Source organism: Sus scrofa, chromosome 8, assembly GCF_000003025.6.
Source record: "Sus scrofa isolate TJ Tabasco breed Duroc chromosome 8, Sscrofa11.1, whole genome shotgun sequence".
NCBI classification, from domain to species: domain Eukaryota; kingdom Metazoa; phylum Chordata; class Mammalia; order Artiodactyla; family Suidae; genus Sus; species Sus scrofa.
The window spans coordinates 122,549,849-122,838,206 of NC_010450.4; the positions used below are offsets into that span (position 1 = coordinate 122,549,849).

At 36.2% G+C, this 288,358-nt stretch overlaps 1 long non-coding RNA gene across 1 annotated transcript; it reads right to left on the bottom strand.

Annotated features, from left to right (window-relative positions):
• Positions 1,116-156,175, bottom strand: LOC110262187. The gene is made up of 4 exons (XR_002346863.1): positions 155,972-156,175; positions 127,473-127,510; positions 1,589-1,877; positions 1,116-1,309 (listed from the first exon to the last, which is right to left on the bottom strand). It is a non-coding gene; the product is annotated as an uncharacterized LOC110262187 (long non-coding RNA).

Below are 288,358 nucleotides of genomic sequence, written 5' to 3' on the forward strand. Positions count from 1 at the left end.
GAAGCAAGGAAATTAGTGGTTGAAAATGCTTTGCTAAGGTAGACCCTTACTATATATTTATTAAATATTTGTCGTTGAGCAATGAAATGCTAATTAAAATATTTTGCTCCTTTAGAGAAAAGGGCAAAAGGATTGGCCAGTGGCACAGGATACGGTAAGGTCACTCAGACAGTAGCTGAATCAGTCAAAACTCCAGAGGAGAAACAGAGGATTAAAGGTTAAATGCTCTACAGCAATCAGTACACAATGAAGTTCTGGAAATTATAAGTTGGGACAGAGGTGAGGGAGGTCACACTTGAGAGTAGTCAAACTCTAAAGCCAGTAGTCAGTTGAAACGGAATTGCTCTTGCAGGTTTCAGAGGCCAAATAAAGAACAAGGATTATGGAAGGGCAGAGGGCCTGAAACAGTTTCATCAGTGAATAGAAACACCAAGTCAGTCTTATTCTACTAGGGTAGGAATGCCTGCATCCACTCATTTTATGCTTTCTGCTGTGTGTGTGTGGGCCTACACAATAAGCTAGTGCAAGTAAGTAAGTGCACAGCATTCCTCCAGAAGTGAAAATGAAAGAACTCGGAGTTGCTGTTGTGATGCAGCAGAAACAAATCTGATTACTAACCGTGAGTTGAGGGTTTGATTCCCGGCCTCGCTCAGTGGGTTAAGGATCCAGCACTGCCGTGAGCTGCGGTGTAGGTTGCAGACGTGGATCTGATGTTGCTGTGGCTGTGGCATAGGCTGGGGGCTACAGCTCCAATTCGACCCCTAGCCTGGGAAACTTCATATGCAATGGGTACTGCTCTGGAAAAAAAAAAAAAAAAAAAAGACAAAAAAAAATTAAAGTACTTATATATAAATCCGGTACTTTAATTTTTTTTTTTTGTCTTTTTGCAGAGCCCCACCCACAGCATATGGAGGTTCCCAGGTTAGGGGTTGAATGTACTTGCAATGCAGCACGACAATGGGAGAAAAAATTTATGTATGTATGTATGTGTAAGCAGGTTCCCATACTGTACAGTTGGGGAAAAAAAAAGTGTGTTGGGGAAATAACAATAAAAAATAAATTAAAAAAAAGAATGAAATAAAAATATTTTTATTGTTTATTAGATCTTCAAAACATTTAATTTTGAATGAAATAATATAAAACAGGCACTATCATTTTAAACACATTATTTCATTTTATATATTTAACTCCTAGCTTACAGAACTGTTATTCTTGGTAAGGCTTAAATAGGTATTATGTCCATTTCTAGATGACTTTTTCTTTCAAGTAGATGATGTTCCCTCTTTTCTCACTCTTATTAAGTAGAGATCTTGAGGGAAAAAAAAAAAAAGTCTCATTAGTAAAATGACTATAGATAATGTGACACAAATTTATAGCCAAAAAAAAAAAGAGCTTTTAATGGAGGCCCAGCCGTCATTGCTCAGTAACTTTAACATAGTTTATTCCAAATATATATGTAATAAAATATATTTATTTGTTCAGACATTTGTTTAAACTTTAGTGACTACGAGACAAAACCACAAAAATGTAAATCTTGTTAAGGCAAAATTCTTATGCGATATTGTATTGGTCATCTGTTGTGGCTTACCGTATTACTCCAGTGTTTAATGGCTTAGAGCAACATTTGTAATCTCATAGCTTCTTTGGTCAAGCATCTATGGGAGGCTTCTCTGGGTCCTTGGCTCAGGGTCTTTTGCAAGACTGCATCCAGATGTCTCCACTGGGGAAGATGCCACTCCTTATTGGTACAGTTCACTTTTCCATGGGCTGCTGGATGGAGGCCTCAGTTTCTCCTTGGCTGTGGGCTGGAGGCTGGCCTCAGATTCTTGTCCTGTGGGTCTCTCTATAGAGCAGCACACATAAAGGCAGTTGGCTTCCTTTACGTGAGGAAGAAGAGCCAGAGATACAGTATGAACAAGATGGGAGTCACAAAATCTTGTATTTTCAAAAGTAATATTCCTTTTCCATGTCCAGCCAATACTCAAGTGAAGGGGACTACAAAAGATTGTGAACGCAGGTAAGGGGGGGATCATTAAGGCTATCTTAAAGCCTGCCTACTGTTTTTGTCCACTGTATGGATTTTATCATATAGCTACCTCAGACACAGATAGATGCAGCCCCTCTAAAAGTATACTATAGGTTTGTAATGCACTGTGACAATTACTTCTTGCTAAGAAATGTAAGAAAGGCTCAGTTTGGCTTAGGTAGTAGTCTGTATTCCCCTTTAATCTAGATTTCTCTTTTGTGTACATCACTTGGCTCTTGTTTCTATGCCTTTCTTCCTTGGTGTGGATATCTCTTATTTCAGGATTCTTACTCTATTTGCAAGAAATTCTCAGTCCCCACTAATGCAATTGCTCAACGGTCACTTTAAGTACAGTCTTTATAAATTGATTTCTACAGAGTCTCTGCTTCCTTTAATATGTCCTGCAAAATGCTTGCTGCCTGTGTTAGCTGTTAACCTCAGGAATGACTTTTGTCTGTTTGCTTGGCCCTGCACCTCCTTCGCTTGCCTGAGAAATCTTTGTCTGCCCTTGTGTCTTTTATGCCATCTTATTTCTCTTTCTGATGCCGAGGTTAAGGCAGTGTTTTATATTCTATTCCCCTTGGCAAGATGAGTCAGTTTTGGGGTGTCTAAGTTGAAATGTGACCCTGCCATGTGTGCAGTGCCAAGACAACAGAACAATCTCAGGAATAATTCTCTTTACAGCATTTTATCATCACTATTTTATGTGCCACATGATGATGATAAGAGAAACGGTAGCTTCTCTGTTGAACTCTGACAAATTCTTTAAAATTTGTATTATCATAATTCCAAATATCAAGTGATTTATTTATTTAGACTCCCTCCCTCTCCGATAGCTAATTACCACCAGAAAGCCTTCCTCACAAGATTATTTTTCTAAATGACTAATTCTGTCTAATTTATTTCCATTTTATTCTGATGCAAACCTTCTAATAAAGTATAAGTATCTTTAAAAGGAAATTAATGTAGTGTATTAAAATACAGATCTTCTTGCTTTGTCCTTTCATTCGTAAGCTTTGATTCAATGGTATATAACAATAAAATACATGCACATACATTTTTAGTACTCCTTTTAATCTTTTTATTCCTTCAGTCTTACAAAAAATAACTACAGAGATAAGAAGAGACTTGTAATTTTATTCCAAAAGGGGGAAATAAATGATATAGTGCTTTTATAGCTGCTGTTTGTTTCTCAAATAGAGCTGGATGACTTATCTTTCTATTTCAGTTTAATGCAGTAAAATCTTCAAGTTGGTGTTCTGGCTTATTAACGATTTGGGGGGTTTGTTGAGGAAAACTACATAAAAATATGTAGATTGTGTGAATTCAGGTGTGTGATGTTTTCAACAGCCTACAAATCATAAAATGCAATTTTCTCCTTTTAGTGCCAAGTTCATGATACTAAATGGCTTAGAAAATTGTATTAGGTAATTTTCTCTAGTGCATTTGATGCAAATTGCACTAATATTGTGAAGTGCCTTTGTTTAACACATTTTCTTATAAGTTAGATAAATTAAGATTTCTGAAGGGTAGGATTGGATCAAGATGATTATGATTAGGGAGATGGCTTATTCCTCTCTAATAACATTAAATATAGTTAATTCCATGCATTACTGATGTAAACCTAAGTAACTTCACCACTTACTCTAATGACCACTTTCTTGCTTATCCTTTAGTAGATGAAGCGTACTTTGTCCAGGAGTTATACAATAAAATCTCTTTATTTCTGCATATGTATGTTGTCGATGTTACCAGTTTCCATAAAAAAATATTTTATCACTCAAAGTAGCTATTTTTGGAGACACCTAATAATGCCTCTTTTCATTTTTTGGGGTTTAAAAAGTCAGGCTGGATTTGGAAGCAAGATAAGACCCCCTCATGCCTTATAATGCCCAGGAAAAGGGTGTGAGTTATGTTTAAAAATATATATGGAATGATAAAGACCTTTGTGGAACAATGGATGAAACTGATGCTGATACAGGCAGATAAGAATGATTTACCCAGAGCAAGAGCCTGTCTTTGTTGTCGCCCATCTTTAATGTTAGCTTTCTATTTCTAGAAGACTTTTTTTCATGCTGCTCCCAGCCTGTCCTGCACTACCTGCTTTGAGGCTTTTACTTGTACAGGGTCTGGCATGTGTTGAGTGCTTGGCATGGAGTGAACATTCAATTGACAATTGTTGATTTTACAAATTAATTGATCTCTGGAGCTATCACTTCTCTTCACTCTGATGATAGCGTGCATAACTATAAATAACTGTTCTGAGTTACTTTTTAGGTTTAAAAAAAGCCTTAGTGTATTAATGACAGATAATATGCTATCTACCTCCCTTTCACCATCATTCTTTCCTTCGTACTTTTATTTCTTCAAGGAAGAAAACCTAACAGGGTAATTAATCTTACAGAAATTTCAGCCCCTTAAGGGAGACTGAGATTCAGGGAGATTTTACCTATGGTATCACATTAGCTAGCCAATGTCTTCTACTGAAACAAAATTAGATGAAAAACAGTTTGCAACCAAGCCAATTTAAAGAAAATTGATACCTCCTTAAAAATAGATGCTCTTCGAGTGCTCAAATTAGGATAGCATATTTAGCATAAGCATATTCTATAGTAGTACTTTTAAAACTCTTCCTGTTTTTATTCCTGAAATTCTAGGACACATTGGTTTACGTCTTAGTATTGTCATCAGTTCAGACATTTCTGTACTCATTTCATTTTGTTGAGGGATAATTGAAAATTAAGCCAGAGAAAAAGTTTAGGTTTAAGAAAAAGAAAATGAGACTAAAGCAGTTGGAAACAGAGAAATTATTAATAATGACATTTTAGGAGAGATGAAAGTAATGGTAATAAATTAAATACAAACCTTAGAACTTTTAGGAAGTAGGGAGTTTAGGTTGAATTTGAATGTGTGAATTGTCTTCTACCACAAGGTTCTTATAACCTAAGCTTTATGTCGGGATAATGAGATTGAGCCAGTACTGAGAAAAAAATGGCATACTGTCATTTTCATGAGATGTGGTTTGCAAATGTTATTGATTTGACAATCCCAAAGATAGAATAAGCCAGACCCAAGAGAAGGGGACTATGCCCATTAGTTGATCAGAGCAGCCTGCAATTGACCAGGAAGACTTGGGGCTGAGACAAAATGGTCCTACAGAAATGGGGAATTCCTATTGTGGCTCAGTGGATTGAGAACCTGACATAGTGTCCATAAGGATGTGGGTTCAATCCTTGGCCTTGCTCATTGGGTTAAGGAGCTGGGTTGCCACAAGTTACAGTGTAGGTCACAGATGCAGTTCAGATCTGGCGTTGCTATGGCTGTGGCCCAGGCCCACAGCTGAAGCTCTGATTTGATCTGTAGCCTGGGAACTTCCATACATTGCAGGTGCAAAAGGACCAAAAAAAAAAAAAAAGAAAAAAAAAGGTCTTACAGAAATGAGAGATTTAAGACAGGTAGATTTTATGATAGATTTTCCAAATATATCATAGATCTTGAGTAGCAGAGTAAATTTGAAACCAGTTATCTGACATCTAGTCTAGACTTATTTCACATATACCCAGATCTTTTTTCCAAAAACATAAGTAAATGCTGAAGATTTTTAATGCAAGTGAAGACTTAGTATTGATGTTTAAATAAAAGAGATTCTAGAAGGTGTTGACAATATGAATAGTTTAGTACCTATATTCTTAAAACCATATAGCCTACATCCCAGTGTCACATGGAGAAATTTAGCAATATTTGATAATGATGAAACAGGGATGACTTGCCCTTGCTGCATCTGCATTAGTCTGATGATTGTTTTCTTAAGAATTTGCAGCAGTATAGTATTCTGTGACAGTAATTAAATGTCCGTGATACACCAATATCACAGAAATTAGAAAAAGGCAAAAACATTTTTATTTTCTGCCATGATTTGGAATGTTTCCAACAAATGCTTTCATCCAGGATTTTGTCACTGATTTCACAGACCCTTGCTATTAATATTCCTGTCATAAAGAGAGAGAAGATAAGCCATTAACTTCTACCACAATGGAGAAAATTAGACATGTACTTGAGAACTGTAAAGAGAAGCATTGCCATCTACTTCTATAATGGAGGTAGATTATTCAGAAAAAGGATTCATGGAAAAGAGCCTTATGATTGCAAGTTATTACTCTAATGGAAGTGATTAAGAGTTAAGAGTATCAGTGTGGTTTGATTTGCTTTAAAACATAACTCATAGATAGCTTGACCTTTCTCAAGACTCAGGGTCCAGATATTAGTATCAGTGAATAAAATGATAGTGAATATCATAGAAAGCAACTGCTGGCATGCTTTGGGGAACTTGAAAAAAATGTGTTCTTATGTTTGTTCCAATGTTCATGTTAATATCTGAAAACTCAGTATATTTCATTTTTCTTCTTTACATTAGAGTTTGTCTCCAAATATATAGTGTTTCTCTGTATGGTTTTCATGGATTTAAAAAATCTAAATTCTAAAAATATTCCAAATATTGATAGATATGTTTAGTTTCCTAGCGTCTATATTTAAGTTCATGCTGTAGGATTACTTCTTTAAAAAAAAATTCAGTAGCATAAAAATCACATTTTTAAAACTTAAAACTGGTCTTTACTTTGACATACTATCCAGTCACAGAAAAGCAAGGTTATTTCAAAATTAGAATCAGAGCTTTCCAAAATGTGACAAGGCAGAGACAGAAGTGAGCACCAACTGGCTAGGAAAATTACTATCTCATGAATTTCTAGACCCATCATGATTCTAATTGTTAATATATGTATTTTATAAACACTTTTTTAGTACTTATTCTATGCAAGAAAGTGCTTTTCATATAAGGTGTTCTCCTCTATTTGTCTACTTCTTGCAACAACTACATGTGATGACTGCTTTTATTTTATGTAATTTTATGTCTTTAACTGACTGAGATCAAAAGAGGTGTAGTACTTGCCCAAATTTGCCCTGATATGGTCATTCTACATGAATTATACATATAGAATGGAATACATATCAGTCTTGACTTGAATATTGCTATCGACTATATTTCTCCTATTTATGTGGACTAAGATTAGATTTTGTTCTTGCCAGTTCTATTACATTCCTGGCACCAGTGGGGCTCACAGACAATCCCCAAATCTTTTTAACATAAACTAAACTAATTTAGATATTTATTATGTTCTATATGTATTCTTTGCAAATATAGCTTTATATCAGGACCTTCCTGGTGGCTCAGTGTGTAAAGGATCCAGCATTGTTATTGCTGTGACACAGGTTCAATCCTAATCCCTGGCCTCAGAATGTCCTCATGCCATGGGTGGAGCCAAAACCCTCACATCTTTATATTTATTTGCATTGACTTTCATATCGTTTGTATCATATTTTACTGAGGTGTTAGTAATCATATAACATTGATTAGGCCTTTATGATTTTAGTTACTCTTAAATTCATTTAATAGTCACAATAAGAGGTACCACAATCTCTAACTGGTTGTGATAGTGCCCATAAGCAAGTAACTATGATATAAGGGACCCAGGAACCCTAGGTACCAGCTTGAAGGCCTCCCTGAACCTGCTGCAGTACATGACAACTGTCAACTACAGCTAGAGGAAGAATTTTTATGGTAATAATAAGTGGTATTTTTTTCCAGGTATACAAGTAGAAGCTCCTAATTTTAAAATTATAATTTACATAATAATAGCAATAGTCACAGAGCTATTAATAAGAGAGCAGAGACTAGAGTTTAAGTCTCCTACCTATGGAGATATCCAATAGAGTTTGAAATTTGTTCTAATGCAAACCGAAAAAATCAAGAGCAGATGTTGATCTAAAATGATTATAACGCCACATTCTAAGAAAAAACGTAAGTGAAAAGCTCTCAGAAGTGGTAGTGTTATATTTAGTTGTGTAGATGATCTAAGCAAACTGAAAGTCCTATTACACAATATAGAGCTTAGCACAAGTGATTCTGTTAAAAAAAAAAAACAGCTTCATTTAATACTTTCATTCTGCAATCATGCAGTATTTGGAGTGTCAGTAATTTTAAAGTGAACTGACTTTCCCTTTAGAAATCATAAAGGATACATTATTGTTCTATATATTCATTACAGTGAATAGCATTAACAACATAGGTAATTATAACTACGAGTGTTATAACATCCCATACACGGTGGTAAATATAAGTATAGAACTAGCTTGAAATTTTCCTAAACTAGGCTATTCCATATTATAAGCCACTCTCTTCTGTAACTTCATTCCCCCTTTTTATTTATGTATAATTGTTTTATTAGCTTTTTTGTTTTGCTTTTAATGCATTTTATTTTTTAGAGCAGTTTTAGGTTCACAGCACTACTGAGCAGAAGATACTGATTTCTCACACACTCTCCTACTCCCACACATACCTAGCCTCTCACATTATCAACATCCCCACCCAAGGTGGCACATTTGTTACCAAGGATGAACCTACAATGATACCTCATAGCCCCCAAAGTCAGTAGGTTATATTAGAGTTTGCTCTTAGTGTTGTGTATTCTACAGTTTTGGATAAACATATAATGACATTTTGGGGGAGGTGGGAACATAATTCAACCCACGACATCTGCATATAGTACTAAGAGCAAGTTAAAAGTCTTGAACCTTAGTATTCACACTCCAAAGCCAATGCTATGTCTTTATTTCCAGGCTTCAAAAGCTCTTCATGGCAAAATAATTCAGGATATTTTAGGAGTTCCCATTGTGGCACAGCAGAAAAGAATCTGACCAGGAACCACGAGGTTGGGGGTTCGATCCCTGGCCTTGTTCACTGGGTTAAGGATCCCGCGTTGCTGTGAGCTGTGGTGTAGGTCGCAGACATGGCTTGGATCTTGCGTTGCTGTGGCTGTGGCTGTGGCGTAGGCCAGCAGCTGCAACTCTGATGCGACCCCTAACCTGGGAACTTCCATATGCCATGGGTGTGGCCCTAAAAAGCAAAATCAATCAATCAAGCAGTAAATCAGGATAATTTAAAATACCTTTCATCCGCTTAATTATAGTGCAACAATATTTGAGCATCTCAGGGAAAGAATACACTGCCATTCTCATTACCATTTAGTTTTTGCTAGCTCTAGGCACTGAGCTAGTGAATTGCATATAGATTATAAATATTTTAATTCTCACAACTGGATGTGATATATATGTTATCCTACCTTTACAGAGACATTACTTAGCTTGGCCAACTAATATGCCAAGACCACAAATCGGTTAACAGAGTGATGCAACTGGTACCCTGATCTGTTAATTAAGTCATTCATAATACCATACCATAATACCATATAAAATGCTTATTTATTCCACTCCATTTCTTGAGTATAGTCTTATGTTAGATGTGTCGTAATCTCTCCAAGTCAATTCGTCCAGACAAATCCTTATTAAAGCAACTTCTAGTGGTTCCTACCTTACTTTCCTTTCATTCACACAAGCTTTCTTTCTGTTTCTTTAAACACATCATGTTCCCTCTTCCCGCAGGCCCTTTTCATGTACTTATTTATCAAACTGACTCTATTTTGTGCACTCTTTCTAATAAAATCAGTTTTTTCAGAATCTGGTAAGTGGGACACAATACTTGTACCTCTTTCACATTATAGCAGTGGCTATACTATAACTATAATAAAATCTCATAATCAAAAAAACAAAAACAAAAACAAACTTGGAGGAGTTCTCCTGCAGTATAGCAGGTTAAGGATCCAGCATTTTCACTGCAGAGGCTTGGATCACTCATTCAGCACAGGTGTGATCCCTGGCCTGGGAACTTCCACATGCCTCAGACATGGCCAAAAAAATAAAAATAAAAAACCTGTGCGACAGGTACTTTCCCAATAAATAAATATAAACATCCTGATCTTAATCCCCATAAATAGTAGAAACATATTACACAGCTAATATTCAAATCAAGACCAATATATATTCCGCTCTATTTGTATCATTAAGACCATATCAGGAAGAATTTGGGCAAATACCTCACCTGTTTTGGTCTCTGTTAAATACGTAAAGTTATGTATAATAAAAGCAGTCACCACAAATAGTTGTTATGAGAAGTGGACAAATATACGAGAAGCACTTAGAATAGTTCTTCTGTACAATAAGTCCTAAAACAGGGCTTGTAAGATAAAGGAATATATTAAATATTAGAATCATTATGGGTCTAGAAATTCATGGGATAGTGAGTAATTTTCCTAGTTAATTGGTGCTCACTTCTATCTCTGTTTGTCACATTTGCACAACTCCGATTCTGATTTCCAAGTAATCTGGAATAGTAGGTGATATTAAATATATGATTATTTTTCAATAAAATTGTTAAACTTAAGTACAACACAATCTCAGATATTATAAATTATAAAAAATTATGAAATTATGCATAACATATCTTTATTTTAATTTCATCAAATTTTTGAAGTTTATTTTGTCTTTAGAAAAAAATATTTTCAAACTTTAAACAAATGCATACATAATTTTCCTTTGTAAAATTTTCACTAGTATCATAGTAAGGATTCAAGGCATAAATCAAGAATGTAAAATAAAATATGATAAAACCAAGAGGTGGTTCTTTGAAAAAGTAAAGAAAATTGACAAACCCTCTGGTCAAACTCACCAAGAAGAAGAGGGAGAGAACCCAAATAAGGAAAATAAGAAAGGAAAAAGGCGAAATCTCAACAGATACTGCAGAAATACAAAACAAAACAAAACAAAACAAAAAAAAAAAAGAGAGTGAGAGAGAGAGAGCGAAAGAGAGAGAGAATACTATGAACAATTATATGCCAACAAATTTGATAACCTAAAAGAAATGGACAACTTTCTAGAGACATACAGCCTGCCAAAACTGAATCAAGAAGAAATAGGTCATTTGAACAGAACAATCACTAGAAATGAAATTGAATAGGTAATAAAAACACTCCCTTACAAACAAAAGTCCAGAACCAGATGGCTTCAAGGGCAAATTCTACCAAACATACAAAGAAGAACTTATACCAATCATTCTTAAACTTTTCCAAAATGTTGAAGAAAAAGGAACACTCCCAAAGACATTCTGTGAAGCCACCATCACCATAATATCAAAACCAAAGATACTACCAAAATCTCAGGCTGATATCTTTGATGAATATAGACGCAAAAATTCTCAACAAAATTTTAGCCAGCTGAATGCAACAACACATGGAAAAGATCATAACCACAACCAAGTGGGATTCATCCCAAGTTTACAAGGATGGTTCAACACACACACAAATCAATCAACGTCATACACCACATTAACAAAGTCAAAAACCACATGATCATCTCAATAGATGCAGAACAAGCATTTGAGAAAATCCAATATCCATTCATGATAAAAACTCTTATCAAAGTGGGTATAGATGGAGCATACCTTAACATGATCAAAGCCATTCATGACAAACCCACAGCAAATATAATACTCAATGGAGAAAAGCTGAAAGCCTTCCCACTAAAATCTGGAACAGGACACCCACTCTCATCACTGTTACTCAACATAGCGATGTCCTAGCCATAGCGATCAGACAAACAGAAGAAATAAAATGTATCCAAATTGAAAGAGAAGAGGTAAAATTGTCACTGTATGCAGATGGCATGATACTATATATAGAAAACTTTAAGGACTCCACAGAAAACTACTTGAACTGATCAACGAATTCAGCAAAGTAGCAGGATACAAGATTAACATTCAGAAATTGGGTGTGTTTTGTATACTAATGATGAAATATTAGAAAAGGAATACAAAAATACAATACCTTTTAAAATTACACACCAAAAAATCAAATACCTGGGAATACACCTGACCAAGGAGGTAAAGGACTTATATGTCGAGAACTATAAAACATTAATAAAGGAAATTAAAGAGAACATTGTAAATCAACTATAATAATTTTTTAAAAGAAAAAAGAAACAAATAGACAAAAGAAGAAAAAAGCCTTTTTGAGGTGAAAAACCTCTGTACGTGTAGGTTCAAAGCACCCATTACATCCAAGTTAAATGGAATTTAAAAGACCCAATCCAAGCACATTCTGGCCAACTTTGGGACTAAAAGAATGAAAAGAAAATTTTGCAAGGCCCTAAGCCAAAAATGTTTAACTACAAAAAATGAAAATAAGCCTGGCCTCAAACGTCTTTTCCATTGTGTGAATTAGTAGATGACAAGGGATTAATGCCCATGGAATTTTAAAGAGAAACAATGTCATCTAAGAATTTTGTGCCTAGACATACTTTGTGTGAAAGCTACAGAAGAAAGTACTCTCAAATGTGCGATATGTCACTCACATGAAATCCTTGAAAAAAATTATTTGAAATATATGCTTGTACTCCCTGAGAAGGAAACAAAATTTTTAAAGCTTTCAAAATTAGGTAATTGTATAAAATGACTGGTTGCAAACACCAAACCATTTAGGACTTAGAGAGATGCAAAAATTAATTTTTGTAAGTGTGGTTATGAATGGTTGCCAACTTTGAAGATTATTTTTTTATTTTTTAATCATTTATATGTATTTTTTTTTGTACTGTACATCATGGTGACCCAGTTACACTTACATGCATACATTTTTTTTTTCTCACATTACATGTTCCATCATAAGTGACTAACTAGACAGAGTTCCCAGTGCTACATAGCAGGATCCCATTTCTAATCCATCCCGAAGGCAACGTTCTGCATCTATTTACCCCAAGCTCCCAGTACCTCCCACTCCCTCCCCTTCCCCCTTGGCAACCACAAGTCCATGATTTTCTTTTCTGTGGAAATGTTCCTTTGTGCTGGATATTAGATTCCAGATGTAAGTGGTATCATATGTTATTTGTCTTTCTCTTTCTGACTTACTTGAAGCTTACTTTTAAATTAGAAGATATGCAGTGTTTGGGAGGAAGGAAGGAAAAGAGAAAGGGAAGAAAGGAGGGGGGACAGAGAGAGCACTTTGAGGATGTTTAAACATAAGGCAGAGAAATGGGAAAATAAAGGTGGGAAGAGGAGTTCCCGTCGTGGCGCAGTGGTTAACAAATCCGACTAGGAACCATGAGGTTGCGGGTTCAGTCCCTGCCCTTGCTCAGTGGGTTAATGATCCGGCGTTGCCGTGAGCTGTGGTGTAGTTTGCAGATGCGGCTCGGATCCCGCGTTGCTGTGGCTCTGGCCTAGGCTGGAGGATACAGCTCTGATTGGACCCCTAGCCTGGGAACCTCCATATGCCATGGGAGCGGCCCAAAGAAATAGCAAAAAGACAAAAAGACAAAAAAAAAAAAAAAAAAGTGGGAAGAAAAATTGTGCTTTAACTTAGTAGTCAGCAAATTTTGCTATGCATTGGAATGTGCTGGGAATCTTTATAAAACACTGATGCCTGAAGAATAAAATAAGAGACAATATGGACTCCAAATGAATTAAAGACAATTAAACAATGATGAATTTATTATTTATTCAGAAGTAAATGCTTATTCTCTTTGGATCAGTTCTAGCCATTGAGGATATCATGATGGACAAAACAGAATAGATAACTGCCCAATGGAGCTGGTATTCTAGTGGGGAGATGTTAACTTCTCTCTATAAAACTTTGGCACTGTTGGTGCTCCCTTCTCACTCTTTTTTTGGTTTTTTTCCTGCCTTGATGACATCAACATCATGCTTTGTAAATATTCCTTCTATCTCTTTGGATATTATTTCTTAGTCTTCTTTTTCTCCATAAACTATAATGGCTGGTATTTCTCAGAGGTCTTTTTTGTATTCTTTTCTCATTTCACACATTTTCCCATGGATAGTCTATTCAGGCGCATATAATAGGGGAGGAAAAGTTTTTCCCTCTACTCTTATAAATTTTCAGCTAGAAAAGTGCCAGTTAACAGGAGAAAAATAAATGGAAGTTTATTAACATGTGTACCTCATGTATAGAAGGGAGATAACCAGGGAAGAATGAATAACTCAAAGCAGTGGCTTAAGACTCAGGGTTACATAGTTCATCAACAAATATTGATAAATGTGTGGGAAAATGGTAGAGCAGAAGAAAGCAGTTTTAAGCTTTCACAGACTGCAAGTTGTGCGAAAGTGAATATATGGAAGGAAGATAACGGTAGATAAAGGCTAGTTAATCAAGTTTGTTATGTGAATTCCTCTGGCACTATCTTCAGTTTGATGGGAATTAAAGCTGTTTCTGGTGATTAACTTTTGTCCTTTCTGGTAGAGAGAGACACCTTTGGAAATACATGGCTTGCTTTTAGGCAAATATCTGCTTCTTCTCAGTTGCCTTCAGCCCAAACTAATATTTATACCAAAGTGCACATTTTGGGGTGGTATATGCTGCTACCCTTCGTTATACAGCTGGATATTTATGTTCAAGGAGCTCTCTGCCATGACTTCTAAGACCATATATTTAATTGCCTACTGACATCTCACTTGCAGTACTGGTAAGTGACTCTAATATTATGTCTGCACCCTCTCCTACCCCAAATTTGTCCTCTGCTTTGGTTTTCTTATTTGCGCAAATAGGACCAGGCTGGAACCTGGTTGTTCTTTCTCCCCCGTGTGGATTACCCAGTCAATTAGAAATTTGTTTCTGCCTACTAATATTTATCTAATTTGTCTGTTTATATTCATTCTCAATATTAATACCTTACCTATAATCATCTATTCCATAGAAACCATATAAATTTCTTCCCAGCCCCCATGCCCACTCTGTGCTTCACAATGCAGCCAGATCACTTTCGTTTTTTAAATTTATAGCATAGTTGATTTACAGTGTTGTGCCAATTTCTGCTGTATGCATAGTGACCTAGTCATACATATACATTCTTTTTCTCATACCACCTTCCATCATGTTCTATCTCAAGAGATTGGATATAGTTCCCTGTGCTATACAATAGGACCTCATTTCTTACCCATTCTAAATGTAATAGTTTGCATCAAACCCTTATCATGGCCTGCATGACCAGACCCTAATTTCCCTAACCGCTTTTCCCTTCTCATTTTTAGTTTGAATATAGTTAACTTCTTTCATTTATAAGAATATACCATGTAATTGATTCTCTTAAACAAGCTGCCCTTCACTGGGATATTTTTTAGCTCCTCGTATTCTCAATCAGCTATTCCAGAAAGCTTTACCTGATACCCTAAATTTGGATTATATGTCCTTATCCATGTTCTTGTCATATATTCATATACTTCCTCTATATTGGCATTTCTCACACTGGAGTATCATTGCCTGTGGGGCTGACTTGATGAAGTCAGGGACAGTGTTTTTCCTGTTCACCAGTTTATTTCTAGCATCTAGCAAAATGACTGGCACAAGTAAGTCTTATTTAATAAATGAGCAATTATAATCTCTTGATTTAGATTTTTAATAGCATATACTTAATTTTATTCCTATTTCTTTATAAAATTGGTAAATGCATTTTTTAAAGTTGTGTTTTTTAAAAAGAGTGGATAGAAATAATTAGATCCATCTTGCTTGTCAGGGTGAAATAGCAACCTTCTTTCTCTCCATTTTGCTTCTTTCTCTATACTGCAAAGTATAGGAACAAAGGAAAAATAACTGATCGTATTATTTAATATACTGCATATAGTCTTCAGATATAACTATAAGCCATTATTTTAAAAACACATCGGCTAATCTTGTTCTGTCATTTTATTTATGTAGATAATGCATTTTACAATGCATTTTTCATAGACATTAAGAACACGTATATGCTTTGTAATATTTGTCCACCTCTTAATATAATTGGATTATATTTTTCTATTACTAGCAAATGGTCTTCAGAAATATAGGTAAATTAGAGTGCCCAACTGGTTTTGCCGTTAGTATTCATTATTTTATATACTATTACATATCCCTTTAAATTCCCTCTCTCAACTAAATGTATGCTTTAATATTTTATCATAAAGAATACTTCATTTTCTTTATAAGTGTAATGGTACTTATTGCTTTTTGGTTCCCTATTTTTTTCACATAGCCTCCTAAAGATGATATGACTAAGATGACTACTAGGGTACTATAGTTAAGATAAAGAGATATTATTGATTTGTAAATTGAAGTATTATAATATGTGTGTCCTATTTCTGGCCTCTTTTAATATGGTTTAATACCTCATTCCATTTTTATTGCCTCTAGGTAGTGAACAAATGTCTTCATTGAATTGCACAAAGAGATACATAAATCTTATTCCTGAGAAAATTACATTTAGTTCAGAGCTCATCAATGTGTATGAGTAATTTGAATTTATTTTTCAAATGTGCTTTGCCTTTACATATTTTAAATGGATTTTATCAACCTTTGTACTTCTTAATTACCTTACGTTGTTAGGTCTTTTGGAATTCAACCAATTTCCATAATCTCAAGAAAATTAAAATAAGTTTTTCTGCAAATTTTAAAACTTCACCTTCTTTTCCAGATCATTTACAAAAGGATTGACTAGGAGACACAGTTCTGGATTCTAAACTAACCCTCCTAATTAACCTTTTTGCTTCCTGAGGATTTGGAACTTATTTCCACTCAATTTCTGCCACTTAACTTGTTTTTAATGGCTTAGGGCTGTCCACAGGGGACTAGAGGGCCCTAAGCAAATCATTTTGCAGTCTCATTGCTTAATATTTTTATTCATATGAAATCCTGTGAAAGTTAACATCAAGGACATCCTTAAAATATAAAGCTCCGAGGAGCTGTGTATAAAGACTATAGTTTTTAGGTAGCAAACACATTCCCAGTCCTTCCTCCAGCCTTTTTTATGAGTCAGTTTAGATTTCATACCGAATTACCTGGGGAAGAATGTTAAAAATGTGGGTTCCGGGAGTTCCCATTGTGGCTCAGCGGTAACAAACTCAACTAGTATGCTTAAGGAATGAAGTTCGATCCCTGGCCTCACTCAGCGGGTTAAGGATCCAACATTTCCATGAGCTGTAGGTCACAGATATGGCTCAGATCTGGCATTGCTGTGTCTGTGGTGTAGGTCAGAGGGTACAGCTCCAATTCAACCCCTAGCCTGGGAACTTTCATATGCCACAGGTGCAGAGCTAAAAAAAAAAAAAAAAAAATGTGGGTTCCTTTGCCTCCCCTTAGATCTGTTGAATCAGAATCTGGCATGGTTTGGCTGACTCGTGTTACCCTTTTAAGAAACAGCCTCTATGAATACAAGCTGCCCATGCATTGCTTCTCAAGGTTTTGTCTATGGATTAGAACATTCAGCATCATGAGTTTGGCAGAAAGGCGGAATCTCAGACCTCTTCCCAGGCACTGAATCGGAATAATCAAAAATAAATAAATATATAAAGCTGAAGTTAACTTTTTCCCCCCCTTTTCACAGGAAAAAAAAATTAAATTTTTAACAGTACTCTTAGGCATTGTCCCATTAAAAATGAGAAGCACTTTATAGACCACTTTGAGAAGCAGTGCAGTATAAGGAAACAATCACGTGTCATTTTTAGAACAAACTCTAGATTTCATTTTCTCCTAAGCCTGACTTTCTTCTCTAGCACTTGTGATTACCTCAGTCAAGGCCTTGCAGTATCTATGTTTTTTTTTTTTTTTTTTTTTTTTTTTATTGGATACTGAACTATATGCTCTACATATGATTCTTGCCTGATAGAACTTGCTGTATAGAACATTATGTTTTACTTCCTATTATAATTTTTCAAAGAATTAAAGTAGAGATGAGGCACTATGTCTCCTTTATCCTAGTGTGTTAAGGAAAAAATATTCATTACTCTTGTTAAAGATGAAAGAAGACTTTATTCAAGAGGGATGAATACAATGAGATTTTACAAAAGGGGAAAGAGATTGGGCTCATTTCAAATGCAACAAGGATACATGGAAATTTACAGAAAGGAAAAGGATAGGGGTTAGAAGATAGAAAACTACTAGGAGGAAAGATCAAGCATAGGAGGATTTTTCCTAAACCAACTCAACAGGATTCTTGCTGAAGGCAAGCTAGGTGATGAGATTCCTTCCTTCCTTCTTCTTTTTTTCTTTTTTTTCCTTTTTAAGGCCCCACCTGAGTGGCATATGGAAATCCCTGGCAAGAGGTCAAATCATAACTGCAGCTGCCAGCCTATGCCACAGCCACAGCAACACCAACACAGGATTTGAGCCACGTCTGTGACCTACGCCCCAGCTTGTGGCAATGCTGGATTCTTAACCACTGAGCGAGGTCAGAGATCGAACCCACATCTTCATGGAAACCACATCAGTTTCTTAACCCACTGAGCCACAACAGGAACTCTGTGAAGAGGTATTGAGAGTGGTGGATAAGGAATTTGGTTAGATATCCAAAGTGATAGTATATCTAGAGTGAGTGATTTAACTAAATTGACTCAGTAGGTTTCTTGCCAAAACTGAACTAAGTGAATCAAAGACAGTGTCCAGGTTTGGGACCTGGTCAAAAAGGGGATTCAGATTAACCTGACTCAAATTTGGCAAAGGAAAGGATCTTCGTTGGGTGTTACATATGTGTTTTATTGCCTTCTGTATATTGGGGAATTTTAAAAGCCATGTTAATTTTCCTCTTTCATAATATTCTGGCTTCTTGGAAATTGCCTGATTTTCATTATTTTTGTTTGTTTGTTTAAATGTTTAAATATAATGTTTTTTTTCTCATTATAGCTGGTTTACAGTGTTCTGTCAATTTCTACTATACGGCATGGTGATCCAGTTACACATACATGTATACATTCTTTTTTCTCACATTATCATGCTCCATCATAAGTGACTAGATAAAGTTCCCAGTGCTACACAGCAGTATCTCATTGCTAATCCATTCCAAAGGCAATAGTCTGCATCTATTAACCCCAAGTTCCCAACCCATCCTGCTCCCCACCCCCTGGCAACCACAAGTCTATTCTCCAAGTCCATGATTTTCTCTTCTGTGGCAAGGTTCATTTGTGCCGTATATTAGATCCCAGATATAAGTGATATCATGGTATTTGTCTTTCTCTTTCTGACTTACTTCACTTAGTATGAGAGTCTCTAGTTCCATCAATGTTTCTGCAAATGGCATTATTTTGGATGTGGTGTGGTATATATACACAATGGAATACTACTCAGCCGTAAAAAAGAACAAAATAATGTTATGAATCTCATTTTTTTAGAACAGCTGAGTTTTAACCTGTATTATAAAAAACTCAGATAAAAAGTTTTATCTTTATAATCAATAAATTTTAAGTTGAAGTTGTGATTACACAATATCTAATAACCATTTGCCCCTCTGTGAATAGAATATAAGCATGTGTTTTTAATCATATACTAAGCCTCTTAGTAAATTCATTAACCACTGCCACTTATATTTAGTAGTTTGTCTATCTCAAAAGTACCAGTCCAAATGAATATATGGATGTGGACTTAAAACCAAAAGCTGAAGTGGAAAATTGAGTTGTACAGAAAAATATTTTTTAAAAGTATACTTATATATAGGAGTTCCCTGGTGGCTCAGTGGGTTAAGGATCTGGTATTAGCACTGCTGTGGCTCAGGTTGCTACTGTGGCATGAGTTTGGTCCCTGGCCCCAGAACTTCTGCATGCCACAGGTGCAGACAAAAAAAAAAGGTGAATTTACATCTAATATATACCATGCTTATGCTTGTAAATAAAAAAGATAAAATGAAGCAGGCAAAGGTATTTGTTATTTCCAAGTCACTCTGAGGATTTCCTGGAGTACAGCGTCATTCTGCATTCAGTGGCCTTTCATACACATAAGAATGCTCTAGTGGAGGATGCAAAATCAGGTGAATTAAGCTTTGAAAGTCAAAAATATAGAGAGATATATAGAGGGAGAGACTTGAGCCAAAAAAAAATTTAGAAGCTATTGAGAAGGGTGGAAAAGTAGGTGTCATGGAAACTGGGAGTAAAGAGAGATTTTTTTTTTTAATAGACAAGAGATAGCATGAATTCTCATTAAATTGTTTGCTCTGAACTAGGTGATATACCTTCTCGTATAACTTTACCAAAATATTCAGTGAAAGCTATATTGCCCCTCTTGCTACTTTGTAGAGAAGTTTTGTTTTGGAGATAGGAGGAAATGTTGAGTTTAGTTTTAAGATATGTATTTGTGAGGCCACAGGTTTTCCTTAGAAATCTTCCTGCTGTAAGCGCATGTGAGTTTATGCTTATATCCAGTTTTTAACATATGGCTGTAAAATTCATTTCTCCTTTAATCTAAAGGGTGTGCCTGTTATTTTTGTATTGCTCCTTTGCAAAGTATACTACTCTGTTTTTGCTATTCTTTCATTGTATGCATTGAAAATCGTAATGAAATTATAGATTTGAAAGGGAAAATGAAGGTCATCAAGTATTATAACATCTTAGCAAGGTCAGGAATCCCTCTCCTGACAGCTTGCACTCCATCCTTCATTTACTTTCTGCTATTTCATTGGGCAGCTCTAACTGCTGCAGGCTGTTTATGTTACACAATTCCCTCCTCGCAACTTTCTTCAATTTTCCTAGTTCTCTACAATAGTTATGTGGCTGCTATGTTTCTTTTTGAATATCCTTTGACTATTGGAAGATAGCTCTGCTATTCCCATTGTTCTTAAAAAAGAAAATATGTGCTCCATTTATCCTGACTTTCTTTTAACCTGTGAATCCTACAATAAAGCGCCATAGTTTATAGATATAATCTGAAAAACTCCACAGCTTAGTGGTACCATTATCCAAATCTGAACTGTGTTTTGGGCTTTTTGGTTTTTTGCGGGTTTTGTTTGTTTGTTTGTTTGTTTGTTTTGGTATGGATATCTCTATAGATTCCATGAACTTTGAGATAACACATTCTGAGCTACTGTCTTGCAATTAGTTGGATTGGTATCTTTATAATTTTGTACACACAGAGCTCTTATTTTTTGATGAAGCATATTTGCCTAGTTAAATTTGTTAGGAAGCTACTTTATAAATATGTTTAATTTTCAGTTAAACACCCCATGACCTCTTTGCAGAGTTTCCTTTTAAATAAATCAGTTTATATTATGATTGGAAAAGAAAGGTTTTCAATTTTCATTGTAGTATATTCCTGTATTATATTCCCGCAGATCTCATGTATTAAGGGCACTGCTAATTTTGCAAATATTTGAGTCCTGTTAGGATCTGATGCCAGCCACTATGTGTTTAATAAACTCCCCAGATGATTTTCTACTAAAATTTGATAACATTTAAAAGGTTTTACTTATAATCTCAAGAAGACTGGGTCAAGATTAAGGGTAATATACTCAATTTATTGTTACAAGATAAATTTATATAAATCTTGTGTATTTGAGACCATAAAATTAATGATGGTTTTAGTAAATCATGGATAACTTTGATTATCACCTAAATCTAGGCACGATATTTTCTGTCATTGAAATTTTGCCGTCTAATATACTAACCTAAATAAAAAAGATAAAATTACAGGGCAAAATGAAGGCTTGTATAATTATCTGGCATTAATGTTATACATTTATGAATAATTAGGATTATATATCTGAAAATCCTTTAAGGTTTATATTTTATTACTACATTAAAACTTTATTTTCATAGTTGAAGCAGAATCTACCTTAGGTAAGAAAATTGACGTGTACTTACATGCCTGTTTCTTTTCACAAACGCATTTCTAAGCTGTAAACAATTAGTCCCTCTCTTTTTCCTTATTTTTCTTAAGTCAGAACAATTGATTTATTTCCACATAGTTTTGCTAAAGTATTTCTTCTTTAGTCACTAGATAATTTCTTTTCCTGATAATCATGCCCCAAGGAGTATAAGAAAGCCCTAGACCATTGATGTGGGGCTTATTATTATCTATTAAAGAAGAGTTTTAACCTGATAATGTGTTTTCCAGAGTGAACTCTAAGGAAATAGACTTACATGAGAACTTGAAGTCCCTCCTAGAAAAAGCAAGAGAGGAACTAATGATTATGTACGAAACACCAGAACTAATGTCCTCAGAAGAGAAGATGAAAAGGGACGCCCTCTGTTTTTCCAGGGGTGTTATGAGTGGGCAGACAATTTATATTAAGCTAGGAGACATTTCAGATAATCAGGCGCCTTGATGGGAAGTATCTTCAATCATCAGCATGGAGAAAGGCTGTTAGGTGTGCCTTTTGATTTAGCCACAGGGCTATACCATCCCATTGTCTCTGTGTTCCTCCAAAAATTGGAAGCGAGAGATTAGAATAATATGCAGTCGTCTCAGACTCTACATAATCTGGCTCCTACCTAGTTTCGATCTATTTTATTCCTCACTATGTTTCAGCTACAGGGACTTTTGGATGGTTTTCTTTTAGCTGTTATTGCTCACCACAGGCTCATCCTAGAAGCCTTGCAGGCTGGCTCCGTCTTGTCTGCTTTTAAAAAATACTTCTCTCCTCTTTTGCCCTCCAGTTTTCTAGAGATATAATTGGCATAAAACACTGCGTAAGTATAAGGTGGACAACGTGTTGATTTGATACATTTGTACGTTACAAAATTATTACCACCATAGTATTAGCTAACACTTCCAGGACACCTTTTCCTTTTTTCTTTTTTTAAGATCTTTCTCAGCAACTTTCAGATATATTATACAGTATTATTAAGTATAAGCACTCTGTCGTATGTTAGATCACCAGAACTTATTCAACTTATAACTGGAAGATTGTACGCTTTTACCAATATCTCTCCATTGTCCCCAACCCAACCCAACCCACCCGTGTCTGATGCCCACCATTCTAGTCTCTGTTTCTATGAATTCAGCTCTTTTAGATCTGATAATGTTACCGGGTCCAAGGTCCTACGACTTGCTGCACTACAGCAATAATAGCTTAATGGGATAAGTAATAGCAGCTTTATGCAGAAAGCCAGCAGACAGAGAAAATGATGGACTAGTGTCTCAAAGAACCATCTCGCCTGGGTTGGATGCTAGTTTCTTTTATAGAACAAAGAGGAGAAGATGAAGAGGTAAAGTAAAACAGGCAATAGGGAGTTCCAGTCGTGGCGCAGTGGTTAACGAATCCGACTAGGAACCATGCGGTTGAGGATTCGGTCCCTGCCCTTGCTCAGTGGGTTAACGATCCGGCGTTGCCGTGAGCTGTGGTGTAGGTTGCAGACGCGGCTCGGACCCCGCGTTGCTGTGGCTCTGGCGTAGGCCGGTGGCTACAGACAAAAAAAAAAAAAAAAAAAAAAAAAAAAGGGGGCAATAGGCTGTTGCAGATATTTCATGGTTCTGGCCCTACTCCATGGGGCTGTTAATTTCTTCTTTCCTGGAGGCATCCATAGTTGAAGCTGGTCAGGATGTTTCCTGTGAGCTAAACAAAGATATTTTAGCTTAATGCTCACCCATGGGAGGCAGAATTCCCAGAGGTGGGCCATTACATACACTTTAAGCTATAGGTAGTGTCTCTTTAGTGATTAACTTGTAACAAAGGCAATAGAAACCAAAGGTTAAAGTAAAAGAAACAGATCCAATATGGAGTCAGATTTGTTTTTCCCTGTTACAACATCATATTTCTCTCTCTCTCTGACGTATTTTACTTAGAAAAAGGCCCTTAGGGTCCATCCATGTGACAAATAGCAGGCAGTTCTTCTTTCCTATGGCCATATAATATTGCATTATTAGTACATAATTATAACAATACACACGTACACACACCCCATGTACACATACATAGCACATCTTTATCCATTTATGCATTGATAGGCACACTTCGATTTTTTCCATATCTTGGCAATTGTGAATAATGTTGCAATTAACGTAGAATACAGATTTCTATTCAAGAAAATATTTTTTGTTTTACTTTGTCTTTTTTTTTTTTTTTTTTTTTTTTGTCTTTTTAGGGCTGCACCTGCGGCACATGGACGTTCCCATGCTAGAGGTCCAATCGGAGCTGTAGCCACAGCTCAGACCTACACCACAGCTCACAGCAATGCTGGATCCTTAACCCACTGAACGAGGCCAGGAATCGAACCCATGTCCTCATGGATCCTAGTCGGGTTTGTTAACCACTGAGCCACACTGGGAACTCCCTTGTTTTACTTTGGATATTTACCCAGAAGTGAAATTGATATATCATATGGTAGTTCTACTTTTAATTTTTTGAGGAACCTCCACACTGTTTTCCAAAGTGGCTACACCAATTTACATTAGCACCAACAGTACCAAGGGTTCCCTTTACTTCACATCCTCGCTAGCACTTGTCTGTAATCTCTTGTCTTTGTGATGATAGCCATTCTAACTGGTGTGAGACAATATCTTATTGTGGTTTTTATTTGCAGTTTCCTGATGATTAGCAATGTTCAGCACCTTTTCATGTACCTGTTGGCCATTTGCATGTCTTCTTTGGAAAAATGTCTATTCAGTTCATCTACTCAGTTTTTCCATATTTTTTGAGGTATAATTGACATACATCAAGTTTAACATGTACAATAGGATTTAACTTATCTATATAGAAATAACTACCACCATAAGTTTAACATTTATCATATATATATATACACACACACACCCGAAAGAGAGAAATTGAGTGTAACATTCATCATATTCCAAAAAAGAGAGTTATTTTTTCTTGTGATGAGAACTCTTAGGATATACTCTCTAAACTATTTTCAAAAATACCATACAGCAATGGAAACTATACTCATCACATTGTATATTACATCTCCATAACTGGAAGTTTGTACCTTTTGACCACTTTTATCCAATTCCTCTACCCCTACCTACTTCCTCTGGTAACCACAAATCTGATCTCTTTTTCTATGGTTTTTTTTAAGGTCCACATATGAAAGAGATCATATAGTATGTATGACTTATTTTACTTAGTGAAATGCCCTCAAGGTCCATCTATGTTGTCTCTAATGGAAGATTTTCTTCTTTTGGCTGACTAATGCTCCTTATTATATACATATATATATGTTGTGTGTATACCTCTTCTTTTTCTACTCACCTATCAATAGGCACTTAGATTGTTTCCATGTATTGGCTTCTATAAATAATGTCCCTATAAGCAGGGAGATGCATATATATCTTCAACATAGTATTTTCATTTCCTTTGGATATATTTCCAGAAGTAGAATTGCTAGATCAAGAGGTAGTTCTATTTTTATTTTTTGAGGATCCTTTATAGAGTTTTTCCATACTAGCTGTACCAATTTAGAGTCACTAACAGTGCATAGGGTTCCCTTTTTTCCCATCTTCAGCAGCACTTGTTATCTCTTGTGTTTTGATGATGCCATTCTAACGAGTACAGGGCAGTATTTCATTGTGGTTTTGATTTGCATTTCCCTAGTACTTGGTTATGTTGAGCACCTTTTCATGTACCAATTAGCCATTTGTATATCTTCTTCAGAAAATAATCTCTTCAGTTCGTTTGCCCATTTTAAAAAAAAATTGCATTTGTTGTGTCTTAGTTTTTTTCTATTTAGTTGTGTGAGAGTGTTTTATAAGGTAAATGATTTTCAAATATTTTGTCCCATTCTGTAGATTATCTTTTTTGTTGATAGTTTCCTTTGCTGTGAAGAAGCTTTTTAGCTTGATGTAGTCCTATTTTCTTATTTTTCTTTTCTTTCCTTTGATTCTGGAGTCGAATTAAAAAAAATAATCATGAAGAAAAATGTCAAGGAGGTTAACTTCTATGTTTTCTTCTGGGAGTTTTGGGGTTTCAGGTCATATATCCAAGTGTTTAAGTCTTTAATCCATGTTGAGTTGAATTTTATGTAGTGGGTGAGATAAGGATCCAGTTTCTGTCCTTTGCATATGGCTATCCAGTTTTCCCAGCAACATTTATTGAGGAAACTATCTTTCTTAATTGTTTATTCTTGGTTCCTTTGTCATAAATTAATTGACCATATATGCATGGGTTTATTTCTGGGCTTTCCAGAAATAAACTGGAAAGTTTATTAGTCTATATGTCTATTTTTGTCTATTGTCTATATGTCATATGTCTATATGTCTATTTTTGTGGTAATACCATACTGTTCTGATTACTATAGCTTTGTACTATATGTACATTTAGTACATATAGTAGTCTATATGTCTATTTTTGTGGTAATACCATACTGTTCTGATTACTATTCGTCTATATGTCTATTTTTGTGGTAATACCATACTGTTCTGATTACTATAGCTTTGTACTATGGTTGAAATCAAGAAGGGTGATGTCTCTAGCTTTGTTCTTCTTTTTCAAGATTGCTTTGGCTATTCTGAGTCTTTTGTTGTTCCATACAGAAGGATCTGGATGTCAGTTTCATTCTTTAAGAAAGTTCCTTGCCATTATTTCTTTGAGTGTTTTTCCTGCCCCTTTTCTCTCCTTTGTTTTCTGGGGGCCCTATAGTACATATAATGATGGTGTTCTATAAGTCCTACTAAGTTATCATCACTTTTTCCATTCATTTTCACTTTTGTTCTTTTGATTGAATTAATTACACTGCTCTGTCCTCAAGTTGGCTGATTCATTCTTCTGCTTAATTTAGTCAGATATTGAATCCCTTTATTGAATTTTAAGTTATCAGTTATCATAGTTGTTAGCACTATGATCTATGTTTAGTAATTTTTAATATATTTTATTTGTTAAAATTTTCCCTTTAGGTCAGGGAAAATTTTAACAAATTTTCACTCCTTACCTCAGTGAGAATCTTTATGACCATGATTTGACTCTCTATTCATTCTCCATTTCTTTATGATCTGTTTTGTAGTATCTTGTTCTTTTGTTTGGAACATATTCCTCTTTGTTCATTTTCCTTGACTCTTTGAATTGGTTTATGTGCATTAGATAAAACAGCCACCTTCCCCATTCTTTAAGAGTGGTCTCCTGTAGGAGATGAACTTCATCACCTATCCCACCCCATGTTCCTGCTTGTCTCTCAAACCATTATGATTGAAGGATCCTCATTCTCTGTTATTCGTGGCTCCTAGGAGTTTGAGGTGTGCTGAGAGCCCTCAATTTCATAAAAGGGTAAATCACAGTCAGAACCTAGATGCAGGTTTTTAGAAGCTGGATCCCAGTGATAGCTGGGAAAGTATAGTTAGGCCCCCCTGTGGGAAACTAAAAGGTGAGTATTTTTACCATATCATATTACACTAGGCCCAGGTGTATAACTGTGCTCATGCATGTATGTGTGTGTGTGTATAGGGGGTGTTTGAGCCCATTAAGGACTTCGTTGTCTCAGTACTCTCAGACTCCTTAATTTAAAGCCCCATTGACTAGATCTAGACAATCTGGGGACCTGTCCCTTGGGTAGCAGCTGCTAAAGGTGGGGTGCAGAACTGGGTACAAGGTATTTCCAGGGAGATATTGGTGAATTGAGGCAGGAAGAAGAGGATGAGGCAAGTGTCCACTGGTTTCCCTGTTCTCAGGTGAGGATTATAGCTAGCCTAGTGATGTGTGCTTGATTAGAACCCTTTCAGACAACAGCTTCTAAAGTACACAGAGAGACCCTATTCAGGGAAAGACAGGGCGATGAGCAATTTTTGCCATTCTCTCTGAGCTGAGACTTGGGGTGATAGCTTTAAAGAATGCTTGCTCATGTTAATTACTTATTAATTTGCTGTGGTCTTGTGGATTTCATGGATTCAACCTCCACTGGTTTTCACAGGTAAATGTTCTGGAGTCCTGTCCCTAAGTTGGGAATCTTTAAAGTTGGGGTGCTTAATGTAGGGTTTAAGCTCTTCACTTTTTTTTTTGTCTTTCTGCCATTTCTTGAGCTGCTTCCTGCAGCATATGGGGGTTCCCAAGCTAGGGGTCGAATTGGAGCTATAGCTGCCGGCCTACGCCATAGTCACAGCAACGCGGGATCCGAGCCACGTCTGCAACCTACATAATAGCTCACAGCAACACTGGATCCTTAACCCACTGAGCAAGGCCAGGGACTGAACCCGCAACCTCATGGTTCCTAGTCGGATTCGTTAACCACTGCGCCACGACGGGAACCCCCAAAGCTCTTCACTTTTTAAGAAGATGGGAGTTGGCAGTTTTCTCTCAGTTCTGTGGTGCTGTGATGGGGATAGTTTATAGTGAGAGAATGTCTCAGCCTGTCCTATTCATTTCATTGTTGATATTTTCTCATTCATCCAATGTGTAGGAGTTTCTCAGCTAGGTTCTGGATTTCTTTCAGAGGGAATTGCCCCATGTAGAGCTATTCATTTGGTGTGTCCATGGAAAGAGGGAAGTTCAGGAGCCCCTATTTCACCATCTTTATAGACTTCCTTCTTTTATGTCTTTATTGTTTCTGCTCAACTATGAATTCTTAAGAGAAATTTTTCTTTTGAATTCAATCCAAGGTAGCTTATATTGTGTCATCCTATAACATTTTATTCATGGTTTTAATTATTCTCTGCAATAATTAATGTTTACTTGCTTTATTTTTTTATTATTTCTTTCTCCCTCCACTAGTGCTTAAGATTTATGAGAACAGGTGTATATAATATATACATATATATGTATTATTATAATATATAATATTATATAGTTCAGTGAGCTTACGTTATCCATCCATCAATTTGGATTTTACATATAAAATATTCTACATGTTTAAATATAGAAAGTTCTCTAATGACATATGGTTTGTTTTTACTTGCTAAATGGTTAATATTTTATATAATATATATATGTGCCATATAAAGACAAGTCTTTAAAAGTCAAGCTTGCTGCTCCACTCAGCTATTGAGCTACCAAAGTTGAATTCTTTGAAAGGAAAGACATGAACACAGGCCTCTATTTAAGAAGAACAAAAAAATCCTCAGTGTAAATAATTAGTCTGTGATTCTGAAATGTTAGCCTGCTTCAGCTTAGAAATCCACTGATAGGTCGTACTAATTTTTTTCCAGATTGAAACTCAGAGATAAAGACAAGATGATCCTTACTAGGACAATCTCAGAAGATACTGCTCTGAAAGAAAAGGTTGCTATAGGATGAGGGACATGTTAGTCCTTCCATTAAAAAAATAATAGACTAGCTTCTTTGAATCCCATTAGAATAAGATGCTTAGGAAAAGAGCATGACTGATCATTTGAGTTTCAACAAAACACTGATGACAAAGGTATTATGAACAGAAGGCAATAATAAATTACAGAAGATAAAACAGAGAGCTTCTTGTTAGTTGAGAAAAAGAACCGCACCAATATAACACCAAATAGGTCTTGCTTATCAAAGGAATTTTGAAATCTGCACTCAATAAAATCAGAATAGCACTACAAAAAACTGTAGGTTTATTTACTCTGTGTTATAAAGTTGAAAACAACAACCAAAAGGAAATAAATCTGGCACAATTTCAGTGATTAATTTAGGGTTTCACTGGAATAATTTTACTGGGGAGAAATGATAATGTTTTAATTGACATATTAAATACTTGTCAGCCAAATTTATCTTAATTTCCTTTGTTCAACGTTTTATAGCTTTTATATTATAAGAAAATACACCTGTTACACATTTTGCTGTAGTTCAACTTCTGTACTTGAACTATGCTGTGCTGTTTGCTGGGAGTCTCTACTGTCTACCCCTGTCATCAAAACTGTATTACTGTGTTGTATGCATGATCCTCAAAGTACTTTTCATTCAGAAAGTCTTCCCAGTTCCCCAAACCCAGGTCTGATTCTTCCTCTAGAGATTAAGATGTCTAATTTGAGTTTTAATTATGTACTCATTATCGGGATTATTTATTTTAATCTTTTTTATCTCCCATACTTTGCTCTAAGTCTCATGCCATCAGGATTTGTATCTTTATTTATTCAGTGACTGGATGTTGAATGAAGGACCATAAGTTTTTGTTGGCTGAAATAGAATTAACTCAGCCTAGAGAAGATACACTCACTGACCAATATTTTCCCAGTGTCTCCAATTTTACATGGAATTTGGTAGAAAGTCAAACAGTTACATAGTAAACTATATAATTACCTAATAACATATATTTTGCTGATAATCATTTCTTTGAAGAGTGCCAAATTTAATAAACAATTTTGACTGTCCATTCACCATTTATTTTTATTAATTTGATTATAAAGACAAATTACATTTTACACAGCCCCATCTTGAAGAGTATGTGAAGTATATTAAAATGAGACCTCATAACTCACATTTATTGAGCATCTATCATGTGCTTCTTAGGGCTTTATATAATAATTATTTTACTTAATGTTTATAACTACCTAAGAAGTATAGATATGGCCTCTCTTTTCATAGATTTTGAAAAATGAGACTGTTTAAAACATGTAAGCAGCTGGTTGGTAGCCGAGCCTATATTACAATCCTAATCTATCTTATACCAAACCTCCCTCATATTCTTTCTATTTTCTAGAATATTGAACTAAATTTTTTGTTCTGAAAATTTCATGTTATGTATCTAATGCCATAAGATAGTAGAATAATGTCAAATACCATGTGTTATTTATACAGTGGATAAAAATGCTTTGCATTAGATTAAACTTATAACTTTAAAGCAGCATGACATTTTAAATTGTTTGACTAGCTGGTTTCTTTAAGGAGACCCTTCACTGTAGTGGAAGAAACTTTTCCATTCACATGACAACTATCTAGGTGGTAAAACAGTATTTATTTCAAGAAACAAAAATTGTAATATCATAGCCGAAAGGACTTGCAAATGATTATTCCTTCCATACCTCTGTCTTCAGTCATAAGATGTTTTTTAATACTTTTTTTAATTATACTGGTTTACAGTGTTTTGTCAATTTTATACTGTACAGCATGGTGACCCAGTTTACACATACAAGTCTGTATTTTTTCTCACATTATCATGCTCCATCATAAGTGACTAGACATAGTTCCCAGTGCTACACAGAAAGATCTCATTGCTTATCCATTCCAAAGGCAATCATCTGCATCTATTAACTCCAAGCTTCCAATCCATCCTACTCTCTCCCACTCCCCCTTGGCAACCACAAGTCTATTCTCCAAGTCCATGAGTTGCTTTTTTGTGGAAAGGTTCATTTGTGCTGTATATTAGATTCCAGATATAAGTGATATCACATGGTATTTGTCTTTCTCTTTCTGACTTACTTCACTTAGTATGAGAGTCTCTAGTTCCATCGATGTTGCTGCAAATGGCATTATTTCATTCTTTTTTATGGCTGAGTAGTATTCCATTGTGTATATATACCACATCATCTTAATCCAATCATCTGTCGATGGACGTTTAGGTTGTTTTCCATAGAGAACTCAGAAATAAATACAGACACCTATGGTCAATTAATCTTCAACAAAGGAGGAAAGAACATAAAATGGGAAAAAGACAGTCTTTTCAGCAAGTATTGCTAGGAAACCTGGACAGCTGCATGCAAATCTATGAAACTAGAACACACCCTCACACCATGAACAAAAAGAAACTCAAAATGGCTGAAAGACTTAGATATAAGACAAGACACCATCAAACTCCTGGAGGAGAACATAGGCAAAACATTCTCTGACATCATCCTTAGAAAAGTTTTCTCAGGTCAGTCTCCCAAAGCAACAGAAATAAGAGCAAACATAAACCAGTGGGACCTAATCAAACTGACAGGCTTTTGCACAGCAAAAGAAACCAAAAAGACAACTTACAGAATGGGAGAAAATGGTTTCAAATGATACAACTGACAGGGGCTTAATCTCTAAAATATACAAGCAACTTACACAACTACAGCAAAAAAGCCAACAACCCAACTGAAAAATGGGAAAAGGACCTGAATAGACATTTCTCCAAGGAAGATATACAGATGGCCAAACAAGCACATGAAATATTGCTCAAAATCACTGATGATTAAAGAAATGAAAATCAAACTACCACTAGATACCACCTCATACCATTCAAAATGGCCATCATTAATAAGTCCACATATAACAAATGCTGGAGGGGGTGTGGAGAAGACGGAACCGTCCTGCATTGTTGGTGGGAATGTAAGTTGGTACAACCAGTATGGAAAACAGTATGGAGGTACCTTAGAAAACTATACATAGAACTACCATATGACCCAGCCATCCCACTCTTGAGTATCTGGAGAAAACTTTTCTTGAAAAAGACACCTGCACCCATATGTTCACTACAGCTCTATTCACAATAGCCAAGACATGGAAAGAACCTAAATGTCCATAAGATTGTTTAAATTATTCATCATAGATGGTCAACAACTGTTTTTAAACTTAAGACCCCTCCAGGCCATGTCAATATCTTATTTATTCTTCAAATATCCAATCGAAAATTCTTCTGGTCTAATTTAAACCTGTCTATATGTAGGACAACTTGCAAACTAAGAATATTGCTTAAATTAATAAAGACTGCACATCACCTGCATTATGTTTGTAAATTCCTCTAGTAAAACTCGTGTCACTATTAATGATTTAAATCTCAATAGTGACCTCAAAAGTAAGTATATATTAATAGCTTTTATGGTAACATATTGAATTCATATGGCTAAATGAATGTTAATTGGACAGTGGAAAAATTAATTCCAACAAAGTTTACTATATATTTGCTTAATTTTCTACCAGACTCCATTATAAAACTGGAATCTGGGAAATTTTTAGCTATTTAAAATTATAAAAGTTTGAAAACCTACAAAAATATCTCCTAAATTATATACTAAGAGAAAACTAGTAATGTTTATGCAAAAGAGGCAACATTTTCTTATTATTCCTCAATGTAAGAAATATGGAAAATATAATTATAGTACCAGCAATTCTGTAGGTATATGTTATACCTATAATACTCTTTTCCTGTTTTAATTGTAGCATCAAATTATTAAATAACAGTCCAGTGTATCAAGCTAAATATTTGCATTTAAAATAATCAATTAATTAGATGTATGTAATTATTAGGTTTTACTATTTTTCCACTCATGGATGTAGATCGAGCCAGTTTTTTTTTTCCTTTTCATTATGTCCTCTGATTATAGGAGATAGCATCATTCAGGCTTCATTTTGAAAGGGTAACTAACTCTGGTGTTTACTCATGTGGGTAGATGTTCCATTACAACAAACATTTTTAATAAAATATACTTGGTTTAGATATTTTGTTTTTGGCTTGTCTTTTTTATGACAAACTAAATTTAATCATGGCAAATAGTTTTATTTAAAGTGAATTTCCATTCATCCTGTTTTTAATTTTAGTATTCTATTCTTGCCTATTTATGCTTGCATGTTAATATTAGTTCAATTTTTAAATATAATCTTTGCTGTAAATTCTTGCTGAGCAAATTTATAGCACATGTGTATTCTGTTGGAGATAAGATTCTAGTTTGATTTTTCAAAAACCCTTCCAAAAATGGTGAAATAATGTAAAATAATGGGTCTTTGTTTTTGTTGTTAATTCCAGATTTACCATCATGTTTATCTTGTGGTGTCCAAAGTACATTTCTGAATATTGAGTTACTGATTTGTAGTTCTGATAATGATCTTGAATGGTGTAACAGAGAGCACTGGGAAAGTTTCTCTCTTGTCTCTAACTATATTAAACTGGACAATTTACCAGATAGTGTATAGTTGATTTCCAATTAGTTGAATTAGTGGATTGGCCTACCCAACCTCCCAGGTTTCCTTAATCTCTAAAATTCTTTGACTTGCTGCTATTGATTTGTTGACTCTTTGTTAAGTCATTCATTATTTCTTTAGACAAAAATTAATGAATATCTAGAGATAAAAAAGACAATGTGACTCTCCATGATCATCAGGGAATATATTGGGAAAATGATATATGTAGTTTTATTCTTTTCAATATAGTATTTAATAATGCACAATAATACTAAACCGTGAACTGTTATATATTTCTTTATTGGATGTGAATATTATATCACATATAAAATACTCCAAAAAAATAAATTCTAATAATACAAGTTTCAAGAATCTGCAGCTAATTTTCAGACATTCTGATTCTTTGTTTTAAAGTAAAATTTGACCCCACAATTATTTGTCTATTCAAACCAAGATCAGTTTATTTTTTTTCATATTTGCACATACTCTAAAAACATTTTTAAAACTCTTATTTGAAATATGATTCAGCTGATTTTTCATTAGCTTTTTATTATCCACATAGGATAAATTCTTAGGAGAAAAAGTAACAATATTTGTGCTTCCTCTAAGTGCCCACAAAGATTAATTAAACTTTACAACAAATCTGTGAAGTGGAAATGTTTTAATCACTTTTTTTCTGAAGTGCTATCATCTCCAGAGCACAAAGCTAAAATTATCTTGGTAGGGTTGGTAGCATTCCTTAATATTCTAGACCAGAAACTGAAAAAGATTCCGTAACCAGTATATGCACAAAGGAAATTTATAAGAGTCTGACTTAATTATATGACTTAAATTTTTAGTTGTTTTGTTATTACATGTGATGAATATTTTTATTTTATAGTCATATCTCAACATTTTGAAGTATTTTTATGAGATGATCCACATGTAGTTAGGAAATGGGTTTTGTCTGACTTGCACACTTAAACATGCAGAGTTCACAGACAGAGACTGGTACAAAAATCATATTGTTAACGTGAGGACTGACCAAGCCTCGTCCATGGTGTACAATTTGTAGGGCTATTTTAGATCCTTCTATAAAGGGAAAAATAAGTCTGTATAATTTTTTTTTCTTTTTATTTTCTTTTCGTTTTTAGTCTATGGAAGTCATTTTATTTGGGGATATATGATTTTAATACCATTACCTTTTGTTATTTTATCTGATTTAGACTTTTAATGATAAAATTCCTTTTTAATTTTCACTGTTAACTATCCTTGCCAATGTTGTAGAATATTGTTGTGAAAATACGTGTATCTTCTATCATATTTACTTTTTTAGTTCATCTCTTATAATCAATCTAACTCTGAAAGTTTGCTCTTCCAAAATCTAGTGCTTTATACATAATCCTCCTAGTTAAAGGCCTTCATTGACTCCTCTCTGCCCATTGTTTTATGCATTGATCGCCAGACCTTCTGCAAGTAGAGTGTATATGAGACTTTGTGCATGTGGAACACAAGATCTAGACCCAAGTTCTTGTCCTGCATTCTTATACGTAGTTCCCATCCAGTGCTCTACCCTCAGATCCCCTTTTCTCTATACAATTATTCCACTTGAGCCCACGGTCATCTTTTACTTGTTACCTAGACATGCTATAATTATTTTGTTGTTAACCAGAATATCTTCTCCACTGGTTTCATTTTTTTTAAAGTTTTACTTTCATTTTATTGTTTTTAACCTTGGCACATTTAATTTTTTTTTATTGACGTATAGTTGATTTGCAATGTTGGTTAATTTTAGATATACAGCAAAGTGATATATATATATTCTTTTAAAATTCTCTTTAATTATAAGTAATTATGACATATTGAATATACTTCCCTATGTTATCTACTAAGTCCTTGTTGGTTATCTATTTTATATATATATAGTATTGTGTATATGTTAATCCCAAACTTCCCATTTCTCTCTCCCCTCTATTTCTTCCTCGATAACCATAAGTTTGTTTTCCATGTCTGTGGGTATATTTCTGTTTTGGATATAAGTTCATTTATATCTTTTAGTTCCACATATAAGGAATATTGTATGCTATTTGTCTTTGACTTACCTCACTTAGTATGATAATCTCTAGGTCTATCTATCTTGCTCCAAATGACATTATTTTATTCTTCTTATGGCTGAGTAATATTCATATATTATATTCATATATAATGATTTTATATATATATATATACACACACACACATATACACACATCTTCCTTATCCATTTATCTTTCAATAGACATTTAGCTTGTGTCCATGTTTTGGCTGTTGTAAATAGTTTTGCTGTGAACACTAAGGTGCATGTATCTTTTTGAATCACGTTTTTCTCCAGATATATGCCCAGGAGTAGAATTGTAAGATCAAATAGTAGCCCTGTTTTTAGTTTTTTGAGGAATCTCCATACTGTTCACCACAGTAGCTGTACCAGTTTTCATTCCCACCCATAGTGTAGGAGGGTTCCTTTTTCTCCACACCTTCTCCAGCATTTATTATTTGTAGACTTTTTGATGATGGCCATTTTGACCAGTGTGAAGTGATACTACATTGTAGTTTTGATTTTCATCCTCCTTTTTATGTTTTTTGGCTATCTGTATGTTTTCTTTGTAAAAATATCTATTTAGACCCGCCCATTTTCTGATTTTTTTTTTATATTGAACTGTATAAACTGTTTGCGTAGTTTGGAGATTAATCCCTTGTCAGTAGCTTCATTTGTAAATATTTTCTCCCATTCTGGAGGTTATCTTTTTGTTTTGTTTATGGTTTCCTTTTCTGTGCAAAAGCTTTTAAGTTTAATTGGTTCCCATTTGTTTAGTTTTATTTTTATTTCCACTACTCTGGGAAATGGGTCCAAAAAGATGTTGCTGCATTTTATGTCAAATAGTGTTCTGCCTGTGTTTCCCTCTAGTTGTATAGTATCTGGCATTACATTTAGGTGATTCATCCATTTTCAGTTTATTTTTGTGTATAGCATTAGAGAATGTTCTAATTTCATTCTTTTCCATATAGCTGTCCCATTTTCCCCGCATCACTTATTAAAGAAAATGTCTTTTCTCTATCGTATATCTTGCCTCTTTTGTTGTAGATTAATTGACTATAAGTGTGTAGGTTTATTTCTGGACTTTCTATTCTCTTCTATTGATCTATGTGTCTGTTTCTGTGCTGGTACCACACTGTTTTGATGACTATAGCCTATAGTATAGTCTGAAGACAGGGAGACTGATTTCTCCAGCTCTGTTTGTCTTTCTCAAGACTGCTTTGATTCAGTTAATTTTATATCATCTTTACAACTTGGGTACTACTGATGTCCTTGTTTTACAGATAAGGACACTGAGGTACAGAAAGGCTAGGTAGTTTGCTCAGGGTTACAACAGCATATATGATGGATTTGAGATTTAAAATCTGACATTCTGACTCAAAAATCTGATTTCCCAACTAGTTTATTTCAAGATTTACCATCCCTCCTCCTTTCTTCTCTTTCAAACTCTCTCTATTCCTCCTTTAGTTTCCTTCTCTCCCTTTCTACTTCTCTTGTGTCATTTTTTTGGGGAATAATGTAAGTTCCCAGTTGTGTAGTGTTCTGGCTAGAGATGCAAAGTGATACTTGCTTTCACGTCATCTTCTATTCCAAGGTAGTATCTCCTGAGTTAGTATATTCCTGTTTAGGATCTTCCCTCTGTGCTGCCATTTGCAGAGGTGCCTGCATCTCCATTCGGTCACACTTTTCTCTGCAACATTATTAATTTTGAGTGCAAGTGCTCCTCAGTATCTGGTCGCTCAATGTTTCTTAAAAAAAAATCCTTTTACAATAGGGGAAATCTGGCCACCCTTCTATGCCTCCCTGGTATTCTGGGAGTCTCAGTGGGCTTTTCTACACCTTTCTCTTTTTATAGCTATCTCAGTTCCATCTTTCTTTTGACATGGAATTCTGGGGAGCTTTCTGGATCTGGATACCTCCTGGGGCAAACAAGAGACTAGAGCAACTACATCCTATATTCTAGTTCCAATTCTAAGCCTCAATTCTTCATTTTTTCTACATTTTACCCTTTAATTTCTTATCTCTTCTGTTCTGGCAGCTCACAGTAAATTGAATTATTTTCAATTCTCCTGCCTTAAGCCTAAGCCACCATTTTTGTTTTTTCTTTGGTTTTACTGTTTTGTTTATTTTTTCTTTTTATGGCTGCACCAGCAGCATATGGAAGTTCCCAGGCTAGGGGTCGAATCAGACCTGCAGCTGCAGGCCTGCACCACAGCCATGGCAACACCAGATCCAAGTGGCATCTGTGACCTACACCATGGCTTGTGGCAATGCCATCTCCTTTACCCATTGTGCGAGGCCAGGGATCAAACCTGTGTCTTCACAGACACTATGTTGGGTTCTTAACGTACTGAACCACAATAAGAAATTCCTGGCTTTAAAGTTTTAACAGCCATGAATTTAATGTCTCTATTTTAAGTTCCACTGTCCCTTAGAGCACCAAGTTTATACAAATAGCTGGTCCATTCACAGGACAAGAAGAAAAAGAGGATGGAAAGCAATTCTATTAAAAAAATTTTGACGTCATTCCCTCACAGTATCATCAGACTGGAGGTAATTTTAATAACATTAATGAGAATGAGCTGGTAGGGAGCCAGCATGATGAAAAATTTTTTTAATGTCAAATAAATAATAGGAAGGCACTTAATATTGTTAACAGAAGTAACCGAACAGGAAGGTTACATGGAGGAGTTTTGTTTTCTTAGCCTGGGATATGATAAAATGAAGGAAGGAGGCAACAGAAGGCAGATTATTAAACACTTTATTGTCTCTGGTTAACTTTTTGCTCCTGATTGTGTCATATTAATTAGCTTATATTCATGCTTTTGTTTTTCACAGAGGAATGGTGTCCACCTTCCCACTAAAGTGAAATGATTTTTGACAATTCCATTTTTACTGTATCTTAAGTGCACATTCATTTAATTAAACTACCAATAATTCATAGGGTTTTAATATGTGATTGTGTTATCATGTCATCACTTTTAACCTTATTTTATAAAAAGAAAATGAATACTTAAGTGTACCTGCCATCATTTCTAAGTGACTGTCTCTTTTATTCATGGTTTGTTTCCTCTGGCAAGGTTCTCAGCAGATAGTTCTTATCTCTCTGTTTTTATAGATTCTTAATTATTCACTGTCATTTTTAAATGAATGCTCCAGGAATACTTGAGTATTTACATACTCTTTGTCACCTTGGTTAACTTTGCATGTCTCAGAAGGATCTTGATAATTACTGTAATAGAACTTGAAAGAAGTTATGTCAGCCTGCACATACCATTAGTGCATTAATGTGTCAAAATAGTAGTGAATGACACAGCTCTAGGCAGTCTTAAAAGCTACTAATGGCAGACCTACTCTAAGGAATTGATTTGTAAGCAATACTAAGGCTATAAAACTTTCTCCTTGATATATAGTTTCAGAAAGCTTTGTTCTATTATTCACCTTATTTTTAGTAAATGAGTAATAGCTATTTGAATAAGAGAGCAATATATAAATATAGTTAATGTTCTTTTTGTTAAAGTGGCAATAGAAAACTTCACATAGCACAACTAAGAGGTTAGCATGTTAAAATTAATTCACTTGTTAACATTCAAACTACAATGTAATCATGGGTTGAATCCTATAAGTTATTGTTTTGTGGTTAATAGAAATGGATGTGGTAATATGGTAATATGGTTTGTCAAACTAACAGCGTTTTGACACCTAGAAGAATTGAAGAGAAAAAACATTTGAGAAGTGAAATTAACTTCATGAATATGTTTATGAGAAATAATGTAATAATTATAAATATAGGTAGGTATTAGTTTTTAAAACTGAAAAAATATATTTTAAAACTAAGGGTATACAAAGTTCTAAGGCTAAATAACCTGATACATTTTATTTTGATTGTTAAATTAAAATGTACTTGTATTGTTTTTCCATACAGTACTCAGAGATCCTTGCAAGACTGTATTGTTGTTTGGATTAAGTTTCCACTGGAACAAGGGTCATCCCTATCATGGTTATCATTGTGGCTTCCAGGACTAAATGCAATACATAGTATATATTGGCAGCCCAGTTAATTCTTTCATATAAAAGAATGTGTTCTCTAAAGGACCAAACCATATAATTTTAATATAAAGCAGTTTTTTTTTAAATAAGTTTCACAAGAATGGCACAAAGGTTAATTCAAGTAAAATGAATATATGGCTCAGATTTCCTAAAACTTGCTCCATATGCATAGTTGTTGAAAGGAAAAACAGTCTAGTATAATATACTTTACTGGAATTAACATTCAGATTTGCACATAAAACAAAAAAGTTCCATTAGAGTATTTGAAAGTTTCCATTTAACCCTAAAATGTATAACTCTGATTCAGATCCAAATTCATGGCAAAACTACGTATAAGTGACTGCAAATAAATTGCTATTTTAAATGAACCCAGAAGTACTTTTTTAGTTGAGAATGAGCTGAACTCAGTAACAGGAAGCTTCATAGCTCATGGATTTCATTCTATTACAAGTGACAAGGAAGGAGGAATTTCAGGGAGATCCTAAAGAGCTTTGAAATTTCACAGGGTGCAATTAGGGACAGTGCTGGGAAAAAAGGATGACTTGCTTCATTTATTTTTTATTTCTCTCCTCCACTCTTCATTCTATCTTCATGTTTTCCTGGTTTTCATAAAAATTTATTTAATCAGAATGAAAATACATCATTGCAATATCAGACCAAAATATAAGAAATATTCAATACAAAATTTTAAAGTTAATTTCAACAAAATTATATGTACATATATATAAAGTTTGCCTTTATAAAGGAAATAAAGGTATTTTCTACCCTATAGTTATAGGCTGAATTCACAGGGAATTTTATACTCAGTGTTACATACTGCTTTTAGAAGCAAAGAAAAATAATGTGGAATAGTTCCAAAAGTTTTTCATCCATTAAAAATCACTGCAAAATTCCTTACTCCGACTTTACAATATTTTAACTTTACAAACTGTGCATTCTATCCTAACTTCCTGTTTCAAATTGCTCCCTCAACTTATAATTTACTGCTCTGGAGACAGTGGTTGACTTTTTATGGGGTGATTATTTTCCAGTTGTTCTTCTTTCAATTCCCTTTTCTGCTTTTCCCCTCTAAGCACCCACAAACACATGTACGTGTCTTTTCTCATTTACTTGATATGTGGTCTTTACAATGAGGCTGTCTTTCTGTGAAAACGAAATTTTATATCTTGTTAAAAATTCCAGAATGCTGTGTCCCAAATGGGTATACATTTCTGAATGTAAGACCCTAAATCTGAAAAGCCAGAAGGGAAAATGACTTGCTTATAATACCCATAACTACTTATAATAATGCAACACTATAGATTTACTAAGGCCATGATTTACAGTCATGTAAATTCTTATAACTATGGTTTTCATCTCTGAAAGTGTTTCACACCACAACAAAACAGATTTGTAGCTCACTTAATTACAACTGTAAATCTTCAGAGCAGTTATTAGTCATGCCTCACACCCACCTTAGGGAGACTATGTTGCAGATATATTTTTGGTTTTGTCCAAAGGTCCGATTATTTTGCACTTAGCTTGATTTCACTGGACTTAAAAGATCCATGAATGCTTTAAAAAAAAAAAAAACAATGTTTCAGGAGTTCCCATTGTGACTCAGTGGGTTAAGAACCCAGCTAGACTAGTATCCATGAGGATGTGGGTTTGATCCCTAGTCTCATTCAGTGGGTGAAGGATCCATCGTTGCCATGAGCTGTGGTGTAAACTGCAGATGCGGCTCAGATCTGGCCTTGCTGTGGCTGTGGTGTGTGTAGCAGCTGTAGCTCTGATTCAACCCCTGGCCTGGAAACTTCCATAGGCCACAGATGGGGCACTAAAAAGAAAAAAAAAAAAAAAGAAGAAAGAAAGAAAGAAAAAAAAATCGATGTTTCAGTGTTTCTATCCATAGCACTTTATAAACTTTTAGATAAGACATTGCAGTCAGTAAGTGACTATTTTCCCCAGACTTGCTCCATCCTTAATCATCCTAATGAAAGAGAACACATTGGTTAAGATAAGTGCAAAGATATATGTGTGTGTGTGTGTGTGTGTGTGTGTGTGTGTATGTATACAATATCTCTTAAATGAAGGATAATGATATGTTTAGGACAGAGAAGCTACAACTAGAGGAATTCAGACTTGATGATATATGCAAGCTTTGGTAGTAATAAAGATAACAACACAAGGTAATCAAGGGCTGAGAAAAAAAATTAAGCTCACTGGCATGAAGAAATGGCACTTAAACTTTGATTTAAAAATCTACAAATAGTATTTTCAAGTACATAAAAGCCTCTATTCCTGAAGGTAAGAAATTATAAGGATACATAGAAGTGATGCAGAGTTTTGTTTACCATTAGTGTAAGTAATGCTAAGTCACATTCTGTGTGAAAATATTTTTATTGCCAATAAAATGCAACTCACTTTTTTTTCTCCTCCATAAGAAACCAGAAGTCTCAGGAAGAATTTCTTCAATTCCTTTTTTATAGACACTTTGGGAATCCACTTTCTTAGTGAAAAGGAAATCTTTCCTTGGATTTGAGGACAGCTTTCATCTCAGTCCTCTGGTCAGGCTCTCCCAGGGCTCTCACACTTTCATCAGTCTCCTCAGTATCCCGTTTCTTCAGGCTGCTCCCGCCTTCAATTATTTTCTTTCTCCATTTTATTTAACCCCTATAGCTGCTTACACTCCCTTCAGCATACAGTGTACTCATGACTCTAGGATATATGGCCATAGATACAGCCTCCTTCTAGACCACATTAACCACTCAGTCTCTCCTAAAGATGAGTCCAAATGTATTATCTTTATCCGTTTACCTTCTAGGATGTCTCCCCCTGCTGCAGCCTCTCGTCTGCCACTCAGTGGCAACTGTTTTTGTCCAGGGCAGCAGTGAACTCTTCAACGCAAGATCTAAAGAACATGTTTTGAAGTATCGTTTCTTACTTTGTATGTGTTTGTTTTATTTTGTTTTTGCAGTATTGGCTGTTGTGACCACTTCATCTGTGTTGGCACTTTTCCTATTTTGATTTTAGCTTTGTGACACAGACTGGGTAGGCACTGTAGCATGGGGGTTGATTTCATGAACCTGGTCAGAAATATCTGGATGTCTTGCCCTATTTTGCCATTTAATATCTGGATTACTTTGGCATGTTACCTAATCTCTCTAAACTCGGTTTTCTTTTAAGTAAAGATAGTAATTATATCTACCTTACAGGGTTGTAAGGGTTTTTTTTTTTTAAATTATTAAAGAGACTATTACGATATCTGATGCATGCTGAGCCCTCAACAAGTATAGCTATTATTAGTATTTTTAAACCATGAGGACACTTCCCTCTCCATTCCTCACTCTTCCCTCTCCACATCCACTCCTCCTCTATCCTTCCCTTTTTTCCTTTCTCCTCCATTTACTTCCCCTTCCTCCCCTGTCTTCCCTTCTTCCTACCTTCCTTCTCCCTTCTTTTCAGTCCCCTCAGTTATCCGATCACTATGATGGCTGTTGCCGCTGTTAAATCCCAGTCTGTTTAACCAGCTAACATTTTTCTCAAGTGCTTCGACTGCACAATTTCATGCCAATTACTTCCAGCTGGGGATTTCCTAGGCTGTTCAATGACAGTGCATTTTATCCCAAGTTAAGGTGAACCACTCTCACCATTCGTATTACACCTGCTTGGGTCCTATCTTAGTTATGGATGCCAGTCACTTATTCCTGGAAGTTCTTTAACTATCTCTTTAATCTCTATCATTTTTTGTATGTCCCCTCTTGCTTTCCTATTTCATAATCTTATTATTATCCACAAAGATTGCTGTAACAGCTTACTATACAAGCTTCCTAGCTTATTGGTCTTGTACCTTTCTCATCAAATGTTCAAAGTGTTTCCAGTTCAAACATTTCAAAGTGCAAATCTGATTTTCTCATATAACTTAATTTTTAATTATTCCATATATAAGGTCAAGTTAAAAAAAACTTCTTAGCAAGGTATGCACATTAATGGCATAGCTGCTGTTTTCTATGTATTTTTGATGATTACTGTGTTTATGGCAAATGATCTTCCCGTGATACATTTTGGTCAACATTCTGTGTTCAGTTGAAAAATAATTTCTCTTCAAGTATGGTGCATAATGTTCTATATATGCCAGTTAGGACAAGCTGGTGACTTATGTAGTTCAAATTTTTGGTTGTGTTACTGGTCATTTTTGTCTGTTTACTCTACTGGTTATGGAGAGAGAGGCATTAAAATCTCCTACTGTAATTGTGGATATGTATTTCTCCTTATTCCTCTGTTAAAACATTCTTTATGTACTTTGGACCTCATCATTAAACAGGAACAATGGACTATTTTATTTTCTTATTGAAATTATCATTATGAATTATCCCTTTTTTATCTCTAGTGATTTTTTTTAACTTAAAGTCTTCTTAATCAGATATTAATACAGCCACACCTTTTTAAGTATTTTGTGGTATATTTTTCCATTCTTTTACTTGGACATTTCTTCTTATATTTTAAGCATGTTTCGAGTAAATAGCATTTGGTTTATCATGGTTTTTTAAACTTATTCTGACCATATCTCTCTTTTCATTGTGGTTTCAGAACTTTAGATTTTGTGCAATTATTAATTTCTTTGCATGTAATCTGCCATATTGCTATTTTTTATTTCTTCCACGTACTTTTTTGCTGTTTTTATTCCTCTCTTCATTCTTATAGTTTTAATTAACTTATTTATATTGTTTTCATTTCATTATATTATCAGTTAATTGCATTAAATTTATCATTTTTTATTTATTCCTTGTATTCATCTTTAGTGCTTATACTCTAGATTCAATATACAGTCTTGATTTATTAGAAATTTCCTAAGCTACTGCTATTAGCACTTCCCAAACAATGTGAAACCACACCTCGCTTTAGCCTCATTTAGTCCCCTCCTACCATTTGTGCTATTGCTGTCAGACACTTTTCTTTGTATATTTACATCCACAAGACACAGATAATGTTGTAAAAAAATAAATATTTTTCTATATATTTCAACAAAATCACCTTTTCTAGTGCTCTTCATTCCTTCCTTCAGTTTCATCTTTCCATCAGGGGTCATTGTTTTTTTCAGCCTGAAAAACATCCTGTGTATTTCTTCTATTGCAACCAATTATCTCAGCTATTGAATACTTATCTTTTCTTTGTCCGAAAATATTTGTATTGCATCCTTATCTTTATAGGATATTTTCACAGGGCTAATATCTAAGTTAGAAATTTTTTTAATCTTACAGAGTTCACCACATTTTTTATGGACTTCCATGTGTCTCTTGATAAAGTCTGCTATCAGTATCAGTTGGTACTGCTTTCAAAATTTATTTATTCATTGTATTTTTTTATTTTTTGCAGCTGCACCTGCTGTAAAAATAGAGTTCCTAAGCCAGCAGTAGAAGTGAAGCTGCAGCAGTGGAATTTGCCACAGCCACAGCAACACTGGATCTGAGCTGCATCTGCGACCTACACCGCAGCTTGTAGCAACACCAAATCATTACCCACTGAGCAAGGCCAGGCATTGAACCCTTATAAAGACAACATTGGGTCTTTAACCCACTGAGTCACAATGGGAACTCCTATTTTAAGTCTTTGGATTTTAACAGTTGACCTTGATGTGGTTACTTATGGTCTCCATGTTACTTACCCTGCTTATAATTTAATGACCACCTTAAATATGTGGTTCGATACCATTGATCAGTTTTAGAAAATTCTTCGTCATTACCACAATTTCCCTGTCATCTCCTTTAGGTAGTCTAATTACAAGTATGTTAGACCTTTCTTTGCTGTGTCCTTATATCTCTTGTACTCTATTTTGTTCTTTCCATGCTTTTCTCCTCCCATATTTCAGTTTTATTTTTTTTATTTTATTTATTTATTTCCCAAATACATTATTTTTTCTACTATACAGCATGGTGACCCTGTTACACATACATGTACACATTCTTTGTTCTCACAGTATCGTGCTGCATCATTAGTGACCAGACATAGTTCCCAGTGCTACACAGCAGGATCTCATCACTAATCCATTCCAAAGGCAATAGCCTGCATTTATTAACCCCAAGCTCCCAATCCATCCCACTCCCTCCCCCTTGGCAACCACAAGTCTATTCTCCAAGTCCATGAGTTTCTTTTGTGTGGAAAGGTTCATTTGTGCCATATATTAGATTCCAGATATAGGTGATATCCTATGGTATTTGTCTTTCTCTTTCTGACTGACTTCACCTAGTAGGAGAGTCTCTAGTTCCATCCATGTTGCTGCAAATGGCATTATTTTGTTCTTTTTCATGGCAGAGTAGTGTTCTATTGTGTCTATATACCACATCTTCCTAATCCAATCATCTGTCAGTGGACATTTGGGTTGATTCCATGTCTTGGCTATTGTGAATAGCGCTGCAATGAACATGCGGGTGCATGTGTCTTTCTCAAGGAAAGTTTTGTCTGGATATATGCCCAAGAGTGGGATGCCTGGGTCTTATGGTAGTTCTATGTATAGTTTTCTAAGGTACCTCCATACGGTTCTCCATAGTGGTTGTACCAACTTACATTCCCACCAACAATGCAGGAGGGTTCCCTTTTCTCCACAGCCCCTCCAGCACTTGTTATTTGTGGATTTATTAATGATGGCCATTCTGCCTGTTGTGAGGTGGTATCTCATGGTAGTTTTGATTTGCATTTCTCTAATCATCAGTGATGTTGAGCAATTTTTCATATGCTTATTGGCTATCTGTATATATTCCTTGGAGAAAAATCTCTTCAGGTCCTTTGCCCATTTTTCAGTGGGGTTGTTGGCTTTTTTGCTGTTGGATTTTATAAGTTGCTTGTATATTTTAGAGATTAAGCCCTTGTAAGTTGCATCATTTGAAACTACTTTCTCTCATTCTGTAAGTCATCTTTTTGGTTTCTTTTTTGGTTTTATGTGCTGTGCAAGAGCTTGTCAGTTTGATTAGGTCCCATTTGTTTATTTTTTGCTTTTATTTTTGTTGCTTTGGGAGACTGACCTGAGAGAACATTTGTAAGGTTGATATAAGAGAATGTTCTCTTCCAGGAGTTTGATGGTGTCTTGTCTTATATTTAAGTCTTTCAGCCATTTTGAGTTTCTTTTTGTGCATGGCGTGAGGGTGTGTTCTAGTTTCATAGATTGGCATGCAGATGTCCAAGTTTCCTAGCAATACTGGCTGAAAGACTGTCTTTTTCCCATGTTATGTTCTTGCCTCCTTTGTCAAAGATAAATTGACCATATGTGCCTGGGTTTATTTCTGGGTTCTCTATTCTGTTCCATTGGTCTGTCTGTCTGTTTTGGTAGCAGTACCACACTGTCTTGATGACTGTGGCTTTGTAATATTGCCTGAAGTCTGGGAGAGTTATACCTCTTTCTTGGTTTTTGTTCCTCAGAATTGCTTTGGCAATTCTGGGTCTTTTGCGGTTCCCTATAAATGTTTGGATTATTTGTTCTAGTTCTGTGAAAAATGTCCTGGGTGATTTGATAGGGATTTCACTGAATCTGTAGATTGATTTGGGTAGTATGGCCGATAGAGATTTAAAAACAATAGAAAAAAAATCAATAAAACCAAGAGCTGTTTCTTTGAAAAGGTAACAAAATAGACAAACCTCTGGCTATACTCACCAAGAAGAGGAGAGAAAAACCCAAATAAACAAAATAAGAAATGAAAAAGGTGAAGTCACAATGGATACTACAGAAATACAAAAAACCGTGAGAGAATACTGTGAACAATTGTATGCTAACAAATTTGACAACATAGAAGAAATGGACAACTTTCTAGGGACTTAACAGCCTGCCAAAACTGAATCAAGAAGAAATAGATCAACTGTAGAGAGCGATCTCTAGAAATGAAATTGAATGTGTCATAGAAGCACTCCCTACAAACAAAAGTCCAGGACCAGATGGCTTCACAGGCGAATTCCATCAAACATACAAAGAGGACCTTATACCTATCCTCCTTAAACTTTTTCAAAAGTTTGAAGAAGGAAAACTCCCATGTTTGTTTAAAAAAAATTTTATTGACTTGATTTTTAGTTTACAAATCCTGTCTTATCCATCCAGCTTGCTATTAACCTTATCCAATCAGCTTAAAATTTCAGATACTGTGCTTATACAATTTTTATTTTTGGTTTTTTTTTTTTTTTTGGTCCTTTTGCCTTTTCTAGGGCCGCTCCCACAGCATATGGAGGTTCCCAAGCTAGGGGTCTAATCGGAGCTGTAGCTGCCAGCCTACGCCAGAGCTACAGAAACACGGGATCCATGCCGCATCTGTGACCTTCACTACAGCTCACAGCAACGCCAGATCCTTAACCCAATGAGCAATGCCAGGGATCGAACTCACAACCTCATAGTTCCTAGTTGGATTCATTAACCACTGAGCCACAACAGGAACTCCTATACAATTTTTAAATGTCTGATTTTCATGCTTTCTTTATAGAGTTAATTCTACATAGAAATTTCTCATTTTTCCATTATTTTTTCTGTCTTTTCCTTAATTGTTAATAACATTGATATAGTAATGTTCTTCCTTGATAACTTCTATATCTGAATCATTTATTCATATACTTTACTGTTTACTTATTGTTCTAATGGTCACAATTTCCAGTCTCTTTGCCTAAGCACTTTTTACTGTATGTCAGACATTATGAACAACTGTAAAAGCTTTAGCTCTAAATAATTTGTCAACGGAGAGGATTTATCCATGAGACTCATCACTTCAGTCTAACCCAGTACAGCACAGGATCAGGTTAGGTTGCAATTTTATTTAACACTAAGTTTACCTTTGGTTCATCTTGTTCCCTGGAAATGGCTTACTGAAATTTGGCTGAAAGCTTGGTAGATTTTTGTCTCCTTAGCTATGGAATATTTAGCTTTAGTGCTCTGCACCAGAAAGCACACGTGCACATGTGATGAGACAGTCAAACACAGAAAGATGGAAAAGATTTTACTCTTCCCCTCAGGCTGAGCTCTGTCTTGTCCATTTCCCTGATGTGGAAAACTGTGGCTTCCCTAGTTTCCAAACAATCATGCTGGCTCCACATGCCCACTGAATATTCTGCTGGTTTCTCCTCACTCTAGTAGTCACTTTGTGTGAGATCCCACCCTGATCCTCAGGTCACACCCAGAATCAGATGACTCTAGAAAACAGTTGGTGATTATCTCCTGAGAAAAGGCTCATCACTTTGGTATTTCAGTTTACCTACTCTTTTATGTTTCCTCAACACTCTAATATATGAAGAAATACATAACTTTTTAAAATCATCTGTTTTAATGATTTTACTAGTTGTTGCAGTGAGGACATTGGCAACTGGCAACTTATTAGACCCAAATGCAGAAATGGAAGTTCCCCACCCTCATCCAAAGCTTATTTGTTACTTGCTAGGGTTCTCATAATACTGTAATACTCTGTGCTTATCTTTCTCATAATATTTTTCTCATTGACAGCAGTGATCCTTTCTGTGGCTATCTGTGTTTGTGCAGGAGATAGGAAATATGGGTTGGTTTGTTGGTTGTGTTTATCTTTCTCTATGCTAGACTGTAGAGTTTCCAGATCAATGTCCCCAGCATTGTGTGTGTGATGGATGGAAGGTGAAGAATACAAGTGGAAATAATGAATGATTTGCAGTTATTTTTTAGCGTCGTAGGTCAAATTGTATTTGCTAAACTTTTTTCCATTAAAACCCTTTTGTTAACTTAAATAACAAAATTCCTCACTAGTTATTTAGGGAAGAAAACAAATCATAAGGGATTAGTGAGTAATAATGTAATAAAAATAAAAAAGTGCTTAGGCAAAGAGACTGGGAATTGTGATCATTAGAACAATAAGTAAGCAGTAAAGTATATGAATAAATGATTCAGATATAGAAGTTATCAAGGAAGAACATTACAATATCAATGTTATTAACAATTAAGGAAAAGAGAAAAATATATAAGAAGACAGGTTTGAAGGACAGTCTATAAAGCTTTCTCCTTTCTTTTTATTCCAATATTATCTGATTTTAGGTAAATGATTTGTTAATAGCCTATAAAATATGGTTTTAAATTTTAAATATAAAGAACTAAATGCTTGTTAAATGAAAAACACAAGTTAATGAAATGGAAAACATCTAAGTATCTTGAGTAGCACACTAATACTAAGTTGATTTTTTTATTGATATATTTCCATTACAATTAAACATGTTATCTAATTTGCATTCTTTTTTTTTTTTTTTTGACCTATGGGTTACTTGAAAATATGTTGCCTACTTTTATAGTTTCTGTTTCTCTGGACTATAGATGGTAGGGTGGGTAGGGAGAAGCAGTGAGCTAAATGTGCTTTTAGTATATAGTTATTCAAAGGAAATATACAAATATTTAAGAGGAAATACTAAAGTTGTTTTAGAACTGTACTTTTTATGCATGAATTACAATTGGTTCAGAAACCCTAGTATCTAACCTAATATTTTAACTTGTTTACTACCAAATATTTAAGTGGTTCAACTTACCTAAAGGAAGGGGTTAAATAACTAGGGAAGCCTAGGTGGGTAATTCCCAAGTAGATTTAAAATGTGACACTGCCATAGTAAATTTACCATAACTTGGGGCCTAAGTCTCAGCTATTCTATTTCAAGAAATTTTATTTTCTATTACACCAAAGACATGTAAAATTCATGGGCAAACTTATGTTAACCAAACTTAGGAGACTAACATACAAAATCCAAATATCACCTTACAATAAGAACTATAATTGCTAAAAGCACCAAATAAGGAAAGCTACCTGCAAAGCCTAATTATAATCAAGGCACCAGGCTATAAATTTACAGTAAGAAATACAACTATCCAGGGAACCAGACACTTGAGTCATCTAGGAAGCACATTTTCTCCCTAGGTGCCACATGAAAAACTATTATAATTGAAAGATAGTTTGGCGAACTTCTAATCAGAACAAGGCAAATTAGTTATGTGATTTGAGGTTTGATAGCTTCAAGTGAAGATGCTTCTCAAGGACCATAACAGTGTCTTATTCATTTTTGTATCTTGATTGTGTAGAACATGCTACAGATTTTAAAAGTCTGCTGAAGGCATGAACACACTGTACAGAAGAACATACATATTCCAGATGTTAAAAAATATTTCATTTACTACGCTGAACACATTTTCAAAAGTATATAATTGCCGGAGTTCCCACTGTGGCACAAGGGGATTGCTGGTGTGTCTGGAGCACAGGGATGCAGGTTTGATCCCCAGCCTGGCACAGTGCTGCAGCTTCAGCTTAGGTCAAGACTGTGGCTGGGATCTGATCCCTGGCCTGGGAACTCCATATGCCATGGGGTTGCCAAAAAAGAAAGAAAAAAGTATGTAGTTGCTAACAATGATAGCAAGAGAACATATCTGCAGAAATAGTAGCTAATCAATTTTATATAAAAACCTCTAGAATATATAAGATAGGATTTGCCCATTGCACAACTCCAGTTTCACTGTTGATTTAGAATGCTGTGTGCCCCCTAGCAGTCCACAATATAGTAGTACTGGACTGTGGTTAGCTGAATTTTACATTTTGAGATGATGAATAAGAAATGTAAAGTGGATTATTCAAAATATGTGCAACTATTACAGACTAGGTACTGAAATTACATATTCACGATAGATAACATCATTGGAACAGTATCAGCACACAGTTTCAACATATAGTGATTGAAACAATACCATCAAGAACTCAGGACTTTTGCATTTTCCAGCATGTAACCAATTAAACCTACCTTTTTCACTCTAACCCCCCTGTATCTTAATCACTCTTTGCTTTTTTGTTGTTGTTGTAATTTCTTTCCAACTATTATCTATCCTTTTGATAACCACTAACTCTAGAAATCTTATGTCAAGGACTCTCAACTTCTGTTTTCATCTTCTGGGTTGGGTAAGTGTCTTGAATATTATATATTTGCTGATGCTGTTTATTGTTGGGGTGATAGTGAGCAAAGAGCATCTGAGAGTAATTGTGAAAATGGGAGGAATGCTACTTGGGGTGAGGGGCTCCTTTGCCTGCCTTTATGCTCATCCTGAGTAAATGCTTTGACCTCTGGTTGGATTGGTACTTGAGTGCTGTCTTGTTTTATTAGCAGATTGTAGTCTAAAGATCCAGCTCAGATTATCTAAATGAAGAAATACCTCTGGAATATATCACTATTTGCCATTGTCCTTTTCTGCATGAGTCCTTTTCTCAGACTTCCATTTTTTAGCTTTGCTACTCTGGATAAGACTAATTGCTATGAATGTTGGCCTTGCCTGTGTTTAACAAGATGACAGCAATAACTTCCTTTCAGAATTGTAAAAAGAAAAACATATTACATTATAATTGCTTGAATAGTTCTTAGGACATAATAGGTTTTTCTTTTAGCATTCAGCTGTTAGTAAAGCAAAATAATTTTTCTTTAACTAAAACCTCAACCACATTTTTTCTTTGTGTACATCTTAACAATCTTATAGGAAATTTCATATAAGCAATTTTTTTTTTTTTTACTAATCTACAGCATTGTATGTGACTTTGGCTATTGTTTTCCTATTTTTTCAGTTTTTCTCAGTAGTTTTCAATGATGTCCTTTTATTCCCCACTCTCTTTGCTACAAGATCTATAAAGCTTATTTAAATGCAAAAGTGTAACTTTGATATCAAAACCAGAATCTATTGCATATAAAGACCAGTTTTAGCTATATGTAATAATCTTTTTAAAGTTAATATTCTTTTCATATATAATCTAATTCTAGCATACATTTTAAGGAAACAACCAGACAATAGGTGAGAATAAAATACACGAGAATATTCTTCAGATAATTTTGTATAATTATAAATATTTTGAAAATATTTAAATACCCACAAATTCAGGACAATTGCCATACTATTATTTCCATTTAGTGAATTACTTTATTCAAATGTTGCCTATTGGATATTTAAACATAGGGAGATATTTGTGTTGCAATGTAAAGTATGAATAACAAAAAAGTTGCATTTTAATTTTTAAAAACATATATACTACAAGCTTATAAGGAAATACACAAGTACATTGGTGGCAGTTATGAATAAATGATACATTTTTAAATATTTTTTCTTCCTGTTCTAATTGTTCTCAATTCAATATTTTTTAATTTTTAAATTTATTTTTATTTTTTGTCTTTTTAGGGCCACATCCATGGCATATGAAAGTTCCCAGGCTAGGGGTTGAGCAGGAGCTGCACCCACTGGCCTACACCACAGCCACAGCAATGCTGGATCTGAGCCATGTCTGCAACCTACACCACAGCTCATGGCAATGCTGGATCCTTAATCCACTGAGTGAGGCCAGGGATTGAACCTGTGTCCTCATTGATACTCGTCAGGTTCATTACCACTGAGCCATTATGGGAACTCCAAGTATTTTTTTAAGGTAGCATTGTTGAAAAATATGACGTCTCATCATTGGAAATAAATTTAAATTTGTAATAAGTATACTATTTTAAGTCCTTTCATAGCATTTAACTGTTTCTGTGGTATAAATACTTAAACTGTGACCAATTTTAAATGAATAGTGAGTGAAAATGTTGAACATTTAGTAACTATTCTGTGAGCTGGTATGAGTCATTCTAGCATTTCAGGGATCTACTTATCCTGAAAACCAGGTATATGAAAGGAAAGAATCAAATATTTATAGTTCTTGACAATTGAAGTATCCCATTGATTAAGAACTAATATAAAGAAGTATCTCCTTATAAATAATTATTTCAGCTATAAATGAACACAACGTAGTAGAATTAACTCATACGTTTTCTGTCTTCAGTAAATTCATGATAGACTTTGAGCATCAGTGAAAGAAAAGAGAGAGAGATAGTCTATATTGGAAAGTAAAATAGACATGGTCCCTGCTAATGACTGTATGGGGGAGAAAAGAGCAGTTAAAGAAATGTTTTAAATTACATGTTTCAACTTACTCTGCATGTACTGATTCCCTGCTTTACAAACTAAAGGTCTGCTTTTTACCATTCCTCTCGATTTCTAATTATGTTGCTGATACTATTTTTCTTTGTCAGAGTTTATATTATAGACTCTCCTACAACCCTAATTTTTCTAGAAGGCATATCTTAGTACTCTAGGTGAATTCAGCATTTACCATTATCCCTTTACCAACTACAGCTACATCAGTCACATTTTTAAGTCTTTGTTTTAAATCATTCTTTGGTTGTCTGATATTTTTAAATATCCATGAAGTCATGAGTACTCCTATGTGTTGTCTCATGTGAGTAAGTGCTTGCCATGTGCCCTTATATCCCCAATGCAACTCACTGTGGGATATAATAATAATAATAATATTCACTCTTACATTTTTTAGCATCAGAAATTTGAAGACAATGTTTGGCTGAATTCTGGCATTAAATGTTGTGATAAAATCTGAGGCTGGCTTAAAATTATTTCTCTTGATGTTGACTTGTGGTTTCTGCCTGTATGCCTGAGGAACTCTTTATTATGGACACAAAATAATTTACCCAGAGTGTGTGTCATTTCTGAATGTTCTGTTAAAGTTCTTTCTGTTTATGTATTATGACATTTTTAGATTTCATTTCTTCATTTCTTCAGGGAAATATTCTTATATTACATATGTTCAATTTTTATTCTGTTTACCAGATTTTTAGTAATTATCCATATATTTGATCATTTTAGTGTGTCTGCTCATCATCTCAATGAGAATCTTTAAAATCTGTTTCTATTTTATCCTAATTTTCTATAACTGCTTCAAATATTCTGTTATGTCATTGATTTGACTTTTATTGTATTTATTCTGATTCTTACTGTTTCTGATCTATATATTTAATTTGAATATTTTGGCTTTCAGTTTCCTTAGCTGTAAAATCTTATGTTTCAGCTTATTTTGTTCTCTTTCATCTTATCTCTGCAATCCATCTCATTGACTTCTAATTTGTCCTGTTACATTCTTCTGTATTTCAAATTGTCTCAAGAATATGCTTTTAGTCTTTAGATTATGTTTCAAATTATGTTTTTATTTCGCATGTGAAGTTTCATTCTTCTCTCCTACCTCCATTCTTTATTTTTCCTATTATAGTGTTTTTATAGTTTACATATGCTATTTCCTTTCATTTTTTAAAACAATCTTAAAATGAGCAGCTTTGTTCAGATGTTGAATTTGCTCTGACTTGATGTGACTGAATTATCCTGATAATTTTTCTACCTTTTAGAGATTATTTTCTCTGTTTTACTATATTTAAAAGCTAAATATTCTTGTCTACATACTTTCTCTATTTACATACTTAGTAGTATTTATAAACTCTTCATCCTTTCTCCACTCTGTACTAGATCAGGTCCTTACTCACTCAAAGACATCTCTTTAGCAATATTCTTCTCCCCCTTCAACATCGGTACTTCTCTTCTTGATCATCCCAGCCTCAGAAAAACAGATTCTTGTGTATCACATTCTTTAAGTGTTTCCTTGACCCCTTTCCCCTCCAGTCACTGCTGCATGTCTCTGTCTCCATTTACTGCAAACTTCCTTAAAACATTTCTGGGCTTACTCTCTCCCCAGCTCCTCTCCTTTTATTCTCCATTGAACCTAGTAGGCTTTTACTCTCTACACTGCCCAGAAGCCACTCCTGTCATGGCCAGCAATAACTGCTACATGGCTAAATCCAAGGTGGATTCTCAGTCTTCATCTTGTCCCTTGCATTTGATGTAGCACTTGACACTCCTTCCTCCTTGAAACTTCTGGGCTTCACATTCAGGACAACATCCTATCTCACTGACCACCCATTTTCAATTTCCTTTTCCACTTCCTCTGATCACCCTAACTTTATTAAAGTTGGAGTGCTCTTAGGCTCTGCTTTTCAATTTCCTTTTTATCTCACAACCTTCGTGACAGCTTTAAATGCTATCTTTATGTTGACATGGTTGCGTGTTTTATCGCCAGTCAGGATCTCTTCACTAAACTTCAAACATCAAACTTGCACTTGGATGTCTAGTGGGCATTTCACATTTTATGTTTCCAAAGCCAAACTTCTAGCTTGACATCTCTTTCACGTCCTCATCTGATCTGTCAGAAAATCCTATTGGCCCTACTTTCCAAATATATTCAAATTTCAACCTCTTTTTGTAAGCTCTGCTGCTACCACTGTCATCAACTTTTCTCTGAATTACGGGTGTAATTTCCTAATTGGTCTCCCTGCTTCTATGCTTGCTCTTCCTTGTGTCTATTCTCATGACCAAGACCATAGTCAGAATGTGCCAATTAAAATGTAAATTAGGTTCTGTTCAAAACAGTCCATGGCTTTACTTCTCATTATGTTAAAAGCCAAAATAGTTAAATGGCATAATGGTCTATGCAATATACCTGCCTCCACCTCCAACCTAATTACTCTTTTATTTCATCTACTTAATCTCTGTTCCATGCAAGTGTCACTGTCTGGCTGGCTATTCCTCACACCTACCTTTGTGTCTGCTGTTTTTGAGGCCTAGAATCTCACCTTCACCTTTCCACATGGTTCACTCTCACCCCCTTCCAGTCTTTGCTCACTTGCTACCCTCTCACAGAGGACTTCCTCGATCATCCTATTAAAAATTGGTACCCTTCTCCTCCAGTGACTTCTCTTTCTTTAATGTTTAATCACATTCTAATAAACTGTAGACCTATTTGGGTTTTTAAATCTGTTTCTAAATATCATAATTTAAACTTCATAAAACTAGATATTTTTGTCTGATTTATTCACTGCTATTTTTGCAGTACTTGGAACAGTGCCATATACATAATACATTCTAAATAAAAGGTTGTTAAATGAATGATTAAAAGAATGAATGAATGAAATTCCCTGATGGCCTAGCAGTTAAGGATTCAGAGCTGCTACTGCTGTGGTTCAGGTTCAGTCTCAGGCCTGGGAACTTCTGCATGTCACTGGCATGGGCAGAAAGAATAAAAAAGGGGGGGATGAATGGATGACTGTGGAAGGGCGAGGCCTCAGCTGCATCTTAGTATAATCCATGCTATATAATCTTGATTCTTTTCCTTATTGTTTATTAATTGCCATGTTAGGGCCCATTCATCCTAGCTAAAATTGTGGAACTCCCATATTTTTTAGATCTTTTACTTAACCCAGTAAATTTTAAAAGAAAATAAAATTATTTTATTTAAATAATATAACTCTAACCCTGAAAGATGGAAATAAATTCCTGGTGATATTTTCTCACTCTGCTGATGTATTTTTACTTTTTGGGGTTTATCCTGATTTTCCCAGAGCTGATGAATCACTTCAATCAGCTTTGCTTAAAATTATGAAGTATAAATGAGAATTTGCAAGATTCTAAATATTATTTTTGGGGGGAAAGATGGGATAGGAAAGATACTTTTTTTAATGGATATCATCTGCATTTTTTTGTTGGCTACTACCTTTAATAGTTTGGGCATTTCATTGTATTCCTTTTGCAGTTTAGGTCTTGATGGTGAATTTTGTTGTTAATTTTACTATTTTTCTTCATTTTGATAAATACTGAGGAAGTGAGTTTTTTTCAGTACTGTTTTAATCCTCCATCTTATAGGAAGTCTGTATTTAGTTTTGTTTTTAAAAACAAAGCAATATTTAAAAATAAATCAGCAATCTGTTCTATTGGCATGTTTTTGTTTCTTTGTTTCTTATTTTAGTTAAAATGTGTGGTTATTTGTTGCAAGTTTCAAGACCATTATATTTTATTTCAGGCTGCTTTTTTATTTTTCCAGCTGTAGATTTTGCTGTGAGAATTTCTAAGTAGCATTTTCTTAAACTGTATGATTATGCATTTTTCTTTTGTTTCATACGTGAAAGCACTTGTTTTGTGATTTATAGAAGTCTTTATAATTAAATAACAGCAACATTCAGCAGTATTACTTATAATCAAGAGCAAAAAAGTCTTCTGAAATACTCCAGCAAATCTTTGTGAGATTTTTCTTAAACTTCATAACATAAAAATGAAAGCCAAGGGATTTTTTTATTAAAATCATTTTAAGATCTTATATGAAAATGAACAAACCTTCAAAAATGCTTCAACTGCTTACGTGACATTTCTCCTCATGAACACGTTCTCTGCAATTTTAAAAGTCCACTATTTATTTATTTAGTATAGTTGATTTACAATGTTGTGCTAATTTATGTAGTACAGTAAAGTGATTTAGTTATACATACATATGCATTCATTTTTTAAATTCCTTTCATTATGGTTTATCCCAGGAGATTGGGTATAGTTCCCTGGGCTAAAGAGTAGAAGAACCTCATTGCTTAACCATTATAAATGTAAGAGCTTGCATCTACTAACCCCAAACTCCCAGTCCATCCCACTCCTCCTTGGCAACCATAAGTCTGTTCTCTATGACTGTGAGTTGGTTTCAGTTTTGTAGATAGTTTCATTTGTGCCATAAATTAGATTCCACATAAGTGATATATGGTATTTGTCTTTGTCTTTCTGACTTACTTCACTTAGTATGAGAATCTCTACTTACATCCACGTTGCTGCAAGTTGCATTATTTCATTCTTTTTATGGCTGAGTAGTATTTCATTGTTTATAGTTACCACATCTTCTTAATCCATTCATGGACATTGAGTTGTTTCCAAGTTTCAACTATTGTGAACAGTGCTGTAAGGAACATTGGGGTACATGTATCTCTTTGAATCATTGTTTTGTCAGGGTACATGCCCAGGACTGGGATTGCTGGATCATGTGGTAATTTTAGTTTTAGTTTTCTGAGGAATCTCTATACTGCTTTCCATAGTGGTTGTACCAATTTACATTCCCACAAACAGTGTAGGGAGGGTTCCCTTTTCTCTACACCCTCTCTAGCATTTGTTATTTGTAGACTTTTTAATGATGGTCATTTAGACTGGTATGAGGTGATACTTCATTGTTACTTTGATTTGCATTTCTCTAATAATTAGAAATACTGAGCATTTTTTTTTTTCATGTGCCTACTAGCCATCCAAATGTATTCTTTAGAAAATATCTATTTAGGTCTTCTGTCCTTTTTTTTTTTTTTTTTTTTGGTATATTTTGGGCACTAAGCCCATGTTGGTCTCATTGTTTGCAAATATTTTCTCCCATTCCATAGGCTGTCTTTTCAGGTTTTTGTTTATTAAAAGAAATCATCTAATTAGCAGGGAAGGATGTTTCTTTTATTAAAAAACCTCAGTTTAAAAGCATATACATTTCTGCTCATTGTTTGTTTGTTTGTTTTTATGGTTCCCTTTACTGTTCAAAAGCTTGTAAGTTTGATTAAGTCCCCTTTGTTTATTTTTGTTTTTATTTATATTGCCTTGGGAGACTGAAAAAGTCCACTGTTAAAAAGTGAGCAGCATGGTTTGCTTCAGAAATGAAAACTGACATCATTGTTTGAGAATGCCTAACCCACAAAGGACTCACAAAGACTAAATTGAGTATTTCTTTCTCAAAACGCTTTTATTTAATAAACATATGGCCTAATTACCTACCCTTGTTTTCAGGAAAGAGGGAAGGTCTGTGGGATTCTGATTTTCCTCCAGGGTTCGTTTAATAAGTGCTGTTTATAACTGCTTCTTCCTGTTCCCCTTCCTGCACATGGTCAAAAGAACTGGTTCACAGGCTATTAACCATTAAAATTGATTAAGCCTCAGTCAGCATTGATAAATTTAGTTGAGGCAACAAGAGAAACGGAATGAAAAATACAAGAATCAGGAAAATATGTACATTTATAAGAATGGAAAAATTCATAGTGATAGCTTGCTAATTTGTATTTTCCTTATTGATATTTTGAAATCTTAATGGAATTCCCTAAAAGATATGCCATAAAATAGCTAAGAGCTCTGCAAAAAGAAGACAAAGTACTGTGCCATAGATTCTTGGAGTATTACTGTTTATATTACAAATATTTTTCAAGTTCTAACTCAGCATAACAATCATTTAATTATTGTTTCTAAGTAATAAGTGTAACAACATTCAAATTAATTTAATCAGCTAACAAAGAGATGAGCAGAAATGTGTATTTTGTTAAACTGAGGCTTTTAAATAAAAAATACATCTTTCCCTATTAATTAGATGGTTTCTTTTAGTAAGTGATTCCTCAAAATTTGCAAAATGATCTGGAAAATATATGATATGGTAGAAAAGCATTGCCTTTTTCCTGCTTTGTCAGAACCTAACTAGAGCAGTTATATCAATTTTACCTATTCTGCTTATATAACCTGATCAATAATGCTAAATAATTGACATTTATTAGGTTATCAGTTTTGTTAGATACTATAATGAAATGACTTTAATTGGACATATAGTAAAGGACATGTTTATCAACAGTTCTGTATAATTAACTTTTATTTAGGCTGAATTGATAAGCAGTCAGAATTGTAGATGCTGCCTGCATATGTTTTTTTCTGTTTGGATAATCCTTAATACTTGGGAAATAATAGAAATAAGTAATACTTCAAAACTATTTATTGCTTTTATTTTAAATAATGCTTAGTCTTCCTGTATAACTCATCTTAAATGCTTCTTTCGTCCTGTGTAAAACAGTCACAAGAACTCGTGCTTTAACGACACAAAAAATGACGGATTTACATATGAGAAATTTATTTTTCTTAGTATTTTAATATAAACGTTGCTTTCTTTTCTCTCCCGGAGTCATGAACTTCTAACATATAATAGCAGAAAAACAAACAACTTCTAAAAAATTATTTGGCAGACAAAATGAATGTCCCATGGTGAGTCTCACTTTTGAGAATAGTCAGAGAACAACACAGGTATATTTGTAAGAAATTATTAGATAAGAGAAATGATTCACACATACTGGGATACACATACTGCTGTGTGGGACCTTCCTGCAGAGTTAGGATGTTTCTTAGGAGAACACATTAAACTGCACAGATAAAAGCACAGAGGGCATGTGTATGACTTTCCAACCGAAAGATCATATTATTTTCCAAACCTGTTTTTTTTTTTTTTTTTTTTGCTAGATTATGCAATATATTTCACTGTGTAACCATGGCAGTGCAGTAATTCTCCAGGTAAGGCTTTTTCTTGAAACAAAACTTACATTTCTTTTTCTAGCAGCAGGAAACATTTGACTGAAAAGCAAATCACAATCTTTTGGGGCCAGATGCATGCTGTGTAATTCTGAGTTCAGCATGTGTCTTAGGGAGCATGTTTAATATTTTTTTTTTTCCCTGTGGCAATTCTATTTTGTCAGCCCGGAGATGCAAAATCGTTCTGTTCAACTGTTAAGACTATATAGGTATATGCAAGAACATATAATTGTTAAAATCAAGAGAAAAATTGCAAATTATTTTTTGTTTTCTCTTTACTATATATACTGGATGAATACATTTTCCTTTTTGGGGGGCAATAAGTAGATTCTTTGAAGATGTTTTCATGTTTAGGGTAACAAAAGTAGAAAATGACAATACAGAAGAAATTTCCCTTTAGTCATATATAATTTATAAAATAACTTTGGTCTGATTTTTCAACATATGTATGCATACATATGTGTAAAATTATTTTCAAGTATTTATTTAATGTGTCCATGAAGAGCAGATAAAATAGTTCTTTCCTCTCATAAGAGTAAAGCAAGTAAAAAGAGCCTGCAATTATTTAAGCTCATGTAGACAATCGCTACTTATTAATATATACAGATGTTAATAAGTTAAAGTAGATTACTCCATCTGTTTTTTTTTTCAATTAAACTCCTTAGATATAATTCAATGGAAAACTGAAGTTTTGCTTATATGTTTTTTTCAAACATATAATGTATAATATTTGGAAAGATACATTGTTTTACTACTGAGACACTTTCTTTTAAACATCCTAAATACAAAAAAAAATGTAGTTTTTACCTGCATTTACATAGTTTTTGAAATCGCAATTATTTTATTGAAATTGACTGCATTTATGTCACTCCAAAGAATGAGATAGGATTTTGCTTTGTGGAATTTAAACATGAAAAGCCCCAGAAAGAATAGCTTGGTCAGTATCAGAAAGAAACAAACAAACAAACAAAAAAAACTTGTATGTGTTGTTTTAAGGATAATATTTCATTCCTGATTTTTTAATGTAGTTTTAAATGTAAGCATTACAACTCATGCTTTCGGTTTTGTATCCGTATTTCAGCATAGTGAGAATAATGGAAAATATGGAGATAAACTAGGAAAATAGAAATGCATAAATAAAATTTGGTGATTTCAAAAACGGAAATAGGAGCAAGCAATTAGTATACTATAAGAAAAAAAAGGGGGAAATGAAAACAATAAGAAATAGCCTAGGTACAAAATAAAAAGTACTCAACCAGAAATAATATGTAGTTTGTCACAATGTCTTTGTCAAGGTTCTCCAGAGAACCAATAGGTTTCACACACATACACACACACACACACACCCCCCAAGAGATTTATTATAAGGAACTGGCTCATGTTATTATGGAGGCTGGCAAGTCCCAAGATCTGTAGTTAGCAAACTGGAGACCCAGGAGAGTGAATGATATAGTTTCAATCCAAGTCCAACCCTAACCCTAACCCTAACCCTAACCCTAATGGAGAATGTAATCTCTCTGTGGGTAGGTATTACTCAAGCCACTGAAGGTCTTAGTACAAAAAGTCTGAGTAATGGAGAATTCACTCACTGAATTCCCAGCTCAAAGACAGTTAAACAGAGAGAGTGAATTCTCTAACCCTAACCCTAACCCTAACCCTAGGTTAGGGTTAGGGTTAGGGTTAGGGTTAGGGTTAAGGAGCTTTCCTACAGGTACTTTGGCCAATGACTGGACTCTAGTCATTAGAATATGGGTAAAAATGACATCTGCCACTTCCAGATCTGGCTCTTAAACATTGTCTTCTATGCTCTTTTTCTGTTAAATTGTAATTGCCGGAGTCATCTTGGAAGCTAGTCTTTGAAGATGGTGATTTGCCATATGTCTAGGTTCCTGAAACACTGAATACCTATCCAATCCCCTCACCTCATCTACCAGGCTGACATGAAATATTTGTTCTTTGCTGTTGTCTGAATAAGATGCAATTTCTTTTGCGTCTATTTGTTATAGCAATTTAGGTCAAAGAGTGGGTGAGAGCTCAGATTGGGGGGACAGACCATATATAACAAATTACTAGCTATTTGATCTTCAGCAAAATACTTCATCTCTCTATGCCTCACCTTCCTCATATGTAAACTAGGCTCTTCTTGGGATTAAATCGGTTTATATATATATATAAAGTGCTTACAGCAGTGCCTAGTACATAGGAAAAAGCCTCAAGTTCTTGCGTATTATTATTATACATTCATTACTTGATATTTCTAATTTAAGTTCTCAAGATTGATCTCTGTTGATACATGTAGTTTAGTTCATGTATTTTGACTGTTAGATAATATTCTATTGTGTTAAGCCCCATAACTTGGTTATTTCTTACTATGAATACAAAGTGTAAGAAAATGGGTTTGAAGAACATGTAACAATTTCAGGAGTATAGTTATTTCTTGGGAAAGAGATGGAAAAGAAGTAGGGATGGAATTATATATGTTTTTTTCTTTAAAACTGAACTTTTGATCATTATGGGTGGTAAATATATGTTTCTATTATGGTATACTTCGTATTTTTCTCTAATTTTGAAATTCATAATTAAAATGAAAATTCTTGTGATTTTTTTGTCTGTTTATAATTATGTATGCTGATAATCAATTTTTCTATTAATTAGTACACGTTGTTTATATATAGCTTTTTGTCTAAATAGTTCAAAATGTTTTTGAGTAGTGTTTTTATGTACCATTAGTGGAATAGTGCAGTTTTTAAAATACCTCAGGGTATTCAAGTCCCATGAAATACGCATAAATATTACATAGCAGAATTAGCTTAACTCCACTTTTTATACTAAATATATATTACCATATTTCACTGATGCTAATATGCCATCAACTGTAAGAAGCCTCATTATTTTAAATAATGCCAAGAGAAGAAAAAAATGTTTCCCATGCTAAGTTTAAGAAACCGTAAATTGAAAGGTGCATTCTAGTTTTAGAGATGTTACAGTGTGAAAAAAAGAGTATCTGAGAATCAATGAAGTACACTTTTTTCTAATAGCGATTTTAATTCCTTCAATAGATGTGTCATGAAATGATCAATTTATTTGTTAATCAGCTTTACTGAAGTATGATTTATATGAAAGATTTCAAAGTTCAATTCAATGAGATTTGATACCTGTAAAGCCACCACCAAATCATATAGTAGAACATTTCCATCACTATTTATTTACTGATTTTTATTGAGGTATAATTGACGTATAGTTTCAAGTGTACCTCAAGAGTCAATATTTGGATATAATGTAAAATGATCACCACAGTAAGTCTCATTAACATGTTACCATACATAGTTACAGAATTTTTTTCTTGTGATGAGAGCTTTTAATATCTACTCTCTTAGCAACTTTCAAATATGTAATACGGTGTTATTAACCGTAGTTGCCAGGCTATACATTACATTTCATGCCTTTTTTATAACTAGAAAGATACCTTTTTATTCACTTCATCCATTTTGCCTACCCCTCTACCCAGGTACCATCTCTTCTTTACAGTAAAAGTTCATTTCAGTGAGATGTGGTACATATATAGCCACCACGAATTCATAGAGTAGACTATTAGGATTTCCTTCCACTTAGGTTTTGGATCCACCTCTGTTGTTCAATGAGTTAACAGTTTGTTCTTTTTTATTGTTCAGTTTTGTTTCATTATATAGATATGCAATATTTTGTTGTCCATTCAACAACAGATGATGAATTAAAGTTGCTTCCAGTGTTTGACTATTATGACTGCAACAGTTATGAAAAGTTGGGTACAAATCATTATATGAACATATGTTTTAATTTCTGTTGGGTAAATAAGTAGGAGTGAAATTGGTGAGTATATGTTTAATTTCTCAAAAGACTGCCCAAGAATTTTCTATATAGAGGTTGAAAAATCATACATCCCACTTATGAGAGTACCAACTGCTCTTTGTCATCATCAGCATTTGATATTGTCTTTTTAATTTTAGCCCTTGTATTTGATATGTAAATTAATTTGCATTTCCCTTGTGACTGATAATATTGAGCACTTTTCCATATGTTATTGTTTACAATCACCTGTGAAATGCCTATTTAAATATTTTACCTACATTCAAAGATCAACAAAGCCAAACACTAAGTGGTAAGGACAGACAGATTTTGATCAATAATATACTATTATAATAGGGAAAAGAGTCCGGTATGAACTGAACTCAACTTCAGTTTGTACAGCAGTAATTAGGTGTTTTACAAGGAGAATGAGAGAATAGGAAGGGAGGTAAGCAGGGGCTCAGCAGAACCAGGGAAATAAAAATTATAAAAATCAGAAGGGGGTTGGTCCATATGAAACCCACATTGGTTTGTTAATTGGCACTTGTTTAAGTTAGGCTTCTATCCTCCTACAGAGGCTAGGAGATAGGGACTTGTCTGGAACTAATGGAAAATTCTTTTGGCAGCCTAGTCCTCTAAACAGCAAAATTTCTTCAGTTTTCTTAGCAGGCACTTTAAGGGGGCTAGGGTCATGTTAGTGATGTGGCCTAGAGCTATTAGAAGCCACAATAGTATTTTACTCAAGTCTTTATCAGCCAAGGTTGAAGCCTAGTAAAGAAAGAGCTCGAGAGCCTGGGCAGCATTTGGTCAAGGAGAAAATCTTTGTCACTACTTTAATTGGCTTTTGCCTTATTATTGAGCTATAGATATTTTTTTTCATGTTCTGCTTACAATTCTTAATGAGATATGTTTTTCAAATATTTTTCTTAGGCTGTGGCTTGATTTTAAATTTTATTTGTAATTTATTTTGAAAAGCTTTTTTTTTTTTTTAATTTCCCACTGTACAGCAAGGGAATCAAGTTATCCTTACATGTATACATTACAATTACATTTTTTTCTTCACCCTTTGTTCTGTTGCAACATGAGTATCTAGACAAAGTTCTCAATGCTACTCAGCAGAATCTCCTTGTAAATCTATTCTAAGTTGTGTCTGATAAGCCCAAGCTCCCGATCCCTCCCACTCCCTCCCCCTCCCATCAGGCAGCGACAAGTCTTTTCTCCAAGTCCATGATTTTCTTGAAAAGCATTTTTAAATAAATTGATGGAGTCAAAATTATCAACTTTTTATTGTATGGTACATAATTTTGCATGCTAAAAAATTTTTGCTTCACTTAAGGACATGGATTTTCTACATTTATTTTTTCAAGAATTATGGTATCTTCAATACAGATATCTAAAAGCCATTTCAAGTTTAATTTTTGGATATGGCATAACAGAAAGAAAAACTTTTTCAGCATTGAAAATGAAAGTAGTGGAGATGTTCTGAAAATATTTTGCTTTATCCATGGAATAATCTTAGCACCTATATAAAAATAACAATACACCATATATGTTGGTCAATTTATGAATTCTCAGTTTTGCTCAATCTATATGTATCTCCTCATACAAAATTCAAATTATTTTGATTACTGTAATTATAGAGTAAATCTTAAAATCAGGTAGTGTAAGTTTAAAATGGTCTTTTATTCATAATTGTTCTAGTTATTTTGGGTAATGTGAATTTCTATATAAATCTTAGAATCAGCTCATCAATTTCTCTAAGAAAACATTTCCATGGTGTTTCATCTACAGATCATGTTGCAGAGAACTAATATTGCATATTCCACTGTGACTAAAATATAAATTGCTATTTATCAGAACTTAAAGTCTTTCTCATCGGTGTTTTGTGTTTTTCATTGTGCAAATCTAACAAAGTTATATTCTTTTATAAATGGTATTATTCTAATTTCAAGTTCCAGTGTTTCCTGGTTAGTATTTAGAACTCAACTGATTTTTGTATACTGACCTTCTATCCTATAAGTCTAAACTCACTCATTAATAATTATAGCACTTCTCTTTGTAAATTTTATTTTTCCATATAGACTTTCATTTTGTCTGTGGAGGAAGTTTACTTTCTCTTTCCACAGAGTATGCCTATTATTATCATTTTTGCCTTGTATGGTGGCTAGGAATTCCAGTGCCATTTTTATAAAATTGTAGTTCCTGTGTGATACAGTAAAACCTTGTTTATTTTATGATTAGAAGTGTACAACTACCCTTACTTCCAATTTATCCCACCTCTACCTTCCTTTCCCTTTGGTGACCATAAATTTGTTTTCTATGTCTGTGAGTCTGTTTCTGTGTTGTAAATAGGTTCACTTACACTTTTTAGATTCTACATATAAGTGATATCACATATTATTTGTCTTTCTCTGACGTACTTCACGTAGTGTGATAATCTCTAGGTCCATCCGTACCGCTGCTAATAGCATGATTTCATTCTCTTTATGCCCAACTAATATTCTATTGTGTACATATGCATACACACCAGAGCTTCTTTATCCATGCATCTGTCAATGGACACTTACGTTGCTTTCATGTTTTGGCTATTGTAGATAGTGCTGTGAACACTGGAGTGAATACATCTTTTCAATTTAGAGTTTTTGTCTTTTCTGGGTTTATGCCCAGGAGGGAGGTCGCTGGATCATATGGTAACTCTCCTTTTAGTTTTTTAAGGTTAAGAGGGTTCTCTTTTCTGTATACCCTCTCTAACATTTATTATTTGTCAACATTTTGATGATGGCCATTCAAAGACGTGTGAGGTGATAACATATAGTAGTTTTGATTTGCATTTCTCTAATAATTAGCCCCGTTAAGCATCTTTGCATGTGCCTGTTGGCCATCTGTATGTCATCTTTAGAAAAATGTCGATTTAGGTATTCTGCCCATCTTTTGATTGCGTTTTTTTGTTGTTGTTGCGTTGTATGAGCTATTTACATATTTTGGAAACTAAGTCCTTGTCTGTTGCATCATTTGCAAATATTTTCTCCCATTCTGTAAGTTGTATTTTTGTCTTGTTTATGGTTTCCTTTGCTGTGCAAAAGTGTTTAAGTCCCATTTGTTTATTTTTGCTTTTATTTCTAGTGCCTTGGGGGACTGAACTAAGAAAATATTGCTGCAATTTATATCAGAGAATGTTTTGCCTATGCTCTCTTCTATGAATTCTATGCTCTCATGTCTTGCATTTAAATCTTTAAGCCATTTTTAGGGTTTTTTTGGTGTATAGTTTGAAGGATTATTCTAACTTCAGCAATTTACATGTGGCTATTAACTTTTTGTAATACCACTCACTGAAAAGATTCTTTTCTCCATTGTATATCCTTGGCTCCTTTGTCAAAGTTTAATTGACCTTAGGTGTGATTTACTTCTGAGCTCTCTATTCTGTTCCATTGATCTATATGTCTATTTTGCCAATATCATGCTGTTTTGATTAGTGGAGTTTTTTAGCATTGCCTGAAATCTGGAACAGTTTGCCTCCATCTTTGTTTCTTTGGGTTTTGTATGTGTGTGTGTGAGGGGTCCATATAAATTTTAGAATTTTTGTTCTAATTCTGTGAAAAACGTCATGGGTAATTTGATAGGGATAACATTAAATCTGTAATTGCTTTGGGCAGTATGGCCATTTTAACAATATTAATATTCCTGATCTACTTGGTTAGGTTTTTTCCTAGGTAATTTTATTTTTGATGCAATTTTAAATGGAATATTTTTTACATTCTCTGTCAATATTTCATTTAGTATAAAGAAATGAAACAGACTGCCATATGTTAATCTTGTATCTTTCTACCTTGCTAAATTCATTTATTAGCTCTAATAATTTTTGGGTGCAGTTTTTAGAGTCATCTATATAGAGTACCATGTCATCTGCATATAATGTTACCTCTTCCTTGCTGATTTGGATACCTTTTAATTTTTTTCTTATCTCATTGCTGTGGCTAGGACTTCCAATATTACACTGAGTAGAAATGGTGAGAGCGGGCATCCTTCTTTTTCTAGAACTTAGCAGGAATGCTTCAGCTCTTCACCTTTTAGTGTTATGTTGGCTGTGGGTTTTCCAAAAATAGCTTTTATTATATTGAGATATGTTCCTTCTATATCCACTTTGGCAAAGGTTTTTCTCATGAATGATGAATTTTATCAAGATTTTTCTGTATATATTAAGATGATCATGTGTTTTTTGTCTTTTCTCTTGTACTGATTGATTTGCATATATTGAACAATCCTTTGATCCTGGAACGAATCTAACTTGATTGCAGTATATAATCCTTTTTCTGTGTTGGAATGGGTTTGCTAAAATTTTGTTGGGGATTTTTGCATCTATACTCATCAAAGATAGTAGCCTAGAATTTATTTTTTGGTAGTATTTTTGTATGGTTTTGGTATGAGGGTGATGATGGCTTCATAGAATGACTTTGGGAATGTTTTCTCCTATTCAGTCTTCTGGAAGAGTTTTGGAAGGACATGTGTGAATTCATTTTATGTTTTGGTAGAATTCCCCAGTAAAGACATCTGGTCCTGGACTTTTGTTTGCATGGAATTTTTAAATTAGAGACTTTATTTCACTTCTAGTGATCAGGTCTATTCAATTATGTATTTCTGCTTGATTAAGTTTTCATGGGCTGTATGTTTCTAGCAAAGTTGTCTGTTTCTTCTAGGTTGTCCGGTTTGTTGGCATATAGCTATACACAGTTTTCTCTTATGTTTTTTATTTCTGTGGTGTCAGTTATTGTTTCTCCTCTTTCATTTCTTATCTTACCTGAGTCTTCTCCTTGTGCTTCTTGATGAGCCTGGCCAGAGGTTTATTGGCTTTAAGTTTTCTTATCCTTTCAAACAGCCAGTTCTTGGTTTTACTGATTTTTTTCTATTGTTTTTTAATCTTTTATTTATCTCCTCTCAAATTTTTGTAATTTCCTTACTTCTGTTCACTTTAAGTTTTGTTTGTTCTTATTTTTCTAATTCTTTTAGGTAGTAGTTTAGATTGTTTATTTGGAATGTTTCTTGTTTTTTGAGGGAAAAAAATCAAAGAGGAGTTCCTGTTGTGGCTCAATTAAGAACCCAAATAAGTGTCTGTCTAGAAATAGACTATTTTTCTGTCTAGAAATAGACTATTTCTCTATTTACTTCCCTTTTAGAACCATCCTTGCTGCATAGTATCTTTTTTTTTTTTTTTTTTTTTTTTGCTTTTTAGGGCCACACCTTGGAATATGGAAATTCCCAGGCTGGGGTCAAATCAGAGCTACAGCCACTGGCCTACCCCACAGCTGAGGGCAATGCCAGATCTTTAACCCACTGAACAAGGCCAGGGATCAAACTCACATCCTCACGGATCTTAGGGTTCATTAACTGCTGAGCCACAGAGGGAACTTCGACCATCCATTTTGTATGGTTGTGTTTTCAATGTCGTTGGTCTTGTGGTGTGTTTTTCTTCTTTGATTTCATTACTGACCTATTGGGTGGTTGTTTTTTTGTTTTGGGTTTTTTTTTTTTTGGTAGCATGCCACTTAATTTCTTTGTAATTTTTTCTCATTTATCTTTCTGTGATTGATTTCTAGCTTCATGTTGCTATGATCAGAAAAAATGCTTAAAATAATTTTCTTTTTTAAGGCAATTTTTAAAAAGCTATTAGTTTTTTTGATATATTTTTTTTCTTTTTATAGCTGCACCTGCAGCATATGGAAGTTCCCAGGCTAAGGGCTGAATAAGAGCTGTAGCTGCCAGCCTATGCCACAGCCACAGAAACATCAGATCCAGCTCCCATCTGTGACCTACTTTGCAGCTTGTGGCAATGCCAGATCCTTAACCCACTGAGCGAGGCCAGGGATTGAATCCACATCCTCACAGACACTTATTTGGTTTCTTAATTGACTGAGCCACAACAGGAACTCCTCTTTGATTTTTTCTATTGATTTTTTTTTTGTCTCTATTTTATTTTTGATGTAATTTTTATAATTTTTTCCTTCTACTAACTGGGTTTTGTCTGTCCTCTTTTTCTAGTTCCTTTAAGTGTGAGTATATAGTGTTTGAGATTTTTCTAGTTTCCTGAGGTAGGCCTGTATTGTTATAAACTTCCCTCTTGCTACTGAGTTTGCTGCAAACCATGAAATTTGGATCATTGTGTTTCCATTTTCACTTGTCTCTGAATATTTTTAGATTCCTTCCTTGAATTCTTCAGTTATTGGCTATTTAGTAACATATTACTTAACCTCAATGCATTTGTTTTTGCAATTTTTTTTTCTTGTAGTTGATTTTCTGGTTCATGTGTTTGTGGTTGAAATAGATAAGATTTTCTTATTTTTTTAAATTCACTTTTATGCAATTTTAAAGATTCACTCCATTTACAATTATTAAAAAAATATTGGTTATATTCCCCATATTGTACAGTACATCCTATAGCCTCTCTCACACCAAATAGTTTTTACTTCCCCATCTCACCCCTGGTAACCACTAGTTTGTTCTCTTTATCTGTGAGTCTACTTCTTGTTTTGTTTACCAGTTTGTTGTATCTTATTGCTTCCCCACATAAGTGATATCACACAGTATTTGTCTTTTTCTGATTTATATCACTTAGTATAATGCCCTCTAGGTCCATCCATGTTGCTGAAAATGACAAATTTTCATCTTTTCAAATACCTTTCAGATACATTCCTAGGAGTGGAATTGCTGGGTCATATGGTAATTCTATTTTTAGCTTTTTCAGAAACCTCCATACTCTTTTCCACAGTGGCTGTACCAATTTACATTCCCACCAAGAGTGTACAAATGTTCCTTATCTCCACATCCTTGCCAACATTTGTTATTTGTGTCCTTTTTGATGATAGCACTTCTGACCAGTGTGAGGTGATATATCATTGTGGTTTTGATTTGCATTTCTCTGCTCTGAAGATGCATCTTTTTATGTGCCTGTTGGTCATCTGCATTTCCTCTTTGCAAAAAAAAAAAAAAAAAAATGTCTATTCAGTTCTTCTGCCAATTTCTTAATCAAGTTAGGTTTTTTGATGTTGAATTTTATGAGCTGTTTTACATATGTTGAGTGTTCACCCTGTACCTATCATATCATTTGCAAATGTTTTCTGCAGTTCAATAGGTTTTTGGTTGGTTTCCTTTACTGTAAACAAACTCTTTTTACTTTAATTAGGTCTCATTTGTTTATTTTCACTTTTATTTATTTTAGCAGATAGATCCAGAAAAATATTGCTGCAATTCATATAAAAGAGTTATCTTTTTACATTTTCCTATAGAAAATCTACAGCATCCAGTCTTACATTTAGGTCTCTAAATCCTCTTTATTTTTGTATGTAGCGTTAGGGAATATTTTAATTTCATTCCTTTACATGTAGCTGTCCAGTTTTCTCAGCACCACTTATTGAAGAGACTGTTTTTCCTTTGTCATAAATTAATTGACCACAAGTGCATGGGTTTATTTCTGGGTCCGTCTTTTTAAATTTATTTCTTCCTGTTTTGTGGCTTAACACATAATCTTGGAGAATGTTCCATGTGCACTTGCAAAGAGTGTGGTCTGCTGCTGTTCAATGCATTGTTCTATATATATCTATTAAATCCCCTGGGTCTATTTTATCCCTTAAGATCAGTGTTTTCTTATTGATTTTTGTCTGAATGGTCTGTACACAATATGCTGTTAATATTTGCTTTATGTATTTAGGTGCTCCTGTGTTGAGTACATATGTATTTATAATTGTTATGTTTTCTTATTGGATTGATCTCTTTTTTATTATGTAATGACTTTTTCTATTGTTACAGTATTTTTTAAAGTCTATTTAGTCTGAAAAAAGTTGTTATTCCACTTTTTATTTACCTTTTTCATTGTCTCACTGTGTGTCTTTATATATGAAATTAGTCTCTTGTAGGCAGCATATATGTAAGTCTTGGTATTTTTTAATGTATGCATTCAGTTACTCTTTAGATTGATTAGAGCATTTTGTTCATTTACATTTAAATCAATTATTGATGTCAGTAGTTACTGTCAATTTGTTATTTGTTTTGGGGTGATTTTTGTAGGGTTCTTGTTGTTGTTTCATCTTCTTTTGCTCCCTTCCCTTGTCATTTGTTGACTATCTTTAGTGTTATGCTTGGTTTCCTTTCTCATTTTTTCTGTGTGTAGCTATTATAGATTTTTGGATTCTGGTTACCATCAGGTTCATATATAACTAACTATATAACTATATATATACACACACATGGTTATATATTATTACATATGCATATAACTACATACATATTATTATTTTAAGGTGACAATCTCTTAAGCTTGAACACATTTTAAAAACCTTGAACTTTTACTTCCCCCACCATGGTTAATGTTTTTTAAATCTTTTTGTTTTGAATATCCCTTAACTACTTATTGTGGACATTGATGATTTTATTACTTTTGTCTTTTAACCTTTCTACTTCTTTTTCATAGTGTATGTTTCCCTTTAGCAATGAGATTTTTCTTTTTGTAATTTTCATTTTTCTACTTGTGGTCTTTTCTCTTCCACTTAGTAAAGTCCATTTAACATTTATTCTAAAGTCCATTTAGTGATGCTGAATTCTTTTGCTTTTGCTTGTCTTTAAAACTCTCTATCTCACCTTCATATCTGAATGATAGCCTTGTCTGGTAGATTATTTTTGTTTATAGGTTTCTTCTTTTCCTCATTTTGAATATATTGTGCCACTCCATTCTGGCTTCGAAAGTCTCTGCTGAAAAGTTAGCCAATAGAACTCTCATAAGAGTTCCCTTGCACATAACTAGTTGCTTTTCTCTTGCTGCTCTTAAGATTTTTTTTCAGTTTCTGCTGTTTTAATTACAATGTGTCTTGGTGTGTTCCCCTTTGGGTTGATCCTGTTTAGGACTCTGTGATTACTAGAGATGCATTTCCTAAGTTAGGGAGGTTTTTAGCTACTATGACTTCAAATATGTCCTCCATCCTTTTCTTTGCTCTTTCTCAGAACCCTAGATTGCAAATGTTAGTACACTTGACACTGTCTCAGAGGTCTCTTAAACTATCCTCATTTTAAAAAATTCTTTGTTTCTCTGTTCAAATTGGGTGGCTTCCACTACTCTGACTTGCAGATCATGTATTGCAGATAATACCTTTATATTATCTTATCTACTCTTGGTTCCCTTTAGTGTATGTAAAAATATTGAGTATTTTATTTTTCAGCTCTGTTTAGTTCTTCTTTACTGGTTTTTCTTTATATTTTCTAACTCTTTTTTGGAATTCTGTGTTTATCCATTCTTCTCCTAAGTTTGATGAGCATCTTTATAGTCATTACCTTGAGCTCTTTTTTGGGTAGATTGTTTAGTTCTTTTCCTGAAGTTATACCTTGTTCCTTCATTTGGAATATATTTCCCCAATTCTCTGTATTTATTTCTATGTGATAGATATATTTCCTGATTTTGGAGAAATGGAATTATGTAGGAGATGCCTCATGGTGCTTATCAGTACACTCCTTTCTGTTCATCAGAGCTATGTGCTCTAGGGTACCTGCTATGTGGGTTACATTTGCCCTTCTCTTGTGGGAGGGTCGACTACTATGGGTACGGTGGCTTTGAGCCTGCTGGAGGAGAGAAGGTAGGCTTCCTTTGTGGTTTGGCTGCATAGCTTGGAGGAGCATTAGGTTGCTGCCAGCCCACTCTTGGGTGGGTTTTGGAACCCCCATAGCTATGTGCCCCCAGGGGTGTGTGTAGTGCCAGCCTGTTGGAGGATGTGGCTGGGTCCCTGGTTAGTTTTCTGCAAGGCCCAGGAGAGCCTATTTTAATTGCAGTATTCCCTGTCCTTTTTTTAAAATTATTTATCTATGTCGTGTGGGACTATAAACACTTTAAGTGTGGAAGGTGTGACCTGGATACTTTGCTCTTGGAGGGAAATATTGATGCTACTCATTTCTGAAGCTATTAACTACAATGTAGATCTAGCATTTAGCAGCAGAATAACAGATCTCAAGAGCATTCATAGCCCACTAAATTATTTGTCTTTATGTAGTGCCCTATCATAGCTTATGTTTAATCATGAAGTTTGTGTAGACTTGGAAAGCTTCTTATGGCATTTTTATACAGAAAATTTTACACTTTGTACTATTTGTGGTCTGCTGTATTTTAATAGGATAAAGTGATCATAATAATGTGTTCTGAAGTATATTCACAATAGAAATGAAGAGATGGCACAACAGAAGAGCTTGAACTAATCTCCTCTCACGAAAACACCAAAATCACAACTACCTGCTGAATAACCATCAACAAAAAAGAATGGAACCTACCATAAAAGATATTCTACATAAAAAGACAGAAGAAGCCACAATGAGATGATATGAGAGGCACTTTTTTGTAATATAATCAAATATCATCCCTGCTGGGTGCACGACCCACAAAATGGAAAACTGTTATATGACAGAGTTTCTCCCATAGGATTGAGAATTTTGAGCTTCCCATGTCAAGCTCCCCAGCCTGAGGGTCTAAGAAGAGCTTTGAAGGCCAGTAAGGATTGAGTGCAGGAGCTCCACAGGACTGGGAGAAATAGGGACTCCACTCTTGGGGGGAGCACACAAGTTTCCACCTACAATAGGACCCAGGACAAAGTAATGACTCCATAATTAGCCTGGGCCAGACCTACCTTCTGGCCTCAGAAGGACTTCTGGGAAGGTGGGGGTTGGCTGAGACTCACTGTGAGGGCAAGGACACTGGTCACACAGGCCCCAGGGCACACTCATCACCGTGAGTGCTCCTAGAGGTTGCCATTTTGGCACTAAGTCTTGGCCCTATGCAACAGCATGCAAGTTCCAGTGCTAAAATGCCTCAGGCTAAACAATCAGCAGTGTGGGAACAAAGCCCCACCCATCAGCCGCCAGCCTACCTAACGTAGTCCTGAGGCCATAGCTGCCTCTAAACACATCACTTGACGTGGCCCTGCCCACCAGAAGGACAAGACTCAGCTCTACTTATCAGTGGGCAGGCTTCAGTACTTCCCAAGAAGCCTGCACAAGCCCCAGAACAATCTTATCCGCCAGTGGGCAGACACTAGATGCAAGAGGAACTATCTATGATCCTGAGGAACAGTAACCACAAACACAGAAAGTCAGACAAAATGAGACGGAAGAGATATGTACTCCAGATGAAGAACAAGATGAACTAAATGAAGAGGAAATAGGCAATTTACCTGAAAAAAATTCACAGTAATGACAGTAAGATTATCCAAGATCCTGGGAAAAAAGAATGACGGCACAGACCATGAAGTATATTCAGAATAACAGCTTTGTCCTTTAATTATATAGTTGATATAAATCTCTGAACCTACACTGAACATCACCAGCACTTTAGCAAATTAGTTGCATTTTTATTTTCACTTTTTGATTCTTGTTTAAATAATAATTTTCAATCCCACACATATATATCCAACTAAGAATTTCAAAATTATTTGTTTTTACATTTAGATACTTAGCAAATCTAATATTTGTGTGAGTGTGTTTGTATGCTATTGTTGTGGGGATTTAAATATGTTTAATATAAATAATTGTTTTATCTATCTTACAATTGTTTGTAGTGCTTTGTCATTCATATACCAAAGTTTCCATATATATTTGGCTTAGTTTCCAGGCTCCATTGTGTGGATATCATTGGGATACTTGTCAGCTAATTTGGTAAATTAACGATTATAATTCATCTAGGAATTTAGTATGGAAAACTATTCCTTATTCCTTTCATTGCAGTTATCTTCATTGTTATCAGCTCTTGGAATTACCCGGTAATAATACTAAAAACAGTACAATTAAATTGAATATCCTAGTAGAAGAGTAAACCTAATAAACATCATAAAGTTAATTTTATTAAAATTATACTATAAAAAAATAAGTACAACAATAACGAAAAATGGCATTTAACAAACACTGGTTTGTTGAATTGAAGACTATGTCCTGAGTCCTTCTAAAAAATTTTAGCAAAGTGGAATCTAATATTAAAACAAATTGTATGTTGCTAATTGACAGTCATTGAGATTATCTTGAGAAAATTTTAGCAATCTTCTACTGTCAATTTTTCCTATTCATTTCCTAAGTTCATATTTTAGTCTACATGTAGCAAAACTCCGCCAGATCACAGTAAAAAAAAAAATTCATTTAGTCCAAAGTTTTCCATTTCCTCATCTTGATATACTTTTAAAACATTATTTCCTATTAGTTCATTTCATTTTCGTAAATTTTTGCTTAAGAAAAGCACTTGCTATTCACCATACTACTTGATCGAGCATTCTTTTTTCACTTGTTCTGATCATTTTTTCTTTGAATATCACTTATTCATCTCTATATTTATAAAATCAATTTATATTCCAAAGCCTAGTTTAAATGTTGACTTGCTTGTCATTCCAAATCATATTGACCTCTTCCTTTGAATCTTTATCTTTACCTTTTATATCTTAATCATATGAATTTCTATTTGTATTATTATTAGTTATGTGACAACTCCATCTCTTTTAATAGACTATCTATTCTTTACAAGCCAGACCTGTGTCTGATTTACCTTTATTCACTCAAAGTGTATATTCCTATCATATAGTAGTTCGCTTTCACATACCTGTTGGATTTAACATAAATTGCAGGTGAGATTTGTCAAAGGATATGGAAAAATAATAATTTAATTTTATAGGAAGATAAGCTAGGTAAATACCTAGAACTGATGTTATTTACTCAAGCAGTTAGGAATTCAGAGATGTACATGGGAAACTATTATCCAAAATAAGCTGTCATGTACAACCACTATGGAGATGAGTATGGAGATACCTTAGCAATCTATACATAGAACTATCATATGACCCAGACATCCCACTCTTGGGCAGATATCCAGACAAAACTTTCCTTAAAAAAGACACATGTACCCGCATGTTTACTGCAGCACTATTCACAACAGCCAAGGCATGGGAACAACCCAAATGTCCACTGACAGATGATTGGATCAGGAAGATGTGGTATATATACACAATGGAATACTACTCAGACATAAAAAAGATGACATAATGCCATTTACAACAACATGGATGGAACTAGAGACTCTCATCCTGAGTGAAGTCAGTCAGAAAGAGAAAGACAAATACCATAGGCTATCACTTACATCTAGAATCTAATATATGGCACAAATGAACCTTTCCACAGAAAAGAAACTCATGGACTTGGAGAATAGACTTGTGGTTGCCAAGGGGGAGGGTTGTGGTATGGTTGGGGTGCTTGGGGTTAATAGATGCAAACTATTGCCTTTGGAATGGATTAGCCATGAGATCCTGCTGTGTAGCACTGGGAACTCTGTCTAGTCAATTATGATGGAGCATGATAATGTGCGAAAATAGAATGTGTATATGTATGTGTAACTGAGTCACCATGCTGTACAGTAGAAGAAAAAACTGTATTGGGGAAATAACAATTTTTAAAAAATAAATAAGCTGTCATCATTAACCAACCCATATGTCAGAGAACAAATGTAACTTGTATAAGTAAAGGGAAATAGTAACAATTTATAGAAAAATAAAATAACAAAGAGAAAACAATGATGGTTAATAATTATTTAGGGCTCATATACATCCACACATGGAGACTCACAACCGCATTAAAAGATAGAGCCAATGAACAACTGTGGAAGACTCAAGTTACTATCCATAGCCCAGGAACAGGGAACTTGAAATTGTTATAGATTGCTCCCTGATGATGCAGGCTTATGTGCTGCCTCATTTGAGCCAACAATCATGGCTATCCCTAAGACATACACTGAAAATAAATCAAAATAAACTGGCTAACTCCTATAGTAATTCTGAGTCTTCATTTGCCCTAACTTTCTAGTTAAATTTAACAGACTAGATCCATGGCTACTACGACATCACACTTTCTCTGTTTTCCTCCTGTCTTACTGGCTGCTATTTCTAGACCCCTATACTAATTCCTCTCATCAACCTGATTTAGTAATTGGAATGTTCATGATTCATTTGCTCGACATTTTCTTTTCTCTCACTGAACTACAACTTCTCACACTAAACGACACTACAAATCTGTATTACCTATGTGCTGCTACTTCCCAAATCATACCTATAACCTGGGTCTAGTTGTATCCCCAAATTTCCACAATATTTATCCAACTGCCTAATTTATATCTTCATTTGGATATGTCTCCTGAAATAGTGTCAGCTGTCTATTAGGTGTTCAATAAATATTTGCCTAATTAAGAAAATAAAAGAATGATATTTAAAACTAGTTTATTCATGGAAATAAAGAATGGGGTATTAGAAAATACTTTAAGTAATTAATTGAATCAAAAAATTAAAGAATAAAAACAATATAACTATTTTAAAAGATGCTGCCCAATTGTTTTCAAAACTGAGGGACTTTTACCAATAAAAAGCTGAACTAAAATAGTTTTTAATATTTTAACGTGGTATCAAATCCTATGTAGGAAATCCTACTAATAAGCATAATATTAAATATTAAAATATTACTCTTATTCCCATTAAAACTGAGCAGCCAAGAAAGCAGAGTAGACAGACTCTGAGCTCACCCCCTCTCCCAAGCAGACCAAAATCACAAATATCTGCAGAACAATCATTGATGAAAAAGACTGGAGCCTACCAGAAAAGGTCTTCTACAATAAATACATAAAGAAGGTACAAAAACAAGATGGGTAAGAGGGGCAGACTTGCAATATAATCACATCCTATACATCCCAGGTGGGTATCCTACAAATCATAGAAAAATTATATTGCAGAAGATTTCATATTGAAGTAAGAATTCTGAACCCCATAATAGGCTCCTGTGCCTGAGGGTCTAGTATCAAGAGGAGGAGACCCCAGAGCATTTGGCTTTGAAGACTATCAGGGCTTAACTGTAGGAGCCCCACAAGACTGGGGGAAATAGAATCTTCACTCTTAGAGGGTACACACAAAATATCACTTGTACTGGGACCCAGGACAAAAGCAATAATTTAATAGGAGCCTGGGCCAGACCTAACCAAATGAGAATCTCCTGGAGAGGCAGTGGGGTGGCTGTGGCTCAACTTGGGAACATAGATACTGATGTCAGATAATTGCTCCTTAGCAGGCCAATGGAATCTTTGGGATACCACAGACTCCAAACCCAACTGTGTCAGAAACAGCCCTCACTCACCAATGACCTGAAATTAATTCTGGGATCTTTGGGCCCTGCAGCCAAACTCCAGGAAATAACTGCCTGCCAGTACTCTAGCACAAATCCCACATTCTAGCTTCACTAGCCAGTGGGTGGGCAATAGTCCCAGAGTCTTAGAAACCCAGAATTTGCCCTCCAGTGAGCCAGCACTAGCCCCAGTGCCATAAAGGGATCTACGAACCAGCCACCTCATCACCAGGCCATACTAAACAGCAGCCAATCACATTCACACAAAGCAGGATCTGGCAACCAACCAGACCAGGGGCCAACTAAGCCTACTAGATCACAAGTATAGTCAGCCCACAACAGAAGGACTCATGCAGCCCTCTTAGGGGGAAGTCCTAGAGCATATGGCATGGGCAATGAGAGAACAGTGTAGTCCTGGGATGCACAGGACATCTACACAAGGTGACTTCTCCAATGTGGTGAAGAGCATACCACATACATAAAAATACAAATAGAAACTTACATAAAATGAGACAGCAGAGGAATATGTTCCAGGCAAAGGAGCAAGATAAAACACCATAAGAAAAATTAAATGAAATGTAGAAAGGCAATCTATCCAAGAATGAATTCAGAGTATGACCATAAAGGTGAGCAAAGAAACTGGAAGGAGAATGGATGCAAAAGTGAGAAGTTAGAAGTTTTTAACAGAGATAGAAAATATAACCAATGACCAAGCAGAGATGAAGAATACAAAAAAATAAAATGAAAAATACACTGGAAAGAATCAATAGTAGATTAAATGATACAGAAGAACAGTCCAGTAAACTATAAGAAAGGATAGTGGAAATTATTGTTGCTGAACAGAAAAAAACAATGAAAAGAAATGAGGATAGCTTGAGATATTTGGGATCACATCAAACACATTAATATTCACATGAAAGGGATCCCAAAAGGAAAAGAAAGGCCCTAAGAAAATATTTGAAGACATAATTGCTGGAAAACTCCCTAACCTAGAAAGAAAAGAGTCATCCAAATCCAGGAAGTGCAGAGATTCCCATATCTTAAAGAAGACGTAAAGAAATGGAAAGATATCCCATGCTCCGGGGTTGGAAAAATTAATATTGTAAAAATGGCCATACTACCCAAAGCAATCTATAGACTCAATGCAATCCCTATCAAATTACTCATGACTTTTTTCACAGAACTAGCACAAACAATCCAAAAAATTATATGGAACTACAAAAGACCCAGAAATGCCAAAGCAAATCTGAGAAACAAAAACCAAGCAGGAGGCATCATTCTCCCAGACTTCAGGCAATATTACAAAGTCACAGTCATCAAGACAGTGTGGTACTGCTACCAAAAGACAGACAGACCAATGGAACAGAATAGACAACCCAGACATAAACCCAGACACCTGTGGTCAATTAATCTTCAACAAAGGAGGCAAGAAGAAAAAAAATGGAAAAAAGACAGTCTTTTCAGCAAATATTGCTGGTAACCTGGACAGCTGCATGCAAATCTATGAAACTAGAACATACCCTTCATGCCATGCACAAAAAGAAACTCAAAATAGCTGAAAGACTTAAATATAAGACAAGACAGCATCAAACTCCTGGAAGAGAACATAGGCCAAACATTCTCTGATATCAACCTTAAAACTGTTTTATCAGGTCAGTTTCCCAAAGCAACAGAAATAAGAGCAAAAATAAACCAGTGAGACCTAATCAAACTGACAAGCTCTTGCACAGCACATAAAACCAAAAAAGAAACCAAAAAGACAACTTACAGAATGGGAGAAAATAATTTCAAATGATGTAACTGAAAAGGGCTTAATCTCTAAAATATACAAGCAAGTTATATAACTCAACAGCAAAAAAGCCAATAACCCAATTGAAAAATGGGCAAAGGACCTGAATAGACATTTCTCCAAGGAAGATAGAAAGATGGCCAATAAGCACATGAAAAATTGTTCAACATCACTGATGATTAGAGAAATGCAAATCAAAACTACCATGAGATACCACCTCACAACAGGCAGAATGGCCATCATTAATAAGTCCACAAATAACAAATGCTGGAGGGGGTGTGGAGAAAAGGGAACCCTCCTGCATTGTTGGTGGGAATGTAAGTTGGTACAACCACTATGGAGAACCGTATGGAGGCACCTTAGAAAACTATACATAGAACTACCATATGACCCAGCCATCCCACTCTTAGGCACATATCTGGACAATACTTGCCGTGAAAAAGACACATGCACCCGCATGTTCATTGCAGCACTATTCACAATAGCCAAGACATGGAGTCAACCAAAATGTCCACTGACAGATGATGGGATCAGGAAGATGTGGTATATATACACAATAGAACACTACTCAGCCATAAAAAAGAACAAAATAATGCCATTTGCAGCAACATGGATGGAACTAGAGACTCTCATCCTGAGAGAAGTAAGTCAGAAAGAGAAAGACAAATACCATATGGTGTCACTTATATCTGGAATCTAATATACAGCACAAAGGAACCTTTCCACAGAAAGGAAACTAATGGAGAACAGACTTGTGGTTGCCAAGGGGGAGGGGGTGGGAGTGGGATGGATGGGGAGCTTGGGGTTAATAGATGCAGGCTATTGCCTTTGGAATGGATTAGTGATGAGATCCTGCTGTGTGGCATTGGGAACTATGTCTGATCACTAATGATGGAGCGTGATACTGTGATAAAAAAGAATGTAGACATGTATGCGTAACTGGGTCACCATGCTGTACAGTAGAAAATTGACAGAACACTGTAAACCAGCTATAATGGATAAAAATAATAATAATAATATATAAAAAAGAGGATACCATAAAGAGGAACTTGCCAAGAAAATGTAATCAAAATATCAAAAATTAAAAGCTAAAGAGAATATTAAAAGGAGCAAGGGAAAAGCAAAAAATAACATACAACACTATAAAGGAACTCCCATAAGGCTATCGGCTGTAATTTTTCAGTATAATCTCTGCAGGCCAGAGTGAATAGCATGATATCTTTAAAGTGATGAAAGGGAAAAACCTAAAACCAAGAATACTTTACCTGACAAGCCTCTCATTCAGATTTGATGGAGAAATCAAAAGCTTTACAGACAAGCAAAAGCTACAAGAATTCACAGTAAAACAGCTGGACGGGTATACTATGTTCCTGGATTAGAAGAATTAATATCCTGAAAATTATTATACCACCCCAGGCAATCTATGGATTCAGTGTAATCCCTATCAAATTATCAATGGCATTTTTCTCAGAAATAGTATGTATAATCTTAAAATTTGAATGGAAACAAAGAAGAAACAGAATATCCAAAGCAATTCTGAAAAAGATAAATAGATTTGGTAGAATCAGTTTTCCTGACTTTAGTCTATACTACAATGCTGCAGTTTTCAAAACAGCTTGGTACTTTCATAAAAACCAAAATATAGATCAGTGGAACAGGATAAAAGGCCCAGAAATAAAACACACCAACTGTCAACTACCTATGCCAATGGAGACAAGAATATACAATGGAGAAAAGACAGTCTCTTCAATAAATGATACTGGGAACACTGGCCAGCTATATGTAAACAATGAAATTAGAACATTCTCTGGCACCATACACACACACACACACAAAAAAAAACCAATCAAAAAATGGGCAGAAGACCTAAATAGACATTTCTCCAAGAAGACATTCAGATGGCCAAAAAAACACGTGGAAAGATTCCCAACAATGCTAATTATTAGAGAATTGCAAATCAAAATTTCAATGAGATATCACCTCATACCACTCAGAATGGCAATTATCAAAAGTCTACAAACATAAATGCTGGAGAGTACATGTAAAAAAGAGAACCCTCCTACACCATTGGTGGGAGTATAAATGGATACAACCACTATGGAAAACAGTATGGAAGCTCTCCAAAAACTAAAAATAGAACTATCATATGATCTAGCAGTCTCACTCCCGGCATATATACAGAGAAAACTATAATTTGAAAATATCCATATACCTCAGTGTTCATTGCAGCACCATTGACAATAGCCAAAACATGGAGGAAGCAACCTAAATGTCCATCAACTGGAATGGATATGGATTTGTCCTATATATACTATGGAATATCACTCCATCATAAAAAGAATGAAATAATGCCATTTGCAGCAATGTGGATGGACCTACAGATTATCATACTAAGTGAAGTTACAGAAAGACAAACATCTTATAACTTATATGCAGAATCATATAATTTATATGCAGAATCTAAAAAAGGATACAAATGAACTTCTTTGTAGAATAGAAATAGTCTTACAGCCTTTAAAGCAAGCTTATGGTTACCTAAGGGGACAGCTTGGGAGGTGGGAAGGAATGGACTGGGGGTTTGGGATTGGCAAGTGGATACTATTGTATATGGAATGGTCAACAGGGACCTACTATTTAGTATAGGGTACTTTACCCAATATTCTGTGATAACCTATATGGGAAAATAATCTGAAAAAGAATGCATATATATGCGCATAACTAAATCACTTTGTTTTAAAACAGAAATTATCACAACATTGTAAATTGATTATACTTCGATAAAACTTTAAAAATGAGAAAAAGAATAAGTGTATCTGGGAAAACTGGACAGCTACATGTAAGAAAATGAAATTAGAGCATTTTGTAACACCATATACAAAGACAAGTTCATAATGTATTAAGGACCTAAAGGTAAGACTGGTTACTATAAAACTAATAGAGGAGGAGTTCCCGTAGTGGCGCAGTGGTTAACAAAGCCAACTAGGAACCATGACGTTGCGGGTTCGATCCCTGGCCTTGCTCAGTTGGTTGAGGATCCGGCATTGCTGTGAGCTGTGGTGTAGGTCGCAGATGTGGCTCGGATACCATGTTTCTGTGGCTCTGGTGTAGGCCAGCAGCTACAGCTCCGATTCAACCCCTAGCCTGGGAACCTCCATGTGCGGCAGGTGAGGCCATAGAAAAAAGGCAAAAAGACAAAAAAAAACAAAAAAAAAACAAAAAAAAAAAAAAAAAACTAATAGAGGAAAACATAGGTAGAACGCTCTTTCGCATAAATTGCAGCAATACTATTTTTTGTATCTGTCTCCTAAAGTAATAGAAATAAAAGCAAATATAAGCAAATGGGACCTATTTAAACTTAAAAGCTTTTGCAAAGGAAACCATAAACGAAAAGACAATCTACGGAATGGAAGAAGATATTTTCCTTTTTCTTTTTTGGCCACACCTGAAGCATGGGCATTCCCAGGCTATTGACTGAACCTGTGCCACAAGCAGCAACTCAAGCCACTGCAGTGGCAGCACTGGATACTTAACCCACTAAGCCATATGGGAACTCATAAGAAGAAAATGTTTTTTTTCAAATGATGTGACTGACAAGGAACTAATTCCCAAAATATACAAACAGCTCATTCAGTTCAATAAAAAAAAATAAACTATTAAAAAAAGAGAAGACCTAAATAGACATTTCTCCAAAGAGGACATAAGGATTGCCAAGTACATGAAAAGATACTAAACATGACTACTTATTAGAGAAATGAGAATCAAAATTACAGTGAGCTATCACCTAACACTGGTTAGAATGGCCATCATCAAAAAATCTACCAACAATAAATTCTGGAGAGATTGTGGAGAAAAAGGGACCCTCCTACACTGTTGGTGGGAATGTATTGGTGCAGCCGCTATGGAATACAGTATAGAAGTTTATTTTTAAAAATTAAAATAGATTTACCATATGATCCAGCAATCCTAGTCCTCGGCATATATCCAAAGAAGATGAAAGTTCTAATTTGAAAAGTTACATGCATCCCAATATTTACAACAGCACTATCTTTAATAGCCAAGATATGGAAGCAACCTAAGGGTCCATTCACAGATGCTGGATAAAGAAGTGGCATATGTATACAATACCACTTATAGACCAGCCATAAAAATGAATTAGATGATGCCACTTGCAAAAAACACGGATGAACCTAGAAATTATCATACTAAGTGAAGTAAGTCAGACAGGGAAAGCCAAACATATGATATCACTTATATGTGGAATCTAAAAAACATGATACAAATCAACTCATTTACAAAAGGAAACAGACTCTCAGACACAGAAAACAAACTTACAGTTATCGAAGGGGAAAAGTGGGAGAGGAATAAATTAGGAGTTTGCAATTAACAGATACACACTGCTATACATATATATTAGAGAAACAGCATGGGCCTCCTATATAACACAGGGAACTGAATTCAATATCTTATAATAACCTAAAATGGAAAAGAATCTTAAAATGTGTGCATATGTACATCCGAATTACTTTGCTGTGTACCTGAAACTAAAGCAACATTATAAATCAACTACACTTCGATTTAAAAAGCTATAACATAAATGGATAAAAAACTTAAGTATGAGATCCACTGTGGAAGTGCACATGATCAAGAAACATAATATTCAAATTTAACGGAGAAGTATCAGTAGGCTGCTATTTTCCCAACATGTTTGGCACAAGTAGGAAAGAATAAAAGCATCTAGTGCTATGACATTTTTGCAAATGCAGTATTTATGTGCCCTATCAAAACACACTTTTATAAAATACCCTATAAAATAATATGAAATTATATGTAAGAATTTACTTCTGAAGATTGTTATTCAATATTTTTTAAGAAGCACAATCAAAACAATCCTCTTAAGCTATAGGAAGTGTTTGGATAAATGATAGTAGTATATCTATACTAAGAACAAGCTAAAAGAGAAAATGAATAAATATATTGAGAGTGAATTACTGCTTTATTAACTTGTAGAGATGTCCATAATATATTAAGTAAACAAGTTTAGCCATAATTATATAATGATATATATTTATGTGAATTAAATCTATGTATGCATAATTTGTTTTGGCAAAGAGAAAAGTATTAATGGATCCACATGGAAGAATCATTTGTTACCTGCTAGTGGGAGGGTGGGTATTTAATCAGTTTTTAAAAATACAACTGTTTCATTTATTCCAAAAATTCAATAAAATAAAAAGGAAAATAATTATATTATTTGAGGCTTTTCTTTCTGAAAATCAGAGCCTTCCAGTCCACTGGCAAGATTTTCTCCGTTTTTTTGTTTGTTTGTTTTTTATGGGCTGTACCCACGGCATATGGAAGTTCCCAGGCTAGGGGTCAAATTGGAGCTACAGCTGCCGGCCTACACCACAGCCACAATGTGGGATCCAAGCCCGATCTGCAAACTACACCACCACTCACAGCAACGCCGTATCCCTAACCCACTGAGCAAGGCCAGGGATCAAACCTGCATCCTCGTGGATACTGGTTGCGGTCCTTAACCTCTGAGCCACGAAGGGAACTCCCAGACTTTTCTTTTTAAAGCATCCTCCGGAGTTCCCGTCGTGGCGCAGTGGTTAACGAATCCGACTAGGAACCATGAGGTTGCGGTTCGATCCCTGCCCTATGCTCAGTGGGTTAACGATCCGGCGTTGCCGTGAGCTGTGGTGTAGGTTGCAGACGCGGCTCAGATCCCGCGTTGCTGCGGCCCTGGCGTAGGCCGGTGGCTACAGCTCCGATTCAACCCCTAGCCTGGGAACCTCCATATGCCGCGGGAGCGGCCCAAGAAATAGCAACAACAAAAAAGACAAAAGACAAAAAAAAAAAAAAAAAAAAAAAAGCATCCTCCATGTTTCTAATGTGCCAAAGGGTGGGATGGTAGGAACTATTTGTCTTACATGCAAGTAATAAGGAAGTATGTTGTAGAAAATTTCAAAGCAATAATCAAACCCACTAAAACTTTCAATTGGTATTAACACTGTGAGTTGGAAATTCTAAATAGTATCAGTGATACTGCCTCTCCCTGCCAAAGTGGCCACTATCACCTCCACTACCACCACCGTTTTCCCATGTTTTAGTTAAGAAACTAAACTGTGTCGTGTTATATGAAATTATATCCCAATAAAAAGAAATGTTTATCTGGGTAACTAATTTACTAACCTATAGCATCTTCTATCACATCTCGATTTTAGACAACTCTTTCTCCATGCTTATTAACAAAGAATGGGGGTGTGTGCCTGTGTGTGTTTGAATGTACAGATTAAATGGTTTGTGTCTGTGTGTATATATGCATACATATATGTTTTTGGGGAAGCAGTTAGTAATTACGATGAACTATACTTTTCTTTTGCTAAATCTACTTTAGTCACAATATAAATATCAGTTAATAAAAAAAGGAAATATCCTCAAGAGTATCTCCAATTCCGTCTCAAAAGGACAGCTACTGTTAACCTCTTGGAGTATATCATTCCATTCTTCCTTCTGAACGTTTTAGACTAAACATAAACAAATTCAACCATTCAAAATTCAGTTACATGGTTTTCTAAGTGTTCTTAAATATGCATTATCCTCTATTACGCTCTTTATCAAATTAAGTAACCTGACTTCATATGTATTCTGAATAGCTTGAATTTTATAAAGTACTATAAGCACTCAGTATAAACATAAATATTCTCAAGTAAATCAGTCGTTTTGAAATTTTAGAGGATATATATTTTATGCGTATCTAATTTGAGTGTTAAAAAAAAGGAAAGAAATCTTGTTTACCATTTAGATTGCTTGCCTTATAAAGGTTAGTTTTGCATTATATGTGAAACTGAAGAAATAACAGCATTTAGATAAATCAATAAACACTCAGCAAATATTTTCTTCAAATTCAAATGGTATTATATTTACAATATTAAAACTTAACTGGTATGACCCTCTTCTTGGAATATTAGTTTTCCTTTTTTCCCCAACAGTGAAAAACTGTCTTAAAATGACTTTTTAATAAAGAAGCCAAAGAGCATAAACAGATGTAATTGCAGCTGTTGTTGGCAATGGTCGGGTGGCTATCCTAATGCACTAATCCATTTCTCCCTAAAGCCCACGTTCTTGAGAGTCCCTGAGGTACCCTCTCGATGGGTCTGCAGGGCCATATTTTAGCCTTTTGCTGTGAGCGTGATGTATGTCATATGAACAAACCACTTCAACCACTTGGATCATCCTGAAGAATATTTGAGAAACCATGAAATAATAGGAATAATATTTTATTAATAGGAAAATTACTATTTCCTTTTATTGTTCTAACTATAGACTATGATCAGGAAATATTTACTCAGATAAATGAAACTAAAGTTTCAGCTTTGTGATAATAATGTATTCTACATGCTATAATACCTATAAAGATATTTACTCAGATAAGTGAAACTAAAGTTTCAGCTTTGTGATAAAATGTATTCTACATGCTATAATAGTGTATAATAGTGTATAAAAATTATATACTAAATCATATATCTTAAGAAATACATTTCATAATGTACACTGAAAAATACTGCTACATGTATTTATAACATATCAAATTCTCCTTTGCAAAATAATGACATTTTTTCCAATTACAAATCAGAGAATATTTAGTGAAAAACTTTAGCAAAGCACCACATACCAGCAAAGCAAATGTACCTCAGATCTCAATGTTTTAAAATCACACAGCTCCCCATAAGAGAGTTCACCCACAATACTTCCCTGAACTTACTGCTGCCACATTTTATTAGTTCTCTATCTCTTGAGAGAAGACATGAAGCCACATCACAAAATCATTGTCTTAAATCTTACTTTCATTTTACTTTATAAAATGAAAACATGTATTTTATAAGCCATAATCATAGCTTATTCAGTACAGTGGTTCTAATAGAGTCCACTATCACAGTGGGGTATTTTTTTTACTCACATATTAATTTCTGTTTATATACTCATAGCCCCTAGAAATGAGGCATGTTCCAAGCATGCTTCTTAATTGTCTGTTCGTTGGTTACTGGTCCTTTAAATTCGGTCAGATCTTTCCCTCACAATGCCCTGACCAGCACTTAAAGGTAAGCAAGGAATCAAACCCTCTTGTAGGCACTCGCACTCCCTCTTGCCTTCCTGATTTCCTGACAGAGAGATTTCTGTCTGTTTTAGCTTCTGAACTTCTCTTGTCTATATATGGCACTTCTCTAGTCTTCCTCCTTGGCTCTTTAAGTTTGGTCTTTCTCTTTGGCTTTGTGTCTTTGTAGTCATGGGTCAAAACAACCAATGTTATTTCTCCTATCTTGTGAGTGCTAGTCTCAAATGTGCAGCTGCCTACTGCTTTTTTCATCCTGTCCTAGGCTCGCCGGGAGACATCTCTGACTCCAGATGTCAAAACAAAAGCTAGTGTCTTCCTGATTCTGCTCTCTCACCGTACCCTCTCTAATGGTGAATTACAGCAACATCAGTTATTTTTGGCTCCTTCTCCTACATCACTGCTGTATCTAATTAGACAACCCACTCAGTGTCTCCAGTGAATCCCCAGCTTTCTCTTCCAGTTGTTATTATAGACCATATTGATTCAACAATACATCATTACAGGTTTTATTTCATGTTATTCCAAAAGAAGACCAAAATGACCACAATAATTCCAAATACAAATTCGTCAGAGTATACTCACTTATTACTCTAACATATCAACATGGATTTTTAAAATTTTACAAATAGTTATCGGGTTATTATTCTAGGAAACTGAGCACTCCATTAAGCCAACAGACAGGTGGATTTTTAATAGTGCTACCTAAATAGAATGATTATATATTTTTGCCTGATTAAAAAAAAAAAGCTTCTTGCCATGTGGGAGTATTTTTAATGATTGTTTTTTGTTTCCTAATAAGTTGCAGCTCATTTAATTGTCTGACAAAAAATACCACAAAGTTTTCAATGTATTAAAATCTGTTTTTATGTAATTTTTGTTTAAGTTTTTAGGTGTAGCTTTTATTTTGGGGTGAAAAGAGAAGCTAGATGGTAGAAAGAAGGGAGTTTATTGTTTTATTTATCTGTGAGAAACCTGAAAGCAGCTCAACTAAATAAAATACATTTTTCAAGTATCTTTTCCTTCATTCCCCATTTCCACTGCCTAGGTCACATTACCACAAGGCTATTTGACACATGGAAGAACTTTCTCTGCCTAAGGGGAAGGAAATGGGATTCAACTGAATCAGGAGGGAGTTGATTTGCTGCTCTGCAGTGTTTGTACAGAAGAGGAAAAAATTTAGTAGTTTAGAGATCAGGTTTATAATGACCACCTCCAGAGAAACTTTGAACTATTTATTCCCAGTTTTAAGTATCTTTTCTTCTAAAAAGCTCAGAGCCTCCAGACATAGAACTTTATGTAGAAGTGGAATGTTATATATTTAGGAATTTGAGAGAGAATGGTGCAAAGCATGAAAGAAGACTGAGGAGGCACTTCATTCTAGATGACATTATTTACAGCAACCTATCCAATTTAAGTTCTCACTTCCAGAGAGCACAGAGGTCACTGGAGTTCTTCCTTTTTTCTTGATAGCCAATCAGAAAAGAAAAGATAGTACGTACCCTTGATTAATTAAAACAAAAGAACATGAAAAACAAAACCCTTGGAACATGAATATGACTTTTAAAATCTAAGAAATCACTTTTCATTATTGCATGCAAATATTAATAAGACTGAATAAACAAGTCTGTCCCTATCACAGATTTTTAAAGAAATCATTAAATGGAAGAAAAAGTTTAACACAAGTATTTTATATACTAATTTCTAAGAGTCATAAACATTTATGTAGATGTGCAGGCTTTTCTTTTTGCTTTCATTGTTTATATGAGATATTGATGATGGGCTGTTAAAGTGTAATTTAATCACAGGATTTATCTTTTCTAAGAAGATATATAGTAAAATCATTAAAACATCTTAGTACATCTTTTTCCTATCACCTTATTTTCTTTAGAGATAATGCTTACTCTCCATAGTCTAGTTTTCCAGATAGATGACTTATCAAGGAGATAATCCATTCTTACTGCAGCATACAGAGTTCTGTCTTTAAAATAAGGGACAGGGCAACCTGTTTCAATAACTCCATCAGCCACACTCTTATTTAAACTATGGGATGACTTTTATTTAGTATAGAGTTCCTAGCAGTGTTTCTTGCTCACAAGCTAATTATTTTGCATATATCTCCTGACACAGCCATCAAATCAGTCTCAATTTTTTAACCTATTTACCAGCTTTCTCATGTTTTCTCCTAATTCCATTTTTAATATAATTGGATAACAGACTAGCCTTCTTTCAATAGGCTTTAAAAATTACTTTATTATTAATTTCTTTGTGGTTCATATAAATACTGTATGATGTAAAATGAATTCTTAAACCTATTAGATGTGTAATTTATTTTAAAATTGAAAACTTCTTTAGATGAATCATTATCTGGTGATTATGTTATACTTTTTTCGTTAGTAAATGAACAATGCTGCTTTTGGATTTTTTCTATGTAAATAAAAGAAATATAGTAATTATAGTAATATATAAAAATTTTTATATGCATTTACCCAAATTTAAATATTATGTTATTTTGTCATATACTTTTTAACATTTTAAAAATAAAATCTTTTTAGAGTTGCCTTGAAAACTAAAAATGGTTACTTTGCAAGATTTTGAATATATTCAGTGAATCTTGCTCATAACTTCCATCTGCAATAATGTCAAAGCACTGTCTGGCTAAGACTTCCCTATAAAATGGGGTTAAATTCAGTGGCTTTGCAATTCTCATGACCTTTCTCAGATACTGGAGATAACTTAGTCATTTTCCATTTCTCCGCTATAATATTTCTTTTGAATGTTGTGAACTTTTAAAAAATGTCACTAAAATGTTAACTATTTTTTTTCTTCACACATTTGTGGGTTTTGACTATACTAACATGGGTGCTAAAAAGTCTATTACAAATATCTTTAGCAAACTCCATAACTACTTCTCAACTTATAGATAATCCTATTTCACACATCAATGCATGATTTATGGCATCGAATAATCTATGATCTAGTCTTCTGAAAGTACATGGAGAAAGACCTCCAGTTTCCTTTTTATTCGTTGTTATTCATTGAAGGTAACTCATTTTTTATTCTAACATTTTTACTATGTTGTTCACAGACTTCTTGGATGATTTTGTTAAACTCTCTGAGGGTGTGAATAATGTAGCCATAGAATGAAAGAACCCCGAGGACATATGTGATAGACTTCGGCATCTAAAAAGTAAAAACTTTAGTGTGAAAAATAAACAAACATGTTTAAAATCCTAAGAAATAGAAATATACTATTATTGTCAAATAAGGATATTTAGCAGATACGGATCATTTACTATGTGCCCCCTTCTAAGAACTACTGATTCCCATCAATGGAGAAGGAAACCGATTGCCTAGACCCATGCACAAAACTGCTAAGACAGGGTACTTCATTCTAAATCTAGAAAAGTATATAGCTTGAGATAACATGTTCTTAAACTACTAAGAATTAAAATAAATATAAAATGATTTCCATTATGAGTGATGGAGTTCAGAACATACCACGCCTAAATATGCCACTCTAGTGTATTGACTATTTTGAGTTAAAGACACTTAAAAACTATCAAATACAAAAAAAGAAAAAATCCAACTTTCCTTCTTTTTTGTAAAAACAGACAAAATTCTCATGTGAGAGCTGTCTTCCCTATACTGAAAGGAAAGTAGTATTCTTATCATTAAGGAGGAGGAGCTGGGACTAAAAGAATTCTGTAAAACCAGACCTTTTAAAAATAATTATCTCCCTTAACTTTCCCCAAATAGTTAAGTTACTTTTCTGCAGTTTCCTCTCTTTGTACAACTTAAGATAAAACCCTGCAGATTTTGCCACTTCTTTGGGTCTTCACTCCTTATGAAGGCACCCATGTCATGTAAAACTTGTATTAAATAACCTTGAATTGTTTTTTTTCCTGTTGATCTGTCTTTGGTCAATTTAATTCTAAGTCCCAGTTAAAAAGAACTCTAATTGGGTAAAGGTAAAATTCAGACTCTCCTGTACTACTGATCAAAGAAAAAGCCTTAAAAATGCTAGATGACATTATGTATCAAGTTAGCAAAAATCAAGTTAGAAAAAAATTTTTTTTGAAAAGATACACAATGACAAATAAATATTGATGATACAGTCAGCATTATGAATCAGGGCTCTTAAAAATTCAAAATATGGTTCCTTCTGGACAAGTAATTCTGTATCTAATGATCTATCTCAAAAGTGAAAAACTGCAAACTAAAAATTACATATCTGAAGTAAATGTAGAAGTAAATGTAGAAGTAAAATATAACAACACAGTGGCATATTATACAGCACTAAAATTTTTTTTTGAAAAGTCTGAATAGTTTTAGGGAAATCTTGACATTATATAAACAGTGTAATAATTGTTACATAACAAAAACCAGCAAGATGCAGGTTGGCAATAATAATGAATCCCATAAAAGAATGCACAAACAACTGACAATATAAATTGCTGGTGAGGACATGGAGCTACCAGGACAAGAACAAAATTCATTCTTGGCAGGAATGCAAAACAGTACTGCTACTATTAAAGATACTTTAGTAGTCTTATAAACCTATACAGTCTTATCCTTACAATCCAGCAATCATGTTGCTAGGTCTTTATCCAACTGATTTGAAACTAATGCCCACACAAAAACCTGCACATAAATTTTTATGGTAGCTTTATGCATTATTTTCAAAGACTGGGAGAAATCAAGACATCATTCAATAAAAAACAAAACTGATACATCTAGAGAAAGAAATAAAATATAGCGATAAAAGGGAAGAGCTTTGAAATCACACAAAGACATGACTGTTACAACTAAAAGTACAGATACCTAATGACCCAGCAGTTACTCTTTTAGGTGTATACCCAACAGAAATGTGTACCTAGGTGCACCAAAAGACATTATAATGATGGATAGCAGTGCTATCTATAATTGCTAAAATCTGGAAACAACTTATAAGTGATTGCCAGAAATAGAATGGCTAACCTACATTATTCACATAATGGAGTGCAAAAGAGAATGAAGAATGAATGACACAACTAGATGAATGCATATCATAAGCATACTGTTGAATGAATGATTCCATTTATGTAAAGTTCAAAATCAGGCAAAACTTGTCTTAGGAGTCAGGATATTTGTGACTCTTGTAGGCTCTAAAGTGGATCGGAAGAGTTGCAACTGTGTGGGGGCACATAGGAACTTTCTGGAAGACTGGTAATGTTTAATTTCTTGATCTAGGTCTGTTGATGCAAGTGTTCACTTTTGAAGATTCATTATGTTATGCTTATTTTTATATTTTTCTCTATGTATGTTATGCTTTAATAAACACTTAAATACATGAAGAATATTTAAGATTAAACAATGTCTAATACCAGTTCCAGAAAAAGGAAATAAATAAAATGGAAAAGAGATACACATATAATCTTAGCTGATAATTTTCCAGAAATGAATGAAGATCTCAAGTTCTCAGAAGTTTAAAACAAACATAAAACCTATCAGGTCTCTATGTCAGGCATAGTTGTAAGTACTCCAGAAGACAAAAACTACTTTTGATAAGCAGGATAAGAAATAAAGCAATGTATGCAGGTAAGGGTAACTGGCTCACCATGCTGTACAGTAGAAAAATATATATATATAAATAAAAGATAAAAAAAGTTACCAAGATAAATAAAGCAAAACATAAAATAAAAAATATAATATGAGGTTGGTATTAAGTAGAAAAAATAAAGCAGAAAAAGAGTCTATGAAATATTGGGTTTGTGAATCAATGTTGAAATCTTAAGTGGAGCTTCAAGGAATAGCCTTACTGAATATAAAGAGATATAAAATATACGAATATAAGCACATGGGTAGGTATGACTGTGGAAGCTGACAGAGGATGCTAAAATAAGATGTCCTTTTACAAATACTGTAGCTACTTCTCTGTAGTTAAATCATAATTCAGTTACCTGTTACCTGATTGTGAGGGATATTCCATGGAATTATATAATGACCATGTAGAGTGATTATATACATCAATTTTTAAAAAACTGTATCATTTGCATCTCCCTATCTCTGTCTGTCTCTCTCCTTCTCCATCCCTCTTTCACATCGACACAGTTAATGAAGCATAATGTTACTTTCACCATCATTCTCTCATTATTTGAAGGAGGAAAATATCAAAGGTCCATACTATGTAATAAAAATGTCAGAAAGACAATAGACAAAAAGCACACTTCTCTTTAGTACTTGCAAGGGTGTTGGATGGAGTTCATGCGAATAGACTTGATTAGGACCAGCCCAATGAAATAGATTTTACAAATTTCTGGGAGAAGAATAAATCGGAGATTGTCTAACATCAAAACTGACATTACTTAAACTATGCATCCTTTGAAGCACCTGGTTCAAGATTGAGTAGAGAACAGAGAGTTTCTGATTCCAGGGACAGAGGAATTGTAATCAAAATACAAGCTAAAGTGCAGTTGAATACTTCAAGTCCTACAGAAGAGAGAATGTTTTGAGTTTAAATTTTGTTTAAACATTTATTTTGAAAAAATTCCATCTTGTATATATTCAACTGTTAGCATATTGTATCATTTGTACTCTTTCTCTTGATTTGTCTTATCTTTCTCTTATACATTCTCACATATGTGTACACATATATTTCACATTATTTTTAGTGTCATATATTATAGAATTATATATTGCCATTATACCAAATATCATAATCTTTCATCTTTAAATTGTTCAGCATGTATTTTCTGACAGTGAAAACATTCTTACATGACAACAAAACAATGATCAAATTCTGAAAATTTTACATTGTTACAGTCCTTATTCTAATTTTTCTAATTGATCAAATAATATTCTATATGTGGATCATCTCTTGCCCTTAATCATCATTCTCCTTTACTTTCCTTTAATCGATACTGTTCTGCAGTCTTTCAAGCCATTGGCCTTTTTGAAGCTATTTAGTAAACTTACTTTCCGTACTCATTTATTCTCTTTATAAATGAATATTTCTAATCAGTAGTGCAAAAGTTACCAGCCATTGTCCTTTCATCCTTCTCTGACAGGGAACAATGTAATACATCTTAGTTTTTTTTTTTTTAAATCCCACAGTGGTTTGAAAAGACATTCATCACCCAGGAATAATATAGTAGTTGCTATCCTATCAAACATATGAAGAAAAATACCCTTATGATTCATTGTGACTAAAATGTCTTCTGCAATGTATTTTATTTCACATAATGATTATATACCATATCATTTATAATTTCAATGGGAAACTATAAACATAGCAAATAAGAATACAGTCATTTTAGCTTTTATTACATTATGAGTTTAAGAAAGAAAACATATGGCTTTTAACATTGTATTGATTTTACTTCAATTGCAATTCAAATTTCAAATGCATTTATCATAATTTCAATGAAATGACATATATAAATTCTTCTTTAGTTCAGATTAATTTGAAATCAGTTTTGCAAACCATAAAGCATAGAATATAAAAAGTCTAAGTGGACATTAGCTGACTCTTGCTGCAGACAAATAGTTTCAGATATTTTTGTATCCTGAAAGCTACAATCTGAACATGGTTTCAATGCAGACGAAATATACTTAAGAGCCATCTCATAGTCATTCTAACTTTAGGGAGACAATGCTTGGAATACAGAATAAATATTTTTATCTCCATATATCAAGGATGGCAGGCTTTAATTCTCCCACTTGCAAATGATTTAAGAAAAAGCTAGTTTTTGCAAAGTTAAGAATTTCTTATTATGTACCATCCTACATGACTTCATTTTCTTGCCTAACTGTAGAATGATTTTAGTTTTTTGGTTATTGTCACCTCTTCATCCTGTAATTAGTCTTTTCCAAACTTAAGCTCTCTTCATATACTTGCTTGTTTATTGTTTTGGAATTTATGTGCAGTATTAATGACTTTTAACACTTTATTTTATATATATATACACACACACACACACACACCATCTTCAGCTTCTAAGTTTGTATTTTCAGTGATAATAGATGCACTTGAACAATTCACCAAGAATTATTTTTCATAAATTATTTTTATTTATTTTAATTTAATGGATATGAGATGGAGTTACATTAAAAATAGTCCAAAAGATTAAATCAATCATTTGGAAAGTAAGAAGTTATGATGGAAAATGTAGGACATGATAACATTTGAGTTTGATAAAAGTTATTTCCACACAAAAATTTGTCTGTCAATAATTTACCAGTACATTTCTATTTTAATCATTATGGCTATTTTAAGTACTTAACTTATAACACGGCAAGATTATTCTATTATTCTTTTAATAAATTCGCTAATCTATTCCTCCAGATGAATATCAGAATCACTCCACATTTTTTTTTTTTTTTGGTCTTTTTGCCATTTCTAGGGCTGCTCCCGCAGGAGGTTCCCAGGCTAGGGGTCGAATAGGAGCTGTAGCCGTGGGCCTACACAAGAGCCACAGCAATGTGGGATCCGCGCCAAGTCTGCAACCTACACCACAGCTCACGGCAACGCCGGATCGTTAACCCACTGAGCAAGGGCAGGGACCTAACCTGCAACCTCATGGTTCCTAGTCGGATTCGTTAACCACTGTGCCACGACGGGAACTCCTTTTTTTTTTTTTTTTTTTTTTTCTTAACTCCACATTTTTAATTGACCATTTTTAGGGCAGTTTTATTTTCCTAGCAAAACTGAGTGAAAAATACAGAAAATTCCCATCTACTCTGCAGCCCATCTGGCCTCCCTCTCTATTAACACCGCCCACTAGTACAGAGGTACATTTATTACAACTGGTGAAATTTAATGCTGAAACATCATTATCACTTGAAGTCCATAGTTTTCATTAATGTTAACTATTAGTTTGTAGCTTCTGTGGGTTTGGACAAATGTATAACACATATTCAGCATTTTACTATCACACAGAATAGTTTTACTATGCTAAAAATCCTTTCTGTTCTATTCATTTATCTAGATCTATTTATCCCTCCTGGCCCACTAACCCTGGATAATCTCTCGTGTTTTTACTGGCTTCATAATTTTGCCCTTTCAGGATGTCAAAGTTGGAACCATATAGTATATAGTCTTAAGCTTGACGTCTTTCATTTGATAATATGCATTTAAGGTTCCTTGATAGCTCATTCCTTTTTTAGCCCTGTATAATATCTCATTGTCTGGATGTACTACAGTGTATTTATCCACTCACCTACCAAAAGTTATCTCTGTTGCTTCTAAGTTTTGACAAGTATGAATAAACCTGCTATAAACATCTACATGGAGGTGTTTTTGTAGACAAAGGTTTTCAACTCATTTGAGAAAATACAACTCATGGGAACTTTATAGTAAGAATAAGTTTAGGAGTTCCCATTGTGGCTCAGTGGTTAACGAACCTGACTAGGAACCATGAGGTTGTGAGTTCGATCCCTGGCCTTGCTCAGTGGGTTAAGGATCTGGCGTTGCCGTGAGCTGTGGTGTAGGTTGCAGACTTGGTGCGGATCCCACATTGCTGTGGCTCTGGTGTAGGCCAGTGGCTACAGCTCTGATTCAACCCCTAGCCTGGGAACCTCCATATGCCGCGGGAGTGGCTCAAGAAATGGCAAAAAGACCAAAAAAAAAAAAAAAAAAAAAAAAAAGAATGTTTAGTTTTGTAAGAAGCCACCAAAGTTTTCCAAAGCTGACATACCATTTTGCATTCTGATGAGCAATGAAAGAGTTCTTATTCCACATCCTCAGCAATACCTGGTATTGTTAGTGTTTGGAGTTCAGGGCATTCTCACAGGTGTGTAGTGGCATTTCACTGTTTCAATTTTAATTCCCTAGTGATATATGGTGCTGACCATCTTTTCACATGCTTATTTGCTACGTGTATAGCTTGTTTGCTGAGATGTCCATTTAGATTTTTGCCCATTTTTAAATCAGATTGTTCAGCTTTAAGAGTTCTTTGTATGTTTTGGATAATGGTTCTTTATCAGATATGTCTTTTGCAAATATTTTCTCCAAGTCTGTGGTTTGCCTTCTCATTTTCCTGGCAGTATCTTTGGCAGAGGTTTTTAATTTTACTGAAGGACAACTTATCACTTATTTCTATCATGAGTTATGCCATTGGCGTTGTAGCTAACAAGTCATCTAGATTTTCTCTGTTATCCTATAGGAGTTTTATAGTTGTGCATTTTACATTTTGTTCCATTTAGGTAATTTTTGTGGAGAGTGTAAGGTCTGTGTTTATATCCATTTTTGTGTATTTAGAGGTCTATTTGTTCTAGCACTGTTTGTTGAAAAGATAATCTTTGCCCTTTTGTATTGTTTTTGCTCCTTTGTCAAGTAACTAAATTTGTGTGTATCTTTTTCAAGGCTCTCTAATCTCTTCCACTTATTTCTTGTTCTTTCATCAGTAACACATTTTCTTGAATACTGTGTCAAGTGTGATGTACAATAAATTTTGAAGTTGGAGATTTTTTTAATAGTAGCAGTAGCCATTTTAGAATCATAGGGCTAATTTTCTGAAATGATCACCCCAGTTTTTGCTTCATTGGGAATAATGTATAAAACATCAGAAATTCTTTTCAGAAAATTGAAGACTTTATCATCATGCCTATTATATAAAACAACAAGTATCATCACAGATACCAGCTTGTGAACGATCAGGATGATTCCCAAAACTGAAATCCTAGACCTGATATACACTTGTGTTTTCTTGTATTTTTTTTTCTAATGTTCCATTTAAAAAATTAAACATTTAAATATGCATGAGCCCGTAATGTGAAGATATGCCATACAGTCATTTACAAATCTCATTATTCCAGTACCGATGACCTTTGAGCACATCCTTTTCCTGTTGACTTGAAATGCCAGTTTTACCATATGCTAAGTGCATATGTTTAAGCATAGCAAGCTACTTTTCCACTGAATTTTCCACCTATTTGGGGGCTCAAGCCCCATTGTTTTAAGAATTATAGATTTATGTTATCTTATAATATCTGGTACCATTTCCCATCCTTCCCCAAATCTTTCTCAGATGGACCTTCAAGTTTAGACCCTTCCAGACGAAGAAGCCTTTGGGGGAAGGTACAGAGAGAGAATCTGTGCAGTGAATAGCCTCTAGAAGAGTTTCATTTCTTTCCTTTGCTCTGGAGAAAGCCCAATACCACCCCTCCACTTCTACTGCCTGGGTATTCAAATTCAGACACGCTTTGCCTGGCTCCTCTTGTCAGAAACAAAGCTGACCATGCCCGTGTCTAAGTTCATTCTTTGTGCTGTGCCACAATTGATAAGTTGCTTAAGGACACAAAGAAAATACCTAGCAAGGATGGAGTGACAATCCTTGCTTTTAACCACTAAGCTATATTGCCTCTCAACAAGGACTACTTTACACACTTTAATTCAATTAATATGCCCAGAAAGTCTGTACAAGGTAGATAACACTGTCACTATTTGAAAGATGACAAAATTGAGGTTCAGAAAGGGGCGATAACCTCTAAAGCCCATAGATATAGTAAGTGTCCAAGTCCAAAGTAAGTGTCCAAGTCCAAATTTTTACTGAGATCTGTTAATTATCCTTTTTCATGATAGTGGTCTGAAACCTGTATCTCTTGTCCTATCGCATGTAGACAATTAAACACTATAAATCAATGCAGAATTTTCATATATACGTACTTATCAATCACTCATCTCAATATCCAACTTCTCTGAATATCCTATCATGCAATATTCTCGGGGAGTGGAGGGGGCCATGAAAAACAAAGGATTAGTGTTGACAGGGCTGTTAGGACTGGTACTGGTCACATAGGAGGCACTCAATCCATATTGGTTGGATGAAATTCCATTAGTTTTATCAGTCATTTCCTTTTAGCAGGAGATTTAGTGGACATTCCTCAAAGCAGTTGACAATTAGACACTGGAGGGTTTTTTTTTTTTTTCCAATCTTTAGAGTTGTTAAAAATTTTTATCTTTTTCAGTGTTTTTATTTGTATATGAATGGTGAAAGTAAATAAATTTTGTTACTGCATGTTCATAGTATTAAAGATAGTTTTTTGTTTTGTTTTGTTTTTGTCTTTTTGCCTCTTCTGAGGCTGCTCCCACGGCATATGGAGGTTCCCAGGCTAGGGGTCTAATCGGAGCGTAGCCACCAGCCTACACCAGAGCCAGAGCAACACAGGATCCAAGCTGCGTCTGCGACCCACACCACAGCTCACAGCAACGACGGACCCTTAACCCACTGAGCAAGGCCAGGGATCAAACCTGCAACCTCATGGTTCCTAGTCAGAATCATTAACCACTGAGCCACGGGAACTCCTAAAGACAGTTTGGGGCAGATGATATGCATTTAATCAATATTTATGGAAAGGATAAATGTTGAAAGAAGGCACATCTAGGAAACCAATAGCTACCTTTGTTGGAAGCAAAATTTCTTTTGAGCATGGAATTATTTAATATTAATATATGCAAAAGCTATATATTTTTTTAATGGTTAAGGTTTCATCAGAGATTTTGGTCTCCCCAAATATGTATGTTTTTCAGCAAAATTTTCAACCCTACTTTAGTTAACCTCACGCCTAGGAATGTTTTTATACTTTAAAGTACACTAATAGCTATTAAACCTCAAAATCTAAATGTGTAAGATATTAATGAATAGTGTTGGTAAGTTACAAAAGTTATTTATACTGATGAAACCATTAATGACATATAAACTAATGTTACAAAGTTTATGAATGATATAATTAAAATATGCTATTTTTTTGTTTGAACATCCATAGCTCAGTCCATTTTTAAGACATTCTGTTCTGAAAAGAACATTTAATGTCACTTTACCAAATCCTTTCCTGATTAAGAGAGAAAACACTTCAATTATAGAACAAAAAAGCAAACAAAAACGCCCAGGAAGCAAAGTAGAATCTTCTAAATGGTAAGTGTGCTTGTTTATCCTCACTCAATCATGTGGTTGCTACATTTTTACAATCCATAATTTAAATGTCATACAGAATCTGAGATAGTTTTTTTGTCATCAAAGCAATATATTTGTATTCCTCATCTAAAGATTGGTTATATTTATGGTCCCAAGAAGTAATTAAGAGATTATAGCAGATGACAATTTGCATGCTTCAAATGAGTGCTAATCTTGTCAGGGATACCTATTGCATTTTCATTTTTATAAAGCCTGCTTTTCCTTTACCTTTGATGCAAAGGTAGAAGGGTTACCTTAATGAGGTGAAGGTGACAGACTTTCTTTTAATGAACTTGTCATTTTTATTACAAAGTAATCTAAAAATTAATGTCAGGCTTTAATCAGTTATTATGAGATTACATCTCATTGACATTTAGGCTTTTTTGATCCAATTGTTCAATCAAGCAAGTTTGCACTAAGATAAATAATCGATTTTGAATTATGGGTTAAACACTGACTATATAATAATGACTGTGACAGAGGTTTCAACTCTGATTTTTAGGGGGACTGGACTTAAAACAATTTGATGTTACTGTATTCCAGACAAAAATTCCTTTTCACTTCAGTATCCATACCACTACATAGCATTATATTTCAGAATCTTACATAAGAGGTTATATTAATTTCTGAGGAACTACATTCTAAACAGAAAATTATTTAACCAAATAAAATATAAAGCTTAATATTTGCTATATCATTAGACTACTTATTGGTACAGTAGATCAGATTCATATAGCTGTCACCGGAGTTCATTGCTGCCACAGTCTAGATGTCTGGTATCCATAATTATAGCCACTAACCATATGTGACCATGAGCACCTGAAATGCAGCTATTTTAAATTGAGAAGTGCTGTAAGTCTAAAATGCACACCAGATTTTGAAGACTTAGTTTGACAAAAAGGGTGGAAAATGTGTGATTAATATTTTATATTTATTATATGTTGAAATGATACTATTCAAGATATATTGTATTAAATATACTATTATGCTTATTTTCATTTGTTTATTTTTACTTGTTTAACATGGTCATACTCTTATATTTCTATTCAATAGTGCTTATCTACAACATCCATGTTTAGGAATAGTGAATTCATCAGTAAATTATGTTGAAAACTAATGTCTATAATAATGTTCATTTGCAATTCCATTTCACACATTATACTCCTGTTTCTATTATATATTTTGTGATGACAGGGAGCAATAGCTCATTAACTTTGCTCATAATCATTATCAGTTATTAATATGCAGTATTTCCTAAAAATGCAAAGATTTAAAGCTATTTCATTTAAAACTACTGCTTTTCCATTTATGCTACAATTATAATTTTCAATTCTACATCTATTTTTGACCCTTAAGGGGTTATTATCATTTCTTGAGTTATATTCATTTAGATTTTCCCACATATTTATCTGTTCCATTGCCCTTCATTCTGTCTTTCACTTATGTGCTTTTCCTTGGGATCATTACTCTTCTATCTAATGAATTCCTTTGAAGACATAGGTTCATGCCTTAAACCTTTATGCTGTTGATGAGTTCTCTCAGTTTTTGTTTGTAAACATTTTAATTTCATCTTCATTTTTGAACAGTATTTTTCCTGGATAGAGAATTCCTGGTTTACATTTTCTTTCAGTATTTTATAGATAACATTGCGTTAACTTCTGCCTTCCATGGCCTTTTATGAAATGTTTTTTCTTTGAATATAATGTATCTTCTGTTTACCTGCTTTAAAATTTTTTTTTTTTTTTTTTTTTTTTTTTGTCTTTTGGCTATTTCTTGGGCCACTCCCGCGGCATATGGAGGTTCCCACGTTAGGGGTCTAATTGGAGCTGTAGCCGCAGGCCTACGCCAGAGCCACAGCAACGCGGGACCTGAGCAGCGTCTGCAACCTACACCACAGCTCATGGCAACGCCGGATCGTTAACCCACTGAGCAAGGGCAGGGACCGAAACCGCAACCTCATGGTTCGTAGTCGGATTCATTAACCACTGCGCCACGACAGGAACTCCTGCTTTAAAAAATTTTAATGTATTTTATAAAATTAACTTTATACTCATGTGCCTAGGTTTTCTTGTTCTTGCTTCCTTGGTATTTGCTAAAGTTCTGGATGGTGTGGTTTGATGACTTTTTTATCATTTGTGGAAAATTCTCACACATTATCTGTTAAAATACTGCATTTATAGCATTTTCTAACATTAATATCTTATTTTAAAAAAACAGATACTAAATATTTTTATTTTATATATCCTGAATGTTCTTTTCTGTATTATGCACCCTCTTTTCTCTCTGTATTTGTCTGTGTATTTTCTAACAACTTGTCTTCTAGTTCATTAATCCTCTCAACAGTCTAATCTGCAAACACATCCATTGCATTCTTAATGTCAATAATATTTTTAATTCTATAATTTTCATATCATTATTGTTTATAAATTTCAATTATATGGTGAGATTCATCTTTTTTTTGACTTTGTTTTTATTAAAGTATAGTTGATTTACAATGTTCCCTACTATATTCAATCATGTTCTAACCCAAGAAACTAGACACAGTTCCCTGTGCTGTGCAGTAGGACTGCATTGCTTATCCATTCTAAATGTAATAGTTTGCATCTACCAACCCCAAACTCCCCATCTGTCCCCTTATCTCCCTCCTTCACCCCTTGGAAAACACAAGTCTGATCTCCATGTCCATGATCTGTTTCTGTTTTGTAAAAAGATCATTTGTGCCACATATAAGTGGTATCTCATGGTATTTGGCTTTTTCTGACTTGACTTCACTTAGTATGGGAATCTCTAGTTCCATCCATATTGCTACAAATGGCATTATTTTGTCCTTTTATGGCTGAATAGTATTCCATTGTATATATGTACCACATCTTCCTAATCCATCCATCTGTCAATAGACATTTGGGTTGTTTGCATGTCTTGGCTGTTGTGAATAGTGCTGCAGTGAACATAGGGGAGTATGTATCTTTTTGAATGAATAATTTGTCCAGATATATGTCCAGGAATAACATTGCTTGGTCACATGGTAGTTCTATATTTAGTTTTCTGCAGAACCTCCATTCTGTTTTCCATAGTGGCTGTACCAATCTACATTCCCACCACTGGGGTGGGGGGGTTGCCCTTTCTCCACATCCTCTCCAGCATTTGTTGTTTGTTGACTTGCTAATTATGGCCATTCTAGCTGGTATGAGGTAGTACCTCATTGTAGTTTGATTTGCATTTCTCTAATAATTGGTGATGTTGACCATTTTTTCATGTGCCTGCTAGTCATAAGTATATCTTCTTTGGAGAAATGTCTGTTTAGGTCCTCCACCCATTTTTCATTTGGGTTGTTTGCTTTTTTGTTATTGAGTTGTATGTGTTGCTTTCAGTAGTCATTTATGATTCTTTGTATTTCTGCGGTGTTGGTTGTAACTTCTTTTTCATCTCTAATTTTATTGATTTGAACCCTCTTTTTTTTTATCAATTTTGTTGATTTTTTCAAATAACCACCATTAATTACTTTTTCAAATAATCTTCTCTATTGTTTTCCTTGTCTGTCAATTTGTACTCTAATCTTTGTGATTTCTTTCCTTCTACTAATTTTGGGCAATGTCTTTTCTTCCTTCTTTAGATCTTTTAGGTGTAAGGTTAGCTTATTCGAGATTTTGCTTCTTTCCTGAAAGCAGCAGTGGCTCCTGCAACACATCCTCCTATCAGGTAGCTCTCAGGGCTATTTCCTCTAGCTGGCAATGTCAACAGCTGCTCCTGCCATCACTCCCTTTGCCTGGGAGGCTCTTGGGACTGCTCTCTGTAGCCACAGGGGCGGGCGCTGTTCTGCAGTCACTCCCCTTGTTTGGCCACTATAGGCATCACTGTATGTAGCCCCAAGGGTGGGGACTGCTCCCTAACTGTTGCTAAAAGGCTCTGTAGCTGCAGGACATGCACTTCTGCCAGTCCCTCCCCCAACCAACCACTGGCAGGTGTGCTCTCTGCAAATGCCGTGTATGGGCATGTGGACCAATGGGCTTCCCCTGGTTCCCTTGGCATGGAAGAAGCGCCACTGGCATGAACCCTGGCAGGGCTGCTGGGCAGAGCTGCAGAGCTTGTGCTTTTCAAGGCTGGGCAGTTTGCTACTCCCACAGAGAATGTGCACCAGCAGCCTTCTCTCTGCTCTTTTAGTGTGGGCTGGGCACCGCTAGTGTGAGTGCCTGCAGAACCACTGGCCAGAGCCAGGGAGCTTGTGTTTTTCTAGTTAGGCAGGGAACATGGGCTGGCAGCCCTCTCCCAGCTCTTCTGGCAAGCAACAGGCTCTGCTAGCCCAGGGGCCACTAGCAGGAGCCCTGGAGATTGTGTTATTCCCCCAGGCAGTTATTCTGCCTTCTCCCAGTTCTCCGTAGCCCTAAGGGCAGGGCTGCTTCCCAGTTGTTGATAGGCAGACATTGCTGCTGAGTGGCTCCCAGAGATGAAGTAGGCACTGTACTGCAGCCTAAGTGTGCACACAGGGAAGGAGGCTGTAGTGGGGGATCCTACCCCTTCCCTCCAGCACCCCCAAACAATGGCGCCTAGCCTCTAAGCCCAACTGGGTTGCCTCAGCTTACGCCCTCAAACGTGGTCACCCTATACTCTAGTCCCTTCAGGCTTTTTCTGTGAGACCAATCCCATTTTTTTTTTTTTTCCCTCTCCCTCATGTAGCCAGCCCCAGCTCTCTTTGAGTCTGATGTCTAAGGCCAGAGTTTTATTTCCCGACACCTGCTGGCACCTGCATATGGTTGCTATAGCACTGACTGTTTCTGGAGGATTGTTTCTGTTTTAACTGCTTCACACTGATTGTCGAGCATTCCTCCTCTGTCCTGGCTGATCTCCTTACTGGTGGGGGAACTTCCCAGGATGCAGGAGCTTTTCCTTTTTCCAGTGCCCTCCAAGGCATGCAGGTCCCTTCTTGCTTCTTTTTTCTTCTTTCTTCTGTCCTATCTAGTTTTGTAAAGTTGTTCTTGCTCCATCATAATCCCGAGGGCTTTTGTCAGTTTTTAGTAAATTTTCTGTGTGAATAGTTCCACATGTTCTCAATCCATTTGTGGGAGTAGGTGAGTCTCATGTCCTACTATTTCACCATTTTCCTCTAGCCCTCCGAGATTTTCCATCTTGTCAATCATTTTGTTAAGCATTTTTACTCTTTATTATTGTAAAGGTCATAATACATAAGTCCAACTCCAATCATTTTTCAATCTGCTCATATTATTTATTTTTTTTAGTTTCCATCTTTTGATTCTATCTCCTGGTATGCCTAGTAAGTTTGATCAAATGCTGTTGATACCTTGTGAAAAATTACAGAGAAAATTTTGATGTTTTGTCTCATACTGTTTTCCTCCAGACAGAATATCCTTCTGCTTTCTCTCAGGCACCTTAAATATGAGGCAAGCCTTTTGCTGGTTTAGGACTGAGCTTCACCATTTTCGTGAGAGTTGATCTAATTCTCATCACCCATGTTCTGTGATCCTAATAGGAAGACGTTGGTAATCACTAGAGTTCCTCCTCCAATTTTTTTCCTCCGTCCTGTGATATTTCCACTCTGTGCAGCTGCCTAGATCTTTACCTGCTGCTTTTGACTCTACTTCTTAGACTCTTGACCCTACATCAGACAAAATATGACAAAAATCTTGAGGAGAAAAAAAAGGACACAATGCCAGACTTTCATCAGTGGTCTTCCCTTTTCTTTGGAACTTTTGTCCCCTTGAGTCACGCCATCTTGGACTTGAACTCTAAGGTTTGTTTCTATAGACCCTAAGAAGGCCAAAATCTCAGCTTAGATTCCCATCTGCTTTGTGGCTGTCTTCTTATCTTTTGGCCATATGCTGCTAAGGAACTGAAAGAGTCCTCCCAGGCAATGGAAAGCTCACCACAATGTTGTTCCCTCCCCATATTTCTTGCCATGTTCCTTGCCCTTGTCAGACATGGTTGTCTCTGTAGCTCCCCATTCTCTTGCCTCGATATAAACAAAAAGATGAATTTCCTAATTTTTCTCAGAGATTTGATCTGCAACAAGTTACTCTGCTGTATCCAAAGCTGTTCTTTTACTAAAATTTGCCAAGCTCTTTCCCTTTTTATTGCTCAAATAATTCTTAAAATCCTGTGTCTTTGATTAGCATTTATAATTAAAAGGAGTATTTCCTATAGTGATATATCCTGGCATGTAACTCATTATCCTACTAAGAGTATACATTATTTTGGGTTCCTGTTTTAAGGAAATGTATTTGTTTAATAACTTACTTGCACATATATTTCTCTGAGGATTATTATTGTCACATTAGAAACTAAAAGAAGATGTTAAGGTTATATGTTTAATTACTTACTTATTTTTAAATTGTGTCACACAAAAATAAAAGTCCTTCAAAAATATTTTTAAGTCCCAGCTGTGCCCACCTACATCCCAAACCCTCTGTGAAATGAGCCTTCCTCAGACAATGCAGAGCAGTTTCTTGTTCAACATTACCATTATAGATGAACAAAGACTGACTCCATCTCTTCTAGTTATATATTCAGTCCTATCATTACCACTAGAAAGCCTTAAAATATGATTATCAGATTTACATTCAGAGTTATACTGCATTTCAGTAAATAGAGCGCCGTTTGGAGGCTCCCTCCTTTAATTAACTTTCACTAAAAACACTTTTATTTCACAATTAGAGAGGAACTTAATGCTTGACTGAGCTACTACACTAAAGAAAAATGAGTAAGTTAGCATGCTAAAATAGCTGCTATCAGTTCCACTCACATTTAGGTGAAGGGGGACCAAGGTAGGTAACAGAAGAGTGTTTTAGGTGAAGAAGGAAGAAGGTAGGTAACAGAAGAGTGTTGAATGATTAAACATTGGGAAAGAATCACCAACTGAATGTCAAATAGCAAGGATGATGTCCTCATTTAGAAAAAATTCTGAAAACTTCACAGAATAAGCCACATTTTATTCAACTGTTCCTGGTCATAATGGAAATAAACAAAAATTGGGGGGATGTGTAGTCTCACATACATGGAACTTAGTGAAAAAATTATTATTTCTCATAAGATGAAATCTGATACAGCCTCTTATGTGTTACAAGGACATTTTAAAGCCAATTCTATCATAAAGGTGCTTCATTACCAGAATATCCATCAATGAATAAATCAATATATTAAATTACATTTGGAAAGTTTTAGTAGCTTGTTTCATTGCTATTTCTTTTCTATCAGTTGATACTTTATCTTGTTAAACTCAGTAGTATGATGTAACATCTATTTACAAATATAATATGTATTTTAATATTTTTAATGAATCTGAGTCTCTAGCAGTGATTAGGACAATTCAAAAGCTAGGATTCTGACATAATATGAACTACTTGGTATCAGTGATACTTAGTCAATTTGATTAGGAAAAAAAGGATATTTTGTTAAATTTTTGAATCTTTTTTTTTAATCCGAGGTACCGTAACTAAAGGAGCAATCTGAGAGAATATTTTTGTCTTAGGTCGATAAAGACACCACTGACTGAAACAGCTTTTCTTCCTCCACAGATATATTCCAAAACTATTATCTATTAATATAAAGGTAAGCTGATGGTTCTCTCACAAAGAAGTAATTCCATTTTGATGATGTCCTCCATCAGCTGCTCAAAGGAACATAATTGCTCTTCTAACCTCAAGAGAGAGAAAAATCTGCTCTTATAAGACATTTAATTTTCTGTTTTTTCCTCAAAAATGTTCCTCCTACAAAACACTATGTATATTCATTGCATTCTTTCTCAATATGTATTACTAGTGCTTTCATATAAAATACAGTGTTGAATAAAGACCTTTGATGGAAAGACTTTCTTTTTTACTTTAGAATCTCATTCTCTGACCAGAGAATGCAATTACTTTCCCAATATGAGGCATGCTGAAACACAGTAAATAATGTTATTACGTGTATGTGTTATCCACTGAACCTATTTTCTTACTCTTCATTTTGCTGAAATTATAAAAGTGGAGAATAAAAATCATAAAATATTCCATATGTTTTACTTTGTGTGAATTTTATATACAAATAGGAAAGCAAGGAAAAAGTGATTAAATCGTGACAGAAATTCCCTCAATAGCCTATATACTTAGGGTAGAAAAATATTAAATTCTAAGAATTTGGGAATAAATGCTCAACTTCTAATACAGTCTTGAAAAACAAATCAGTCAAAGATAATGATTTGGATCAATGGTTCTTAATTTCAGGGGTAACATAATTACTTCCCCTTTTAAATTTTGATAAAAGTAACGGCAACTTCATTGGTAATACAGATTTATGTAAATAATCTAAAATCTAGCATAATTTCAAAGATTCAAGCTATGAAATGCTTCAATATGTTCTGGTTAAAAAAAATTTTATCTAAAATATCTCCATTAGTGTACCTAAAATTATTCATTCAAAATAGGAACAATAAAGCCCAGAATAAAAGGTTAATGAATCTTTGTTCCTCCTTTGGATTGGATGAATTAAATTTAACTAAAGTGGGAAAATAGCACAGGAATGATGGTTGATACAAACTGTAACTCCTATCCTGACTATCCCTCGGTAAATTATCTAATCCCCTAGTTCTTTGTTTTATGGCTATGAAATAAAGCAGTTTGCTACATCAGTAGTTTCCAAACATAGACATCGCTACATAATTACCAAATGAGTTGATAAAACAACACAACTTCCCAACATCTAACAACTCTCCAACTACCATGGTCTCTACTCTGGGATGGAGCCCTGGAACCCGTATTTTCCTCTAAGTGTTTATGTGGTCAAGTTAAACTCTAGCTAAATATTCTGCAAGGTTTCTTTTATCCATTTAGTGTTTTCTTTTTCAGCAGCTGCCTTTTTACATGTCATGTAAACATGTAAAATATATAGTTCTGGTTACAGAAAATTCAGATAACCAAGAGCATTTGAAGTGTATTATGTATAACACTCTTGCATGTATTCTTCAAGGATAAAACGTTATAACATGATTTTTATTATATTTTATTAATTCTATTCTTCTATAATATATACTATGAAAATATGTTCAAGAAAAAATATAGAAAAATTAAAATCAGAATGTGGGTGAGAGCTGCCAATCATAACTCTTATGATAATGTTTTAATAATAGAACAATTCTTAGATCTGTAATCTTAAGTTGTTTAAAATTTTCTAGACTTGAATTAGTTGGAAAAATAGAACTATTTGGAAAATCCTTTCTCCACCATCACCCTAATGCTTTCCAGTAATTTCATCCAAAATATCCCTTATTTGCTTTAGTGAGTCTTCATCTCTTTCAATTGAACTATCACTTTATATTAGGTTTTTTTGAGGAAACTCATCTCTTATTTGATGATTATGGAGTTCATTTTGAAGAGGCAGTGTTCTTGTTTAGGAATTTTTTAAATTGTCGTTTTGTCCTTTAGTGTTCCTCTCTAATCTTTGCTTAATATGCGAATGTTCAGGATATTCACCATTATTACAAAAGTGATTTCAAAAGCAGGTACCCTCAAGATTTATGCTGTTACTCGTACACTGTCAGGTTTTTCCTGTTACCCAGGGTTATTATTAGCCATGGGAACATACACAAATTCCTGCTCTCAGTCACACTACGGCAGGTTGCCTCAAGTTCCCCCATGAGAATCAGCTCAGTTGCAAACAGGATCTATGATGTGAACAATCTTCTCTTAGATTTCTAATTCCATGTTCACTTTTAAAGACATGTAGTTTCTTGCTCTCTTGCATTAGAACTAATATAGCTAATTTCTCCCAATCAGCAGCTATATAAAAACTAGCATTATGCCTCAGTTTCAGTAGTTCTGGAAAATCGTTTGCTATCTCTTTATCTCCAAAGTTGCTGAAAAGTTATTTTAAGTGCCTTATTTTAAGTTTTTCATTATTTGTGAAAAATGATTATCCCCAGTGATTATCCACAGTAAATACTACAGTAGTAAAGGAAATCTGCAGTTGGTTGAATCAACAGATGCAGAACCACGGATTTGGAAGGTCAACTGCAAAATTTTATGTAGATTTTCTACTGCATACATATTGGTGCCCCATACCCCTGCATGCTTCAGTGCACTATATATAGTTTTGAAGGTGAGTCTTACCTATAAGGCTCAAGAGAAAAAAGGTTCTTTGATTTGTAATCTTGCACTCATAAATACTGAATATTTATTTATGTAGGTTAAGTATGATCCTTAATATTACCTATTCTGAGAATTCTAATGTCAAGCACTAAGAAAATCTTAGAGTCTATCTATAGATTTATCTTTGGAATGTATTTATTTAATTTATAGTAGGCTACCTCTTCAATTTTTTTTTACCTAATTATTAAAAAAGATACAGTGTATGTTTTCTTTGCATTCTTTGGAAAATAAGATATTTACTACAGAAGAAAGGATACAAGGTTTTGGATAGTGCTTTTGAGCCAGTGATATTCAGTTGGAGATAAAACCTTGAGTAATGGTGATTAACACAATGAAGAATATAATTTTCTCAACAGTAAGAAAGCCACACAGAAAAAGCTAACATCAAATCATGAGGTAACATTTTTTCACAGGAAGCTTCTCTAATGAGGTAACAGATAATTCAAAAGGAAACGGACATCAAAAAAATAAAATCTAAGGCTCATGTCTTGGACAAGGCCCCCTTAGGATTCATTTCTTCATTTTAAATCTGTGTCTAAAATTGTATTTTGCTATCTTAAATAACAAATATAAACTGACTAAGGCGTCTCTAAACATTTTCTACCTAAGATGGTGGTGAAGTGCAGAGAAGGTTAAAGAAATGTGGTCATTAAAAATAATTAAAAATAATAATTGATAGTATTTAAAAGGTTACAGCTCAGCTATATATATAATTCAGATATCCAGAATGATATATTTTCTCCAGATTATGATTTTTATCTTTATGTGAGCTAGATTTTCGTGATGAAATATCTTCTGTTTACCTTGGTGCCTCTACATATAATTTTCTCTACAAATATCTTTGTAAGATTAAACTCAAAATGAGATAATTTGTATTTTTGGAATAGTGTCTTTCCTTTTTACAAATCATTTTACAACACGGATTTAACATTATTCTTAGAGGATAATATCATAAAGGAAGCATAAATTTTTTACTGAAGCTCCTCTTCCCATGGTGAAATATGTCTTAAATCATGTTGTGAAATGATTTGTAAAAAGGAATGACACTATTCCCAAAATACAAATTATCTCATTTTGAATTTTATCTTGTAAATCACTTCAGAGGTGAATAAAGATCGAGATTATATCTAGGATTATACAGAACATGACACATAAACCCATCTTCTTAGAGAGTGGGTCTTACTTGCCTAAATTTTTATTCTTTTTTTAAGCAATGGTGAGACAAGCAAATTGAATAGAACATTAATCAGAATTTTATGTAAGAATCTTTAAAAATAATGTAATCATTTATGTAAGGATAATAATATATTGTATGCTGTTTGCTAAGTGGTCACAGAACAGATTTTTAAGCCAAGGAAAGGCTACTTGCCCAGGTCCAGTGCCTAAATTTGTTCACTCTCAGCAAAAGTCATGTAATTAATATCTAAAAATAATTTTTCCATGAATGTCAAATAAATGTAAACTGCTGATCCTCTAACAAGGAACTGACTACCAAATGAAACTTTGTGTAGCTCCTTGTTTTATTCATCAATACAAATGCTTTAAATTTATTTTATAAATTTAAAAGGTCTTGTTCTGTTATAGTCATTCTCAATGTAATTTGTGATATAAATTCATAGAATTATGAAATTCAAGGATTTTTCACAACTTCCAGCTGAGTATAAACCAAATTCTGCAATGAAGAAATGTGTACAGCGGAGTTCCCGTCCTGCCGCAGTGGTTAACGAATCCGACTAGGAACCATGAGGTTGCGGGTTCGGTCCCTGCCCTTGCTCAGTGGGTTAACGATCCGGCGTTGCCCTGAGCTGTGGTGTAGATTGCAGACGCGGCTCGGATCCCGCGTTGCTGTGGCTCTGGCGTAGGCAGGTGGCTACAGCTCCGATTCGACCCCTAGCCTGGGAACCTCCATATGCCGTGGGAGCGGCCCAAGAAATAGCAACAACAACAACAACAACAACAAAAGAAATGTGTACAAAACTGAAGAACTCCATAACATTTCTTTTTCTTATATTGTAGAGAGTAACTTAAACTTCATTGTATCCTTGATGTTTTTATAAATACAGTACACTCTTAAAAAGCAAAGTCCTCAACATTTTTATATTCATATCACCCAGAGTGTACACCAAAATGTCTTGCATATAATAGTCAGTCAATATATGTTAACTTACTAAGAAATTCTCCCCATTCCAGACTGATGATAAAATGAGAGGTAGAGCAAAGCAAAGTAAGGTTTTTCGCTTTCTTGTGCTCACGGTAATATTATAGCTATCTTATTGGAAATATTAGGCCACCTTCAATGTACATATCTTACTAGAACTTGCTGTAACTTACTTGTACATATGAAAAAAAACTCTTTCATATGCGTATAGTTGAAATGAACATACATATACAAAAGATGTTGATGTCCTGACACCTTATGTGGCAATGTGACCTTATGTGGAAATAGGATGTTTGCAGAGGTTTACATTAAGACAGTCATTAGGGTGGACCCTAATCCAGTATGACTCTTTCCTCATAAAAGGGAGAATTTTCTGTGTGGACACATACACAGAACTCCATATGAAGATGAAACAAAAATCAGAATGATGCAACAGAAGCTAAGAAATACCAAAGGCATGCCAGACAACTACAAGAAGCCAGGAAAGAGGCATGGAACAGACTCCCTCAAAGCTCACAGAAAGAACCAAACTTGCCAGCACCTTGATCTCAAACTTGCAGCCTCCAGATGGAGAGACAATAAATTTCTATTGTTTGGGCCACCACATTTGTGGTGTTCTGATCTAGCTGCCCTAGCAACTAATGCAATAGGCGTGGATCACCAACAACTTCAAATTTAGATACTTGGGCTATATAACAATGAATTTAGTGTTTAACCTTTCTGTTACTAGTTACAATGTGCTTTGGGGGGCAAAAACAAATGTTTGTGATGCAAAGTCAACAGAAATCTATATGCAGTTCAGATTTTAATTTAGTGAATTTTTTTTTGAAAAGTCTGTGTTCAGACCGGTACTGGAAGTGAAAATCGAAAAAGAACCTTTGATGAACTAATAGTGTAAAATGAGCATAGAAATTTTCCTTTGCCTGTTTCAACTGTCCATCCTTTTCCCCCCTTTTTTCAGTTAATAAATCCTTATTTTGTCCATTAGCAGCAAAGTTTAGATGAATTCTATTTTCTTATGGATGGGAGGAGAAGAGCAACACCTGTTTTTATTTCCAGTATTATTCATTTTTTTTTTTAAAAAAGGCAAAGGCACAGCATTCAGAGTATACTCACAATACTCCTTTGAACCATTAATATTTATAATAGCTTGAAGTTTAATTTTCTACTTGATATTATCTAAGTCCTTCCACTTTTTATCATTTTTCCAGTCCTCTGTTATCTCTGAAAATGTGTATATAATTCAACAGATGGCCAAGAAGTACATGAAAAAATGCTCAACTACTATGAGGTACACCTCACACATATCAGAATGTGACTTACATTTGTCATTACTAAGTCCACAAATAAATGTTGGAGAGGGTGTAGAGAAAAGGGAACCCTCCTGCATTGTTGGTGGGAATGTTAAATTGGTACAATCACTATGGAAAACAGCATGGAGGTACCTCAGAAATCTATCATAGAACTACCATATGACCCAGGAATCCCACTCTTGGGCATACAGCTGGACAAAACTTTCCTTGAAAAAGACACATGTACCTGTATATTCATTGCAGTACTATTCACAATAGCCAAGACATGGAAACAACCTAAATGTCCATCGACAGATGAATGGATTAAGAAGATGTGGTATTTGGAGTTCCCGTCGTGGCTCAGTGGTCAATGAATCCGACTAGAAACCATGAGGTTGTGGGTTTGATCCCTGGCCTTGTTCAGTGGGTTGAGGATCCGGTATTGCTGTGAGCTGTGGTGTAGGTTGTAGATGCGGCTCAGATCTGGTGTTGGCCAGTGGACACAGCTCCAATTAGACCCCTAACCCGGGAACCTCCATATGCCACGGGTGTGGCCCTGGAAAAGGCAAAAAGACAAAAAGACAAAAAAAAAAAAAAAAAGATGTGGTATTGTACACAATGGAATACTACTCAGCCATAAAGAGAAAAAATAATGCCATTTGCAGCAACATGGTTGGAACTAGAGGATCTCATACTAAGTGAAGTAAGTCAGAAAGAGCAAGACAAGACAAATACCATATGATATCACTTATATCTGGAATCTAATATACAGCACAAATGAACCTTTCCACACAAAAGAAAATCATGGACATGGAGAACAGACTTGTGGTCTTGTGGTTGCCATGGGGTAGACGGAGGGTGTGGGATGGACTGGGAACTTGGGGTTAATAGATGCAAACTATTGCCTTTGGAATGGATAAGCAATGAGATCCTGCTGTATAGCACTGGGAACTCTATCTAGTCACTTCTGATGGAGCATGATAATGTGAGACAAAGAATGTATATATGTGTATATGACTGGGTCACCATGCTGTACAGTAGAAAATTGACAGAATACTGTAAACCAGCTATGATGGAAAAAAATAAAAATCATTAAATAAAAAAAAGAAAATATGTATATAACTCAACCATCTGGATAAATTTTTCTTTGAATATTTTGTCATCTGTAGATTTTTGTAACCTGGATACCTTTTTCTTTAAATACATGTTTGATGTGTTTTCCATAATGTTACAAGCTGGGCTCCTTGGGAAGCAGTCTCTGGCATGCAGTTCCATGTGCAGAATGTCTTAAGGATCCTTGGGATGAACATTAATGGAAGGGAGAGGGAGGAAGCAGGATTGACCAGAGGAGAAGTTGAGCCTCAATCTAAGCTCAAAAGCAGCCCTAGTCAACTCAGCAGGGTGCTGTGGAGATGAAATGGGCTTTCAGAGTTGTACAAGCTTGGGCTAGGGCAGCTGGCCTTTATCAGTCATTGGATCAGTCATTGGAGTGGGCCAACGCAAGAAAGAGTGTGACCTTGGGCAAGGTGGCTCTTTGCAACTGAGTCAAACTTTTGAAGGGGCTGACAGTTCAAAGCTGTCTGGCAACAGCTCTTTGCACAGCTGAGGCAGTAAGTCCTTCACTGAAATGATCTGGGCACTGCATTACAGTGCCCACTCTATGGAAAAATGAAGAGCCCCACAGGTTTATTTTGCAAAAGATACTCTCCCAATACTCTATCGGTATTGATATTTTTAAAATGGAAACTATTTTAATTCTGAGACCAGAGATGGCATATTTAAAACTCTGGTAGATGAAGGATTATTTATTTCATTAAGGAAATTATCATCCACTAATTTAAATTTTTACTTTTAAGATAACCAATGTATTCACGTGACCTTGTTGGAGGCAGGTTTCACCTCTGTGTATGAACATCCTGTGAAATTTTGAATGCTAAATGATCCCTACCCTATTAGATGCTGACCTGAACTTCCAAATGCTATCAGATCAGCATGATAGAGAAGAGTTGGAGTGAACTCTAAAGAGCTACTCTGTTACTTTGTCACTGATCACCTCTTCCTGTTACCCCTCAAGGGAATTTAAGCTGGTACTTTAAAACAAAATGATTTTAAATGCCATGCTCTTGATGCCATAAACTTTATCCCTTTTTCTTGCCTTAAAGTATTTTCAATCAGTCACTTCATACTTCAGGCTAGAGAGCGCAGATTCTTTGGGTTCTCCCAATACCACAGAGAAAGATCACAATACCACAGGTTCACAATTGTGCTGTATAAGCTCTTTACACATAGTTTTCTTTGTTCATTAAGCTCTTTCTGTGAAATCTGATTCTTCCCTAGGTTTTTGTTCCCTGGCTTTCTAGCAGCCTTCAACTTTTCGTTTGCAACTGATCTTATCCCTGAGCCAAACCTATTTCTGCTTCAGCTCTTTTTTCTTCATTGCTAGAGAATTTAAGTTCTTACTCCCACCCTTTTAAATCACATAATTATTTGAGCTAGATTTTTTCAGTGGCACTTAGTCTCTTCTCCCTTATTCATTGCTAAGCTTTTTAATTTTTTTATAAAATTTTTTTTCTGCTTTAAATTTGTTCAAACCTTTATGACAAATCTTGTACGCTTATTTTCTTTGTAGTGGCAGACATTCTGTGGTTCCAGTTTAGACTTGTCTGCAAATACTGTGAAGACCAACAGATAGACAGGACCTATGGCCTCACCAGAACCAAAGTGCTGTGTAAGATAAATTTGCACAAGAAATATAAGTGAGATTTAAGTGTTAAAACAGGTTTAGATCTCCTCACCATTTCTTTAAAAATCTTTTTTTCTTAGTTCCTAGATTCTTTTCTTTTTCACTGATTCATAGGTCTTAGGCTGGCAGGTTTCTAATTTACCCACCAGACAGTGTTTTCCTAACATAAATAATAGTCTTTCTGAAAGCCAGAGAACAAAATGATTGTTTTGGTCATATTCAGAAGGGCTTATTTTAATTTAACTCTTATTTTGTGGAAGAGGGATATGATAAATAATATCAATTAAAATATAAATGCAATATGAAAACAGTCTTTTTTTTTTTCTTTTTAAGTGTAATGGTTTTCCTGAAGTAACTCATCATTCTCAAGTTATCCAGGCATTCTCTGGTCTCTTTTTGACTAGTGACTATAACTAGAGCATAGGTTTAGGAAATGAATTTAGCACAGTTGGAGGATACAAGATCAATATTCAAAAATCAGTTATATTTCTATATACTAACAATGAAAAATCCAAAAAGGAAATTAAGAAAATAATAACACTTAGAATTAAAAAGGAATGAAATATTTAGGAATAAATTTCACCAAGGAGGTACAAGATTGGAACACTGAAAATTATTAAAGATGACAAATAAATGGAAGACATTGCATGTTCATGGATTGGTACACAGAATATTGTTAAAATGGAATTATTCTCCAAAGCAAAATGTAGGTTAATGCAATCCCTATCAAAATCTAAACAGCCTTTGTTTTAAGAAGCGGAAGAGCTTATTCTATAATTCATATACAACTCCAAGAGACCACAGATGTCCAAACCAATCTTGGAAGAGAACAAAGTTGGGGTGTTCACACTTAACTAATTCTTAACCTTAACTCAAAGCTACAATAATCAAAGTGTCATGCTAACATGAGGAAAGACATATAGATAAATGGAACAGAATTGGGACTCTAGAAATAAACTGATACATCTATGATCAATTTATTTTGATGAGGATACCAAAACCATTCAGTGGGAAAGAATAGCATTTTTAACAAATGATGCTAGGACAACTGAATATCTACTTGCAAAAGAATAAAATTAGATCTTTCCTCACAACAAATTGGAAGAAAAAACTAAGTATAAAAGCTAAAACTAAAAATTTGTAGAAGAAAATAGAAGTAAATCTTCCTGACTTGGATTTGGCAATGATTTCTTAGATAAGACACCATAAACTCAAGCAACAAATATAAAATAGATGAATTGGACTTCATCAAAATTGTGTATCCAAGGACACCATCAAGAAAATGAAAAAGCCACATACATAATGAGAGAAAATATTTGTAAATATATATATACAGGGGTAGGGCTAGTACATATATACATATGTTCTGGAATACATAAAGAAACCTTACTACTTAACAAAAGACAACCAATTAAAAATTGGGTGAAGTATTTAAAGAAGAATTGGTCCAAAGAGGATGTACAAATGGGTGATCAGCACATGAAAACATGCTCTACATCATTTGCCGTTTGGGAAATTCAAATTAAAACACAAGGAGATCCCGCTTAATATCCATTAAGATGGTTATAATAACAACAATAAAAGTAGTCAATAACAAATATTGCAAGGACATGGAGAAATGTGAACACCCATGTATTGCTGGTGGGTATGGAAAATAGTTCCGTGACTGTGGGAAACAGTTTGGCAGTCCTCCAATAAGATAATCACAGTGATTGTGTTTTTAGGTAGATACCCCAAAGAATTAAAAGGAGATGTTCCAACAAAAACTTATATATGAGTATTCATAGCGGTCCTATTCAGAATAGTAAAAATGATAGAAACAACCCAGATGCTGATCAAGTGATAAATGATAAAGTGTGATATATCCACACAATAGAACATTATCCAGCCCTAAAAAGGAATAAAGCCCTGACATATGTCATAACATGTATATCCTTAGAAATACTATGCTAAGTCAAAGTTTCAGCCAGATACAAAAGACCACGTACAGTATAATTCTGTTTATATGGAATATTCAGAATAGACAGATTTATAGAGACTGAAACAGATTAGTGATCTGCCAGGATTTGTGAGTGGAAAAGGAATGGTTAGTGATGCTTCAGTGTATATGCAGTTTCTTTTGGGGTAATGAAAGTGTTCTGGAATTCGACAGTGGTGCTACTTTCATAATATTGTGAATAGTTTATTTGTTGCATGCATTTATTAACATAAATGCCACTGACCTGCATAATTTAAATTAGGTAAAATGGTGACTTTCTATGCTATGTGAATTTTACCACAATAAAAAAAGGTTTTAAAAAATGCCACAGCAAATGAATTGTGTACATCCTTTTGAAGTTTAATTTCTTATTACAGTATAAACTTCTTCCAAATATTTGTAATGGGTGGAATTTTATCTTAAAATCCTGATGCAGGAGCACCTGTGAACTCTTCCTGACTTTTTTACATGTGATCGCATATCATCAATTTGCTTGGTCTGTTTGAAAGTTATTTCACTCAGTAGATACTATAATCTTATTGTCAAGCAAGAAATTCTATAATTGTATTAAAGAGGGTGATTTGAATTGTACAATTAAGTCTAATCATGTTTCATTTTATTGAATTGCAAAATCACTAAAAGAAAGTTTTGGTGTAGTCTGTGCCGTATATTTGTGGCAGCTGTTTCCACACATGTCACCTCCAATTTGTAATTTCCATCTGTAAGTCTTTGTGCCAGAAGAGCTCTAGACCTGAGTGACATCAATAGATCATCACACTCATTCTTAACTCTTCTGCCTCATTGTGGTAAAAATTGATCAGACTCAGAAGGGCCATCTCTACCCAGCAGTTTGCTTTTAAGAAGCAATCATGCTCTCTAAGCAGTGGCAGCACAGCCATTGATTTTAGAATCAATGGGACATCAGGCCACAAAGATCTCTGACTGGCAGCAGGAAAATGGGCTGGAATATTTCAAACTTTATATGATAAAATCAAGTCAACATTTATTATATGAAATTACTTCTGCTCTGACTGCTTGTATTTTAGGATTTAGTTTGAAGCAGACATAAAACGTCCAATTTAACAACTTGAGAAATTTGAAAATCAGCCAGCCACCCCAACCTTGTATCTTCAATGCCCAACATTCCATTTGAGACTCAAATGTTGACTTATTCTTAAGGGCTCTTTATATCTCACTTTGACATTTGCATCAGTTTTTAAGAGCTTGGATCCTAGATTAGTAGGATCCCAGCATTTCCAGTACACTCACTACAAAAAGCCCAGCCTTATTTCATAGGGAAGAATTTGACAAACACTAAGTTTATATGCTGCAAGAATTGGTAAAACACACATTTATGTTGGATGCCCAAGTCATGGCTTGACCTCATAATTAAGTGACAAAGTAAAAATAGTGATTTTTTTTCAAATTACTATAAATTTTTAGATGAAATTATACTAAGTAAATGAAATATTTGTTCTTTTCACTTTTTTCTAAGCTCTGTCTCTCCTGGCCTCCTTGCCATGCCTCCACTGATACTTTTAACTAAATTTGCTCGTCCAAATAGCAGCATAAAGAGTGTCCTTATTTCTCTCCATACTGTTTTGGGAATTGAATTTAAGTTACAGTGTGTTTCATTTTGAATTTACAGCTCAGACTCTAACACACAGTACATAATTTGTACTTAACTTTCTTTGTACTTTTTGTTTCCTTGACAAATGGCCGCTGCCAAGAATCAGCTTGGGTGGGGAGCTAAGGTTCTAAGAAAAAAAGAATTGCTTGCATAGCTAATATCCCTTAGGTTTATTCCTGCACTCCGTATGATAAACAGAGACCCAAGCCACAGCTCCTGCCTTCTGGGATGGTCCTTACCAATGGTGGCTTTGTTTCTTGCCTGAGTCCCATTTCCCTACTCTGTAAATCAGACATAATTTGTTTGTCATCCCCTTTACTTCACCAAGGGATTTTAAGGATTGAGAAACCACACAGCACTTGACAATATAAAATGTTATGGTAATGGTTAAAATGAAGAATGACCCTGTCTCACCAGTGAGTAATTTACTCCCAGGGAGTACGTTAGTATCTGGGATGTGAATTAACTCTCTCATGCCATCAGGACCCATTTTCAGCTGAGTGCTAGAGGGCATGAAAAAATACACCATTTCCATGAGAGACCAAAGTACTTCTGTCCTTCCCGCTACATCTCCATTTTTAAAGTAACTGAAAATTTCCAAGGAGATATTAGGCACTCTTGGGAAATATCAAACATGAAATTTGTAAAATCATGCCAGTCTTATACACAATTATTGAAGTAACCTCAAATGTTTATCCCTTTGATAGAATAAACTAAAATCTTTTCATGTTTTCTATCAGGTTTTCCCTCTGAAGTCAGGCTCAAAGACTAAAAGCATGAATATCACAGTTGCCCTTCACAGTTCATTTTAGCTTTATGAATTATAAATTTTTATAAACTTTTTAAAAAATTCTAAATGGTTTCTAGGGCTACTGTAACAAAGCCCAAAAACTGGGTGGCTTAAACAACAGAAAGGCTTTGTCTCTCTGTCTCTTTCTGGATTCTACAAAATGGAGATGAAGTTGTCAGCCAGATCCGTTCCTTCTGAGGGCGGAAGGGAGAAATCTGTTCCTTCCTCTTTCTCATCTCTGATGGCTGGGCAGCAATTTTATCTTCTGCTGTATCACCTTGGTCTCTGCCTTCATGTTCACATGGCATTCTCTCTGTGTGCAAGTCTGTGTCCAAATTTCCCTTCCTATAAAGATGCCTGTCATGTTGAATTAGGGTCAGACTTGACTCCAATATGACCTCATCTTAATTTAACTAATGACATCTGCAACAACTCTATCTCCAAATAAGTTCACATTCTGAGATACCAGAGGTTAGGATTTCAATATATGAATTTGGCAGTGGGAAGGTGGGCATAATTCAACCCATAACACAATTTGATTTAATCTACATTAAATTTATTCAAGCAACATGAAATAAAAACTCACTATGGTCTAAAATTTGTATTTGAAGACATATTTATTATGATTTTTACATGCTCCCTAGCTTTTTAAATTGCTCACATACCCTTTCAGCTTTTATTTTCCCTGTCTATATTATTCCAGTTGCTTTGATGCAGGTGTCTTACATTGACTGCTCTTTCTTACCCTTTCTAGAGTAATTTCTAGATTCACAGGGTCCTCGATTACCGTTTTTTGAATTAGCACTTCATACATGTGTTATGTTTTACTTGTTCACTACAAAATCCATAAATGCTTCAAAGTCTTGAACCTGAAGTGGAAATTTTAATTTCAGTCTGCCTGGTAGCAGTTCTATGACCTTGGGCAAGTAACTTTTCATACTGGTAAAGGGATTCATGATATTTGTAATAGAGATTCAGAGAGGACTGAACACTGAAAATAAAGTTGGCAAAGCTGTTAGCATAATGTTTGACACTTAACAAATGTTCAGATAATTTACTCGTTTTCATTTTATTATTCAAAATGGCTTAGTGTTATCTACAAGTTGAAGGGAAAACAATGCAAGCCTTTTCTCTAGGTCATTCAGCAAAATTTAATAAGACTGTGTCAGTTTTCTTCTAGGTTAGTTTGATATAACAAATTCCCCTCTCAGAAAATCTCAAGTCGATTATAAGAACAAAGTTTTTTATAGTTTTGCTTTTGCTTTTTTTCCCCTGTTTCTGTGCTGTATTAGCTGCCAGTCACATTAGTTCTGCTCCTACCCCACATTTCTCCTTCATTCTAGAACACAAGCTAAAAATAGAGCCTGAAGGCCTTGTCTAGAACATGCCATTCTTGTGACAGAGGGAAGGAGACCAAACCAACATGTGCAATGGCTCGGAGAGTTTCTGCTCGTAACTGGAACATTCTCACTTCTGTTTAAATTCCACTGCCCAAAGCAGATCTTTTGGCCTAGCATGGTGCCATGAGGTAGGGAAGTATACTTCTTCCATAAAAAGGCCCTGAGAATAATGTCATAAAGGGTAGAAATGTATGATCTTCTAACAGGGAATGAGGAAAAAAATAATTTGGAACATAGTGAAATCTATGACAAAGACCAATCATAGTTCTGTAATGAAAACAAGTATTAGTATTTTTCTCTCCATAAATGTGCTCCTTTATATTCAACTGTTGGGTTGTTATTTTTTCCAACCTGGAAAAAAATAATTGTAACCTTGAAGCAACTGTTATGGATAGCCACTGTAAAAGGCCTTTTGAGAAACAGCTAATTAGAGATTATTTTTATCACATGCATGGTTAATCTCTTTAAACTCTCCAAATCAATATAAGCTTTCCTTATATGCAGACTAATACATACGCAAATGTCTAGTGGTCTGTTAGACATCTTTTGTGTCTGCCTATTTAACATTCCAGCCTCTTCTGGTACTAATAATTTAATTTTTAAAAACATTACCCTATAACTATTTTCAGTCCCATGTCTTAGCTGGATATTCTGTGCTTTATAGGATGTAAAAATTAATAAAAACCTCAACTAAAACTGGAGCCTAATCTACCTTCAAAGACAAGCCACAGTGAAATGGTATGAGGGCCATTTTCATCATATAATCGAAGCCCATACCTGTCAGGTGGGTGACCCACAATTATCACACATATTCTCCAACAGGAGTGAGAATTTTGAGCCCCACAACAGGCTCCCAGCTAGGGGGTCTGGCACTGAGAGGATGAGCTCCAGAGCATTTGGCTTCGACAGTCAGGCAGGCCTCACTGTGGGAGCTCCATAGGACTGGGGGAAACAGACTCCACTCTTGGAGGGCACACACACAAGATTTTATGTACACTAGGACCCAGGACAAAATAGCGACACCATCAGAGCATGACTACTTGTGGAACTTAGCGGGTTTCTTGGGGAGGTCGAGGTCAACAGTGGCCCACTGTGGGGACAAGGACATTGGTGGCAGAGGCCTCAGGGAATACTCATCATCAGGAGTTTCTGGGAGGTCATCATTGTGGCAGCAAGACCAAGCCTGACATACACAACAGCCTGCAGGCTCTAGTGCTGGGATGCCTCAGGCCAAACAACCAACAAAGGGGGAACACAGCCACAGGCATCAGCAGAAAGGCTACCTAAAGTAGTCCAGAGATCACGGCCACCTCTAATGATACTCCTTGACAGGCCCTGCCCATCGAGGCCCAGATCCACCCAGGAATAGACAGCTAATTAAGAAATTAACCTCTGCACCTATGTTCAATTAATTATGACAAAGGAGGCAAGAATATGCAAGGGAGAAAAGAGAAGTCTCTTCAATAAGTGGTGCTGGAAAAACCAGACAGCTACATGTAAAAGATTGAAATTGGAATAATATGCTATAACATACATAAAAATAAACTCAAATTGGATAAAGACCTAAACGTAATAATACTATAAAACTCTTAGACAAAAAATACTAGCAGAACACTCTTAAATGAATCATAGCAATATATTTTTGGATCCACCTCCTAGAGTAATGCAAATTAAAAAAAAAAATCCCAATGGGACCTAATTAAATTTAAAACCTTTTGCACAGCAAAGGAAACCATAAAAAATGGAAAAACAATCTTCAGAATGGGAGAAGATATTTGCAAATGAAGTGATTAACAACAAGAGATTAATCTCCAAAATTTTACAAACAGCTCACACAGCTATATATATATAAATAATCACACATATATATTTACACACACATATATATTTACAAACATACATATATATATAGATACAACCCAATTAAAAAATGGGCAGGGAGTTCCCATCGTGGCGCAGTTGTTAACGAATCCGACAAGGAACCATGAGGTTGCGGGTTGGATCCCTGCCCTTGCTCAGTGGGTTAACGATCCAGCATTGCTGTGAGCTGTGGTGTAGGTCGCAGATGCGGCTTGGATTCTGCGTTGCTGTGGCTCTGGCGTAGGCTGGCAGCTACAGCTCCGATTAGACCCTGGCCTGGGAACCTCTATATGCCGTGGAGGCGGCCCAAGAAATGTCAAAAAGACCAAAAAAATAAATAAATAAATAAAAATAAAAATAAATAAAAAAATTAAAAAGTTTAAAAAAAAGTGATCAGAGGATATAAATAGATTTCTCCAAAGAAGATAGAAATATGGCCAAAAAGTACATGAAAAGATGCTCAACATCACAAATTATTAGAGAAATGCAAATCAAAACTATAGTGAGATATTACCTCATATCAGTCAGAAAGGCCATCATCAAAAATCTACAAACAATAAATTCTTTAGAGAAAGTGGAGAAAAGGGAACCCTCCTATACTATTAGTGCGAATGTAAACTGGTACAACCACTATGGAGAACAGTATGAAATTTCCTTAAAAATCTAAATACAGAACTACCATATGACCCAGCAATCCCACTCCTGGGCATACATCTAGAAAAAACCCTAATTTTGAAAAGATATATACACTTCAATGTTCATTGCAGCACTATTTACTATAGCCAAGACACAGAAGCAATCTAAATGTCTATCAACAGAGGCATGAATAAAGATGTAGTACATACATACAATGGAATATTACTCTGCCATAAAAAGAATGCAGTAATGCGTCTGCCACAACATAGATGGACCTAGAGATTATCATACTAGGAGGAATAACTCAGAGAAACAAATATCATATTATATTCCTTATACATAGAATCTAGATATATGATACAACCAAACTTTTCACAAAACAGACTTTAGAAACAAACTTGTGATGATCAAAGGGGAAAGATGAACGGGAGGAATAAAGTAGAAGTTTGATATTAACACATACATGCTATTATATATAAAATAGATAATCAATAAGGACTTACGGTATAGCACAGATAACTCTTCAGTATTCTGTAATAACCTATGAAGGAAAAGAATCAGAAAAAGAATGGGTATATATATAACTATCACTTTTCAATAGACCTCAAACTAACACAGCATTGTAAATCAACTATACTTTGATATGCAATAAAAATAAATTAAATTGAAAAAAAGAAAATTGGAGTCTGGAAGCCTTCAGAGGGAGCTCTCATACCCTGCCACTCTTGGTCAACTACATACCCAACCAGAGGAGACTGCCTTGCACTCCCTAACAGGAAGTCTAAGTACCGTCCTAGCCAGCAGGAGAGGGAAGATTTTCTTCCTGCCTAGTAACAACACAGCCAATAGGAATACCATAGCTTATCCCATAAGAAGCTTCCATCACCTGATCATTTATTTTCCATCAAAGAACTTTCATTTTCCTCCTGCTGATGACTTCCTTATACTTTCTAGAAAAGCCTTCCATAACTCCACAGCGTATCTCTCCTTGGCAGATGAGATACTGCCTGATTCATAAATTATTAAAAGCTTCTGCAAACTTAGGTCTTCAAATTTACTTAGTTGAATTTTGGTCATTAACAAGTTTCACGTGAATGGATATATGAATCAAGATGAACTCAATAGAGCCAACAGATGGAGCCAGGCTACAGGGGAAAGACCTTCTTTTGTTTGTATGGGATTTATGAAATACTAAGACCCACACCAGGAATGACTGGTAACTCTCTGGCCACCATGAGTATATAGCTTATCTAAATTATCCAGACCAGAGAAAAGAATTCCTGACAAAGAGAAAATGAAAATATTAGTATTGTTTGAGCACATAGATACTACTTCAACTGAAGTTCAATTCCTTGGATTTGTGAATCAACATATTTCCCTTTTTTACTTAAAGTGGTTTAAGTTGGGATTCTGACATTTGCAACTAAAAGTCTTGACTTATTTACAGTTTTATAGCATCTTCTGAAATATGAATGAATATACGCTTTCTATTTCCCTTCCATTTTTTTTTCCTTCTGTAAAAGTTTTCATTTGATATTAGATGTATAAACAAATTGTTTTATTCATTCACCTGACATCAAATTGTATAAAATATTAATTATTAAATCTACCCTATGACAAGAAAACTATTTCTGAGCTCCAAGATGGCAAGAAATAAAAACTGCCATAACAAGTAATTTGCTATTAATTATTTTCAACTTTCAAGAGAAGGGAGTGGCATTTTGATGTCAAGGGAAAAATAGAATTTAGGAAAATAGAATTTAAAATTAATGGACCTGAGTTAGAAATCTGGTTCTGCTACTTAACTACCATTGTAACCAGGTAGAATCCTTTAAACTTCACACATATCCTTTCTTAATTTTTAGAATGGTGTAATACTAGAATTCTAAGAGTGCTACTGCAGGGATCAAATAAAATCGTACTTATAAAAAGAACTTTTAAAATTTTATAGAAATGACCATCATTCTTGCCACAGGGCCAATATATAGTTCCAGGATTAGTGGCATCTGCATCCCCTGGGAGCTTATTAAAAATTCAAATTCTCAGATCCCAGCTCTACTGAGTAAGAAATTTTGAGGATGGGGCTTAGGAATCCACAATTTTTCAGAGGCTCTCTGGGGAATCCTTGCAAGAGCTGCAGCTTGAAAATCATCACCTTAAAATTATTGTACAAATAACAGAAGTTACCAGGATATCTACAACGTTGAGGAGGATTCAGTGAACTTTAAGAGAAATCCCATCTATCAAAAACCTTCTGATTTAGCCATGAAGATAACATGGACACAACTTTAAAAAGTCACTACATAAGACAATGGTAAGTGAGATAGAAGGCACTGGGTTTAAGCATCAAAGAAATGATATGTTGTAAGTGGCAGGAAATGTAAAAGAAAGGCTCATTAAGCACTACAACTTTCTCAGAGGAACAGACTGGAGTTAATAGTTCAAAGTATGGGTAGAATTGGAGTAAGTGAATGGGAAAAATTCCAAATAAAGAATTAGGGTGAAAAACAAGACAGAAGAGCAAGGCCAGGATTAAGTTCAGCATGAGTAGAGCTTAGAGTGCTTTGGGGCAGGAAAATCAGACCAAACAAGGAGTTTGGGATAAGCTAAAAATGGCTTTTGGTAAAAATCATAGGCAATTAGACTTCTTGTCAGCAGTAAAGAATTTATTTTTTAATTTTTTCATTTTATTTTTACAGCTGCAGCTGAGGTATATGGAAGTTCTGGGGCTAGGGGTCAAATCAGAACTGTAGCCAAGGCCTATACCACAGTCACACTGGATCTGAGCTGCATACCACACCTTGTGGAAATGCCAGATCCTTAATCCACTGAGGCAGGCCAGGGATCAAACTTGCATCCTCTGGACACTATGTAAAGTTCTTAACCTGATGAGCCACAACAGCAACTCCCGGCAGTAAGGAATTTATAAAGAGAGATTAAAATAGTGCACACACTTTATGCCATAGTGGTTAAAAGCAATGCTGCAGATAGTTTTGCCCAGGTTTAAATCCTAAACCATTACTTATAATCTGTACCAATCTAACAGATATTTACCTACTCTATCAAATAGACAGTGGGAATATGACTTGCCTACAGAGTTTAGTGCTTATTTGCAGTTATCATAACCCAGTCTGCCTAGTTTAAGCATGGAGAGAGTTAACTACAGAACAGTAAATGGCATTTGGAAGCCTTGGCTAGACTTTGAAAACAGTTTTTATGCTGAGATTTTAAAAATGATGTTCAAAGCCACTGGAGAACTGGACCAACGGGGAAACTGCTGCTTTGCCATGATCAAGAACCACTGTTATATTGAGAATCACATTTCTCAGGGCCAGCGTCACGACCTATCTACGACAGTTTATAGCAGAAAATGTATACCTCCAGTTCTACATCTCTCTCAGCTTCATTCAGGCCTAGTTCAAGTTTTGCATGAATGCACATAAATGATGAACTGAAACTTTGGCTGGAATTGAATCTGGGAATATGGCATTTAGCTTCCCACCTTCCAGCCCAGGAAGGTACACTGGGAAGAAGTTAGACTAAATGTTAGTATCATCACCTAAGTCTCAGGGTGAACGTGAGGATTAGATGAGGTTCTGCCTGTCAAGCCTTCACCATGGTGTCTGACATATAGTACGTCCTCAGCAAATGGCAGCTCACAAAAGATTTAAGGATCATAGATTTGTATAAAAACATAAGCAGTAGGAGTTCCCATCGTGGCGCAGTGGTTAATGAATCTGACTAGGAACCATAAGGTTGCAGTTCGATCCCTGGCCTTGCTCAGTGGGTTAAGGATTCAGCGTTGCCGTGAGCTGTGGTGTAGGCCGGCGGCTACAGCTCTGATTAGACCTCTAGCCTGGGAACCTCCATATGCCGTGGGAGCAGCCCTAGAAAAGGCAAAAAGACAAAAAAAAAAAAAAAAAAAAAAAAAAGGCAGTAGAGTGATTTCTGAGATAACTGCTTTAGAATAAAAGAAATAATGGCATGAAATGAAAATTGTAAATATGAACAATAGACTCAATATTGTACTATTTCAAAGACATTACAGACAGGATTTGATGACCGTTTCTAAGCTTACTGTTCAGGCTACTAGCGATTTTCAGGATAAAGCTACTTGTTTGATTTCAATATACATATTAGAACGAGAATCCAATCAGTTTCACATAGCAGAACTGGTTGTCCATAGCCTTCTGGTGTTCTCAGACTGAAGTATTTTGAGTAGAGACATCTTGAAGAGTTTGTGGCAATTCGGCATTTCTCTGAAAGAGTAAATCTCAATCAGTATGTCCTGGACAGACCTTATGCAATGTCTGAGAACCTAAATCAGTGTTTACCTGGAGACAGCAATTAAATTAATTTTTATTTCATTATTCAAAATACCTCCATTTGAAGGCAGAAGTTATTAGTGGAAAGAAATTAAGCCATTTTTTCCTACAAGACATTTATTTCCCTGAAAAAATGATTAATAGCAAGACCAAAGAATGGGTTGACTCCTAATGCTCAGTAGGACGTCGAGCTTAACTAGGTGATATTCTCCTCCAGGAAGCCAGTAATAGAATTCTCAGTGTTTCCTCACAGTTGTTTTACAAGGAGGAAACAATCATTGACTGAGCATCTTGTTCATGTACTTAGTACATGAAAAATGGCTATTTCCCGCCCCCCGCCTGATTTCTAGTCAGGGCCTTTGACTCTCAATCTTCTGCTGGCTTCTGCTCATGGCTCTTTTTATTTTTTCTTGGTTATTAATATACAAAGAGTACAGGCTAGCTTAGTATCTTTTACTGATCACTGATTTCTCTCTGCTTAAAGGGATTGTTTCGCTAATGCAAAGTGACACATACTTCATTTGATTATCCACATTGATCCCTTGAAGGATGCCGATTCCTCAGGCAGTATATTGATGACACGCAGTATATGCATATATTTGAGATTATTCTAACCTCTAAATTACTGGGTATGTGGGCCAGATTAGAAGAGTGTTTTATCTGTTCTCTTAAGAACATTCACTAAACCCTTAAGACTCTCCACAAAAACAAATTTGAGAAACAAATTCAGCAACGAAGCAGGATACAAAATTAACACACAGAAATCTGTTGCATTTCATTTCTCTAATAATGGAATATCGAAAGACAAAGTAAAAAAAAAAATCCCTTTTAGGAGTCCTGTTGTGACTCAGCAGTCATGAACCCAACTAGTATCCATGAGGATGTGGATTCGACCTTTGGCCTCGCTCAGTGGGTTAAGGATCTGGCATTGCTGTGAGCTGTGGTGTAGGTCACAGACATAGCTCAGATATGGCATTGCTTGGGCTGTGGCATAGGCAGCACTATAGCTCCTAATCGACCCCTAGCCTGAGATCTTCCATATGTTGTGGGTACAGCCCTAAAAGGATGAAAAAAAAAATCCCTTTTAAAATCACATCCAAAAAATACCTAGGAATAAAACTGATGAAAGTGGTATAAGACTTCTATGCTGAAAATTTTAAAACACTGATAAAGGAAATTAAAGATGATTCAAAGAAACAGAAAGATATTCCATGCTTTTGGATTGGAAGAATCAATACTGTTAAATTGGCTATACTGGGAATTCTCTTGTGGCCTTAAAAACCTGTCATTGTAACTGCAGCGGCTCTGGGGTTGCTATGGCATGGGTTTGATCCCTGGCCTGTGAGCTTCCACATGCTGTTGGATGGAAAGATACACCATGATCTTGGATTGGAAAAATTAATAATATCAAAATGACTAAACTAACTAAGACAACCTACAGATTCAATGCAATCCCTATCAAGTTACCTATGATATTCTTCACAGAACTAGAAAAAATATTTTAAAATTTATATGTGAACACAAAAGACCCCAAAGAGCCAAAGCAATATTGAAAAAAGGAAAATGGTACTGGAATAATCAGCTCACTCCCTTACCACAGTCGGTGCTACAAAGCTACAATAATCAACACAGTATGGTACTAGCACAAAAATAGAAATATAGATTGATGGAATAGGATAAAAAGCCCAGAAATAAACCCAAGTGCCTAAGATTAACTAATCTATAACCAAGGAGGCAAGAATAGACAATGGAGGAAAGAAAACTGGGAAAATGGACAGCCACACATAAAAGAATGAAATCAGAATATTCTCTAACACAACATACAAATATAAGCACAGAATGGATTAAGGTCCAAGTATAAGGCCAGATACTACAAAACTCCTAGAGGAGTACATAGCAGAACACTCTCTAACAGAAATTGAAGCAATATCTTTTCTGATTCACCTCCTAGAGTAATGAAAATAACAAAAATAACTCAATGGGACCTAATTAAACTTAAAAGCTTTTGTGCAGCATAAAAAAAAAAATAAAAAAAAAAACACAACACACAGAATGGAAGAAAATCTTTGCAAATGAAGCAACTAACGAGGGCTCAATCTCCAAAATATACAAACCTCTCACAGAACTTTATTTCACAAAAACAAAAAATGGCACAAGATCCAAATAGACATTTTTCCAAAGAAAGACAATAGCCAAAAAACACATGAAAAAATGCCCAACATCACTATTAGATAAATCCAAGTCATAACTACAATAAGGTATCATCTCACATTAGTCAGAATGGCTATCATCAAAAAGTTTATAAACAATAAATGCTGGAAAGGGTGTGGAGAAAAGGGAACCCTCCTACACTTTTGGTGGAAATGTAAATTGGTGCAACCACTCAGAGGACAGTATGGAGGTTTCTTTTTTTTTTTTTTTTCTTTTTGTCTTTTTGCCATTTCAAGGGCCACTTCTGCGGCATATGGAGGTTCCCAGGCTAGGGGTCTAATTGGAGGTGTAGCTGCCTAGCCTATGCCAGAGCCACAGCAACGCGGGATCCGAGCCGCATCTGCTACCCACACCACAGCTCATGGCGATACAGGATCCTTAACTCGCTGGGAATGCCAGGGATCGAACCCGCAACCTCATGGTTTGTAGTTGGATTCATTAACCACTGCGCCACCAAGGGAACTCCTGAAGGTTTCTTAAATATAGAACTACCATATGATCCAGCAATCCCATTCGTGGACGTCTATCCAGAGAAAATCATAATTGGAGAAGATACATGCAGCCCAATATTCATTTTACACTATTTACAATAGCCAAGACATGGAAGTAACCTAAGTGCCTATCCACAGAGAACTGGATAAAGAACATGCAGCAGATACATACAATGGAATATCACTGCGCCATAAAAAAAGAATGAAATAATGTCATTTGCAACAATTTGGATGGACCTAGAGATGATCACACCGAGTAAAGTCAGATAGACAAATATATGGCATCATTTATATATGGAATCTGATAAAAATGATACAAAAGAACTTATGTATAAAACAGAAGGGACTCACAGATTTCAAAACCAATCTTATGGTTACCACAGGTGAAACTGTTGGAGGGAGGAATTGCGAGGGTGGGAATAATATATATACACAACAATGTAAAATGGATGACTAAAAGAACTTAGTGCATGACACAGGAAAATCTACTCCACTGTTTGTAATAACCTATGTGGGAATGAAGAATAGATATACGTATAACTGATTCACTTTGCTGTACATCTGACACTAGTACAACGTTGTTAAGTCAACTTTACTCCAATACAATTTTACAAAAATGGTGATACTACTGAAAGCAATCTGCAGATTTAAGTGATTCCTATATAATTACCTATTGCATTTTTCACAGAACGGGACAAATAATCCTAAAATTTATATGGACCCACAAAAATGCAAACCTGCCAATGAGTGAAAAAGAACAAAGCTAGAGGCATAACTCCCCTAGACTTCGGAAAATACTGCAAAGCTACCAGTCAAAAGTGTTGGTACTGGCACAGAAACAGACATATCGATCAATGGAGCAGAGCAGAAAGCTCAAAAATAAACCCACACACTACAGCAACCCATGGATGGACCTAGGAATGATCATACTAAGTGAATTCAGACAGAGAAAGACAAATAATATATCACTTATATGTGAAATCTTAAAAAAAAATGATGCAAATCAATATTTACAAAACAGACAGTCCTTTTCTTAGTGGGCTCAGGTATGTGACTCTGGTCCCTGGAATGTCAGAGGCACAAGGAAAGGGCTCCGGCCCCCTGATGCCATGTCTTCAGTACTGCTGGCTCCTCGTCAATGGGTTCTATCCTCATGGGCTGGGACACAGGGACAAAACATGCAAACAAAAATACCCCACAGAAACAGAGTTACAGACATAGAAAACAAATTTAGGATTACCAAAGGGGAAAGGTGGGAAAGGATAAATTTGGAATTTGGGATTAATATACACACTACTATATATAAAATAAACAAGGGCTTCCTGTATGGCACAGGGAACTAACTATATTTGATATCTTGTAATAACCTCTAGTGGAAAATAATCTGAAAGACAATATATCATATATATATATTTTATATATATATATAATATATATAAATAACTGAATCACTTTGCTGTGCACCTGAATGTAACACAACACTGTAAATCAACTGCGCTTAAAAAAAAGAACTTGTCCAATGGTGCACACATGCAGTAGGGAGAACAGTTCAGGTGTTCAAAAAAAGCAGCTGGATTCCAGAATCAAGGGAAATAGACCGCATGTATCATATGAACAGAGATTTTAATTCCTCAATGTTCATACAAAATTGATTCACTAAGCAGTTTCTTAGGAAAAGCCAACAGTAAATGTCATAACAGATGGAATCCTACTTTGTTGTCTTCTGCCCTTTACTGCTTTTGGCTTCAAAATTTAGTTAAGAAAATCAAACTTAGAAAAACTAGATGAGAAAGAATAGAACCGCCAAGAGGGAAAATCTATCAGAAAGACAAATTCAGTATATTTTTTCTTTTTTTTTTTTTTTTTTTTTTTTTTTACTTATTATTTTGTCTTTTGAGGGCTGCACCCGCGGCATATGGAGGTTCCCAGGATAGGAGTCTAATTGGAGCTGCAGCCACCGGCCTACACCAAGGCCACAGCAATGCCAGATCCGAGCCACCTCTGTGACCTACACCACAGTTCATGGCAACGCCGGATCTTTGACCCACAAATTCAGTGTATTTTTCAATAAGGAAATGAAAAACGAGCTACTGCTTATCTCTAAACTACTTTTTAAAAGCTAGAGTTATAGGGAAAAAAATTTGTTTGGAATCCCATTCTGCATGCAGAATGTTGGTAATAGACATCATATCTGCTATGGCATGTATTAGTATTGCCTGCATTTGCCGAATCCAGAAATTCAGCTATCATTTTTTTTACTTTTCTTTCTCTCTTTGCATGCTTCAATCACACGTAATGAGAACTGGTAGTTTGTGGCCAGTGAAATGCTTACTCTAAGACGTCTGGCAAAGTGGAGGGTGTTTCTAGCACTCCTAGAAGTCACATGGATACTTCAAGTAAGGAGACACATGAGCAACCTGCACCTTAGGCTTCATCCCACCAAATTATTATCATAAATTCTAATGGTCAGAGAAGGTATCTATGTAAGTTCCCTTGGATTTCTTGCCATTTCCAAGTTTTACAATAGCTTAAGGCAGCTCAGTGGGCTAAGGCTTTATCTGAACAGTTCCTAGGTTTTTTTTTTTTTTTTTTTGGTCTTTCTTTGGTCCAACTTTTGTCTGACAGTGGAACCAGCCTAAAGGGCCCAGTCTGGCAAGGTAAATTCCCGATGATTTATGCAATGTCACTTTCTTGGTGATTAACCTGAATAAATCATGCTGGCATTTTCAGCAGTGCCCTTTATATTCTTAACAGTTTTCAACGCAGGGAGAAATTAGCCCAGTCCTCTCATTGATCTTGTGAGGGAAATTGTACCTCATAGCAGTGGTTCTACTGTTAAACAATGATCTACAAATAACATATCAGTTCACTTTTAATCAATAAACTTTTCATGATGCATTATTTTAGCCATTGGTCTAAATCACTGTAACTCTAACTGTTGTTTTCAAAACCTTTTAATCCAATTGGAAAATCTTCCTTTGTGCTAGTAATAAACACTCACCAAACTGTCTGCACCTAATTGAGCTATAATAATTTATGGGTGCGCCCTACTGTTTTTCCCCTTTTTAATCAGACAGACTACTTTATGGCTTTAACTAATGAAACTAAGATCCACCCAGCAGATCTGGTCAAATGGCACTAGTGAGTAAGTCTTCATTAACACTGGCAGGTTCCAAACCTGGTCTCCTCTTGATTTAATGACTGTCTCACAACCGTACTCTTGTCAGGGGGTAAACACTTTTTCTCCCTTACTTCAAAGAACATGCTTTCATCACCAGATCTACTTGTAAAGCACAGCCCTCCAGCAGCAAGAGTTTTCTGGGCAGCCCTTGGAATGAAAGCGGAGGCCATGCTTATATTCACAGCACACATACGACCTTGTCTCCTGCTCATGGGCACTGCTTCTGTTTCAGTTTCCCCTGCAACTTTTTCTACTTCCTACCTTTATCAGTATAAAAACACCCTTCTATTGGTTCATTCAAAGAGTCCAAACTCTGATAAAGTACACCACCCAGAGTCAGAAAAGAACAAAAGATAAACTGAAACACCATTCAGAGGAATACAATATTTCTGTAATAGCTATTTATCCCAGTAGGAAAGTTTTCTTGGGAAATCGACTAAGATGGGAGCAACAGGAGTGAGATGATACTACGCTTGGAGGAATATCACAATGCCAGCACCTACCCATGACCAACGAGGTCCTCTGGAAGGTCTCCATTAACTAGATTGGCATTCGACGGACAGCCCTTATTACCCTGAACTGTTCTCAGAAACACTGATTGGGTTTTTTTTTTGAAAATTCCTTTTTATCCCATCTGCTTCATTTTGAAACATGCCGTTATATGATTTATATAATTCCATACAGTTGCTGAAATAGATGCTGACAAGCAGGAGCTGGATCAAAAAAAGGGAAAGCAGCAATACCAGCCACAAGAAAGCTAGTTTAATTGCTTGTTAACAAGTGCCTATGTTGTTTATCCACGTGCCAGATACTCTTCTAGGTCCTTCGTGAATTTTAATCATAAAAAAACCTCCAAAGAGGTTTTTCTAACAGCAAACAAAAACATTTCCAACTGAAGGAACTGAGACACAAGAGTTTAAGTTCCTGTGAGAGTCACACAACTAATTGGAGGTAGAACTGGAATTTGAGTCCTGGTAGACAGGCTTTGGAGTTAATGCTTTTTCCTCTACATTATGCTATCGCTTTGCACAGCTGAATGTCTGACTTGTTTCTGAGTTCCTTAATGTAGGGCAAAAAATGGAGCATAATGATACCTCAGGGAAGACATTCCTCTTGGTATTCAATTACAAAAAGGTGTCTTTGCACTGATTCCAGAGAACTATAATCTCTCAGAATAATTATCCAAAAAAGGATTCCATAGCTTAATGACATGGGGAACTTTGCCCACGTTATAACTTCTTTGGAGATTCACAAAGCCCATCAGTATGCAAAGGCTCTGGGATGTACAATGAAGACATACGTGTAACTAGGTGTAATATAGTATTTGCAGACCTGCTCAATAGTGGGACAATGTTTTCTGGTAGACTTGCTATAATCTTGCATAACTAGTGACTTGCCATGAATCATCTTTATGGAAAAGTCATGAAAGTCGTACTCAGTGTGGGGCCTTATAGAGACACAGGATAATATACTACACAATTCCTGAACACACACCAAAAAAAAAACCAAAAACAAATACTGAATTGGTTTTTAAATGCTTTCACCAACTTTTTTTAATTGAATGATTAACGCTAAAATACGATGTGTTAAAAATGGTCATGAATGAAGCTAAACTACGTATAACCTTCCTATGGTCACTAGACGGAATAAAGATGGAGTACAGAAGCCATCTGCCCCCATCTCCAAAGCTACAACTTACTTATGTTTCAGAGTCGTTGCTTCCAAATTGGAATTTTAGAAAATACTTTTATAACTTTAAATCGTACATTAAATCTGGGTAAAACTATTGTATTCTACAAGATTTATTTATTATTTATTTATTTTTTTTGTCCATAAGGGAGGTCATTTTTTTCTCACCTTTGGGTGAATTACTAGTCCCCAGAAACATGTTTTTTGGAAAAGTCTTATGCTGCCTTTTCTATTTTGGGCCCATAGTTGACTTTTCTCCAGCATCTAGAATGTACCTTTGCATAGCACTAGTGAAATCCTGGTCTTTTCCGTTTCTCGTTGGATATTCTTCAGTGGTTCAGAGTATGGGCTTTAGACGGGTCAGAATGTGGTTAGAAATCTATCTACCACTTGTTCGTTCTGCAACTTCAATAAATTTACTTTACATTGACGAAGCCTTTGCTTCTTGGTCCACACAATGTGAGTCATGGACCTGGTTATTGTGATGACTCACAGAAGTGTTCAGTGTGGGATACAGACATCACCCAGTAACTGGTGTCTATTCCTATTTCAGCTTCCAACTTTAGTTTCCGATTCAGTGCATCTGGGATAAGTCTCAATTACCTGCATTTACTAATAACTTCCCTGGTGATGCTGATGCTGTTGGTTTGAGGACCACACACTTGAGAATCACTGCTGTAGAGTAACTGACAAGTGTTCTGTAAAAAGAGAAGCTGTCAAAGTAATCGTGTTGTTAAAGGGACATTTATCACAATCATTTGACAGCTATGCCTATCAGAGACATTTAAGGGCCTTATTATTGTCTTAACCTGGGGTCTTTCAAGAATAGAATTTGTGAAGAGGTAAACAAACACCTTCACCTAGTCTGCATTGGTCTTGTATCGGCCTCAGATGGTTTCTTCCCCAGCAGTATTGCATTCAAGCTTGGTGCTAAGTAGCAATGTTTTGTTTCACTGTTACTTTGTAGCAAATTGCCATGCTGTCACCTAATAGTGGTCTATAAATATTAGAGCCCATCTTATACTCTCCCAGGTCTGTCTCAATGGTACAATCAGGACAGTTCTCCTCTAGAAGTTATCCAATGAGAAGTAACACTCATGAGTCATCAGAGGCCCCTGAGCATGCAGCCTAGACTAGAGTCATTGAAAAGTTCATCTTTTCACCTTAGAACAGATGGAAACAGCTAGAGGAAATGATAGACAGAAGGGCGACAGACTTCATTACACCGTCTGAGTTAATATTGACCTGGGAAAAATACAATGATTTCAAACTTTGTCCTGATAACTGAGGAAGCCTTCTTAATTAGACATAATGTCAAAAAGGTGGTTATTCCCCCAAATTCCTGCTCACCTACCATCTGCTACTGATAAAGGCTGGCAATTAGGGAATGTTAAGAGTAAGTTCTAATTACCTTCCTACCCCTGTATCTCATTCCCTTGTTGCTCCTTGATAGCCTTAATTGTAGCCCACATGTGAATCATATCTTCTGCTGCATGCTGGCTCCTTCTGCCTATATATGCAGAAATCATCATCAATCTATAGTTTCCTGTGCTGTGTCTGTTGTTAGAAAGTCATACTTTTCAACTTTGCTATGTGTACTTATTTTATTTAACCATCATTATTCTGAGTGTGGCAGTGATAGCAGTTTAAATTTAATTCCCCAAGAATGGTATTTGTCATGGGTCCAATCCTCCTCTTTGGTAAATTTAATGATGCAGTGGAAATGGCAGCCTTTCTCAGCAAGCCCTCACCAAGTATATTGAAATCTGTGTAGTAATATGCTATCAGCATCACCCATTCTTTTTTTAAGTCATAGAAACAAGTTTTAGAATCTCTAATTTTAGGTGGAAAATTTTGCTTCCTGTGCTTTGGGTACTGCCAGTAGAGAACAGAAAAAGAAGAGCAGTATTACATGTGAAGTAATTTAAGATTGCTGAGGTTCTGGGTGTGTAGGTATCAGATTGTTTGCCCTCCTCCTGTCAGGTAAAAACTAGGATAGTCTGGCACTACGTTGCCATGGTGTTTTTTTCGGAGAGAGATTCACCTCACGGCTCTAACCTGGCAAAGTACAAAGTAACTGTTTCATTGAGGCCATCATAAATATATCTACATCTCTACCAAGTGGTGCCCAGAATCCACAGATCTTTAAATATCTGCGCTTACAAATTTATTTATATCCGGCATCTGTTCAATTTTTTCAGTAATTATTTCAGCAAAAACTGAAGAGCTGGATCCTGACAATTTTCCACTTTATCACACAATTCAAAAAAGCAGCAAAATACAAGTAGTTATTCTTTGTGGATCACTTATGGAGCAAAACCATATGCTGTTCTTGTTTGGGATAATTATAAATCTTTAAACATTTAAATGTAGTTGTCTTAAAACTGGTATTAACTCCAAAACAAACAATTTAATGTGGACCACTCAACACAAAACAGTTACCTAGGTTTATGTACGTATCCACATAAACGATTGCCAATGGCTTTCATGTGTCTGCATGAATAATTCAAGTGGGTGAACATTAATACATTATTTTTTTCTTCTAGAACAGTCCACCAGGACTTTAAGTCATTGAATTTTAAAGTTAGGACTTCAAAATCATCTAGTCCAGTGATTCACAAGCTTGAATATGCATTACCATTAGCTTTGAAGCCAAAGCATATATACCTGAGCTTCACGTAGGTATGAGTAAGAATTTGAGATTCTTATTCACTGGATGAGTAAGAACGGGATCCTGGCATGTATATTTTTAGATGTTTCACAGATCATTCTGATGGGCACATTAGTTTCCTAGAGCTGCCATAAAAATTATCATAAACTGGGTAGATTAATACAAATGAAATCTGTTCTCTTACGGTCCAAGAGGATGGAAGTCTAAAACCAAGGTGTCAGCAGAGCTGTGCTCTGTCTGCAAGCTCTAAAAAGGAAGAACCTTCCTCGCCTCCTCCTAGCTTCTGGGGTTGTTGGCAATCTTCCTAATGCCTTGGCTTGCAGTTGCACTGCTCCATTCTCCACCTCCCTTTTCACACGGCCTTCGCCCTTGGGAGTCTGTGTCTCTGTATCTCTCCTTCTAAGGGCATCAGTCATTGGTTTAGGGCCCAACTTAACCCAGAATGATCTCATCTTAACATGATTACATTTGTAAACCCCTGTTCTCAAATAAGGTCATATTCATAGGTACCCAGGGTTAGGAGTTAAACATATCTGGGGGCGGGGGCATGAGGGAGGACATAATTTAACCTCTACAGTACCCGAAGCAAAAAGTTCTGATCTAGTTTTTCCAAAATCCAGACACCACCGTACTTAAAACAAGAGAAGTTAAACAACTTTGATCGGTTCCATAAGAAATTGCTCTCCTGATTAAAATAATAAACTTTTATTATTATTTAACAATTTATGAGGGTCCAGGATCCTGAACCAGCTTATTTGGGTGGTTCTAGCTCAAAGTCTGAGGTCATAGTCATCTGATAGCTTAAATAGGGTTGGAGGACTCACTTTGAATCTTCCTCAGTTCTGAACTGTCAGTGGCTTTAGGCCTCAGTCCCTCACCAGGTCGGCCTCCTTAGAGGGATGTTTATGATAGGGCAGCTCGTGTCCACCAAAGTGAGGGATCTGAGATAGAAAATAGGAAACCAAGACAGAAGCCCCAGTGCCTTTGGTGACTAATCTTGAAAGTGGCATACTATCTGATCTGTCACAGGTAACTGGTCACACAGATATGGGAGAGGGCAACACAAGGTTTAATCCAGGGGGCATAGGTCATTGAGGGCCATATTGGAAGCTAGCTCCCATAAGTTAGGCATTGGAACTTAGGACCAGGAGACAAAACCATTGCCACTCAAGGTATGATCCAAGGGTTGGCATCACTTGGGAGCTGAGCAGAAAGGCCGAATCTCAGGCTTCCTCTCATATCTACTGAGTTATAGTATATAGTTAGTATTATTATTATTATATTATTATTTAGGGCTGCAGGTGTGGCATATGGCAGTTCCCAGGCTAGGAGTCAAATCAGAGTTGCAGCTGCTGGCCTACACCACAGCCACAGCAATGCAGGATCTGAGTCACATCTGTGACCTACATACACCACAGCTCACAGCAACACTGAATCCTTAACCCAATAAGCAAGGCCAGGGATCAAACCTGCATCCTCATGGATACTAGTTGGAATCTTAACCTGCTGAGCCACAGTGGAATTTCTAGAACCTATATTTTAATATGACCTCCAGATGATCTGTATGCACACTATATGCTAAAAAGCGCTAGCCTAGAACAAATCGCTGACTCAGACACATTGCCCTTTTCCAATTGGTGCCTTGAGTAGTATACTTAGTCCAAAGAAATTAATGCTTGAAATTTGCTATGAAGTTTGTTTTGGGACAGATCATAAGATACTCCAAGAAATCAGTAGCTCCCCCTTGTGGCCGCACTACCTTACTGTGATCATAACAGCATTGCACCCTTTGGTCACACAAGTTTTATTTAACCAAGTTGACTTAAAGATATATTTAAAATACCACAAGTCCATTTAAAGAACAAAAATGTATTTATAGTAAGGCTATTCAAAATGTATGCATTCTCCAAAGATATTCTCAAATCACAATGGTGGTTTTCAGAAACAATGCTATGCATTTTTTAGCCTCTCAACTTCTTCTGAAGGCAAGATTATGATCTCGCCCTCCAATAATTGAAGCCAATGCTGAACTGAATCTAACAAAAGCAACAAAAAAAGACAAAATAAAATACAGACTACATGAACTCCAGTCCCTGTACTAATAGCTTGAGAGAATAAGAGGCATAGTACCCAGAAGAACACTGCATACGGATGGTTCCCAATCCCAGGGCAAGACCCCTCAACTCCATGAAGGATAGCAAGGAACATCACTGCACCAGCCACCAGAGACAGGAGTCCAGACATCTTTGCCCGTTGCATCTTGGTACTGGAGTTCGCAAGGAGAACAAGGCATCAAGTAGTGGATGAAACAGTGTTTTATTTACATATAGAAAGAAGAGAGCAAGGTCAGCATTTACAGTGTGCATTGATTCCCCATGGCCTGTCGGTCTCTCTCGGCAGCCGGTGTGGATCAGTTTTCCTATGTGCCTCCCTCTCATGCTGTAGAAGGGTGCTGTGCCCTCCCTGCGAAGAACAGATGCCGTGGTAGGGGTTGAACAGCTGCCCTATGACACAAGCATTTAAGCAGAACCAAAGAGCACCCGCTCAGCTTGAAACATGCAAAGTTCAGGCTGTGTGGGCTCTTTATTACAAAAAGACCTTTTTGTTTTGAATGAAATATCCTTTAAATTCTTTAGTGCCTTACAATTTTCAAAAGTTTCACACATGATTTCACATCATCCCCTAACACTTTTTAATCCTCTACGCTGATATTGCTCCTCCCCCTTTCCCTCTCCCCAGTGGTAACCACTAGTTTGTTCTCTGTATCAGAGAGTCTGCTTCTTTTGTTTCATTCACTAGATGTATTTTTTAGACTCTACATGTAAGTAACATCATATAGTATTTGTCCTTCTCTTACTTCACTTAGAATAATGCCCTCAAAATCCATCCATGTTGCTACAAGTGGCAAAATTACATTATTTTTTATAGTTGAGTAGTATGCCATTGTGCATGTATACACACACACACACCCCAATTTTTCTTTATTCGCTCATCTGTTGATGGACACCTAGGTTGCTTCCATACCTTGGCAATTATAAATAACACTGCTATAGACATAGGGGTGCATGTATCTTTTCAATTTAGTGGTTTTTGGTTTTTTTAGATATATACCCAGGATCAGAATTTCTGGGTCATATGGTATTTCTATTTTCAGTTCTTCAAGGAACCTCCATACTGTTTTCCAGCGGCTGCACCAATTCACCTTTCCACCCACAGTGTACAAGGGTTCTCTTTTTTCTTACAAAGTGTTCCAGGACCAAGGCCCATTCTTATGGGGTTGAGTGGGGGGGTCAGAAGACTATAAACTTGAGACTTCCTTCCCTCTTAAGTTCTCAATAAGCAAGCTAAGGCATTCTTTTCCAGGAAAGTCTTGTACTCGTCTTTTTCTACCCCGCTAGTAATTTGAAGATAAATATCCAGTAGTGATAGCTCAAACTCTGGTATCCTTTAAGGTCTCAGACATCCATTTTATTAATTCAGTGTCTAGTACATGTCAGGCACTGTGCTAGGTGATGAGGAATTATCTCTATTTCTTTTCGTTAAAGAACATACAGATAAGGTGGAGGAAGTAAAATAATAGAAATTTACGACAGAGGTAGACAACATGCTTCTACAGAGATAAACACAGGCTGCCACTGGCACATAGGAAGGCACTAGCCTAGCCTGGGAAGGAGAGGCTGGGGGAATAAGGAAAGTCTTCCAGGAGAAGGTGAATATTCATCCTCAGATTTGACTGCCACCCAGTAGTTTTTTTCCTGTAAGGTCCTGTTCTGCAGCCTCTCGAGACCAGGTAGGTTCCATATGGAGTCAGGCAACCAAAAGAAGAGATGAGGCACTGTGGGTAGGTCAGACACCCCTTTATCAGCTTCACAAGCGGCAGTGGTGGCACTGAAAAGTCCTGCCCACCTTTTATACTAGTATAGAACCAAGCCAGCAATTTGCTAAAATGTTACCTAAGTGGTGGTCATCATTCTATTCTATTCTCGCATAGCTATGATTATACAGCAGTTGCTGCCTGACTCCTCACCAGAAGAGCATGGCAGCCAGGCAGAAAGAGCCTAAGTTGCTCCATTTTCCCCACAGGTCCCAAGTTGCAAGTACCAAACACAATGTAGTGGGAAGAATTTCCTCGTGACCTATTAGGCCTAAGCCAAAGACGGTGCACATTCATTTATTCCCACTCGAGAGCAAGTGTGTATCCTGCTGCAGCTCAAGGCTCGCTGTCATGGCAACATACTGCTGGACCTTCTAACCTGGGTGCTGTGTGTGCCCACTCATGTAGATCAGGCCTCCCTTGTCTTGGTCCTGCTTGCTGGAAGCACATGACTTAACAGTGTGCTGTATTTACTACTCCCAACTCATGTGTATAGAGAAGACTAAATAACACAGATGCTAACACCTTTACATGTTCACACAGCAAAGAAAGGAGAGTGAAGAGGTGTCCTGACAGAAGAAATAACAAATGCAGAGGCTCCAAGGTAAGAAAAGTATGGCTCTTTCTGGGAACTGATAGTGCTTCAGAATGAGTGGGTTTTGAGTTCCCAGTATGGGAGAGAGGGATGAGAAAATCATGGGTGAAGTCATAAAATGACCTAGACGTCACACTGGAGAGTTTAAACTGTCTTTTCTCTTGGGCCAACAGAAAGCTACTGAAGGATTTTAAGAAAGGAATTGTGTCACTGCCTGATTCAGATTTAGGAAATATTACCTTGGTGACAGTGTGAAAAGTGAACTTAAGGAGGCCAGACAGGCATCTTGGAAACCATTTAGGGAATTGTTGCCATGGTGGACTGCGAAACAATGACGCCATAATTCAAGGTGCTAGGGCTCTGGTGGAGAGAAAAGGACAGATTTGAGAGGTTGAGCAGATAGCACTTAGCTGTTCCTGGGAAGTGAGGAAAGACACGGGATAATTATGCTTAGCCCTTCCTCCTTCATAGTTCATCAAAGACATCTTTGTGACACTGTGTTGTTTCTCTGTTTTCTACTTCACCAAAGCATGCATTTCTCAATTACTTTGCTAAAAGCCTAAAAATGTTCATCTGTTTTAACATTTTTTTATTGTCAGCGCCCCCTAACATAGCAAAAATAAAATCTATTTTTGAGTAAACTATCACACCACTTTACAGCAAAAAAAACCCCGAAAAACAAAAAACAAAAAAAATCTTGAATGCTCGAGTATCAATAAGTTGAACACAAGATACAATCTATTATCATATTCCTTTCCACTATTGATGTTGATCTCAATGGAACATTGAACTAAAATAAATTTGAGAAATATTTTAAAAACTGGTTTCTAAACAGAATTTTCTCTATCAATAGTCATTATTGAAAATCTTATCAAATTGTTAATCCCTTGCTTTACTAACTCCATCATACCAAACATAATTTTTCAATGAGTCAAGCCTTAGTTTTGTAGTCTTTAAGTCATCATTATAAATATCCATGATTAATCACCCTTCAACTTACTCTATATTCAGTAATGACTTGGTTCATTAAGCTTACCAAAGGAGGAGTAAGATAAAGCTTCTTTAAGCTATGAATAACCTAGTTATAGAAAAGCACAGTTTCAAGGGGGAAATTTTAGAGTTTGCTCTCAGGGGCACTATGGAATTTAGACAGTGTGTGCGTGGTCTCGGCAGAAGGTGGGAGGCAGGGGGTGCAGTGGTACAGAGGCCTCGAGGAAGGGGCCTGGCTGGTGTGTTCAAGGATGAGAAGGGAGTGAGTATGGCTACAATTGAGTCAGCAAAGCAAAGAGGTTACAGGGCTAAGGCCTGACAGTTAGCCAGCTGTGGAGGTTTTAAAACTTAATTCCCAAACTCGCTGACACTCCACTTGTAGGGAAGTGGAGCCTAGGTTTCTCCCCCTTGAATTGAGGCCCCGCAACTCCATTTACCTGGTCGAAGTTATATTGTGCCAGTTTCTCAGTCTAGACCTTAAGAAGCTGGCACCTTCTGCTTATTTGCCTTAGGATGCTTGCTCTTGGAACTGTGAGATGTGCAGGCCATGCCAAGGACCCTCATGTAGATTCCAGCTCAGAAACAACTGACAGCCAGGATTAGTTGTCAGACTTGAAACTGGGGAAGCCTGTCAGATGGTTCTGGCTCCCACCATAAGAGTACCGGAGGAAGAACCACCTCGTTGAGCCCAATGAACTCCAGACCCATGAGAGAGAATAATCATCACTGTGGGGTGACTTGCCCACATCAATGGATCATCAGAACCCCAGGGCCTATATCCAGGAAGGCCTCTTAGGCCATTATCAGGTTTAGACCCTGAGTGATAGGACTGCCCATTTGAGCTCAAAGTGGGTAGGACCTGCCTTTATTTTAAAAGGATCATGGTAAGTGCTGGTTTGGTAAAACACTGCCAAGGGTAAGGGGTAGAAACAAGGAAATTAGGCCAGTGATGTAACTGAGGTGTGAGTTCAGTGTTTTCCTTTAAGGTGGTAGCAGTTCTTTTAAGGCTAAGGACAGGTCAAGGGCAGGATTTCCTGAAAACACTGATGTGGGTGTGGTCCATTTTTATGAATATATTCTCCCTGGATGATCTTCATTTACAAACATGTTCCTCTTAGAGCAGAACAAAGTGTATACATTTTTGCTGTGTCTTAGTCTATTTATTAACATATTTGAAGAGAACACTGGAACAGCAGGCACTTGGATTCTCTACATTCTGCTTCGTACTATGGAACATATTTCACCTGTCACTGGTGATCACTTCTGTTTTTCTTTAAAGTTTTTCTTTACAGTTTCACAAGTAAGTGCTCCCTCGCCCCTCTTTGTTTAAAGTAAGATAAATGAAACTTAGAGAAAGAGTGGACTAGATGTTAACTGGAGCCCACCTAGATGTTTTTATCTGATGTCTGTCACCTAGGGAAAGATTTAATTTGATAGCTACTGTTCTCACTGTTATGCTGTGCAAATTTTTTTTATCAGTGGATGATTCTGTCTTATAAAAATAAATATATAGTTAAGGCCAGTGGGAAACCATGCATGCTTTTTAGCAGCTTCCACATTTGTTACACTCTTGTAAAATACCGTATGCTAAATCAACTATGCGGCAAAACAAAGTTCACTTTATATAAACAGTTTGCTCAAAAGTGATGAAAAGAATGAGTTTAGCTCAGCCACAAAAAAAGTACAAAATAATGCCATCTTCAGCAATATGGATGGAATTAGAGATTCTCATACTAAGTGAATTAAGCCAGAAAGAGAAAGACAAATATATGACATCACTTATATTTGGAATCTAATACATGGCACACAAATGAACCCATCTACAGAAACGAAACAAACTCATGGACATGGAGAACAAACGTGTGTTTGCAAAGGTGGAGGGAGTGGAATGGACAGAGTCTTTGGAGTTGGTAGACGCAAACTATTGCATTTGGGGTGGATATGCAATGAGATCCTGCTGAATAGCACAGGGAACTATATCCAGTCACTTGTGATGGAACATGATGGAGGATAATGTGAGGAAAAGAATGTATACATATATATATACACACACACACACGCAGTACATATATACTATTTATAATGTATGTATATATATACACACATATATATATAAATGACTGGGTCACTTTTCTGTCCAGCAGAAATTGACAGGACATTGTAAATAATCTATAAGAAAAAAAAAGAATGAGTTAAGAGTGCAGGTTCAGTTAAAATCAATGACAAAAAAATGACAAAAGTAATAATGCAAAAATAATACAAATACAAAAACAGAAAAGATTCAGGGATTCTGGATATGAATGTGTTTAAGGAAGGATTGTTTATGAAATTATGGGTTGAGCTCCATGAGACCAACTGCTCACAAGCTGCCCTCTCACACTAAAGGGTGAGCATACATCACATCAATCTGAGCTCGGTTTGTCTCATGCAGCCTCCAGGGCTGAATCATTTCACTAATCATTTATACAACTTTAAAGCACAATTTCCCAACAAAGAGAACTGCCAGTCAACCAAGTAATGCTTAATTTTGCTGGAGGAGGTCTCAAAATTCAACCATAGAACACCATATACTAGCCAAAAAACACCATATACTAGCTAAATAGAAAATACCCTTCACTCACAACTTGCCTCTGAAAGCATTACTTATGGAAGGCTGGAAAGGAGTATCTCAACTTTGACCTGGCATTTAAAGACTGACTCTAATTTCTACCAAATTATAAATGAAAGAAAAATGTGATGCCTGGTTATAACAGCTGGTAGACCATTTGCAACACCATTTCAGGGGGTAAGAAATGAAGCATGAAAATACAGTAGAGGCACTATCAGAGAGCCACATGAAGAATCTTTTGAAATTATAACTTAATTAGGCCTCTGGGAAGAGGATGCCTTGCCAAATGCAGGTATTCATCTATCATATTCTAAAATATCACTTTTTCTCTTTATTATTCAAATGGATTCATTGAGAATAAGCTTTGTAATAGTCAGTGGCAACCATGGGAAAAGACGCAGCATATATAAGAATTATTAGCGTTTTAGACCTTTTCCTGTCAGTCATGTATAAACCTGGACAATTCATGACCTGTCTGCTCAGTGTCCCCATCAGTACCAGTGCAGTTTAAATACCTCTTTCACACTCTTCCTTAAACCCCTGTTTTGATTTTTTAGCCTATGGCAGGGAAATGCCGAGATGGGTCCTTGGCTGCTTTTAATTGCGCATGTACGCAGCATCTCTGGGATCTGCATTCATGGTGAGACTGACCGCCTTCTAGAACTCCTCCTCTCTCAGGTACAGCCTACTGTCTGCTAAGTTAGCGAAGAGATGGCAGTCATTCTCCTTGGCATCTAGGTCTTTCAAATAAAACCAAGATCATAATACCAAGATAGGAGAGCCAAAAGACTGTATTACTGAAGGACTGAGGCATATTACAGGAGAAATCATGATGGGGGAGGGCAAAAATCAACCGCGTGCACTCAACCTCTTCTCCAGAGTAAGTGCTGCAAGGGAGAAAAGTACCACCAGGGGCTGCATCTCCCTTCTTAGCCAGGCTCTTGGGTTCTACAGGACAGTGGCGGTGAGAAATAGGAAGTGGCTTTGCGTTTCAGGCTCCTTCAGAGAGAGTGGAGATGAGTGTTTCAGGCCCTATTGCTTGTACAATAGTGTAGAGTGCAGAAATGTGCCTATCTACAGCTTTTACTTCTAATTTTTTTCTAAACTTTTAATGGCTACATATGTTGCATGTTAATATAGGCTCACATCTCCCCAAAACAAATTTCATTCAATTATTCACCTATTTCATTTTTCAAGTATTGCCTAAGAGCCTCTGTCCATTTAATAGCAAAATAGTAAACAATCATTTAAGCAAGAAAATCTTGGATTATGTTTAGTGCTTTTAAGATAATAGGGGAATGAGGCAAAGTTGCATAGATGGCGAACTACCTTAGGTAAGATAATTGAGAAGGTCTCCCTGAGGAAATAATATCTGAGCTGAGATTTTTGTCTATGAAGATAATAATTCTATCTACCTTGAAGGGTTTTTGTTGAGGATTAGATGAGATCATGTGTGTCAAGTGACTACCACTGCATGGCTTATGTTTATGACTGAATAAATGTTAGCAAACATTATCCACATTATTTTTATCATTAATTATTGAAACAACTTGGAAAGATGAGCAAAGAGACTATTGATATTCTATAGATGAGGAAACGAACTCAGTGAAGTTAACAGATTTTTCTGGGACCACACAACTTGTCAATGGCAGACCCAAAACTGAAACCCCAATCTTCCGACTATTATTCCAACATACTTTCAACTCATACAGTCATATTCCTGGGAGCAACACCTCTTTACATTCACCTATGTCACAATTTATATTAGTCAGGGTTTCCCAGAAAAAAAAAAAAAGAACCAAAAGATACATATAGATTTATCTTGTATGGTTTCTCTATCTACACATGGAAATATACACACATACAGGATAAATGAAAAGAACCAACAGGATTAATGCAGCTATAGTAATGTAGATCTATATACCTATGTTGCAGCAAGAATGGATGCTGCAGACTGGAATCTGAAGGTCATTGAGGAGAATGCCTTGCTTTTCAAGGACCTCAGTCTTTTCTCTGCAATCCTTTAACTGACTGCATGTGGCCCATCCACATGGTGGAGGACAATCTGCTGTGCTCACAATTTACAGATTTAAATGTCATATCTAAAAACTACCTTCACAGAAATATTCAGGCTGATAGTGCCAAAAATCTAGCACCCTCGTCAAGGTGACATATAAAATTTCATACCTACCTATTTAGGAGGGCATGCTACCTTTTGTCATGAGATTTACATTAAGCTGTTGAATAAAAGGAAGCTTAGTTTCAGCCGTGGGTTGGGAGGTACAAGCAGACTCAGATTCCTGGCAAGCATTCTTTCATGGATGCTCCTTGATAGAATGTGCTTCTTGTTCTAAATGCCATTATAAATCATATTTTATTTTAGTTACACACATCACAGTAGATTACACCACTGTTCCAGATTATATGGTATAAGTGTGTTATTTCTTTTCCTTCAGCTCAGCTGAACAAACAAAGCACTTTCACAAAATAATTTCCCACAAGGTCATTCTAACATTACAATGTCAAAGAGACCCCAAGAGGAGAAAAGTAGTCTTCCCTTTGAGGGTATGAGTTTAATTCTTGGTCATTAATTATATTATACAAAACAAATATTTTGCAAGTTTGTGAAAAGGTTGGTTGTCAAAATAAGGTATCTCAGTTCTAATATTTTATAAATATAATGCCTAAATATTTATTTTAAGGTAATAATCCGTCATGTATATAATGATTTATGTATATAAATATTTGGAATTATGAAAATGAATACAAACTGGATATTTAATAGGCAAATGGCTAAACATATTAGAGTATGTTTTTCAGTCCTTCAAAATGTTTCATGAGACTTTTTAAAGACATGGGAAACTGCTTATATAAATGGATGCAATTAAAGTAGAATTCCACAGAGACTAGAAGGATATTTACCTTATATGTGTTATATATAATGACTGTTATCTCTAGATGGTAGTATGGATTATTTTATTTTGCTTCTTTATACCTTTACTAACATTAGCTTTTATACCATACTTATACACTTTTATAATAAAGATTTAAAAATTAGCCCTCAATTAAAAAGGAAAAACCCCTAGGTATCCCAGTTCCATGTGGTGAGCTGAAGTGGTAGTTTGTGGCATATCATCTCCCTTTAATGCTTGGTTTTGTGTGCTAATAAAATACGAAAAATCTAACAATATGCCTAGTACATTCCACTGGCTATCAGACTTTTGTCATTTATGAGAGAAATTCTTTTGAGAGAAATTCTTGGAAAAAGATAAAACCATTTCTTAATTTCAATTTGTTCCTCTAGATCCTCAGGCCAGAAACCTCCCTTAAAACTGATGAGGGGATTGTGTGACTGTGCTCACACAGTTTCCCTGCCTACAACACTGAGATATTCTCTCCCATTCACGTTCACTTCCAAGTTCTGAGCAAGACTTGACACCTCCAAGAAGTTCTCTCAGATATCTCAGATTCAGAGTAATCTTTCTCTTATTTAGCACATATGCATTTACATCGGTTCTAAGGGTTATTCCTGCACTTGAACCTTTGACTCTACCTCCTCGCTTTTCCACTGATTGTCCTTCATTTCCATGAACTTTCCTTCTGACTTACCACTGAGTCTTTTTCTTAGAAAACTTACTAAAATGTCCATTACTATACAGTTAGTTTCATTTTGCAATAGTATAATAATCCAGTCAAAAGGAGAGATATACAGAGCAAAGTTGGGGGGAGTTCCAAATGCAAAGTTTCCAAGGATGTATTACCTTCTCAGAATCAAAGTGTGACAATACACATAAAGTACTGCCAACCAGGGTACTTCACCCAAGCTATGGTGTCCAAAGTTTTCATCGGTCTTCATTCTGTGGGCATGACTGATTTAAACATTGGCCATGTGCTTGAACCCAGTCTCTATCCTCCTCAGAGGTAGGAAAGCTATCACCTGGCTCAAAGGCCGAATGCTCTAATTGCATCATTAGTCTTTCTTGCATGGCCAGCCCCATTTTGAGTCATCTCAGTAGCATAAACTATCTAAGGCCCCACCAGGATTCATCTTGTTAGCATGAACCATCAAATAGGGTCCAAGGACCCACCCTGGATAATAAAGATGGTCCTGCCACTTGGGAAGTTCCAAGCTTAGGAGGTTATTTTCTCAGAACTGAAGACAATGACCAGCCAAGTCCTTTACTACATAATAATAAATATGCACAATAATAAATATACAAATTTAGCAAATACTCTGACCAAGCAGAAGAAAATTTAGCTCTTTAGATTTCCATATATCCTTGTATGCCTAATGAGAAAAATGGCAGTTTATAAAGTACATATATCTTCATTCTTGATTACATTTATTAAATTAAAATGAATAAAACAATATCAAGAAATCAAATACTGGTCATTTCCTAAATTTTCATTTGAAACAGAAAGGGAAGTCATTTTTTTTTTTGCTGCCAAGCCATTAAAAAATGTGAACTTTTTGCTATCTGAAATGAAATCTTGAAAAATGAAATAATAAGCTTAAGTGAAAATTTAAAATGGATCAAAGACCTAAATATAAGAGCTAACACTATAAAACTCTTAGGGAATTAAAGAGGAAAATCTTCATGACCTTGATTTTTCAAATATGATATTGAAGTCACAAGCAACAAAAGAAAAAATAGATAAACTGGATTTCATCTAAACTAAAAACCTTTGTGCCTCAAAGGATACTATAAAAAGAGTGAAAAGACAACCCACAGGATGGGAGAAAACTTCTGCAAATCATATGGTTAATATGGATTTAATATTAAGAAAAAGAAGGCCTACAATTTACCAAAAGATGAAAACAACTCAGTTACAAAATGGGCAAGGAACTTATACAGACATTTCTCCAAAGAAGATGTACAAATGGTCAATAAACAAATGAAAAGATACTCGGCATCACTAACAACTAGAGAAATATAAATCAAACCCACATTGAGATACTACCTCACACCCAGTAGGATATTTTTTTGATATGCTATTACCAAAAAACATACAAAACAACACCACCAGAAAATAAGCATTGGCGAAGATGGAGAAAAATTGGAATCCTTGTACACTGTTGGTGGGAATGTAAAACGGTGTATCTGCCATGGAAAACAGTATGGTGGGTCCTCAAAATAATCCGACAATGCTGCTTCTGGTTATGTAGGTGAAAAACCGAAGTTAGGGACTCAAGGAGACAATTGTACACTCATAGTCATAATAGCATTATTCAGAAAAGCCAAAAGACAGAAGCAACCCAATTGTCCATCAACAGATGACTAGAACAACAAAATGGGATATATATAAATAAAATGCTATTTGGCAATCAAAAGGATTTACATTTTGATGTGTGCTGCAACATGGATGGACATTGAAAACATTATGCTAACTGAAATAAGCCAGATACAAAATAAAAACAATTTTATGATTTCACTTATATGAGATATCTAGAATACAGCAAATTCTAAGTGAGATAAATTATTACCAGGATATGGGAGGAAAGGGCAATAGGGAGTTTCTGCCTGAGATGATAAAGTTCTGAAAATACACAGTAGTGATGGATACACAACTCTGTGTATGTACTTTATACCCTGAAACGTGCACTTAAAAATGATTTATTTAATATTTTGTTATGTAAGTTTTATCGCAACTTGAGAGTAACTGAAGAGTAAAAAAAAATAAAAAAAAACAGACTAATGTATCATTATTTGATAACCAGATCCAAAAAACAAATTTTATGAGAGGTTGATAACTAGAGAAAGGCTTTCAAATAAGCTACTATATGGAGAGGAAAAGAAAGGGATGTAATAAATTATATGCTTTTCTGCCTTGAAAGTTTGTTATTAAGTTTAATCAAGATGGTGGGCCCTAATCTGGGCTGATGGAATCAATTATAAACAAATATCACAAAAACTACACCAGCAGAAAACTTCCTTGAGACACCATTTCCCCCAGTTAAAAGATGTCTGAGGGCTCCACGCAGCTGTCTATTACATTATTCAATTTTAATTTAACTTACTTAAGAAGAGTATGGTAGGCAGACTAATAGCCCCCCCCCGCCCCGGGTATGCCCATTCTGATTCCTCTAAACTGGTGTATATGTTATGGTTACACAGCAGAAAGGGCTTTAAAGATATGATTAAGATTACAGTCCTGAAGACAGGGAAATCAGCCTGGGTTATCCAGATGTGCTCAATTCAATCACATGAACCTTTGAAAACGAGAAATTTCTCTGGCTGTTGTCAGAGAGATGCAACCAAAAAGAAAGACAGTAGGGAGATGAGGCAGAGAAATCTGAAAAGTTACCAGGGCTTGAGACCTTTTGAAGATGGAAGGAAGGTTGTCATGAGCCAAAAAATGAACTTACCTCCAGGGTTACCGAGTCCAAGTTTGTACTGTTCACTGCATGACAGGGCACTCAATGGATAAACAGGGTGTTGGGGCAAGGAATAGCTAGAGACTTTATTCAGAAATTCCGCAGACCGCAAAGAGGGCAGAAGAGTATGATGCCAAGAAAACACCTTCCCGGGGTTAGAATTCAGGCTTCTTTTATACTAGAAGGGCGGGACTAAAGTCCTGGTTCCGGTGGACTCCGGAAGGTTTGTGTTAATTTATTCCTTGCCCAGCTCTTCACACAGGTGGGCCTTGTCAAGTTGTTTGCTCTGAGATAAACAAAGGTATTTAACATAACCTTCATTACCTGGAAGGCAGGGCTCCCAGGGATGGGTTATTATGTATAATTTAACCTTATAGGCAACATCCTTTTAGTGATTAACTTGTAATAAAACACAAAGTTTATTCCCTATTACACCAGGAGCTCAGCCAATAGCTGGCAAAGAAATGGGAACCTCAGTAGCACCAGCCCATGGAACTGAATTCTTCCAGTAGGTGGATTTAGAAGGATCTGGAAATGGTCTCCTCTAGAACCTCCAGAAAAACAAACAGACAAACAAAAACAAAAAGTGCCTAATGACACCTTGGTTTTGGCATGTGGGACCCAAAGTAAAGAAGCCATCCAAGCCTACTGGATTTTTGACCCATGGAAGTATGAGACAATAGATGTGTGTTGTTCAAATAGCTAAGACGGAGTTCCCATCATGGCTCAGCAGAAACTGAGCATCCGTGAGGACACAGGTTCAATCCCTGGCCTCGCTCAATGGGCTAAGCATCCAGCATTGCTGTAAGCTGTGGTGTAGGTCAGCAGCTACAGCTCTGATTTGACCCCTAGCCTGAGAACCTCCATATGTAGCGGGTACAGCTGTGAAAAAAAAAAAAAAAAAAAAAAAAAAAAAAAAAGGCTGAGACTATGGTGATTCTTTGTGGTACTGATAAAAACTATACAAATAATAAATCAAGGAACACTTTGAAAATATATCAAAATTTCTTCCAAACACTATTCAGAATTTACCATCAACATCACCTTTCCCTTTAGATGGTTTCCTGACATTTAATAGTCACTGAAATTAAGCAATAGAACTCCACCGTTTCTGAGATTCAGTGATTTTTCCCTGGGTATGTTTTGACTTTTTATAAAGGGCACCCAAGAAAATCAAAGGACAACAAGAAAAATAAAAGAATGTTGTTATTTTTCTCCTTCTGCCTTAGCAAAATCTCAACTCAAATATTACATATTTGATGTTGAATAATAATGTCTCAGGAGATGATTTCTCCCTGGCAGAATGAAAATACTTTAACTTGAGAGAAAACAAAACTTCTGTCCATTTGACATGATGGCTATTCATTTGGGGATTTTCTCTAAGCCTTGAGGTCAAAATCGCTGAAATAACCCCAGAACTTAGAGGAGCTATCTGCAGGATGGATAATACACACAGATAAGATTCAGATGCAGGTGAATCAGAATAGAGATGTCATTTTCCTTTCTGAAATATTCCTGCCAATCCTGCTTCTCATCCAGAGTATTAGTGTATATTCTCCATAAAAAAAATTACCCTAAACTTAGTGGTTAACATAATATAGATGCATGACCTCTTAGTCTCTGTGGGTCAGCTATTTGGGCAAGGACTGGGTTCTCCACTCAAGATGAACCAGGGCTGCAATCAAGGTGTTGTCTGAACTGCGTTTTCATCTGCTTCAGCTGGGAATGCAGCTTCTTCTAAGCACATTCCAGGCAGAATTCATTTCCTTATGGCTGTAAGCCTGAAGACCCTGCCTTTTTACTGGCTGTCAGCTCTCATCCGAGTCCTACAGACCACCGGTGATTCCTTGCCCTGTTGGGCTTTCTCCACGTAGCTGTTTCTTTCATCGAGCCAGCAAGGAGAAGCTGTGAAGCAGTTTGGTTAGGAAGACTTTTACATTGTCATGGAAGCACAGGACTCCCATCCCACTGCCTCTTGTTCCATTAGGTTCTAACAAGGCACAAGTCTCACCCACACTCAAGGGGAGGGATCAGAAGGGCATGAATGAAAGACAGCAGAGACCACTGGGATCACGTTAGGGTCTGTCACCCAGCTTCGGAGTTCATGATTGTATGCAGTTTTTCTATGCTGGGAAAATGAAAAGGTAGCCGGACGTGGGTTAATTTTTTTAAAAAAGTCCCATACCCATTTTGAGGCAAAAATGGTAAGCATTGGTTAAAAGCACTGACTTGACTATTTGCATAGTCCTGGGATGGAATATCAGTTCTAAGGTGCAAGTTGGGGATAGCTGCTTAATTGCTATAAACCTTGACTGACTCTTACAGAAAGTGCAGAGAAAAATTACCTACCTGTTTTACTGTGAGAATTAAATGACAATACCTTCAACATATTTAGTAAAGTAAGACAGCACAAACTATTTCTTTCACATATTTTTCATTTTTATTTAAAAACTGTCCTGATCCTCAGGCAAGAGTCAAATTAGTATGTGAGCAAAAATAATAGCTATTTTACATGGTATCTGTTAGCATAAACCAATCTGTCAAACACATGCAATATATGCTATGTAAAGAGATTTTACTGAATGCACATTTCATTTTAAGACGTTTTGGAAATTTCAATTTTGTAAATTTCTCTTATAAGAAATAACAAAGATAAAACTCACATTTTAAATAAGTCCTTCTCTAAAACTGGATTGAAACTACACCTCTATAAGAAAAAATAGTAAAAAATTGGATTGAACTGGATTATTTATTTAGAAAACATTACAAAATAACTGAACTCCTCAACAATTTTTTTCCTCTTTGTTTCTTCCTTGATGCCCCTTTAAGTAATCTCTTTGCATCAAGTATGAAACCATGGGAGTACTTACATATCAAATGGAGGTGAAGGAGGCAATTTTTCGAACCAGCATTGTTTTGTTACACTATGTGGGCCCCATTCAGTTTCACATAAATTGTTGGAATATAAAACATGGTTCATGGTATGAGTTCATGTACCAGCTGAATTTATTTTTGTCAATTAACAGCTGCATATGCTGCTGAGATGCTTTGGCTAATATACTGCATTTAGTTCATATTGCAGCATCCAATACCGCTCACACCAGGCCATGGCTGTCTTGCAGAGAACAATGTTATTGTAATCATTATTGTGGACAGGAAATATTTCCTTTTAGCTTTTTATTTCTGTACTTCACTCAACATAGACATATAGATAACTAAATAGGTAGATTGACAGATACTCTTGTGGGTGATTCATACTAGATCATTTTAGCAAGTAAGCCACATTAAAAATGCTATATTAAAATTTTTAAATAGCATTTTTACAAATCAAAGAAAGTATATATTAAAATTGGGGAAGAAAGTTAATTTCTGATTCAAAAAGTTAAATCTGTTCTTATCTATGCTTTTACCACTTTTTTCTTAGTAATTTTTATCTTTCACCATTATAATTAAAATGAGCATGAAATTCAGGAAGGAGATTCAGACTTGTAAAGACCTGGGACTGTGCCTCAAAAAAATAATTCATCATTCTGGCAAATCATGGAATTCTTTTTAGTCCCAGCTTCCTTTTCTGTAAAATGGAACTGTTAAACTTCTGCCCTACCTACCATGCACAGTTATTAGAATGATTAAAAATATACAAATAATGTATATTTTGTGTGTCTCAATTTCTATCTATGTAAGTCTCAAGTCCTTGGGTGTGGATGTGCAAACCTGAGACTCTGAGGCTAAGTCTAAACTAGCTATACAAACACTAAATGTCTTTGATTTACTAGACTTTTACATTCTATTCTTTAACATATTACATTAACTGTAATATGATTTTGTTTTATATTCATCTCTGAGTAAAATTAATGCTATGCAAAGTGTACTTTGGCTTTAAGAATTTCCTGACTGATGGCTGCTTTGTAAATACAACTATTTTGTACACTATAAACATTTTACATATCTGAGTTACTTTTATAGGTGAAGTAAAAACCTTTCTCTATGAAATAAGCTATTAATAATTTTTATTCCTCTAGCAGAAGAATATGCTTGAATGAAATTAAGGAAATCAAAAATACATGATAAAGGGATAGATATAAATACTTTGTAATGGCTACTCAAAGTACACAAATTGTCATTAGCAGCAGACAGGAGAATATCTTAAAATTATTATGTGTGTGTGTGTGTGTGTGTGTATGCTGTATGAGATAAGTATCTTTTAAGTAAGGTAATACTACATGCTTCTTACATCTCATCATGAACAACAACCTTAGACACCACCTTACAAAATGCAGGCAGCCTTTTACTTACTCATCACTGCAAATTAACTAAAGGGGGCAATTTAGTGACCATTCAGATAATCTAGTCTTATCAACAGTTATCAAGACTTTCTAGGACCAATGGATATATTAACAACTTGACACACAAGATGAAGAATTGGTTCAAGGAGTTCCCATTGTGGCTCAGCAGAATGAAGCCGACTAGTATCCATGAGGATGTGGGTTCAATCCCCAGCCTTGCTCAGGATCCAGCCTTGCCCTGAGCTGCAGTTTAGGTTACAAACATGGCTCGGATTCAGCGTTGCTGTGGCTGTGGGGTAGGCCAGCAGCTATAGCTCTGATTCGACCCCTAGTTTGGGAGCTTCCATATGCTGCAGGTGAGGCCCTAAAAACCAACCAACCAACAAAATAAAACAAACAATGCAAAAAACAAAAAAGAAACAGAAAAAGCACTGGTTCAAGGTACATGATTAGTTTTTGTGTGGGAGTTGATTGGTCACTCCTGGCTCATTCTGGCTACTTCACGGGGCTGCATGGCCAATCCCCTGCTTTCCAAACATGCACATTTACGCAGATGCCTCCTCCACCCAAGAAATCTTAGGTGAGCACGTTTAAAATGTCACCACTTGACTGATGCCATAGAGACATGCATTTCCAAACGATTGAAGAAAGTGTGAAAGGCCATTTGGAGTGTAGAGGCCGTCATATTCTTGCTCCAGATTGGCCACGGCTGTATCACTGTGGCTATTCTTATGAAAACGAATTTTCAAGGAAGTGGAATCATTTGATATATGATACAATAAATTGAGGAGAGGGCATAAATATGAAATGAAGAAAATTTACAAGGTGACTATACTCTTTCAATTTTTATGCTTCTACATTATATCACGGTAGTTCCATTCAGATATTCATTCTTTTCAAGTTAGTTAAACTGCTCCATTTAAGGATTTATATACTAGATTCCTTACAAATAGGGAACAGAATTACCTGTGAATTATATTCCAAATATGGCACTTCTGAGTCATTGTCACTTGAGACTTGGAGATAGAAATAGGAGGCCATATTTATGTTTGCTTGAATTCACTGCATGTAAAAGTTGATTTTATAAGACAGTAAAAAAATCCTATCAAGTGTTGTTGAAACATAAAACTAAGTGTAACTTCTTTATTTTTAAAACTTTTATTGACATATAGTAGATTTATAATGTGTTAACATCTGCTGTAGAACAGTGATTCAGTTATACATATACACTATTCTTTCTTTTTCAGAATCTAATATCTAATTTTCTAATTACCTATTCCGTCTTTAGCCAATTACTGAAAAACTTAAGTCCCTCAACGCTGAATGTACTATATCTTTTCCAAATTGTGCTGGCTCAAAGTCCTGCAAATATAGATGTTTCCAATAACTGTGATGATCCCCTTCAGCAATTTCACTGTCTACTATGTAAATTCAAAGGCATTGAAAAATAGAACCCTGTATCCAGCTAGTGGTGAAGAGCCCTCTCTCTAACTCATGCATCAGCTGGGAGCAGGAGCTGCGAGAGCAATTCAGTTATGGCAAGATTGCCAGAAACTGATCGATCCAAAGCAATTTGGTCTCTGAAGATATGAGCCAGTTTTTATAATGAGGCTGGTTGGCTAAGCATGTGAAACAACACAAATTGGCCAATATTGATTTATTTTCACCATCTATTATTTTATGGGAGAATCACAGCTACATTCCCCAATTCTTCAACAAGCATGTTTCCTTCTTCGGCCTCTGTTGGACATTTGGCAGTGTCACTAACAAGCAAAAACCCTTTTCTTCTAGAGTAAATGTAATTTCATGTGGTCACTTCTGGAGGGTTGCTGAGATCAGCCTATTTATGGCAGTCACAAGGACTTCGACAAAGGGTGTGGGATGGGAGGGTAGGGGGTATTTGAATATCAGGGTCTCAGAAGGGTGCCCATCACCACCATCAGCCCTTCTTAGTGAAAACCAAACATACAGCTTTTGTTGATGTGGTTTTGGGATCTGCCATACTCCCAGCCCTGAGAGAGGACCTGTTTTCTAAGCCAAACAGCTTCATGAGTAGCAAAGGAGCAGACAAAGCTGTCAAGGGCTGTCTCTGAGAACCTTCTATTGGAATTACTTTCCTTGTTTTCACCACCCATGGGTACCACACTTAACAGAAATATAACTTATGTCCCAGATCCAAACTATCCAAGCATCCTATGTCAATAGTTTCCTCCAACAATGGCTAAAATTCAGAAAAACCATTGATATGACAAAATTGGATGTAAAATGAAAATCCTGGATTCCTGTTTTCCATGTGTCTGCTACCGTAAGGGTTTGGGATTGTCATTTACACACTGCGGTATATGGAATGACTGGCCAATGGGGACCTGCCGTATAGCACAGGGAACTCTACCCAATATTCTGTAGTGATCTGTATGGAAAAATAATCTGAAAAAGAATGGATGTGTATATAACCGAATCGCTTTGCTGAAGAGTAGAAATTATTACGACATTATAAATTAACTATACCTCAATAAAACATTAAAAAATAAAAAGATGATCTAGAAAAATCAGGTATAAGATGCAGCTTTTTAATCCAATGAAAAGAGAATCATTTCATATTTCTGGCAAGCATGAAAAATTACAATCAGGATTCTTACATCCAGAATACAAGAAGGAAATTTCTCTTTGCACACCAAGAAGCATGCTTACTTTTAAGAAATAAGTAAGGTTTTTGTCTGGTTATTCTATGGCATCTATAGCTTATAGTGCTCTCAGGGCTTAAAATCAGAAATAAAGATGAACTTTAAAAAAAAGTTTATTTACTAAGACTACACACTGGTTAAATTCTAGATGCTTAGACTTTGTTCATATTAACTTAATTACAGGAGAATTTTCAGAGTAGATATAATAAGGTGAAGAGAGGTATATGGATGTGAAATATTTTAAAATAATCTGTGAGAAGTGAAATATTTTAAAATAATCTGTGAGAAGTGATGAAGTGAAGAAATTCAGTAACACTGGCAGTTAAATTGTAAGCTTTATGGGTTTTGACCACATGAGGAGATATTTTGTGGCTATCATAGAATTCAATAAATATTACTTCAGTAAATAAATGAATCTGCTACCACAGTTTTGGGAAGAAAAAAAATTAGCAACTCTTGGAGGTTTGCATACATAGAATAGCCAGATCTTCTGTGAAGGATCTGATATACTTTTTTGGAAAAGATACAAAATAAAGAGACATCTTGAAGTCTCATTTAACCTCATGATTTTATGTATAATTTCATCTGTCTTTATTTATTAGCATGTCTGAGTAACTTTCTAGGAGCAGATGTTGATTTGTCAAGATTTTTGTAAAGTCTCAAAATAATTTGCAAGTCTGATTCCATTTGCATTTGTTATCAACTATGAGTTTTCCCCGTTTGTTCTTAAGGCACTGTTTGCTGACAAATAGGTGGTTACAAAAGAAATGATAGTTATGAGCACAGAGAATAATTTCTGTATCATTCCTCTAGGAATTTATAAGATTTTAATATGTTAATTATCTCAGAAGCCCACCCAAGCACACATACAGCAAAGGAAACATTGCAAACACTGTTAATTGAAAACCATCCAAACCATTACGAATCGATTACTTTAGCACCAAGATTTGACACCCAGTGGGTGTCCAATAAACATTTGTTGAATTTAAATGAATTGACTCAACAAACTTGAATTGAGCTTCCTGGGGTTGTTCATTTCTCTTCACAATCTGCATTTTGCAAAAAGAGGAAGAGCCTCACTAAGAAAAGTCCTTGTCTCTGAACTCACAAAGTCTAGCTCAGTCATGATTAGATAAGATGGCTTTTCTTGTATATGAAAATTATACATAACATGCCTTAGAAAGGGATTCTGACATATATAAAGTATTTCATGTAGGATTCACCAAATACTATGATAGTTTCATCCTTTCCTTATTTTCTTTCTCTCCACTCTGTATAAGAGGAATGGAAATGCTATCATTATAACCTTTTTGATAATATTCAAATCAAAGCTAGTAGTCAAAAGTTTGTAAGTTGGAAATAAATGCCAACATAGGAAAAGAAAAAAAAATGCCACCAAATAAACTTAGAGAAACATCAATCATTGGATAAAATGTTTATTTATTTTTGAATTGCTACCTGTACCTTAGTGATTGGGGAAAAGTAACACAATTATCATGGCTTTCTTTCATGACCAGATTCTTTTAATCATTAATGTCACTCTTTTTTTAGATATCAATTGATATATCTAGCCATTGCTTACACTCAGGCTTCCACTGCAGGTCTGTACCTGGCACACGGTAGGTATTCCATAAACATGTATTGAGTCAATTAATGGAAGAATGACCTACCATCAATTTCTGCCTTATGAGTAAAAAAATGACCTAGGAAACCTTGACAAAATTATTGACATAGACCTTACTCTTTGCAACCTGACCAATGTGTTTTGCAACATATTTAAAATATGAGAAATGCTCAGATTTTTTTTTTCACAAGTAGAAAGGTAGACCTGGAGAGGAGTACAGATTTTTTGTAAATTTTCCTCTATCTTTGTAATTAGCTCATCTTATTAAGGGCAGGGCAAATAGAACTTGAGAACATATCAAGAAATAGCAGTTTAATAGGTTTTATTTAACTACTGTGTGAGAGAATTGTATAAGCCATGTAAATAGGCATTAACATATACTGCTTTATGTGGCAAAGTATGTTGTTACTGTAATATATACTATCACATATATACTATAAATTATGATCTCTTCCCTATACATCTTATACACAGTTCAGAAAGTATGTAAATAAAACACATCGATTACTGAAAAATTAGAAGAGTACAGCTCAAATTTCACTGTCTAGAGATAAGCAACAAAATTTTTCATATATCATCATAAATTTAAAAAATGAATATATCTATTTCACAACTTCTTAGCCAATGGGACTGTTCTATGCATATTTCGAACAATACAGGATGAACATCTTTTCATGTAATTAAATCAATCCACTGTATTCTTATGAGTATTATTATTATTTGTTTTGGCCACACCTGCAGCATGCAGAAGTTCCCAGGCTAGGAAGTGAATTTGAGCCACAGCTGCAATCTACACCACAGGTGTGGCAATGCCAGATCCTTAACCCACAGTGCCACAGTGGGAACTCCCATCATATTAATTTTAATGTGTTGCAGTCCATAATGTACATTTACAATGAGTTATATTTGAATTTTATATTCTTAGAAATATTTTTGCTACTATAAGAATATCTTTAGCAAACAACCTTGCATATATACTTTTCATTATTTTTCTATTTTTTATTCTGAACTCTTCCCCTGATGATTCATATTGCTGACTTTCCTTCCAGTGTGACAAAATAATTCAGTTTGGACTTCTACGTATAATATGGTATGTTCATTTCTCAAAATCAGTCAAACATTAAATAGCACCATTTAAGTCTTTGACTAAATAATGAATGAAAAGTATCTCATTATTATCCACCAATACATTCCACTTACAAAAAAAAAAATTCTCACAGAACATTATGAAGTAGGAATTCTTTTTTTTTTTTTCTTTTTCTTTTTTAGGCTGCACCCGCGGCATATGGAAGTTCCCAGGCTAGGGGTCAAATGGGGACTACAGCTGCTGGCCTATACCACAGCAACATGGAATCCGAACCGTATCTGCAACCTACACCACAGCTCATGACACCGCTGAATCTTTAACCCACTGAGCAAGGCCAGGGATTGAACCTGCATCCTTACGGATCCTAGTCAGGTTCGTCAACTGCTGAGCCACAAAGGGAACTCCAATTCTCCTTCTTTTATAAATAAAGACACTGAGACTCAGAATACCATAAGGATGTTACCCTAAGTCACATAGATAGAACCCAGGTCTTTCTCACTTATGAGCTAATACACTCCACCTTTCCTAAGGAAAAGGAATATTTCAAAATTTCACATCCTGGCTACTAGAATTTTATAAAATCTATTCCCTACTTGCATTTTTACTCACTATATTTCCCTTCGGACCACTATTTTTTTGTTGTCGTTACTGATTTTTAAGAAGTCTTTAAATGTAAAGCAACAACTCTGTCATACTACATTTTGATTTGCATTTGGATTTTTTTTCAACTTTGCACAAGAACTTCGTACATCCATAGAATTCTGCAGTTTCTGTAGTTTAGACATTAACAGTTTAGACTGTTCAAAATCTGTGACTTTCAAATAAGTAAAATGCTGCTTGAGCTGACATGGTTTACCATATGAATTCCTTCTAAAGGATCTCTTCCAACTAGGTCCTGTTTCTCCAGATATTCTAAATTACAAACCGCACATTAAATAACTTGCTTAATATCTCTTCCACAACTTTGCTTCTATGAATAAAAGTTATTTATTAGCCTCTTAAGTCTTTCCAGATAAAATGTGTTATTCTTTATTTAAAACACTTTCACACACACACATACACACCCACCCACATACCACACATTGGGTAAGAGTAACATTTTATTTTGAAAAATTAATTTCGAGGCATTCATTTTTTTAGAGGCAAGAAAAATGACCTTTAACTACTTCTGCATAAGACTGAAAAAGTAGGTAATTGATACATAATTTGAACAAGTAAAGCGATCTGCATCATTACCAGATTAGAAATTGCTTGGATGAAAGTGCAAATGAAGAGAAAATGAAGGATATTAAGGGTCTTGAAAGCAATTTCTAAATAGGATTTAGTTTTCCTTTATTGAGTTCCACCTTAAATTTGTTGGAAAGCATCTTCAAGTTGTTCAGCAGGAGTTCTATAAAATGTATCTTTAATCCCATTTTGCTTCTTTTCTCTCATCTAAAAACAGCTTGAGGATACTTGCCCAGTTGGTTGTCATCTTGAGAGAGCCTTTTAGTCAACTGTGTTCTGAGCAGGAACTCTCTGGCTCTGTAAGATACAGCTGGCTCTTATTAACAAACTTTGCATTACAAATAGATCCAGGCACATCACACATGCGGGCTTGTGCATCTATTTGCCTTCAATTCAGGCAGGTGTTCTTCCCACAGAAGCCACCTCTCAGGCACTTGTGTTTTAAGTATAGATGAATTGTAGGGAACATGCGCTTTCCTTTTGAGAGCACTGAGTAGCCCAGAAGCATGGTTACCCAATTTTAACCACAAATGTGGGACGACAGTCTCCCAGACTGAAGCAAACACAGGATCAGATATTCTTGAGAAAGAAGGGACAAATGGCTAATAAACTGTGTGAAAAGATGCAGAATGTCACTAATAGTAAAAATCACAATTTTGTGGGGTTTTTGCAATGATTATTGGTAAAAGTGTTCATGGATAAAAATACACTTTGACATAAAATTTTACGTTTACACATACATACACACATATGTGATATGATACATACATAACACTTACATGATATATATAGGTATATGTGTATAAAATATATTTTTAAGACCATATATACACATCTATATAATATACGTGTATGTATACATAAAATTTATCATCGAATTAATGTTTATCCATACATAACCTAACCAATAACCTTTCAAGAAACAGAAACTGTTTTTCTTTATTTGTTTTATTTTGTACAGTTGACCTTTGAAGAACACAGGCTTGAATTGCATGGGTCCACTTATACGTGGATTCTTTTCGATAGATACTATGGTATTACACTATCCACAGTTTGTTGAATCTATGAATGTGGAACCAGGGATACAGAGGAACCTCGATATGTAAGGCAGACTTTAACATCATACATGGATTCAGCTGCCCCTGAGCCCTACCATGTGATCAAGGCCCAACTATATACATATGTCTCTCTCTCTCTCTAACCTCCTAGAGCCCAGTTACTCTATTTGTCCTATGAAATTATCCTATGAAAATGATTGGACAAATACATAAAGATATGTGCACAGGAATGTTTACTACAACATCTATTTTAATAGTAGTAGTACTTGCATGTTTACCTGCAGGGGATTCATTAAATAAACCAAGATGCATGTATAACTTTGACTGCCAGGCAACTGCTAAAGAAGATGAAGTCCTCTGAAGTTTCTGCTTCATAGTGATGTAATCCTGGACCATTTACTTGACCTTTTTGCACTTTGTTTTTCTCAACTGTAAATGAGGATAATAATTGTATCGAATCAAAAATACTGATGAACACAAAGATAAAATGAGTTAATTTATGTCAAGTGCTGAGAAACAGTTGGCACATAGCTATTATAAGTGTTGCATTTTGTTAGCTATAGAATATTTAAAAATATAACTATTGCAAAATTATGTGAATAAATCAGATTATAGGATATGTGTATATGTTTATAATTATATGCATGTTTAATGAATGTTTTATACATGCATGTGTATTTATACACATATATCTCCAACTTTTTTATGTACATCAATGTCTCAATGGATATTTATTGACTGTTGAACAGTAATGATCTCTAGGGTGATTTAAGGAGCAACTTCATTTTCTCCTTTATACCTTTCTTCAGTTTAGACATTCTATATATGGTATGTTTAATAATATCCATTCATTATTTTTCTAAAGTAGAACAAGGTTACTTTCATTATAGAAACAATATAAAGAGTAAAAAAAACCCTTCTAAATAAAGGAGAAAATTTAAATACACATGCAAAATGGGCCCAATACAAACTAATGATTTAACAAAATATTTGTGATCAGAAATTCTATAGAGGCACATGTTACAATCAGATGTAAAATCCTTTTTTAAAAATCTTTTTATTTTGAATACCAATTTTCATCAAGTCTTCCTAAGAGAGGTCAAAGTAAAATATTTTTATGCACATTTGTTTCATGCAGCTACACTTACTGAATTATCATTGTGGCTTTTATGTTCCATTTTTGCATATTATCTCATTCTTTACATTTGTTTGTCTTTATTATAAGATGTTTAATACTAGAAAGTTTGTTTTTTAGCTATGCCAATATTCTGTCATTTAAATTACACCTGTGATCATGAGTTGATTACATTAATAACATCCATTCCCAGGACCCAGCCTTCCCTTACTAACTTTCTATTGTTAGAATGTTAACTATAGCGTTGTGGCTCCTGGGGGAACTAAATGTATTTACCACCTGCTGCCCTACTATTCTGGTACTGCTAAAATTATTTTACTGAAGATAAAGAATAAAATGGGAGAGGTGGGAAGATATTGTAAAAGAATATTCCATATATTTCAGACAGAAATGAATGACATAGATAAAGGCTCCAAAAAGTAGGAATTAACTGTCAGTGATCATGAAATATAGGAAAAAATTTCTGTTTCACATTAGAAAGACTTACCATTTATTTGTGCTTTTAGAGGAATGCCTCCTCACCTGTAGAGCTATATACACCCACAGTCTTTTTTCTGGAGAGCATCTGAAAGTTTGCCAGGATGGTCCAGTTCTACATCTTGATGATGGATTATTTAAAAGTGTGTTTTGGGAGTTCCCGTCGTGGCGCAGTGGTTAACGAATCCGACTAGGAACCATGAGGTTGCGGGTTCGGTCCCTGCCCTTGCTCAGTGGGTTAACGATCCGGCGTTGCCGTGAGCTGTGGTGTAGGTTGCAGAGGCGGCTCGGATCCCGCGTTGCTGTGCCTCTGGCGTGGGCTGGTGGCTACAGCTCCGATTGGACCCCTAGCCTGGGAATCTCCATATATCGTGGGAGCAGCCCAAGAAATAGCAACAACAACAACAACAACAAAAAGACAAAAATAAATAAATAAATAAATAAAAATAAAAGTGTGTTTTTATCTTCAGATATTTTCTGATAGTTTTGATATATTACTTATTTCTAGTTCATATTATTTGTGGACTGACATACTGTTCTGTATTATTTTGATCCTTTGAAATTTATTGGGACTCATTTTATTCCCCCAGCATATTGTCTTTCTTGGTGAATATTCTACATGTGCTTACAAAAAAATGAAAAAGTGTTTATCTGTAGGTGTGCAGTACAGAGTTTTACAAATCTCAATCAGGCCAATAATCTTACAGTCTTGTTCAAGTCTTCAGTAACAATACCGATATTTTTGTCTACTTGTCCTGTTAACTACCAAGGAAAGTTCTTAAAATATCCAGCTATATGTGATTTTGTCTATTCCTTGAGTGTTTAATTATGCTTCATATACTTGAAGGTTTTGTTTTTATGTAATCATAAATTTAAATTTTCTAGGTCTTCCTAAGAACTTAGTCTTTTGGGGGGGCAGGGGGCTCATCTGCAGCATATAGAGGTTCCCAGGCCAGGGGACAAATTGGAGCTGTAGCCCCCCGCCTATGCCAGAGCCACAGCAACACGAGACCCAAGCCTGTCTGTGGCCTACACCACAGCTCAAGGCAACACCAGATCCTTAACCCACTGAATGAGGCCAGAGATGGAAACTGTGTCCTCATGGATACTAGTCAGATTTGCTTCTGCTGAGCCATGAGCCAAGACTTCAAATTGACTCTTTTAATTTTAATTTTTTTTATTGAAGTGTAGTTGATTTGCTGTGTTGTATTAGTTTTGGGAGTACAGCAAAGTGACACAGTTATACATATACGTATATCCATTTTTTTCAGGTTCTTTTCCCACATAAGTTATTACAGAATATTTAGTGGAGTTCCATGTGCTATACAGGAGATCCTTGTTGATTATTTTATATACTACAGCACTCTTTCATCATTTTGAAATGTCCTTAGTTCTAGTGAAAAATCACTATTTTTATTAATGTAACCACTACAGCTTCTTTGTGCTTAGTGTGTGCATGGTCTATTTTTTCACGCTTTTATTTTCAATATCTTTGCTAATATATAAACTGTGTTTTTGGAAACAGCATAGAATCAAATCCATTTTTTAAAAATCCAATTTAACAATCTCTGACTTATATATGGAGTAAATAGTTCTTTTTTTTTTTTTTTTTTTTTTTTTTTTTTTGGTGTTTTCTAGGGCCGCAGCCCCGCATATGGAGGTTTCCAGGCTAGGGGTGAAGTCTAATCGGAGCTGTAGCCTTCAGCCTACACCACAGCAACGCAGGATCTGAGCCGCATCTGTGACCTACACCACAGCTCATGGCAACGCCAGATCCTCAACCCACTGAGCAAAGCCAGGGATCGAACCTGCAACCTCATGGTCCCTAGTCATATTCGTTAACCACTGAGCCACGATGGGAACTCCAGGAATAATTAGTTCATTTTAATTTGTGTATTATATTTGAGTTTGTCGTCTTCATATTTGTTCCCATTTATACTAACTCATTAACAATGTTAAAAAGTACAACAGGAGTTCTGGTTGTGGCTCAGCAGTTAACAAATCCGACTAGGAACCATGAGGTTGTGGGTTCGATCCCTGGCCTAGCTCAGTGGGTTGAGGATCTGGATTGCCATGAGCTGTGGTGTAGGTCGCAGATGTGGCTCGGATTTGATGTTTCTGTGGCTCTGGCGTAGGCCGGCGGCTGCAGCTCCGATTCGACCCCTAGCCTGGGAACCTCACATGCTGCGGGAGAAATGGCAAAAAGACAAAAAAAGAAAAAAGTACAATAGTATAATTCCACACTTTTACTGTAATATATTTTACTTCTCTATATGCTTGAAACATATTGCTTTAATAACATTATTTTTAAAATATTTAGAGATAAATTTGTATATGTGTATGTCAATAAAGTAAAAAGATGTTTTGTACCTATTCATATTTACCCTGTCTGGTCCCCTTAATGGTTTCTTCCCTATGATATCAATTCCAGAAGAATATCTATTAATATCCCACTCAGTACAGGTCTGATAGCAATGAATTTGCTTGGCTTCTGTCTGTCTGAAAATGTTTTTCTTATGCCTTTAATTTTGAAGAATATTTTCACTCGGTATGGAATTCCAGCTTGATGGGATTTTTTTGTTTGTTTTTCTTTCAGTACTTTAAAATGTCCTTCGATTGTATTTGGCTCTCAGTTTTTCTGATGAGAACTCAGCTACCAATATAGCTCTATGTAATAATTCTTTAGTCGTTTCTTTATATTTGGTTTTTGTCAGTTTGTGTATGATGAAACCAGTTATGGTTTTCTTGGCATTTATACTGCCTGAAGTTTGTTAAGCTTTCTCAGTCTATGGGTTGATATGGTTTATCAATTTGGAAAAAACCTCATCAGTAATTTTTTTTTTTTTTTTTTTTTGGATAGGTCCTCTGGCCTCCTTTCTATTTTCTCTTCTTCTAGGACCTCAATTACACGTATATTGCCTCATCATTTGATGTTTGTTCCATAGCCCTCAGGTGTTCTGCACCTGTTTTTCTTCTTTGGGTTACACTTTGAATAATTTCTGATGACAGGGCTTCAAATTCATTGATTCTTCTGCTGTGTCTTGTCTTCCATTAATCTCACAGAAAAAAATGATCCTGATATTGTATTTTTTATTGTCTTCATTTTTATAATGTCCACCTCTCTGTTAAAATCCATCATCTGCACATGCATTCTGTCCACCTTTTCCACTAGGCATAATTTCCCAGTTAAAGTTGCTTTTTGATAGATAATCCTACTTCTGTTCCCATTGATTATTTTCTCTCTTCATCAAAGGTCATATAGCTGACTTCTTTGTGTCCACTATTATTATTACTTTTTATGACAGACTTTGTATATGAGACCAAAGCAAATAAGATTTATCTTCTTATGTCTGCCATTAGTGATGAGGGCTAAATCAGCCTAATCCATACTTGACCTCCGTCTGAATTTTCGTACAGCTTTGACTAAATTCAGTTCATCACTGACTTAAAACACTTTGAAGAAAGATCTTACTTGGGATCTGAGCCCTGCCAAGAGTCTGCTAACCTCTCTTTCATTCACATCCAGCTTCCAGCTTTCTGGGCCATTTGACAGTTCTCTTTGCTCTCTGGTCCTGCTCCTTGAGAGATCTGTCTGCAGCCCAGTCCCCTCGGGCTTCGGTACTGCTGCACTGTACTTGGTGGAAGGCCAGAGTTTCTCAGAGGGATTTCTCTCTGTTCTCCTGCCCTGTCCCCAGCCTTTGGCATGCTGCTGCAGCACCGTTGGCAGAAGCACAGGGGATGTCCATGACTTTCTCTCATTTCTCCCTCCTGAGGTCCAGCTTGCAGCCAATAGGTGCTTTGCCTTTGGAAAAGGCCCAGGAACCTTGAGGGGTATCTCTGTCTGCAGGTTTCATGTAGCGCATCATGGTGAATCCTTGGGGAAAGACGGAGTGGGTGCCCTGTGATGAGTACCTTCATACCAATCTACATTCTGCGGTGAAAGTTCATTAAAAGTTGGTCAGCTTTCTACGTGTCTTGTCCTTATTTCCCCTTTTCTCCCTTGGTTAGCAGTAAAAACAGGTGCCCAAGTGCTCATGACTTTCAGGATTTTAGTTCATTTTAGTTTATTTGCATATCCAATTCTCTGATGCTTTTAACCCCTGGTTTTGTAGCTTACCTAGGTTGTTCTAGTGGCTTGGATGGAGTGACACTCACTTGTGACGTTCTAAATACTGACTCTGGTGATTAGAAATAAGTATTACTAATTTGAACTCTGATGCTCTGGGACCCTGTGAAATTCACATCCAACCTCAGGAAAACTGTAAGGAAAAAAATCAAGCATGCAGATTTATTTGTTTTCCAGTGCCTCGTTTATTTCACATCATGTTCCTTTTTCATACTAAGTGTTTATCTTTGGACATTCCAATTTATTTCTTGGGTATTCTTTTTTGTGCTGACTTCCTCCATTGACTTAAGTGTATTCTTTCTTTCTTAATGCCAGCTTTTCTTTATATAAGGACATATGACACTTACTTATCTTAAATCTGGATCTTTTGGTAACATTCTCCTCTTTTAAAACCCTTCCTCTTTCAGGGAGGGGATGAGTGGAATAGGTGTGGGGAATGAAAAGGAATAAAATTCTAGTGAAATAAATGAGTCCCAGGGATGAAATGTACAGGGAGGGGGCTAGAGTTAACAATAATGTAATAACTTTCTATAGTGACCGATGGTAATTAGATTACTTGTGGTGACCATTTTGTAATGTATAGAGATATCAAATCTCTATATCGTGCACCAGGAACTGCCATAGTGTTGTAGATCAATTATACTTCAAAATCAAACCAACAAGCAAACATACAAACAAGCTCATAGAAAAAGAGATCAGATTTGTGGTTACCAGAAGCAGAAGCAGTGCTGGTGGGTGGAAGGGGGAACTAGATGAAGGAAGTCAAAAGGTATAAACTTCCAGTTGTAAGTAAGTATGAGGGATGTAACATACAATGTGATAAATGTAATTAACACTGCTGAATGTTACATATGAAAGTTAAGAGATGGCGTTCCCGACATGGCTCAGCAGTTAACCAGCCTGACTGGCATCCCATGAGGACGCAGGTTCAATCCCTGGTCTTGCTCAGTGGGTTAAGAATCGGGCATTGCTGTGAGCTGTGGTGTAGGTCACAGATGCGGATCGGATCCTGCGTTGCTGTGGCCCTGGCCTAGGCTGGCGGCTACAGTTCCCGTTGGACCCCTAGCCTGGGAACCTCCATTATGCCGTGGGTGCAGGCCTAAAAGAGAGGAAGACAAAAAAATAAACAAATAAAATAGAAAGTTAAGAGAGTAACTTCTAAGAGTTCTCATCACCCTTTCTTTTTTAGCTGTATAAGATAAAAAAGATGTTCACTAAACTTATTATGGCAATCATTTCATGCTGTACCTAAGTGGGTCGTTATGCTGTGTACCTTAAACTTAGTGCTGTATGTCAATTATATCTCAGTAAAATTGGAAGAAAAAAATGAAAACAAATCCCTTCCTATCTCTTGGCAACTTCATACAAGTAGATGTTCAACTCTATTTCTACTAAGATTTTTTTGTGAATTATGTTTCCTATAATGCGTGACCCCATGGACCTATGATTAATCAACAAATATTTGATCAATTCTCTTTACTTGATTGAACTCCTTTGGATCTATTTGCTGAGAATAACATAAAAAAAAGGTGATCCACTCTAGGGAGTTTCAGTAGATCTTATTGTTAACTTTTTATATTTCTCTAAATGTCATAAACATTAAATAGCTGAACACTGATTATTTGATGACTTACAGATTAAAACATTTTTCTTTTCAGTATTATTAAGGTGATTAAATATTTCATGCAGGCAAGGCATGGCAATCATTTAAATCGTCATATACAGTTTAAGTATGGAACTGTCAGAATGAAAGTGAGAAGATGAAGCTATCATCATTAAAGTTAAAATGTAGCTATGCTGGAGAGTTCATCCCACCCTATGGAGAGTCCAGATTCTAAAATATAGTAGTGGGATTTAGAGATTATAATTGCCCCAAATCGGTGGTGCTTCTTGCACACATAATGTATTTATACACATTTTTGGAATGAAATAAAAAATAGGATTTTCATTAGGACAAACAATAATATATAATTTCATTTAATAAAACATCACTTAGCTAATTCTGAATTTAATTAAATACTGAAATGTATAAGTATTCAGTTCTCCCATATAGCACATTATTACCCATATACAAGAAGCAAATGATCCAGAAATATTTAAGATTTGAAAACTATGTGATAAATTGTGAAATCTGTCTAAACTCCATGTCTGAGCCTCACCAGTTATTATTCAAATGGGTGCTTGAATGTGTGTGATTTAATCACAAATAGTTCTGAGTTAATCAGAGAGTGGGATGTCTAGTACAACACTTTTTAATTCTTCCATTTTCAGAGAGGGGAGAAAAAAATCCCATCCAACTCTCACAGAGAATATTTTGAGATGAGCAGCTCCTTAATGAAGACTAGAATGAGAGTTGTGATAGACTATTATCTAGGGAGATGTCCCAACAAGGAAAATTGAAGTTGTAAAAACATCTGGGTTGGATTTTTGGCACAAGCAACCAGATGTACTCACAAGGAGCAAACCTTCCCAAAGAAAACATAACTAAAGCCGTCTTCTTTTATTAATGTGCCTCACTGGTGAATCTCCAGTGGTGATGGATCACCCTCATTTAAGGAATGATGTGCTGGAAAAATGCATTATTTTCAAGAGTAACAGAGTGGATTAATGCAAGTGTGTACTAAAAAAAAAAATCAAAACTCTCTCATGATATATGCTGATTTCGGGTGTTCCCCATTTTGCATGGCTGTTTAAGCAAGCACTCTAAATGGAAATGCACTTGACATTTTTGCAACTGGATGTGATCAAACAACCTTAGAATTTAGCTGATTTCTCAGAAAATGATTAAACCAATTTCTTTCTCATTTCACTTCTTGCATGGAAACAAGAGGAATAAAAGACATTTAATAAAATAGATGCCCTAAATGAAAAGCTGCCTGGGAACAATATAAGGGGGCTGATATCTTCTTTCTTTTTTCTCTCCCTTCTTTATCTGTCACAATAGTCCTGGGCTACATACATCATCAGAAGAGAATTTTGATTACCTGTTTCCAGGCCTTGGTAAAGTCATTCACGATAAATGTTCCATAAGGTACCTTGAGACTGACTTATGCCTTCCATTAATGTTTATGTTACAGGGGCTTGTTAATACAGAAATATTCTTAAATACTTTATAATAAATGATGTTGGCCTTGTTGTGCCTGGTAATAGACAACTGAGCATTATATTCTGTCAGGGAGGTAAGAGACAACACAATAAGATGCCTGTCGCTGAACAAGATCACCAGACACAAGTTCTTATTCTATTATCTGGTACAAGTTAGGGTACATATGAAACAGTGCAATAATAGCAAACCTAATTCTTAGGCCTATTTTTAGCTTTCACCTATCGGAGGATCCTTGGTGTTCTATTGAAAAGAAAAAGGATCAATTACTATTTTAGTCACTATGGCTGCATAATAAATTATTATAAACATAGCAGCTTAAAACAACACATATCTTTTTAATGGTTTCTATAGTCAGGAATCAGGGCATGGTTTTGATGAGGGCTTTGCTTTAGGGTCTCACACGGCTGTGATCAAGAGATACAGCTTTGATTATGACGGTGGTTCATCTGAGTGAACAGAGGAAGGATCCACTTCCAGGCTCACATGGCTGTTGGCAGGATTCACTTCCTTGCTGGCTGTTGGCTAGTGGTTTCCCTCCATTCCTTGCTATGTAGGTCTTTTGACATGGCAGTTTGTTTCTTCAAAGCCAGCAAAGGACAGAGCCAATAACGAGAGTCTCCTAGAAGGTGGAAACTACAACCCTATGTAATATAATCATAAAAGTGACATTCACCAGCTTTGCCATATTCTGTTGGCTAGAGGCAAGTTACAGGTGCTATCCACACTCAAAGAGGATGACTACACAAATGTGTGAATGCTGGGAGGCATGGATCACTGGAGGTCATCTTAAAATCGGTCCATCACAATTATTAAGCCCTAAACTATTTCTCTACTTTGAAGGCAGTTATGTCCAAATAACTTTGTATTCCTGCAAAATTCTGTACAAATATTTCTCTGATGGGGAATTTGTAGGCTTGAGAAATTCTAAATGATGTATTCCTGAACCTGTCTGGAAATTAGATAACATAAATATTTTAAAATTCTTCTCAACGCCTTGCCAGCTCTATAACATGGGGTAATTTCATAACTTAAGATGCCTCAGGTTATCCATATGAAATAGGAAAACCATGGTTATCTTGTCTATCTAACATAACTATATTCTTATAATCGACATAAACTAAAAGTACTAAAACAAAGTTATAAGCAACTTATTTGATGTATGAACAGATAACCTAATTTTCCCCAGGTTTTACTAGTCTGAGATACCAAACAATAGTGGTTTGAATGTTCTGATCCCACAACTCACCACACCTTCTCCTGAATTTTCTCCTTTGAGTTTTTCTATGAGCTTCCAAATGCCATTCCTAATTTCTTAACCTTTTCTCCTGCCATGGTCTCCCTGTGTGAGGTCCTGGGAACCTGCCATGGAGCCTTGGACCAGTGAGTTGGATGTTTAAATAGGGTCAATGTGTACACTTTTCCTCCCCCTCAAGTTTAAAGTCAGCTGAAGAACAGACACAGGAGCTTGATAAATGTAAATAAAACATCAGCTTAATCATCAATGGAGGTGGATTAGAAAACACAGCTTGGGTTTGTGACTGTGCATGGCCTTCCTAACAGCTACTGCCTGAGTTCTGATCTTAAAAATATTTCCTTTATGCGTACAGGATATGCAAGCTGTTTACACAGATAAGTCAAGGGGGAATCACAGTCTCATACCCACTGCATCCTGATATTGGGGATGAGAGTGAGGCCCAGGGCGAGGGCTACTAACCATGGGGGAACATGGGCCAGTGCAGCAGTGGGCATCACATCCTCCTCATCTCACCAATCAAATGGGTCAGTCCTTCTACTGCAGAGAGGAGGAAGTAAGGGGAGGAGTAAGAAGCTGGAGGAAGAAACTCACGTAAACATGGGGAAATGGGATAAGATATCCCTCAACACTGTGGAAGGCTCTAAGGCAAAGTTGGGGATTAACTGGCCTCTCATCTTAAAAGGCTGCTCAAAGATAGTGGGTATAAAGAGGATACTCTTTCTGTCCTGGTGAAGAGTCTACAAGAGTAGGTCATCCAGGATGCAGCTCTGCTACCTGTGGGTAATAGAAATGAAATGTTACTGGTATGTTATGATGTTTGCTCCCTGTGAAATGAACTGGGCCATCGGCAGGAATTTGATCAAAGTAAACCAAATGGCATAACAATACCACAGCTGCAGCAACTCCTTGCTAACACGGGTCTATTTCTATTGATTCTTTTTGCAAGGTTGCATACTTGGCTCCTGAAAGCCAATGGTCATAGTCAGCCAAAAACCTACAAATAATACATGGCGTGGTGCAGTTTACTGAGACTAATTTTCTTCTTTTCTTATCTAAGTTGTGACGGGCTTAATGTACCTCCCAATTTGTGATTTGAAAAATCACAAAAGTGTTAAAGTAGACCAAGTACCAATGAAAAGGGAGACGGTTTGTAAACTGTCTCCATAATTCCAGGTCTGATTCAGACAGTGGAAATGAAATCATAAGTGAATCTGTTTTTTAACCAACATCAAAGAGCAAGTCAATATCTCCCTACCTGCATTCACTGTACACTAAATGCAAACGTCTTTTAAACTTTTTGCAGAAGTAATGCATAAAACCATCCCAGGGAATTCTTATTTCCCATGCAGTTCTGGCTGTTCTGTCTGTGTCTAATCAAGTTTTTAGCAAAGCAGAAGTGTTGGTTTTTATTTATGGGATATTCCACTTAGCTATATATATCCTTGGGTCCATCTTAGTGACTGACTCTCTTTGCTTTTCCCTCCAACTAAAGAGTTGGTTAGTGACTCTCTGCCTGATTTATTTCCCAGGAAATTTTTGGTCTCACATAAAATTAGGCTTCTCTTCAAGTTTCTAATTTTGTCCGAAAGCACCAGAAGTTTAGGCTCAAGCCAGGACTTCTCCTGTACTCCCATTCTCTTCTCCACTTCTCTTCAGTAATAACTTGAAATGTGATGGTGGAAATGAAACTGAAATTAGGATTTAGGAATAAAATATGCCCACTCAGCACTTTTTCTATGTTTGCCACTGAATGAGAAGTAAGGATGTGTCATTTTATCACCAAAGGCTAAGAATGTGTCATAATTTGGCTTATTTTCTTTTGGGATGCCCAGACCCATGTTTTGTTAGGAAGTCACACAATCACAAGGGCTCCACAAAGCTGAAGGCAAACCTGATAGTACCCTTTCCTCTTGAGCATAGTAATCTTGCATTTGAGATTTAAAATGCATTATATTGCAGGTGTTGACCCAACCCTTGCTAATGCAGAAGAAAGTGCACTTCCATGACAAGGAAAGTTAGCTAAAAATGTTTCCTGCTGTGCTTATAGCTCTGTCATCACTGTCCATTATTCTTTGTAGATGATTTTATTGGCTGCTTTGTTCCACGACTCTTCTGCCAAGCAGTTCTTATCTCAAAAAAACAACTCAATCATCCACCTGTCCATCACGCATCATGAGAGTCCTGATGTGTCACAACTAGATGGAAAATTGCTGAATAAAAATACCTCCCTTTTCATGTAGAACCAAAGCAAGAGAATAAATATTGTATTTTGATCTTTCCTTAAAACTAACAGTGCTGATTCTAACCAGCCTCTATGATAGTTGTAGCAGCTACAGATATTTATAGTAAGAATATCAGTCTTTGGATTATAGTCCCAATTTGTACCTCTTCCTCAAATGCTGGGGGCAGTTATGACAAAAGGAATTTCATACATAGAGTGAATAAGATGTTTTGGCTTGGGGCTTCAAAGTGTTCACTCATTTTTTGTTACCTAAAATCCTACCTTCAAAATACTGACATGAACCAGGATGACATAAGGGACTGGATGAAGGATCATTTTTACAAAGTCACTCATGCTGTATCTTTTTTGATTGAATAAATATAAATTGAACAACTAGAGGAAATTACTGGGAAAGGTGGAAGTATATTACCAATAATAACCAAAAAGATTTAGTTGGTGAAACACACTGAAAAAACCTCATATTCTCTTTAATTCAGATTACAAATTAAAGAATTATATGCATGTATCATACATTCTCTTTTTGCAAAACCTTATTTCCTGAAAATAACTCGCATGAATACCACAGTCATCAGAGTTTTAGAACTTGTGACGGCAGCCAGCATACCCACGTGCATTCTGAGTAATTTTTTCACCCTTTAGTCATTGTTCTCCTGGTTCAAAGGTAGTACATAGAAACTTGCTGGATATGCTGGATGATACAATCAGGGCACACTTTGATTAGTCACAGGCACTATAAAAGCTATCTATTTGTTCAAAATAGAGATAATACTTTAATTGCAATAATTTCATAAATCTTTGGCCACTGCGAATCTTATAATTAATCATAGTTTCTTTGTTGCCATTAGAAATCTAAAAGCCCATATCTAGCATGTGAAAAACTCCTTAAATGTTTCCAGACTCACCTTAATAAGGCTTTATTGTGTATGTGTGTGTGTTTGCCCCACTTTACAGTGTAGATACATATTCACACACTTGAACACATACATTCTTATATGCACACATATTTTATATATTTTGCATACAAGAAATGCATTTTGGGTTTGAACTGGGCAATAATTAATGAATTAATTAAATTAATGAACTAATTAAAGACTGTGAAGCATACCAACAGTTCAACTCAAATGACCTTTCTCTTTGGATGAAGTCTTTGTACCACAGCTATTATTTCAAATATCCTGATAGATGGTGCTGGCGGTTTATTTTAGTATGCTAAAAGTGGGTCAGATATTTCTTTCTTTTCTTTTTTTCCAAATCTCATAGGTTTTATTTTGTTTAATAGATTCTCTCAAAAAGGTGGAATCTTGCCCTTGGTTTCTAACGAAGCCTTTTGTTAAGTTCAAGCCCAGTAATCGCAAACAATGTAGAAGGTAATGGTGCGTGATAGACATAGTTTGCTCTTCTAAGGATTTCAGTTACACTTCAGATTTTATATTCAGCAAATGAGAATGCCTTTAAAACCTCTCATCTGTACATAAAAGTGAGTACAAAAAGAAAAGAAGAGAACAGAAATGACAACCACAGAATTTATGATAGAAATAGAGAGAGCAAGATGGCCTTGGTCCATTAAAGAAAGAGAAATGCGTTTTTAATATTTTTATAGAAAAAAAGCCTTCAGATTATGATTTGCATTACCTATGTTTAGTACTTAGATAATTTAAAAGAATGTTTGATAGTAGTGGCATCAAAATCAGCTTGTAAAGAGGGAAGGTAAGGATTGGATTGTGCTGGCCTGTCACCCTCCCCAATGCCCCACCCTGGCCCTGTAGCCACTGCTCAAAGCCCCCCCAACATTCATCCACCCAGAAGTACAGGCAGCTCTCTCCAGGTGTTCCCTCCCTCTCACAGGCCTAGGCTCACTGAGGACTTTTGGGCGCTCTTTATTTATTTATTTGTTAGACTATAGTTGATTTACAGTGTTTTGTCAATTTCTTCTGCATAGCATAGTGACCCAGTCATACATACACATACATTCCTTTTCTTAGATTATCTTCCATCATGTTCTATCCCAAGAGACTGGATATAGTGTCCTGGGCTGCACAGTAGGACCTCACTGAATCCATTCTAAATGTAATAGTTTGCATCTATAAAACCCAAACTCCCCATATGCTGGTATGGGCAGGGGTCAGGAAGTGAAATTCCTAGTTTTTAATCACACAGAGAACTATAGAGCACTATCATTGTGTTTGGATTTCAAAGTCCTAATTAAAATTCCTTAACTGTCAGGAATAGATTTTTTCTTAACTGCAAAGGTAGTTAGAAAATAACTGAGGCAGAGAAGATTTTGGATAATTTAAGCAGTTTATAATTCTTCCCTATAAAAAGCAAAGAGAAATAAAAGGAGGAGGTGGTAAGACCAAAGCTCCTAGGACATTATTCTGAGTTAAAACGTGGAGGTGAAATCTATCTGTCCTTAAACACTCCACTGGATGTGAGAGCCACCCATTACAAAGAGAGAACACAGAAAGATGACTCTTAGCCTTGGTGTGCTTTGCAGAGTGAGAATTCTATTGTTTCCACTTCCATTGAGACCCTGGACCCATCTTTCCATTATCTGATTGAAGGGATCAAGAATGTGCCACAGTGGCATAACAATTATTTTGAGCTGAGGCTATTAGAGTTCCTGAAAGCCCTTATTTGCCTAAAAGTTGAGCCTCCCAAAAGAACTCAATTGTCATAAACTGCCTCCAGGGAGCAAAAAAAGACAGTTGACTCTTATTACCAGAGCCAAACAATAAGTCAGCAGCACACCTAAAGGACATTGTCACAAAGCTATCTTATCTCCCATCTGTTCTCCTAAGGACTCTTTTATCTTACCAAAAAGTCATTTGTTTACCCATGTGCCTTTCTACATGCTGCCCTCCCGCCACTTCTAAAAACTTGTTTTCCAGTAACTGTTTTCCTCTCCATTCCCTACACCTATGTGTTCCAGATTCTAACTATCACTTTGTGTTTTTAATTTTAACTTTTTTTTTTTTTTTTTTTTTTTTTTGCCTTTTTAGGGCTGCACTCCTGGCATATGGAGGTTCCCAGGCTAGGGGTCGAATTGTAGCTGCAGCAGCTGGCCTATGCCACAGCCACAGCAATGTGGGATCCAAGCCACGTCTGCAACCTACACCACAGCTCAAGGCAACACCAGATCCTTAACCCATTGAGCAAGGGCAGGGATCAAAACTGCATCCATGTGGATACTAGTCAGATTTGTTTCCCCGAGGCATGATGGGAACGCCCTAACTACCACTTCGAATTACTTCTTGGTGAACTCCCTTACATACATAGGTGATTAAAATCTCTCATTTTTCTTGCTAATCTGTCTTCTGTCAATTTAATTTGCAGGGCACTCAAAACTCAACAAAGTTTTTCCTTGAAGACAGGGTTTTGTGCTCATGCTTAATTTTAGCTGAAGTTCTCTCAGCCATTTCTTTAAAGGGGTCTTCTTGAGGTCGATGTATTATAGAATTTCACTTGTATCATTTAAAAAGATAAAGTTATAACATGTATATATATATATATATATGTACATAAATTTATTCCATATAATTTTCACACATGTCCATTTATGTAAGACTCCTTTTTCTGAGATACCATTAAAACAAAAGGAATCATGAGAAAATGTTGTCTTTAGTAAAAACTGTGGACTCTGGTAAGTGAAGATTTCTCCCAAATTTTTTTTTAATCCAGAATCTATTGATTTAAAAGGAGATTCCATTTTTAAAAATGCATAGAGGAGCTCCTGCTGTGGCACAACAGGATCCGCAGCATCTCTGCTGAACCAGGATGCAGATTTGCTTCCCAGCCCAGCACAATGGGTTAAAGGATACAGTGCCTCCACAGCCTCCGTGTAGGTTGCAGCTGTGGCTCCCATCTGATGATTGTTGGCCCAGGAACTCCATTTGCTGTGGGGCAGCCAAAAAAGTAAGATAAATAAATAAATAATTTAAAAAAGAAAAACCCATAGAAAAACTTTAAATTCAAAGAATTCATATTACCAAAAAATTATTGACTTGGTACTTTCCTTCCCTTTCAGTTTTTTAATAGTTTGATGTCCAAGAGGAAGATAGAAACTTGGCCCTCTTTTTTATTCCTTTCTTATCATGTATTTCATATGTTTGTTTTAGACCCTGGGTGGCTAATTTATGGATAGTGATGAAAAAAAAATCCACAATATCTAAGCAATATCTAGCAAAGAGCATGTGGGTATAGATATATAAAAATCTGGACGTAAAAAAATTGACACTGCACTCTGAAGTATCTTCATTCATCAATAAAATGGTCTATAGGAATCTTTTTTTCTTTTTAGCAAAATATCAAATCATGACACTCCTATATAGAAGGTCTGCATGATATTGCTAAGGCATTTAACACAGCATTCAAACTTAATTATTTGTCCTTGTCTATTTTTATAGCTCTACAATGATACTTACCAATTCTATTATGATTTTCTTTCTCTCTCTCTCTCTCTTTTTTTTTTTTTTTTTTTTTTTTTTTTTTGCATTTTAGGGCCACATCCGCAGCATGTAGAAATTCCCAGCCTAGGGGTCAAATTGGAGCTGTAGCTGCAGGCCTACACTACAGCCACAGCAATGTGGGATCCGAGCCACCTCTGCAGCCTACACCATAGCTCATGGCAACGCTGGATCCCTGACCCACTGAGTGAAGCCAGGGATCCAACTCACATCCTCATGGATAGTAGTCAGATTTGTTTCTGCTTTGCCACAACGGGAACTCTTATTATGATTATCTTTTGACTTTTTTGTATTCTTCATTAAATTAATATTCCAAAAACAGGAATACTTAATATCTTTATCCCACAAAACATACACAAGTATACCTGTATGCCAGCACCTAAATCTTATGTTTAGTACCCAGTGGATGCTCAACATACGCCTATTGAATTAACTCATATCTGGAATGCCTCCTCTGATCTTTCTGCCTGCTTAGCTATTACACTTCCATTACCATTAAATTCAGAAAATTATCTTTATAATGGCTACACTGGCCTCAGAGGCTGAATTAATCACAACTAATCTACGCTCCCATGGAACTCTGGTCATATCTAGCATCACATCTAAAAATAGTATTTTAAATATTTGTTTCTATATGTCCTTTCAAGTAAGAACTGGTCTAACTAATTTTTATTGCTCAGAATCTAGCATTGCATCTATCCAAAAAATCGCTGAATAATGTTTGTGAAATGAATAAAGGAACAGCCTCAATGGTGGGAAATATGCAAGGATTTGTTTCCCTGGTGCTATGGGTGGAACTGTATCTCTCAAAATAATACGTTGATGTCCTGAATCACATTATCTCAGAGTGTGATCTTACTTGGAAACAAGGTTGTTGCTGATGTAACTAGTTGAACTGAGATCATGCTGGATCAGGGTGTGTCCTTAATCCAGTGTGACTGGTGTCCTTATAAGACAAGGAAAGACAGACGCAGAGGGAAGATGTGGAAGATGTCCGTCGTGAAGACAGGGCTAAAGATTGGAGTTAAGCTACAATCGGCTGAGAAGGAACGCCTGCTGTTACCGGAGGCTGGAAGAGACAAGGAAGGGAGGGATCTGGAGCTTGGGCTTATCAGACACAACTTAGAATAGATTTACAAGGAGATCCTGCTGAATAGCATTGAGAACTTTGTCTAGATACTCATGTTGCAACAGAAGAAAGGGTGGGGGAAAAAATGTAATTGTAATGTATACATGTAAGGATAACTTGATCCCCTTGCTGTACAGTGGGAAAAAAAAAAAAAAAAGAGACAAGGAAGAACCTCCTCCTCTGGTGGATCTTTGGAGGAAGGGTGGTGCTGTCAACATCTTGATTTCAGACTTTCAGTGTCCAGAACTGGGAGAGAATAACTTTATGTTGATTTGACCCACCTAGTTTGTGGTGTTTTGTTAGGGTGGTACTAGGAAACTCAAACACCTCATTTGTTTAAACTGTATTATTTCTGTTACTCAGGGTTACCTCTAAAAAGGAATTATTCTATGTAAGAAAAGACAAGCCAGTGCGATATTTAAGGGTTGCCTCTGCTCTTTATGGTGTTAATGATCTCCCAACATGGCATCCACCTGAAATGCCAGCTCCTTGAAGTGAACAGTCTAATGAATGAACATGTATTTACAAGTTACTAGTTAATAATACTCATGGAATGTGATGCCCTTTGTTTCCAAATATCTCAAAATTTGGAGCAAACTGCCTTTAGAATCACAACAATGTGATAATATATTCTTTATGGACAATCTGTAATAACTGGAGGACACAAAATGAAAGATAACTGCTACATCTATCTATCTGTTCATTCATTTACTTATCATCCTCTATTTTGGAGATAAATCAGTGGATTGTAAAATGAAGATTCCTTCTCTTGAACGCTATAATTTATTAGGGGAGAACAACAACAACAACAAAAAAATATATATATAGCACACATTGAATGATGCTTTGAAGAAAAAGGGAATGGGATAAGAAGATGGGGAATATTGAAGGGAGGTTGCTCTTTTAGTTGGGGATGTCAGATGAGGTGTTTTTCATTAGGCAGCATTTAGATGGAATGAGGGAATTAGTTGTATATATGGATCTACATAGATATACACATGTATATACATGTATACATCAGATATGGTATGCATATATATATATATATACACACACACACACACAAATACACACATATACACATGTACATATATATGTCTGAAAGTAGAATGGGCAGAGGAAACATGTCCTAAGTTAGAAGTGTATTGTCGGAATAGCAAAGGAGCATGTATTGCCATCATAATGTGAGGGGTGAAACACGTGACATGAGATAGAGAGCTAATTGGAGACCAGTTCATGTAGGCTGTGAAGCCTTTTGAGGATTTTGCTTTTCTCCTGAGTGAGTCGGTTTTTGGGTAAATTTTAACTGAGGAGTAATATGATCTAACAGAGGACTTCAAGAGTCCCTCTGGCTGCTGTGTAGGGTAATACAGAACGAGATGAACAATGGTAGAAGTCAGAAGACTAATGAGATGGAGGCTGCAGGAATCTATTTGAAAGGTAATGGTGACGAGTATTAGAATAAAAATCAGTTGGAGTCTGGTTGTATTCTGAAAATGGGATCCAAAGTTTGCAGAGGGATATGCAGGCAGACCTGAAATGAGTTGTCAGACAAGTAAACATCAAGGTGAGGAGGGGAGTGGTGAAGGTGGGAGTGAAAGGGACAGATTAGAAGACATGAGGGTTTAAAGAAAGAGTATGTGCTTAAGGAATTGGAAATCCATTGGAGGAAGAGGAGAAGAAAAGCAAATGATAAGGGAGATTTCAGAGCTCAAGGGGACCCAGCCTCTGTAGGATCTGTTGCTGCGTTATGTAGGTTGGAATTTATCCTGAATGTGTAAAGGAATCTCTGAAGGAATTTTGAGGAGGAGTAAGGCAATGTTATATTCATAGTGCAGGATGCTAATGTTGACCATAGAATGGAGTATGGAAGGAGAGAGGGCAAGGATTGAGGATAGAGACCAGTTGGAGATTCTGCAGTATCTCATCTGAGGGATGATGGGGTCAATAGCAGTAGAAATATGGAGGATTGGACAGACAAAAGGCATTTATGAGTAAAATGGCTAGACTTGCTCATTAGTGAAATATAGGCAGTAAGGAAGAGGGAGAAAGCAAGGGTAACTTCATATTTTCTGACTTGGGTAACTGGGTTGTGATGGGCCATGATCAGGCTTGTCCACAAATACCCCTAAAAGTACATAAACAGAAAACTCCTAGGCCTGGTAGCAGAGGCATAGATCAAGGAAGATTGCTAACATGTAGGCACAACAAGAATGTCAAACCCCATTCTACCCTTGTATGATAATTTGCTTCAAAGTGCTGATGTAGCAACAGGTAAAGAGCCAGTGTGCCCAGAATTCTCTGACCTGGTAGGCATCTCTTTCTCTGTGTTGTCAAGATCACCAAGGTTTGAGCTTCCTTCCCATGAGAACAAGGAACGCATTGGGCGCCATGGCTACCACTGTATTCTTTGCACTTCCTATTAGTAGCTTCATGAATGACATGTAGAAAAGTACAAGCCAAGCCAAGTCATCACTTATTTCAGCTATTACCAGACTAGCTGGGTGGATGATGGTGCCATTAATTAGATTCATGAATAATAAAGGAGAACTATATTTTGTTGGGAAGGGTAGGAAGGACAAGAAATCCAACAAGAGAATTCCTAGGTCTATAATTCAAGTTGAAACCTCTGTCTAGAGCCCCCAAATGAGGTCTGGCTTCAACCAGAGATAGTGATACCATTAGGGAACACAGGAGATCCCAGAAAGAGGTCAAAATACAGGGAGAAAAAGTCAGGGATTGATTTTAAGAAAGAGCAGAATGCAAGTTATTAATATAGAAAGAACAACACTCTAGAAGAGGAGATCAAGACGAAACTGTCAGCAAGGTAGGAAATCAAGGAGAAAATGGATTTTGGGACCCAAGGAGGAAGGGATATTTACAGAGTTGCAGAGTGACCCACTGGGGTAAAGAATGAAAATGCTCCACTGGATTTAGCAACAAGGAAATCATAGATAATGTTAATTGTAATCACTGCAATAGTGAGGTACAAAAATCAGACTTCAGTGGCTAATTCAGTTGCAGGTCAAGCACTGGAGACAGCATGTGTTTGGCACTCTTTCTGATGTACAGGCTTTTAGATGAAGGAGAAATCAGATGATGGTTAGAGGAGACTACTAAATCCAAGAAGATTTATTATGTTAAACTGAGGCATATTAAAATATTTAAGTGTGTATTTCAGCAAAAATCAATCGGAATAGGGCAGCATACAAACTACCAACTAGAAAGGAGTTCTGAGAAGCTATACAAAATAGGCAGAAGGGAGCAGGAACAAGGAAGTTAGGCAAAAAAAAACCAGACTGGTTATTGCAAGGTTGTTTTCCCTTAGGGAATGGCAGATAATCAGGCAGATGACCTAACCCGTGCTGATCAGGTGATTCCTTGATTGAAAGTTTTAAGATTCCATTTCTGGGAGAACCAAAACTGTAATGAAGTCTCAGTTTTGGTGACATGGGGCTTAACATAAGTGACTCCATTTCTGGCCATTGTCTTCTTTTTTTTTTTTTTTTTTTTTTTTTTTTTCTTTTTTTCTTTTGGCTGTGCTCACAGCATGCAGAATTTCCTGGGCCAGGGATGGAACTGTGCCACAGCAGTGACCCGAGTCATAGCAGTGACAATGACAGATTCTTAATCTGCTAAGACACCAGAGAACTGATGTTGCCTTCTTTTTTAACAATTACATGTGGCAGAGTTGTAGAACACTTGCATGTTGAGAAGAAAAGCCAGTTCTAAGTAAGTTTTTAGATGCAAAGTTTGAACTTACTAGAATAAGCTATGGAGTAGGGCATTGGAGAAATCAGATGGTTCCATTATTCTAAGTTTAGATTTTTGTCTAGTGAGTTGGCTGGAAGAATTTTTGCATTGTGTGTTTAAGTCATTGTCAGGAGAGTGGTTTATATAATGGCTTAAGTAAATCAAGTCTAGGCTACTAGGAGTTGAAACCAGGAGGGGACTAACTAAAATTACCCCTTTATCTTCACAAAAGCTGGGAGATTAAAGTGAGAAAATGGTAATATGACACACAGTGAGTATTCCATTAGTGCTTGATCTCTTTATTTTATTTTATTTTTTGAATAATCTGAAAAATATACATAAGAATGTGAGACCCTAAAATGTGTCAAAATTGGAGAGCACGTTATCAGCTCTAAGAAAACTTGTCTGCAACAGGACATTGCAGAAACTGGGTAGAGAAGTCTTAACAAAGGCATATCAGTAATTCAGTCTCTTCAGGAACCTTAATAAGGGAAGGAGCTTGGGGAAACCCGTGGCACAATGGCACCTGATTCAGATGGCTTATCAAAAGTTCAAGGAATGCCGCACTTCTGAGTTCTCATCAAATAGATTCTATAAATGCTAGACTCTTAGGAGAATATGAAGTGCTAGAAATATGCCTAGTGATCTCTGAGACAAATGCAGCAGGCCAATTCTCTGACTGATCTCACCCCAATTTCTCTTTCAAGGCACCTGCTTCTAAATATGGGCCCACTTACGCTCAACAAAGATTCCTATGATCATGTATGTATTTTTAAAAATGTGCTTTACATTTTTTTCCACTTACCTTTACTTTTCATACTTTCTTTTTTTCTCTTACATTTTTCTCATATGCTTTGAAGAATGAGCCTTTGTTGAAAGAATCTAGATTTCAAATAATGCTTCTCTATCGTCACTCAGTTCAGTATTTCCTCTCTCGGGCTGTCCTGTCTCAGTCCTCTTGTTGACTGGCCTCCTTTCAAGCAGACAGCCTGGCCCTTTACACATTTCAGGCCATCATTAATTATTTCAAAGATTTTACAAAGGAATGATAAAGAAAACTGTTATTTGAAGGACTTGGGCAGGGTATTATATTTTTGGCCTTGACAAAATACCCATTGGTAAAATGAAGACTTCAAAGGGCCTTCATTGGGGCCTAAGAAGGGAACAGCAGGGAAGTTAATTACCTGGAGCCAAAAATCCTATTTTCCCTTTAACAACCCAGGGCTGCACTTTACAGGCAATCAAATGGAGTGCTGTTTGGCAAATAGTCATCCTTTCTTGAAATGCTGAGTGTAATTAGGTGCTCTCCTGTCTGTCATTAAATACAAGTTGTTTGTAAATGGTTAACATTTGAGTACTGTACTGTGTCTTCAACCTTTATCATAATTATATTTCCAATATTGACAGAAATACTCTTAACTGAGAAATGGGAGCTTATTGCAAGGCTAATTGCTAGATAATAAATTACTGCTGCTCTTAAGAACACGCTGCTGTTTGTTTGTTTGTTTGTTTGTTTATTTAATTTACTTTGCCTTCATTTTCTTTAGGGGTTTTGACATTTGCATTTCAAATATACTCACAGGAAGTCTGTGAAAAGAATCATCATCCCCTGATAGTGGCTAATTTTGTTTCTAACTGGGGCTGTGACCACTCAAAGAAAATAAACCCTCAACCCTGTCCAAAACCCACTGGCTTGAAAGAAACCCAGATGTCATTAGGGTTGTCACTGCTCCCTGATGAGAGGGAAAGATGAATAAAGCATTTTTGACTTTTAGAGGATATTTTGAGATTGTGATGTCATCAGCTTGCTAGCAATTTACTTCATTATATCGTAATTTAACTATTCAATGCATTGTTCTAATCTATTTATTGAACTGCACTATTCTTATTCAGTCACTAGTTACCCTGCAGAAAACTGGGATTTTCAAAGGGACAAAGAGTCAGGCTTCTGAACTTATGGAAATACCAATTTAGATTCTTCTACATCTTTCAAATGATAATTTTCAAACTGGCGCTTGGGTATATTTCATTAGTACTCTTTCTGTACTTTCTCTTCCTTTTCTTTTTGGCTTTTTAGGGCCTCACCCATGGCTTATGAAGGTTCCTAGACCAGGGGTCAAATACATCAGAGCTATAGCTGCCGCCCTACACCACAGTCATAGCAACATGGGATTCCAGCCACATCGGCAACCTACACCAAGCTCAGGGCGACGCCAGATACTGAACGCAATGAGCAAAGTTAGGGATAGAATCTGTGTCCTCATGGATACTAGTCAGATTGCTTTCCAAGGAGCCAGACAGGAACTCCTCTTTCCATACTTTCATCTTAAGAACTGAACCTAGGAGCACTGAGGGGTTTTTGTTTTGGAACAAAATTAATATGGATGTGTTCCTGGTTATAAAATTTAGAGCATATTGTTTTTAAGTGGTAATTATCATCATTAAAACTGAATGTTTCAAGGTACAGATATCAAATCTACTATAGGGATATCAATAGGCCCTAAATGTTCATTTCTCTATTGTCCAATAAAACCTCTATTTAATAATAAATGATAAACTATAAAACAATAACTTAGCCACTAGTTAGTGAGAAGTTACTAGATGCTAAGAGAGGGTGCTAACTCCTTTCATGTATTTTCCATTTAATTTTCACGATAACCTCATGAAATTGATATTATTCGTTCCCTTTTATAAATGAACAACCTGAGTTTTAGAGACATTATTTTACTACAACGAGTAAATGGCAGAGCCAAAAACCTGAGCTATACGTGTCTGTTTCCAAAGCCATGTTGATTCAGGTAGATGGTCATCTAATAGTCTGAACATTATACGCTATTATTTTAAAAACTTTTCATTTTTTCAAAAACAGTATTACAAATACCTCAGAAATATAACATTGAATGCTCTTGACAAACGAAGAGCAGGAAATTAAGTAAAAACCTTCTCTGTTAACAAGATACATCTTAACTGGATTATCCATAAAATGTGTGTCCTGAACTTAGAGTAAAAGTCTAGAGTAGGGTCTGCAAACCACGAACTATGAACCCCTAGAGGACGACTGTTTTGTAAAGAAAGATCTATGGGAACACGGCCATCCCAATACAACTACGTATCATCTATCACTGCTTTCATGGTAAAACTATGACGGGTTCTAGAATATATCATTGGGGCATAAGGATTATTTTGATTTGAAGAGAGTTGAGAGTCAGTAAGTAAAGGAAGAAGCTTTTTCTGAACTCAAAGCTGAATCTCCCCAAAGAATTCAACTGTCATAAATCCCCTCCCTGGAGTTTCACAATCGGGGAGACTTACTCCTATCATTGGAAAGGAGTTGGCAATGGGGATAAGAAATAAACAGAAATTGTCACAAAACTATTATATCTCCCATGTATTCTCCTAAGGGTCCATTTATCTTTTCTAAAAGTCACTTGTTTTCCCCTAAGTGCCGTTTCCCTCCAGCCCTTCTCCTACTGAGATGGTACGGAAGGCCTGAATGCTGTCTCTGAGACAGGTTTTCTGTGAGCTCTCCTGTAAACATGTGAGTGAACTTTGTCTTGTCTCTTGCTTATCTTTTTTTGTCAATTTAATTCACAGGGTCCTAAGTAATCAAACTAAGAAGACTGAGGAGAAGTTTTTCCTCCCTGACAACTTCATCGTCAAGAAGTTGCAACAGAGACCCTTTGGCCTACAAAGTGTAAAATGTTTGCTCTCTGGCATTTAAGAGGAAGTTCGTTGACCCCTGGTGAGGCTGAGTGATTACTCAAAAATGGAATATAGAATTTTACCACCTTTTAGCCCACTTCACTGTGAATCTGAAGTTTATAGGAAAGGACACAGTCACAGTCATATTATCTTCTTGCAAATAATCATATAGATGATGAAGAAGATATATAAGCTGATTTGGCACCATGTTGCTAATGGAGTTGCCAGCAGTGAGAACTGAGAGATGATTATTTCTCGTCCTAAAAGTTACTGTATAATTGTAAAAATTTTTATCAACTGTGTCTAGTTTAAATTCCAACCAGATACATTGTGTGTAACACAACAAATATTCAAATGCAAATAATGTGGAATATCATTGTTGTTTAATGTCTTTATTTTTTTTTCTTTTTATAGCTGTACCCATGGCATACGGAAGTTCCCAGGCTAGGGGATGAGTTGGAGCTGCAGCTGAGTCCTACACCACAGCCATAGGAATACCAAATCTGAGCCACATCTGTGACCTACATGGCACCTTGTGGCAACCAAATCTTTAACCCACTGAGTGAGGCTAGGGATCAAACCTATATCCTCATGGATACTATGTCAGGTTCTTAACCTTCTGAGCCACAATGGGAATTCTAATTATTTAATTTCTATTTTTAAATTTTTACAGTTTTATTATTTAATAATATAGCAATGCATGCTTCCTCTTCAGTGAATTTTCTGCTCAAATCCTACTGACTCCATAACTATTTATAAACACTACATACACAGAGTATTTGCTTTTAATACTATGTTGAATAAAAATAGAGAGCAGGCATCTTTGTTTTATTATTCATTCTTTGAGGAAATCTTTTCAGCTTTTCACAGTTGAGAATGATGTTGGTTATAGGTTTGTCATATATGGCCTTTACTATGTTAAGGTATGTTCCCTCTATGCCCACTTAGTTGAAAGATTTTATTATAAATGGATGTTGAGTTTTTATAAAAAGTTTTTTCTATTGCATCTATTGTGAAGATCGTATGATTTTTATTCTTCAGTTTGTTAGCGTAGTGTATCATATTGATTGATTTGCGATACAGAAACTTCCTTGTAATCCTGGTATACATCCTAGTATAAATCCACTTAATCATAGTATATGATCCTTTTAATGCCTTGTCGAATATGGTCTGATAATATTTTGCTTAGAATTATGGCATCTATGTTCATCAGCAATATTGGTCTGTAATTTTATATTTTTTTGTGATGTCTTTGTCTAGGTTTGGTATCAGGGTGATTCTGGCTTCAGAAAATGCGTTTGGGAGCATTTTGCTCCTCTTCAATTTTTTGGACTGCTCTGAGAAAGACAGGTTTAACTCTTCTTTAAATATCTGGTCGTACTTACCTCTGAAGCCATCTTGTCCACAGACTTGCTTATTGGGAGTTTTCTATTATTATTATTACTAACTCAATATCATTGCTAATAGTCTATTCATATTTTCTATTTCTTCCTGATTCAGTCTTGGGAGATTATATGTTTCTAGGAATTTACCCATTTCTTCTAGGGTGTCCATTTTATTGTTTGTAGTAATCTCTCATGACCCTTTGTATTTCCGTGGTATGCGTTGTAACCTCTCTCATTTCATTTCTGATTTTATTGATCTGGGCCCTCTTTTTTTCTTGATGAGTCTGGCTAAAGGCTTATCAATTTTATCTTTTCAAAGAAACATCTCCTAGTTTCATTGATCTTTTCTAATGTTACTTTAGCCTCTATTTCATTTACTTCCCCTCTGATCTTTATTATGTCTTTCCTTCCACTAACATTGGGTCTAGTTAGTTGTTATTTTTCTTGTTCCTTTAGGTTTAAGAGTAGATTACTTGGACATTTTCTTGTTTCCTGATACAGGTTTGTCATGCTATAAACTTCACTCTTAGAACTGTTTTTGCTGCATCCCTCCCATAGATTTTGGATTGATGTATTTCCATTTTCATTGTTCTCCAGTTTGTTTTTTAATTTCCTCTTTGATTTCTTCAGAGATCCATGGGTTGTTTAGAACTTCACTCTAAACTTCAGTCTTAGAACTGCTTTTGCTGCATCCCTCCCATAGATTTTGGGTTGATGTATTTCCATTTTCATTGTTCTCCAGTTTGTTTTTTTTTTAATTTCCTCTTTGATTTCTTCAGAGATCCATGGGTTGTTTAGTAGCATATTATTTAGCCTACACATGTTTGTGTTTTCCTCCTAGTCATCTCATTGTGCTTCCTTCTTTATGTCTTCAGTTTTAGAAGAATTTTTTTGCTGTTGTTCAGGTTTTTCTCATAGATAGTTGCTCTGTAAAAAAAAGTTGTAATTTTGGTGTGTCCATGAGAAGAGAATCTACAATGTCATCCCGGCCACCATTTGTTCATTGATTATATTTTTTCCAGAAATGTATTAATTTAGAATTTAATTTAGATAAATAGGTAAACATCAAATCTTATCAGAAACCCCAATTTTCCAAACCTTCCTGGTAGAGTAACAATGGTCATCAGAAGTTGCCATGTCCAGGAGCACACGTTCTTTGACACATTGCATTTTTTGTATACTTTTCACACTTTTATTAATTCATTTATTTTTCTTTTTTGGTTGCATCCATAGTATATGGAAGTTCTTGGGCCAGAAATTGAATCAGCTGCGTCTGCCACAGCTGTGGCAATACTGGATCCTTAATCCACTGCACTGGACTGGGGATCAAACTGACAATGCCACAAAGGCAAGACAGATCATTAACTCACTGTGTCACAGTGGGAACTAACACTTTAGATACTTTTTTTTTGTCTTTTTGTCTCTTTAGGGCCACACCCATGGCACACGGAGGTTCCCAGGCTAGGGGTCCAACTGAAGCTGTTACTGCCAGCCTATGCCAGAGCCATAGCAATGTGGGTTCTAAGCCACGTCTGTGACCTACACCACAGCTCATGGCAACGCTGGATCCTTAACCCACTGAGCAAGGCCAGGGATTGAACCCATGTCCTCATGGATGCCAGTTGGGTTCGGTAACTGCTGAGCCACGATGGGAACTCCTTAGATATTTTAATATGGACAATTCTAATGGGGCCAACACAACTGCAGGTGATGTGTTATTACTTCAATGTTTTTGCTTTCAAGAAAGTTAATTTATAGCAGGAGAATTATATAAAACTAGTAATAAAAATACGTACTTCTATATCACCCATAGTCTAATAATCACAGCTATTACCAGATGTTTATCACTGGGGACCAAGAGCTTAATTTTAGAAATAAGAATCAGAAATACTCAACTGAGAGAATATTAATTTTTCCTGGTATATACTAAGGATCCTGATGTATACTTGCCCAATAGGTTTGTGCTGAATGAATGAAAAATTGATAATATTTTCCATAAAGTAGATCAAATCCTTGATATTGAAGTTGAACTGCAGGCTTATCCTCTCTACTTCCTCCTACCAATCCTAGCCTAAGTCTCCTGATTTTTATTCTCCCTTCTAAGACAATACAATCATAAGTATAATCTCTCTTCCATGTGTAATTTTTCACATAGTTTAAGACAGTTTTAATTTCCTATGGAAGACACTCTTGATTTTTAAATATGTAAAGTCTATATGAATAGTGTTGAATTTACTAAGGATGATAGCTGAACTGGCTGATATATAGTAGATACTGAATAATCTGAAGGGTAAATTTTAGATACATATAGTATTTCCAATGTGCTATGCGCTATATTTTAATATTTCAAATACTACGTTTTGAAATCTCTTTGTAAGTTAATTTTTCCTGTATGCTCACATTCCGTTTAAAGAGTAGCTTACAGAATTTAAGGAATTGTTATTCTGATGAATGTGCTTCAGCTGATGTAGATTAAGATCATGTTAGCCCTCTGACAAACATATTACCTTCTGGATTGATTATACCTCCTTATTCAGAAGTTAGCTTCTGAATATCTATGGTATGCACAAACGAAATGTGAAAAGGATCTAAAACTGTGTAATTTTGCCATGTTTATGCCTCTGTGATCTTTAAGTCAAATGCACATTTAGTGCCTTTAAATTTCTGGAATTCTCTGGGGAAAAAAAAAAAGAAGATAAAACTTAAATGTGGGTGATGTTTTGGTTGGTGACATAAACACTAAAATTCCACAAGAAACTTTTACTTTGTCCACATGCCCTATTTGATCTATGTACTCTCACACTGATTCTTATTAGTTTCTAAGGATTGTTGGGTGTTTTAAACATAAAATAAATATATAGATAAACATTTCTTAAAAAATATATCATAACATGATATATTTTTCTCCTAAAAAACAGGATTTAAAAGCATTTGAAAGCTGTAAAAAAATGCTCCTTTGGGACATGTGTGCTAGACAAATATTCTACATTTTAACTATTGAGCTTCATGTTCAGTCCTGGGGCATCTGTTGGGTTGATGTTTTCAATATTTTCTATAGTTTCCAACTGGCTTCTTATTATGCAGGACTTTACTGTGTGTAAAATGCAGAAAACTGGGAAATCACTCAAGGATGAGTACACATGAAGGAATATGGTAAAAGTCTAATCAATCACTCTTATTTGCATAGTCCTACTTCCCAAGTACATGACAAAGACTAAGAAGAGAGTGACAATGAAAGAAATCTAACAATAGGTGACATTTAAATTAATATTTTTTGTATTCAATTATGTTTTCACTCTTTGCAGTTTTAGAGTAGATGGCTAGATATTTAACAGAGGAGAGCAAAAGAATCTTAGGAAATGGTCAATAAAATGGATTGTTCTGAATTCAAAGAGTTTCCTAAGACAGCAGAGTCTAATGAATGAAAACCGTTGTCTGAGCTCTGAGTTTACAGTACAATAAAATTAGCCTTCCAAATTTCCAATATTGTCCTCTAAATGGCTGCAATTATCTCAGATTTATCATCAGAGTCACCACATCATTTTTTCTTGAAACCAGAACGATTTAAGAGTGAATGGGTGAGCTATGGGTAATTTCACCTGGGCAACAGGCATAAACACAGATTGCTCCAGCCAAACAAATGCATGTGGTTATGCTCACGTGGTATTCTCTAACCAAGAGCTAACTGTTGAATTCATCCAAGTTTCAAGTTTTTACTTAGTTGTTTGCTTTCTTTGATTCATTCTCTTTTGTTCTTGCCTTTTTACTTCTTAAAATGTTTTTTCTTCAGATTTTCACATAACTGACATCTTTCTATTCAAATTTTAGCTATAACAGCCTATTTTTAGAGAGCCCTTTTCTAGAGCACCTTACATAATGCCACCCACCCCACAGCCCAATCTCACCGATGTATCATTTTATTGTTTCCTTCTCTTCATAGTTATGGTCTGAAATTATCTTATTTACTTGCTAATTGTCTTTCCCATCAAAGTGTAAGCTCCATGAGAAAGGAATCTTCTGGGTTGTATATTGCAAACCTTTAGAACTTGGAAGAATCTCTGGCTCAATAAAAATGTGTTCAGTTCTTGAACAAACAACCAACCAACCGGCATTACCAGCTTATATTGTTGTTTAGAGATAGAACTAGAAACAGCAGGAAATAACTTGAATTTAATGTGTTGAGTACTTAAAATTTCTAAGTTGCTGTGATTTCATGGTCTTAGAAAATGTAGATTTGGTTCTATGATAATTAGATTTAAGAAGTTTGCGTCATTTGAACAAAAGACACAGATTATGGTTTAGGGTAGAACATCCTTTAACTCAGATTCTTAGTTCTCTTTATGGCAGATGTAAGTAATCACAGAAATGACACATGAAGGATTCCAATGATGAATGCCTTCCACGTGACGTATTTTTTGTTTTTGTTTTTTTTTTTTAGTCAATGAAAATCATTCTGTTTTGTTAGGGAGGTATAGAAATAGACAAGTACGCTGTATACCATGAGGGAGATTTAACTCTATGTTTGTAAATCCCAGGATGTTTCTAAGTCAGTTTTTTCAATATGCAATTAAAACCCTGAAACTCATCTACCATCTCCTGTTGTGGGAGACAACCTGAAATTCTAGCCGTCAGATCCCTCTCCTTGCTTCTAGACTATGGTACATAAATAGCTCTACAGAACAGTCCCTATTATCGCAATATTAATTGTATCAAAATTCCTCGACAAGCACAATATACACCACTGAAAGAAAGGGGGACAAAGTCTCTCGGATTGATTTTTCCTGAGATTTTGCCTCTTTTTCAAATTAAAAAATCTATTAAGAAAAATAATCACAAAATACTACTACTCATAATTTTAATGAGAAAATGGAACATCTTTAATGGACTATAGAATTCTTTAAATAGCTGTAAGAGAAACATCATTAGAAATAAGATTCATTTTTCATATAACTGTCTAGCTTGGTCTGAATGCAGTAACAGAACTAGAATTCTGCATAAATAATATCCACAACATTCAACATCTGAAGAATGCTGAAAGGACAACCTGTCTAAAAATCTCTTAGGCCCTATTGTACTTAACTTCCTCCAATTCTTCTGTCCCTAAAATATCACCTTCAGTTAAAATTTCAACCCACAATATAGCTTTGATAGAAGATTGTTCTTTTCCTTCACATTTGTCTCCCAAACTCTTCCTTTCCATACTTACTATCTTCCCTACATTATTAACAAAAGCATTTTAAGGGCAACCCTTTAGTGGATTCCTGGGGATATCTTTATAAATGGCATTTTAAAGGTTATTTCTACATCTTAGCTAAATGTTATTAAGGCTTTAGGGAAAGTGGCAAGTCTACTCAGCGATACAAAGGTAGATTCTTTTTAGGTATGAGGAAATTTCCAGTCACAAATAATTAGTATATAAAAAATGCTTCTGATTCCTGACAAGAAGATCTAGCATGGCTGCTACCTTATCCCTTAAACCTAAAACCAGAAAAAGACAAGATAATGACACTGCTGGATTCAACAACCTAAGACAAATGGTAAGAAACTCCTGGGGAGGCAGAATACATTTGGGATCACACCTGTAACGGGGACATTGGGAGTAGAGGTCAGAGGAGAATTAGATGTTTTAAAGTAGGCGAGCCCTTTATAGCCGGCCTTTCTTTCTCCCCTACCTACTACGCATGGGGAGATAATTACCTGTATTTGCATTATTCTGGGACAGGAAAACCTGTGGTGCCACAGTGGAACCAATCAGAGGTGACAGGGTAACATCAGTACAGAGAGGGAGCCAGCTGAGGTGGAGAGCAGAGAGCATTTGGAACTAATAAGGGAGATGGCTCCTGAGAAGTTCTTTCTCACCTCTTTTTTTTTTTTTTCCTTCTTCTTTTTAAGGCTGTACCTGCGGCATATGGAAGTTTCCTGGGTTATGGGGCAATACCGGATCCTTAATCTACTGAGCCAGGTCAGTGATCGAACCCACATTCTCATGGATACTAGTCCAGTTTTTAACCTGTTCAGGCACAACGGGAATGCCTTTCTCCCCACTCCTTGGCTAAGTATTTTTACCTGAAATAAGCACTTCAGGGTAAAGAACAATGCCAGGGTCAACCATGATATACCAGGAAAAAAGCAATTCCAAGAAAAGCTGTGATACTGATTTTAAACTTAGGCAAAATAGAACATAGAGAACATCAGACCAGTCAAGGTGTAGGAATTTTTTCTTGAGACAGGGTAACCTTGTCAGGGTGGAGTGTGGGAGGGGTGGACCAGAGCTGGATGAGCAGATGGAATAGCAGAGGCTCTCTTCCCTGAGGTGTGTCCCACATATCTACACAGTCAATCGCCAGAGAGTAAATGCTCTGTGCCATGTTTTGCTCCCTATCAACTGACTAATAACCAATCAATGTAAATAATATACACTCAGGAGTTCCCCTTGCAGCTCAGCAGTTAACGAAACAGACCAAGATCTATGAGGATGCAGGCTCGATCCCTGGCCTTGATCAGTGGGTTAAGGATCTGGTGTTGCTGTGAGCTGTGGTGTAGACGTGACTCAGATCTCACGTTACTGTGGCTGTGGCGTAGGCCAGTGGCTACAGCTCCAATTTAACCCCTAGCCTGGAACTTCCATATGCTGCAGATGCAGCCCTAAAAAGCAAATAATAATAATATATATACACTCAGAGTAATATAAGCCCACAAGAGAAGAATGGGTTATAAATGAAGCATAAATTAATGAAATAAAAATAATTAGGTGGGTACATGAATTAGTGTACCTTATCCAATAAATACTTATGCATTTTATCATGTTAAATTATAGCATCAAAGAAATGAAAAGAAAACTCAAAAGATGGGAAAAAATATTGCAAAATGGATAACTCAGTACTGGAGTCACCGTCATGGCACAGTGGAAACAAATCCAACTAGGAACCATGAGGTCGAGGGTTCGATCCCTGGCCTTGCTCAGTGGGTTAAGGATCTGGCGTTGCCATGAGCAGTGGTGTAAGTCATAGATGTGGCTCACATCCTTCATTGCTGTGGCTGTGGTGTAGGCCAGCAGCTGTAGCTCTGATCTGACAACTAGCCTGGGAACCTCCATATGCCATGAGTGTGGCCCTAAAGAAAAGCAAAAAAAAAAAAAAAAATGTATAACTCAGTCTAAATCATATTATGATAGAATATATAACAATCTTTTAAAACCCAGTAATAAAAGACAAATAACCCAGTTACAAAAGAGGCAAATGTTCTAAAAAGATATTTCTTCAATGCAGATACACAAATGGCTATAAGGACATGAATGTTTAACATCGATAGACATCAGGAAAATGCAAGTTAAAAATCACAAAATACTACTTCACACATGCTAGGAAGGCTATAATCAAAAAGACAGATAATAATAAGGGTTGGTAAAGATATGGAGAAGATGGAATTATCATATTTAGCTCATGGGAATGTAAAATGGTGCAGTCACTTTGGAAAACAATGGCAGACTATTTAAACATGAAGTTTGCATGTTGTCCAGCAATTCTACTCCTAGGTATATATACCCCCAAAAAAATAAAAACACATGCCCACAAAAAATTTGTACATAAATATTTATAACAGCGCTATTCATAATAGCCCCCAAATAGGAAAAACACAAATGCTCATTAACTGATGAATGGATAAATAAAATATGGTATACCCACACAATGTGACATTATCCAGCAATAAAAATAAATAAAGTATTGATACACATTACAACATGGCTAAACCTTGAAAACATCATACCAAGTAAAAGAAGCTAGTTGAAAGCAACCACGTATTATATGATCCCACGTATATGAAGCGCCAGAATAGGCAAATCTATACAGGGAGAAAGTGCATCAGTGACTGCAGTTATATCACCTCATACCTGGCAGAATGGTTATCATCAAAAGGACCACAGGGAGTGCCCTGGTGGCCCAGGGTTAAGGATTCAGTAATTTCACCATTGCAGCCCAGGTTCCATCTCTGGTCTGGGAACACAGATCCCACATCAAGATGTTGCATGCTGCAGCCAATTAATTAAGTTTTTAAAAAGACTACAAATAACAAATATTGGGGAGAAGAGAAAAGGTAAAATGCGTATACTACTGGGGGGGACTATAAATTGGTACAGCCATTGTGGAAAACAGTATGGAGGTTACTCAAAAAAACTAAAAATAGAAATACTACACAATCCAGCAATTCCACTCTTGGGTATATATCTGAAGAAAATAAACACAAATTGAAATGTTTTGTGCACACCAATGTTCATAGCAGCCTTATTTACAATAGCCAAGATATGGAAGCAATCTGAGTGCTCATCAATAGATGAATGGATGAATAAGATGCAATGTGTGTATATATGTATGGATACATGTGTATACTTGCATATAGATACATGTGTGTGTGTGTACATGTACTCAGTGAATACTAAACTGTATAAAAAAATTAAATTTTGCCCTCTGAAACAACATGGATGTATCTGGAGGGTATTTTGCTAAGTGAAATAAGTCAGGTAGAGAAAGACAGATACCATATATTATCTTTATATATGAAATCTAAAAAAATAAAACAAACTAATGAATATAACAAAATAGAAAGAGACTCATGGATTTAAAAAACAAACTAGTACATACCAGTTGCAGGGAGGGTAAAGATGAAGGGCATGATAGGGATAGGGCTTTAAGAACTACAAACTACTATGTATGAAATAAATCAGCTACAAGGATATATTATACAATATAGAATATAGCCAATGTTTTAAATAACTTTAAATGGGGTATAACTTTTAAAAACCGTGAATCACTATGTACACCTGAAACAAAGACAAAAATGTAATGGAGTTCCTCTCTTGGCTCAATGGTTAACAAATCTGACTAATATACGTGAGGACTCAGATTTGATTCCTGGCCTCACTCAGTGGGTTAAGGATCCGGCGTTGCCGTGAGCTGTGGTGTATGTAGGTCACAGACACGGCTCGGATCCCACATTGCTGTGGCTGTAGCATAGGCCAGCAGCTACAGCTCCGATCCGACCCCTCGCCTAGGAACCTCCATATGCCTCAGGTGTGGCTCTAAAAAGCCAAAATAAATAAATAAATAAAATTGTAAGTCAACTATACCTCAATAAAGAAAGAAAACTGTGAAAAGGGGACATTTCACTTGATAAAGAGAATTTACTAAAGCATTTTAGGCAAATATCTTGCTAGATGCATTTTTTTAAAGGAACAATACAGTATCCTGTAGAACTGCAAATGCACGATACAGGTTTGGAGAGCCTGGCTAAAATGAATATAGACTAAAAAAAAATTTCCTATTTTCAGATGACATGATTGTCTATGTGGAAATCCCAACAGAATTAACACATTGTTAAAGCAAAGAGAGCTTGCTAAATACAAAAGATCTTGGAACTATCATTGGTACTTTTTTGTTCTAGTAGAGTCAGCAACTAAAAACTGTAACTAAGAACACAGAAACTGGCCCAAGTAAGCTGAGGACCTTAGACATCTGGTCTCTTGTTCTCATTGGGGCTCTTAAGAGAGAGTTAATATGTCATTTACTAAACACACATTGGTAAATAAATACAGCAAAGTACTATCCCTGGTGATTAGCATAGAAAATTGTCAAAAAGACAAAATAGCAGCTTTGCTTCAAGGGACTAGCCCAGTAAAATGGAGGAGGATATGTACCAAAGAGGATAAGTTTTCATGTTTTTATCTATTATAATAATAAAACACATTTTTCTTGACATTAATGCTTTTGAAACTAAGGGTTTTGATTCAAGATGCACAAAACAACCTCATTTGCCTTAATCTTATTTGCTTCAATCTCAGTTGCCTCTGGAGAATATCAGTAACTTTAAAAAATATGTATCCAATTATCTAGCATAAATTAAGCATTCGTTCTTACAGCTAGTGATGCATGCAGGTCTTTATTTTTTAGTAACTTTAAAAAAATATGTGTCCAATTATCTGACATAAATTAAACATTCATTGTAATCTTACAGTTAGTAGTTCACGCAGGTCTTTTAGACAGGAATATAAAACAGAAAATACAGTTCCTGACAACAAGGCCCTTAGAAGCAAGTTGAGGAAATAAAACATAGGCACATGAAACAACATGATAGCAATTACAAAACAACTATCAACTTGTGTAGTAAAATCTTTGAAATGAGAGCTAACTAGAAGTAAGCTAATTTAAACTAGTTAAATATGTTCTTCCAAGCACATAAAATAGCTCACACTAGGCTAAATAATGATCCATAAATTAACATGTGCTAAATAATTATGCATTAATAATGTCTGTGGTGTAAACACTTCCACTGTAGACAATTTCAAGGTACCAGTGGTTTAAAAGAATTCCTTTATATTTACGGAATTACTCATGGTGAGCCGGCTCCAGCACACCACAGTCTATGTTTTAAAAGCATTATTCTTTTTCATGACCTCTAAGAATTACTACTTCTCTTCCTAGTCTATTTGAGAGACATATGGAGATCTTTTCTTTACAGACAATTAAAGTCTCAAAATGTGAAAAGTCTCAAACATTTCTTCAATGTTTTGTTAGGGAAAATAATCTACAAAAATAATCTGACATATTTGAATCCTTAGTCTATGAAATCATACCCTTAACCACTGTGGGGTTTAAAACAAACTCTGTGACAAGACATAGGAATAGGTATTACATTTGTTTATTTTTTTAAGTTTTATTCAAGTTGATTTACAATGTTCTGTCAATTTCTACTAAACACCCAAGTGACCCAGTTATGCATAAATATACATTCTTTTTCTCATATTATCTTCTTATATTTGGTAATGATGTGTTTTCTGCCTTTTTAGACTATTTTCTTCAGAAAGTATCCTCATCTGAGAGAAGACTTTATCTTCTCCTCAGTATCATCCAGCCAAATTCATTCTTCTCAATTTTTTTCATGTTAGTTTTAAAACTTGTTTGTTTCCTAAAACATCACTTGTAAAAATCTTGGACTTGGTTTATCCAGGACACTGTAATGCGAATTATTTGTGCTAGGAATGTTAGCAAGTCAGGCTGGATGCTATTCTTATTTATTTATTTATTTGCTTTTTATGGCTGCCCCTGTGGCATACAGAAAGAAGTTCCCAGGCTAGGGGTTGAATCAGAGCTACAGTGCCAGCCTACACCACAGCCAGGGCAACATGGGATCTTTAACCCACTGAACAAGGCCAGGGATCCAACCTGCATCCTCGTTGATATTAGTCAGGTTCATAACCTGCTGAGCCACAACAGGAACTCCTTGATACTATTCTTTGCCATAGCTTTTCTGTTGATATTTTTTCATCAGACTTTGGAAAATCTGCTATAGCCTGGACTCTTTAGCAGAATAATGACAGTTCCACAAGCAGGTAGATGTGTCAATGGCTTTGAGCTTGGGAAGTCTTGGAAGCAGGGGGGAATGTAGGTGATTTATATGAAATTCCAGCTTTATGCCGCCTTTGTATATGAAGAAGTAAGGCTGACACCCAGATTATTTTAGTTTCCAGGAAGGATTATGGGGGATATATTCTTAGATTGCAAAGGCAGTTTCACATCAAATTTTGTATTAAAGTCACTACCATTTAGTCTCCATAAATCAAAATAGGTCACTTGCAGAACATAAGGATATGACACACAATAATATAATGCAGGCAGGGGTAAGGTGAGGATTTTGAGAGAGAAAAAAGAGGAAGGAAAATGTATTGAAAATGCATTTATATAAAAATGACTCATTTAAACTGTGCAGTTTTGATAAGGAAAGGAAAATAACCCATTTATAACCAGGGCTATAAACGAGTGCATGTAACGTAAATTGAAATCTCAAATAATGACTGATATAACATCTGAGTCAAGTAAATTGAACCAGTTCCCTGAAGAAAATGTCTTCATTTGATGTATTATAGTATAAAATAAGTGAAGGTAATGAGGTAAAGGTATGATCTTACTATGTATGGCTTTTAAAGTGTGTGTAAAGATGTCTGACATTCTTCTACCTTTAAAAGCATGAATTGACAGAAATGAAATAGGAAATGATGTGATGGTGCTTTCAACTGATATTGAACAATGATTTATTGATCTTGTAAATATGAACATTATTCTATAGGTTCTGTGGCAACCACAGTTATGAATAAACTGCATGCCCTTAGCCATTAAGAGTGTATAATTTAGCAGAGGAAATAAAATCATATATAATTAGATTTAATATGTGGCCATAATAAGACCTTCATACAATGAAGCAACTATGCCTTAAGAATTTAGGGAAGAATTTAGTTCTGAGTGGAGGGTACCTGGGAATATTCTGGTAAACATATAGCTTTTAAGCAGAATATTTAAAAGGCACCTAGAAGTTATATAGATGTCCAGGAAGTGGGGACATTGAAAAAATAAAGGGAAAAATCCTCAACAAAATACTAGCAAACTGATCCACATACATATTAAAAGGATCATACACCATGATCAAGTGGGATTTATTGCAGGGATGCAAGGATTCTAAAACATCTGCCTATCAATAAATTTGACATACCGCATCTACAAACTGAAAAATTAAATATGTATGATCATCTCAGTAGATGCAGAAAAGGCTTTTGATAAAATGCAATGACAATTTCTGATAAAAACTGTCCAGAGAGTGGGCATAGAGGGAACCTACCTCAACATAATAAAAACCATATGTGAAAAACCCACATATAACATCATTCTCAATAGTGAAAAATTATAAACATTTCCACTAACATCAGGAAAAAGACAAGGATGTCCACTTTCAGCACTGCTATTCAACATAGTTTTGGAAGTCCTAGCCACAGGAATCGGGGAAGAAAAAGAAATATAAGGAATCCATATTGGAAAAGAAGAAGTAAAGCTATCACTGTTTGCAGATGACATGACACTATACCCAGAAAACCCTAAAAATAGCACCAGAAAACTGTTAGAACTCATCAATGAATTTGGCAAAGTTGCAGGCTACAAAATTAATACACAGAAATCAACTGAATTTCTATTTACTAACAAGGAAAGATCAGAAAGAGAAATCAGAGAAATCAAATTCCATTTACCATCACATCGAAAAGAATAAAATATCTAGGAATAAACCTACCTAAAGAGATGAAAGATTTATACTCTGAAAACTATAAGATGCTGATGAAAGAAATCAAAGATGAACCAAACATATGGAAAAATATACCATGCTGTTGGATTGGAAGAATCAATATAATCAAAATGACTATACTACCCAAGAAAATCTACAGATTCAATGTCATCCCTATCAAACTACCAAGGACATTTTCACAGAACGAGAACAGAATATTTTAAAATTTGTATGGAAGCACAAGAGACCCCAAATAGCCAAAGCAATATTGAGAAAGAAAAACAAAAATGGAGGAATCAAGCTTCCTTACTTCAGAAAATACTATGAAGCTACAGTTATTAAAATATATATATATATAATAGTACTGGCACAAAAAAAAAAAACAACCCAGAAATATAGATTAATGGAACAGGATAGAAAACCCAGAAATAAACCCAAGCACCTATGGTCAACTAATCTATAACAAAGAAGGCAAGAACATAAAGTGGAAGAAAGACAGTCACTTCAATAAATGGTGCTGGGAAAACTGGAAAGTTATATGTAAAAAAAATGAAATTAGAACACTATCTAAAAACACCATACAGAAAAATAAAATCAAAATATATTAAAGACCTAAATATAAGGCCAGATGCTATAAAACTCCTAGAGGAAAACATAGGCAGAATGCTCTTTGACATAAATCACAGCAACATCTTGTGTGATCCACCTTCTAGAATAATGACAATAAAGACACAAATAAACCCATGGGACCTAATTAAACTCAAAAGCTTTTGCACAGCAAAGGAAATCATAAAAAAAAAAAAGACAACCCATAGAATGGGAGAAAAATCTTTGCAAACCATGCAACAGACAAGGGCCTAATATCCAAAGTATACAAACAACTCATACAACTCAACACAAAAAACCAACAACCCAATTGAAAAATAGCAGCAGACCTAAATAGACAATTCTCCAAAGAAGACATATGGTTGGCCAACAGGCACATGAAAAAATGCTCAACATCACTAATTATTAGAGAAATACAAATCAAAACTACAATGAGGTACCACCACACACCAGTCAGAATGGCCATCATTAACAAGTTAACAAATAAAAAATGCTGGAGACTGTGTGGAGAAAAGGGTACCTTCCTTCACCGTTGATAGGAATGTAAATTGGTACAACCACTATAGAAAACAGTATGGAGGTTATCTCAGAAAACTAAATATAGAACACCATATGATCCAGCAATCTCATTCCTGGGCATCTATCTGGACAAAATTTTCATTGAAAAAGATACATGTACCCCTATGTTCATCACCATGCTAATATGGCGCCGATGATCTTATATACAAAACAGAAACAGATCATGGCCAAGGAGAGCAGACTTATGGTTCCCAGTGGGGAGTGGGGAGGGAGGGGAATGGACAGGCAGTTCAGGGTTTTGGGGAGCAAACTGTTATATCTGGAATGGATGGGCAGTGGGGCCCTACTGTGAAGCATAGGGAACTGTGTGTGACAAGCATAAGGAACTGTGTACAACAGAAATTGAAGAAACATTGTAAATCAACTATACTTTAACAAAAAAATTTTAAAAATACCTTTGCTTTTTATTGTTAATTTATTAATAAAATTTTATTGATTGTTCTATTATATGTCAGAACTTTCGTTAGAAGCTAGGAAGAAGGATGGATAAGGTGTGGTCTCTGCCCTCAAAGAAATAATAGCAACTGTTCATATTATAAAAGCAATTTATCTTTTTCCTTTTTCCTCCTGTAGTATACATATACTGATACAAACTTTTAAAAAAATGTGTTTAAATAGTCAGTTCAGGTGATACATGGAGAAGATAATATAGAGAGAAAAGGCATTGAAAATTAATAAGTCAGGGAGTTTCTGCTATGATGCATTGGGTTAAGGATCCAGCATTGCTGCAGCTGTATGTAGGTCCCAGCTATGGCTCTGATTCAGTCTCTGGCCTGGGAACTTCCATATGCTTTGTGTGTAGACCAAAAAAAAAAAAAAATTAATAAATCATGACAGAATGGGGAAGAGACGCATGAATTCTTGAACTTTTGCACAGTGCTATGATGGACCTAGCCTCCTTGACATCTTTTTTTAACATATCTTTCTTCTCTGTGACAAAATAATTTTGAGTAATAATTATGATAATAATTTGTTGATATTTATTAATACAAATTTAACAGCTTACGAAGATAATTACTTTATATTTTAAAACTATTAAAAGTTATTAAACTATTTCATGTTTGAGCTAAAATTGCACTTAAGCAATTGTAGTACTTTCCCATAGTTGCTGTAACTAATTACCACAAACTTAATGACTTAAAACAACACAAATGTATTTCTTACAGTTCTGGAGGTCAGAAGTAGTATATGGTTTTCATGGGACTAAAACTAAGCTGTTGCCAGAGCTGTGTTCCTTCTATAGGCTTTGGAGGATAATTTCTTTCCTCACCTTTCCTGCTGCTAGAAGTTGCCTTCTTTCTTCAAATCCAGCAATTAAATCACACCAACCTCTTGGACCCTTCTGATTACACTGAGCCCACCTGAGAGCCCTTGATTATCACCCTATCTCAAGATCCTTAATTCAATCACATCTGCAAAGTCCTCTTGGCTGAAGATGGTAACATATTCATAGATACAGGTGTTCTGATGGACATCTTAGGGAGAGGGTCCTTACTTTCCCTATCATACAAAACATTTTGCCCTTTGTTTTACTGTATGTGTAAATGTATATATACACACACATATATATAATTATTCTTTTTCTTTTTATGGATGCACCCACAGCATATGTAAATTCCCAGGCTAGGGGTTGAATTGGAGCTGCAGTCGCCAGCCTATACCACAGCCACAGCAATGCAAACTCCAAATTCCATCTGTGACCTATCCCATAGCTTGTGGCAACACCAGATCCTTAAACTACTAAGCAAGGCCAGGGATTGAACCCTCATCCTCACAGACACTATGTTAGGTTCTTAAATCACTTTGCTACAACAAGAACTCCCACTGTTTTATATTTTAAATACAAACTCCAAATATTCACATTGAAACTGAGTAGGACCTGTGAGGACGTTCAGAGGAACCCCCCCAACTCCAATCACTTTCCATTTGTTTGTAGAAAAGCCTTAGCCTCTGGGGCCTTCCTGGAGTTCCAAAGAGCAAGTTTAATCAGAGAAATGTAGATACAAAATAAAATAGTCAAGCAAGACAAAATAATAATAGTGTAAAAATAAAACAAAATCAAAGGCCTTTAGTTCCTCCTTAAAGGTTACCAATAACCCTCAAGCTACTTCCTTGAGCTTTTTTTTTTTGCAGATACTAAAATACCCACCAGGTAGAAGAAATTAACAGCTGACCACCAGCAACATAGACCCCAGACTGGCTGGAACCAGAAGGTTGATGATGCTGACTTCCAAAATACTATCCTGTTACCTACTAGCAACCAATCAGAGAATTTTGCACAAGCTGATCACCTGTGACACTCTCCTTCACATTTCTTAAAAAAATCATTCCCTGAAAGCCACTGGGGAGTGCAGGTCTTTTGAGAATGAACTGCCTGTTCTCCATGTTTGGTCATGTAATAAATGCTATACTTTCCTTTACTACAAACCAGTGCAGTAGATTGGCTTTACTGTGTGTCCGATGAATGAATCCAAGCTTGGTTTGTGAGTAACATGTATGAATTGAAAAAACTGAAGGAACTCAAGTCCTGTGGTTTTTGTTTGTTTGTTTGTTTTGTTTTATTTCTACAATCATTGTGTTCTCTTTGTTTATTTCTATCTAACAAATTAAACACAATTTTTTCTAATATAATTTATTAAACACAGGATTTTTCATAGGCATTAGATAAATGAACTGCACCAAAATGAGCTTGAAAAGTCTTGATTTGCTATAATTTTTTTTGTCTTTTTTTGGGGGGGGGGAGCTCACCCACCACATATGGAGATTCTCAGGCGAAGGATTGAATCAGAACTGCAGCCACCAGCCTATGCCACAGCCACAGCAATGCCAAATCTGAGCTGCATCTGTGACATACACCACAGCTCATTGCAACACCAGATCCTTAACTCACAAGCAAGGCCAGGGATCAAACCTGAGGCCCCATGGATCCTAGGTCAGAGTCATTTCTGCTGAGCCATGATGGGAACTCCCAATTGCTATGAATTTATACTTGAAATAAATTTGCATAGTTGACCCTACATTTGCATAGTTGACCCTACACGTCAGGGCCAGATGTATAACTGGAACTTGCCTGAAATAACTTTAATAAAGATAACAATATTTATTAAAGCATAACAATGACAATGTGCTAATATTAAAATTATTTGCCTATCAGTGAGACTCAACAGTAACTGTAGTACTTGTTTAAAATCTAGACCATCAGAAATTCTTTCATGGAGAGGTAATTTGCTATTAACATTGCTAAGGATCATGATAAGAAGAAGCAGATTGGTGTACATCATTTCACCGTCTGTACACAGGATGGGCTGTTCCACTTCTGGTTTGCCACTGAATCAATCACATTCTTTCCAGGTGTATTTTTTAAAATGTCTGTTTATCCAAGTCTAATCTAGCTTTCAGGTACAGTAAGTGCTGCTATAATGAGACATACGTGTGTCTAAAAATCACTATATGAATTCTCTATATTGTGACTTTTTTCAATTAACAATTGCTAAGTAAAGCCCCAGGTATCTGATGGCGAGCTTTGATTCCACAAAAGACCACAAGACAATTGAAACTGAGAAGTTTATTACTCAGAAGTCTTGGAGGAGATAAAGGCATTCCTCAGAGACCACATGTAGGGTATTGGCAGAGATAGCTCAGGACAAGGGACATAGGCTTTCATTAGGGTCCGTGGGCAGAGTGGTTTGGGATTCCAGGGCTAAGGCCAGACTGGTCAATTCAAACCAAAAAGAACGGTATTTTAGTAAGCTCTGAGGAGGTCTAATCCAAGGGGTACACTAGGGGAAGGCCCTGGGAGGTGGGGAAGAAGGCTTATCTCAAGGTCAAAGTCATATCAGGAATATACATTTCCTTGTGACTCTGCAGGCTACGTAGGACATGTATCATGGGTGTCTAGTATCAGTTCAAAGTATCTGCAGTCTGTTTGCCACACAAAACAGATACTGGATAATGAGGCAGTAATATCAATAACAGATTGGCTAAACTCTTTATTTTTCTTCTTATTACAACTACACCTGCCACATATAGAAGTTCCCAGGCTAGGGATTGAATGCGAGCTGCAGCTGCCAGCCTGCACCACAACCACATCAATGTCAGATCTGAGCCTCATTTGTAACCTATGCTGCAGCTTGCAGTAACACTGGATCCTTAACATACGGAGTGAGGCCAGGGGTTGAACCCGCATCTTCACAGACACTATGTCTGGTTCTTAACCCACTGAGCCACAATGGGAACCCCTTGGCTAAACTCTTAACACAAAAAAAAACAAGATCACAGGACTTATGACAATAATGGAGTTAGAGTCACACCACTCAAAAGCTTTGTCAGGGACACATTAGAAAAAGATAAGAATGTAATAAAATTATGAGCATAGTTTTACACATTTTAAATGGTTAAGAAATAGATACATAATTCAATATGACACTTGCTCTTCTCAGAGACCCGAAGTTTGCTTGGAAGATGGTCTCAGAAGGTGGTACCTTAGAGTTATTGTGAAATGGTGAAGTGGCTGTTATCTGACATCGTCTGGAATTTGTGATGCCAACTGTAGATAGGTGTGGCTCATAACACACTGGATGAACTGAGATAACTAGTTGATATTTGAGGTGTGTGTATGCATGTGTTATGTATACTCTTATAAGTCTTTGTTCAGCAGTGTGAACTTTTTTGCCATCACGTAGCTTTTCTCACTGATGAAACACACATAAGCAAGCATGAACTCTGTATGATGCTCAAAATGTTCGTCAATAAGTCAATCTCATTGGGACAAGTTTGTGTTTTCAAAGCAACCACTACAGCAGGCCCTCCTGAATGTCACTTCAACTCTGAGCAACAACATGAAGAAATACAGAAGCCCATTTTTCCTACTTGTAGATCAGAGAACATAGCTGGTACTGAGAGAACAAATTTTCATCAAGTACATGACACCTGTGACAGTACTCCTTTCACCCCCATTTTTTCAGGCAATACTAACAGATCCCAGTACTTTTCCCTCTTGGGTCTTAACTTGACCTCAGCATCTTTCTAAAGACAAATTTCCAGAGAGCCACTTCTAGTTGATTGGAGTTGATATCAGGAGATGGAAAACTGCTTTGCCATCATTGATAGCAGGAAAAAGCCCGAGTTCTCAATTGTTTTAGACTTGGGTTTAAATCTTGACTCTTGGTTCTTACTTGTATGGTTTTAGTCTTGAAGGGTTACCCAGACTATGCTGGCCTCGTGTCCTCTGAATTACAAAATAGCTAATAATGCCTATTTCGAACAATTGTGAGAATGAAAAAAGGCCATATAGACAAAGTACTAATGCAGTGTCTGCATCTGCCTGCCTTTGGGAGTTTTCTTAACTTCCCCTTGGCCAAACAAAAATGCAGAGAAATAAATCTCAATTGGGCATAGATGGTAAGGCAGAGTATGTCCCCAAACTCATAAACCAAAATAACCACATAATTTTCAAGGGTGCATGCTTTGTATGCCAGATGCTTGAAGACAAGTTTGAATGAAATGTTACCAAACCACAGACACATGGCACATATATGTAGGATCACATAGCAATCCTGGGAAAAATATAGAGCCACTGAAATATTGCTTATCATTTCTTTCCATCTGCCCTAGTCAGTAGGGAATGCTTTATAGAACTGAATTTTGAACAAAATATTTTGGCTGCTCCTCATGTTAGGCAGGTACATGTGAGATGGATTTTAAAGCTAAACCTAAAGAGAAAGTTGCCAGTGGAGAATGCTTGGTTCTTCTCTCTCTAAAAATGTTGATTATTTATGATATAACTCAGGCATGCTTGATGGAAGGAAAAAAAAATACCAATTTACAGTCATTTCTTGATGGTATCATAAAAAATTAAGCATAGAAAGCAGGGAAACTTGCTTATATTATTCAAAAAATAATGAAATAGTTGCACATTACAATAATTTTAAAAGATTCTGTTGAAAGGCAGTGTACTTCTTTTAGTTGGTAAAATAGAGACCTTCTTAAAAATTGATTACAATCTGGCCAAAAGGTGGGTACGATTGCTCTAGAATGTAAATTGCCCAGCTACAATTGCTATCAAAGGCACCACATTCTAAAGCTTTAGTCCTCATTTCTGAGGCAGAGGCTTGCTTCTTTTGCATTGCAATCTTTAGACAAGAAGATTCATGCCCATAAACATTCATAATAATAAAGCCACCTTGAACAGATGAGATGGGAACATTGGCAGAGCACGTTGTTGTTTCTGCCATGGTTGTGCCAATTACATGATCCCTACTGGAAACTGCTGGTTGCCCAAGACATTATTTCAATTCAGAAGAATTGAATAGCGGTGAGGATTCCTGTTCTGGTATAAAAATGGAAGTGCTGAACTAAAGTTAAATAAAAGTCAGAGCTCCAGGAAAATAGAAATTACTGCTGCTCCAAGCTAATGCTAAGGATGTTCAAATTCAGGCTAAATTTAACCTGTGTTTAGACTGAATAGGGTGTCAGATGTGTTTTCATGTGGTAAGAATACAATACTGATGAGGAATTTTATGTTAGTCATATTTTTTATTACTATACTGTAAAAGTGATGAGTCTCCATGATTCCAGGCAACTATATTACTGGGGGCAAAGAGAATATAGCATCACTGCTTCCTCAGCCTAACAAAAAGTTGGGGATTACATATCTGATGCTACAGAGAAGATGCATTCTAATTTGTAAAACCAATAGTTCTTCCAAAATGTGGACCAGAACCCCATGTGGTTCTCTGTTTGAACAGTTAGCGGGCAGGAATTCACCTTGAAGCTGGGGTGTTTTTGTAATAAATCTTTAGGAGTGCCCTGTTTGAAGAGCCCAATGGCTGCCCCAGATTCATCATTTTCATTGTCAGTGGCAACAGGTCTGATGGAAAGCAGTCCATAGCCTTGTGATGTATCAAGGTGGCACCAGCATCCAATGAAATTGACTTCCTGCTGGAAGATGTCAGTTAATATGGCATTATCAAGACTACCCACCTAAAGCCATCTGCTCCACAGTGAAACTGGCACAGTTTCTAAGAGGAAACATCCTGCCATCCTATATAATGGCCTTTGGGATGGAAAGTCAATTGACCATGATAAGTTAAGTTGATTAATTGTTGATGTTAAAATTAAGTTTAAAAGCCAGAGGGAAAAAAAAAAACTGTAAGATTTTAGTTTAACCTGATTTTTTTCAACCTGAATTTTTATGCTGAAAATGGTTCAGGTTGTTTGCTAAGGTGCCATATTTTTAGAATTCACATTTACAGTAAAATCTATCTATCTACATAGATATATATAGATAGATAGATAGATTTTTGAGACTAATAAGATATATATATAGATAGATTTTTGAGACTAATAAGTAAGGTTTGTGAAATTATTAATTATGCGCTGTCAGGTCTTGAGATAGAATGCAAATTTTGTAGTTTTCTACACACTATACAGACTCAAGATGCACAGACACATGCATACATACTAGTGCTTGCACATACCAGACTATGTTATCTGAACATCCTAAGATATTTTTCTGATAGGGAATTTTCTCTTTCTAAAAGAAAATGACCTCTGAGGTACATCATATGCCCATTAACTCACATCAGTGTACTCCCTCTCAAAATAGTTCTCTTTGAAAGGGATTACCATGTCTGAACTAGCATAGCACCATGAACACAGAATGAGCTTAGTGATTATCATTTTTATTGGATATTCCATAAAATTATCTCCATGAATTTCTAAGGCTATAATTCAATGACACTTGGATTCTACAGCCACCAGAGCTGAAGTTTTTCTCAGTGTGTGTTCTATACCTTCGATGTTCTGTTGCCTCTAAGTTTATCCTTCTCTTAAAGTTTACAGGTAGTTTGTAGTTATTCCCACTTATAGCTTAAGCCCTTTTCCAGTTTATAGTTTAAGTCTAGGCCCATTTTATAATTCATATATAGGGCAGATAAGTTTTTCTTTTGTTTCTCTTATGTTTAAAATTAGTCATATTGGCTTCTTTATGAATGTTTTCAAAAGCTAATTTTTATTTGGTTTTTTTCATGAATCCGTATTTCATCTAAATGATCAGTGAACCCATGTTCAGGGGAGGGGGCAGCTCTACTCTGTATGAGCAGCAGAGAGACTGAAAAAACAAATCTGAATGGCCCATAGTATGACATGGGCAGGTGCACCAATCAACCCCACAGAGAGAAAGCTGTAACGATGAGATATGTTATAGACTTGTTGGCTTCAACTCTATCAATCATGGAAAACACTGAGAGCAATTAGACTTGACATTGCTACACCCTCATACTCAAAACTCTAGGGGAAGTAATCCCACCTACCAATTGATTTCCAAACAGGATCCTTAACTACGTGTACAAAATGTCTGGCTCCTTAAAAAGTGAGGTACCCAAATTAAACTTTAGTAATGGGGTTCTGTTAATTCTGATTTGAAGCTTCACTCTAGGCAAGAAAACAATGGCATTTGGAAAAGGATTAGAAGATGATCCTTGAAAATCCTCTGTACTTTCTCTTTCTAGATATTCAGAAAAACACTTATAAAATTTAAGGGAGGTAAACCATGTTGGCTATTCTATACTGAATTATTCTTCTGGTTTTATCAGTGCCTTTTAACTTGGTGTTCCTACCATCTATGGAGTGTGAAATCTTCCATGATTCTTTGGTATTTATAAATGTAAAGTTTTTTTCACTTTTTTCCACCAGAACACTGTAAATCAGTTATAATGGAAAAAAATAAAAATCTTTATAAAAAAATTTAAAAAGAAAATAAAAATAAAAATTTCTTTCAATTACAGAAGGTTTTGAAAATACATATTTGAAATATTTACATTTGTATAATATTGATATGTTGTGGAATGAAGGCAAAACAAAGCAGGAAAATATCTTTGGTAATTGCTGAAGTTATGCACAGTATTTCAATTTAAGCACTGCTGTGAAGGTAATGTAAACTGTTTTACATATTGAAAATATATTTTAGTAATTTTAGCTCTTAGACATTTAAGGAACATCTATTCCAAAAAGCAAATTTTGAAAAACTGAAATAAACATCCTAAGAAAGACTTCATTTTGTTCTTTGCTTGTTAAGATCCTTTACCTAAGATAAATTTTATTGTATAAATGAGAGATTATTCTAGTTGTTTTTAAATGTGCCTTTTCTTTATTAGCCTTTTTAAAAAAACTTGCCTTTGTTATTTCTGTTAGTCAAAGTCTGAATATGTAAATTTTTCCCTATATGCTTCTATTTTCTATATACTCCTATGTTAGTGAATAAAATCCAATTCAAAGGTATCTGTTGACTTTTTTGAACATGCTTTGGATGCATCATATAAGGATGAAAATCTTTAATATCATCTAATCTCTGCTTCACAGCTGAACTGACACATGTGAAACTGGCCTCTAGCTTATTATTCAAAAAACCCCAAGTCAATCCAAGTTACTGTGCCTTCAAGATCATTTTAGGAAAAAGGCAATATCCTTATCCAGCAGATTTCTCTTCTCCAGGACGGAATCCCTGAGAGCAGGTATAAGGTCTCTTCCACATGCTCTCACAGCAGCCAATAGGAAGCCTTGTTTGTGCCCCAGGCAGGGACACCTACCTTCCTTTTCTCTACCTGTCTCTATTTTATTTGTTCGTTAGGTTTGGTTAGATATCTTATTAACTGGCAGTAATATAGCAAGATAGCAATTTATTACTTTCCTATGCACAGAGAAGCCTTCTTTTTTATTTTAACTGAGAATTGCAACTTTTGAAAAATTATTTATTTATTTATTTGCTTTGTAGGGCTGCACTCACAGCATATGAAGGTTCCCAGGCTAGGGGTCAAATTGGAGCTACAGCTGCCGGCCTACACCATAGCCACAGCAATGCCAGATCCTTAACCCACTGCCTTAGGCCAGGGATTGAACCTGCAACCTCATGGTTCTTAGATTCGTTTCTGCTGCGCCATGATGGGAACTCCAAGAAGCCTTATTTGATTCTAATTTTCTACTCCAAGGATAATGACACCATGTTAGTGTCATCTGGCATTTGAATTTCAGGCCCAAAGAGGGAGAAAATAAAAGACAAAATGGGAGTTTTTTCCAGAAAATTTCAGAGAAATATTCAGTTCATTGAGAATTTTTTCCAGAAAATTTCAGAGAAATATTCAGTTCATTGAGAATATCTTTATATCTAAAGATATGTTGTATCCTATATGAAACCCTTTCACTAGAATATTTATGAAAATGTTTATTAATTTATACTAAGGACATTTTCTAGAACTTGATAGGATGTAGTTATTCTTTTCCTTGTCTAGATTTATTAAAATTATGTAGAGACTATGGATGTATATAGTTGTAGTTTTCTATATACATTTATGCTTTTGTGACATAAGATTAAAAATAAGTTTATTCCAAAATGGCAGCTCAATACTTCCTACGTTTTTTTGTTTTGTTGTGTTTTTGTCTGTTTTTTTTTTTTTTCCATTCCTCCTGCAGTGCTAAGTTGAGAGAATATCTTCATGTAAATGTGAGAAGAGGCACTGTGGGCACCAGCTCACTACCCACTGATCTAACTGGACTCAGCAGTAAACATCACTTCCCAGTGATACCTGGGAAAGTAAATTCCTTTGAATGAGGGGCCCTCACAAAGGAAAGCATTTCCTCCTTATTTTTTTTTTTTCCTGCTTAATCCAGAAGCTTAAAGTAGGAAGAGAGACAAAATATATCTATCTATAACTACAAAGACATAGGGATGATTCGATGCTCTGAGAGCATATCCCCATCTAGGGGTTTGCTGTAGCACAGTTTCCTTGAGAAATCTGCTGAAAATTTAAATGTACACAAAGAAACCCAGAGAAAGGGGTTAAATCTATTATTCCTTCCTTTCTCCTACATGCATTATAAGAAAATCCAAGGCATGTTGATCTAGCTGGCGTTTCAGATGTCTTTGACAATAGTCCTCCTTCATTTGACCCCAATACACAAGAGAACAAGGCGGCCACTACTGTCAACAATCAAATTTCTCAGGGACACTAATACTTTAGAGCTATTACACTGCACAAATAATTAACCTAACACCAAGAACCCATGTGGATTCTGTAAAAAGCACTACTTTTAGGCCCATCTTTCAACCCAATACTATGCTCAGGAATAAATATCATTAGATATAAAGGAAATCCTTATGTGCACAGTATACTAGAATACTGAGGTACAGTGCTTAGACTTCTGGCATCCTCCAAATGACTAATTCCTGATGTTTTAATGTGCAGCTGCACTGTGAATGCACTGTAAATACTGCCACTTGCCCATTGTATTAATTTTGTTAAGTCAGAAAATCTGTCCTTTGTGGATAGAGACAAGTGGGCACAAGCTTATAATCTTTGCAGAAGCATCAATTTTGTTATGTGCAGCTGTGAAAGTGGGTTGGATGCATTTAATTAGGTTATTTGCATCATGTCAGTGAATCGAATGGATGCTCATTTCAACATTCCACTTTGTTATTTTTGTAGATCTGCATAGATGCCTGGGATGCATTAAATATATAGCATACAGAGCAGATCCGTATGCTTTAAAATGTAAGTTTTTATTGCTTATCAAGAATGCGTCTTAATCCAGGAAAATATAAACTTGATGTGTATCATTTGGACTGGAGTAAAATTTATGTGCTCCTTAACACATAAACTAGGCAAAGTCAAAATGTGCTTAAGACACTCATTAATGTGCTTGTTTAGAGGTATTTTACCAAGTTTTGCCGGCTTTCGTGTTTCTTTTTTTCTTAAACATTCTAACATATGCCTGTGAACACTCTAAGGAGTGTAACGAGACCAAATTTGAGTGAAATGAGGGGGCAAAATTACACAAAAAAATAATGGAAAGGGTTTTCAGTCAGAAGAACTTCAAATACAAAGGCCCTGATTGGGTACAAGTGTGTTGGGTCTTAGACATTGCTAGAAAATAATGAGATAAAGAGAGATTCAGAGATGAAATCAAGGATATTTGGGACCCAATCATATACAAATTTTAAAGAACATGGCAGGTAAGGATTCTGAAATTTATTCTAAATGTGTAGGGAGCCACTGGAGAATTCTGAGCAAAGCAGTGATATGAAAAGCTTTATGTTTTAAAAGGATATATCTGACTGTCCTGTCAAGTAGGAATTCACTATTCATAGGACCTGTCTGTGAATAGTGTTCTTTCTTTAACATAATGATATGATTAACTTACTGATATGTTTCCTGATACTTAACTATCTGTGCATTTCTGAAGTAAGCTGTACTTTATATAGAATGTCAGAGCAGTTGATTTTAAGTAGTTTTTATTTTCTCTGGTACATTGACAGTAAAGAATGAAGTTTCTTCTCCAAGCTTTATCAGGAAGTTAGGAGAAAGTGAGGCAAGTATTGCTAAATTAAACAAAGTGGAGGAGTTCCCGTCATGGCTCAGTGGTTCACGAACCCGACTAGCATCCATGAGGACGCGGGTTCTATCCCTGGCTTCGCTCAGTGGGTTAAGGATCTGGTGTTGCTGTGAGCTGTGGTGTAAGCCAGCAGCTACATCTCCAATTTGACCCCTAGCCTGGTGACCTCCATATGCCGTCGGTGCGGCCCTAAAAAATGACAAAAGACAAAAAATAATAATAATAAAATCAATAAAAAAAACCCACAAAATGGACATTTTATTGACATATAGTTGAAAGTTTCAAGTATCTGGGTCTGAAACATACCTAAGAAAGGGATCAGAAAAGAGCTGGCAAATTTAAAACTATATTTGGATTAGCAAAATATAAGTTTAAAATAAATAGGTTCTTAACAGTATTATTTGCCCTTTGCTGCTAGATAGAAAATGAAAAGTCAATCTAGTATCTAAAGCAATACAAAGGTTTGATAAAAAGGCATTTTACTGATTTCAATGCTTTCATTCTTTAGTAGAACAAAGCAACAAATGAGTAAGTGAATGGACGGATGGATGAATAAAACACCATCATTTGCATAGTACTTTTCAGAATACAAAACTCCTTTCCCCAACATTACTTCCAATAATCTTTTCAATATAAACTGTAAAAGTGATCTATTCCAAGATTTTAAGAGAAGCAGTGCATTAAAGTGGTTGAAAACATTGACTATGCTGGGGTACAAGTCCTATCTGTGCCTCCTACCACATGTGTCACATATAGTAAAGAACGTCTTTGCCCCTAATTCTCTCATTTGTAAGATCAAATTAATAGTTTATGGTTTTATGAGGAACATTAAATGAGTAAGGCGATTTAGAACTATACCTGCAGAACAGTATGTGTTCAATAAATATTTGCTTAAAAAGATGGTGGAGGCAGTATTTATTGTATGGAGTAGAACTGGCTTCAAACAGAGGCTGCTTCGAAGTACCACGCTTTTCACTGAAAAAGCTAATAAAACTACAGTCAGGAATAGCAGGCTAAATAATTCGTTACATTCGCCCTATCCGCTCAAGGTTCTCATATAAAAGAGAGATAATGGGTGTTTAGTGTTGTGCACAGTAACTGCAGATAAGTGTCATGGTTATTATACATGCATTTAGCCAAGTTAGGGACCTAATTATTTGAAGGCTAAAGCATTGATATAAATAGCATGTTGTTAGTGAGATAGTAGCAAGCTATACACTAGCCAGAAATTTGTTACTTGTCTCTGCTGAATATAGACAGCTCTTTTCAAAAGCACAGCTTGTTATATAGCTCTAAATGCCATTCTACCCAATTTTCTTCTAGGTGTCCATATGGACAATGGTATTTTGCAATGTTACTCATCTACTGGCAAACAATGTCATTTGCAGAGACTAGAGATGACTGTGTTACCTGGCCAGGGCCTTCGTCACTCCCCTACATTCATCAGTAAGTAAGCACGGCAATAGAAGATCCTGCCTATAGCGCCACCTGTGTATTCAAAAGCTTTCACTCCCTTCTACTCTGAGTTTGCTCCGTTTGGAAGCATGACCAAACTCTAAAAGTCATACACCAGCTGGGTGGGAGGAGAAGATAAAAATCGTTCCCAGAAAAATCCTTCCCAGACCACCTGAAGATGTATTTCTAAGTGTATCACCACACCTGAAAATGTTTTATCTGAAATGAATGCATGTACCACCTAACATGAACAAATGTATGATAATCAACAATTTTTTTCACAGTGTAATAAAATTAAACTCATGAGTGTGAATAGTCCTATTTCTGCTATTATCTCACATATTTGGTAGTGATAGTTAAGAACCTGGCATATGGCAGATTTGTGCCATAATAGTTGCAGTGTCTTTGTATGAGTGTGGTGAAATAACAGATGACCATTTCAGCTGAGCACGTAGTAGTCTCCAGAAATTTGCGCCTCTCTCTTTTTTGGTAAATATTTCAAGTCGAATCTTTTTTCTTTCTTTCCTTGTGCTGAGGTATTCTCTCTTTTATGGTAAGTGCTTTGCAATGTACTCTTGAAGAAAACACATTACCCTTGTTACTATCTAACCCTATTAATAGTGGATGAGTGCATTTTGTTTAAATTACTAAAAATGGAACTTCAACTAGAGAAAGGTTGAGGGCTTGGGATTGTGGCGGGGGGGGGGGTTATAAAAGCTAACATTTCTTGGAATTCATATCCTCACAAAATACTTCTGTCATATCTTCCCATCCCTCTTCTCTGTGGAATAGTAATTTATCTAATAAACCCTTCTACGGATATAGTCTGCCTCAACTACTTAGTGAGTTTGCCTTTAAATGTAGTTCCTCCTCAAGCACTTTTAGGTGTCTTTTGTTAAAACAGTTTAATCATGAGGACACTGGGTAAACTCATGACTAAAACTCTTTGGAGAATAGTCTCAAATGTCTGGCATCATATTTCCCAAGCAGCTTTTCTGCTTCAGAAAATGATTTATTAACCAGAGTTCAGCTGCTTTTGGCTTTTGTTGTTGATGACAAAAGGCATGTTTAAGCATGTTAAATTGGCTTAACATAGTGGATAGAAATGATGGTTTACCGTAGCAGAATTTGCTGCCAATGCATATTTCTTCTTTGTGTTACATATAAGGAATAGTTAATCTGACCTCAAAGAAAAGAAACATATGCTCTCCTAGATAAGGTTCTAGAGATGAATGTGTCTGTCTGTTATACAGCATTTGTTGGTCAGAGAGAAGGGAGGAAAAAAAGTGTGGAAAATAAGCAGAAAATGAGACTCACTGAAAGCCTGATTCTAAAGGGAAAAAGTGAAATAAAACAGAGAAATGACACATAAAGTGGAATGGAAGTGGGGTGAATAGATGTGGAATATAAAATAAGCACAGGTATATTGGCAGTCAGCAGTCTCTCTTGGGTCACATTTGTTATTTGTCCCTTAGCAAATGATTCTGGAATGTTAAACAGTCAGTGTGCCTGATTCTAATGAATTAGGCTGTCAAAAATAAATAAATAAACTCAGTTTGGTGACTATGGTCCATCAGTTATATAATTCCAACAGGCACAGCCATTATCCAAATTCTATTTTTGGCAATGTCTCTCTGTGCTGAATGAATTAAGACTGCAGTTTTAATTGGCCCAGTTTGGGGTGGGTCCTGCCGCTGGAGGCTGGAAGTGGTGGTATGATCTCATTCACATCGCTGGGACAATTCAGGACGGCTATCTTCAAGTTCCACAACCGCTTTGCCGTCTCTGACACTGTCTCATTTTAGGCCTGCAACTCTTACTCATCACCCCATTCTCCCTCTCTTCCACTCTACTTCATTTTCTAAGCTGGTTATATCTTATTTTATTAGGGATACTTATGCCAGGCAACTCCTCCTTGACTTTCCAATGTTACCTGGTTTATTGAGTACTTTATTCTTAAAATGGATCTTTTCACATAGATAAGAGACATGTGGTTGCCAAGCGGGAGGGGGAAGAAGGTGGGATGGACAGGGAGTTTGGGGTTGGTGGATGCAAACTGTTACATTTAGAATGGATGAGCAATGGGGTCCAACTGTACAGCCCAGGGAACTATGTCCAGTCTCTTGTGATAGAACATGATGGAAGATATTATGAGAAAAAGAATACACACACACACACACACACACATATATATATGCCTGGGTACCTATACTATATTGCAAAAATTGACACAACACTGTAAACCAATTATATTCTAATAAAAATAAAAACTAAAAAATAAATAAATATGGTTAGAGAAAAAAAGATAATTTTATGTTCAAGATGCTTCACTTACCTGGTTCTCCTTCCACCTTTCTGATCACTTTCTCTCTCTTTCAAAATATTTATACACCAATGATAGTCAGTGAGAAAAATGCTCTCTTGTCAAATAAATTTGGAAAATATTCCAAATTATACCCTCTCCTTGGTAACTTACCAAAGCATACTAGGTTTTTTTTTCAAGTCCTAGAATAAAGAACCTTGTTTGTGTTTAACTTAACATCTGCACTATTACAAATACTCTTTTTGGTTTCTTGTTTACTGATATACTTTAAAGTATCTTTATCTGCCAATAACTGAACATAATGGGCCCCAGTTTCTGTTAAGCATTAACCCAACATTTCCAGTTACCTGTTGAATGTCTTGGTCTGAATATTATGCCAGAACTTTCAATTCCATATTAAAGACACATCATTTTTTCCCTTGATAAAAACACTTATCAGTTGGCTTCAATGAACCAGGTACTGCTAGGTGCTAAGGACAGAATGATAAACAGGACATAGATTCCATCGTGGAGAGAAGTAAACAGAAAGTGGGGTGGGGGTTGGGAGAGACGAGGACCAGAAGGGAGACTGAGATCTAAACCAAGATCAAATCATGAAAAGCACTGAATGTGATACTATGGAGAGTTTAAAGATTTTCTTGACAACAAAAAGCAGCCCTTGAAGGATTTTAAGTAAGTGATGATCAGATTTTTTAAAAGGCCAATATAACTCCAGGATGAGGTACAGATTTAAAGCAAGGCAAGCCCGAAGTCTATAAAATCAGTTACCATAAGACAATGAGGTAACATGACAAAATTAATCAGAATCTGTCTTACGTTATTATTTGTGGTACTTTGTTATTTTCTAAATGTGAGGTTCTTAAGGACAGAAACTTTATCTCATATATTTGCCAATCCTTTACACACTTCTTTGCGTATGATAGATGCTTTCTTAACTGCTTGGTGGGTAAACAAATATGAACTTGTTACTGTTGAAAACATGTTGTAGAACACATTTCCTCAACGGACTGATAAGCAAAACCAAACAAACAAAAATGTGAAAGCAGTTAATGAGAACAAAGAGAAATAGGGAATTAGTGATGGGTGAAATACAATTACAAAGAAGAAAATAAAATTCGATGATAAAAATTGCCTATTTACCACACTTATGAGTTCAAATCCTGGTAATTTAGCACAAAAGACTTTCACTTGTAAATCACAGAACTTCAATCTTTCAATTACAACTTTTTTTTTCTTTTATGGCCCAACCCACAGCATATGGAAGTTCAGGGACCAGGGATCGAACTTGGGCCACAGCCATGACCTACACCACAGCTCTGGCAATACTGGGTCCTTAACCCACTGCACTGGGCTGGGGATCAAATCTACACCACCATAGAGACAGCACCAGATCCCTAACCCTCTATGCCATGGCAGGAATCTATCATCATTTTTAAAAAATAAATTGCCAGGTAATCAGCCATTGCTCAATCTGCCACCCCTCTCTCTCTGGGATTTTCCAATCAGTGCCCTGGGCCTGGAACATTCCCTGAAACGGAAGGCAGGTGCTAAAGTGTCAGCTGGCTCTAGATTTTTCTTTCTTAGCAGGAAACTTTCCTATGTTATGGGTGCACGGTGAATTTCCTTGTGTTGCCTGTGTGTGTGTTATATGGATGGGCCCATCAGTAAATCGGCCCTCCCCCACCCCAGATAGAGGGGTCTTTGCCTGCAGCATGAGAGGGGTGCTGTGGTCCACAGTTTCTGTGTTGGACCTGCTGGCCATGGGTGATAGCACACACTACAGACACTGATCTCGCTACTCCTCCTTTGTGTAAGCAAGGTTTCATTCAACCTGGACATTATGTATTGAGCCCACCTTGGCAACTTTGAACCCAGAGAAGATGCAATAGGCTGAGGACTGTGGACTTCTGCTTTTGGGGGTTGGCATAGTTATGATCTCTGCCATCTTTCACATGGTAGAAACCCTCACTTGGCATCAGCAGCTTATTCTTTGTGTCCAGCATAAATCCGTAGCTTGTCAGAACTAGATCATGCAGTAAAATCAATGGACATAAGAATCTCAGTTTGGTCACTGTGTGGTAACCACACCTGAAATAGAGCTCAGTCCAGGGTGCAGAAATTGAATAAAAGGAAACTTTAAAATGCTGATGATTGCCTGTAGAGAGTATGAGGCTGAAGGAATGTTTATTATGTTTTTGAATGACAAGCTTTTTTTTTCTTTTTGCTTTTTAGGTCTGCACCTGAAGCATATGGAGGTTCCCAGGCTAGGGGTTGAACTGGAGCTAAAGCTGCCAGCCTATGCTGCAGCCACAGCAATCTGAGCCATATCTGTGACCTACACCACGCTCACAGCAATGCCAGACCCTTAACTCACTGAACAAGGCCAGGCATCAAACCCACAACCTCATGGTTCCTGGTCGGATTTGTTTCCTCTGCACCACAGCGGGAACTCCTGAATGATAAGCTTTAAGCTAAGAGTCTAGAACTATTATCCAGCTACAGTGAAACTGGAGGAACTCTTCCAAAGTTCTCAGCAAGGTTAAAAATTCATCTTTTGAGTATTTATATGGGCCAAGATCTATGCTATCTCATTTGAATCATTTCCATCTCCCCATTATTATCCCCACTATAAAGACAGGAACATGAAGGATCATGGGGATTAAATAATAGTTAATAACTGGCAATGTATAGCTAACTTCAAAATTTGTGCTCTTAAACTCTGTATTTCATTCTTCCTGCTTTCATTTGAAAGAGAGAAAATAATTAGCTTTCTCATCAATCCAGCCATGCTTAGGAACTCTTTTGGCCTCAGTTTGGATTAAAACTGCTGAGTCATTTATTTCAACTGAGTCACAAATTCTGCCATGCCAGTCAATATATTAATAAAAATTGAAACTCTAAGCCACCATGAGAAAATAATTTTCCCTATGTTCACCTGGATCAAAGATGTTATCTTTCTGACACCAAGAAAAATGGCTCAGATTTGCCCAACAAAAGCTTGAGTGCCCTGAAAATTCATGCTCAAGTAGCAAAGATCCACACGTTTTGATGTGATCCTACAAAAATGTAGGGGCATTGCTATTCGCCATATCACCGTAATAAATTAAAATCAAAAGGCAAAAAGATTTGATGACGATAACAGCACAGTTCCCTATGTTGGCGAGTATCCCAGGGAAGTCAGAATTAATGCCTTATTTCTTCTAATATATATTTTTAAAATTTCTTCTATTTTTAGCTTTTGAAACTGTTCTTGCTTTTGAATTGTCATGGCTTCTGGGTGGATAAAGTTGCTGCTGAATTTGGTTGTGTGACCTGTGCTTAAATGGAAACAAACATGCCATTTTAAAGTGTCAGCAGGGATTATGTACAGACAGAAGTGAATTACTCCACAAAGAGCAGAGGAGTCAAGCAGCCTCAAATGGACTCATTAGAATTAGTTTCATCTAGTATCACAACCAGGGTCCTGGGAAAATCTGTGCTATCTACGCTGTGTGCAAGAAATAGCTGTGTCCTATTTTAAAGGAAAATCATCAATTCTATATTTTTCTCAACCTTGAAAGACATAATAAAGTGCAGAAAGGAGAAAAGGAAGCGGTTCTGATTATTTTCTCTGAGACAGGGATGGAAATGTCTAGACCTCACAGGCAGGTCATTTTGGAAAACCTATGACTGAGTCAGTTTCAAAGTAGTATGAATAGATGCTCAACCTTAAGCAGCTTGAACAAAACACTGCAGAACTTCTGGATGCCCAGAGAACACGTACCGAAGATTCAATGAACAAGGTCTTTCAATACGGGTAGCTCATCCTTTTTTTCTCTTAAATTTTCTGCCGAAGCTGAAGGCTAAAGTAAGACAGAGATAGATAATTTTCACCTTGCTGACATTTCCTGACAGAAAAAGGATATTATGAATAGAGCTCATTCTGAAAACTATCAGAAACCAAGCCTCCTATGCTATAGCGAGAAACATTTGTATAGGCAGAGGTTATGTTGAATTAACATATAGAGCAAGGACTAAATTCTGTTTAAACAAAATCTTGGTTAGAATGTCCTTTTGTAAAGGTATTCCGGGGGAGTTTGCTTCTACAGGCCATCACATTTTCCGCTTTTGTGCCATTTAGTGAAGTTTTATGTTTCTTTTAATGGGGTGCTAGGAGTTTTTGTTTCCATAATGAGAGAAATGGCTTAAATATCTACGCAAGCATAACTGAATTTTGGTAAAAACTCATTCATGTCAACCTAAAGTTGATCCATTTTACTTCATCGATTGAGATGGGTGAAGTAAGAGAAGAGATACCTTCTTGGGGCTCAGATTTTATTTTATTTTATTCTTCAGGGCTGCACCTGTGGCACATGGAGGTTTCCAGGCTAGTGGTTCAATTGGAGCTGTAGCCCCTGGCCTACACCACAACCACGGCAACTCCAGATCCGAGCTGCGTCTGCCACCCACATCACAGCTCATGGCAATGCCGGATCCTTAACCCACTGAGTGAGGCCAGGGATTAAACCTGTGTCCTCATGGATCCCAGTTAGACTCCCGTCCGCTGAGCCATGATGGGAGCTCCAAGGTGTTCAGATTTTAAATGGAAGACGAATTTTAATTCTAATTTTAATTTTAATTTAATTTTTAAATTAAAAATAGGAATAAATATGTGGAGGAAAGTTAAGCTACTTAATATTGAGGCAATATGTACTATTATAATGCTGTCAGAGGCATCTGACATACGGAGTCTTACTTTTGTGCTAAATTCAGGGCTACTGGAACAGAGGATTTGATAGAACAGCCAAAAAGTTCAAATTTGTCTCCCCTAATGTCCAAGGTGGTGAGTTTTTCTACTTAGAATGGATATGTATTTTCCCAGTGTCAGGGTGGTAGGAACAGTCATTCAGCTTAATCCCTAGGAAGAGTTTTTCTCATGGCAGCATCACCAGGTACGCCCTACAAGAAGGAAGCCAACGCTAATAGCCCTTTAAGAACACCTGCCCCCAACTCTCTACACAAAATGCAAGTTGCTCCATAGGTCATTGTGAAAAATCAGTATTCCCTTGTAATACTTGAATAGAAATCAGAGTAAAATCAATATTCTTACTCTGTTTTCAGAAAGTGACTAAGATCAGAAGACCCAAATACTGTTTAAGCTTTATTAAAAATATGCTGGTCTGATAGTTTCTTTTTTGTTTCAAAATTAAGAAACGTAACTTTTAATTTTTATTTTAAAGGGAATCAAAAGAACATATATATGTGGCATGGTCCCAGAATCTCATTATATTCCAAAGTAAACATGGATCCTGTTCTAAATCATTTGCTCAATGCAGATTTGGAAACGGTTCTTCGTAATTCAGGTAAATTGGTCCTCAAAAACTAACAACAAAAAAGACAAGTTTTTAACCTCCAAATTGCCCTTAGCTAAAGCTTGTTGCTCCATAGGTTTCCCAGCTGGTGCATCTGGCTCCACGACAGGGCGTGTCAGGTTCTATCCGTCATGATGCTCCACATGACCTCATGGCTCAGAGAGGAGACTGAATGATGAAAGGAGATGTATCACTCACAATATGAGGTCTCAGCTGGGGAAAGTCTCAGAAACCCTCCAACCCATTATTAAAAGGAAATAAATTAGAAAGGAAAAGCTCAGCCCTCTGGGCAAATTGAATTTTATTTGGTTCAAAATTTTATCTCTGAATGAAATTAAGAGCACTTGGGAGTAAACGAAGATTACAAAGCTGGGTTTGGAGATTTTGTTTAGCTTTTGAAGGTATATAGAATCCTCCCACTTAGTTCAGGTTTCATCTCACTTGCTAAATTCTTTGATTTATTTGACCATTTAAAAAAAAATAGATTGAAGTTAGAAAAGCCAATATGGGTTTTCTAATTGATGGCATGATTTATGATACTACTTAAATCGACACAGTAGTTATTACCTTTTAGAAATAAATGTTTTTTTGTTTTATGTTGTTTTGTGCTTGGTACCCAATGACACATATAACCTTCCTACATCTTTCTGTGTTTATGTGATATCATTTCACATGGAGGAAACTGAGACTGGTCTTGGTTAAAAAGCAGGTTCAGATTGAAAGAAAAGAGAGATCTCGATAGTAAAAAGTTAGGAATAAAACTTCAGAATATTAGAATTTGAAGTTTTATAAGAAATTACCTAATTCCTAAAATATACAGACTTAGAATATTATTTCCAAAAGATTGATTTATTTATTTATTTTTAGGGCTGCACCTGTGGCATATGGAAGCTCCTGGGATAAGGGTCAAATCAGAGTTGTAGCTGCCAGCCTATGCCATAAAAACAGCAATGCCAGATCTGATCTACATCTGTAACCCATAATGCAATTGTGGCAACACCAGATCCTTAACTCACTGAGTGAGGCCAGGGATCAAACCTGCATCCTCACAGACACTATGTCAGGTTCTTAACTCACTGAGCCACCATGGGAACTCCATTACAAGATGTTTTGAAAGAAAAGTTCCATTGATAAAGAAATATGACTAATAATGTATTCTATGCCATCATCTGGAGATGCTCATTGTATTGTAGTGTATTAAAGACCTGATAACTTTAAAAAAGTTTTTTCAAAAAACTGTTTATGCTTATTCATCATTTCCTCAAGATACTGTATGTAGTGTGGTGGTGAGCCAACTCAAACAGATCTGGCTCAGAATCCTAACTCTAATATTCATTAACTGTGTGTACCTGGTAAGTCAGTTATCAACCCTAAACCTGAATTTCCATGTCTTGTAAATGAAAATAATATTATTTAACACCTAAGTTGGGGTAATGGTGAAACAAGAAAATTAGAGTAAAGATCCCAGCTTTGCAGCATCTCACACAGAGTATATTCCCTCTTCTAATGGTATTTGAATTAACAGCAAGAAAACCTTTGATGAAAATGATACAGGAAAACACAGTTGTTTTGGGAATGAAAGCAATACAAAATTTTGAAAAGGAAACTATAAAAAATTACTAGTGAAAGTAAATGACACTTGTGACATATAGAGTTACTATTAAGATGTGAAGGCTTTGGACTTCTAATATTGTTTGCTCTCCTTGATGGTTTAGTCATCTTGCATGGGTTATGGATTAGGTGATTACATAGAGTAATTATAAGGATACACAATTTTGTACTATGCCATCTACATTCAGATTCTAACCTGACAATTCCTAGTGCTGTAATCTTAGGCAAGTCACTTGATTTTTGAGTCTGTTTTCCTATATGTAAAGCATGAATTAAAAGAGTACCCCTCTCTGTAAGAGTTATTGAAGTTAAACTATGGAAAATTCACCACTTGTTGAGGGTTTACCAGAACTTAGGCTACAGTTCCTAGATAGCAAGGTGATAAATGTTTTACATCCAGCAAGTGAGCAACTGTTCATGAAAATTCTGTACAAACTATAATGCCATTTGTAAATATTAGTTAATATTAACTGTTGATGCTCCTTGGCACCCCATGGTTTCTGTGTAGTTAACTAAATATCTGTATTACTTAAATGCCTAGTAATTACATGGAGAAAGAAAAGAAGATATATTCAGTCTCCAAGTAATACTGAACTCTTAAAGAGGATTTAAAATCTGTTCTAATATCAAATAGCAAACAATTTAAGAATCCAATTTGCATCTATATTCATCAAAGATATTGGCTGATAGTTTTCTTTTCTGGTAGTATCTTTGTCTGGTTTTGGAATTAGGGTGATGGTGGCATCATAGAATGTCTTTGGGAGGGTTCCTTCTTCTTCAACCTTTTGAAAGAGTTTAAGGAGGATGGGTATAAGTTCCTCTTTGAATGTTTGGTGGAAATCACCTGTGAAGTCGTCTGGTCCTGGACTTTTATTAGTAGGGAGTGTTTTTATGACATATTCAATTTCATTTCTACTGATTGTTCTGTTCAGTTGATCTATTTCTTCTTGATTGAGTTTTGGCAGGCTGTAAGTCTCTAGAAAGTTGTCCATTTCTTCTAGGTTGTCAAATTTGTTGGCATATAATTGTTTATAGTATTCATGTGTGGTTTTTTGTGTTTCTGTAGTATCTGTTATGATTTCTCCTTTTTAATTTCTTATTTTATTGTGCACTCTTGGTGGGAATGTAAGCTGGTACAATCACTATGGAGAACTGAATGGAGGTACCTTAGAAAACTATACATAGAACTACCATATGACCCAGCAATCCCACTCTTGGGCATATATCCAGACAAAACTTTTCTTAAAAAAGACACATGCACCTACATATTCATTGCAGCACTATTCACAATAGCCAAGACATGGAAACAACCCAAATGTCCATTGTCAGATGATTGGATTAGGAAGATATGGTATATATACACAATGGAATACTACTCGGCCATAAAAAACAACAAAATAATGCCATTTGCAGCGACATGGAAGGAACTAATGACTCTCACACTGAGTGAAGTAAGTCAGAAAGAGAAAGACAAATACAATATGATATCACTTATATCTGGAATCTAATATAAGGCACAAATGAACCTTTCCACAGTAAAGAAACTCATGGACTTGGAGAATAGACTTGTGGTTGCAAAGGGGGAGCGAGTGGAATGTATTGGGAGCTTGGGGTTAATGGATGCAGGCTATTGCCTTTGGGATCGATTAGCAATGGGATCCTGCTGTGTAGCACTGGGAACTATGTCTAGTCACTTATGATGGAGCATGATAATGTGAGAAAATAGAATGTATACATGTATGTGTAACTGGGTCACCATGCTATACAGTAGGAAAAAAAATGTATTAGGGAAATAATTTTAAAAAATAAATTTGAAAAGAAAAGAATCCAATTTGGTTCAACTGGCTCTGTGCTACCTGGGATCTCTGTTTTCTTAGCTCAGAGTTTCAAAGTGCCTGTCCCTAAGCAACTGTGGATACGTTAGGGCTACATAAAACTTTTGTGGATGGAACCAGCAGAAATTAAAGTATGTAATATTATTCTGATTTTTCATAGGAAGAAACAGGCAGTTCAGACAGACAAACTCATAAAAAGAGTCAGGGCATGAAACTAATTTTTAAATTTCAAAGCCTAAATCATCTTCTACTCTGTCTAAGATGTGGAGAATAGATGATTTAATAGAGGATTTTTAGAGGTCAAACTCTATCAAATCAATTTTATTAGAAAATTAATTCACTTTTTTAAAATGCTCCTTGGGCATATATTATGTATTAAGATGATAACTTTAGTCCAGGGAGTTTTATATCAGTTAATTATTTTTATATTTATAAGTAGTTTCCAAAACCCTTGAGGAATATTGAATCTATACATTTTTGAGTATAAGAATTATAATCTCCCATACTCCCTCCATGGAGATAGAAATTAAGCCAGGTAATCTTTGTTCAACACTATGCTGTATTTTTTTATTCATCTTTGTTTCTCCTCTTCTAAATTTTATAATAATGCTTTCTTAAATACGAGTATTTTGTAATTAGATAGTACAATTTCCTAATCAATATCTATCATTCAGGATTAAAAAAAATCCCCTTGGGGTGAAAAATATTTTTGGAAATGACATATTCTGTATAGAACTTTCAGCAGTAAATATACATTTCTTAGGATTTGAAAAACATCTTTGCAGTCAAGGTGTTGTGCAAGGTAGTAATCGGCTTTCCTGCTTTGAAGGAAGTTAGGAATCTTGTGAGTGAGGTAGACAAAGGCAGAGAACATTGATCTCATAAAGCATATCCTGGGCTGGCACATGTAATGGATCCTTTGCTCTGCCTAGATACGCAAGCTAAGCTTCTCCTAGTGCTCTGTTCATTCATTCATCCAAGACTTATTAACCTTCTTTTGGATGGAATTCCATAGTCTCTAATGATACTACCATAAACAAAATTCACATACATCTATAAACCTTGTCCTCAAGGAATATGAATCTAATTGACATTAGTGAGTATGCGATTACAGTACAGATTAACATGATATAGGCAGTAAAAGAAACTATTGGAATATGCGGAAGGAAAACTGCCCAGACTCAGGAACTCAAGGAAAACTTTCTGGAAGAAGTGACATCTGAATTGATAACTGAAGAGGAAGAGCAGCCCCAGCAAAGTGGGGGAAGGAAAGGAAAGAGTCCAGCCTAGAGAAGAGTGCATAGCACAGCTTCAACCGCATACTCTAGAACAAGTAGAATTGAGCCAGCGGAGTAAAATTTTTGAGAGAGGGAAAACCACATATGACGTTACAGAGGAATTCAATGACGCCGTGTGTAAGAGGAAGCACAAGTATTTTGGTGTAATTCTATAAAGTGCTGCTATCAAGTAGAGGGGACATGAGCCCTGAGGAGGAGAGAGGGTTAAGATTAAGATGGGGTTTGTTGTTATTAGGTAATAAGAAAACACTGACAGGCATCATATGAAGTAATTGCTTAGATTGACTTCCTCAGATTTACAGAAAATAAAATGAAGGTCTAGAGAGGTTCTCTGACTTGCCCAAAGGCACACAGCTAGTTAGAGAAAGAACTGGAACTAAAATGCTATTCTACTGAGACCTGCTATACATGCCTCACCTTTGGGCTCTTAAATTATTCAGGAAGTTTAAAAGAATGACAGAATCGATCATCTATCAAGGAACGGATAGAAGTGCTTCCTTCTCTCAGGAAGACTCCAATGGGATGTTCTTTCCAGAGTGAATCCTGGGATGATGTCTAGATAGACACAAAAAGAAAGCGAAGCTTGTTTGGCCTGTAATATTCTTCCTTGGTATCACTCCTTTTCCACCTCACCTATTTCTGGTGATTCATTGTCTCTCACCCTGACTCTGAGTTTCAGAAGGGTCACTGTCCTCTTGTCGCAGGCTGAGAGCTGTCTCCCCTGAGTTCCCCCGCACCTGCAGCTCAGACTTGACACTGATTCCCATTAGCTCTGGGTCAGCAGTGCTGCAAGGAGAGGGTTTTAACCCCTTGCAGCCCGGCTTCCTTTCTCAGAGTGGGGCTGAGGAAAACGCACTCACAGGATTCTTGGTTCCCTGATCCTCCCTGGTTACTTCCTGCCCCCTCTCCAGAGCAGGCCGGGTTTTCTCCCTCGGTCTGCAAGCTTCTGTTTTCTGCCTGGCTGCGCTCTGCCTTCCTATGACACCTCAGGGAATTGCCCTCTTATTACCACAATTACAATCGGTACACATTTCATTAAACTAATATCGCTTCGCGCAGGCTTTCTCCACAGAACGGCACAGCTGGAGGCCCATTTCTTTTCCTCAGCTTAAACACTTTGACAGGTTAAGAAAGCTATTATGTCTGAATAACAGGTGTTGGAAAACAATGTGCATTTGATGTTTAAATGAGAGAGCTTCTTTATTGACTGGCTTTATTGCAGCTAAGGCTCTCCTTTTTCACAATGACTGGATTTTTATTGTCTTTACTGCTTTTTAAAGTGTATTCTGTTGTTTCAGAATAGGTCTGAAGTGACTGTGTGTGGTTATTTGTTATTCTGCTGGCCTCGCCTTTTCTTCATTATTATTATTAGTGCTTCTTGTTTTACTTTCCAGGTGAAGCATAGTTGCAGAAATAGAAGGGTTTTATAGCGTCTGTCTTTCTCTCTGTTAGAAGCACACTCACTCCACGAACAACTCCCAGAGGCCCTCTAACGGGATCCTTCTCTATTATTTTACCTCTGTTTATATTGCTTCCCTCGGTTCATTCACCTACTTGCCAAGTTATCCAATGAATTGGCTCCCAGATGAGAAACAATAAAATACAAACAGAGGGAGAGTTTGCTATTATGCTTCCTTGTCTGACTATCACTGTCACCTTCTTTGTTCGGGAGCTTGCTGCAAAGAACATACAGACTGGCATATAATTTTTGGTATTTGTCCTTACTCTCCTGACAGTTTGTTTATTTTTCCTTACGTTCATCATGGTTAAGCAAATAGTTATTCCTTTTCTCTGTTTCCTCACACAATATCATGCTCAGCAGGGTACAGTCTCTTTTATTATTTCAATAAGATGACTTTTGCTGAAGAGACAATCAAGTGTTAAAATACCATTTTTTCAAAGGCAAGTGCTCATTGAGAGAGAACACATGATTATGAAAGCATAGAAATGGATGGAAATAAAAGATGGCTTTAAAGTATTTAGATGTATATCCTTATAGTATGTGGCGTAGTACTCTTCACATTGTAAGTACTCAGAAATGCTTATTAACACAAAGATAGGCCATAACATACTTTTTAGAGCAAATTTAGGTTTCATGTTTATTTACATTTTCTGGTAGTAAAAAGCAGAAGAAAAAAGAGGAAGGCAAAAGAAAAAGGTCACTATTTCCTTTAGCTGAATATTTTCAGTTATCTTAGTGTATTTGAAAATTGCAATCATTCTAATTATCACCCATTCATTTCTGCGAAATCAAATGAAGTCATCTGTGATGAGATGAGACACATGCTTTAGTCAAACATGTACATCGCTTCCCAGAGTTGGGACAGTGCCTCGTCCACTGTGTGTCTTCACGACCTAGGGCATTTCTGAGAACAAAGTAAGTGCTCAATAAGTGATTGTTGAATGAATTAACCTTAGTCTCTTTAGATGTAAATTATTCATTCACCTGGATTTCAGATGATTCCAAGATCTCTTGAAATTTAAGTACTATATTGTGTATATGCATAGGAATGTGGGAGTGAAGATTCTTGGTTTCGTCTGATTGGCAAAGGAATCTGTGATGCTGAAGTTTATGAACCCTCCTCAAAAAGAAGTTCTTCGAATGATCATTTTTTTAAAAAATTGGTAAATGAAGGGATGATCATTTGAGCCGGTAGCTTAAGCATTTTTTTTTTCCTATTGTAATCTTTTACCTAGTTGAATATGGAATTTAAGAGACCAGGTAAGCTTTACTTGATCTTATAAAAATATACTCTTAAATTGTTTGTTTCTCCCCAGAGCCAGAAACAAACTGTGATCATCAATCTACCGTTGTGACACAGAAGGATGCTTTTACTAATAACACCCAAACTTGTACTTTCTGTAAGGGCTTTACAATTTAAAAAATGCTTTATTTAAAGGACAACAGAAATCCATTCCACTAGAGTACTGATTCGCCAACATCTCTGGGAACAGGTGAGGCCAGTTCTATTTTTAGGGATTTCCAACTACAGTGTGTGTCTACTTCTCTGTGATGCCTAACTCAATTAATTTTCTTTAAAGTAGTAACTCTGTACTTAAGAGGCACAGTTCTCGTAAGAATTTCAATGATCTTCATGAAGTTTCTATAAACTTTGTGGAGCAAGACTGTGAGTCTCCTCATATAACAGGTACGGACACTAAAATGCAGGTATCGTTCAAAGATTATCCTCGTAGCCATTTGGACCATGACTGGATATGGAAATAAGAAGATTAATTCTGGACTTTTCATTGGTTGTTTGCTTCTAAATTAACAAACACAGAAAAAAAATAAGTACTTACAGCTTTAGAAATATCTTTGCAAAAAAATCTATTATATATTTCTCTTTGACTTAAAACTGAGAAAATGATTTTACCTTAGGAAATTGTTTTTTTTTTTTTTTTTTTTGTTAACCTATTTAAAGCTTTTTTTTTTTTTTTTTTTTTTTTTTCCCCCACTGTACAGCAAGGGGGTCAGGTTATCCTTACATGTATACATTACAATTACAGTTTTTCCCCCACCCTTTCTTCTGTTGCAACATGAGTATCTAGACAAAGTTCTCAATGCTACTCAGCAGGATATCCTTGTAAATCTATTCTAAGTTGTGTCTGATAAGCCCAAGCTCCCGATCCCTCCCACTCCCTCCCCCTCCCATCAGGCAGCCACAAGTCTCTTCTCCAAGTCCATGATTTTCTTTTCTGAGGAGATGTTCATTTGTGCTGGATATTAGATTCCAGTTATAAGTGATATCATATGGTATTTGTCTTTGTCTTTCTGGCTCATTTCACTCAGGATGAGAGTCTCTAGTTCCATCCATGTTGCTGCAAATGGCATTATGTCATTCTTTTTTATGGCTGAGTAGTATTCCATTGTGTCTATATACCACATCTTCCGAATCCAATCATCTGTCGATGGACATTTGGGTTGTTTCCATGTCTTGGCTATTGTGAATAGTGCTGCCATGAACATGAGGGTGCACGTGTCTCTTTTAAGTAGAGTTTTGTCCAGATAGATGCCCAAGAGTGGGATTGCGGGGTCATATGGAAGTTCTATGTATAGATTTCTAAGGTATCTCCAAACTGTTCTCCATAGTGGCTGTACCAGTTTTCATTCCCACCAACAGTACAGGAGGGTTCCCTTTTCTCCACAGTCCCTCCAGCACTTGTTATTTGTGGATTTATTAATGATGGCCATTCTGACTGGTGTGAGGTGGTATCTCATGGTAGTTTTGATTTGCATTTCTCTTATAATCAGCGATGTTGAGCATTTTTTCATGTGTTTGTTGGCCATCTGTATATCTTCTTTGGAGAAATGTCTATTCAGGTCTTTTGCCCATTTTTCCATTGATTGATTGGTTTTTCTGCTGTTGGGTTGTATAAGTTGTTTATATATTCTAGAGATAGGAAATTGGTTTTTAAATGAAGAAAAATATCTTGCATATTTGAACCAACAGATTTAAACAAAATGTTATGAATACTCATCAATGTATTAAAATCTAGTAAAATAGTATATGATGTAATAGTTTTTGGAAATCTATTGTAATAGCTTTTTAGAGTTATTCGCCCTCTTCAGATAATTCCACAGATGTGGGCGATGCATGAATTTTCAGGAAAAGGTTTTGTTTGAAAGATGAATGAATGAAAGATTACTATCAGCTTGAGAGGATTTTGCTTTTGATTTTTTGCTTCAAGTCTCAACTATGTTAATTAAATTATTTAGCATGACATGGATTCCATTTATCAGATTTATACTCGGGGCCATTTTGAAACTTTGCATCTTTAAGTATTTATGCGAAAGAATATGAAAAAGTTAAAATCTGTTTTGCCTCTCATACATTCCTCCTTTTTGAATATGATTACAAGGTATGACTATGTTTGAACAGATTCTCTGATTCAGCCTATTGAAAATAATAGAATCAGTTGCCCATAACGGTTTTGTCAATTAGATTGTATCTCTGCTGTCTTTCTTTTGTCCTAGAAATTCATCTTCTTGAAAGCATTTGTGTTATTGAAAGCAACGGAGCCTGGTAATGCTGGCCATTACCTTTACTTCATTTGCATTTTTGTCCAATATTTTATCCCCAAGTTCCTTTCTCTTTCCTAAAGCCGCCATCACTCCACTGCATCTCATCAGGTGCCCTTTCAGCCACCCAGAGGCAGCCTGCTGTGCGAAAACGAACTGGGTACAAACCACAGTTTCCCATGTGTCTGGGGCTTCTCACGCTTGTTCCTTAAGCCAGCAGCAGCTGGGATGACCCACATACTGGAACTGTTTTCCTCTCTCTGGGTTTCCCCGTTTCCAGGAATGACCATTGTCGCATTACCTCTAGGATTTGAAAACACAGCGTGATCCCTGTGGGTGGTACAATTTCCTCCGCTGGAAAAATGAGGGCACAATGTGAAATGTAAAGCCCCAAAGAGCAAGAGGGTGAGTGTAGCAAAGCAGAAAATATTAGCACAGTGTTCCATTGTGCCAGCAAATATTCCTTCCTGTGTGTGAAAACAGCGAAGAGAATTACACACTCACCTGCCAGGTTATGGGCAACAGGCACCAAGAATAAATGCAGTTTCCAAATGCAATAGGGAAACCAGAATTTATTCAGTCTGGGGCTTAAATCTTAAGCTAAAAAGAAGGTGCCTGGAAGAAAAATTATCTATGATTAATTTAATGCAATTTTTTCCCTGTCCAGTAAGTGCTAAATATCTTATAAAGGAATAGGCTCTGATTGTGGAAGGAAAATAAATAAATTTCTAATTTTATTTTGACTTATACTGAAAAAGGACATTAGCTATTTTTAAATATCCCTAAAAGACTGTATCTAAATGAGTAGTTCCTAAACTTGGACATGTATTACATACAACCACCTGGGGACTTGGTAAAGATACAGAGGTTCCAGTGCTATCTTGCATCAATGCGTTGACCTCTGTATTTTTGTAGCTTTCCAAACCATTCTGCTACACGCCCAAGTCTGAGAACCACTGATCTAAACCATGACGGGGAAGAACAAAACATTTCAAGACTCTACATTTATTTATATTAAGTTTTTGGTACTATTTTAAGTTATAATTCTTTCTGAAAGAATGCCAATTAATGAATAGAAGTAACAGACTTTTTAAAAATCACCATTTTGCAACTCCCTGTGTGATATTTGATTCAAACAGGGGTCCCGTGGATGATAACACCATTGAATGAGAAGTTTCTGAAGAGCAGGATAATCCATCCTGTGATCTCAAAGTCTTATCCCACATCCCACTTTTGATTTTCAAATTCAAAAAGGAAGAAGTACCCCTATGTTGCAGAGATCTAGCAGACATTGCCTAATCAAATAACCCAACTCCTCATCATCAAGAACGCACAAAGGGACATCATATACTTCCTATTGTGATGCAGTGGGAAGTACACAAGTGGGAAGTGGGACCTTTTTCTGGACAACTAGCTCATACTTTGAAAATGTCATTGGCATACAGGCCAACAAGAAGACACAGGGACTCCTCTGGATTAAATAAGATGAAAAAGATAAGAGGGCAAAATACACTGCGTGACTTTTGTTGAGTATTGAATTTTTTAAAATAGAACTTTTTTAATAATTGCGGAAGTTTGAATAGGGGCCATGTATTTGATTATATTACGGAATAAATTTTGAACTCATTTGGTGTCTAGTAGTAGTGTGGTTATGCAAGAGAAAGTTCCTGTTCTTGGAGACACGTGTTATTGTATTTAGAGGTAAACTGTTACAACATCAGCAACTTATTTCTAATAGTTTAGGAAAATATACGTGTGTGTCACATGATTATACACAGAGAAAGAGAAAGCATATGTGGCAAGATGTTAACTGGTAACTCTAAATGAAGACTATAGTGTTGCTGAAAAAAATTCAGTGTGATCCTTATGTATACTACGATAATAAGACAGTTTCCTTGAATCCTCCTAACCCACTCCAATCCCAAGTCATACAGGAGCCTGAGTGATCCTGCTAACACTCAGAAAAGACCATGTCACTCTGCTTCTAAGAGTCCCCCATGGCTCGCAGTGTAATTCAGAGTAAAAGCTTACGAATTGTGGACTCATTATCTCTCTTTCCTCTTCGCTATACTCACTTTTCTCAACCACATTGCTTTCCTTGCTGTTCTTTGCACGTGCCACTCTTGCTTGTGCCTTGGAACTTTTGTCCTGGCCTCTTGCTTTGCTTGGATCACTCTCTACCATGGTAACCCCCTCAGTCACTACCTTGCTTCCTTCAGATTCTAATCAGCCAGGTCCTTGCCCACCCTTAGTAGAAGAGAACACAGATGACTTCTTGCCTACCCTTAGTAGAACACAGACCATACCGATTGTGTGTGTGTGTGTTTGTGTGTGTGTGTTTTGAACACTTATTGATACCTGAAATGTTATTATATTTATCTGTCAACCCTTAATAGAACTCGAGCTCCATGAAGCTGGGACTTTGCCCATTTCTGAGAGGTGGTATGTTATTAGCATTCAAGAGAGTTCTGATAAATGCATGGATATATAATTTCTTCCAGAAATATTCCAAATCACCAACTAGATAGGATTCTTGAGAGTTATATAAAGTTTATGAGTGTCACCTTATAAATGAGAAAACTAAGGCACAGACCCATCTATTTCTTTGAGGGCATTTATCTAACTAGCATTTCTCCAACAAGGTGGGTATTTTCTCCAACACCCATGGGTTGGTATCTAGAATTCAGACCTCTCTTGATTTCCAAAATGAAATCTTATTGCATAGCATCTCCTTTGGGCTTCACATTTTAAATTTAAAAATGACTTTTTTGAAATAATATTACATACATTAAATTTTTTGGTAATCATTCTTCAGACACACAGAAAATACATCCAATTTTAATCCCACTCTTGGGCATCTATCCGGACAAAGCTCTACTTAAAAGAGACACATGCACCCGCATGTTCATTGCAGCACTATTCACAATAGCCAGGACATGGAAACAATCCAAATGTCCATCGACAGAGGATTGGATTCGGAAGATGTGGTATATATACACGATGGAATACTACTCAGCCATAAAAAAGGATGACATCATGCCATTTGCAGCAACATGGATGGAACTAGAGAATCTCATCCTGAGTGAAATGAGCCAGAAAGACAAAGACAAATACCATATGACATCACTTATAACTGGAATCTAATATCCAGCACAAATGAACATCTCCTCAGAAAAGAAAATCAATCATGGACTTGGAGAAGAGACTTGTGGTTGCCTGATGGGAGGGGGAGGGAGTGGGAGGGATCGGGAGCTTGGGCTTATCAGACACAACTTAGAATAGATTTACAAGGAGATCCCGCTGAATAGCATTGAGAACTATGTCTAGATACTCATGTTGCAACAGAAGAAATGGTGGGGGAAAAACTGTAATTGTAATGTATACATGTAAGGATAACCTGACCCCCTTGCTGTACAGTGGGAAAATAAAATTAAAAAAAAAAAAAAAAAAAAGAAAAAAAAAAAAAGAAAATACATCCAATTGCTTAAAAGAAAATTGATCAATGAGATACTTAGACTGTTTCAGTAGTTTGTTCAAAGTTCAAATCTGTATCTATTCTTAAGCAATGTGTGTGAGTATATTTCCCTGTATCATTCTCCCACACACCTTCTAGTCTCTCCATCTAAATTGTGTTCACAGTGGGTGACTTTGCAGCCTTTTATCATCCTAATATACCCAGGTTTCTCCTTACTTAATGTCTCATTCCCACAGTCTTTATTTCATAGTCAGAAAACAATCTAATTCCACATAAAATAATAATAATAGTAATTATTCTTAATATAATTCTTAATATGATAAGAATTCTTAATATGATAACATAGGGCCCACTTATTTTCAGAATCAAGCATGAGTGCTTTCGTTTGACAAATGATTTTTATGGTATCTCTGTGTATAAGAAGTGTTTGCAAGCTGATTTTCAGAGTAAGTTTTTTTATTCATGACAGTAATCAGACTGATTAAAATATGGGCAATTTCTGATAATATGTGATACATAATTGCTATCTCCAAATATTTGATTTTTAACAACTTTAACAATATCTGCTTGGATTTGATTGTAGGATTTTAGTTTCTCACATCTGGAACTATATTTTCAGGTAGAAATAGGAGTGCCCTCAAAACATCTTTCGAATCCCACAAAATAAACAGGTGTATAGTCCACCTACAAAAATTTTAAATGCTGCTTCAGGAATCAATATACTGAGACAGAAGATTTAACTATAGGCATTGCTTATTTGGGAATATTCAATACAATCCACAGGTAAAATCCTTAGATACTTAATGATAGTAAACATAAGCAATGAAAGAAAAATATTAAACAAATGTGTCAGTGAAGTGGTTATTAAATTTAAGAGTGAGTGGATTAGAAGTGATTCGTGCATGCAATTAGCAAGTGTATAATAGTTAATTTTTTCATTCTAAAAGAGGTCTTCCACATAACAACCATCTTTGTTTTACAAGAGCTATTCATAACCCTTAGTGTCATCCTACTGAATATGTTTAGAATGGTGAAAACTGGAGATGAGACTGTGCCATAAGTAATTCAGGTTAAGACCAGGGAAATGGCTTGGAAGTTGCCTCACCAACATGAGTAATGTTTTAAAGTTTTATTGAAGTATAATTAATTTACAAGGTTGTGATAATTTCTGCTCTACAACAAAGTGACCCAGTCATACACATACACATATCCATTCACTCTCAGATTTTTTTCCCGCATAGATTATCACAGAATACTGGGTAGAGTTCTTTGTGCAATACAGCAGGTCCCCATTAGCCAATCGTTCCCTATACCTCAGTGTGTACATGCCAATCCCAAGCTAAGCATTTGAGTGAGAACTCCAGAACAGCATACCCACTCTCCATGAAGAAAGTCAAAACAGGTTCCAACAAGCCTTATGTCCCTACTTTCTTCTTCCAGAATTTCACAAAGTCCAAGTATACATAAATCTAGAGACAAGCTGCAGATATATTCTCACAACTGATAAGAGAGTTCAGCATGTTTCCTCGATGTAAGATTAATATATGAAAGTACGTTCTGAAAGAGAAAGACGAATACTATATGACTTCACCTATATGTGGCATCTAAAATATGGCACAAGTGAACCTTATCTGCAAAACAGAAACAGACTCACAGACACAAAGAATAGACTTGTAGTTGCCAAGGGGAATAGTGGGGAAGCGGGATGGATGGAGAGTTTGGGGTTAGTAGATCACAAACTATTACATATAGAATGGATAAGCAATGAGGTTCTACTGTACAGCACAGGGAACTATATCCAATCTGTTGGGCTAGAACAGGATGGAAGATAACATGAGAAAAGAATGGCTGGGTTGCTATGCTGTACAGCAGAAATTGACACTATAAATCAACTATACTCTAATTAAAAAAAGAAAGTACATTTCAACAACAGCTATAAAAGGAAATTTATATTAACAAGTTACCTACAATAGCAACAAAAACTACAAGGCACTAAAGAAAAAAATCTAGTATAAAACATGTATTATATGATAATAGTTCATTACAGTCTAATACCAGTTTCCATAAATTTTTATGTGCTTACAGCACATTTCTCAAATCAGTAATTAGAGAAAATAAATATCTACATTATATGTCCTTAAGTGGAAGTTTGTTAATTGTGCTGATGCAGTCTTTTGTAACCTTACTATTTTTTTATGTCATTTTCCAAAAAGATGTGGTTTTTTTTTGGGGGGGGGGTAAGTAATTATGATTATTTTTAAGCATAAAGACACTGCAATGAATATCATGGAGGAAACACAAATGCCAATGCAGTGCCACTATCACTGGGACGAAGACCTAAAATGAATTAAAACATGGGTGCCATTATCTATGGATGCTGTTACTTGGAGGAAAGCAAACAAGGCAAAAATGTATAAACAAAAAAAAAAAATTACTTTTTAAGTGAATTCTACTAAAGCTTCAATACAATCCTATGTTGACATTTTCTCCACTTACTAAGAAAAATGTAGCTTTGAAACTAAGTAAGAACTTATTCCCTCACTGAACTTTAAACATGTAAGCATTGTGTAGAGTATCTCCAGATCTGGCCCAGGTTGTTTACTTGTCTGGGGTTTTTAACAGCCAGAGCCAACTCCATGAAAAGTAACTATCAAACGGTCCTCCTCATTTATTTCCCATTTCAGTGGTAATTTTTCAACTTCCTCCACGTATCAATGAAGAAAGTGCTGCTTCTGCTAATAGGTAATTACTTTAGATAAGTTTTAGGTGGCTTAACAAGTCTTAGAGTGCAAAAATTGATTTACCTTTTAAAAAAGAACTCAGTTTAAAGATGGCAATAAAAACCCTTTGGGTATCTAAGATACTTATGTTAAAGCAAGATAAGTAGGCAAGGTTGTTAAGTGCAAGTAATTATTTGTGAATTGATAAGACGCCTTTTTTTTTGCCATATATTTCTAGGTTAAGAGTGTAACATACTGCATTTGCAACAAAAAGGCACAGCACATTTTCCAGCCCTGTATGCTCTTCTAGAACCAGCCACTTCACCAATCAAGGAGTAGAGTCTATTTGCCCCCCCCCCTTAAAATTAGGTAGGTCTTTGTATTTTTGGGAGAGCCCTAACAAGTGGAAGGCAGTTGAAGTGATGATGAATGACTTCCAAGGACAGGTCATAAAAGGGAATATAGCTTCTACCTGGTCCAGCCCTTGGCCCAGCTCTCTCTCAAACGCCCTTGGAACCTGATCACTTAATCATGAAGAATTTCAGGCCACAAGTACATACAGTAGCTACAAGTAGGAGTAGTGACCAATATCTCAGCTAAGTTTTCAGATGAATGACATTAGCTTCGAGACATGTGAGTGACTGCAGTTTCCAGCTTCAGAGCTACCGCACATAATACTGAGTACAGCAGAGATAAACTATCCCTCGTGAGCCCTGCTCAAACTGCAGATTCAAGAGCAAAATAAATGTTGTTGCCTTAAGCTGCTAAGTAGGTTTGTTGCGCATTAGGAAACTAGAAAAGGGAAAAATAAGAATTAACATCAAGAACCAAAATTCTTCACTATTTTTTATGCAATAATTGATATGTTGATTTCTCATAATTCTGTTAACTTTTATTTTCCATATTTTGGGATGATGTTTTTAGATGCATGCATGTTTTGAATTAATATATATTATATATATAATGAATAAGTTCAGATTAGATGCATACATGTTTAGATTTATTAGGTATTTTATATATATATCAAGTTAATATTTAGTATGTTAAGGGCATTAAATTCCGAAGAAATATTTTATCTTAGACTATCATTTATTTGATGTTCATATAGCCACATTAATTGCATTCTGGATGGTATATGCCTATCATATTTTATTCATTGTTTTTTTTTTCAAATTTTTTTTTATCATTATGCTATAAGTGTGTCAAATGAACCTTTCCACAGAAAAGAAAATCATGGACTTGCAGAATAGATTTGTGGTTCTCAAGGGGGAGGTGGGGAAGGGGGGTGGCCTGGGAGCTTGGGGTTAATAGATGCAGACTATAGCCTTCGGAAGGGATTAGCAATGGGATCCTGCTGTGTAGCACTGGAAGCTATGTCTAGTCACTTATGATGGACCATGATAATGTGAGAAAAAAATATGTATACATGTATGTGTAACTGGGTCACCCTGCTGTATAGCAGGAAAAAAAAATAAAAGGTAAAATAAATAAATAGAAAATAAAGGTAAAATAAATAAATAAGTAGAAAAGGTAAAATAAATAAATAAATAGAAAATAAAAGGTAAAATAAATAAATAGAAAATAAATAAAAGGCAAAATAAATAAGTAGAAAATAAATAAAAAGCATATAGCTGGACTGTTTTTAAAATGTCAGTTTTTAAATTTCAACTGATTAATCTTACATGTATTATGATTATCAACATATTTATATTTATACTTTTTTTTTCTGAGCTATTACCATGCTTTTTACTCTTCTTCCTTGCTGTCAGATTTATTTATTTTTCTTTCATTTATTGATTTTTTTCTTCTTTGGATTGGAAATTATTCATTCTGTTTTTTTTTTTAAAGACATACTCACATTTTCAGTTTGCATATGTAACAAAGACGAATCCACATCAAAACTCTCCTTTGAACAATTTTAGGAACTTAAACTTCTTCAGCCTTGTTTTTCTTCCTCTGACATTTTCATGCCATTATTTTTCTGTATTTTAATTCTATCTTGTCATTCTAATTGTGTAGACTAATTGCTATTTTTTTCATTGTTTTATTTCATAAATATTTACCACATATTAGCAAAAGTTTTTGTCATTACACTTTGCTTTATCTTAGTCCAGCTTCTGAGGTTCAATTGCCATTCTCCAAAGATGGAGTTTTTAGAAAACCCTTAGTGATGATAGCAAACACTGTTTGATAATTAGAAAATATCTCTGCCTTTATTCTAGAGTAATAGTTAAGGCAGAGATTGTTAACAATGCTCAAATATCCCAGTATTCTTGTTCCCACAACCGATTCACCAGTGAGACCATTGGTCCATCTGAAATATTTATCTCAAGTCTGTGCATTTTGCTTCATCCAATTTCACTCCCTAGTATAAGTCCTTCCACTTCATTGTCTGGATTACTGTAGTACTCTCCTAACTATTCATCCTTACTTGCCTCTAGTTCTTGAGGATGATCTCTTTTTAAAAGAGAAAGATGTGTTAACACCTTGTTTAAATTCACTCAATAGCTTAGAAAAAATAGAGAGAGAATGAAATCTAAATTCTTGACCCTAAATTACGAGGCTCTGCATGGTTCATTCCCTGCTCATCATTCCCAACACACTGTTCTGAGCTTCAAAATGAAAACCGAAGTATTTTAAATATCCTAAGAAGACACAGCTAGGAAAGTGAATATGAATGATTCTTTAATACATTTCAGGCTGGTAGGTGAATCTACCATCTGATCTCTTCTTAAATTTCTTTCTGTTTCCAACTTGGTTTCCAGTATGCAACATTATGTGTGGTACCATAATAATTTAGGACTTAGATTGAATATGGTTATATTTGGGGTAACAAATATATTCTCACTGTTGATGAGACACTTAGTAAGGCTTAAAATGTTATTACTATAACCCCTTAAGTGTAGCTACTAAATTCACTGTGAATACTGAAGTTGGATACAAGCCACATCTGGAAGAGTCTGACTTCTTAATTCAGACAACTTCGATTTAATTATTTTTGGCTTAAAGTATCTTTCTATTCAGAGTTTATTCAAAAATTGCCAGGGAATGAATGCCTAATAGTAGACTTAAACGTTTTATAATGATGAATTTAAATATACATATTTTAACTCATAAGAGAATAATAAAAGTATCCTTTAAATAGGCAGGCATCCCCAAATTCCAGTTATACTTAGATTACCTGGAAATTCAACATCTAAGTGCTATCTGATTAGGTGGCTATTGAATTCCTTTTGCTGGTTTGCTATGTTCATTCTTCTTCTATCACTGGGCTCTGCCAACCTTGTAGCTACCTATTTCTGTTGAGGTTCAGGCATTTCTCAGATATATTGCAGATTTGGCTCCAGACCACTGCAATAAAGCGAATGTCACAATAAAGCAAGTCACATGGATTTTTTTGTTTGTTTCCCAGGGCATATAAAAGTTATATTGTAGTCTATTAAGTGTGCAATAACATTATGTCTCAAAAATATACACACATTTTGGAGTTTCCGTCGTGGCGCAGTGGTTAACGAATCCGACTAGGCACCATGAGGTTGTGGGTTTGATCCCTGGCCTTGCTCAGTGGGTTAAGGATCCGGCGTTGTCATGAGCTGTGGTGTAGGTCGCAGACGTGGCTCGGATCCCGCGTTGCTGTGGCTCTGGCGTAGGCCAGTGGCTACAGCTCCGATTCAACCCCTAGCCTGGGAACCTCTATATGCCACGGGAGTGGCCCAAGAAATGGCAAAAAGACCAAAAAAAAAAAATGTACACACATTTATTAAAAATTCTTTATTGTTAAAAAGTGCTATCATCTGAGCCTTCAGCAGGTCATAATCTTTTTGCTGGTGGAGGGGTCTTGTCTTGATATCTATGGCTGCTGACTAATCAGGGTGGTAATTGCTGAAGGCTGGGGTGGCAGTGGCAATTTCTTAAAATAAGACAACAATGAAGTTTGCCACATTGATTATTTCCTTCATGAATGATTTCTCTATAGTATGCAGTAGTTGAAGTCAATCCTGTTAAACCCTGCCAGCACTTTATCAATTAAGTTTATATAATATTCATAATCTTTTGTCATTTCAATAGTTCTTCACCAGAAGTACATACCTTCTTAAGAAATTAATTTCTTTGTTCATCCATAAGAAGTAACTCCTAATCAGGTATAATTTAGCCCAAGATTGTAGCAATTCAGTCACGTCTTCAGGCTCCACTTCTAATTCTACTTCTCATGCTGTTTCTACAACACCTGCAGCTCTTTCCTTCACTGAAGTCTTGGTCCCTCCAGAGTCATCCCTAAAGGCTGAAATCAACATCTTTCAAACTCCTGTTAATATTGGTATCTTGACTTTTCCCCATGAATCGTGAATGTTCTTAATGATATTTAAAACAATGAATCCTTTCCAGAAGGTTTTTGATTGACTTTGCTAGATCTATCAGAGGAATCACTATCTTTGGCAGCTATGGTCTTATGAAATGTATTTCTTAAATAATAATGCCTGAAAGTCAAAATGATCCATTGGCTGGAGAACAGATTTTGTGTTACCAGGCATGTGAACAATATGAATTTCATTGTACATCTCCATCAGAGCTCTTGGATAGCCAAGAACATTGTAAATGAGTAGTAATATTTTGAAAGGAATCTTTTAATTCTGAGCACTAAGTCTCAACAGTGGGCTTAAAATATTCAGTAAACCATGTTGTAAACAGACAGGCTGTCATTTAGGCTTTGTTGTTCCATTTGTAGAACACAGGAAGAGTCATTTAGCATAATTCTTAAGGGAAATCTTAGGCTTTTCAGCATAGTAAAGGAGCATTGGCTCCAACTTAAAGTCCCCAGCTGAAGCAACAAGAGAGGCAACCTGCTCTTTGAAGCTTTAAAGTCAGACAGACTTCTCCTCTCTAGCTATGAAAGTCCCAGATGGCATCTTTTTCCAATAAAGGGCTGTTTTGTCTACACTCAAAATATGTTGTTTCATGTAGCCACCTTTATTATGTTATCTGTATCATCTGGATAACTTGCTGCAGCTTGTCTATCAGCACTTGATGTAATGGAGATGGCTTCTCTCCCTAAACCTCATGAGCCAGCCTCTGCTACCTTCAAGCTTTCCTTCTGTAGCTTCCTCACCTCTGCCAGTCCTCATACACTGAAGAGAGCTGGAGCCTTCCTCTGGATTATGCTTTGCTTTAAGGGAATGTTCTGGCTGTTTTATTCTTCTAGCCAAAGTGCTAAAACTTTCTTCATGTCAACAATAAGAGTAATTTGCTTTCTTATAATTTGTGTCTTTAACCAGAGTAACACCTTTAACTTCCTTCAAGAATTTTTTTCCTTTGCATTCATCCAGGTAAGAGAAGTGTGACTCTTCCTTTCACTTGAACACTTAAAAGCCATTGTAGGCTTTTAACTGGCTTAATCTCAATATTGCTGTGTCTCAGGGAACAGAAAGACCCAAGGAGAGGGAAAAAAGATGGAGCAATAGCCAGTGGGTGAAGCAGTCAGAACATACAGCATTTATGAGTTAAATTCGCTGTCTCATATGGACACAGTTTGTGCTCCCCTCCATCAATTACAATAGTAACATCAGTGATCACTGGTCACTGAACACAGAAACATAATTACATAAGAAACATAATTACAGTGAAAATGTTCAAAATTTTGCAAGAATTACCAAAATGTGATACAGAGATATGAAATGAGTAAATGCCATTGTAAAATATGGCACTGACAGACTGGCATGACACAGGGTTGCAGTACGTGCAAAGCTCAGTGAAATGCAATAAATCGATATACGCCTATATCTTCGTGTTGGCCATTTCTACTACTTGTGTAGCTTTCCATTAGTGTGTAATGACAGTACTGTACAAACTTATCTGATCATATTAATTAGCTACAGATCTTATTAAAATTCTAACTCCAGGAGTTCCTGTTGTGGTGCAGTGGAAATGAATTCAACTAGGAACCATGAGGTTGTGGGTTCAATCCCTGGCCTTGCTCATTGTGTTAAGGATCTGGCTTTGCTGTGAGCTATGGTGTAGATCGCAGGCACAGCTCAGATCTGGTGTTTTGCGGATGGTGTAGGTCGGCAGCTGTAGCTCTGATTCAACCCCTAGCTTGGGAACCTGCATATGCAGTGGGTACAGCCTTAAAAAGCAAAAAAAAAAAAAAAAAAAAAAAAAAATTAATTCCAGCTCCCCTCCTATAAAATCTGTTGGCAGACACTGTCAGTGCCCCATCTATATCCACTCTGGACTCATGTTCTGGCACATGTCTCTCACTTCCCATTATGAATACTTGAACTCTCCTTGTGGAGGCTCTTTCTTGACCATGCAGGGCAGACTAAACATGATGAAGCTTCATGCTCCTGAAGACAGACCTCAGTCAATGGCCAGTGGGAGCTGGACCTTTCTTACCCCTTTGGTGGGATAACTATAATTATTTACATGGTCCCAGAGTTCTCCACAACATTGAGCCCCAGCTACACTTAATGGTAACTTGCTCAGCAATGAGCAACTTATTGGCTTCTTTGTTTTCTCTGTTTCTTTCCCATACACCCTTAACTGCTTCTTAGACTCCTTTCCAAATATGTTATTTGCATCAAAATACTCTTCTCAGGGTTTTCTTGGGGGTCATCCAACTTAAAAGAATCTTATAGGTTTGGAGTGGGACAAGGAATCTGAACTTATAACCAGCATTCCTTTACGATTCTTGTGATAAGTTAGGAAGTAGTATTGTACTGCCAGATAACAATCTATTTGTAACAACCTGCAGCTTTATTCTCCTTGAAAATTCTGTGGGGTGAACAGCTCAATTATGAACTATATGCCTATAGAGATATGTTTTTTGTTCTCTTTATGTACGGCTTTCAATAGCATTTTATGTCTTTGAACTCCAATAAACTTTCACTCTGGGTTAGTGCAACCTCTTTTTTTTTTGCTTATTTCCATGACAATCTACATACTTATGAGTTTATCATACATTAAATTTTTTTTCTTTGTAAACACTTCACTTTTCCATAAACTGTGATACATTGCTAAGGAACTGGCATTGATGGCGTTGTGTTCTCACAATTTCAATGAATTCTATGTTCTTTTATGCAATAATTCAGATTTAGTTACACTGAATAAGTTTTGCGATTATATAAAATCAAGAGTGGTAGGGAAAAGAAGAGCCTTTTATAAAATATTCATTTTCTTTTCTAGACCTCCTCAGTAGTGAACATATGATTCACTTCCTAAACACTTCTACAGGACTAAAAGACATATTTCCCCAGTTACCAAGATTGGTGTTGACTGAGAGCCCTCATCTGTAAACCTGCCACAGAGATTGCCCTCAGATGAAGAGAGGTGCCTCAGCTAAGGTCATCTTTCTTTTCCAGTCTGACTATACTCGGTGACCTATTGATATGTGAGTATTATACGTCCGGCCTACTTGCCAAAAGCAGGTTAAATCCAAGGGGTTATTCCAGCTTCAGATCTGAGGTAAGTTAAGTCTTGAGTGGATTGTATAATAACATAACTTCTCCTTTGCTCAATCCTGCTTCCTTCCTTTCCTTGTATCAAGTGTTGACCCCAAGTATACTCCCTAACACATTTTCTGCATGCTAATCTCCATCTCAGAATCTGAGTTCAGAAGAACCCAACCTACAGTTGGGTACTATGAGTGGTCTTAAGAATGACATAAGAAAGCAGATGCTAAGATGGTATTCTGGAGCCCATCATTCTTCAGATTCCTGGCATTGAAGTATCCATCACTGGTGGTAAGTGGAGTGCCCACTGTTGCTATGGCTTAGGGCAGCAAATGCAATCCTTAAAAATGATCATTGGTGGTGCACTGTGACAAAATGACTGTGAAAGGGATTCCATTAATGGTGACAGTAAATCAGGTGTTTAAGAAAAATGAGGGAATAGTAACAAAAAGGGTAATAGAATTGATGTACATTGCTAAGTACAGCTGAAGCTTTGGAAAAGGATAATGAAAAAGGCTGAGAGGACCAAATGGAGAATAAAACTAAGTGGAAAAGTCAGGATTCCTCCTGCCAGTATATAAAGAAGCTCTCACTTCTTTAAGCTTGAAGACAGAAAAATATGCAGACCAGGGCTTAATCATAAATATGGCAGAGCTCCTAAGAAAGCTACATACAAAACCTAGTTAAGTCAGCCATCCAAAGTTCAAGGTCCAGCGTTATGGAATGGGACATCTGTGTTGAGGCACTCAAAAAGTGAATCTCTAAATATTCCTGAACACCCATCATGGCAAAATGATCTACTTTTCCTTATTAAGGACTAGTGCATCCCTTGGTTTAAGGAAGATGCAGAGGCCTCTACCTGCAAGAAAATATGACACAAATATATGCAATCCCTGTGAATCTCCCCTACCCGCAATTCTGGACACTAAGATAACAATTAGGGATAAGTCCCGATATAATCTGGCTAGGAAAGTGCTACGCCTGCAAATCGAGAAAGAGAACTATATTTCCAAGGAGGTGTAGGACCTAGGCAACATAACCTGTAGAAAGTAGGAGATACTAATGGGACTGCATTCTCAGGGTGATGTATCAATGGAGGACAAGAACAAAAGTTGGATAAATTATCAACATGGGTCCACTGTTATGGGATAAAGAGTTCAGCACCCAAACAAAGATCCTAGCAACACACTTCTTGGAAAGGCTCGCAGAAGCTGAAAATAATCAGCGAGAACACAAAATGTGGGAGAAATGCCAAAATTGTCACAGCAGACAGAGAAGGGATTTAAAGCTTCATCAAAGAGGACATGCTAGAATGACTATACCATGTAAAGTCTGAAATATTATGAATGATTATGTTTCTGAGGAGCACCCTGAGTGTTCATTATTTACCAAAACAATAAGGGATGGGTTGGTAATAAGGGAACTGGCAACACTAAGAAGTTTCTGTTAAGTCAAGGTAGATGGTAGGATATGCCATTCTAGAACTGCATTCGCAGACATCAGTGGGGATGATAGGACTCCCAAGTAATAGAAGACAGGTAGGGAGGCTTAACCAACAGAATCTGGGTGATGCAAATATTGTAATTAGTGGTAAGGTCATAGTGTGGAGGGGAGGAGATGGGGTGACTTGATACATAGAGTTTTAGAGATAGTTACTAGAAAATGGCTTTCCTAGGAGGAAGATATATGGTAGCCAATAAAGGTACCTAAATAATTCAACTATCTGAATAACCAAAACCAATCAAGAATGATGATCAGGAGGTTAGGGAAGGTGCCGCAATAAAATTTCATGATGCCTTGCTCAATTTCGGAATAGGAACATGTTGCCTGGTCCTATAACATACCACACTATCTAGGAGCTTGCAGCCTAAAACAATGAGAGGTTAGTCTGTTAAAAGCACAAGTAAAGGACCAGAAAATATTTTGTGAGTATGGGGCACCATCATCCCAGATTCAGTGTACACTGGAGGTGCTATTTTTCCAATAGGGAGAATATATGGATTCAGGAACCAAAGACTGGAGGCAAGTGTCTTGGCTTCCTATCACTACTATAACTCAGCTGGGAAATTTGCATTTCCTATTCCAGCATCGCTGTGCTTTGTGGGTTAAAGATGCTGATTTCCAAAGCCTAGGTGCCTCCTCCTGAACACATACAAAAAGTTCCACTGAATTGTGTAAGCTTTGACTTTTCCTGAGGACTTTGGGCTCTTTATGCCATGAGACAAGAGGACAAGAGGCAGACTTGACCACCTGGACAAGGAGTGTTAGCTGAGGATAGAAAAATCCAGAATGTAGTATGGAAGAGAGACTCGAATATCATTTTGTTCCTGAAAACAGCTGTACAAGTGGTGGCTGTATTTGTCCCACCAACCTTCCTCTTCTAAGTTTTCCTAGTGAAAATGGGAGACTTCAGAATCCCATAAGATATGCTCCAGGAATTTATACAAAGAACTGAATCTGAAAGGCACAAGGAGTGATGTGCAGGGGAGGTGGTAATATTTCCCATGTCTCCTTTTAGAAGTCAAAACTGAACCTCCAAGCTGCCAGCTGATCTCCTTGGCTCTCAGAACAGTCTGTAAATTGCCTTCAGCAATCTGGTTTGTCCAAAATCACTCTCCCTCCGGGGAAAATCTGCTTTCAACTGATAGATCTGTACTAGATTGGAAAGGCTCAGTCCCCTTTGCCACAACTCTGAAGGGTTGTCTCAGCTTCCTGGCTTCCCCTTGGGTAGCTGAGGCCTTTGTTGAGACAGCCTCCAAGCCCAGGTTCTCCCTTTGCTCAGTCATGCTTCTTAATCTTTCCTGCCACAGCGGTAGATACTTAGAGCACTTCCTGCTGTACTCTCCATCTTAGAGTCTTCTTCCCGAGGAAATTAACACTCTCAAATACCCTTTGCTCTTTAATTAATTATGTCCCTCAAGTAGGACCAGTTCGTTTCTCTTTTTAAAAATACGTTCTGTACTAATCTCTTAATTCAAGCCCCTTGCTCAGGATGTTTGGCTTCAGTGGCTATCTTTTCTTCAGGGTCAATCCAGACCATAACCCATTGATTAGGCACAAAGTCTCAATCCACTTTGACATTCCCCTGCCCTCATCATCTGCCAGACTACTTATGCCCCTGATTCCCACTAAGCCATATAGTTTATATTTTCCTGTAAATGTATTTTTCTGCTAAGAATCATTCTTTAAAATTTGAGATTATGTTTTCAGTGATTTGTGAATTCTCCATTGAATCTTGGGTAAATGAGGCACATTATAAAAGGGTAATAAGTACTTGTTGACTTGTAGGTACCTAAATGAACGTAATCCATGTCTTTACCTCTCTGCCCCTTTCCCTACAGCTCACTACATTCAAGTTCTACCTCCTACTCTAAACTTCCTTCCCTGGCACTCCATCTTCAGCATCAGTTACTGAATCAAAGATGGCAGAAAGAAGCCTCAGCTACTCTGGTTTCTCCATAAATGCTGGCATGTAAATGAGTGTCTGAATAAAGAAATGATTAATTTATTCATTAATAAATGAATACTAAGTCAAGTTCCCCCAGACCTAGAATCTTCTTACCGAACCATGATTAATGGATCACTGCAAAAATCTATGAACTTGCATGAACCCACCTTAGTCCTCCTCCAATCCTCCGTTGTCCCCATGTATTGTCTGTGACCATCAAGATAAAAGATCTGGTGTACTGGTGAAAAAGGATGGTAAAGTGGGAGAAAACCAAGGCTCACTGAGCCTCTGGGTTATAGCATTTCCTATCTTCATGTGATGCTTGGGTCTGCTGTTCTTCATTCTACTCTATCTGGTTATCAAGGACGGTAGCCCTGCTTTAAACCTCAACCAGTAACTAAGGATCCTGGTACTTCACTAATTCTTGCCAATCCTCTTATCCTAGATCTAAATCCTGCTTAGTTTACCTCCAGCTCTTATTGGAAGGTCTTCCTTCATATGGACAAACTGCCAGACATAGCATACCACCTTGCCTCATTCAGAACTTGGTATGCAACTGTAACTGAGCTTATGTTCCCCAGGCACAGGGGTTCAAACGCAAACTTGATCTCTTGTGGTCCTCTTGGGTAAATGTATGGGATGGGGAAACTTATGCAACAAACATTGCTTCCTCAGTTTCATTCTGGATGCCACTGCATTGATTTCTGATGGATCTTGGCCCTCGCTAATGTATTAATTAGCTAATTAATGAATTAATTCTCATTGTTCTGGAGGCTACAAGTCTAAGGTTAGGTGCTGAGAGGTTTGGTTTCTTCTGAGGCCTCTCTTCTTGGCTTGCAGAAGACTACCTATTGCTGTGTACTCATACGTTCTTTCCTCTGTGCACTGCATCCCTGATATCTTTTTGTATCATAATTTCCTCTTCTTATAAGGACATTAGTCAGAATGAATTAGAGTCAGATTTAAGAGCTTCATTTTAACTTAATTACCTCTTTAAAGTGCCCCATCTCCAAGTACAGCCACTTCCCAAGGTAACTCAGTGTCAGGACTTCAACAAAAGAATTTAGGGGAGGGGCACAATTCTATCCACAACAGTAGCATGTATACTGCTCTATGTTGCTGAGGTTTTAGCTGTTCTCACTTTGAGCCATTGCATGTATCAACTAATCTCATCCACAGCAGGTCATCAGTATTGAAAAACAAACTAAATAGCTCCCTCAAATATTTTGTGATCACTGCTAGTATTAATCCAGTTTAGTTTTTTGTAAATTAATTTGCTGCCCTCCACTTTGATTTGTGATGTAACAAATTGTTAATTTGAAATAAGAAACTCTCACTCCTCCCCATCCCAAGATCTTACACATTTATGTACAGTCCTAGGGAAAATATTATATTTTGTTTAATTGGATAAATACACATTTCAAAGACAATAAATTCCTAACTGTTTAAATTTGTGATTTTGACTTGTTAGCATTTTTTCCGCTTCAAAATGCACCCAACTCATTCTCAATATACTTTTCAGGAAATGATGCTTTTCTGTGTGAGTGAATAAAAAATTTATTGTTTATATAGTCTAAACATGTATAAGAGATTTATTTTAACATAATGGGAATTTGAGAGACCAAGGAGATCCTGAAGATTTGGAAAATAATTGGTCTAAGATGTCATATATATATATATATATATATTCCTTCATAAGTTTATCAAATCCCTGGCTGAATTTCACTCATATTATACTCTGATACATAGACACAGGCAAGGTTATAAGAACACAGAGCCACGATAATGTCATAAGGATTGTCTCTTTGTTACAATGCTACGGGAAATACCAGGATCTATGCTATTTTATCACTGCTCAGAGACTGACTAATTCTTATGGCAAATTTCAGATGATAGATTTGTCAGGAAATTAAAATGCCCAAGAGTGGATATCAAAGGGCTATCTAAAGGATCTCTGTTATTGACATCAGAGAAAAGAAAACTTGCAATGATATATAATTTTAATTGGACTCTGTCAAGACAGATTGACTACTGGCCAACAGTTATCCTAAGAAAAAATAACATAATGGTGTATAAAATTTGGTATACGTCTTCCCAGGTTGGTTGGAAAAGCTGTGACAGTTTTTAATTCATTTAAAATACCCTTTTTCCTGGGGCTTTCATTTTTAAAACTTCTGAGACAAAGAAGTAATGGAGGAGGGGGCTGGCCAGCCAATGTGAAACTGTCTAAAGAGGAAATGACACTAGATATTACATGGGCGAGGGAAACAGTCCTTAGACTGTGTACTATAAAAGGTTTATGTTCTTTATTTCATGTTTTAATATTTGTCAAATGGAGGAACTACTTTCAAATCCTACCGCCCCCACCTCCTTCCCCCACACTTGTTGTTTCAGGAGTGAAAGGCAAGGATGCAATGCAGTCAGATAACATATTGGATTTACCATGATAATGTCAATTTTTCTGGGTCCTTAAAAGCTTTTAATCCAGATGAATCTAATTCTTTGTTTCTCTGTTAGTTCCTGGAGAACAAGGCCCTGAGCCTTCAGGTCCATTTAGTTTGGGCCTCAAAACATTGGTCCTTGAAGCACTTGAAAAATAAAATTTTAACCAACTATTTTCAGATAGGGCTCATTTTCCTCAAAAAAAAAAAAAAAAAAAAAAAGGGAGGGGGACTTGGAAGATCTGATGATACTGCTTCCTCATTCCTGCTTGGTAGGATATCACATGCGAGTTTATTATTCTTATAAAATTGAAGGGAAAGTGAATTTTGCTTTTCTTTTCTAACTAGAATCTCCATTTCTAACTAAAAAATACTACTGATGATAAAATTTTAAGTTTTAATTTAGTTCATTTTCCTAGATATGATTGTAGGTGAAAGTGTTTATTACCTTTTTCCCTGAAATCCTCAAAAAAACATTCTCTCTATCATGTAAGAATCCATTAATGTAAGCTTGAAGTGATTATAATTATGGGTTTGATCATCACATTTTATACATTTTTCTTTTCACTTCAACGTCTATTATTGAACAACTGTACTGAGGTCAAAACACTGCCATGGGCTTTGGGAGATGCAAGAGGGATATGCAAAAATATTTTCAAATAAGGGCATTAAAATCTATTTGGAGAAATAACAAATGCACAAGTAAAATAGTACTAAAGTAACATGAGACCCTGCATATTCAGAAACTAATGAAAATTGTACAGATAATGTAAATTTAGAAAAGGGAGTTATCAACCTAAACCACAGTAAACGACGACAAAGACTCCAAGAAGAGGTGAGTCATGAACTGCATGTTAAGATTATAGTCTCAGAAAATGAGAAAGAATATTTAAAATAGTAGAAATATAAAAGCTCCAAGAAAGAGAAGATTTTCAAGTATCTAAGGAGACTAGCTTGATATTGATATGAATACTCTGGCAGTAGTAATGAGAGAAAAAGGTGGATACACACATTAAAAAGGCATGATAGGGTGGATCAAGACAGCGGAGGAGTAAGACATCGTGCTCATCTTCTCCTACAAACACATCAAAAAAAAAAACACATCTACATGTGAAACGACTCGCACAGAACATATACTGAATGCTGGCAGAACTTAAGCCTCCAAAAAGGACAATAAACTCTTGACATAACTGGGTAGAACAAAAGAAAGAGATAGAGAGAGAAAAGGAATCAGGATGGGACTAGCATTCCTGAGAAGGAGCTGTGAAAGAGAAAAGGAACCCACACCCTCAGAAGCCACCTAATCGACAGGAGATCAGCTGAGATGGAGGGACCTCAAAGTCACCAAGAAAAGCACAGCTGCTGGACTGAGGAGGGCAAAGTCGAGTGAGAGCTGAACAGATCGTCTGCATGACCACCCTGGACACCATAGCCTGAGACACTCTGGCGGGGGCTGGGTGCTGAGACTTAGGCTCCAGAGGTCAGTCCTGGGAGAGGACTAGGGATGGCTGTGTGGAGACAGCCTAAGGGGCTAAGGAGTGCTGTGCCATGGGTGGGGGAATGGTGTGCTATGACTGGGGAGTAGAACACCACAGCAGAGGGAATCTGGGAGGGGTTCTGGGTCTGCAGGAGACGCAAGCCACAATTGTTGGGGAGGGCAAGAAGAGGAGGGGTAGACTGCCATAGGAATGTTCCTGCACATGCGTGTGGTTTCTCAGAGGGCAGGGCACCTCTGGTGCAGGCTACCAGTAGTGAGCAGCCCCTTGTTCAGGCCACAGGAGACTGGGCGCTTCTTGTGCAGGCTACAGGTGGCCAGGCACCTCTTGTCTGGGCTAAAGGCAGTGGGGGGCTATGTGCAATGCGCTGCTTCTTGAGGGCAAGAGGACGAGGGGTGGACTGCCATAGGAATGTTCCTGCACATGCATGTGGTTTCTCAGAGGGCAGGGCGACAGGTGACAGGGACAGAGTCAAGAGAGGCAGACCATGGCCTCTAGGAGGCCAGAGGGAGGCATGGCCTGCCTCCACTGGGGGCCTGTGAGTGGGCTCCACCTGTGGCCCCAGTCACCTCAGGGGTCAGCAAAAAAAAAAAGTGGGCACTGCAACCAAGCACCACACACTATTGCTCTTGCCCCCCTGGGAACATACCTGACCTGCAGCTGCCACTACCAAACGTTCTGGCAGTGCCCAGACACTAGATCACTGTCCCTACAATGTGGAGCAGCTGGTACAGCACCTCCTCCATGGGCTAAGCAGGATGGGGTGATTCTTGCATGTTCTGCAGGTGGTGGGGGCAAACCATTGCTGGGGATCCCTGAATAAGAACCACTCACAGCCCCAACCACCTCAGAGAGCACCACAGAGGAGGACATTGTGATGGAACACCACCTGTTGTTGCTCTCGCTCCCCTGGGAGCACACCCACACTGCTGCTGCCACTGCCAAATACTCTGGGCAGTGCCCAGAGGCTTGATCACTGTCCCTTCCCAGGAACCTACAACTAGGAGCAGCTGGTACAGCAACTCCTCCAGCACCTCCTTAGCACCCAGGTTAAGTGGGATGAGGTGCTTCTTGCAGGGTCTACAGGTGGTGGGGGAAAACACCTCAGTTATCTCTGACACCAGAGGGAGGCATGGGCTGCCACCACCAGGGGTCCATGAACAGGCACCACATGTAGCCCCAGTCACCACAGAGGAGGGAGGCATTGTGACTGAACAGCACCTGCTATTTCTCTTGCACCCCTGGGAACACACCCGCCTTTCTGCTGCCACTGCCAAATACTGCAGGCAATGCCCACACGCTTGATTTGTGTCTCTTCCCAGGATCTTACAACTAGGATCAGCCTGTGCAGCACCTCCTGTGTGGCCTAAGTGAGATGGGGTGCTTCTCATGTGGTTTGCAGGTGGCAGGGGGAAACCAGCCAGTACAGTTATCACTGACTCCAGAGGTGGGTGTGGCCTGCTATCACTAGGGGTCCCTGAATAGACAGCAGCAGCTCTAATCACCTCAGAGGAGGCCCTTGCAATTGAACACTGCCTGTTATGGCTCTCAATCCCCTGAGAACTCACACACCCTGCTACTGCTACTGCTACTGCTACTGCTACTGCTACTGCCACTGCCACTGCCAAATGCTCTGGGCACCTTGTAAATCTCTAAGGTTCATTTTCTCTTCCCATTGCCCTGCAACTATGAGTAGCCTGTGCCACCTTCCTGCAGGTCCTTGCTGCTGTTAAGAGCCCAGCAACCAAGCACTGATTACTAGCCCTACCCATTGCCTCATTCTCCCTGAAAACACACTCGGCACCCTGGGGATAACAGGCTGCTCACAATGAAGAAAGAGACAGAAAATATTCAAACTCCCATACCAGAAATAAATAGTAACCCCCCACAAAATACAAAAGGGTGCCCTTGCAAAGAAGTAGCCCTCCATGACTAAGTTTGGCTTCCCTAAACTCACAGAAAAAGAAAAACATAAGTAAGATGAAGAAGCTTAGAAACCATTCCCAGTTAAAGAACAGAATTCACATGAAGCAGCAAACAATGAAACTGACCTCTGCAGTCAGACAGACATTGAGTTTAAAAGGGAGATATTGAAAATACTGAAGGAATTAAGACTGAACATCAAGGAATTAAGAGCTGATATGAACAGTAATACAGATTCCTTTAGAAAGGAACTAGAAAATATAAGGAGGAACACAGAAAAATTAAAAATTCTAATTCTAAACTGAGCAAAAGACACTAAAGAACAGAATGAATAATGCAGAGGAGCAAATTAGTGACTTGGAAGATGGAATAATAGAAATCACCCAATCAGGACAGAGGATAGAAAACCAAATGAAAAAACATGAAAGCAATATAAGAGATCTATGGGATAATATAAAACGGGCCAATCTATGCATAAGAGGAATTCCAGAAGTAGAAGAAAAAGAAAAGGGATTGAAAATATATTTGAAGAAGTGATGTCTGAAAACTTTCCAAAGCTAAAGGAAACTGACAACTAGATACAGGAAGCACAGAGGGCCCTAAACAAGTTGAACCCAAACAGGACCACACCAAGACATATTATAATACAAATGGCAAAAGTTAAAGATAAAGAGAGGATTCTAAAGGCAGCAAGGGAAAATCAAAGTGTTAATTATACAGGAACCCCTATAAGGCTGTCAGCTGATTTCTCTACAGAAACACTGCAGGCCAGAAGGGAGTGACAAGATATATTTAAAGTTCTGAAAGGAAAAAAAAAAAAATTGCAGCCTAGAATACTCTATCCAGCAAGAATATCAATTAAAATAGAAGGGGATATCATATGGTATTTGTCTTTCTCTTTCTGACTATAATGAAAAAAATAAAAATCATTATAAATGAAAAAAATAAAATAAAAGGGGAAATAAAGAATTTCTCCAACAAACAAAGCTAAAAGAATACAGCAATATTAAACCCATTCTAAAAGAAACACTGAAAGGGTTTAAATAAAATTTAAAAAGAAGTAAGAAGAAATAGGATGGAGGATGGAGGAAGCCACAGTTGGAAAGCAATCACTTAAATAAGCCAGCATGCAGATCTAAAAGAGGAAAAAAAAAAAAAAACTACTGTAAAAGCAATGATAAACACAAGGAAGAGCAAAAGGACAACATGAAGATGCTAAAAAAAAAACCACTTCAAAATCATAGAATGTGGGGAAGGAAAGTAAGAAAATATAGATTCTTTTTTTTTTTTTAATCATAAGGCTAAAGCAACAAATTTGACAACTTAGAAGAAATTGACAACTTTCTTTCTAGAGACAGCCTGACAAAACTGAATCAAGAAGAAATAGAGCAACTGAACAGGCTGATCACTAGAGATGAAATTGGATATGTTATAAAAACACTAGCTGCAAATAAAAGTCCAGGACCAGATGGCTTCACATCTGGCCTCTTTAAACTTTTCCAATAGGTTGAAGAAAAAGGAACACTCCCAAAGACATTCTATAATGCCACCATGACCCTAATACCAAAACCAAAGATACCACCAAAAAAGAAAACCATAGGCCAATATCTTTGATGAATATAGACACAAAAATTCTCAACCAAACTTTAGCCAACCTAATCCAACAACATACAAAAAAGACCATACAGCACGACCAAGTGGGATTCATCCCAGGTTCACAAGGATGGTTCAGGACACACAAATCAGTCAACGTCATACACCACACTAACAAAAGAAAAGTAAAAAATCACATGATCATCTCAATAGATGCATAAAAAGCATTTGACAAAGTCTAACATCCATTCATGATCAAAACTCTTACCAAAGTGGGTAACATATTAAAAGCCGTTTATGACAAACCCATAGCAAATATAATACTTAACAGAGAAAGTTGAAAGCCTTCCCACTAAAATCTGGACCAAGGCAAGGATGTCCACTCTCACCACTGGTTATTCAACATAGTATTGGAAGTCCTAGCCACAGCAATCAGACAAACAAAAGAAATAAAAGGTATTCAAATTGGAAGAGAAGAGGTAAAATTGTCACTTTATGCAGATGACATGATACTATATATAAAAAACCCTAAGGACTCAACCCCAAAATTACTCGAACTGATCAATAAATTCAGCAAAGTAGCAGAATATAAGATTAACATTCAGAAATCAGTCACATTTCTGTACACTAACAATGAAATATTAGAAAAGGAATGCAAAGATACAATACCTTTTAAAATTGCACAAAAATACAATATCTTTTAAAATTGCACAAAAAAATCAAATACATGGGAATACACCTGACCAAGGAGGTGAAAGACTTATATGCCGAGAACTGTAAAACATTAATCAAGGAAATTAAAGAAGATATAAAGAAATGGGAAGATACCCCACACTCCTGGGTTGGAAAAATTGATATTTTAAAAATGGCCATACTACCCAAAGCAATCTACAGATTAAATGCAATCCCTATCAAATTACTCAGGACATTTTTCACAGAACTAGAACAAACAATCCAAAAATTTATATGAAACCACAAAAGACCCAGAATTGACAAAGCAGTTCTGAGGAACAAAAACCAAGCAGGAAGCATCTCTCTCCCAGACTTCAGGCAATATTACAAAGCTACAATCATCAAGACAGTGTGGTACTGGTACCAAAACAGAAATACAGACCAATGGAACAGAAGAGAGAACCCAGAAATAAACCCAGGCACCTATGGTCAATTAATCTTTGACAAAGGAGGCAAGAACACAAAATGGGAAAAATTGACAAAGGAGGCAAGAACACAAAATGGGAAAAAGTCTTTTTAGCAAGTATTGCTGGGAAACCTGGACAGCTGGATGTAAATCAATGAAACTGGAACACACACTCATGCCATGCACAAAAATAAACTCAAAATGGCTTAAAGACTTAAACATAAGACAAGAAGCCATCAAACTCCTGGAAGAGAACATAGGTAAAACATTCTCTGATATCAACTTTATAAATGTTTTATCAGATCAGTCTCCCAAAGCAACAGAAATAAAAGAAAAAATAAACCAATAGGACCTAATCAAACTGACAAGCTTTTGCTCAGAAAAGGAAACAACAACAACAAAAAAAAGACAACTTACAGAATGGGAAAAAATAGTTTCAAATGATGCAACTGACAAGAGCAAATGTAGTCAACTCAACAGCAAAAAAGCCAATAACTCAATTAAAAAATGAGCAAAAGACCTGAATAGACTTTCTCCAAAGAAGATGCAAAGATGGCCAACAAGTACATGAAAAAATGCTCAACATCACTGATTATTAGAGAAATGCAAATCAAAACTACCATGAGGTACAACCTCACACCTGTCAGAATGGTCATCATTAATAAGTCCACAAATAACAAGTGCTGGACAGAGTATGAAGAAAAGTGAACCCTCCTGAACTGTTGGTGGGAATGTTACTTGGTACAACCACTATGGAAAACAGCATGAATGTACCTTAGAAAAATATACATAGAACTACCATATGACCCAGCAATCCCACTCTTGGGCATATACCTGGACAAATCTTTTCTTGAAAAAACATATTCACCCACATGTTCATTGCAGCACTATTCACAGTATTCAAGACATGGAAACAACCTAAATGTCCATCACTGCTGATTGGATTAAGAAGATGTGGTATACATACACAATGGAGTACCACTCAGCCATAAAAAAGAATGACATAATGCCATTTGCAGCAACATGGATGGAACTAGAGACTCTCATACTAAATGAAGTAAGTCAGAAAGAGAAAGACAAATACCATATGATATCACTTATATCTGGAATCTAATATACGGCACAAATGAAGCTTTCCACAGAAAAGAAAATCATGGACTTGGAGAACAGACTTGTGGTTGCCAAGGGGGAGGGGAAGGGAGTGGGATAGATTGAGAACTTGGGGTTAATAGATGCAAACTATTGCCTTTGGAATGGATAAGCAATGAGATCCTGCTGTATAGCACTGGAAACTATATCTAGTCGCTTATGGTGGAGCATGATAATGTGAGAAAAAGAATGTATCCATGTATGTGTGACTGGGTCACCCTGCTGTACAGCAGAAAATTGAAGGAACACTGTAAAACAGCTATACTGGAAAAAATAAATATCATTTTTTAAAAAGGCATGATAGAATACAATAGAAAAGAAAAAGTATTATTTCCATCATCATTCCTATTTAACTTTTATAGTTTTTTTCAAATTTGGCATAACTCAGTAGTGTTAATAGCCTATGTAACACTGGAAAACTCCCAAACCTGTCTTGAGCAGCTATGGTCTTAGGCGAGTGAGAGCAGAAGGCACACTATTGCTCCACTCTTCATCTCTGACATCTAGACCCTGCAGTGATGATGAAAACCTTCTTCTCACAAACCATTCAATTTAGGTGACAAAAACGAAGGTGAAAACACAGGTTGCCATTAACTATGCACACACATTCATAAGTAAAAAGACCTATCCATGCCATCAAAGATTTCACAACTGTGAAGAAGAGATAAACCTACATATACATGATAAAGTTCTCTGAGTATATAAAAGAAACACACTATTTAAAGTAATAGATGTGTATACAAGTCAATGGTTCTGCTCATTTTGGGAACGTTTACAAAATACTTCAAAGGAAAAGTTGATTCCTAACTAGAATCTAAAGAGAAGAATAAACGTTTGCAAGATTCACTGAGTTGGAAAGGGTATTCCAGGCAACATAGATGACATGGGCAGAGGCAGAGAGTAAAGCAACGCCTCTAACTTTAGGGTAACCATGGGTATTTCTGATATTATTGGAGCCTGAAAAACAGAAATAAAAAACAGGAAGATAGAGCTGAGACGTAGAAGAGGAACAAATTATTAAGGAGTTACAGCTTTGTTCTATTGAACATGGACAGCCACTGAAGTGTTGAAGCCAGGAAGAAACATGATCGGATTTATATATTATAAAGATGATTCTGCCTACAGTGAAGAAAATATGTCAAATATAGTCTAGTCTAGAGGCAGGAAAGTCAGGTAGCCCTTGCAAGAATCCAAGTATAAGGCATGAGGGCTTGGACCAAGGCACAACAGCAAGTAGAGAGAAGAAAGTAGCATGTGAGAGCTATTTAGGAAATAAGATTTATAGGACTTGATTAATTTAGCAGTAGCACTAATGACAATGGTAATGATAATGTTTACTAAAGGCTTATTAAAGGCCAGGCTCTGTACAGAATGCTTTTATTTTCCCATTAAACCTGTGAGGTAGGTATATTTAATTCCCCTAAAACTTGTTCACCACTAATGTGCCCTGGCTCAGTAAAGTGTGCCACCTTTCACCCAATAACTTGATCCAAATGTCATCAACTTTGATTAATCTTTGGCTTCCATCCTTCTCCCAATTCATCGGTAAAGAATACTGTCCTCCATGGCCACAGCCCTTATCCATTCTGCAATTATTTCTACCCGGGATTAGTTGAAAATGACTCCTAACTGGTTTCCCTGCTTTTGTTTGTTTCCCTATATCCTATTCATTCTACAATAGTTTGAGTGACATTTCCCAGGCTTCAGAAGCACCAAGTGATTTTCATTACACTAAGACCTAAATTTGAAGACCATCAAGGCCTTACCTGAGCAAACACTGGTTACTTCTCTGACCTAAAATCTACCAGTTTCCTCCACTTCTCTCACTCTGCTCAACACATACCTCTTTATTCTTCCATGAACACATATGGGCAGGTTCTGCTTCAGGGCTTTTGTACTTGTTCTTCCCTCTGCCTGGAATTGTCTTCACAGAATTCCCTCCCACACACTGATATCTGTTCCAAAATCATCTCCTGAAAGATGCCCTTCCTAACTATTCTACTTAAAATAGCATCCTTTTCTTTAATCTACGTCACTCTATCCTCCAACTAAATGTGTCCTTCTTCATTGGTACTCGAGTATTGCTACCCAGTGAATATATCTATAGTTTATTTGCTATCTGACTATCTTCTCTGCTAATAAAAGTAGGGATTTTATTTGGATCATTCCCTATTGTATTTCTAGGGTCTGGGCAGTCTCCTGCATTTTGTGGGTTTATAATGCTTGCTGAATAAATGTAAAAATGAATGACTGAATGAATGAATGACTGCTCTTTTTAGAGATGAAGAAACTATGGCACAGAGAAATAAGGAAATTTCCCAAGGTCCTACAGCTATTAGATGTCAAGAGCTGGGTTTTAAGCCTAAGCCATATCACTAAGAACATGCATGTTTATGTGCCTCAGGATTCACCATAGAAACTGATTCACAAAAGAAGGTATTAGAGGAAATTAGTAAATTCCTCCTCCACCCCTAATTTACACATTTTAGTTAAAACTTTACACTAGATGTGATTTCATAGGAAGGGTATACTCAATATAGCAAAAATAAAAGCAGGTTGAAGATGGAGTCAGTGATTGTTGTGTGCTAGGAAAAATGATGACTTGGGAGTAAGAAAATATACTTACATGTCAATCTCTACCACACAGTCATTTTGGTGGGCTTCAATCCTCCTACATATAAAATGGCTAAAGAAAACCCCTATCTCAAATACTATGAGGATCAAGTGAGGTAATATATGTGAAATATTTTGTAAAATAATACAGCAATGTTGGTTTCCTTTATCACTATAATAGGGCATGATCTTACCTAGAGTGTATGGAGTGATTGTGGGTTAGAGCATATTGTTTCTCCTCTTTCTAATGTGCTGTATATTCTATTGCATAGGTGTGTTCTATGGCTAAACACCACTTGCCTAGAAGCTTCTGGCTCTTGCAGACTCAGCTGGTCTCCTGACGAACTGTGCACATACTGGGGAAATTTGGCTTAATCCATGCTAACTAGCTGATGTAATTGACCTTCTGTCTCACATTGCATAATTGCAGTCCTTATATCAGGAGTTACTAACAGTGAGATCTGCAAAGAAGTTCAGGGACAAAATAATCCTTTGCACTTTTTCCCCTATTAGACCCACTGCAAATTGTTGTGGCTGGATAGATTAAACAAGCTGGGAATGAGCCTCTTAGGTATATAAAAAAACATGAAAAGCAAATTTGTGTCCCTAGAATCCTTCAATTTTTATTCAAATCAGAGGTCTTAAAAGGACTCGTTTCATAAGACGGATAAAGTTTAAAAGCTGAGCCGTGGCAATTACAGGGAGCATGTTTTCTGTCTCTTCTCATAGAAACACATGCATCTTATCCTCAATGGCTGCCAGCCTTCTTGTCAGACCAATTACTTTAAAACAATTGTTTCATTTGGAATAGATGCCACAGCCCAAGTGACTGTCCCTTGTCAGTGACACATTCAATTAAAACAGCTCTGAATAAGAGTTCTGGGGGGCCTACTGTGTCTTGTCCAATCTTATCAGTCAACAAAGAACAACCTTGGAGACTTCAGTGCCTACTGGTTCCACTGTCAGGTGGTTTGAACATGTTGCACCTTCCCAGGGTTCCTCAGAGTCTTTTCGTCCCTCTGCATTTTTCAGCCAATGACAGGCGCCATCTCAGCAGTGTCTGGGTCCACGATGCCAAGAAAGCTTATGGCAGTAAATAAGGTGGCAGCTGTGACAGTCCTGACAGCTGGCTGGAGCTCAGGGTGGCAGGCTGAACCGGACTGTGAGCAGTTGGAGCAGCAGTGAGGTATGACCGCCATTACTGGTTGGCAGATGTCAGTTTCCACACTACTAGTTACTACACGATGTGACGGACACACTCGCATTATCATATAGGCGGGCAGAACTTTAAACAAACTCTGGGCACCTCGCACGCTGTTTACCTTCCTTTGAGTTCAGGAAACGTTAAACATTCTCATCAAAATGATGAGTACTTGCAGCACTTGTACAACTGAAGAAGAATTTTATGATGTACTAATAGCAGAGAATTGACTCCTCCATACGACAGCTGGAATTTATGAAAGTAAGACTGATTTCAAAGAAGGGTTTGTGTGTTGGCTGTAATTTTAGGAGAAGCACTGTGAATTCACACATATGTTGAGATTCCTTTATGAAGAAATTGAATATATCCCACAGACCCTTTAAATATTCTCCCATACTTTCTTTTCTTAGGCAAACTCACCACACCTCTATCTCAATTATCTTTCTTATCCTTGAAGAACTGAAGGGAATTATATTAAATGAAAAGGAGCTGTTACATTAAATCATGTGTATTTTTGGGAGTTCACAGATAGTGCAAAATGGACTCTGTGGCCATGTCAAATCTGTGCAGAATACAGATTTTCTACTTTGTCATAGGGTCAACCAAGGTGGGCAAGCAGGCTCCAGGTCTAGACATTTGTCATAGATCTGAAGTTGAAAGCTGTCAGACTAAATCTGACAGCGGGTAGCCACAGGGCTGAAACCAGTCACAGAGAAAAGTCAGCAAAATGACTCAGGCACAAACAGATGCCACTGATCTCATACTCTGACCCTGTGAGAGACTGAGGGTGATTTACCTAAAACCAATTCTCTTAATATCCCATCTCCCCAAATACCCATTAGCCTAATGATCATATTCCTAATAAGAATCTGTCATAGATGTAGCATTGCATATACACTACGATGCCACTCTAAATATATATAGATATAGTGGGTTGTTAAAAATCTATTTTATAATACTTTAAACATTTAGTCTTAAATTGCGCAAAATGCCTTCAGAACTCTCAAAGGTAGGCAAAATAATCACTATGAAAGTTTACAAAAATGCCTCCAAGCTAAGACATTCAAGCACAGATGAAAAGTTGTAAGATTTGATAAATGAACATTTTAGATGAATGTGTCATTAGGTAAATTGATCCTTATGCCAATTGATTTTAAGAAAATTAGTTTAGGCAGTTTGACATTTCTCCCTTTTCCCACTCTGAAATTCTAGGATTTTGGTGTGCATAACAAAGCCACCACCCAAGGAAATGTTTGCTTGACTCTCGCTCCAAATAAGTTCAAGACTTCTAATATAAAGTTAGGATAAAAACAGTACAAAAATAAATGAGTATGTGCTACAAGCCGTGTAGACACTGATATACTTTACATCCATATGTGCAAGTAAATGCTTATTGAGTCTCTACTGTATGCCAGGCACTGTTCTGAAATCAACTCATTTAACCCTCACACTGACCTTGTGAGCTACCCCCAGACGTGGCTGGGGAGGGGGCTTGGAACTGAAGTAAAGAGAAGCTAAGTAATTGCTTAATTAAGTGGTGAAGGTGGGTTTTGAACCCAGGCAGTCTTGGTCAGTGCTTTACTGCCTCCGCAGATGGACTCTGCTGAGAAGTCCTCAACTGTGCAGCTCTATGTGATTTTTCAAGTTAAGCAGGTTGTGGGGAGGTAGGTGATGTTCCCTGTATGGTTAAAAAAGGTTAGAGCTATGCCTTCTCAGCGACTGCATTGCAGGAAGAACAGAAATCACTGCTTAAGAGTGGTCTCCTCTCTCAGAATGTACCTAATAATCTGTAGATCCTAAACAGATGGAAGAGAGTGACTATCAAAAGGAGCATATAATGAGGAAGAAATTCCAGACGGATGCTATTAAAAGAGCAACAGTATGACATGCTGATAATGTTCACATTCCTTCTCTACACTGCCTTCTTGTTTATAAAGACCCAAACTCTGTTTTCTCACCTTCCTATCTTAATGCTCCTGTGATGGAAGGGAGCTGAATGTTTGAAGAGTGTTACTCTAAGAAGGACTTCTTTGCTGGGACTCTGAGCAAGGTGCCATAAGCAGGAGCTAGGGATGGGGAGCATGTATGTGTTTTTAATGCTAATGACCAGATAACTGACTAGAGCCATCAGAGATCTACAGCACTAGTGAAGTATCCCATATGTGAGGTTAAACTTCAGAAATGATCTGAACAATGGAAATTATTAAGTTCTAATCCTACTACTGGCAGTACTTTTGGTGCCCATAATCAAATAAAACATCCATTATGATATAATTATAATGAATCTTAATATAGAGTTCTCAAGGAAATTTGTTAGTAAACAAACTAATTATATATATATAATTGGAAAATTACATATATGTTATTATATATATATATAACTGGAAATTTATATATATGTATGTTATATATACATACAATTGGAAATTTAGGAAACAACAAAAAAGAGAAAAGAAAGCAAACTTCAGGTGGGAGTTAATTAAAAGTTAAAATTAGTATTGATGGAAAATTTAGGCTTTAATTTGCAAATGAAGATAAAGACAAGAAAGATATTTCAGTACTGCTAAAGAAATATTTGCAAAAGGTAAAATGCACGTGCAATGCAACTGACCCATTAGGGACACTCTTCACAGAAGTAAAATGTCTTCCTGAGCTCAGCTGGTGATCTGTTTGTGCCCTGAAGCATGATTATAATGTTAACCTTGAAAGGTCCTAATGAAATGAGTTTGGTGGTCTCAGACTATATATTTTATATGCACCCATGCATGCCTTGGAACATATCTTGATGGACTGTCTGCAGAATAGCACAGCATGCATCTGAGATTACAGTGTGATCCATAGTCTCCACACTATAACTCCTATTTTTTCCCACATGATGCACCTCTCAAAATTCAGCCCAGGAGGGAGAAATGAGTTCTTAATGACAGTCTGTACATTATTGATGGAGCAATAGGGTGGTAAAGAGATAACCCTAGGTGTCTTGTTTGCCAGTTGATTAACCAGAGTGAGTGCATTCCCTCGGGAAAACATGCTTTGCAGAAAACCAGTTATCTGCTCAGTCTCTCACTAATGACAATACTGCAAAATTTGAGATCCTCCTCTTTCCTTGAAAGCTTCGTGGAGTATGACTCTTTAAATCAGAATGTAAATTAAGACAGAAAATTGAAATTCGGATGTATGCATACCATTAGAGTCAATGAAGTACTTTTAAGAACTTAGGTTGAGGTAAATGACTGAGTAATAGAATTTGTATTTCTTTGTAAAGATGACAGGTTTCTTGGGTAGTCTTTCTAAACTTTAAGGCAAGAAATCTTTATATGTCTGGAAGGGATATGAGACTGCTATGCAGATTACATTTGGTTCAAATAAAGTATTTAGAAATAAGCTAATCATAATATAGGTTAAAACCTTAGTATTTTAAGGACTACCTAGAGAAGTTCGAAGGTGAACTTCATAAAACAGGGACAATCAAGTTGAAGTATCCAATCTTCTGCATCAACTTAGGAACCAGTTTGGTGATGTCAGCAGTTAATTCTCAGTATCCTGAAGGAAGACATTTACCTTTTCTCGAAACTACTGCTTCATGACTTAAAACACGTCAGGATGCCCTTCTGTCATACAGGACTAGACTGTTGGATAAAATTCAGTAGCAAAACTTTTTCACAACTGAAAATTTTGTATTTCGCACTCCTTGAACGTGAGTGTCAGACTGATAAATAGCCTGCATTCTTTATATTTAACTTCTCTGAATGGAATTCAAGATTTTTTTTTTCCTCTGAGGCCATTAGGAATTTATGAACCATTTTTCTTTTCTGTAGTCTTCAGAGAAGAGTCTACTTGTACAAAGAAGACTGCAAGGCATTTGTCATTTTATAAAGTGAGCCCATTAGCAGGTACTGAACATGAACCTAAGAATTTAGAAGTTCTAAGGAACTGTGGAACCAGGGTACATGTAGTTAAGAATATAGACTACGCGCAAACACTTTATTCTCCCTCATTGAGCATCTTTCCTTCTGTATCTTATAGAAAACTCAAAGTATAAAATTATTCAGATGCTAGCAATTTCTTTGAAAATTTCCATTAGTTATCCCATTTTAGCGGTGGCATTGTCACATGCCACTGCCATTTTCTTATAACTCTTCATATATTTAAGGAATGTTGAGTTCAAAATCCTCTGTGACTTCAGCATTTCTCCTTCTGGTTAATGCAAGACATGCAGGTAAGACTAAAGCAAAAAAGGGAGATGAATAATTTTGCCTACGGAAGAGACAGCTAGGTGGGTTTGAGGCTCATGAAGGAATTTCAGTAATAGTTTTCATGTACAGAACAGCTATTATACAGAGACTGATGGCTAGCTGTTCTTTACATTTTCTGAGATCATAATGAGAGGAGATAAAATAGGAAAGACTAAGGCAGCAGTGAGGAAACATTTCCTGATGTTGAAGCTTGTTGGTTATGATTATGTTCAGTTTTTATTCAATATTTATTTAATTTCTATTATATGAAGTCATAGTTGCTGAGGATGGAATTGTTTCCCTAGGGATCTTTTTATTTTTTTTATTAAAAAAAAATTTTTTTTGTCTTCTTAGGTCTGTACCCGCGGCATAAGAAATTCCCAGGCTAGGGGTTAAATCAGAGCCATAGCCACTGGCCTACACCACAATCACAGCAATGCCAGATCTGAGCTGCATCTGCGACTTACACCACAGCTCATGGCAACGCCTGATCCTTAACCCACTGAACAAGGCCAGGGATCGAACTTGCGTCCTCATGGATACTAGTCAGATTTGTTTCTGCTGAGCCACGACAGGAACTCCAATTTAGGGAATCTGTTTAGAATATATGAATGAAATAATTTATTTGGTCTTGTTTAGAGATAAATAGATTATTGGCTTTATCATTTTTCTAATTCCCTCAAAGACCAACAACATAAAAAATAAGATGCTGATACAAATGTTCACACTAACATAACATGGATTTCCCAGACATCTATCTTAAGCATAGAAAATTCAATTAAATATGAGCACCCATCAGTGTAATCATGGAAGCTCCAACAGCTTTATCTCTTTTGAATCAGGATCCAGTTATGGCTGATTAGTCTCTTTGAGTTCCATTAATGTTCTCTGGCAGAGCTGACTATGTGAAGTCTCACTGCTTTGGTGGCCTTAGCTGCCATTCTAGTGGTTCCCCTGAATACAATGATGACCATTAACTTGGGTTACAAAACTTATCTCTCTGATTTCCTAGCAATGCCCCACCAACTTGCTTGTTACTCAACTCCGTTTTCTCCTTGTTGCATATCATCTTTTCTCCATATAAGACACTGATTCCTCTAATCCCAAATCCACATTATCACTAAAGTGAAGGAAAGGCTCTTCCTCATTGGAGAAACGATCATGCATTAAGCTCCTGAATGGTGAGGATGTGCTCTTTGCCATGTTTGAGGAAAATACATGAATTGCAATATTTCATATGGACGTAAAACAGAAAATCCTAACTGATGATTCAGCATCATGTAACAATTGGCCTCAAACAATTAAAACACTTATTTTTACAAGACAGCCCTCCTCTTGTTTGCTATATTCTCGATCTCTTTCATTGTTGAGAAGACTCTCAAGTCATGGATCCTGGGGCTGTCGGTTACAAAACCATCCTACAATTTTCCAATTACAATCTAGCTCATCTTGTAAATACAGTGCCTGGTCACCATTTTTTCAGTTGTGCTTTTGCATAGTATTATCTCTCCCATTTCACTTAGATAGGCAGAAGTACTGAATTTTAAAAGAAACTATTAAAGTTACAAAGACATACATTTCAATACCCACAGAACATCAGCTTTTGCAGGCGATCCCCACAAACAACATGCAGCCAAGATAAAATTAAATACCATACACATAGGCCAGGTCAGGAGAAAAAAGGGGTCAAAAATACGTTTTTAAAAGTAACCCCAATTCATAAACATGATTCTACCTTTATTGGAAGGGTAACTGCAGACTTATTAAGCCAGAGCAAAATTAAACATTTTCAAACTCTGAATAATTATTGAACTATATTTTCATCTATTGGAGCCTAACAACATATAGGAAACTGACAAACAACGTCAGGGAAAAATAAGAGGAAGTGCTTTCCTCAGGAATCTGAGCTATAAAGAAGGTATGCAATTTACCTAAGGCACACCCTGAGTGGCAGAGAAAAGATTTGTATTGATGTAAGTCCAAAACCCATACTTTCTCTTGCATATAAATCAACTTTTACAGTTAATGTAAAATGACCTCACTATATCTTAAATACTTCAATTCAAAACTTTGAAAGTGTTGATGGCGTCAGTTGATCACTCCCTCTTCCCAGAAGCCATTTGTTTCTTCACTTGGTTCCTAGGACACAACTTCTCTTGGTTTTCCTCTTGCCTCAGTATAACTCTTTCTGTCTCCCAAACTTTTTGTTCTTGGAAGGTCACAGGTGTTAGTACTTTCTCCTATTCATATCAAACACTTGCTTCTTTGGAGAGCTCATAAAATCGTAGGCTTTAAATATGATCTGTGTGCCAGTGAAACCAAATTATATCTATGTTTTAGAACTTTACCTTGAACTCCAGACATATATTCAGTTGCCTACTTACTATCTCCCATTGGATATCTGAGAGACATCTCATATTCAACGTGCCCCAAACTGAACTCCTAACTCTGCCTCCCCACTACAAACCTCCTTCATTTTAGTCTCTGTCATATTAATGGCAACTCTGTCCTACAATTGTCTAGACTCAGGTGTTCAGAATCCACTTTTACTTTTTCCTTTCTCTGTACCTCACATCTAATTTATTAGAAAGTTGGTGTGCCTCTACCTTCAAATATTTCCAGAACTAGAGCACCCCAAAACATTTCTACTGCTCTTACAATTAGTTTCGCACCACTACCATCTCTTGCCTGGATTAATTACTGTAGCCTCCTAACGTTCTTTTCCATCTTCCACTCTTGCTTCCCATAGTCTATTCCCAGCAGAGCAGTAAAAGTGATCCTGTTTTACCAGGGGTCATAGAATTGTTCTACTCAAACACTCCAAATTTTCTCAATATGCCTTAGAGTTAAAGCTAAAATCCTTACAGAGTCCTTCAAGGATCTACCAGATTTGACCCTCTGTTACCTTGCCTACCATACTGCCCATTACCTTCTCCCTTCCTCAGGCTTCTCCAGTCACCTGTGCCAGAATTCTTGCCTGTTCCTCACATACTCCAAGTAGCACCTGACTCAAAGTCTTTGTAGTAGCTCTTGCCTCTGACAGACACCTGCATGGCTCACTCCTTGTCCTCCTTCAGCTCTTTCCTTGTAAGTCAGTTGAGGAGGACTTTGACTACACCTTCCCTTGCACTATTTTATCCCCTTCATGCCATTTATCACTTTATAAAGTACTATGTAATTTAATTATTATACTTTTTTCAAACTTTTTGTCTCTACTCATTAAAATTTAAGCCTCACATATTAGGTTTTTCTAGTGGTTTGTTGTTGGATGAATTCCCATAGCATGGAATAATATCTGGCACAGTTGGCAGTCAATATTTTGAGAAAGAAAAAGGAAACGAATGAATAAATGAAAACGGAAAGAAAAGAGGAAAGAGAAAAACTGAAAGAAGGAAACAAAGAAGAAAAATGTTGTTTATTATTATTATTTCTAGGGGAACTACATACTATATATTACTTAAGGTGATAGCTCATTCTCTGGATAAACTATGGAAATTACAAACTTTGGAATAATCATTTCCAATATTTATAGTCATAATATTTGAGGGATATTTTTAAACTACAGGACATTAATTTAAAAATACAGAAGATTATCACTGTCAAGAGGTGCCTAAGGAAACATAAGAACTAAATGTTTTGGACACCCACCACCACCCTATACATCTGGAATTGATCTTTCTCATGTTCTTGTTGTAATTTTTCTATCTTCAACAATTTTCCTTCAAAGTAATATTTCTCCTATTTAGCTTACTCTCTCTTCATTCCAAGCCACCATTCTGCTTTGGAATTCCATCATTTATTTCCATCCTCTTATGTTATTATTCCATCATATTAGTAATAGTACATACTAATATACTTCCACTTCCCAGGGACGTTTCTGGCATATAATATACACTAAACAAATATGTGTCATGCAAATAAATAAGAAATACATAGATGCTAGTCATTCTGAGGTTATTATGTGAAAATCATATATTATTCCAATCAAATTCTTCTAAGGTTTGTTGAAAAGTTGATAGAATGTTCTGGCATCAAAGGTATAAACATTGATTAATTCTCTTTGATTTTTCTCAATATAATTTATGACAATGCATATCAGAACACTAAAATGTAGTATGTATGGGAGTTCCCGTCGTGGCGCAGTGGTTAACGAATCCGACTAGGAACCATGAGGTTGCGGGTTCAGTCCCTGCCCTTGCTCAGTGGGTTAACGATCCGGCGTTGCCGTGAGCTGTGGTGTAGGTTGCAGACGCAGCTCGGATCCTGCGTTGCTGTGGCTCTGGCGTAGGCCGGTGGCTACAGCTCTGATTGGACCCCTAGCCTGGGAACCTCCATATGCGGCGGGAGCGGCCCAAGAAATAGCAACAACAACAACAAAAGACAAAAGACAAAATAAAATAAAATAAAATAAAATGTAGTATGTATGATAATTGTCACTATTTCCTTATCGTGTCCATGACTGATTTCTTAAAATAAGAAAATATGAACAAAGAGTATATGTGTATATATTTTTCTTTACTTTCTCTTTGAAAATTGCCAAGTACTATTTTCTCTTCACTAACTTTATAGATATTGGCTTCATTAATTTTTACATTAAAATGAAGTTTAAAGCTACCTGTAAACTTTGTCCAATAGTTTGTCTAATCTAATTATTAGTAAAAGCTTCAGGATCTGATTTTGTTCTGGTCCCAGATTTGAGAAGATATTCTAGCTGTAATTCTTTTGCTGGATTAAGATTTAAAAGCAACCTCTTCAAATCCTAAATCTGTGTTCTATTTTGAGACCTTGGAATTAACCATACTCATTAGCTCTCTCTCTTTCACTCTTTGTTGAAACCTGTATATTATTTGTACACATTCCTGCCTCTTATTAAAGGTGGAGAAAATATTTCTTCTACTACCAAGTAACTAGCATAGTTTTTTGTATGAAATTTAGGTGCCAAATCAATTTGATTAAATATATTACAGACAATTTGTGAAATGAATAGAATTAACATTGTACTATTTCTACTAAAATTTATACTGCTTCAGCATGCTGCCAAATGGCCATGTCTATTCTTCACTGATTTCCTGTCAATCATTAAACACATATTTTATTGTACCATTTTACTTCATTGTTCAGAATTACCCATTTCAGCCATAATTTATTGCTTGTTCTATGCTATTTAGGTCTGCTTGCTGGTTCTAAATGACCACAATATCATTTTCCAGATATAATTCACACTAGATAGAAAGCTTAATACAGCTTCTCAACATTTGATCACTTCATAATGTCATGTTTTTGGATTAATGGTATATTGTATCCTATTTCACTAAGTTAAAATGAGGGTCTAATAAAAATTATAGTGTCTAGAAAGTATAATTTCAGTATTTAAAATAACTAAGAGAACATATATATGGAAGTCACATTTTCCCTTAATTGATCACTATAGGAACGTTCTAATGGTGCTGTTGTTGATTGGGTGTCACTGTCAAAGAGCATCATGTAACGTGATACATGATGAGACATGTAACGGGATTTATGATGAGACAGAAGTCGGCTTTCCTAGGATCTTCCTGTCTTACAGTCCGTCCACTGCAATGAGTATCTAACGTTTCAATGTTATATGAGTTTTATTCATTCGTAATTAGAACATTTGATGGAGACCACTGTCACAAATCACATTTTTTTGTTTGCTTGTTTTGGGTGGTTGAGAGCTTAGCTAAGCTATACCACAGTATTGCTACCTTGACATTCATTTTGTTTGGCCAAGTGACCTGCAGGGATATGACACCGACTGCTCATGCAAATGTATGCCCTAGATAACAGGTCGAAGAGTCCCAAGCACCTGTTAAGATTCCTGGCATGACTCATCCAACTGCCCTTGTCATCAACAGTCTACCTTGCCTTCTGAGCCTTCCCCTTGTACATAGGATAAGAACCCTACAACTTACTAAAGCTCTTGCTCTTTAAGTTTGAATTGAACTGAATTTCTCTATGCTATTTAGGTCTGCTTGCAGGTTGGCCTTAGGCTTGAGACTCCAAAGCATTATGTCCGTGGACCCTAATAAAAGTCATGCACCCCAAATTCTGTGGCTCTCTTTGTAGTCTGCCTTGACTTTCTAATGTAGCCTCTTGAGGCATGTCATGTTTCTCCCAAGACCTGTGAGTAAGAAACCTCCAATAAATTACTTTCTTGGTCTTTTGTTAAACTGTGATTCACCAAATGGCACCCTATGCCCCACTTAACAAATGCTAATTTAACAAAACCAAAATGTAGGCAAATTCATTTGCTAAAATACAATATAAATGCCAAATTGAGCAGGTTCTACCATATATTGTCTTCTATAGACAGAAGCTCAATAGACATTAAGCCCCTAAAAGAAGAACTGTAACTCCAATATGAAGAAATATATTGGATTAAATGATTATGTAAAATAATATGAGAACAATTAAGCAAGTATAGAATGGTATAGGAAAAATAAAAAGAAAGATGAGTGTCAGGCTTAACAAACCAATTAACTTTCATCAGGCAAAAGAGTCAATGAGCGCTTGACAGGGGTAAAGCAATAGACATAATTTGTTTACGGATTAAAAAGCCTCTTTGACATGCTACCACATCATAGACAAGAACATGAAATTAGCAAGTTATTTATGGAGAAATTATACATTGAATGAAAGAAAGCACACAATAGTGAAGAACACTGACAGGCGCTCCATATTACAGAGAAGGAAGAACTTAACGGGAGGAGGGGGCCGCAGCTGTGCCCACTCACCATCTCTGCTCAGAGAGATATCTGCTAAAGGGATTGGAATTGAAACCTGGTAGGGCACTATAACTGTTGATCAAGAGTACTGATTCAAACAAATTAGGGTCAAATTAGGTCTATTATTAGAAATTTATTTCCTTGATTTTCCACTGGCTTCGAATTCCTTAGAAAATATGAAAGAGTTTTTCATCAGCAATAGCTGCGTCTTTCATGCCAAAATGGATTTCACACACTAATGGATGATTAGAAGAGTCTGTTCAAAGACAACAGCAGGGCAGATCATCACTGTCTTCCTTCAGTCATATATTTAGGTATTTTTTCTCTTCTTTCTTCTTCATTTCATGCTTTCCTATACCTATAAATCCAGCCTAGCACAGCATTATGTCTTTTGTAGACTCCAATGAAGTCACATTTTTCAGTATTTTCACACTTGTGAAGTCAGACTCCAATATTTTTGTACCTCAAATATTTTAATAACTTCCCAAGGTAAGCCAAATTCTTAATTATCTAACTCCAAAATTGGTTCCTTTTCATATAATTCCAAACTAGGTTACTGATATAATCTCCAAAAAGATTTAGTTTTAAAACCTGTTATTCCTTCTCCTATCTAAAGGCTTTCTTGATATGTCTATACTTTCTTTTTCTCTATTATCTGATTTTATTCAAGCCTCTATTACTGGTAATCTATATTTTTCCAATCAGTATTAACAGTTTCCGGTTATACATTTATTCTTCAAAACATGCACCCTGCTAATGGTTTTATAAACATTATTTTTCATAATTATTATAATGCTATGTCAAGAAAGATGTTGCTATGTCAGTTTTACAAATGAGGAGGAGACTTAGGCTAACAAATTTTTAGCATGCCACACAATTGGTAAGAGAAGGATTCAGCATTCAACTGATACCCTAAAGACACATTTCTGTGATATTTCCTGTAATTGTTTCCTATCAGTTGTCCTTGATTTACCTAATAGATCCTTTATATTACAACAAAAATATTTTCAAAAGATTATTTGTGCATTTAAAGCCCCTCACTGAAAAGGGAACCCTCCTGCACTGCTGGTGGGAATGTAAACTGGTACAGCCACTATGGAGAACAGTTTGGAGATACCTTAGAAATCTATACATAGAACTTCCATATGACCCTGCAATCCCACTCTTGGGCATCTATCCGGACAAAGCTCTACTTAAAAGAGACACATGCACCCGCATGTTCATTGCAGCACTATTCACAATAGCCAGGACGTGGAAACAACCCAAATGTCCATCGACAGATGACTGGATTCGGAAGAGGTGGTATATATACACAATGGAATACTACTCAGCCATAAAAAAGGATGACATCATGCCATTTGCAGCAACATGGATGGAACTAGAGAATCTCATACTGAGTGAAATGAGCCAGAAAGACAAAGACAAATACCATATGATATCCCTTATAACTGGAATCTAATATCCAGCACAAATGAACATCTCCTCAGAAAAGAAAATCATGGACTTGGAGAAGAGACTTGTGGTTGCCTGATGGGAGGGGGAGGGAGTGAGAGGGATCGGGAGCTTGGGCTTATCAGACACAACCTAGAATAGATTTACAAGGAGATCCTGCTGAATAGCATTGAGAACTTTGTCTAGATACTCATGTCGCAACAGAAGAAAGGGTGGGGGAAAAAACTGTAACTGCAATGTATACATGTAAGGATAACCTGACCCCCTTGCTGTACAGTGGGAAAATAAAAATAAAAATAAAAAATAAATAAATAAATAAATAAATAAAGCCCCTCACTGCAGCCCACTCTTCTCATCCATATTGCCTTTGGATAAAGTCTATAAACTCCTTAGAAAGTCACATGAAGTTCTCCCTGACTTGGTCTCTTAGACCTCGTCTCTCCTCATTCCCCACTAACAGCTACAGCCATACTAAACTACAAGCTTCCTTTCTGGCAAGTTCTACAGCTTCCTTAGAATTTCCTCCCTCATTACCCACTGGAGGATGTGTCATAATTTCATCTGCTCTGTCATATTCCACTTTCTGTGGGCAAGCCTCATTCAGGGGAGCACTATCATTTAATTCTGTTATCCCAATGCCTAGCACAGTGACTTTCACATAGGAAATGCTCAATAAGAGACTACTGACTTAATGTACAGATACATTTCAATGATTTCTGTCTTACTGTACAAACATTGAATAAGATAACTTTCACATACACTCAGAATTTTTTAAATGTTTTGATTATTGGTGTTCATGTAAAATTTCTGTCCTTATATATACGCATTTTTGCGGTCTGAATTTTTCACTTAATCTCATTTATTTAAAATTTAGTTATTTAGATATTAACATATATTTTTCAAAATTATGTTTGGTCAGATGCATAATGCTACCTCAATTTGGTATGCATGACTATTTGTCATTGAGCAGTAAGATAGTCCAATTTCAACCATTATGGACAACAGAGCAATGAACATTAGGGTGGAAATATATTTTTAAAAAATTATTCTTGGATGGAGTTCTCGTCCTGGCTCAGCGGAAATGAATCTGACTAGCATCCGTGAGGACGCAGGTTCGATCCCTGGTCTCCCTCAGGGGGCTAAGGATCCAGGGTTGCCGTGAGCTGTGGTGTTGTTCCCAGATGTGGCTTGGATCTGGCATTGCTATGACTGTGGTGTAGGCCAGCGACTACAGTTCCAGTTTGACCCCTAGCCTGGGAGCTTCCACATGCCACAGATGAGAACCTAAAAATAAATATATATATATATATATTATTCTTAGAAACCTCTTTCTTAGTGTACATACCCAGAAATAGGATATGTGAATCAAGGTTAGTGGATCAAGGCATGGACTTTTACATGACTTCAGAGAAGGGATAAACAAACTTCAGTTTGTGGGTCAAGTGTGGCCCATTGCCTGTTTTTTGTAAATAAAGTTAACAGTAACACAGCCACACTCATTCATTTAGATATGACCTATGGCCTCTGTCACATTTCAAGGGCAGAGTTGAGTGGTTCAGCCCATAAAGCTGAAAACATTTACTATCTATCTCTTTACAGGAAAAGTGACCAACCTCTGCCCTGAGATGTATTACTCGACTTTCTTTGGAGAGGCAGTTTTCATTACCAACAAAGTAAAAGTCGACTGATTTCACCCTATCTTCATCTGCGATGAGTGTTAGGATTACAGTAAAACATTTATGAATTGCATTTTCTCCATGACAGCCTCATCCTTTGTATTGAGAGAATGACTGAGAGATCTAGACTTGGCATCAAGGGCCCTGGCAGCTTAGCAAACTGCCCTGGAGTTTAGTTACATATGTTTACAAAGAAAGCCTATTACTTTGGGAGTCACCATATTAGCATTTCAGTGACTACCAAGAGCTTCTTCTCTCTAGCTAATGAGTTCTATAGAACATTCATCCTCATCTGCTTTGCAATGCCAACAAATCCAAGAGAAATATAAGAACTCCAGCCTGTCAAAATTTGTGATATTGTCTAGTTTAACATACAAAACTGTTGTAGATGTTTTGTATTCCAAGAGTATGGTTTACTGTACACAAAAGTGCCTTCAAGCAAAATTTAGGTTATTGCATAAAGGTCTGGTAACTTAATTCTTCAGCATGGCATTATGCTGAGATTGCCTGCCAGGTGCAAAGGGGCTATCACATTTCATCATCTCTGTGTTGCAAAATCACGTAACATAGGTACATTACAGGTCAAATTATCTTCTTGTAATACAATGTGACCCAATTTGCCAAATAAAAAAGAAATGAAAACAGCAGCTTGTAGCAACACCTAAAATATCTTCTGAGTCATTATCTCTTTAATGAAAAGCAACACTGGACAATTTCAAAGCAAATTGTGGCTTAGCATCTCATTAACTGAATAATGGCTCTTACACATGATGCATTTCTAAGCACCTGAAGTGGTACAAAAATGTTACACCAAAATGAGTCAAGAGTCCATTCTTCTATTCATCCTCAGATGACAAGATCTTCCTGTCCTTCACATTTCACAATAATATTTTTTCTTTTATCTTTCACAGATACGAAGTAAAAGAGTAAGATTTCCTAGCATCCTATCTGCTATATTCCCAGGTATTTTAATAACTTTTCTGCTGTAGATTATGTGGATATTTGATTCTGACTTGCCATTTGACTGAAATACATTTTTTTCTTAGGAGAATTAAAGGATCTAAAAATAAAAGAGAAATTGACTTTGTGTATGAAAGGCCTCCCAGGACATAAATTACTGTTGGCCATCTCCTAGTGCCATAAAACAAATCTTGCAACTTTTTAATTGAAGCCTACTGAGACCAGTATGTCTCTATTTTTTAGTTCATTTAAAACATTCCCCTCCAGAAGTGATATTTTCCTCTCAGTAATCAAGCAATTACTAGGCTGATTTCACTTATTTTGCACAAACTTTGTCTTGTGTTCATAAGTCTGGTTCTTTCACCCTGATAAGTCCTGGCTACTGGGGCTGGAATAGCTGTTCCATACCAGGCGTGAGTATCTTCAGGCATTTTCCTCCTGTTTCACACTGAGTTAGCAATCAATCCCATCTGTTCTTTATCATTAGGAATTCACAGTGTGCTCAAAGCCATTCTTCAAGTAAGGTCTTCAACTTTCAAGGCAACTTTCTAGATAGATACATATACATGTATACATGAAGATATACATATATATAGTTTTTTATACCCTATAATTCTCACATAGATTTTGGATAATACAGATATATAGACATCTGGAAATAATTATTTGTGAAAAAATCTCATTTGTATATGCTCATCATTTTATCAATTTCCATAAAATAGTATCAGATGACCAACTGTTTGATATACCATGTCTATGCTATTAGTAATAGACAAGTTGTTTTCAAAACACTCATGGAGCAAGGCCAGGTAATCAATCAAGTGTTAACATTCCTTGATTTTTGCTTCAAGCAATTCTTCATTGACTTATACAGTATTTTGTATTTGATGTGTTGTTAAAGCCAAGAATAATCAGTACCAAATTCCTCAGAGTCCATTTTGTTAGGATATTAATTTTAAAATATAGCAGTATATAAATTGACATATATATGACAGATGTTTCAAATAAAGACAAGAAACACTACCCAAGAAACCCTTTGTCTTACTGCTTCATAATTGAAAATAAATGAATGTCGCTTAATATTTTAAAATATGAATAAATTGAGCTGTTATGATTCCTTAAGGATACTGTTTCATTGTGTATGGCATAAAGAGGATTTCAGACAAAACTCTGCTTCACACAACGAAATCTGACTACTTCCATAGGTTAGTACATTTCAAGTAAATACAATTACTTAATCTCTTTAATGTATCTAAAATGTTATCTAGTTTTTGATCCCTTATCCATCTCCTAAGTCTCTAAACTAAATACGTCTTAACCAAAATACTAGATTGGTTTCCTTAAGAGATTTGATAATGATTTTGTAGAGAAAATCATTCTTTTCATCTTTCAGTATTTTAGTAAAACTATAAAAGCTATGCATGTCCTAAGTTTTTAAAAATAATTTCAAAGAGCAGCATAAGCTCCTTGAAACCATGAACAATGAAGTATGGAAAATGCAAAAAGTATGTGCTTTATACAGATTATACTTTCTTTCACATTTTCAGATACTCCTAGAATAAGCATTGACTTTAATACATCAGGTCTGAAATGCAATTTTTCTGCAAAATATAGGACTTGACTAAACAAACTTCCCCTAGCAATTGTTACATGTGACGCTTAAATATGTCTCAGTAAAGAAAATAAAATGGCTCTTGAATTAAGATCTATAACTTTTAAAAAGTATAGCTTTTTCTGTAGTATTATTAAAGCACAATTGCTGGACTCCTTTAAAGCCAATTTACCTAAATAAGGGAATTATAAAAGCATGAACAGGAGTGAATTGTAAAACTTACTGTCTCCATTGATGACTGAGCTCCAGGGGACAAAACAGATTTTGTATATACTTTCTTTGATATACCATATCCCTGTCTGTTAGATAATTTCTTTGACATTTGTTCTTCTTCATTGATCTTTTAGACAGTTTATAGTACTGAACTTGGAAAAAATGTGATTTGAGGACTGAGAGTTTAGAGTTGATAGATGCAAACTACTGCATTTGGAGTGGATAAGCAATGAGATCCTGCTGTACAGCACAGGGAACTATATACAATCACTTGTGATGGAACGTGATGGAGGATAATGTGAGAAAAAGTATGTATGCTGGGTCACTTTGCTGTGTAGCACAAACTGACAGAACATTGTAAATCAATTATGATAAAAAAATAAAAATCTTGGAGGTAAAAAAAGAAAGAAAGTAAAGTGGCATCTGTCACAAAGTGTCCATCAGGAGAATTAATGCTTCCTATTTTCTCCATAAGGGAGATGGAATAGGTCAGAGAAAAAATGAAGGAAGTAATAGAAGGACCACAGCAAGAGGTTATAG